Source organism: Anopheles ziemanni, chromosome 3 (genome assembly GCF_943734765.1).
Source record: "Anopheles ziemanni chromosome 3, idAnoZiCoDA_A2_x.2, whole genome shotgun sequence".
Classification (NCBI taxonomy): domain Eukaryota; kingdom Metazoa; phylum Arthropoda; class Insecta; order Diptera; family Culicidae; genus Anopheles; species Anopheles ziemanni.
Window position 1 is genome coordinate 73017838 of NC_080706.1, and position 268517 is coordinate 73286354.

General features: G+C 43.0%; 16 protein-coding genes and 1 non-coding gene across 17 annotated transcripts in view; 7 read left to right on the plus strand and 10 right to left on the minus strand.

The window, feature by feature from the left end:
- The window catches only part of LOC131285430 (uncharacterized), an 11253-nt gene extending 7757 nt beyond the window's left edge, over nt 1-3496 (minus strand). Inside the window, exon 1 of the mRNA XM_058314285.1 lies at nt 1944-3496. Coding sequence (XP_058170268.1) covers nt 1944-3496 — 1553 coding nt within the window. The remainder of the gene's footprint in view (nt 1-1943) is intronic.
- A 6663-nt stretch (nt 3497-10159) lies between these two features.
- Nucleotides 10160-10241, minus strand: Trnas-cga (transfer RNA serine (anticodon CGA)). The gene has a single exon. It is a non-coding gene; the product is annotated as a tRNA-Ser (tRNA).
- A 1176-nt stretch (nt 10242-11417) lies between these two features.
- On the plus strand, nt 11418-12200 carry LOC131285431 (fas apoptotic inhibitory molecule 1). Its single transcript, XM_058314287.1, has 3 exons — nt 11418-11841; nt 11927-11976; nt 12045-12200. Exons 1-3 carry the CDS (start codon nt 11418-11420, stop codon nt 12198-12200), a joined length of 630 nt encoding a protein of 209 aa, XP_058170270.1.
- Nucleotides 12201-13987: 1787 nt separating this feature from the next.
- LOC131287298 (atypical protein kinase C) lies at nt 13988-120134 on the minus strand. Its single transcript, XM_058316333.1, has 14 exons — nt 119765-120134; nt 119493-119613; nt 41095-41145; nt 25271-25356; nt 24545-24703; nt 23832-24016; nt 23548-23754; nt 23173-23483; nt 22998-23098; nt 22711-22905; nt 19650-19771; nt 18217-18332; nt 17893-18019; nt 13988-15494 (listed from the first exon to the last, which is right to left on the minus strand). The coding sequence occupies exons 1-13, from the start codon at nt 119942-119944 to the stop codon at nt 18000-18002; spliced, it is 1854 nt and encodes a 617-aa protein (XP_058172316.1). The 5' UTR covers nt 119945-120134; the 3' UTR covers nt 13988-15494; nt 17893-17999.
- Nucleotides 120135-124250: 4116 nt separating this feature from the next.
- On the plus strand, nt 124251-125079 carry LOC131286666 (cytochrome c oxidase assembly protein COX19). The gene is made up of 2 exons (XM_058315650.1): nt 124251-124349; nt 124800-125079. The coding sequence occupies exon 2, from the start codon at nt 124816-124818 to the stop codon at nt 125077-125079; it is 264 nt and encodes an 87-aa protein (XP_058171633.1). The 5' UTR covers nt 124251-124349; nt 124800-124815.
- A 105-nt stretch (nt 125080-125184) lies between these two features.
- On the plus strand, nt 125185-125780 carry LOC131286665 (phosphopantothenoylcysteine decarboxylase). Its single transcript, XM_058315648.1, has one exon. The coding sequence runs from the start codon at nt 125185-125187 to the stop codon at nt 125755-125757; it is 573 nt and encodes a 190-aa protein (XP_058171631.1). The 3' UTR covers nt 125758-125780.
- A 2298-nt stretch (nt 125781-128078) lies between these two features.
- Nucleotides 128079-152022, minus strand: LOC131285432 (uncharacterized). Its single transcript, XM_058314288.1, has 9 exons — nt 151745-152022; nt 150797-151423; nt 139734-145534; nt 137090-137977; nt 135610-136283; nt 133386-134891; nt 132850-133302; nt 129205-129517; nt 128079-129024 (listed from the first exon to the last, which is right to left on the minus strand). The coding sequence occupies exons 3-9, from the start codon at nt 145516-145518 to the stop codon at nt 128390-128392; spliced, it is 10254 nt and encodes a 3417-aa protein (XP_058170271.1). The 5' UTR covers nt 145519-145534; nt 150797-151423; nt 151745-152022; the 3' UTR covers nt 128079-128389.
- A 729-nt stretch (nt 152023-152751) lies between these two features.
- On the plus strand, nt 152752-156202 carry LOC131289776 (protein RER1). Its single transcript, XM_058319087.1, has 5 exons — nt 152752-153186; nt 153251-153656; nt 153793-153994; nt 154057-154274; nt 154347-156202. Exons 2-5 carry the CDS (start codon nt 153585-153587, stop codon nt 154419-154421), a joined length of 567 nt encoding a protein of 188 aa, XP_058175070.1. The 5' UTR covers nt 152752-153186; nt 153251-153584; the 3' UTR covers nt 154422-156202.
- An 82-nt stretch (nt 156203-156284) lies between these two features.
- On the minus strand, nt 156285-157531 carry LOC131287373 (cytosolic Fe-S cluster assembly factor NUBP1 homolog). The gene has a single exon (XM_058316415.1). The coding sequence runs from the start codon at nt 157529-157531 to the stop codon at nt 156557-156559; it is 975 nt and encodes a 324-aa protein (XP_058172398.1). The 3' UTR covers nt 156285-156556.
- Nucleotides 157532-157672: 141 nt separating this feature from the next.
- Nucleotides 157673-161057, plus strand: LOC131284944 (DNA ligase 1). The gene is made up of 5 exons (XM_058313803.1): nt 157673-157815; nt 157887-158006; nt 158310-158480; nt 158544-158957; nt 159040-161057. The coding sequence occupies exons 1-5, from the start codon at nt 157796-157798 to the stop codon at nt 160937-160939; spliced, it is 2625 nt and encodes an 874-aa protein (XP_058169786.1). The 5' UTR covers nt 157673-157795; the 3' UTR covers nt 160940-161057.
- Nucleotides 161058-162302: 1245 nt separating this feature from the next.
- On the minus strand, nt 162303-163362 carry LOC131287589 (GATA zinc finger domain-containing protein 1). The gene is made up of 2 exons (XM_058316653.1): nt 162812-163362; nt 162303-162745 (listed from the first exon to the last, which is right to left on the minus strand). Exons 1-2 carry the CDS (start codon nt 163343-163345, stop codon nt 162365-162367), a joined length of 915 nt encoding a protein of 304 aa, XP_058172636.1. The 5' UTR covers nt 163346-163362; the 3' UTR covers nt 162303-162364.
- Nucleotides 163363-183585: 20223 nt separating this feature from the next.
- Nucleotides 183586-195448, minus strand: LOC131285433 (homeobox protein vnd-like). Its single transcript, XM_058314289.1, has 4 exons — nt 195329-195448; nt 194284-194645; nt 188153-188859; nt 183586-184469 (listed from the first exon to the last, which is right to left on the minus strand). The coding sequence occupies exons 1-4, from the start codon at nt 195446-195448 to the stop codon at nt 183586-183588; spliced, it is 2073 nt and encodes a 690-aa protein (XP_058170272.1).
- A 17131-nt stretch (nt 195449-212579) lies between these two features.
- On the plus strand, nt 212580-214893 carry LOC131285434 (uncharacterized). The gene is made up of 4 exons (XM_058314290.1): nt 212580-213875; nt 213966-214164; nt 214305-214732; nt 214795-214893. The coding sequence occupies exons 1-4, from the start codon at nt 212580-212582 to the stop codon at nt 214891-214893; spliced, it is 2022 nt and encodes a 673-aa protein (XP_058170273.1).
- An 849-nt stretch (nt 214894-215742) lies between these two features.
- LOC131285435 (putative tRNA pseudouridine synthase Pus10) lies at nt 215743-217349 on the minus strand. The gene is made up of 2 exons (XM_058314291.1): nt 217184-217349; nt 215743-217119 (listed from the first exon to the last, which is right to left on the minus strand). The coding sequence occupies exons 1-2, from the start codon at nt 217304-217306 to the stop codon at nt 215743-215745; spliced, it is 1500 nt and encodes a 499-aa protein (XP_058170274.1). The 5' UTR covers nt 217307-217349.
- Nucleotides 217350-218248: 899 nt separating this feature from the next.
- On the plus strand, nt 218249-220864 carry LOC131288788 (mRNA export factor Gle1). Its single transcript, XM_058317964.1, has 3 exons — nt 218249-218358; nt 218429-219853; nt 219991-220864. The coding sequence occupies exons 1-3, from the start codon at nt 218341-218343 to the stop codon at nt 220615-220617; spliced, it is 2070 nt and encodes a 689-aa protein (XP_058173947.1). The 5' UTR covers nt 218249-218340; the 3' UTR covers nt 220618-220864.
- On the minus strand, nt 220852-223628 carry LOC131288787 (ATP-binding cassette sub-family F member 3). Its single transcript, XM_058317963.1, has 4 exons — nt 222044-223628; nt 221798-221972; nt 221322-221723; nt 220852-221230 (listed from the first exon to the last, which is right to left on the minus strand). Exons 1-4 carry the CDS (start codon nt 223477-223479, stop codon nt 221075-221077), a joined length of 2169 nt encoding a protein of 722 aa, XP_058173946.1. The 5' UTR covers nt 223480-223628; the 3' UTR covers nt 220852-221074.
- A 12335-nt stretch (nt 223629-235963) lies between these two features.
- On the minus strand, nt 235964-236568 carry LOC131285436 (RING finger protein nenya). Its single transcript, XM_058314292.1, has one exon. The coding sequence runs from the start codon at nt 236528-236530 to the stop codon at nt 235964-235966; it is 567 nt and encodes a 188-aa protein (XP_058170275.1). The 5' UTR covers nt 236531-236568.
- Between the last annotated feature and the right edge of the window lie 31949 nt (nt 236569-268517).

The following is a 268517-nucleotide window of genomic DNA, read 5'->3' on the forward strand; positions in this document are numbered from 1 at the left end:
CGCCGCCCCCTGAACGCTCGTTTAATTTTTCCCTCGAGATGTCCACGAATGAGGTTTAAAAGAAGTAAAAACGGCAACCCAGGGGTAGGTTTTCACCGCAGAATGAATGGGAAATTATAAACGTTCATATGCAAACGTGGGTAAAGGGTTGCCGTTTGATGGATGGGAAATGCTTTGAGGTGTACTTTCTTTCTTTCCTTATTTTTCGTGAGTTAAAAACCGAACGTTCGAATGAAAAACGCAATAAGTCGGTTTAGATTTGGAGAAAAAACTTTCTTGCGAACTGTCGAAAAATTGACCGGATGAAAGAGGATTTTTCGGCTGCTTCGCTTGAAATATAAAGTGCCTAATACGCCAAGCCCACTTTGCCGTTCCATTCGCGCCAAGGTGCGAAAGTACAAATGGCCTTTTTAAAACATCCCACTACCATATTGATGAGCCTTAGTTTGTTTCCATCGTGTGGTGAACGAATAATTAATCATAATCACCGCTTTAGAAGGGGGAACGGGCAACATTTTCCACGGCGGTACATTTCCATGGTGGTCCTACGTGACTTAACAACCTGGTGTGGTGGTTTACATACTGACATTTTTGTAAGAAATTTGTCAAACAAATTAACTGTCACATTTATTTTTCCGCTGGCATAGTTTTTCGAAGCAGTTGATGTTTCGCATATGCATATGAAAAACATTGCTTCCTTTGTTGATGTTACGTTGAACATTAAATAGTAGGAGTAGTAAGGAATATTTTTTATTCATAAATGAACCTGCCTCGTTTACAATAATTAAAATTAGATTGATACTGGTTACCTCACAATTGGAACCTTATTATAATATTTCTAGAGTTACGTATACTGTGTATAGATAACAGAAGGAAAAACAGAAGAAATGTAACAAAACAAACAAACGTATCAACGAACACAAAACCAAAACCGTACAAATCCGTACTGTATATTTCAACGATTTAAAGTACATTTTGTACGAAATTTTTCATCAATGATTCCTATTACACAACTTGCAATTCTTGTTCAATTATTTTGTTTTCAATTTCACAGCATTTCTAAAGTGACTTTAAACACGATTTGTTTATCAAATAATCATTAGATACGACATTTTTTAAATATTAAAATAAACAATCTAAAAGAAAGTTAGTCAGGAGTAATTTCTCCATGAACACAAAGTTGAAATCATTTGTTGAAAAAATCCATCAAAAGTCCAAAAACCAGCCAATTTTAGCACGACAAACGACAAACGACGAAACGACAAAAGAATACATTTTAGAGGATAAGTCAGTTCCCAAAAGAGAGACACGATACTGTTTATGACAAGCTAGGCTAGAAAAAAGGAGCTAAAATATCTAACCTAATTTTCACGGTTAAAGGCTGTTTATGGATTTTATGGGAATTAAATGGTGGAAAATTAAACTTAAACTGATTTATACTAATAGAATATCTGCATTAAATGCTTAAGTCTCGTAACGTTTGTTTAAGAGTTGTATAGTTCAGATTCTGATTGATGAATCTTAACGACTCTTTACTTCGGATTTAAATTCATGAACCTTTTAAAAAAGGTTTCATAAATCCCAAAGTTTCATAAATGTTTAAAAAAATGGAAAAGTAAAGCCCAAAAAAATGTGAAGAAAGATATCTACTTTTGTCGCTTCATGAAATTATGATGAAAATACGTGAAACATTAATCAAATAATCATGAAGATTCAATAAGGTTTCGAAAAACTCATCGATGCTTTAAGATTCGAATCGCAAAATAAACATGAATCAATCTGAATGAATTTTTGGTGAAAGATTCGTCTAGTGAATCATTAGGCAAAGACTCCCTGCGAAAACTGTCAAATTATGGAATTGAGTTGTACAAATCGTTCCATCAAAAGAGTCCCCAAAAGTACAGTATCTTCGTAGCAAACGAGTTGACAAAACTTTCACTCACCTTGAAGCAAGTCGAAGGGTTTGGATCTTGCTCAGCTTATCACTCGGCAGCGTCGGAATGATTTTGCGTAGGGACGCGAACGCCTCGTTCAGGCTCTGCGTCCTCTGGCGTTCGCGCACGTTCGCGATGACACGCTGCGTCTGAACCTCGTCGTAGGTGATCGTGTCCTTGGTGAGTCGTGTTCGACCGCGACGGTTCTTCCGAGGTCCACGCGGGGCCCCGCGGCCTCCCTTAGGCCGGACACTGCCGGCGCTGCTCGGCGAGGAGCTACCTGTCTGCTGGAGCTGATGCTCGGCTGTGGGCAGCACGAGGCCGGAAGGTTCCAGCAGCGCGACGGTAGTCGGTGGTCCCGCGTCTTGCGGGTATTTGCCTCCGAGCGAACCCGAGTCGTCCAGTTTGATCGGTGAGTTGGATGACACCGACACCGAGCAATCCCGCTCGCGATCGTCACCCGTGGCCGGACTGTTCGAGGGAGTACTGTCGGCGTGCGGAGTATGATGGATGTGGTGCCCATGGTGCTGTGCATGCTGATGGTGATGAAGATGCTGGTGATGCGTCGCATGCTGGTAGTACATCGGTCCTTCGTACGAACCCGGATCGCCCATGTAAAGGGTGGTTCCTTCGGGTGGCGTTGCCTCCGGAAGACTTTCTGCGGCGATCACGAGCTTCGGCGACCCATTGGAGGAGTCGTCCTCCAAGGCCACTCCGGAACTTCGCGCCATCGGAGAACCATCCCCACCGGACATCAGGATATCTCCGGCCATCGGACCGTACAGGCCACCGACACCGTGCTGGACGTACTCTCCGTTTGGTCCATTCGCGAAGCTCCAGACGGCTCCACCTCCGTAGGCGTCGGGGGCGTAGCGGGCTCGCTTCTCCTGCTGGTAGCCCGTCGGACTCAGCGAGCACTGGTCGAACTCGTAGTCAAAGTCCGCGTCAGGTATCTTGCGCTTCTTACCACAATCGGCACTCGAGTAGGAGGAGAGAATCGACGGTAGCGTCTCGAGATGAGCAGCGGACAACTGGTGTACCGGTGGGATGTGCTGCTGTTCCGGTTGGCCATCGTAACACTGGATCGGAATGCGAGTTCCATGGTGTAGATCCACACCACCGGCGATGACCGGGTGTCCCTGGTATATGTAGATCGTACCTGAAGACTCCAACCCACCCGACGGATCTCCCGTGTGGGAATGTTGCTGATGGTGTTGTTGTGGGATGTGTTGCTGGAGCTGGTGTTGGGGCATCAGTACGCCAAAGTCTGGATTCTGCTGGATCTGAAGCTGTTCCTGATGCCCTCCGCTATTCTCCCTCATCTGATGCACGGCAATGGGACGCAAATCCGGTGGCGATCGCTGATGTTGCATCGGACCATAAGGATGCTGGTGGCCACCGTCAAACTGTTCCACCTTGACCATCCTCGGCGGAGTGGTATCGGTTGCTCTCTTCAGGGAACCGTGCGACACCTTCGGTGGAGTAGCCTTTCCACCAGAACCCACTCCTCCACTGATGTCGAGGATTAGTTTGGGCGAGTTGGATGGTCTTCCACTGGACATGGTGCGAAGGATCACCCAGCCAAGTTCGTCAAGCGCGGCAACAAAATATAAGACACCGTTATAGACACGCAAACTCTCTTGAGCGATGGGGAAGCAATTTAAGCAATTAGCAATCACTCAATCATTCAGACACTACACACACTCACACACACACATAACACGTAGACACTGGGTACGAGTCTTCCCTCGGGAAGTCTCTTAGGCAAGAGGGAAGGTACGAACACAACCCCCTCCTTACCCCCTGTAGCACAAGTGGAGCAGGATGAACCTCACCAAAACCTTCAGAGACACACGCGAGTCAACGACGCCAACACTTCTGGTCACGCTTTTCGGAAACCGAAATTATTTTCCCCGGCACGACACACAACCGTACGGTTTCGTGAACATCTGGGAACTGGCGGAGATGCTCGCACCGCACGATCGGTACACTGGTACGAAGTTGAACGAAAAAAAAGTATTTCGGCGAAGGGAAAATCATATGCTGGCTAGCGATCACGTAGTAGAAGGAAAAGGAAAGAAGCACTCACTCGCGTGCGTGAGTAGAAAGGATGGAGGTTCGGTCGATGAGGGATGCTGTGACGACGAGGATCGAAGCGTGATGCTGTGTTTCACTCGCATACGAAGGAAAAGCTGAACGATCATGCGCCTGAGATGACAGATGCAACAAGAGCAAGAAGTTCAGTTTTCTAACGGTATCTTACTAGGAGGAGAAAAAGAGAGCATAGTCTAACCTTTCGGCTGGAAAAACGTAACCGATCTTGGGCCGCGTCGCCCTCCCCGGCCATCAGTAACACCTTCTCATGCCGGTAATGAGCAACACGATGAGTGAAATGGGTGGGAAATGGTGAGGAAAACGTAAGAGAAAAGGAAAAACTCGATCAAACAAAGCGAGCATTGTCGTTGCGTAGAACATTGGGAAAATACAGTGTGGAAAACATATTTTCCTGTATTTTGTTGCCACAAATTTTTATTCGTATATGTTGTACAAGTTGTGTGTCCATCATTTTGAATCCTTTTCGATGCACTGCAATTCAAAAATATGCTATTATAATTTAAATTATTAAATAATCTAATTTTCCAGAGCCTATTTTTTATATACAGTTTTATACAAATTACAGATCTAACAACTTAGGGAGAAGGGTATCATTTATGGAAATCCTCAGCTCGACGGTATAATTTATCTTTTCATTTTAGTTTATAAGTTGGAACAAATTAATAAAACAAAATACACAAATAGCATTTTATGGTGATTACCATTATTTATTATTATCATTACATCAAATTTTACTATTCCCTTTACAGAACTGTGTTACAAACTAATGTTGAATTTCTTATATTCAACCGAAATTGGACAAGCATTCAGTGTAAAAACGTCTGTAGAGAGAAACAAAATTAAAAGTGAACAAACGTTTATACTTTGTTTAAACATTTATACTTACATAGCTGGTGACTAATAAATCAATCTGATATTTAGATAATTAATCAGCTAAGTTAGATAACATTTACGGAATCCTCATTATAATATTTAACTCAAGATTCTTTTTTTTGTATTAAGCAATTAAATTGGTCGTCACTGTACGTTCGAGGATCTTCTTGACGAACTTTTATTAGTTGTCAGTCTCGATCCTGCGGTGTAAATCGTTCCAACTAAAGCATTACATGTCGAACATCATGTTGCCTCTGTTCGCCATGGCCTGCTCTTCTTTCCCCTTCGTCGTCTTTGCTTTTCGTGAACGCTGTGGAGGGAAAAAGGTTGTTTTGGTTACTTTGAGCGAAACAGAAGATAAACTACAAGAACATTGTAGGATACCGCGAGGGAATGAGATAGGAAATGGCACTACTACCCGCTTGCTAGGATCGGGATGTCCCAGAGGATTGCCCCGGGATCGACGAGGAAGTAACCGACCTAGACACAAAGTTCCGGGAATTTCTCGTTCACCTGGGAATTCTCACAGCGTTGTCGGAGGGTCTATCGTCCTTTCTTCGATGGCACCCGCACACCAATCCCCCGTCGGTAGATATGGAAGGAATTTCCGCATAAATTTTGCATAAAGCATTCGGCACAGGAAGCGCCGGCTTTACAGCCGCAGTCACACGATTAGCCTTATCGCTCGTTTCACTCTTTCTTGTTCCGAGAAAAAGGCAGAACAAGCTACGGGAGTCCCGTCGATATCCCTAATTACCATGCGCCAATGTAGGCTAGAGAAAATAACGAAACTAGAAAAACCTCGATGCGCCTCTACCTACAGTGTGGCGTTTTCAGAAGAATTGGGTTTTCCTTCGCTAGGATCGCTTTTGCCCGCCGAAGGTTACTGTTCGGTATGTTTATTTATTTATTGTTTATTGACATTTCACACCTTCGCTGGCGTTTGCATTTATTTTCTTCGTGAGGAGTCTGGCCTTTCCGAGCCCGATGCTGTTTTTTAATTATGAGAAAGAAATTTTAAGCAATCTCGCTTCGAAGGTCGTCCTTAAAAGGGCTGCTGTTGGCAAGATTATTATATCTCAAAAGTAAGGAAGAATACTCCTGTGATTTATTTTATCAAACAACTCGGCGGAAGAATAAGTTCTAAGAAAATATTGTTTATTTATCAACTATCGTCCGTCTTGTTTTTTTTAGCATATTTTAAAAACACCTTTTCAGGAAATGACATATTGAAAAGTAGGCGTGGTCGATGGCCCTTGAAAGTACCGATTCGGATTACCGGAGGTCAAATTACCGGTTCGCCTACGGACCATTAATGCACAGTGGTAAACCTGCTGTCCACACTTATAGTTTGTTTTGTTTTCTAATTCTCTAATCTAATCTAATCTAAACAAAATCATTTGTTTTCTTTTGTAATAATTCACAATTTAGCCGATTTTTTTTGTAATTGATCAAAATATTATTATTTTATTGAAAATTCGAAGAGGTCCCTAATGTTTTAGAAAACTTATTTATTAAACGTTTAAAACAGTTCTCAATAGCACAAATTACGTGCACAACACTTTGAGCAATCTCTTTTTCAGCTAGTTTTTTATGAGAGATTATATAAATAAAAATTGTAAATTTTAAAGACCGTCTAACAGATTTGAAGTGCAGTAAATATGTTCTGTGTAATAACATATTTTTTGCTCTTGTCATAAATTTATCCATTTTGGAAAACAACTAGATTTTCCCAACTCATTTCCTAACAAATTTCCCGTTGTGTGTCGAATTCCGAAAAAAAACACGCACATCGTCAGGCAAATGTTGTGTCCTGTTGTTGAGGCAACAACGGAAACGGTTGTTTTTATGGCTACTTTATCGTTTGTGTCATTGTAGCATTGATTCGCGGGAGCATCGAAAAGATTCCCCAACCTTCACCCACATCGTGGCCCACGCTCGGCAATAAATCATCGTGTTCGGGTATGTACCACGAATTGGAACGCTCTCGTTCGTGTCCTTACGCTTTCCCTTTCGTATGAGGACCTCAAAAACACGACTTCCTCCGGCCGAAACAAACAAAAAGCATGGCATGCAATAGGACGTGAATCACAAAACGCGAAGAGGGTGAAAAAATAGATAGCTTAATGATACGACATAAATAGCAAACAACAACATCACCGGAGCAAGCGAGCGAATCAAAGCGATTCCACAATTAACTTTTCACCCAGGCCAACCGGCGAAAAGGGAAACTTCAACATTCCGAAGGTGGGAATAGAAAACTTTTCGGAAAGGAAACAAATGAAGGGACCAGAATGCTTTAATTTTCGCTCGATTGGGTCGCGGCACGCGATGACATTCCCGGTGCTGGCGTGCATTCTTTCGCTGGTAATAATATGGGGAAAAAAAACCACCGGATTGTGGTCACAAAGCGTCACCGCACCGTTTGTCGGACGATTTTTTTCGTTGCCCATTTCCACGCGACGTGCATCCTGTGGCGTGTGTAAAAGCTTAATTATCACATCGCCTTACGATGTGCATTTGGTGGTTGGATTTTTCAATTCCTTGGAAGCTCAGCTGGGAAAACATTCACGTCCACTATTATGTTTTCATTCTTTATTTATTGTTTGAAAATGAATCCATTTTTGGTTTCAACCTTTCACTATCCGCTTAAACTACATAAAACACGTTTTAATGGAGGCGTAAAATAATGCAGTCATACTTTTCCGTATTCATTATGCAGGAGAGAATCAACCATAAAATATCGATTGGCATCAACATTAATTTCTTCTACTCCGCGGACAATGGCTATCCGTTACCTCATTCCTTTCGAGTAACTCGGCCAGGTTCAGGGCCATCGTAAAGCGAACGAGTTGGTGTGATCTGGCTAGCCCTTCGTACAGTTTTTCCTCGTTTTTCCGAGACAACGTATGGGCAGACGTTTCCATGGTGACGCAAGCAGACCACAACACAAACGGCCGGTCAAATCAAAACAAACATACACATATAATTTTTTAAATTATTTTCAGACTGACTTTTAGTTGTTCACTTGTAGTATTAATTAAGTGACTAAATTTAATGCTGCATGAATGCAAATTTTTAAATATTTAAATTAAAACACAACCATCATTTCGATGTTAAACGTGTAAACGTGCAATTCAAGAAACTTTCCTGTGGCGAGAGAGTGCTGCATTTATCGATGTTGCAATTTTTCTGCAACCCGTTTCCCCCTCGATTCGGTTTTCCTTCCCCTCATGTGTTTGAGTTTGCCACCCCGGGAGTGGAATGTTTGCTATTTCCATTCAGAAAAACAGCAAACGATTGCATTTGAAGTTATTTATTCGGTTTTCTGGGTTGTATTTATACTTTCGAAGGACCCTTTCCACTACTTTTTGGACGGTGCAGTTTCTTCTTCACGGTGGCTAAATTTACGACCCAATGCTACCGGTGTGACACGGTGGTGTACAATATCGCGGGCGTACGACCAACCAACACCACTATCAGGCAGCTCGCCCGGGGGTCGCAACACCCACCATAAACATTTCGGGGAAGCATATTGCCCTCGAACCACTCCGGACCGGACAACATTCCGTATCGTTGTTGATGTGGTGTTTAGCTTACTATTTGGAATGTTTTCGAGTTCTGCTTCTATTTTTTTTCCTTGTATGTACTATCGAAATCCGTTGAAAAAAAGAAGCCACCATACTGTCGGGGAGTTGAGTGAGCTACAGTAGAGAACGCAAATAATGTTTGTCCTCAAATGATAACATGTTTTATGACAAGAAAAATCGATAAATATTGTTGAAAAATTTAGAAGATAATTGAAAAGAAAATAAAATCGTAGTTCAAAGTTTCAAAAATATTTACATAAAAAATACAAATCAAGCAGATGTCTATATTGCAACAAAAATTCTTTAAAAAAAAGTTAAAATATTTTTTAAGAGTAACACGACCATCAACTGCTCATAACTGTATCAAAACGAATGTCTCACCGCTCTGGTAGTCGTAGTTGAAAAAATACGAAAAATTGTCTAACATTACCCGACCGAGCAATGTCGGCTGATAGTAGAATCGATCCCTTTCGGTACCATAAAACCCCCTTCGCCCATTTATTTTGTTGTGTTCGCCCTCGCTTCGTGCACACCGTTGGCGGCGGTACGCGATGGTTTTTCCTATCGTTTTTCCGGTAGTTGAGAGCGAGCGCTAAAACCCAGCCCGACCCGATCGAAGGTCCTCGAGGGCTCCAGACGAGCCAGTTAGTTGGCCGGTGGAACGCGTACGAGACGCCACGCGTTTAAAGAACCGCTCCGGGGGGACGGTGCCCATCGCCCGTGTAGATGAAACGTTGCGAAATCATAAAAAAAGTGTAAACCAACGACCAGGGGAAAGAAGGTGCGAAAAGGATTGAATGTGCCCATGATTAAAGTGCAAGCTGTTTAAACGTGAATTTTGAGTGCAGGAGGATTGAGAAACACTAATACACTTGAGACCTCGGAAAGTGACGCCTTAATGACTCACAGGTTGTGAATGGGTTTGCAAACAGTTTGTAAGGCCCACCAAAAATTAAAGAAATATACAATATAAACACTTTTATTTGGCGAAAAGTTTTAGATTCATCAAGATGTGAAACAATTTCCAAGTTGTTAAAAGTCCAAAGATTGGATTGAGGTCTAAATCGTTCATATATTAAACAATGACGCAGAAATTAAAAAAAATACATGAAAATAATGAAAGATCAGAGAATGTCTCAACACTATTTAGAAAATGAGTCTTCTTTGCTCTCTTTGCTAAATTTATGAACAGTTTTAATCTACGGACTTTTCGTGCGAAAATACAGTCAAACACTTTAACTATCAAACACAAAAAACTTAGTTAAAATAAGCTGTTCTGGATATGAAATAGTTGGAGTAAAATGTGAAATAAGTAAGGACATTTTTCTTTGGTGTCGTTGGTTAAATTAAACTTGAAACCAGCCTGTATTGTTAGCTACAAATTGAACATAGACGCATCTTCTGATTCCTAAACATAGCATATCGCGCAAAACATTTATCCGTTTTTTTAAATCAACAAAGATTTAAAGTACATATGAATGTTTAACTAGAAAATGTAACGTAGACGACATGGAACCTTCTATGGGGCGGAAGGGGAACCACGGCTTACCTACGGGCCAGATACCTGACCTTAAAAAACAAGTAAATGTTTAATTAATTAATCTTTGGTGGTTTTCTAAAAACTAAAAAGAAAAAGTTCAGTTGAAGCGCAGCCGGTAGGATTCGAACCTACGCTCCCAGAGGGAATCTGATTTCGAGTCAGACGCCTTAACCACTCGGCCACGACTGCTTGATGAAAGGGCGGTGCTAAAAGCGTACCAGCTCGCTGACCATCCGCGAGAGCATAGCTATGTGTGTATGTGTGTGTGTGTGTGTATGAACACGCATAAGCGATTCAATGCTACAGCACTCGATCGGCCCATTGCTTATCAGTAGACTTTTCTTCGTGATATACTCTTGGATTACGTTGGCCTGGATTTAAATCGAGCTCGAACGCAAATTAATTTACATTCCTATCCGTTTTTGCATGACTAAAACGATTAGAGCGCGTCGGACGTGTGATGCGTGTTGATGTTTCATGCATATTTATGCTTCATTTTACTTGTGGCACGCGTGGCAAAGCTATTCGCCACGGACGGGGTGTGATCAATTTCCTACTCGTCCGACGAGCGATATTTGCGAATGAACCGTTACCAGAACCGATATCTACAACCCCACACCAGCCCTTTAGAAAGAGCACTAGTATAAGATCAATTAAAATAAATTTCAACATCGCGCTTTAATAACACCTCTCTGGTTATTAAAGTTAAATTCTCTCCACAATATAATATGTTTCCGACCAAATAACATGTGCTTACATGCTCGAAATCCTCATTCAAGGTTTCGAGATGATTAGAAACGTCCTTGTCAACTGATGACAACAAATCCTTGTACTCAGTGAATTATTGTTTTGAGTTTTATAATCGTTTATATATGTACATTATGCTTTGAAGAACGTGATCTTAAAAGACGAAGAAAATGTATTTAAAGACTTATTTTTGTGCCCAGCCGAAAAACAATTATCGACACAATCAAAAGCAATGATAGTAGAACTCTATTCGAGATGAGAAAAAAATAATATTTACTATTTTAAAAAGTGAGAAATTGAAAACGGAAGTGCTTTGCTAGGTTTGTACATTTGTTTACATGCATAAACTCGTGACTTCACGTGCTCGTAAACTTAAAAAAGAAGTATTGAGTGGTATTGTGTGATTTGGTTCAAACAAAAGTAAAATTCTATAAACAAAACCCATTTCCAGACCTTATAAGAACCCAAGATCATAGTTTTCAACCATAGAAACCTTTCGATGATATTTCAAATTATTCTTTTTAATTAAATCAATACAGGATGTTTCTTAGTGAACAACTTCGAAGGTAGAAACAACTTCGAACACTTTGGGCCTCAATTCAAACACTTGATGAACAAATGCACAAACTAGCCATGCTGAACGGTGGCGACATCCTGACCAACGTTCCGTCGGCCCTCGGTGGGAAGGACGGGCAGCAGCATCACCATCACCGGGAGGTGGTGGCCCGGTGGCGTGTGCCAATGTACGGTAAGGTGTACGAGATCGAGTTCGAGCATGGCACGGCCAGCGGTAAGCGAGTGCTGTGGATCGACAAGCAGGAGGTGTTCCGACGTGACTGGATGTTCAAGCTGGTCGGCGAGGACATGTTCAAGCTGGAGGACAAGCGGTGCATCATACGGGTGGACCCGTTGCCCGGCTTCCGCTACAGCTACTCGCTGTTCGTCGATGGGAAGTCGTACGAGCAGTTCACCGAAAGCCAGGCGAAAGCCCTCAAGACCTGGGAGACGAAGCTGGGCGACAATTACTACCGCATTGTGCTCGGTATGCGGAACTATAGTTTATATATAGAATGTATTTAAAACTCATCTTCATATTTTATTTTTATGTTTCTATGTCATTTCTACAGAAAAAAATACTCTCAACATCTACGTTAATGGGAAGCTCATTGAAGAAAATGTAAGATAACGTTAAAAAGCATTGTTTCGCACATAACTGTATCACCGTTATCCTTGCTGTACTTCCAGGGAGAGTTCGTAGATGGCGGCACCGATACAACGTTTATCGAGGACAACAACACGTTCGTACTGAGCGCTCGAACTAGCGGTAATAAACGGGAGGGCATCGTCCATCGGTTGACGGTCAACGGTGTGGAAATTCAGGATTCGAGTTTGATTGCCTAAGCGACACAACGAATGGTACATTAGGATTGGAAGGAAGGAAAACCAAAGTCGTATACTTTGCGGTTCATGTTTCGTTTCATGTTTTCAAGCTCTTAAAAGAAAGATGTTAAGTGGATAGCATTAAGTTAAACAAAGAAGAATATATATCTCCACAAACCAAGAATGCTTTCCCTTTTTTCCTAATAACTAAAGGAATGATGACAACGTTACCGCAAAAAAACTAACAGGACAGTTATTCGGATATTCCAAAACATCAGATACGACCAGGGAAACACATTTTTTATTCATTTTTTATTTGAAATAGTTTCAATGTGTTCAGCGATCTCTTTTATGTTTTCGTTCCCTCGATCACTCCTTAGTGTCAGTTATAAGTTAATCGTAATTTTTGTTATCTTCTTCTACGAACAGGAAGTAAAATAATACATTAAGAAGGGCGCGGAAAAGGGCAGTACGATAACGGTATGGGGAGAATAAAACAATTAAAAGATACACAGAGTTATGTAAAAAAAAAAAATAACATTGCTAGAAATACTAAATTGTATTGATACTGATAAGTGTTTTAAAGTAGTAATGTAGGAATGCACATTAATGACGTCATGAAGCAATCGAACGGAAATCTATTGTGGTAGACAAACAAATCAAATATTAAAAAGAAATTAAAGCAGGAATTACTCAATACGATGGGGAAAACAATGGAAAAATAAATCTGAAACAAAACAAAGCTGCCTTCCTTACAATCGCAATCAGTACAAATTGCAGTAAATGCCTATGCCTTACCCTACCGGAAAACTAACCATAAAATATTCGTCCTTCGTTTGTTTGGTTTTTACGCATGTTACCTCCGGCTCGGTCTTCATGATTTTGTTTTTAGTGACTGTTTCCTTTATGCGTCGGTCTTTTTGTTAGAAGTGAAACACTTATCCTACCTTCAACTAACATCAAAGACGGAGTTTCAGCAACAAAGAATGTCAACGGGGTGACGAAAAGATATTTCTTAAAACAATCGCAATAGGAGCACTTGCAGATAAGGTTTTACTTCCCTGTGAAAAACTTTGTCTGTTGCACAAGATACGAAAGAAAATCTCGTCACAACAAATATATAATAACACCCTACCAATGTTTTAAGTACATAAAGAGAACAATTGATCGATGAGAAGAAGTATAACAGACAGTCGAACATTGGCGTAATAGATCGGAAAACAGTAAACGTTAGAAAACAGTCACATTTTAATGCTGGCGCGGAAAAACGATGACCGACGGAATCCACCATGTGAGCAACCCGAGGCCGAACAAAAATGTCGAGGAATGTCGTGCCCATTTTTTTTTTCTTCTATATGCTTCTTTTAACCAGTACAGTTTTCTTGTTTGCAGTGCGCTCCATAAGTTGGTTTTGTTTGTTGGTTGTTGGATAATCTTCCATAGTTTCATTATAATAGTTCCTGAACTCATGTACAAAATTCTACTACGCCAGACGATTATCTCAATACGAACGGTCCACAATCACAATCGTAATAATACCATTTTTCGTTAAAGAGTTATAACGTTTTACCTACAATGTCCTCCAAATACTGCCATTCGACATAGTAAACTGACGACTGTTTGCTCAAATTGCTCAATTTCGTGCAACATTGTTTGTGATTCTTATTAATTTTTTCTATGTTTTTCTTTGCGCTTGCTTTGTGTCTGCTCTATCTCTAAAATATTTAAAATGCTCAAAACATCCCACACGCATCGATTTGTTTATCAGTTTCCCGTTCCCTTTTTGTGTTGATTTCATTTGTATTCCTTTCCGTATCTGTGTTATCTCGTTGCGTGAATAGAATCACTTTTGCTAGCTGTTAGTGCTGATCTTCGTTTGCAATTATTCTTAATATTAAATTTGTTACCTAAACCATGTTCCACCAATGTCTCTCCCTTGCACGTTTCAGTAGTCAATGCTTTTGTTTAGCTCTCTTGCTATCTCTGTTCAATAGTGATCCTATTTATATCGGCGTTTTAAGCTACACTTTGCATCTTTCCCTCTTTACTCACTCTTCGCACATTTACTTTGTTCAATCACCTCGCTTTCAGCCCGAACGATTAGCTGCGGTATGATTACCATTCTTTCTACTAATTTGTTAACGATACTGTGCAATTGTGTGTAACTTTTTGTTTCTTTATAACATGCTTCTGATTCGATTTTCTTTTAACTAGGTCATATTTTAATGTATTTGGAATTGTTTGTTCTCTAATATGGTTAGTGTTCGTAGAGGAAAATAAAAATAATAGGGTTATTCATCATTCTTGCAGTTTGAATGATAATCGACTTCTCAAACTTTTTTGTTTTGTTGTTTTCATCTATAGCTCTATTGCGCTACAGTCAGTGACAGTTTTTTAAAGGTTTAGTTGATTCTTCTAGCTTTTGAAACTCTTTTTTCTTCTTTGATCTTTTCATTTCACTTGTGATAGGTTCATGTTATATGCTTCGATTAGTGTACTTTCTAGTTTAAAGTTTTATGCCCACGATCTCATTTGAACATTGCCCGGGAAGGCAGCAACGCATTTTTTTTTGCCACGGATTTATATTTGTGTATTTTGATTTTCTACATTGCATAAGGATATAGTAGAATTTAATACGCTGCAAAAACCGATTAGCTACCGAAGTTTACTGTACTGCACTCAAAATGAGTCCGGAAGTAAGTGAATGCTAGAGAGAAAGAGAGAGTAAGAGTAAGAGGATGTAGACTTTTCTCCTCTAAGCGTCATTGTTATGGTTCCATTTAATTTCTATGTGAATCATATTGTTGCAATGTGGCCGGATCTATCTCATAACTATTAGAAGGTTTCGTTGAACCGTCGAATGCGAGAGTCGTGCCGCCGCCATCGCTTTTCTTGAAAGCCGTCCACTCTATTACATTGCTTCTGAAGGAGTACTCGAAGGCCGCAAGCGTCCAAGGGAGGACTTAAGATAATCGTAGACAGGCAGAAAACCGGAGTAAATTTGGTGTGCAGCTCCCGGCAATACACGAACGAAATGGGAGTCAAGTCACTCCCCGGTGGCAACTAAAATGTAGTGTGCCCCGTTGTTCGTACACTTGGGTCGCATAAGCTTGGGTTTTCTATTCTCTTAATCTCACTCGGGTAGATCGCGAACCATGAGATTCCGGCGGTGGCGGCGGACCTATTCATTTACGACTAGTTTAACGGAAGGCAAAACATGTGCTGCAGTAGACTCTTAGATGGTGGTGGAGGTAATTGAAGAATGCTTAGCTCATCCACAACGGAATCGTAATCGCTCGAATCGTCACCGTATAACTGCAAAAAGGAAAGAGCAACATTAAGGTGATTAATTACCAAGTTTTCACTGCGATTTGTCGCAAAGCGGACGTTCTTAAAATGACAGAGTTGGTTTAATTTTATAGCCATATAGTAAGGGAAGTTGACTGTTTGTAGTTATTGTCAAAGCAGCAAACACGGAAACGAAACGCAAAAAAATCATAACTATGTGAGAAAACATCCATAAGAAAACAAAGCCAATTCACTTCATATACGATGCAATATGACCAACAACTGAAGTGAAAAAAAATGCTACATCAAATGAATCTAAGTAGTGTTCGTAGTGCTAAGAAGTGTAATTTTTTGTTTAAAATCACTCAAATCAGAAGACAGTAAAATATATAACAATGAGAGCGAAAGAGCATACATTTTAAGTAAAAATTGTGTGATCAGTGCGCAGGATATGCAACATCAATCATTTTTCAATTAAAAGATTTTCAAATTGTCAAGTAAAACTTTTTTTTCATTTTCAATTAACTGTGGCCAAAATAAACTCATTTAACATGCAGCAATCGGCAAACATAAATATTTCAAAGGTGCCATTATTGCTAAAGGCATTGTAAGAGCAAATAACAGCAAAACAGATTAAGGGAAAATTTGCATTCAAATCCGTGTAGAAGCATTACATTTATCTTAAATATTTAATAAAATATGTTCTTTAAACCTAAACTAAAGCTTGGGTCCCTCACTTCTACAAATGTTTCTGTTAAATCATGTTTGGAATCACCTAATAGTCTGGATATTACTTTTAAACTACTTCAGTCAAATTTTATTGCAAGAGAACAGGGCGGTTCTTTTTTCTCAAAATATATACAAACATGGTGAAAAATTTAACGTTTTTATTTATACATGATTCGGGGGCTTGGAGGTCCTGGGTATGATTGCTGTTCGGTTTATAGCATGACTATACGGTTGGTGGCATACGATACTGGGCAAAACTGAGCGAAGCGCGAGCTCTGCGAATAAAACACTTACATTGGGTTTGAGTATCTTTTTATATTCTATTCGGCTCTCTCTATAGATTCAATGTCCAAATCCCGATCACACTAGCGAGTTATGTTTCATATAACCATTGAGAGAAGATAAACGTAACAGATAATAATATGTAGCATTATTATTCTACCACAATGCGCTCCGAATTCAAAAGAGATGCACGACGTGATATAGAAGTACTTATGAATCAAATGAACGAGAAGCTAATAAAATTATACCACGTATCTAGCAAACAGCAGGTGAGTAATAGAGTCAGTTAGATAGTGATAGCACACTTGAAAGCATATATTGATTTATATCCTTCAAACTTATGTAATTCAACTGGCATTAGCATAAAAAAGTAAGTTTCAGTATCGTTGGAATATTTATTACTTACTTTTGGTATTGTTTCTCATGATTTGCTCTACTCCTTCTATCATAATCATTCCTCGTTATGTACATTATTCCTAATTCATTTCTTTGTTTGTCAAAGTAATTGTTCATTTTAACATCGTACACGCTTGTAAATATTTTATACAGCATATTCACTTTGCTGCAATTTGCTTATTTTTATAAGTTTAGTTGTTAAAGATTGAATGAAAAATATGCCAATGTGCAATGATTTTCAATATTCACAAAAATAAAATCAAATTATTTCACAGTAAATAATTTTATATTACATGCATGTACGACGCACAAATTTCCAATTATCTTTCAATTTTCTTAACAACCAAGAAAGTGTTCAAGTTCTTAAAAAGCGTTGCAGTTACATGTATAAACTATGGCATTTCCACGGCTCGACAGATTCCGTACTGTGCTACCGTTTCATGCAGTATTTCTGACTGTCTCTGCACTCAACTCAACGGGTATTTAAGTTGGTGGTAGTAGTAGTTGTAGTAGTGGTGGTTGTGGTGGTAGTGATGTTGGTTGTCGGCGATTTTAGTGACGATGACAAAGGATGATGATACAACACCGTATGGGAAAAGGACGAGTATAAAAAAGTACAAAAAATAAAAGACACCACAAATCTATAGTGATACAGGCCAATCCAACATGTTCAAATGTGTTGTAGATGTTAATGAATAACTAGTAAGAATGGAGAAACGAGCATAAATGACAAAATGAAACACTGGCCATTGATTGTTCGTTAAATAACCATAGGGTGGCCGTAGCAAAATATGATTGAAATGTAACAATGGATAACAATATTATACATTAACCTTGAAAAATTATCATTAAGAGGTAATAAAGTTTTGCACCTCACTTTAACTTAAACAACTGATTTGAAGCTTAAGAAATCTGAAAGTCTAGCTATTGATATGTGTAATGTGTGTATGTTAATGAATGATATACACTGTGCAGAATGATATTGGGACGATTGGATTTCGGTGAACTGTTTACATACCTGCATATTATACGGATGCAACTCACAAGATGCGTGATGTCAAACGCAGTCTTCCAACGACATCAGCAGTGGGTTCACATACTCGAATCCTTCGAACTCGGACTGGTCTATCTTGTCAATGACTCGGCTAAAAAGAAAAAAGTAACATATGATGAATGCAATACGCATAGCGAAGGAAATAAATGGAAATAAAAAGTTCATTGAATTTGCGACGCAACTAGGATACGCTCCGGGATCCTCCATCCTGCGGGTACCGGCTGTTTCTTATCCCATTTCGTGTGCTTGCTTTGAACGTTGGCAATGCTTGCAAACAGTTGTACTTACTCATCGTCCGGCGTAAGGTGAACCGGTTCGTCGGTGAACTCCGGTGGGAAGTTGGCCAGATCGCGATCGGAGTCAAGCCGTGGCCGGAACGGTGGCGTGATTTGCTTTTGCTCAAGCTAACCCCGTCAAGATGGACACACAATGAGAAAAAAATGGAGTAGTGTAGGTAGCAAACACGAGCAAAAAAGAAATAAGGAGAAGAACAAAAGTGTAAACAGAATTAAAGTTGGCATTCAAGACAAAATGCTATAAGGAAACGAAAAATATAAATTATAAATAAAACAAGACAAAGAACTGTTGAAAACCAGAAGTTTGTCGTAAACTAATGAATAAGATACCAAAATTAACAACAAAATTAAGAATGTAGTGATATTCACAGACTTGGGTGGATATGGAAAACCACGTACGCCTCTTGCTTCCGAACAATGGATTGATGGACAGAGAAGGGACATTTGATCATGCAATTAATCAAATTTTTAAATAGTACATCAATAAGAATTAATTAATTGTTGTTATACATGTGTGTAAAAGCAACATCAAGACAGAACACAAAAAAGCACTGATAAAACATAAATAGTCGATAAAAAACTTTAATTTTAAATTGCAAAGCAACAAAAACATTTGACATGCAATGGAGCAACGTTTTCTGAGGATCATAGGGTTTGCTGAAATCCAAAGTTTGTAGCGGAAATACAATTTTGCAGTCCTCAGTCTCCTCCTTGATGAGCCATCTCACCATCACTTGGCGAGGTGACGAATTCAGTGTGCTCCAACATTCGAAGAAGGCAATCAGGAACCAAACTCGGCAAGTCATTGGCAGGAGCAACAGAACAAATTGCAAAGAAAAAGAGACAGAAACTAACCTACAAACAATCATTGCAAGTGGCTTGAGGAGGTAAAGCGTACATTGCTAGCAAGTTGTGCAAGATTATAAAAGTTTGGGCAAACGAACGAACTAAATAAGAATCGCGAAGAATACATAAAAGTATTAACTACCCTCGCAAACTACCAGAACCAACAAGCGAACTATAAACTGAATAAGTACTAGAAACAACACGGCGGAAGACTGGAAACTATTCGAAAGAAAATTAAGCGAAAAGGCAATGTATAATTCAGCGAAGAAAGCAACGAATCAGTAGAGAAAACTCGCCTCCGTTCTCGCAAACCTTTGAACGCAAGATTATCTTTCGCTCAGCATAATATTTGACTTTTCGCGAATTTTTTTGATGATAGAACGAGCCGCCAGAAAGGCACTTTGAAGAAGTTCGTTTCAGGCAGGTCTTAGGGCAGCTTTTGTTTTTGAATAGATTTTTCTTGCCCTATCGGCCCGACGCAACCGCACGCAGGAGGATCCGGGTAATGCGTTGTCCTTGGTTTCGATGGGCTTTCGCGTTCAAACCCCGAAAAACGGGGCCATACACAGACACACTTACGGATCGTCCGGTGTCAGCTCGGCCGGTTCGCGCGTAAACTGCGGATCGAAGTGACAGGTGATGTCCTGATCGCATCCATCGAACGCCGGGATGTACGGCGGGGCGACTTCCTTTTGGGCAAGCTGTGAGTCCCCATGGTCACGTTCAATGTGCGTTGGTTCCGGTTCACGAAGGTGTTGCATATTGTATTGTTTTATTTGTGCCCAAGAGATGGATTGAACACAGGTAAGCGTACAAACGGATAGATAAACTATATTGTTAGCTCAGGGGAAGGAGATGAGACTAACATTGAACCACAACGAGTGTTATTGAGATTATATGTAGGTTTATGTAATCAAAACTCGTGTTGTAAGAAGGCAGTTTAGTTTCAGCTTTCTTGTGCCATTCCGTCTTGATGGAAATTTAGCATGTTATTCAGTGTCGTATGAATATGTTTTAAACCAGAATGCTACTTTATGTACAAGATCTATTATATTTAAAACAATCGTTTCTTATGTGTTTAATTGCATCGGCAACTTATAAATGTATGCATCAAAGAGGATGTCGGCACTTTTGCATAAAACAAAGGAATGTGTAGTTCAATAAACAGTGCAGGGTTTTAAAATTATTTTGCAAAGCTTGAGGTGAAATGGAGAATGAATGAACAGGAATGAGAACTGAAAAAGTCTAACATAAACACATTTTCAACTCTGAAAAAAGCACAAGCTTCAGATGCGAATATTTCTCGAAATGATAAAGGGACTATACGTGATAATCGGAGCAATCGTTCATTTCTTAAACATCAAAAGCCAATCAATTAATCTCTGATCAATTGAATTACAGTAAGAATTCTCCTCCGCCAGCAAAACGTTCTCCAGCTTAGGATGACCTAAACGGTAGATGCAGATTTTTTTATATACGAGAAAGTACTAGGAACTCCAACGATCAGTTCACACAGGCCATGTGTACTCAACTATGATTAGTTTTTCCACAGAAGACCTGGGTAATATTCCCCCGGTATCCGTGCGGTACATCCCAATCCAATTAACTTCTCGCCCGAATACCACACCGAGATGGGCGGTTGCGGTTTGAATCGACTCGGGGAAATTGTGAGACTGAGCATCAGGGAAAGGTTCCTCCACATCAGGAGTTTAATGTTGATATATATACACGAAAAAATCACATAAATAGTTAGCCATAATCCAATTAGATCAACATTACCCTCCTACGTTTATGGTAAGCTTTCGGTTGAGGTCAGATTTTTTTTTGCCTGTTCCATTCTTAGTTCCTACTGGAGTTTTGGATGAGCAGGAAAGTGTGCAAAACTGGCCCCAAATGGTGGCCTACCAAAGATCGACCGACGGCCGGGTTTTGTGGGCGGTAGGCCTTTCGATCCCCGGGGTAGCAGATTGCCCGGAGTGCACGCGAGGATATAACGAAATTATTAACGTGCTCGGCACCGTAAGCGACCTCGCTGGTTCGGTTTATGTGTGTGTCTGTGTGTGTGGTGTGGTTCGTTTAATAATGCCACCTCCATTACCGACAACAATCAAACTAATGGCGAGCACTTTGGCGGATTTACGCTTCACAGCCACCGCCGCTACGAGTGCTTAAACACAAGGCAGTGCCACTTGTATAAGGAGGCAGTAGGGAAGCGACCTTTCCTGCCGAGGAGTTCATCTGCATGGAGATTTTTTTTTTTCAACAAAAATATGTGAAATTAATTGTGCTTCAAAAGAAAATTATATTTCCTTCGGGAAAGAAATACGACGAACTTGGATGTGGCAAACTCAAAACAGGTTTTAGATCAGTTTTGTCGGGTTTTTGTGAATTAATAGCTTACTCGGAGTTTCCCGTTTTAGTCGTAAAATAGAAAAAAAGAGCAATAAAAGCTCTAAGAGTTGATCAAACCAGCCGACCAATTTGATCGACCCAAAACATCCTAAAACAACACGAAATGTTCAAAAATTGTAATTGACAACATATCATTTGTCAATTGACACCTTTCACGCAAGAATGAAAAGGATATCCTTGCCAAAACCAACATCACTTGGCTGGTCGAATTTCGAGCATCAACAACAATTCGCTACCTAGTTTGGTTTGAATACCTTTTAATGTTTATTGATTGGAAAATATTTCTCCCATGTATCCAAATTCGACGACCAAAGAATGGCAGTACGAGGGATAAAATGCAACCAATACTTGACATGTGATATGCACCGGACATCCAATTAAAATTAACAGCATACCCGGTGAGAAACCTAAAAACACATAAAACCACACGGTAACACTACCATCCAAATGGTAAATCGCAATTTTGCCTAGTTCCGCCAACCGCAGCCTACCGGCGAATGTTGGTTTAGAGAAGTTAATGAACGAAAATAGTCCAGAATTCCTACAAATTATAGCACATTTCGTTATAGCTTACAAACAACTGTAAAGTGTTGAAAGTACAGTTTCATTAACCACTATCATGCACGCAGTTGCCGTACCGATTTGATTACCGATATTACATTTGTAATTCCGCGAATGTTACCAACGGCGATATGGCTATGAGAGAACAATGCACAAACGAAAACACGCCAGAAATTGACTGTTTAATGGCAGACAATTTTGTTTCAATCAAAATTTCATTTTGTCTGTTTACTTCGCCTTCATTCTGAACGGCGTTCATTGGCGAATGATTGAAGGGCCAGAAAAACATAAAATACAACAAAAGAATTGAAAAAATACAACAATAAACCAGAGGATGTCGAAGATTATAATTCGGTGATGTTGATGGGAATCTGGAGAGGAACATTAAGGCGAAACATGGAAATTGACGACGAAAGATGGAATGGGCCAAACTGAACGATTGATTGTTACTACTGTCTCTGTCAATCCAATTGTTGGGAAGTATGCGATTGTGTTTGGGTTGTGTTTGATTTTCTTCCTTCCCATTAAAGTATGAATTTCCATGGAAAAGATCGGGCTCTTCCAAGGAAAGTTTCAATTTAAGAATAAAAGCATGATAAAATATTTTGAGATATTTCTTCCTAGAAACAAACGATACGCTGTTGACGCTGGGCATGAATTTACGTACCATCTCCCAGTCGATGCTCTTGAAGAACGAATGATTAACGATATCCATGAAGGCGGAATCGCGATTGCAGCCCAAACGGTCAGCCGGATTCTTGTTGAGGAAACCTTTCAGCACGGAAGCGGCCTTCACGCTCAGTGAGCGTGGAATACGAATCGTCTTTTCGAGGATCACCTGGAACAGATAGTCCTCGGTGTTCTGGAGGATAAAGAGAAGAAATATATAAAGCATTATATAACCATTTTGAACACGTGTCTATCGAACAGCTCGATTGTCCCGCGATAACGAACCTGATCCGGGTTCTCGGAAGCGCCAGCAATATCGAACGGACTACGTCCAGCCAACATCTCGTACAGAAGCACACCAAGCGCCCACCAATCGACGGAGAACCCTGACCGATAAAATAAAAGAGACATTCGCTTCAGTATGATGCAAGACCCTCGATTGGCACCGGCTTAATCCTACCGTAGTCCTCCCCCCTCAGTATCTCCGGTGCGATGTAGTTTGGCGTGCCGCAGAACGTGGACGTGGTGTCACCAGGTCTGATGCCTTCCTTGCACATGCCGTAATCGGTAAGCTTTATGTGGCCCTCGTGATCGAGCAGCACGTTGTCCAGCTTCAGATCGCGATAGATGATGCCCTTCTCGTGCAGGAAGTTCAGCGCGAGACTGATCTCCGCCGCGTAGAACCGGGCGTGCTCTTCGGGCAGGCGGCGCTGCCGTTGCATGTGGAACATCAGATCACCGCCACGGACGAACTCAATCACGAAGAACAGTCTGGCGGTTATGCAAAAACAAAATGATAAGAGACGGTATCGAATCGAATCGATCGAGTGCTTACCGCGAAGGTGTCTGGAAGCACGAGTGCAACCCCACCAGGAACGGATGGTTCGAGGCTGTTTCGAAGACATGCTTTTCCGTCTGCACCCAATCGATGTCCTCGTCATCGGTGACGAGCGCCTTCTTGATCACCTTCATCGCGTAAATGCGCCGCGTTTTCTTCAGCTCCACCATCAGGACCTTTGCGTAGCTGCCTCGGCCGATAACTCTGCGAATAGAAGAAGAAGGTAAACCCGTCAGGAAAACCGTGCATAATCTTCTACCGTTTAGACGTTTTCTACTTACCGGATCAATTCGAAATCGTTCAACGAGTACTGCCGCTGGGAGACCGGTTCCAGCGGATCCTCGACGTTTTCGTTCACCTCGACCGGAACCTGATCGCTGCCATCGCCTGGATGCAGCTCGGACGGATAGTCCAACGGAGCCTGCATGACATCACCGGTGCTGGACTCATCGTTTGGATCATGATGCTGGAAATGGAAAATGAATGTTTCATTCGGATGGACGATGTTTATGTTTTTTTTATTTTAGTTGGAAGAACGACTTTAACAGAATTTCCCGATAGTCAACCATTAGTAAGTCAGTCTCTCGATAGCAACAGTCATCACCCCAGAGGCAGATTGTAACACGAACGGTAAGGTGAGTTTAATTTAATTTTCAACCTGACTATCGAAGCAATCATCGCTTTCTTCTCTTCCTCTACGAAATATTTGCTCTACTCCTTTCTCTTCATTAGAACATTCATATGCTTATCCATGCCAGCAATGAATTTCGAAGAATGAAAAAATAACCATAGCTTGGTTCGAAGTACAGAAACTTCTTTTTTCCATTTTGACCTCCCATCGGGAAATGAGAGAAAAATTCTGGTATTAAATTTATTTATTTTTTCTGCTCTCGTATCCCTCCCTGGTGGAACATTTTCGCTGTGCATTCGTGCTGGTCGGCACAATTGGTTCCGTTTTTTTAAATTTTTGCTTGCCCTTCCCCGGAATACTTACATCACGCTCCTTGAAGACCGGTTCGACATGCTCGTTGCTGCACGGTTTATTGCCAAGCTTGTGGCACTTTTTGTGTACCAGCAGCTTGCACTGGATGCACTTGAATCCCTGCCGGCCCAGACCCCAGATGCGGTCGTGGCAGAAGGCGCAGAAGGCTTTCTGTGGGTTGGAAAGGATAGAGAAAATGGGGAGAATGAAAGTAAAAAATTGAAGCAGGAATTTACAGGTGAAAAGGTTGAAGGATAATCTCGTTCAGGGAGGGTTGGGGTGAACCCATATACGATTACGTAAGCTCTAGTCGTGGGGATAAAAATTAAATTTGACGGCTTTAAATTAACGGACTAATGAGGTTTCCCGTGGCCGTCGGAGCTACGTGGAATTCCAGAGCAAAAAAAAGGGAGATAGAGAGAAAGAGAGAAACATACACCCACACCAACCGATGGTATGGAAATCTGGATTTCTTTTCTTTTTTTGCTCGTTAAATTTTCCGAGTGCAGCACATACACATCAAGCGATTGGATTAAATAAAGAAAATTCAATAGACTGGAACGATCTTCCCCTCTCTCTCTATCTCTCTCTCTCTTTCTTTCTATCTCGCTATCTTTCGCTCGTTTTCCGGCATTTGACGTTTGATATCCTCCGGAGGAAACATCAACCCTAGTCGAGCCGCTGGGAAGAGTGTTTAGTGTTTAGTGAAGCTAGTTGCAACACCTGTGGATTACTTACTCGATTGAATCGCTTCGCTTGGAAGATGTGTCCATTTATCCGGTACAGCTTGCGCCATCTTCTAGCTCCCCTTCGATAGATGCTTCCTACGGAACGTGAAAAAAATCGTAGAAAAAAGAGAAAATCCAAAATTACTATGGGCCATTCTTGAAGTTTTAACAAAATATTATTGCGTTATTATCGATTAACATGATTTCAAAAGTATAGTGAATTTGGTTTCGATTATTTTTCTGAGGCACACTCATATATTTTTCAGATTAGTTAAAAGGTATAATAATATCGAATATTTTTCTCTGATATACCATTCACCTTCTAAATATTAATGCAAGAAATGCTGTTTATGTTCACATTCATGCTAAATAATGTTAGGCAAAAATTTTATGAAAGTTTTAAAAAGGCATCAAATTGAAATGTATAAAAAACAAGTTCATGTCTTAATGACAAACATGTAAGTACACGTGACAAACATTTTTGTATGCTCATCTTTAACATAATCACCAACAGCTGTAATATAACGCCGACCACAACAAAGAAATACTATTTCTAAAATGTCCTGTTACCAAACCGTACATGGGATGTGTACAAAGTTCAAGTAGCTTGAAAAGCGGATCGGACTCTCATAACTCGAACCACAAGCGAGTGGACCACGACACCGGGCGGGCAATACTAAACGGTACGTGTGTCCTGCGATGCGATGAATGCGGTACGTGAAAATACACGACAGAAACGCAATTCGTCCTTTCGCCACAATCAGTGTAACTGTTTGCGCCACCGGGATGGATGGAAGGTGTCTCGGTGCGGTATCGGACCATTCTTGTTACAGCATCGCAGTTCACAAGGTATGTTCTGGCCGCCTCAACGAAGAACGCCGGTGCTACGGGTGCTTCTGGGCTGCCGGAAAATCTTCGTACGAGGCAAACCCCTTGCGCCATACGTAATAAGACCAACCTTGGGTGAACGGCGCGTAAGTGAATGTTAATATTTGCTTTTTGAGTAGGTTTAATGCAGAACTGCATCCACCGTACCACTGGCGGCGTACAATGTAATAGAATTGGATTCCGTGACGTGCTTGGGTCTTACCGTCCACCGGGTAAACCGCAGAGATGCAAACGAAACCACGAAAAAAAAAGAAAAGAGTTTACGGTACATTTTATTTACGTAGCAACACGTTTATTTTCATTCAACCGACCGTAATATTCACGTTGCGATGTTGTATGAAAACCATGTGACAAAGTCATGGTTCAGTTTGCAACATCATAATTTCCAGCAAATATAAAAACATACAAATCAAAACAATAGAAAACTAGGTTTGCATACCAAGCATTCTCTTTATTTTGACAATTCAAAAATAAACCAAAAATGTTTCCATAACCAAATATGAGTGAATTCTCAGTTGCGAATACCTTAGCCATGTTCGAAACAAGGACAAGAGAAATTTTGATAAATAAAAAAAAGCATTGTTTGATGTTCAAACTATCAATGGATAAAACAAATATGTTTCAATAGTTGGCAATTATTGTTTCGCCATGGTAAAACAATATTAAAATGTAACCTTTTCCATGAAAGACGTTACAACAGTGTTAAGTAAGTGAGCAAAAAACAGTAAGTTTGTAAGTAGATTCAACTTACAACCCTTAAAACGAAAACCGTGTCCTTCAGCATGGCTAAAAGCTTTGCCGTCCCGATCCATTCCGTGTCGGTTTCCGATGGGAAGTCCGAGTAGTACGCGACCGTCTGGTTAGCGAATGGTTTAGCAATCAGTGGAGATATCATTCGCACGATCTGCCTGCAGACCGTCCTTAGGTGGAAAATCCAATAAATACCAACCCGACCAGTCCGTACTCGTTAGCTCAAAAAGGTCTGCGAAAGAAACGGAACGCGCAGTCTCCGCGGCCCGGCTGAGGGCCTCCGGCCATAGTAATAGGCTTACACCATCACAACATCAACAAGCTAGTCACAGTCCCGATTAAAGCTTTCATGCAGCGGTTGGAAAAGCGAGGCGGAAAAAACTACCCAGCGACGGCGTGTGAATGATTTTCCTCCGCATCGCCCCGGGGCGGTGGTCTATAAACCCATTTCTTCTCATCAATCCATCCACCTCTAGTACACACTTGGTCGGATGGTTCTCGCCGGGAGGATAATTGGATTAAGTCAATTAAACGGTTAGCTCCTCCTCCCTGACGCAATGCAACAGTGCAGATACATTCATGGTGTGCACAGGAAGGTGTAAAAACGGTCCATTTAAAAAAAGGAAAAATTTTGAGATGGAATAATGCGTGTATGCTCTGAAAAATATTTTCAAACAGTGGTATATAAATTGGTATTGTTCGTATTGCAAACATTTTACGCATTTCGTTTAATTCCAATGAAAATTTACTTCCACCTGAGTTGCTCGTCAATCGGGATTGACCTTTATTCCGATAAGCACACAGTTTAAACGATCAATTTTATAAATAATTCGTTTACGTTGATCGTTATCGTTCAACGTTAATCACCCTCCGTTGCGCCTTCCCCAAAGAGAAACATTATCAACTTCAGCGAAATACATTACCCAAAAGTGTTTGAGAGAAACCTATCAGACAAAGACAAAAGGACATCAGGCAAAACCCAAGCTTGGGTTGATGAGCTCTTCCAATAGTGGGACAACTCCCTGGTGAATTAAAATTCGTTAGCCACAATCAAAAAGTACATTCCAAGCGGATATATTTTATATTTTACATTCCACTTCGTCGTTTCATTCCCATTTCACGCTCGCTTTAAACTACTCCTTAGACACTTGACCCAACTCTCTCGTTGGATAAATGAATTTTGACTATCACCATTCCACCCAGAATCAACATGAGAATCGGGAGTTTAACTGCAAAAATTAATATTCCATTACTGTTTTCCATTTGGAATGGAACCCGCTCACCCTCACGGCATGTCCTCCGACGGCTTGAGCACTCTCCAAACTCGTTCGTCCGGACTTCCGACGCCATGTCCGCGATAAAAGTTACGCGAAACTGCACTCAAACCACGGGGAGCTTTTACTGTGTTGCATGACCAACGGCTCCCGACGATGGTTTTTGCAGGAAATATGAACCCTATTCAAATAGGAAAGTCCCTCCCGGTCTGTCTTTCTCTACGCCACTCGTCGATCGCTGTTTCGCGGAAAATTATCCGATAAACCTTTCTATAATCACTAAGGCTCCAAGGTAACCACTGAGGAGGTCCTCGAAAATCCCACCGAACGGTAATCACCAGCTTCAGCAACAAAAGGGTTTCGAGTTTCTTGTGCACTTGATGACCAGGCTGAGAGAGTGGGAAAAGAAGAAAAGAACGCGGTCCACCAATAGTCAAACCGCATACCGAAGTATGCAGCTTATCGTCCTCAACTGCCACCGGTTTGCTCATTAAATGCATTACGTAGCGCCCGCCCGTGTTTGGCGTATGGCTTTTGTGGATGACTTTTAAAGCCGTTGCCTTTCGCCTGACATCAGCTGTGGAGCCCTCTGGAACACGACACGACAACGGAAGTTTGGTCGCATGGACCGCAACATTAGGGTGCTCTTTCCGGAACGTTCCTTCCGCCCCAGCTGTACACATCCGACCGATATTTTAATAACTTATACCATGATTTCGCGTAGGTCGCCCTCTCTAAGCCGTAGAGGTTCGTTCGGCAGTATCTTCAGGAAAGAAGCGCTAAATAGATAGAGAGGTCCCCGTCGCTCGCTTTTCGGCTCGTTCCGGAAGCGGTAGTTAAATCAGTGCACAATTTAACGGCGTCGTACAAGTCGGCTGAATCTCCCGGCAAACTGAGGCAGTTATCAGAGTTCCGCGATTCGGAAATTCTCCCGATGGAGATAACGTTGTGAATAGTTAAAGCAAAGTCTGTCCCGGACGTCACGAGTATCTTGCTATCAGGACACTTTAGTCCGCATCAGCTATTATGTTCAAGTCACCGAAAGGGTTAAGTTGTTATTTTGTTTAACACCTCCCAAAAAATATTCTAAACATTTGAAAACGCAACTCGCGCCAAATGCATAAACGCCACATGAAACTTGAGCTAATCGGTCCGTCTCCGTGCCGGACCAAAGCCGAAGGATTTGAGAAGGGGGTTCTTTCGGTCCTGCCGGCTTGAACCATCTTTCTCACACAACCGAAGGGGAGTTCGAAAGGTCCCGTGCGTTAAGCACTGGTTGCATTAAAAATTCAAACCTCGGCCGCAAACTCGCAAATCCTTCCTCTTCGTACACTATCCGTCTCACTTCCGAAATGCCGAAGGAGTTGGCGCGTTTCGACCCGCAAGTGGATTCTGTATTCATAATCCTATATTATGTGAATCGGCTTCACTGAGCAAAAGAGAACAGTGTCTACCGCAGCGGTTTGAACTTTGAGGCAAATCGCAGAAGTTGCAGAAGCTGCCACATTCCATGGTAGGGTAGTCATTGCAGAAGCCGCAAATATTTTCCACTGATGGTCTCTAAAAAGATATGGACTAAGGACACAGCAGGCACAACATTAACACCTCTGCGATAAATCACAAGAACAGTGGATCCAAAACTCGCGCGCAGTAAACGGTAAAGCAACGACGCCTCACGGAATCTGCCAACCGCTGCCAACAATTCATCTCTTTAATGGGCTGTTCGGCAAATACCGCAATCAAAAGCGTAACATCAAACCGAACTCTTTATTCGATATGGCAAGTCCGTGACGGTTACTTTCCTGCGCCGCGGTGGGATGTGCATAAATTATGTGTGCTCACTTTCCCACCCGGCAGCTGACAATCGTTGCTCAAACTAACTTGTTCGCTCGGCTCGGCCAAACCGCGCACGATGGCCAACAATCCCGTTGCCGGGAGAGAAAAGGCAAATTAAATTATCGTCATATCCGAACGGCAGCCGGAAGCAGCTTCCAGTATCGTATGCAGTGTGGAGGAAAAGTTTTGTCCCCTTTTTATCACCATCGTACGTTAGCGTTTTTACTCGCTTAGAGGACGATTCTCGGGAGGATATGAAAATTCTTCCAGGGCGCGGAGTAGCCAGCTGAAGCTGGTGCTGAAGAGAGTTAGATTTTCCAAACAAATTCCATCGCAAACGAACCATACGCTCGTACGCTTTTATTTGACTCTTTTCGTACGAGTGGGAATCCGAGTGGGTTATACGTGTACGAGTGGGTTATACGTGTTTCAGCGCGTTGAGTTCTCGCAATTTACGATTGGTAACGTTTAGTTTGTTCAATAGGTAGAATCACATAAATAGTCATATGAAAACACAAAATAACCAAAATCAATTCAACTCACTATGGTAACAATACAAAATATTGATTTTGTTTAAAATAAACATAAACATAAACATAAACATAAGATAATAGAATGATAAGAAGTAAAAGTATTTCAACGCACTCGAAACTTCAACAAAATATAGCACCCCTATCATAACTAAGAAAAATGTGCAAATGAAAAAAATTTACTCGATATTTTTGTGCGATAAAGTTGCTTAGCAAATGTCTAAAATATCAAAGTAATTGTGATAAAAACTCGAAATGCTTTAGAGCTGTAAATAAAACCGCCAGCTACATAGAAGTAACTGAAACACAAAAAATTTCCTATGATTTTGCTAAGTAATTATTTGAACCATTTTAAATCAGAAAAAGCTTTTAATTAGTCGTCCGCAGGGCACATTGAAGAAATTGGTCCAAAACAGCATTTACAAACAACCTTTCGATTGAGATATTTAACCAGATGGAAACCATCGTTAGATAAATACCGAACATCAGAGGGTATTACAAACTTTTCCGAACGGACTGGGGGAAACTTTAAAAACGAAAAGTTCAAAGCACCAAACTTCCCCCGGCTCGGATTGTTTATTTGACAAGCTTGTAAACAATAATCCTCAGCGCTATCGCGAATGACATTCGATTTAGATCTGAAGAAATTAAAACGATTATTTCAAAGCCTCCGATAGCCTCTTGAAATGAAATAATAACGCGTTCAGCGTTGAAAGATAATTGTTTCCGAAATGTTTATCTAATGTAATCGCTTGTCAGCCAACCTAGCTAGGAATATTCGCCAGTAAAAGGTCCGGTTGATTATTAAGACCCCCTTCTCGCCATCCTTCGAAGCGAGTTTATCGAGCAGACCATCGGTAATCCTTTCTGCAAACAATCCATCTCCATGCATGATTGATTTTCCACCGACAGGCAAAAAACGCCATACTTTCCCACCGGGAAGAGGAAAAGATTGAACACCTTTTCAGCGACTTGCGGAAGATGGAAAGGTTCAATAGAAACCATCATTCACCAACCGGATGTTGAAGCTGAAATGCCACACCTGTTGGACGGGGACAACTCTGGAGTAAAGGTTTCCGTTTGAGGTTATACGAAACGACTGGGTTACAAACGTCCACAAATCGGATCAGACTGTGTGCGCAGTGGTGGCTCATGAATCGATGTACGGCGAACGGGTCAGGAGTTAACAGCACCGAATCGTAACGCCACTGTCTTCTAGGCTGCCTGACCCCTCCACAAAACACACAAATCAAACATCAACAAACCTCGGCCTACGTCATCGAGGATCTGGAAGAGCTTGTTGCTCGCAGAAGCTGGCAATATGCAAATCGTGAATTGGAAATGTTCAAATTTACATAGAACAATCAATCGGAAGCCGAGAGACAGCAGTAGCAACAGACCGACGGAATGTGGCGCGACCCAGCGACGACTACGAGATTGCGGCGTTCGATGGAAAAACACGTGGAAAAACATCTTCTGTTTTCAGCGAATGCCTGCTGCCAATGTACCACCGAGCGCAGGATGTTTCGCGAATTCGTTGTTTGTCTTTCCCGTTGGTTGTTCCGGTAAGCATTCGGCTCGAAGGCGAACTCAGACCAAAGTCTGAGGATTCTGATGAAGCTCGCACCCGCTGATTAATCTGCCCCACAGTCTGTACAGTTGGCTTCCATCGCCATCAGGGATTCGACGGTCTGTGCAGCAAACAAATCAACACGAATTGAAATCATCGTTTGCACAATCGATTTTTTTGTTTTTGCCCACCCTCATCGGCAACAAGTTGATGAATCTCCGACGTTGCTTCCTGCCGAACTTGTAAGATGTAGGGCGAGGCGTGGTCGGGAAATCGGAAGGCAACGAGTCCAGGAGCTAATTCTAATTAGTGGTTCTAAAAACGACCCAAACAGCGTTACAGCTTCCTTTCCCATTGGTCGTTAAATGAAACGAAAATAATTCGATAATTGATCTTGCAGGAGATTTCCCTCGCGGGTAAATGTTTGTCTTTTTAACAGAGACTATAGGGAGAACACGGTATTCATAGTGGTATAATGGTGAAAAGGACATAAGATTTTATTAACCTTACTCAGAATTTTAAAGAACATAGCAGCAACTGTCAAGGTTAAAGATAATGACTACGATGACACAAATAATGTAGAAAACAAGCTGAACCATTCCCAGCAGGATCCCAGACCCAGGGTCTTGGATTACATTTTAATGAATTTCTCGGGTGACACCAGCAAACACTTCGCTTCGGTTTGCTCGCGTCGTCGAGAATGTCGTCGCACCACGTACGTCCAACGGGGAATGGAATGGAGAGGTCGACGTATTTTCATCACTATTAATTAACGCAAAGATCAATAGATCCAAATCAAAGTGAATGGTGTGCGAAAGTAGCACCATTTTAATTATAGCGTTTCGTACTCGGCACTCCAGGTCTTGGCACTCTTTACCGCGAGGGGATGGTGCCATCTGTCAGGTCCTGCAGTTAACCCAGGATTCATGATCCTTCCATTGGTCCCCCCGTACCATTCCGGAAGAGTGCGAAAACGAATGCTTTCAATTAGTTTCAGCAGGAAACGGGGAGGGGATTTCACACCCGACAGGAGTTGCTATGGAACCGCCGAGGATGGAACAAACAAATATGGCGTATAAAAGACACCTTTCTCCGCACATGGAACATAGATTTAAGACAGCAGTGTGAACGGTTCCAAGCGTGATGAATCTGGTGCAAAAGCTAGGAACGGTACGTCAAGAATTCCTGGAGCGTCTAAACTGCTTCGACAGGCACTCGGATTTCTTCTTCGTCCAGCGGTACTTCGAAAAGGTCTTCGCTGTTCACTACACGTACGCCGCTGGTTGGCGTGGACGGTGCCTCTGGTATCTCTACCGGACACTGTACGGGCTGATCTATCTCACATACCTCCACAAGGCGTACTGGGTGCTGAAGAACTGGGAGGATAATCTCGGCAGTGCAACGAACGTGTTCGGTGTGCTTTGGTTCTTCAGTGCAGTTATTCTGCGGGTGACGATCCTCGAATGGCACTATCCGCTACTAACTAATCTGCGTGCCTTTCTGAACGATCACTCCTATCAGTGGCGGGACTCGTGGGCATACGAGAGGCGATCGCAGTTCTACCGCCGAAGCAACCGAATTACGCTTGCGATGATGGCCATCAACTTCGCGGAGATTGTGTGCTTTGCTGCCACGAATGTGCTGACGCTGGAGGACTTTATGCTGCAGTATCGTGGACGGATCGTTGGCCGGTGGCCACTGCAGGTTGCGTACGGTGTGGCAACGATGTGTTGGGGTGGAATGTACTGCTTGGGATTTTTGCTATGCTACCTGCTGATGGCAACGTTCGAGATGGAGATCGAGATTTTGTTACACTCCCTCGAAGAGCTTGGACGTAATCTACAGATCCAGAACCAACACTTGGGAGAACCTGGTGGTGGTAAACTCTTTTGGAACGGAGTAGTCTACAAGCTAAGGCCTCATATGCATCGTCTCATGGATATTTTTGAGTAAAATTATCATCAAAATACTACTTGACAAGGCACTCTCTGAACAGCCAACCGTTGTTCTTCTCTCTTCAGTAACCTACAGAAGCTGACAGTGGTAATCAACCCCATCGCATTCGTGCAGTACTACAGCACATTTCTGGTCATAGCGGACTGTTGTCTCATCCTGGCAACGGAGCAAGTATCCAGCTACTCTATAGTGTACTTCATATCCATGATGGTATTTCTTACCGAAGCCTACCTGCTCTGCCGCGGTGTTGAGAACTTGAGAAACTTGGTAAGACCATGAAAATCTGCTTTGCCACAGAAAGACCTCGACCTACTGGATCTTTTTCCCATCTAGAAACCACGTATGGCGACCACCTTATACGGCTTCGACTGGATGTTACAACTCCGTAAGACCGATGGACAGGACGATGCAGAATACCGTCACACCCGACGCACGTTCCTTCTTTTGACGGCACATTCTGGACGAATGATACACTTTAGCTTTGCGGGAATTGGCGAAATTTCGATGCACAGTTTCTGGGAGTTGCTCGAGAAGAGCTATTCAATGCTTACATTCTTACTGCAATTTGCGAAATAGTCGTCGACGGTGACGATAAGGAAAAAAGCTTGTTTTATAACCCACCTTGCACCAAGAGTTGAAAACGATTACAGTAAACAAATTGTAGAACTGTGCAGTTCCATCAGCGTTTCAAGCGCGTGACGTCAGCGCTAGGCCATTCTATTTGATTTATCTGGAAAACTGTGTCTACGCCTGCAGCACTCTCGGCAAGCAATAACTGCTTTTTTTCGGCAAATAAAGTGTCATGAACAAATTTCCACAACAATTTATACGTTACGCCTACGGGACAAACCGGGGGAGGACAAACTTTCCCGTATGCCGGCGTCCTACACACGGCACATCCACTCAATCGCCTCACACACCCAAACCATCTGCCTAATGGATGATAAACATATAGGAACTTGGCGCGAGTTATGGGTAGTATCGACTTTTTTTTTGCTTTTTGGTCCATTTTTCATTTTAGCTTTTAGGCGCAAGGTGCTTTTATTATTTTTTTCCCCCCGTCACCCACTTTATTGCAAAAGTTCATCCCCATTTGGGACAACGTTTGGGGTGAAGATTTTGAATGCTGCAGCCCGATAAGGGTCGCCCCGTGGAGCACTTTTTCGCAAGGTCGACATAGAACAGAAAAAACTGCTAAACCCTTTTCCCATTCCAGCTAGCGTTTGTCGTTCGGGGTTGCTGTAGTACAGCATATAGGAATATTTAGGAACCATTTTTTTTTTGGTTATTGTCGTCTGCCCAACAGCTAAATCTGTCCGTGTCTGTCGCAACGAATCCTGCTGTTGGTCGTCGTGCGAAACTCCCAAAGGTCAACAGAAGGAAAAGTAGAGCAAAACGTAACCGGAGATAAAACGAAACGAATCGAACGGGACGAGCAGCTTTCATCGCTCTCGGAAGCTTGGAGAGCGCTCCCGGGCCCATACAGATGGCACTCAATTTGCAAGCGGATAAAATGCATTTTGCACTTGGCCAAGGCGCGATCCTCCAGAGGCAAGCGAAAACGGACACGTTTTTATGTGTATTTGTCATTTTTTTTTAAATATAGTTTGTAGATATACTTTTAACCTCAGAACAAAGTGGTAAATATTTCGTTCGAATTTCTCAAATAAAAGTAGCACAGGCTCGATGACAACTCCCTGGAGAAGGAAACATGCCCGGGAAATGTACAAACATGTGCAGGGAATAAAACAATTTTGCAAAAAACCATTTTGTTTAACTCACGTACGCCAAATAGTAAAAAAAAAGTGCGATCGGTGTTGAAGCAGCAAACGTTGCCAGCATACAGAAAGAGGCTAACAGATTGAAATTTGATGTAAACTTTATGTGTTTTGGCCCCTTTTCGTCACATCTGTCACCGTGCGCTGCATCGAGAGGGGGTTTGGAACCACAAGGGGGTATGTTTTTCGGGGATAATTTTAATTCTTTAATCTCCGGAAATTTTAATTTCGCACCACCAACACTTAAGAGCCGGTGTAAGTTTAATGTAGACTGAATAAATAGATAAGCTTAATCGTCATTTCAGAAAATCGATGTTTGTAGTGATTTGATTTGATAATTTGATCATATTTCGGAGAGAGCTTGTCTTTTTGGTACAAAAGAAAAACAAAAGCGAAAAATCTCTAGAAATTAACTTTGCTAGACATTGCTTTTAAAGTTCTTGTATTTTTCAACAGTCTTTATTATGCATAATCGCAAAGACTCCGCCAGTATGAACCAAGCCGAGGAGTTCCAGCGATTTAGACAATGCTACCGACATTACTTCCTTCCTTCTGGAATATCATAGCGTTCCTCTTTTGAGATGCATTACCATTGACTGCACTTGTATGGTGATGCTGACATGCTTACATGCATGGAGGCTTCTCTAACGCGCCGTAGACAAGACTGTAACGTCCGGCAAAGCTGGTTCATCTGACTGTACGGTTTTGCCATGGATTACCCATAGCCGGGTGGGCCATTTGTCAGCATAATCTAACGCCGCTTCGGTTGGTAGCAAGAAAAGATGATTTAATTACGAATTCCATCCCTGCACAACAATGCCACGCTCACCGAACGTACGGAGACGAGCGACCGGCACCTTGGGGTGGATATGAACCGCCCTGCATTGCTTGAGGAGCTCGTCAAAAGAAGCTAAAATTGACTAAGTGACCAATCCAACCGACAGGTCCCTAATCGAATCTCCTCGAGACAAAGGATCCCCTACGGAGTCGGCTTTGCCTTCCGCATCCCGAGTTCTGTAAGACGACGTTCACCACCGTGGGTCTTTAATAAATTAGCCTACCGAGCTTGCGGCTTGAATGCCTGGTACCAGGAACCAACTCTCGGAAGTAATTTTCCAGCCGACGCTGCACGGATTGTGACTGCAGAAGTCTAACCCCTCCGGGAAATGGGATCCTTGAGACGGGCTCCAGAGGACACCACACTCACACGCGCACGTGCTGTTATTGTTGTGTTAAATAATGGCGCGTACAATGGCCCGCACCAACACGGCCGACGCTGCAAATGGTAGCAATCGGGGTGAAAATAACCTCTCTCACTTCCAAGCGCTCGCGTGTCCCATTACCCCATGATCATTGCTAGCGGGCGATGTATTCACGTGATTCCAATGGCATTCGCGCCGACTTACACCGCATCTCTGCCATCGGAAGCTCATTTCGCACAGCAATTACTAGCACACAATGCCGGGATACACGAGTATTCCAGGACTTGAAAACAGCTGCGCGGTATCCTGAGTACTCTACGGCAGTGCGAATGGTAAATATGGTCGCGAAATGGGAAAGGGCTTGGGATTGCGCGATACCAATCAATGTCAGTGTAAATCAGCCGATAGCCGATCTCCACAGGTCCTCTGATAATTGTAATGCTCTATACTGCGCTACGTCAGAGCAAGAGAAGCAGGGTAGAATTGAGATATAGTACGACATAAAGCGGTAGCGCATCGCATTCAACTGTACGCTTTAAAGCAGAGGGATTAAACGTGTTTTGTGTAATTACGTCTTTGTATAATATAGTATAGGATAAAATGCAATTCAATTTCGTGACATTATTTCTGGTATTCCGTGTGAAGTCCTAGTCCTATTTCAATACACTAAATAAAAGCGTCACACGGAATAGTTTCTGTTTAACACATCTGGCATATCTTCACAGCAACGGCCTAGCGACTCTATAAAAAAAAAAACGCACACTCCTTGCACTACAGCGTTGGCTCAATCGTCATATCCTCTGGGACCTAGGTTGAAGCCGCAAGGCTTTTTGCCAAGTCGTGATTGCGCCAGTGATTTCCCACCGCACCTTGAACGGCAACTGACACGGTGCAAGGCAACGGTGCGCAGAGCAAGGCAGACAGCGGTTTAATCAACTGGAAAATCCTCACTGCGATATACTGGAGCCTAGGTGCGCTCCATCGCCCGTCGGTCTTCTATGCGGACGACACATATGTGGGCAGCGGGTTGCGTAAATTGCGACGCGTGAATCGTGCGTACCACCCCACAGATGTACCCGCAATGTCCTCCTTCCTAGTTTGCGTGTGCCTACACATGCACCCGAGCTATCATCCTTAGAACGCAAACCGTGTCTATCCATCGTTTGATTCCACACCACAAGATAGAGAAGCTTCCGGGTTGGTCGCGTAAGCGCAACGGTGACCTCCCGATGTAGTTTGTTCAACCTGGACCTGGAGCTGCAAGCACGCTGCACTTCAAAGACCGCAGGCAACGTGATCGGTGCATCGTGTGTGTGCGTGTCCATCATCTCATCATCTTGCTGCTTTTCGCGTGTCCAACCGCGTTTGGTAGCCGCTAGCCGTTTCGTGGTTGAAGAAGCGCCATCTCCGCCCACAATCGGCCCTGGTTGCAATCCGAAGTGGTCAGTAGACACGAGCATGCAATCGACCGTCGGCTTGTGAGGCTTCCGAGCTCGAAATTGCCCCTACGGTTATGCAGAACGCCTAGCACACACACCGCGCGGTCCCAATCATTCTAATCCTTCGCCGCGGGCATTGGAAGATTTCTCCCCGCACGAAAACAGGAAGGCAATATTACCCATTCGCACTGGGTGTATCTTTCAGCTTTCCGTCGGTGAGGCCACCCGAGCCAGCGCGCAAATTAGAGCTCGATTTTCTGTTTGCATTTGATTGAAGCATGCCACCATATCTACCGCAGCGTTCGCAGAACTCAGCCGATCCGGAAGGTTCGTGGCACAGTTTGTTCTGCCTGTGTCTCGCACATACGGTGGTTTAGATGTGCGTTTGTGCGCTTTTGGTGCGGCTAGTTGCGTGTAGGTTACCGGTTTGTAGAATTCATCGTCACTTTCTGCCGCATCGATGGAACGCTTCCTCTCCCATCGTTCCGAAAACGAGGTTAATTGAAGCAAACGCATCGTTCAAATGCGTGCATGCCGATCCTTTCGGTTTGCGGAGATCCAACAGAACGGATACGTCTTCAGTTCATTAATATTTGCATGTGATTATTTAGCCCATCTTGAATTACGAATTCTGGAAATATAAAACAGTGCTTGTAATAATCAATCATACATCGTCCAACAAAAACCGAACCAGTGAAGGTACAAAAGAGAGTTGCAGCTGGCTTTTCTACGATTTTTGATGCAGTAACACAATTGTCGTGTTGTGCTGTCGCTCGTAAAAAACGGGTTTTACTTTAAAAACTTATGTTTCATACAAATTCTTGTAAATTTAGTTAACCCTGCTAATTTTTTGTTATTTATTAAATCCTTCTAATTCCTTTGATTTGAACATTATTTTTACTATCCTAATATCTGCTGGTTGAATAATATATCCCATTGGTTACATCACCATTTGCACCATTCTATGACGTTAAATATTAACGTATAAATCTTCCTCATTTTTAACATGCTAATTGTAGATAGTTTTTTTTTATTTTGTTTGCAACATTTGCATTCTACGCTGTGCTGTTCAAATGTAAGATGAATTAATTGTCAATGATTGATAATCGGTTCAGAACAACAGCAGTACGGTGAATCCTGGATGAAAAAGGTGTTATTATTCCCACAGAAATACGGTACCAGATGTAAAATAGCATTCCAGTCTGATAAGGAAGCTTTTTAGATTTGAATGGCTTTTGGATCAATCTCACCTTGCGTTTACCTTCCCCGCAATAAAGTGAGAGCATGATTTATGTTTACAAATTGCTCTTGAGCTAGCGCCGATTTGCTGTAGCTGAAGGCGGAAAAACGAACCATGAATCAAACGGATCACCTCTTCCTGAGGAGTGAGAAATCCCACACTCGGTCGTCCGACCTTAAGACAGCGTGTGTTGTAGAGAAAAAAGAACCGTTTTTACACCTCCAAGCAGAAGAATCGTGAAAGAAATTGCCGCAAGCAGTGGACCGAAGGGCTCAAAATGGGGTTCCGAGTAGGAAAGTTTCACCACAGGGATTGGTGCACTTGGGTTACTTGAAAGTAAACACACTGCACACCGAAGGTAAGAGACGATCCATGGCTGGGTTGGTCGGGTGCCGGGCGGTAGGAATGATTTATTTCGAAACTAAAATTTATAGCATTTCCACCAAACCACCCGAGAGGTCGCACCGCTTCCTTGCGCGAAAATCGGTGCGGGTAGATGTCGCCGGAATGCACACTCGATCCCCGGAACTATGTTCCATGATGGCACCACCATTCGGTTGCCAATATATTATCGAACACATGCACGCGTCGGTTATGAAAGGCAGCACCGGCGGGTGGAAGGTACGGAAGAGCACCCTCAGAGGGCATCAATTTTCCTTCGTCGCTCCAAGGAGGTGATATCTTCGGACCACGGTGGCGGAACGTAAGCGTTAAAAGCTTATTTTCTTCTTCTCTAATGAAGATCATGAAGCTAGTTATGAGCTCGCAGGCGTGTCCTCGCACCATCCCTTCACCATCAGCTTCCGAACCGTCCGAAGCGAGTAGTCCGGAGCAGTAACAGATGCAACTGACTATTTTATGATTATGACCCACGAAGCTGCTAAAAGTAGATGGCATTCAAGGATGACACTGCGAGGCCAGACAGTGGTTTGGCCACAGAATAGCACTGCCACGGTACGGCACGACCGGATCTACGCTTTTGCCGAGCGGTTTAAATAGGTGAGGGGCGGAAAAAAGTTAAACATAATGGAGCCCATTTTTGGGTGCACACGAACCGCCATTCCAGCGATTCCGCCCGCCATTGCGTAGTGTCATTACTTTTGCTCGAGAGGACACAGATGCATACTTTTTGGCCAAGAAGCAATTTTCGTCCACCCCGCAGACATCGCCGCATCCACAGGAGACTAGAAAAAAAGTTAAGTAACTCTAATGGGATGGGATTCGGGAAACGAGAGTATAAGGTTGGTCCTAAACGCGCTGGGACTGAGTACCAGCGGAGACCGGGAAAGTTCTCTTCCGATTCCGAAACGGTAGACAAACGATTATTTTTTCAAGAGAGGACGAGCCTCGGGCATGGCTGGAGCTACTTACGGTCTTCACCGACACAGGATAGTCCTGGAGCAGACGGCACATTTGGAAATACTGAAAAGAAAGAAGAAAAAAAAGTAAAGATATAAAGGTTAATGTATGATTAAATGTTTGCTCCAGGTGACATTTGCTGGCGATAGATTTTTCCACCATCATGCCACGGACGAGAGAATTAGAAGTAAGGCTTCAAATTAGTACAATTTTATAGCCTTTTCTATCTATTAAATCTTGTTAAGTTTTTGTTTTGCTGCAATTATTTGTAAACTCTTGCAACACTACTTCAACTGTGGGAAAATGATTGTTAAATGAATGATTTCGTTGAACATGAAAGCTTGATTATCATAAAGTTAATATAAGACAAGGGAACCGACTAACGTAGTTTATGAAAACACATTAAAAAATACTATATGATGGACCCTTATCCTAAGCCGGAGTTTTTCTAAAAAAATGAGAAAGAAGTGACATTTCTTAAGAACCATACAACCACCAAAGACACAAACACAGACGAAACGTAGACAAACGGTTTCCTTTATAAATCATTCGTTCCTTGACTTTTCTTCACATTCTATCCATAAACAGACAGCACCGCGACAGTGAATTAATCAGTAATTGTAGCAAAAAGGCGTTAGTAATTGTAGCAAATCTACGAGATCGCTCACATCAATTTGTCTGCGCGGAAAGCTGTTCAAACCCGTTTGCGATTGATTCGTAGACCGGAATCCTGCGGCCGTGCATTACAACTACAATCCGACGGGATTATTGCAAAAGCGTTTCCGGTAAGCGTGTAACGATCGTTAGCGAAAAACCCTGTTATGTGTGTTTGTCTGTTCCTTATCGTTCTTTTATTTCCAAACCAACGGCTTAGTTATTGACTGTCTCCTCGCGTTCGTATAAATCGTTAAAAACCAACGTATCGATTGCCCATCCTTTTCCAAATCTCTTGGTTTCAACTTCCATCTTGATGTTGTGAATTGTACAGAGTACTACGGAAGACAAAGATACGAAACCATCGCACCCAGTAAGGCCGAAGATGGCAAAAACCACCATGAAAAATGTTGCGCACATAAAAACCTTCAATACAGCAAATTCGAACGTGCCCAAAATTATGGATTCTCGGCCCTTTTCCTCATGGAAAAACCGTTGAAATATCGCATCGAACGAGAGAACGTTTCCTCCCGAACCCCATTGGATGCGGCTTCGCGGTTCGCGTGGAGCAAAGTGGAAAATTGATAAAGAGGATTATTTCTCGCCGAAAGCGCAGCTCTTCCCGGATTTTCCCAGCGCTTAAATAATGATGTCGTGCTGAATATGTATGCTAGCTGTTGAGTATGGTCCGTACCGATTGGTTATTGATCACATTTTGATGACTTATTGTCATCGATTGGCTATAGAGTTATGTACTGTAACCGTCTGTGTTGCTCAACGGAAAGGCCAGTAATTTTATACAACTATAATTGTTTGGTTTATGTTTTTTTTACTGACTATGCTGGATAGACTTGAGTAAGCTTATGTTAACACCGTTCGAAAAAGATTGCTTTTTGATTCGATCTTTTTGAGGCTAAATTATTTAGATAAATGGCAATACTCATCCAGTACTAAATTTTTCAGACTACAGTGTCCTCTAAAATTAATGTTCAAAATTATCATCCTTCCAACCGTTAGTGTAAAGCTCATTGCGAAAAATGTGTTCTAATTAACGTTAAATATCCAGAACCGGGCTGCTGACGAGAAAGTAAAGGTGAAAAAGCAAACGCTCCGTAAATGAGAACAAGGGTAGAAAAAATAGTAGCAGTGTAATATTCGAACCATTAGTTTTCATTACACGGGCAGAACCTTCCACTAAAGGCTACTCGGGGAGTGTAATGATGAAAAATTATACCAAGAAGAGTAAAGTAGGCAACAGAGCACGTATTTAATCCAATGCAAACAAGGTTTACTGCCTAGACTAACTATAAACAACATTTGTCAATTGGGAAACCACTAAGGAATCAAGAAAAAATAAACAAGCGAAGGTTTATGTTTCGTTCTTGAATGTTATCGCTGTATATTATTCATCTCCTCAATATTTTTATCTACTTTAATATTTTTTATGTTAAACCATTCAGGACATGAAAAAGAACAAAATAAAAAAATAACCATGCAAGAACGAAACAAATAATTCATAACGAAAAAATGGTACATGGTTCCTCACTGGAAGCGATGTACAATATTGCTTTGAACTTACATTCCGCTCCCAATCCATGGCCAGTTTAAATTACATACCACTGTGACAGTTGACAAGATAGAAAAGGGAACTATTCTTCACAATATCTGGGGACTTTGTTGATACACAGAACTACATTTCTGAGCTATACCTGTTCTGTTGATTATGTTCTTTAAACTTCGTTTCCACCATGTTATTAGCAAGGAATGTTTGTTCTCACAATGCGACGATACCTTCGTACCGTAACAAAGACTTCCTTTGCCAAGCACAAATCAATGCAGTAGAACTTGTGAAACGGTGCAGTTAACATCTCTTGGTGGAAACATTTCCCTTATAAACCGAACATGCCAAACTTCAACGAAATTCTAACGTATTTACGGGAACGCGCTGCGTCGCTGGAGGAGTTTTCCCAGGATGCCGATTACTTTCGGCTGTTGCGACCGATGTACAAGATCTTGTTTCTGTTCAGCGTGAAATCGTTTCGCGATAAAGACGAAAGCAGTATGTTCGAGGTGGTTTCAAGAGTCATTGTCCAGCTCTATCGTGTCGCAGTACTCTGCACCTTTGCAACGATCATTTACAACAACTACTGGATCATCACCCAGAAGCAGAAGTCAATGGACGTGTTCGTCATCTGCAATGGTGTGCTCTGCTTGTTTTGTATGTCGATCATCCGCATCACGCTTCTCAATATCAATTGTAAGGAAATGACGAAACTGATCGCATTTTTCAACGATCGCTCCTATCAGGAGGAGGACACTTGGGTCCACCGAAGACGAGTACGTTTCTTCCACCGTTACAACCGATTAACGGTGGGAATGCTCATTGTGGAAGTGCTGATGTATCTACACTACATATGTGTCGAATTAGTTAATCAACCCAGCCTAAACCTGCAGTATAAGGGCGAAGTGGTTGGATCTTATCCCGTGCAGATGGTGTATTCACTATTTCAAGATTACATAGCCTTTTCGTATGGAATTTCTTTCTGTGTGATTCATGGCATGGTGAGGCTATTTCGCATGGAACTTACAATTTTGTTACACACACTCCGCAGTAACGCTGGCGAGCAAATGGATCGTAAGAATAAACCTGGTCAGGATGAATTTATACAATTTCGGCGCGAGTTCTACGCCAACATCCATCGACATGCTGAAATAACTCAGTAAGTCCACGCAACGGTAAGGCTTGGTTCATTTAGAAATGGGGCACTTTGTATTGTGTGTTTCTCTTATACCATTCATCCAATTGAAAAACTTTGTTTGAATGAATCATAGGTTTCGATTTAATATATTTAAAAAATTACGTTCTGGTTTTACGAAGAAATTCTCGAACTTTTTTGTTGATACCGCCCATCAACTGGCACAGCAGCTTAAGTCACTGTTCTGGCCAGTAAATTAAACCAATTCTTTATTTGTATTATGTCGTTAGTTACTGTTCCTTTCTTCTTTAATTTGAGTTTCATTATTGCCCAATATCGTTCTAATTCTAGATCTGGGGGCAATTCGGTGGATTCAGCGTTTTTTATATGAATTTTACACCATTATCGTTGTACCATTGTAGCACATCCTTGTTTATATGGCAGCTTTCTAGATCAGGCCAAAATATAATTGGACCATCATGAGACCTAACAAATGACAAAATTTGTTTCTTAAGGCACTCCCTCTTATACAAGTCCGAATTCATGTTCTTATTCGTCACAAACACGGTGGTCTTTTTGCCACATGTGAAGAATCCTTGCCAAATATTATTTTTTTAGCGAATTTATCGGCGAAAACAAGTTTGAACCTCTTGGGGACGTTGGCACGAGCATAAGCCTTATGAAATTTAATGCTCGGAATTTGTTTAAAATCGACTTAAATATAGGTTCCATGGTACATCAAAATGCAACCATGCGGTTTGGTCAGCACCTGATCGTATAGCTTCCGAGCTCGGTTTTTGACCATTGTTTTTTGTTTCAAGTTTCAATTTGGATGTTTATTGTCTCGAAAACACTTAAAGCCTTCTTGGAGTTGGATTTGCCGTTCAGAAGAGCGGTCGGCGTTAAGATTTTTGGCCAAATTATAGTCCGAGATGTTTGGGTTAGCTTTGATTTTCCAAATGACTCTCAATCGAAATTGACAATTCACGGTTCCACTCCATCGTTTAGTTTGCACCTTACGGGCACTCGTCTGTGTTTTTTTGTACTTTTTAATCACTTACGCAACGTTCGATTTAGCAAACTTAACCGTTTTGCTAGCTCTCGAGATGACACTGATGGATTCTGCAGATAGTTGTGCACAATTAGTTTTCGCTTCTCCTCTTGCACGACGAATATCTTGGAGCAGGAATAACTAAATGGCGTGGAAATTTGACCAACTAAAGTATAAACTTTTGTCACCAAACGTTGTAAAAATTGTCCATTTTTGTCCACAGGAGGCTCCACTATCATTCAAACAAACTGCCCCATTTCTAAATAAACCAAGCCTTAGTTTTCACATAAACACCTTTACGTATGTCGTCCTTTCGTTCTCTCTTCCAAATTTGAAGGGCCGTAATGAAATTCAACAAGATATTTAGCCCTTTCGCCCTCATCCAGTACTATGGCAGTATGACGATGATCACGTACTGCTGCTTCATGACGATTTACGAACATTTCTCGATCGTCATGATATTATACGAAATGGTCGGTTTCGTCTTGGTAATGGATACTTTCATGCTCTGCAGGTGCCTCGACGAGATAAATGACTTGGTAAAGCGAAAAGATATCTGCCCAGGAAGCGAAAAGATATCCTGTTAGGAAGATGGTGTAACTAACGATAGTTTCTGGTCTTTATTACAGAACGCCCAGGTTGGCTACATTGCCTACGGCACCTATTGGCCTATAACGCTTCAGTACGCAAATCGAGACGTCCCAAAAGAATGCATCAGCTCCATGCGCCGTTCCATCATGATCGTACTGATGCAATCCCAACAACCACTGCGCCTTGGTTACGGCTCGTTTGGAACACTTACGTCACAAAAATTTACTGATTTAGTGCAAACCATCTACTCGATGATTACTTTTCTAACCCAGATCGAGTAAAAGGAATGGATAGGGTGGACAATATCCTATTTTTCATTAGAAATGCTTTTTATAACGCAGTTTCACCTAGTGCCTTCATGTGGCACACGCGGTGTTGTTTTCACACCGATGAAAGATTGATTGAGTTGCGTTGAAGTGTCAACATTAACACATTCTTTGAAGTTGCACTTAATTGCACTACCAATTAAACGACCTCCACTGCAATGTTCAGCGTAGTACTAGGTACTTCTTTCCAAGCATAGAAAGTTATTCTCATATTGGTCTCGTATCAGAACGCTCGTAAAAATCCAAGCTCTGCAAAGGAGCAACAATAATCAGTTAAAACTGGTGATACTATGTGCTAACGGTACGGTTTACTGAAAATCATTATAAACATCATTGCGTTCGAGCTGAAAGTACTTCTGGAAGATATCGATAACTTGGAAACAAACCTAGTGTGCCACTTAACCTTCTTATAGAAAGATAGTGAAACGCTGGGTCAATCATCACGCGGAAAAAGGAAGCTAGCCTGGACAGTTCTTCAGCGAGAGACAGATCTTCATATAGAACGACACGCGAATTTTCTCGAGTAAGTTTCTTTTGATTTTTATTTGATTGTCATTACCACAATGACTGCCACGCGATTTCAGTACATTTTTCTAGCAACTTGTTATTTGACAAAATTTGGCTATAAAATTAGTTAATCCTACGGTTTTAGAAAACCAAGTGAAGCTTAAACATCCCAAAGTATACATATTTGCTACTACTGCACCGTACCCAGTATATCAGTACACTATTAAATAAGCGTTACGGGATTATGGAGACCGTTGCTGTCACCCGTGAAAAGGGTGACGTGGCGGCCATCGTGTTAACACTTTGATTGCCAAAAGTTCTTAGAAGATTTTTGGCACAATAATTTTTGATTAAATTGGTTTATAAAACATATGCTTAGACTTCTGCTTTAAGTAAAAATAAGTAGACTAAGCTTCTCTCAGAATAATTTTACAGCTACTACTGTATAAGTGCACTACTCAATGACTTTGGTGGCAAGTTCCGAATTGTCTGCCTCCCACTATGGAGGTCATTGGCAGTCAAAGTGTTAAAGCAACATAAGGAAGCACATACAGTAGTTAACATGTTATGGTCGTTCAATTTCCTTTAGATGCCGAACATGCCGAACGTCAACGGAATTCTAACGTATTTACGGGAACGCGCTGCGTCGCTGGAGGAGTTTTCCCGGGAAGCCGATTACTTTCGGCTATTGCGACCGATGTACAAGTTCTTGTTTCTGTTCAGCGTGAAATCGTTTCGCGATAAAGACGAAAGCAGTATGTTCGAGGTGGTTTCAAGAGTCATTGTCCAGCTCTATCGTGTCGCAGTGCTCTGCACCTTTGCCACGATCATTTACAACAACTACTGGATCATCACCCAGAAACAGAAGTCAATGGACGTGCTCGTCATCTTTAACACTTTGTTTTGCGCGTATTGTATAACCATTACACGCATTGCGCTTCTCAATATCAATTGCACAGAAATGATGAAACTGATCGTATTTTTCAACGATCGCTCCTATCAGGAAGAGGACACTTGGGTCCACCGAAGGCGAGTACGTTTCTTCCACCGTTACAACCGAGTAACGCTCGGAACCCTCATTATAAACGTGTTGATGTATCTGCACTTCATATGCGTCGACGTAGTTAACCAACCCAGCTTAAACTTGCAGTATAAGGGCGAAGTGGTTGGATCTTATCCCGTGCAGATGGTGTATTCGCTATTCAACGATTATATAGCCTTGGCGTATGCAATTTCTTTCTGTGTGATTCATGGCATGATGAGGCTATTTCGCATGGAACTTACAGTTTTGTTACACACATTCCGCAGTAACGCCAGTGAGGAAATGGATCGTAACGATAACCCTGGTCGGGAAGAATTTATACAGTTTCGGCGCGAGTTCTATGCCAACATCCATCGACATGCTGAAATAATTCAGTAAGCCCGCGCAACGGTATTTTCACACAAACACCTTTACGTATGTCGTCCTTTCGTTCTCTCTTCCAAACTTGAAGGGCCATAATGACATTCAACAAGATATTTAGCCCTTTCGCGCTTATCCAGTACTATGGCAGTATGATGATGATCACGTACTGCTGGTTCATAACGATTTACGAACATTTCTCAATTATCATGATGCTATACGAAATGGTCGGTTTCTTTTTGGTAATGGATACTTTCATGCTCTGCAGGTGCCTCGACGAGATAAATGACTTGGTAAAGTGAAACGATATCTGCTCAGCATCCTGTAAAGAAGATATTGCAACTTATGATTGTTTCTGACCTTCATTACAGAACGCCCAGGTTGGCTACATTGCCTACGGCACCTACTGGCCTATAACGCTTCAGTACGCAAATCGAGACGTCCCGAAGGAATCCATCCGCTCCATGCGCAGTTCCATCATGATTGTACAGATGCAGTCCCAACAACCGCTGCGCCTTGGTTACGGCTCGTTTGGAGTACTTTCCTCGCAAAAATTTACTGATTTAGTGCAAACCATCTACACGATGATTACTTTTCTAACCCAGATCGGATAAAAAGAATGGACAGGGTGGTCAATACTCTATTTCCCATTAGAAATGCTTTTTATAACGCAGTTTCACCTAGCACCAACCTTCATGGGATACACGCTGTGCTGTTTTCACACCATTGAAAGATTGATTGAGTTGCGTTGAAGTGTCAACAGTAACACATTCTTTGAAGTTGCACTTAATTGCACTACCAATTAAACGACCTTCACCATCAAGTTCAGCGTAGCACTATGTCTTTCCTAGCAAGGAAAGTTATTCTCATATTGCTTTCGTATCGGAACACTCGTAAAAATCCAAGCTCTGCAAAGAAGCAACAATAATCAGTTAAAACTGATGATATCATTTGCTAACGTACGGTTTGCTGAAAATCATTATAAACATCAGTGAGCTCGAGCTGAAAGTATTCCTGGAAGCTATCGATAACTTGCAAAAAAACGTAGTGCACCACTTGACATTCTTATAGAAAGATAGTGAAACGCTGGGTCAATCATCACGCGGAAAAAGGAAGCTAGTTAGGACAGTTCTTCAGCGAGAGACAGATTTTCATATAGAACGACACGCGAACTTTTTCGAGTAAGTTTCTAATCATTTGCATTTGATTTTCAGTTCCACGATAACTGTCACGCGATTTTAGTACATTTCTCTAGCACACTAATATTTGACAAAATTTGACTAAAATATTTATTAAACCAACGGTTTTAGAAAAGCAAGCGAAGTCTAAACATCCCAAAGTATACACGTTTGTACCCTATGTATATAGCGTTTTTCTATATTAGTGCACTACTAAATTAGTGTTAAGGGATTATGGAGATTGCTACTGTCACCCGCGTACCACTTTGACATCCAAACGCTCTAAGAAGAACGTTCTCAGAAAATTTTTTGGTACAATAATTTTTGATTAAATTGGTTTTTAAAACAAATGCTTAGACTTATTGTTCAAGCAATAACAAACAGACTAAGCTTCTCTCAGAATAATTTTACAACTACTACAGCCTGCTGCTGTATTAGTGCAAAACTCAATTACTTTCGTGGCAGGTTCCGAATTGCCTGCCTCCCACTATGTTGGCAGGCCCACTCATTGGCAGTCAAAGTGTTAAAGTAACATAAGGAAGTACAGCAGTTAACATCTTATGGTCGTTCAATTTCCTTTAGATGCCGAACATGCCGAACGTCAACGGAATTCTAACGTACTTACGGAAACGCGCTGCGTCGCTGGAGGAATTTTCCCGGGATGCCGATTACTTTCGGCTGTTGCGACCGATGTACAAGATCTTGTTTCTGTTCAGCGTGAAATCGTTTCGCGATAAAGACGAAAGTAGTACATTCGAGGTTATTTCAAGAGCCATTATCCAGCTCTATCGTGTCGCAGTGCTCTGCACCTTTACAACGGTCATTTACAACAACTGGTGGATGTTCACCCACAAGCAGAAGTCAATGGACGTGTTCATCATCTTTAACACTTTGTTTTGCGCGTATTGTATAACGATTACACGCATTGCGCTTCTCAATATCAATTGTACGGAAATGACGAAACTGATCGCGTTTTTCAACGATCGCTCCTATCAGGAAGAGGACACTTGGGTCCACCGAAGGCGAGTACGTTTCTTCCACCGTTTTAACCGGTTGACAATAGCAACGCTCATCGCAGTGGTTATCATGTATCTGCGCTTCGTATGCGTCGATTTAATTAAACAACCCAACTTCAAGCTGCAGTATAAGGGCGAAGTGGTTGGATCTTATCCCGTGCAGATGGTGTATTCGCTATTCAACGATTATATAGCCTTGGCGTATGCAATTTCTTTCTGTGTGATGCATGGCATGATGCAGCTATTTCGTATGGAACTTACAATTTTGTTACACACACTCCGCAGTACCGCCAGTGAGGAAATGGATCGTAACGATAACCCTGGTCGGGAAGAATTTATACAATTTCAGCGCGAGTTCTATGCCAACATCCATCGACATGCTGAAATAATTCAGTAAGTCCGCGTAGCGGTATTTTCAAACAAGTACTTTTACATATATCGTCTTTTCATTTTCTCTTCCAAACTTGAAGGGCCATAATGACATTCAACAAGATATTTAGCCCTTTCGCGCTTATCCAGTACTATGGCAGTATGACGATGATCACGTATTGTTTCTTTAAAACGATGTACGAACATTTCTCGATCGTCACGATGTCATTCGAAATGTTCGGGTTCTTTTTGGTAATGGATACTTTCATGCTCTGCAGGTGCCTCGACGAGATAAATGATTTGGTAAAGCGAAACGATATCTGCTCAGTATCCTGTAAAGAAGATATTGCAACTAATAAATACTTTTGGCCTTTATTACAGAACGCCCAGGTTGGATACATCGCCTATGGCACCTACTGGCCTATAACGCTTCAGTACGCAAATCGAGACATCCCGAAGAAAACCATCCGCTCCTTACGCATTTCTATCATGATTGTACTGATGCAATCCCAACAACCGTTGCGCCTTGGTTACGGCTCGTTTGGAGTACTTTCTTCGCAAAAATTTACTGATTTAGTGCAAACCATCTACTCGATGATTACGTTTTTGACCCAGATCGGATAAATGGAATGGATATTGTCGTCAATATTATATTTGTAAAATCACTAGGAATGGTTTTTTATAACACAGTTTCACCTTGGACCAACCTTCATCTGACACACGCGGTGTTGTTTCACACCGATGAAAGATTGATTGAATTGCGTTGTAGTGTCAACATTAACACATTCTTTGAAGTTGGTACTTAATTACTACCAATTATAACACCTCCCTCACAGAGTTTAGCGTAGGACTCGTACTTTCCTAGCACGAATAGTTTTTCTCATATTGGTGTATTATCATACCAACCGTATGTAACGTAGCTCCGTAAAAGAGCAAAAAAAAAAAATTAGTAATATAGCGATAGCATGTTAAAACAGTTATATTCTAAAAGAAAATGAATTTACTATCGATGCACCTACAGGCCACAACAGGGGTTCTGTCATGCACACGAATAGAAATATCGTTTTGCAATACAAGCTGTTTATGCATGATTAGTACTGTTTGCCATATGCGACTAATCGCACCATATCATTCCACTTTGCTAATTACACACTTCAATTTAGTTAGCAAGAAAAGGCTGGTAAAGTCTTTCCTTTTTCACCGAGCTAAAGATAAATGAGAATTATTAAATGACATTTTAACTACTTGCTGCTGGATATGTTTTCTGCTGTAGCAGTAGAGCACATTCGGTTAGCACCATATTTTATTACACATGTGCGTCACTAAAATTGGTTTTATCCACATTCAAGTGTTGTATACATCACACATACCTGCAAATAAAAGAAGAAAAAACAAATAACAGTATGAATAATTTGAATTGGCAGCTAAACTAGAGTATTAGGTAATTTAAACACATTTATTTTGTGCAACATGATGACTCTTTGAGAATAAAAAAAAAACCTGTGTTACACGAACACTTGCACGATTCCCACAAATATTAAACATTCAAAACCAGCAACATAAAAAGGTAACGCATTTTTTCCCGGGCTCTAATAGGCTTTATATCGCAAATGGATTATAATTTGTTTAGCAAATAAAAACCCAACGGTAGACATCATTTGACCGAGCATCCTCCACCAGGAAGCGCCGGTTGTATGCCGAGCTACAATAACCGTGTTGCTTGCTACCTCGTTGGTCGTCGTTACACGGCCCCGCCACGGAATATGATTGATTACCACCAATTTGCGCTCAATTGAGCGTGTGAGGTACCAAGCCCACACAGCCCAGGAGATGATGGATAATTACCGCCGAAATTGAGATCGTAACCCGTACGATATTGGGCATAGCTTCAACCTGTGGCAACGACGACAGCTACCACCTCAGCTTCACTGGTGGAGCAGAGATATTTGTAACGGGGAAAACTCCATCGCGTTAATTAGTTCGGTAAGCTAGGGACTAAGGCTAATCCGATCATATGCGATCGCATGATCCCACGCTTGGCAATAATTTAATATCAAGAACATTAGATAGGTTATTTTGACAGCAGCAAGAGCATTATATGAAAATATAATTTTTAAAGATAACATTTATAAATTGCGGTAGAGTTTGCTCTTGTGAACAGGTGAAAAAAAAAGTGTTGTAAGAAATTCTACATATTGTTACACAAAAGATCCAAACATGTTATTGACTGACAATTAATTGAGTGTTTTTAGTACAGATGGTCTCATCGGTCCCAAAGAGAACTTTCGCCTCAGTTTTCACTGAGATACTCACACTCTCCTGCTGCAAGCAGAGGGGAAGGTGCGACGGCCGCAACAAAGTACGACGAGCCGTAGTAGCCGGCATCCATGAGGTTCCACATTGCGTTTGCAAGCCACAACGGCACAACTACACTTAGCACAATGCAAGTCCACTTAACTATCTCACAAGATCAGCGTCTTCTCACGTGCGTAGCTTAATTGTTTCCTATTGCAGCTTCCCACGGCGTCGTAGGCGTGAGTCATATTTTAACACCACTACACACACCAAGCGACCGCGATAGCGTCAAGCCAATCAACCACTTTGGTAGAAAATCGATTGCATCTGATATTCGGTGCAAAGCTACATGCCTGGTCGATTCTTTCGATAACACTCTGGCATTTGCCCCAGACGAACCAGCGCCCAAAAACGGAGCAGCTATGACCCAATTTCCAATCGACTGCACTAGGAACTTGGGCAGCGTACTTAAAACTAAATTACAGTACCATCACAACTGCGGAATATGCACTGCACTACGATAAAACAGAAAATTACGAGCACCGAATCGAAGGCATTGCTGCCACTAGAGACCAGCCCGTCTGTTGCGACGTTTCGTTCAACTGCGTGAAAAGTCTACTACTACTCTCGGTCGGATTGCCTCACGAACACGAATGCGGTGCGGCACACAGGAAAGAATCTACTACAGTGATGGGCCCGCTGTTATCAGCGGTGTAGAGGGACACAAACCCTTTTGTAAAGGGAACCTTTCGCTGCGCTGCCCCAAATCCCTTACGATGAGATAATATTCAGTGCCCTCGCGCACAATACACTTTCGACGAAAGTGAACGTGATCGGGGGTCTGGGTGTGTGTAAATCAATCCGGACACTCTGCGAAACTACACAGCGCACCGATGCGAGGAAAGGTGTGAGATTGACGATAGGATCGACTGCCGGGACGCGTATCGCGTCGGTTTAGGCTGTCCCGTCGAGATAAGGTGTCGCTGTTGATAAAACCATATCGTACCAACACCGCCAAACAACGCAGCGTGCATCAGGTGTGAACCTGTCCGGTTGTTTATTCAAGCACCATATCGATGGTACAGGTCAACCATCAACAACAACTACAAATTTAGCCCATAGCAAGATAACAATTATAAACAAACATGGGAATTGCATAAAACTACTTTCTTGGCCTCATTGCAAAATCACTTTGGAACAAACATTACCTGCACCACAACAGCAGCGCAGCTTCAAAGCGAATATTATGTTATTTTGAAGGGCCTTTTTTCAAGCACACGTGCAGGTGGCAAAACGTCAAAATAGATAAATCGAATCAAATGATTCATACATTTATCAGGTTTTAAAACGCAAAACACATCATTGGAAGCAGAAGATTATCCAGCATTAATCGGGACATAGATAAACATTTCGCAAAACCAAAGGTTAAGGAAACAAAACAAAACGATGGTAAAGTTTTACAACGTAAAGCATTCTGAACTATCTCAATAATGCCGTTATTAGACGAGAGTTCTTATTGTCACATGATTTTAGGATTTAGTATCACATTGGATCTTAAAAACCGTTGGCAGTAAAAACCTTTGCAACTGTTTTATTTTATATGTTAAGATTTCGTATAGAATTGATTTATTCTGTCGGTTACACCGCAAATTCGGGGCTACGCAAAAATATCACATTTTGTCCATTAAATCGAGCCGGATATTCTATACGAACGTGCCTGTAAGCGACACCGTAAATGCCAATTCCTGAAAATGGACTTCGCAGGAAAGATTTAGGAAGATTCGCCAATCTTGCAAAATGATAAACTGCCAATTTTATCCGCCCGCTCGGTTTACACAGCGGAATGATTGTCCGCCCCGAGGAAAGATTAACCGCTTGGAAGACGTTTAGCAAGAGGCACACCTCCAAGAGCGTCCTGACAACCTGCGGCAGCAGCTCTTAGTAAGAACCCCTTTCGGTGACGTTCGGACGTTTTGATGGTAAGCCAAAACTGAGATTTATGATAACACACTTAGCCAACTCCACCATTCGGTGTCCGGCTCCCCAGTCCGGCTGTACGACCGGACGAATGCCGCAAATAATAAATCATCATTTTCGTCGCCATGCGACGGTACCGTTATCCTTTTTAAAACTGCTGCAGGGCCCCATCAAGGGATATAAGCTTATCTCGAACGATGATTAACTGGGACAAGATTGTAACGTAAAATTGGAACATTAGGTATAAATTACTTCCGGAAAACCTTCGAGCAAATCAAGCTTATCGACTTCGCAGAACAGCTGTCGTAAGGTACAAGCCTCCATGGCAGTCGATAAGTGATATCTAACGTCAGAACAGATCCAATGTAATGTTTCATTGCCAATGGCTTCGATCAAACCCATCCTTCGTGTTTCTTCGATTTATCCTAGACCGTGGAGGGCTTAATACAAAACTTAAATCAAGTGCAAAGGCTTTTATTTATGTTGTATAAATGTAACGTTTTAAATGGAAAGCCTCTGATCAATTTAAAGTAATAAGAAAGTCGCATCTTCGGCTGCAAACAACACGATAAATGGCGCCACTTAAGATTCTATCGAATCAACGAAAGGTAAAACCTACGCCAATGACGGATTTCATTGTGCATTGCAACCGTTTGGTTTACTTATGTCAATCTTTGAGAAAACCGGTTGTTTTAGGAAATAACCAAAATTTTGTCATCGTAAAACCCCCGCCCGCTCTGAAATGTTAAGAAACCGGTAACGGCAGTGCAGATTCATGTAAGCAGTAAAGACAAGTTTTGAACATTTATAACTGAATGTTAAATAGTTAAATAGAAAGTGTTCAATATTTTATCCAAATAGTTAAGGACACGACTATATGTAACAAAATAAATATGATTTTAAATGCATCCGACTCTCAATATACTATACACTGGAGGAAACAAGAATAGCACCACCCTGTTTTTTGACAAATTTTTTTATATTTCCATAAAATTGGAGCTTTTTCGAGTTTGGTACGTTATTACAATCAGTTTCACAACTTTCCAGTGGATTACGGTCGCATGAATGTGGGCTAATAACGTTAAAACCCTATAATTCATGAAAACGGGGAGGAAATAAAAATAGCACCACTTTGGGTTTCTGTTCAGCAATTGAAGATATTCTAACAAAACCTCAATTAAAATATAGTTTAATGATTTTATTAGTAAATATAAGAGTATTTGTATCTAATCCCTTCAACACGCGGTGATTTGGATGTACAAAATACGGTAAAAGAGTAAATGAGGCCCCGGCCGCCATGTTTTCGATCGTGGCTACACCTCTTGTGGACGTTTAAACTGAATGTATGCAATTGTTGATACATTAATTCGTTAAATTCAACCTACGAGTATTTGAATCGTAGTGTGTACCGTTAATTTCGGCTACGCAATCAACCTAAGGGTGCGGTATGAGGGGGGCCCACGGGCCCCCCTTATTTCTCAAAACTATAACAAACTCTCTTTTTCAGTAGACCTAGCGCAGTCCGCTCGCTGCGCTCGCTGCGGGCGCGCCGCCGTTTCCAAATCATTTCTGCGACTAAACTCATTGTTTCATGCTGTCCATCATGTGTGGTATAGTTTACTTACTAGTAACTTAACATGTAAAAGTATATTAACCCGCATTCAACCTCCACTGCGTGATTAGTTTAAACCGTTATGGTCTTTTAAGCAAACCGTTAGCGTTCAAAAATTCGAAACGAATGCATGCGTCGCGCTTTGCATAGCTTCAGGCGCTAAATGTGAACCAGTAGGAAGAGGAGAATCTAGCCCGGGGCCTCATTTACTCTTTTACCCAAAATACATTTTTTCAGAGAGTTCTGCTCATGGCGCTCCCAGCATTCTCGAATACGAATTAGCACGTAATTGTTGCATCATTGTTTGACATTTGAAGTCAACCACGATGACCATCAATAGACCAAAGGTTTTTGATGAGATTAGGATACAAAGAGCCTGCTGGCCACCTTGATAGCTCCTTTCTTCTGTCAGGAATCCAACCTGTAGTTAACATCAGCTCATGGAATCCGGTATATATTTATTGGAAAACGAAGTCTAAGCTCATCCAAGTTTAATTTTATTCAATTAATCTTGTTTCTAGTACATCAAACTTCATTCTCAGTCAGATGCATGGCAAGGTAAGCTTTCGTTGCAGTGAGAGAACTCCCCATATCAATGGTTTAACACCACCAACGTTCCGGCTCATTTTAACACCAGGTTCTTGTTGAAGATCTAGCTAAAAGTATTGTCAAACATGTAGGAAACCAAGAATGAACTTTATTTCGCCTGAAAAGAACTTTTTTTCATGCGTCGCAGCAACAAATATACCTAAAAGAGAGTTTGAACCGTTTCAATGCATGTCGCTCTGTCATGTTGGGCTAGCGGAATCTTTATGGCTACTTGTAGTTTTCCCCGCTCAACGTAATTTGCTGCAAATGTCTTATTGACACCTTAAGTTGAATTCTGCATGATTTAGAATCACTATTCATCCCTGGTTTGTTCCTTATTTATAAATTATTCCCATATCCATCTCCGTAAGCTGGGTTTTACTGCCGCGTTGGCTCTTGTGGCCGTCGTTATCGGAATGTTTCATCAACCCTACTGCTATGATATGTAATCGGAAGGTTTTTAGACCGATTTTCAGGGAACAGCCCTCTGCTACCATGGTCAGTTTTGGTGTTAAGCTCGGTTTTGACGAAGCGATGCTGTTCCTGACCCATGTCTTCTAAATGGCTTGGAAAATCAAATAACACACGACTAATAAAATTTAATTTCTACAGTTTAGGGTCCATACTAACTACTAATATCTTAAAAACTCATTTAAGATTATTAGTTTTTTAGATATCTTCAATTGCTGAACAAAAAACCAAAGTGGTGCTATTTTTATTTCCTCCCCATTTTAAGGCTTTTTTCGGTTTAAATGGTAGTTCTCCACATTAAAGCGACCGTAACCCACTGGAAAGTTGTGAAACTGATTGTAATAACGTACCAAACTCGAAAAAGCCCCAATTTTATGGAAATATAAAAAATATTGTCAAAAAACAGGGTGGTGCTATTCTTGTTTCCTCCAGTGTATTGACAATTCGTCTCAAATAATTGTATCTTAAATAATTGTTACATACATAATCGTGTCTATGGATTGCGTTAACCGTGATACAATTATTTGAATGATAAATAGAAAAACGATAATCAAATTATTCAATGCAACTTGAAGCAAAGCAACAGTAAAGTAACCGATGCTACGGTTCGCGGTTAAAAAGTTCACAGACCGCGAAGCCGTTGTCCAAGAACTGAAATGTCATCCTGACAATTCATAGCTGGTTCCGCGTAATTGGATTTACGAGGAACGGTAACACTTACTCGACTTACGCGGCATTCTAGTTCTTCAGAACATGGAACCAGCGATGAAGCACAAAGATGCTGAGCTGTGCCTTCCCACAGAAATTTCAAGGTCACAAGACCTTGGACTGTATCGGGTAGGCTGGTAAAACCAACCCCACCTGTCGATTAAATCGTTTTTTGCATCGCATGCTTTGCCTATTTGCTCCCTTAGCAGAACTGGACTTCACACGTGTGGAAGAAGCGCTACAAGAAAGAAATGATAAGTGAGACACAAGACAGGCCCTACAGGGAATTGCCTTTGCCCCTGGCAAGAAGCTGGTATAACCAGTTTTCCTATGATATCAGTTCACAGTAGGGACTAACATTGACGCAAAGTAAGAGTAAATATATCTTTACAATTGATCGACAGAGCTTGCATGACGTATTGATAAATAAAAGCACAACTCACAATTTAGTTCAATAGATTCCGATACTCATTGAGCCATGATGGTTTACTATATGCAATTATATTTTAGTATGCTTAAAAGGAATGTGAACAAAAATCTTTCTCAAATTGATACATATAAATTCAGCATAAGATCTTTTAAACCCCACATGAATTTACGTCACACACTAAATACCCCCAAGGCAACTGAGTGCAACGACAGACGATCTGCACACCCCACCATACCGCTCAAGAATGCCAAATCATGCGTTTCCTGCATGCGCGCACACGACGAACAAGTTCTGAAGTGGCGTAAAATACGTCACAACACCCGAACAGGTTGCGATTCACGCATCGAAGCGTTGGACTCTAGATCGTCCTGCCAGTCGTACAAGAGCGGCGCGTCTGCACGGACGCCACTGTCGAAACACGCGTGGATAAAGTTCGTTGTCACTGTAGCCTTTCACTACGAAGTGAAATGATGAAGTTTTCCGGTGTAGTGAGCGTGCTGTTCACGGTGTTGGTGGCCTCCGAAGCGGTGTACCGGGCAGGTGACTATCACGGCCGAAAAGAGATCACTTTCAACTGGATACGCGACACCCACGACGTGAACAGGAACCAAACGGTACGGAGTAGCAGGATAGAAAAGTTGACAAGTGGAAACTAATTGTAACTTTTGTTCGTTGAAATGATCTTCATAGGCTGTTCTATTGCAACGCGATGGTTATGAACCAATTCGGCGACAGGTTCGTACGGAGGATGGATACCTGCTGACAGTGTACCGAATTCAGCCCCGAAAATCTCCACTTGGCGTAATCCTTTTCCATCATGGCATTCGACAATCGAGCGACATGTGGATGTTTCTCGGTCCAAAGCGATCGTTGGCGTACCAACTATATGAGGCCGGTTACGACGTGTGGTTCAGTAATTCGCGCGCCTCACCAGAATCCGACGGCCACGAGCGGCTTGAACGCAACAGTGATCACTACTGGGACTTTAGCTTCCACGAGATCGGCACACGGGATCTTCCAGCCACGGTCGACTACATCCTCGGTGAGACCGGTGCCAAGAGAATACACTTTGTCGGCTACTCCGAGGCTGGTTCGGCGGCACTAGTGATGCTGTCCGAGCTACCGGACTACAATAGGAAAATGGCCACCGTGGAGCTGATGGCTCCCCCGGTGTTCATGAACCACGGCCAGTTCACCTGGATTGCGCGCATGCTCCAACCGCTCAGGGCTCTATTTCCTTGGAGCGTGTACTACACGCGCGACGCACTGCCTACCCAAATCTGCACGCTGTTCCGCAACGAGTGTTGTATGCTTTTCGGCCAGATGGCCGATCCGGGCGAGGGCAACGCAACCACCAGCGGACCCAAGCCCGGTTGCTTTAACCTGGAAGATGTGTCACTGAAACAGCTCGAACACTACCGCCAAATCATTGCCAGTGGGCGCTTCCACCAGTTCGACTACGGCTACTCGGTCAACCTGCACCGTTACCACCGTGACCCACCGCCAGACTACTGCCTGTGGGACGTGACGGCACGCGTTTCGCTGCACTACGGCAACAAGGATCGCACCGTCGACTATCGAGGCGTAGAGCAGCTGTCGCGCAAACTTCCCAAATCCATCGAGGTGCAGAAAACGCTATACAAAGGTTTCGAGCATCGGGACTTCTATCGTAGCCCGAAAACCCAGACCACCGTCTACCCGAACATAGTCAAGTCCATCAAGAGACATACGACGACAAAATAAACAGGTAGTTTACAGTATCTTCTCTGTTGCTTTTTGCTTTTCCCACTCCATTTGAGGTAGGTTCTTCTGCCTCCCATGCTGAACGGGGGTTTATTTGCATAATTCTTATGCCACAGTTTCAAAAGGCCTATGATAAGGTCCTAATACCGTTTCCAAAGAATGTGATGTCTAGGAAACAACGTGCCCCGCTAACCGGATGATCTTTACATAACAGGTTATTACTACCGGACGCTGGACATATGAGGTCCACCGGTGTAAATCACCCTATTTAAATCCCCAAACACGTGGCGGGCCCTCTTCGCACGGCAGCGAATAGCGGACCGCAGATTTAGTGTGAAACGCGGAACTATATTTTACAACGCACGCTTAAACACGCTTGAAAATAAATACGGTCTAATAACCAGACGATCCGAGCGTTCGCGTTCACGCTTCACCAAAAAGTTTTTTTCCAAGGTTATGGTCATTCAGCGAACTCATCGTGCCGAACGCTGCCGGTGCCTCCACTCCCGAGCCAAACACTTGGGCTGCAGCCAAGCGCCGGTGGAGACTTGGTGGATAATCGATGAAATGTTCGTGCCTTCTTTTTTGGGGGTTGGAAGTTTGTTTGACTGTTTGTTTATTTGACGGCCGCTTGATGTGTGAGTATGTTGTTGCTAAGAAACTCAATCACCGCTCTCTTCACCGATCCAGGGGCGAGTGCATGCAGCAGCCCAAAGCCCCCCTATTTGCCTTCATTTCATTCCCTCCCCCCTTCTGCTGGCCCCTGCCAAAGCACTTTCTCAAGCACGAGGAAAGGTTGGAATGCAGCGAAACAATTATCCGAAAAAGTCCATCGAGCCAGGGCATGCACATGATGCTTGAAAGCCCACTTGTCCGCCAGCTGTCTGAAGCGGTCAAGGTTGCCAAAAATGTGCAGATAGAAGTGCGTTCGCAAGCCAAGGTTTTAATTTTTGATTTGTAGTTCCGCCAGGTCGATGTTGCGCTTGTTCGGCGTTTGATTGATTGGTTAATTGAGCAAGTGGATCCTCCTGGTTAGTGCGGCCATCTACTCTAGCTCGTATGTATAGAGTCCCCCCAAACAAGGGTCTGAACAGGCAACTTTAAAATAGGTGAGAAAGCTCTTTAACTACACTTTAAAAACCTCTCGCCTTTAAACCACAAAGACTTACGAAATTAATTAATTTCATTTTATTCTCCGCCGAAGAACCGCACCGTAAAATGTATCTTTGTTCCGTGTGTATAGAACATCACCTTAAAACGCTTTAAACTCCTGTATCCAGACTAACATTCGATCCCTTTCACACAAGAATTACGACGTACTGAGGCAAGATACTATCTCCAGCGCTATTTCATTCCACGAAACCCTACAACAATCTCTCAGTAAACAGTACCATCCATGAATAAACCTATACCAGAGAGATAAGAAGATTACAGGTATAATGGTTAGTATTAAATCTTCTGATTATCCGTTTCAACTGAACCGGTGGATGTGGCATAGGATTCAGAAAGTTCAATGTGTTCGAGTACACAACGAAGTATTAATTCCGTTTGCCTCTCATATACCACAGACTAAATCATATCGATGCCTATCAGAAGCATTTCGTAGTGTTATTCGACTTGCTTCTCGTTGTCTTTGAATTTATACTTCGACAAAACGCTCTCGCGAGGATAAATGCTAAGAGTAAGAGTCTTAATGCTTAAACCTCCCACCGCTTCTCATTCCCCTGAAGCTATTCTTAAATCCCTTTAGCGTAATCCCACGGAACCAAAATCCGGTCAACTGCGTGTTTCAACGTGCGCCAGAAAGGTAAACGGGAGCGATAGAAATTAATTTCAAAAATCAACTCTGCAACTTTCTTCACCGACTCCGTCACGCTTTCGTTTGCCGGGAAAGAGGACCTTACAGAAGGAAAAAATAATAATAACATGAAAGTGGATATTTGAGTAGTCCTCCCGACGGGCCCTGACTGAGGGTATCCCGTTTGCTCTGGTCCTGAGCCGGTACGGAATAACTTACTTTTCATCCATGCGCTGCTCGATGTCACGAAGCTTAAACCTGACTTATTAGCTTGGCGGAAAAGTTGGTAGCCATCTGGCTAACTTTTCTTCAGTTATTCACCAAGGAGTACACCACACTTAGCACTTTTAACACATCCAACGTCCGGTGAAGATAGGCGGTGCGAAAAAAAATATGGTTAAGAAAGTTGATCCTACGGACGTGCTTCTTTATCCCCGAAGGAATGTTTCTCGGTGAGAGAACGCCAAAAAAAAGTTCTAACTTTGAAAAATAAGAATTTGGGTGGTAACAAAAAAAAAATACGGCGTGGTTCAGTTGCATAGACGCTTTTTCATTTTCATTTTCTTGTTGTATCAAGTTCTACCCCACTTCCCCCCGCAGTAACGTACCCACGAGAGAATGAGATTAAAGTTTGTTTTCGTTTCCATTGGAATTGAAAGTATTTAATTATGGAAATCTTTGTGCGTGAAAGACCAAGGTTACCTAGACCCTCGTACGCTTATATTCATTAGAATTTAAGCTTTGATGAAACTAAACTTGAGAGGGTAATTGGAAAGTGCGAATCGAAAGAAAAAATTATTTGGGAACTGTTTACAAGCAATTAAATCTGCAAGCGGGTGACAGGCAGCAACAGACTTCCATGACATTATACGTAGATGAGTTGATGTTGTATGGCGTTTGATGTAAAATGGAATTGGCATTTTGCTTATAAAAAGGGAACGTATCTGCTTTTTACTGTCAGACGACAGTGATGATATTGGAAAAAATATATTGTTTGTATTTTAGCGTCTGTAAAGCTTGATAGGAACTGAAATTGTCAAAGCGTGTATAAAAATAGCAATAACGATGTATCCGAATTGTTGCGTTCCTTACTCAAATGGTAGTATCATCTTATCAAGTATCAGGAACAACATGAAAGCAAACAATATTGCGTTTGAAGTGTGTGATATAATCCACGAGCAATGTCATTACGTACATCAATTCCACTTGAGACAAAAGCTTCGATATTACGGTAAAAGACAATTTCCCTACAACCAGCTCTGTACATCTCCTTAGCGTTCTTCTACTCGAAAGAGGAAATCTCGGTGACCAACCCATCGAAGCCTCGAAGATAGTGTATCTTTTTTGTATTATGCTTGCCTCTCCCGCTCTCTTTCTTAATTCAAAGTCAAAGATTCCCAACGACAATTTAGGATATTGCGACGCTATTCGTTTTTAAACCATGATTGAAAATTAATTTCCCAATCAAAATGTGATCAAATTTTTATCGTACGTACGAAGAACGGCAATGGCCGACTCAATCTGGCAGCAAACGGTTAGCCCGGCATTTGACCCAAATCCTCCCGAAAGACGCAGGTACTCTGTTTGACAAGCTCGTTTACGTTTACGACCGAACCGTACCGGTGTTTCGGTTTGGGGTTGGTCAACTCAATATCGATGGAAAGTTGAACACACAAGCTTCAACCGACAGTTTCCTCCTTTTTGAAAAGGGCCCTTTTACGATTGTTACAGTCCAGAGGTCGCTTCACTTTTTCCGCCTCCTTCAGACTATCACCAGCTGAACTGGAACTTATCGATTGGAAAATCAGCTCGAAGCATGCGACCTGTGCATACACCGTCGGGAGATGCGTTAGACATCTTTCCCGATAGGGTCACAAAATTTCCTGCCACCCAAGCGGAGAGTGGAAAGCGTTTTTTTTTTTGTAGTACGCAACCAAGGATGCATACCTTGAAAGTGGATGCTTACTGAAGTGCCAAATGCAGGCCGAGATCGGATGCAATTTCCGTCGATGACGGAGGCAGTATAGCGAGACGTTGACATTCAGATCGATTATCAACCTCAAACGAACACGCGCATCAAGCAAAATTGAACTATGAAAATGGAAACCATATCCGGCCTTTGACAGCTTCAGCACAATGTCCCAACAATAGGCGAAGCTTTGCTAGCGTCAGGTAACCGAAGTTTGTTGGACCCATTTTATCGTTACCAGCCATTTGTTTGTCAATGGTGATTGCATTTGTGTTTTTGCTCATCGCTTGTACGGTTACTACGATTTGTAAATTTATTCATTCCAGGCAACATTCTAGTAAGTTATAAAATCCATTTACATGAAATATAAAATAGATTCATTAATTAATTGACCAAGCAAACATTCGTATTTAAAAAATAGAGTGATGGCAGCCATATCAATGTTCAGGAAAAACGGTTAGTTTTGGTTTAATGCGGTTTCATGGCAACGTTCATATTTTAATTTTTTGTTATGTGTAATTAGTACATTAGGTAAGTACAATAAGTGGATTAAATAAGAAGAGAACAGTTATTAAGAAAAAATGAAAGAGCCAGCCAACATGTATACTGACAGAACAAAATCTGCGTTAGGAGAACGATGTTAAAATTTTAACGAGCGAAAAGGTTCGATTAAATGGAAAAACAGTCAATAAACACACTCACAGGTACATAAGTAGAGTAAAGAGAAACCATAAAACTAATAACACGAATGCGACAAATATTAGCTTTCGCGCCCATTCTATAACGTCGTTTGTTATTACTGAATGTTGGCGGATTTCGTGACCGCCAATAAGTGCCATCACATCACATTACGGAAAGGCATTATAAACCGGAACGAATTCTCGTTTAAAAGTGTTCTGGTAACAACCCAAAAAACGCTATTTCAAGTTGCGGCTAACGTGGACCTTAATTACAAATTTCAATTACATTCGCTAACGTTTGCCAACCACGTCAACCAACAAAGAGGCGTGTAACGGCGCACAAGGAGGTCCTCCATGAGTCTATTACATTTTGCGGATATCGCAGTATATTTTAAAACCAGTATATGTTGCTACTTAAAAATAGGTGCACGGGATTGAAGCTTACTTGAAAAATAAACTAGATACTACTTTTAGCAGGTAAAGTTTATGTTTAATCCTAATTTAAACTAATGAGGTTCAGTGCTTGCCTATAATGTATTGCCCCGAAAAAAAGTCACTCAACAACAACCAGAGATATACACGCTTGCACCGTCCGGGACCATCCATACTTACCACTTTTGAAACGTGATGCTACAGACATACCTTTCCCTCTCGCATACCAATAGGACCGAAAATGAAAGCCCAATTTCACGATGGCCGCGTGCTAACGCATGGAAAACATTTGTAAGGTGTCACCTTTTCCGGGGCCAATTACTTCGTGTAGCAATTTGTAGTCCATCCACCACCGATACCCCTGCCTAGATGCTAGATTTGGGACTCCCGGCTCCCGGAACGAACAAGGCTCCAATGGGTACCCTGTACCTCATGAGTCAATCTACGCCTTTCCAACCATTTGCATTCCACACAACCAGCGCCACTACCTAACATGGTAGCTCTAGGTGGTGTTCCTAGCCAGCGAAACCAAACCGACGTCAGGTTCGTCAGGCACCATAGTTTCGCCAAGAGTCAGATTGACGGCAGAGGGCTGTGGAAGTTACCGGGCGACAAATTAAACACATCCCAACACGTTTGCGAACAGGCCACACCGCTCCGGGGATTGACTACGAGGGAACACACCGTGCGCAAGAAGGAAGGATTCCATTTTCATCGGCCCCGACCTGACACGGGCGTCCCATGTGGGTCACAATCTGCGAGCCATGCAATAGTCTAGGTCGCAAAACGACCAAAGGCAGATGAGGATCGTGGCAAAACGCTGTAATTTTCTAATCACTCAAACACCATCGCGCTGGAAAAGCGGTTCGCAACCGCGGTCAAACAGTACACCGTGTCCCGTGGAGTTAGCAGACGACCTGCACAGGCACGTTTTCCAGCATGGCTTCATATATTTCAGCGACATGTAAATCGACCTATGCCGCGAAACTTTTATGACCGATTAGGCAATGCCACTGGCTCGTTGCTGGTCGAACCCACCGAGCAGCGAACCGAACCGATGGATTGGTAAAATATTTTAATTAATGCCAAAACCGAACGTTCTCGAGCTCTCGCTTCAGAGAAGCGGAAAGTGATAGGGGACATATTGAGGCAGCAATTGGTGCGGTATCGAAATGCGCTGATTAATTCGACATCTGTTACACTAATTTTCTGCACATGCATAGATGAAACGAAACCTAAATTCGAATTAAATGCTCATTGGACGAATTGGAGTGAACTTGTGGGAACATATTAAAATGATAGTATAAAACATTTTACCAAAACTCTCTACCGTTGGAACCAAATAGACCAACATCACAAATTCATGTAAGTTTGTGGTAAGAAGCATCCAACAAAATTTATCCTCAGAGTTTTACCTTCCCTTAACTCGAGCTTCCCAACGCTACGAATCATATTTACGCTCTTGAACAAACTTGTTTTTTACAATTTCACCTTCATTAATGATCGATTGATGTGAAGCAAGGCCTCCCTTACCGTTCAGCCTTCATTGAAAACCGCATTTTCCAACGTGAAAAATACTTTGAAGCGAACGGTAAAAAGCTTCTTTTTACTTCGTTCACATGCGAACGCCGAGGTTCAGGGAAATAAAAAAAAAGTCCCAAACCAGAATTTCTCCCCGGCCCCAAAACGGTGGCTTCAAATAACTTCGAAAGGTACGTTTTAATGGGAAAAGTTTTCGACCGCTGCCGGAACTGGCGCCTCAGCAATCACCCCACCCGTACGGCGTTCTGTTGGTACTTATTTTCGGTTGTGTACTGGTAACGAATTTTTCCCTCCCACCCTCCTGAGGCGCTTACATAGCATCCTACGCGGTTTCGCATCACCTGTTCATTGTGGCTATTTAAGGGTTTTAAGTTGCTTGCAAAGGGGAGCAAAAATGAAGACAGAGTAACAAGTAAATGCTGACCAGTTTTCTAGTGATGTGCGTTAGAATCCGCAACAGTGATTCGAATCCCAAAAGATTGAATGAGTATGTAAAAAAGTTGCTAGTTGCCTCAGCGATTCAAATCCCACGGAAGGATTCGAAGCCGAAGTATCTATTCGAATCCCAAGAGTGATTGAAAGAGACTAAACGTTACCGAGACGTAAAACCGTACAAGGAATAAAATCCCAATAAGGGATTTCAATCCCTTGGTAGGATTCGGTAACGGATTCAAATCTCTGTGGCGACTAATGACTTATTTTTCGCGACTTAAATTGCTTTTGATTCGATGATGATTCGAATCATTACGATGATTATTTAGTGTGAGTTGAATCTCTAAAGAGAGTTGTTATTTTCATCACTACAATTTTCCGTCAAAATTGTAAGCTGGTAAGAAAAAGTGAAGTATGCAAATTAATTTCAAATTTTTTATATGGATAAAATATTTCGCATAATGTAATTTTAATTCCTTAGGCAGAGTTATCACAAAGTGTTATGCAAATAATAATGAAAAAAATAAAGCAACTAGTTCCAGAAACTCTTATCACAAAACACATCAAACCAGTGTTCGTAAACTATCTCAAACGTGATGGATTGCAGTAGCACTAATGATAGGCTATGTCAATTGCAATCGAACGTTTCAAACCGTACTTCCACCACCATGACAAGGTTCGCCGGTTTGGGTGTGTAAGAAAACCCGTGCACGACTTAAGTTATTGCATCGTACCGTATAAAGCGGAAATTCCAAAGTAAAAGCTTCCCAATAGACATGCCCTGAGGGCCGGATTTACGCATCAATCAGCGCAAATTGTGCCCACAACATTTTTAGCTTTCGAATGCGTGAGAGAAAGCGTGCGCCCCGAACACTTGATGTGTGTAGCAAAACAAAAGCAAATTTAACATCGAAGAAAATCCACAAAACGGGAAATGGGTGCGCCCGTAACTTTGCACCGCTCCCAGGAAAACGTGGGAAGGAAAAACCCCTTAAACCGATAAAACAGAAAACAAGTGCAAACATACGTACGCATGTGTGTTATTGGGCAATAAATTGACGCCAAATAATGGCTGTGAGTCTCGTATAAGGCTCGCATAAATTGCTACGGGTAACGCTTCTTGGTACTGGCTGGTGGAATGGGAGAAACAAAACTTTAACGTGAAGAGAGCGGAGAGAGAGAAAAAAAAGGGAGGATAAGGGATTTTAATAAAGCAACAAAATATTCTAGGAACCACACACATGAAAAATTAATCGATGAAACTTCGACCGGTTAATATTTTACAATGTGTGAAAGTCATTTTGTAACTCTATTTAGACTATTGAGCGAACGAAAAATAAAACAAACCCGGTGATTTGTAAAGCTAATTCATTTCTCCTCCACCGTAGCCTCTTCAATGTGTTGCTCGCTGGGCGCAAAGAACCCTCGAGAGCAGTAGAAGACTAAGCCTCAATGATGTTGTTATATTTCAAGAGGAAATAATGCAAACACGTACTAACACAACCACCCACAACTTCACACAGTAAGTGTCAAACCGGTGACCGATGATGGGAAGAAACGAAGGCTCGATGGATGATATCCTTTTATCGGCCTTCGGATAATCCAAAGTAAGCAGAGCGGTCCCAGACCAACATCGGCTTTTTGTTATAGAGCGCGCTACGCCGATCGATGCTACTCGAGAAGGAATTATCCAGCAGATGCCAGAATTCACGAAAACTTGCTCGCTACTGCTACCCTCTGCCGAGTGACTTCGTCCCTTTGTGACTCCAAGTAAAGTCATGCCATCTTGAGGATCCTTTCCCGCGTGCACACACACTCTTCGCCAGGTCGAGAGCTCCTGAGACGCGAGGGACATGACGATATTGGACTTGACTTAATGAAATTGAATATAATTACACTCGAAGCTACTCGACGCGAGGCATCCACACATACCCACACACACACACACACACGGTCGCCACGATAACATACCCTTCGGGATGGATTTCGCTCGAACGATGGTCTATTTGAAACCGTGGAAGACATCTGATAAGCGCAACTGAAGGCGATATCCACCACCATGCGTCGCACTGATGGTATTTTGATGGATGGATACCGAAGCGTACCACCGTCACGCATCCTCACTCATCTCGAAGGTGAACGTCACTCAGCGGTGAACATTAGTTCTCCATCACGAAAGATACCATCAGCTTCGCACCACACATTCTTGTGTGCGTTGGGGAAAAATATTTTTTCTTCGTTTTCAGTGACTGTTGAACTCTTTTCCGAACCATGGATACATTGACAACCTTATCTAGCAGATGCCAAGAAATGGTGTAATTTTAGAGCATTTCATTTCTTATTGCTTTCTCGTTGTACTCATTTGTATTCACCTCTTCAATTCGTATGTGCCCGAACAGGGCTCACCGAAGGATTGACCGAACGATCGATCGATTGAACAACGTAGTACATTCCAGAGCAGAGCAAATATGCTGCAGGTAAGCAAGCATTGCGATGCAATACCCAAAAAGATGCCTTGCAGTTTTTAGTTTTCAATTCCACAATTTTCAAACTCGGAACACGCACTCGTTTGCAAAGGCTGAACAATTTAAATTGCATTTTCTCAAATCGAAATGAAAAAAAATGTTACAAATGAAAATAAATCTAACAGGAGACTGTTCATTGAGAAACACGCAGACTATGATAGGATATCGAAGTCTACTTTGGTTTGCTACTTTTATGCTCCTTACCAATTTCGACTTGCTTTAGCTTTGGGTGTTGTTGTCTGGTCATTGTTCTTTCTTGGACACTTTTATGTGTTCTTAAGCATTGGTTAACATTTTATTCTGAATAAATTTAACCCTATCATAACAACAAGTACAGAAAAGATCTTTAAAAATCATAGTTTTCTTGTAAATTAAATATCACAATTTATTCCAAATAGAACGATATTCAATGCTTTGGAACGAATAAATTTATCGAGAAAAGAGCAGCGGCCTTATAAAGAAAACCGCACCCAAGGCTATGTAAATAAAGCCTGAGCTGCTGCTAATGGCCATCGAATTAGCAAACCACAAGTTGCCCCGGATATCCTATCGTCGGCTGCGCATCTACGGTCCTCCTATTTTTCTTCCTTTTATCTCGATTTTCAATTCTCTCTTCCGTTGACCGGATACGATGGTTAAATCGAAACTACTGGATTGGATCTTTCTGTTTACGAGATTCGCATCATACCGGAGCGCTGGGCACGAATGGAATTATCAAAAGGAGGTAAAAAGGGAAAACCCACCCCATTCCAGATCTGGCATGAAAAATGGAATACCTGTCCGTCGTTGACATTCTAGGTGGCTCGCGAATCGATTATCTCCATCACCTGAACAATGGTTACGTTACAGAGCCTTAGGAACCGGATTGGGGGATGAAAAAGTTTGATTGTTTGAGAAACTGTCCACCGGAAAATCATTCAATAGGCCCTTTCCCGTTTCAGGCGCCTTATCGAAGTGGAGAAGCAGTTTATCCAATGCAAATAAATGATGAAAAAATAGAACGAACGATAAACAAAGTGTTCAATCATTTTTGTTAGTGTTGTAAAATGAATAATTATGTAACATAACTATAAAGTATAACATTCCTCATATGAAAAAAGGTACTTGCCAATAGTGTATTTATATGACCAAAAAGTTAGTAATCATACCTGCAATGAAATAAAAAGAAATTAAAGAACATTAGTAATCTTTCAATCAATCATTTAAATTCTAGCTGAAATCAAAGGAACAAAATTTTTATGAAAAATCACTATCTTTTAGTACATTCTTTCTGTTTGCCACCATTAAAATGTATTGCCTGCGTGAACGATTTATATTCTTTTTCATGCCAATGCCATCAGATAAATTTTCCTGAGTAATTATTTTAACATTCCATCACATATGCATCTTTGGGCTCTGATAGACTATTTTATCGAAGCCATAACTTTCCACTGATCGACTGTCGTCGGAGGCAAAACGAAAATCGCTAGACAAAACAAAAGACCTGCCTGCGCACGAAAGGCAGCTTCATAAAGTGCGCAAGCATAAAGTAGAAACAATGCAAACCATGACACCTGCAGAAAATGACTAACCGACCGGGGAAAAGCATACACCTTTTGTTTTAGTTCGACCCAGGTTCGGGCGGAGAAAATGGAAATTTCTTTGTTTTTTTTTTCATCAGGAAAAACAAATAAACGCTCTGAACTGGTCTACAAATCTCGCTCATAACGTTGAGTGCTGTCGAAGAAGAGAAATACAGCGTTGAAAAATTATCAAGATGGTTTAAAACGAAGCTAACGTGGAACAACTGTATGAAAGCAAACTGGTGCCGGTAGCATACAACAGTACAGGTATTGTAAAAATAGAACTCAATTTAAAATTTGCTCGATGTGCAGCAATGCATAATCAACGTGAAAACGACAGAAATAAAGGAAAGAAACTATTATATTTGTAAACTGAATGGGTAACGTTATGAAGTAAACCACACTATATTTAAAGCAAAAGCCAACAAAACTACATATAATAGTAGGAAGTTCACTAGATTGAAATTCTTAGACAACAACTGAACTCAAGTGAAGTGAACAACCAGGCGTCTCCATGATAAAAAAAAAGATGTTTTCATACTTAACCGAAAAGAGAATAAAAAACCCACATCAAAACCGTACGTTTGTCTCATGGTATCTATGGCTCCACACTAAGTTACTGGAATACCCAGCTGAAAAGGGGTTCGCCGCAGGATTTAAAGGGATTTAATAAAAAAGCCACGCCCGCAAACGTGTCAGTTTTTAAATTCTGCTGTCGTTTCCGATGCCGCAACCGCAGCCCAGCGGGACGCAGCTCGGTTTGCACGGTTTGCAGAGACAAACTGTGTGCGAAGTTGAAGCGAAGAAAATAACTACCCAGCTTTTACGACAAACAATGCATCAAATGTACACGTTCCCGGTTCGTGTTTTTCCTTCGCCGTTCGTCGTTTGCGTTCTTTTGTATTTTGCCTGCAATCCCGTTGTCCATCGCAGGATCAGGTTTCTATTCACAAGTCCGGCAGGAAAGAATTTGATCCCATTTTCTCCCAAGCTCTCACTTCCGTTTTGATTGTGTGCGGGGAACACGCGCACACGCTTACACGACGTGCCAAGTTCTCCAACTGATGGTGCGGTTTACCAGGATTTGAAAGCGTTTTTTCTCCTTTTATGTTTACCTTACACCGGCTGCACAAAAAAAAACCTCCCGTCATTGTCACCAGCAAAAGGACACGAAAATGCTCGAGGAAAATGAACATTTTTCTCTCGGGTGCAAAAAAGCCATAAATCAGTGTGCAATTGCGAGATGAATTCATTCGTCTTCCTCTCCGGTGCGCGGGTTCGTCAACAAGGACATTCCGACGCAAAACGAACGGATGGGAATTTCAGGTGGGATTTTTCGTTCGACTTTTTTTGCTAAGAATCTTTTCACCATCGCCGGCCATTGAAAGGCGGTATCTAAAGAAAGGGGGAAAACTGATGGCGCGTGTGAAGGTGTGAAGAAAATATAAACCTTTACGTGACCGCGATCAAATTGCCACGCTTCCACCAGTGTCATATCGCCAAGATCGTTAAAGAGGCACCAATTGGAATGCTGGAAGTACATAAATTGAACAGCTTTAACGCAACAACCATGGTGAACATTTGAAATACATCTGATTTAAAGACACGAAGCTAGTAAATGGTGGTTGAAACGCCTTTGAATGCATAAAAAGAAGATTGATTGCGGAAAGTTCAGCAATATTTCTCAAATCATATAATTAGCTGTAAATTTATAACTAGATTATTTTAAATGACACGTATTATTAACACAAATTACTGTTCCGTCTTGATGAGAATTTGTTGAAAAATGCAATACCATTTCAAGGTGCGATTATCGATGGCTTCATTATGAACGCGGTGTCAAGCACCCCTCCCGAGGGTAGAAGATTGTCATTTTCTTCCTTCGAAAAACAACAAAATCTTGTTTACCTTCGACAACAACAAAAAACAAAAAAAAAGAAAAACACCATCCAAGTACCATGGCGTCAACGTAACGGCCATCAATTACAACAAACTCGCAGCGGCGAACAACTTTCACCGAGGCTTGCGTTTTATCGACGCCGTAAGAAGTTTATGTAGGTGTGTGCCATGGTGTGGCCGGTGCGCTTCAGTTGATTTAATGCTAATGGAGAGCAGTTTAATGTTGGATCCTGCTCACTTCGTAAAACCACAGCAGCGCGACGGGTCCGGTCCGGGCACGATGGACGAGGGAAAATTATGGCGATATAAGAAGATTCAATTTAAGTGCCACTTGCGTACTGTTGTGTGGGTTTTTTCGCTATATTTGTATAACTCCACCGTCGGCAAGGCTATTTCAGTCCGAATAAAACCCAAGCCCACAGCACATGCCAGGCCACATTCGGCTGAGCGAACACCAGCGAACGTCTTAATATGATTGCAATTTAATAATGAACTACAAACTGAATCATATCGCTTTTTTCCACCAGAGCCCGATTAAATCGAACCGACCCGTCTGATTAGTGTGACGTGATTTATTGGTTTCGCTTTCACGAATTATTACTGTCCCGGAAAAGCGCCGGAAGTTGGACACCGGGGGGGCGGGGTGTGTCAACGCCAAGCCGAAACGCTACATATCGCCTGGTTTCCACCCGTTTTCACTCCCTCATCGAACAATACTGACCCACACACACACGCTCTCAATAACGCAGCACTATGGATGCTGGATAATTTATTTCATTTTTATAGAGCTAAAAATTGGCCAGGAAGAAAAAAAGGACAACAAACGGCTCGCGTTGGCGGAGTGATAAAATTATACTTGAAAATAATTAATGGTTCATTGATATTAATCAAACACTAGGTGTGCGCATTTTTCGTCCAGTTATCGTGGCAACGCGATAATATACGAGGCCCCAACAAAAGGGTTCTCGTGGTGGAGATGTGGGGAGGGGCTTTGTGAAGGGCACATAAAGGGTTGGAAGTAATTTGATTATCATCCGCTTTCAATCAAGGTCTGGATAATGAATTGCCCGTGATTTGACTGCGATTTCAGAAATGATGCGTCTACAAATATGTGAAAAACATTTAAACCTTCACAAAAATTATTTGAAAAAAGATAAATATTACTGTAGTGCAAAAATAAACACACAACAAACAAAAAGACTAACAAGAGTTTAAAGAACATAAATAACTAATAATAAAAAAGGATAAATATTACTGTAGTGCACAAATAAACACACAACAATCAAAAAGACTAACAGGAGTTTTAAAAACATAAATAATTGCCACTTCAGCGCTACTACTATACAAGTAAATGTGTTCTGAAGATAAAAAAACTAAATCCAAAATAACAAAGATCAAAAATAAAATGTCGTTCTTTATATTCATAACAAAGCATTGAGAACACACAACAGAGAAAGTTTGACATTTACAAACGAGATGATCAATTAATTTTGTGACCAAACTTCTGCATTCCACATGAAAAAAAAAACAAGACAACCCAGACTGCTGTTAAATATTCAAAACTCCCCCAGTCACCAAAAAGTAAACATGGTGACACTGGCAATAAAATGAAAACTTTGCTGATGTTTTGCCCACGTTCGGTAAAAGTGAAGGAACGTTCAATTCTAATAAAATTGCCACACTTCAACTTTGCAAACAGGGACATTTTTAATTCCGCTCGACACATTCCACGTGTTGTTCTGTTTTTTGCTACTGACAAAATGCCTTGCTATGTCGAATGTGACAGATGAAAACTCCTCGAGAGGATTTAGGTGAATGTAAAAAATGGAAAATGCCAATTGGATAGGCTTTCAAGAATGGTGAGATGGCAATAAAGGACGTTAATAGACCCAAAATAAAAAAAAAGTTGCCGGTTGGTGGTGCATTAAAAGTTGTTTCATACAAACACGCCCATTCGTAGAACAAATTATTCTGCTATGCCTATGCCAAACCTATTCCGCGAATGATTTATTATTTATCAACGAAGGAAACTAAAAAAAAACCCCGTACAGAGCAGAAAGAAAGCTAAGACCAGTCGTCTTCACAATCAAAGTGATCTCTGATGTTGATATTCCACAAATACTGTGCAATGGATCCTTTTTGAACTTCAACATGCCTGCACACGAACACGCACCCACCCACACACAAAAACACATTAAAAGGTTTCCGATTTGATTCCTCCCGCGCCGTCAACCTTACAGCACCAAAATTCAAGCGAAAGCACAGCCAAACTTTTCGCTCGCGTAAATGGAACGGATGATTTATCATCTTCCGCCCTGGGCCGCGGGGGGAAAAACCGGGGCGATGCGAAGCCCAACGTTCCAGCGCAGCTTAACACCCCCGAACAGCCCACGCGCCATTTCGCTTTATTTGTGTGCCGTTCTTTCGTCTTCCCGCCGGGGTTGCATCTCTTTTTCCGTTCACGAAGGCCACATGCCACTTCAAACGAGGCCTTCATCGAACCGACCGGGTACCGACCGACACGCCTACACGGACCGACCGCGTGCGGACTATGTTTGTCGTGGGTTCCAATTTTCGGCTCAAATTTCCCATGCTTAGAGGGAATTTGTCCAAGCGGGGGAAAAAAATCATTCGCCACAAAAAGTAAACCAGAAATTGTGTAAACGCGTCAAGGGAGAAAAAATTATGACCGGCCGAAAAATGAACGTAATGCAAACGTAAAACATGGACGGCCCGGGCAAGAATAGATGTAAAGTCGCCAGAGCTTTCTCCCACGCAGGAAGATGTTTATATTTGCACCAGGGCACTGGAAAAAAAGAGCCTGGCTCCCACGAACCCGTACGGTTTTGGAGGAAAAATTGCGATGAAAGCTTCTGCAAAGCAAGCAACTACAAAAGAAAAACAAGACCCACAACCCTTGGCGTTTCTTCACACGCCGGTGGAAAGCACACACACATACTCCGAAATTGACTGTAACGAATAAAAATGTCTTCTGCTATGCTTTCTTTCTGCGAAACGTTGCCGCACCGCACCTGATACCCCTTATCAACACACGCCTTCCGTGTCATTTGTAAATCGTGCCGAACTGGGTAAAGAAAAACAGAAGCAAACATACACACACACATGACGAAGCTGAAGAAAACAAATGCGTTCAATAAAATTTGAATATTCCTCTCGGAAACGGAATTGAGATGTGCCGCGCCGAGATTGAGCCCTTGTTTCGTTAGCATGTAAGTCGCTTGTGAGCGTGTTTTTTTGTGTGTCGCGTAACGAAAAGAAAAAACTGCGAGAAAAGTGAGGCAAAACAAAACAAAACTCCTGCCAACCATCAGCGTTGCCAATATTTCAATCCATCAAACCGGGCGAACGTGGCATGACGGGCCTAACGATGCGACAATTGCTTGTAATAACGGCGAGCGAAAAGGATATGGATGATGACGCAAGGGGGAGGCGGGCGAGGCAGAGGGGGGGGGGGGGGGGGGAAGGCGAAGGAACCGAAATAAATAAAGAAACAAAAACCAATCTCAACAGGATTCGTCATTCTTCGCATCGTACGGTCGGGGCTGAATTATTTATTCGTGTCAAGTCGCCGCCGAAAGAGGTAATCGTCGTCGATGAGGCCGACAGTCGCACGAAATGTTCCACGGAAATCGGAACATACCGAGACGGTGCTGGTTACATGCTACCCGATATGAAATGGATGGCTCATTATTTTAAGTGGCCGTCTGTGTGGAGGAACCTTCTAGAGTTGTGCCTTAGGAATCCTTCTGGAAAGCTTCATTCATATGAATCTTTCAACCAGGATTCGTTCGGATTGATTCTTTAATCATTCTGATCTCAAAACATTCATAAATCCTAATGAATCTATAATTAAGCTTTTATGAATCTTCGCAATTCTTTTATTGGCATAGATCAGGGGTCTCCAAACTTGTTTTAACGCGGGCTACATTGGGTGAAATAACCGTAGCGTTGGGCCACATTTACCCAAGGAGGAGAGAGTCTCGCGGGCCGCATGCGGTTTCATGAAAGATTCATGAATCTCAAAACCAAAGCAAAGATTCATTCAGATTCATGATTCCGAATCTGAATTACCCAACTCTAGAAATTTCCTATTCGTCTATTAAGAATCGCTGGGGTTGCAAATATAGCAAACGATGTGAAAAAAGTGAAAAAAGGTATTAGTCATTATTTTATATGGCGAAAACTTGCGACAAATGAATACACGATAGAAAAGATGTCACAGTGAGTCTTGATATATTTTCTGAAAATGTGATTTACATTTCGTTTCAATTGCAATACTATAGCAACCATAGGTTTCTGTACAACCTTTTCTTGGGCTTCAGGACAGCCTTGCAGTTAGGTCGGATCAAGATTACTGGAACTACAGGTTGGATCGTCACAGTTTTTCATGTTACTTTACTTTGATGATACTGAGTCCAAATATGAACCAATTTTGAGGATAGAATCGCCGGATGTTGTAGATACACAGATAGGAGAATTCCATAAAATTGCAATCGAATAGATTTTCTGATACATGAATCATATGGTTGGTAGCATTTGATCAGTATAAATGTGTTTGACATCTTGGTTTAACTGTTTTTTGTTACAGAATTGAATTCAAACGTTTATTACGAATGCTTGTTTTAGTTATCATAAATTCAAAGATAGCCCTATGTTTACCTATCAATCCGTTCCATATAAACCAACGTTGGGAGTAGCATTGGGTCGTATAGAAAATTTGATCGCTGGGAGTTGGAACTATGTCCAAGATCCTGATTGGTTTTAAAACCTCTCACCAAAACTGAAAAAAAATGAGTAGACCTCTCCCTGAACAAAACTGCTTCTTGTTCCATGTGCATAAAGATGTCCTCTCGAAATTAAGACCATTTGTTCGAACACCCAAAGAGCATACAAAACATTCATGGGGATGATAGTAATAACAACAACAAGAATGCAAACACAAAAATGGAAAACTCCCTTCGTGTTCCCTCCCTACAAAAAGGCCATTACCTAAAGTGTTTGCGGACGTGCGTGTACGGCACTTCAGCAACAGGAGGACCACAACTCCACTCTTCGAAGCGCATTTGTGTGCCTGTACGCCATGTCGGACACGCAATTGTTGCCTGCCACCATCATAAGTCAGGCTCACAGTAGCCACCCACAGCCGGAGCCGTTGGCGAAAGGATGAAAAGTACATAAATCCCAAACGCCGGGCCGCCAACGATTTTCGGTACAAGAGATCCCCGGAACGCATCATCATCGAAGTTGACGAGCAGCAAGCAAGTAGAGCGAGATGTTGGCAAGGGGTTGTAAGGGTGGGGTTCTTTTACTTTCAACATGCTCAACGGTGATGCCGGTTGGGATGCACAAAAAAACGGGACGGTCCATTGTGTGGGTGGAGGTTTTCAGCGTGAGCTACAGCCTACAAATTAGTGTATCTTAACATCCTATCCCTCCGCCTGTCGCCTGCTCCACAAAGGGGGAGTTGCGGGGCATCGTTGTTCGCAAGAAGGTTGCGCGCATGTTTTACAAGCAAAGAGTTGTTTAATCCATTAAAGAGAAAAGTTAATGAAACACAACGCAACAAACACCGGACAGATCGCTTCAAGAGAAACGTGGAGTTTCCTTATAGCCGGAAGTTGCTGAAAGTAGGTTTCTACATGCACCAAGGCTTACTTTGGTGTTGATACTCATGTTACCAAAGTTGTTTCAGTTATAAACCAACTCTAGAAGGATCTAGAAGACTTCTTGTTCTTGTTGTCTCATTAACAGTTTATAAGTGTTTCCATTGGAGCTATTAGAGCTATATTAAATTTCCTACCAGGTGCACTAGGACTTTTAACACGTTGACTCCCATGCGTTTCTTTTTTAGTACAAGTTGTTTTAATAAAATTCTTTTATAACATTTATTAAACCAACGATTTTTGAAGACTAAGCAAAAATTTAGCTTACCAAAGAATTGATATTGCATATTATTGTAATTTTGATGTTGCATTTTCATTTATTTATGAGGCAAAAACTTTTTAGAACTAATGACAGCTGGCTATCAAAAATGATAGCCATGGCAGTCAACGTGTTAACTTCGAGCGATGACAAGAGCACACCTAGCAGGAGAAGGAGAGGTTTGTAAAGCATCCAAGTAGGCAATGTTGCTATTTTAAATAGAATTGTTTAGTATAAATCGATAGCCTATACTCGATCAACACAATGTAAACATTGAAATGATTCTGATCTGTGGAACCTTCAAGCATTCGAAGCTTTAAAGGGGAGCAGCTACAAAAGGGGAGCATTAAAGTGATTACCTTATGCTAGAGCTTCTTCACAGTTCAGCTTTATGCACTTTAGAACAGAAGAAAGGACGAACAACGATCCACCATTGCGAGCAAAGGGGTTGCGTTTCGGGATTGTTCTAGAAAAAATACAATCGTTCCGCGTATCGAGAGGCTTCGGTCGGGAAAATGATGGACCAAAAAGCGGCAGACGGATGTAGTTAGAGCAATTCGGAAAACGAAAAATACGAACTAACAGCACGCTCTAGCGGAGCGTAATGTGCCTTTCTGTCTAGGCTCCATCCATGGTGCCCGTTGGCAGAGCTCACCTACAACATTAAACAGGAACGTGTGCAAAACAGCCTGCCATGCAGTCCGCCTCCACTCGGATCCGCGGAACTGCACCACATTCGCCAAAACGTTCACCGTGGTTCGCGTAATTTTGCAGCTGTGAAGAGCGCGCGCGGATGCGTGTTTTATTTTCCGTGTAGTGTAACACGGTGCACGCTTCCATTTGGTTCACCGATCATCCGGTTTTCAGGGTGAAATGGTTCCGGCGGGGTGCGAGAAGGGCGAGCACACTCGGGAGAACCTCGGACGTGGTTCGAAGAGCGAAAACAAACGATCTTTTCCAAACAAGCGCACCCAATCGCAGCGCACGGACCAATAAATTCATCCCCTGTACCCATCCTGCTGCGGGTCGCCGTGGAAATGGTGCCGGACCGCTTGGCCGGTCACTGCAAGAAACATTTCCCGTTCGCAGCGCTCGCGAACGTAAGGTAACGAACCGAAATGGTGCAATCATCGTGCCAGGCAGGGAATTTCTATTGCTTGCACTGTTCGACGATTGAAAAACCGACCAGTTGGAAGCAAGGGAAATAGCATACCAAGTTTGTAATTTTACTGCATTTCATTGTTACATCAATTGTTTTGTGAAATGATGTACGATAATTTAAAAAAAAACAGGGCTGTCAACGATTAAGTTCAAATTAACAAAACAGAAACAAACAAGAGAAAATAAGGATTAGGGAATCGGTACCACAGAATGTCGTGAAAATGGTGATGCTGTTGTCGAGGCCTTCATTTTTCATTTTTCCGAAGCTATTGTCTCATTTTAGAAGAAGGCTAGGAGCATGCGAGTAAAATTATCAGATATCGCCCTTCGTTTGAATGATTTTTAAGAGGATTGATATAGAAAATAGTATGTAAACTTTACGAGGCATTTAAAAGGCACCATTTCCCAAACAACGCTTAGCACGGTGTATTTTGCTTCTTTTTTTTATGTCACATATTTTAGCTTTTTTTATGTACGGAGTTCTGTGTATACTAAAAACTCGACCAATACTGAACCGTCGCTTCTGAAACTTTTCACACATTAAGTTTAAGTACTGCAGATGTTGTTGAAGGTTTGTTTGATCACATTTAAAAAAAAAATCATCTAAATTCTACAATTTAAACTCAGTTTTACAAACACAGACAAAGAGCATGTAAACAAATGTCAAGGTGTATCTAATATAGTTACACTAAGGTTTATACATCACGGGGAAATTGAAGAAATATCAAACATTTTAAATATGTCGTTATTGTAACTAGTAAATTCAAACATATCTTTCAAGTATTAGTTAAAACCATAATACTTTTCTCAATCCCTTCGTCGCCGAGCAACGCCGGGGCGTCAAGCTAGTTTACCATATAAAGAAATCAAGCCTTTTTTAAAGAACTTCTGTTATTACCTCATCACTTAAGAGTGTGTATTCGGTTACTAAATCCAACTGTCAAAGGAAAATACACAAATGTGTTTCTAGGATGTTTGTACGTACTGATACTATTCATCTTCTATTGTAGTCTTAGATTCTATTGTCTTGTTCGTTATAGTAAATAGATCATATAGTTTTTAATTCCATAAGACACCTTAGAGTTAATTCGGGTTGACTATACAGACTATACAGTCGTTATAACGTTTGCACCATTTAGATCAAGAGATTTAAACAAATTCTACAATTTCGTTTTAACATTTTCTATTTACTCAAATGGAAGATGTTTTTCACGGTCTTGAACGATACTGAGCAAGACCACTTGGCTATTCCGGCCTTTACAAGCTTCCGGAGTATACAATGGGTCTTTAAAATGTAACTGTTGATCAATTTTCCCCCAAGTGCTGGTGAATATTTGTCTATGGCTTGCTGAACTCGGATGGAGTTTAGAATAGGCCTTGACCTTCATTTCGACCGATACTGAGTATTGGAGGGAGGCCACAGATCCTTCGCACAAAAAGGTCAGATGTGTCTGCTACAATTTCTGAATACAGAACAAGGTATGGATATCTTATTGAAATATATAACATGTGGCTTCGGGCCGTACCATGTTTTCTATGCATGCAAGAACATACTTACTAAAAATCTCGTTCTTGAGTTCCGTATGTACTTCATTGGCTTTAAAATCAGCATTTCATATTTGTACTATGTTGTAAACATTATCACGATATGGTATTTTCCAAAGTATTCCTTGTTAGGAATGGTGTAGACAAAACGCGTAAGTATTTATGCCAAGAGCTCTTTGGTCATTAGATATATTGCATCAATTTGAGACACCCCAGAATTACTTCTTGCTGTTGTCGCTCCCTTACCTGTTGCATAGGCCGGTTCAATTTCATCTTCCGAGTGTAGCTGCGGTGGTGGCACGATAGGAATCTGCACCGGAATCGGCAAAGGCATCCGGTCGTAGTGCGAACACTCGATGTACTCCAGCCGGCCCTGGCTGCCACCCAGTATGCTGCCGCCGCAGATGCCGACCCCGATGCTGCCACCTCCAACGCCACCACCACCGATGCCTCCGCCGACACTGCCACTTCCCCCACCGCCACTCCCGGGACCGCCGCCGGGACTCGAGCCCGATCCGGACCCGTGCCCGGACCCGGACCCACCGGTCGAGCCCGGACACGAACCGACGCGGCTCAGCGACGGTGGCGTCGCCGAGGTGGACATGTAGTGGTGCGTGTGCGGATGAGGATGAGGTACCGCATAGTCGCCGGTGTCGCGCAGCGAGGTGCCACGCGTCAGCGTATTGCCCGCCGACTGGATCGAAGGTTGGGTGGCGCGACAGATGATATCCGAGAGCTGGTTCGCCTGCGTCCCCGGGACCCGACGAGGCACACGGACACAACAAAAAAGCACACACAAACACGCACACAAACTTCGTTAAACAATATTGCAGCAACATCAACAACATCAACAGCATGTGACCGTGAAAATGATGTGAGGAAGAAGGTGTCGGATACGTGACAAACGGAAACCAAAGCCTACTAACTTAACACTGGAAGGATCTCCCACAGAGATGGGATGGGGGGACGGGTTGAGAGGTTAGAGGTAGGGTTAATCTAACTGAAAGAAACAACACCCAGCACCGACGACTGCCGGTGCGCGAAATAATGCGGGAGGAGCCCACCGAAGGGAGCCATTGCTATAGTCCAAGGATAAATGAATGCAAGGGGGTAGAGCTCAAAAGGCCGCCATGCTCTTCCGCCATCAGATTGACTCCGAACTCCAGAGATGCGATGGTGAAAGAGCTGGTGCGGGCCTCGGCGGTGCGTAATACCGTCCGATTCCGAGGAGACTCGATGGTCCCAGACCGTATCCCAGGGAAGCTCGAGTGATGTATTGCTTTTCTCGGTCAGAGCACCCAACCGAGTGACAGTGATGGATGGCGAAAAACATGTGGTTTTGTTTTTCATGCCACACTGAACCACCAGTCACTTGACATTTAAAGTGCGAGATAACTGGGGTAAACATGTTTACTACATTGAGCCGGCATAGTCAATCGGTGTTATTGCTCAGTTCCTCGGAGGAGTGAATAAGATAATCAATGTGAGATGTGGAGAAGCCAAACTATTGAAAGGAGAACTCAAGACCATACAGTAATAAAGTATAAGGTAAGGTAGTAGTAAGGCTGGATGTTTCAGAATAAGTACTAGAACAATAAAAACATTCAGTACTCAGTAAAAACTACTGGACACAGAGTACATTACAAGAAGGACATAACAGATAGAATATTATACGTCTATTCCAAATGTCTGCGAATTAACAAATTCCTAAGATGTGAAAACATTAAGTCTTCTAAAATGTGTGTATTGTATCATTAAGTTCTAATTGACTTAAATGTTGAAATGAAGTGTATAAGTTGTATTTACAATCACTCGAGCTTTACAAGATCAGAGCCACACGGAAACGGACGCTATCCGGACCACAACCCGACGATTGCGTCTCTCAAACTGTTTCATACGAGAGTCTACCAGGTTCAGTGCAACTAGGAGGTACGGCAGATCGTTAGAATCTGTGCGTGCAGAATCGGGGTGACCGAGTAAAGCCGGATCCCGGCAGATATTGGCCTCTGCCATTCGGACGCGCGGGACCCGTCTCCACTGCTGCACTAGTGAGCGCGTAGGAAGCAACAAACCTCGGCACGGCCAAGTGCTACCGAGTGGCATCGATCTACCTGTGGACTATCAAGTGACTGTCTACGCGAGAAGGTACAAGGTGTGCAGGGCAGCTCTGGCGGGAGCTGCTCGATGAACTGCGGACTGTGACAGGGACTGTGGCACGGACTAGAGCACATTTGCTGCTGCTGTTGTTGATGTAGCTGCGGCTGCGAACCGTTGCTGCAGACGAGCTGTTGCGCCTGCAACGGCGGCAACTCCACCGACTGCGGACAGGTGTTGAGCGACAGCACGCTACAGTGCATCGAGGGGGCCTGCGAGTGGCTCGAGGCCAGACTATACTGCTGGTGCTGAGGCTGCTGAGGCTGCTGTTGCTGTTGCTGCTGCTGTTGCTGACTTGGTTGCTGGTAGCCCTGCACGTGATACTGAGTTTGCGGCAACTGCGTGTTGCGCCGGGGCGATCGACCGCGATCGACCGCCGTTGCACTCCAGTAACCCCAGGCCATGCTGCTATTTTACCAGATCTTCCTAGCACACCACCCCACACACACACACAAACACACTCTCTGCTGGGTCACACTCTTTTCTTCTCGCCGTCAATCACAGACGAGCCACAGGGTGCAAGCGACACACTTTACCGAGCGTGCGAACTTCGTCGTTCGCCGTTTTATACTTTTCCTATTTTCAGGTAGCACTTTCACTAAAAAAACACTTTCACTGTGAAAGCAAGGCTGTATTTAATACTCTCTGAACACTTTCACCCTTCGAACTACATGATGATAGAGAATATACGAAAAATAACTTGTAAGATCTCTGTCCAACCTTTACGCAATGAAGGTTTCAGTATGCTTAGAATAGTTATTGCATTGTGTCAAAGACTACTAGACGAGACGCTCGGATAAAATCTACAAAATACATTCCAATCGTTTCTGTTTGCTAGTATCGCTTCGTTACTATCGACAAATATTTGAAATATGCATTATTGAGCAATAAGGTAAGGTGAGGCAAAATGCACCCAAAACATGAACTTCTCGCAAACTCTTTTGTACTAGAAAAAAAAAATAAAACGACATTCGAACCTCGTTGTTTTCGTTGTTTGACAAATCGTTAGAAGCTGGTTTATAGTAGTGTGCTTTGTTCTTTACTCATACTATTCAATCCGAACTCCGACTCGATAAACGAGTGGTGCAGGTTTTCCGCTTCAGACTACTTTGCTCAATTACAAATGTATTTCAATTGAAGCACTAAATATATGATTATAAACCTACACGGCATGGAAACCAAAGAAGTAAAACGGAATATAAAACGGTTGATGGCCATTGATTTGATGATAAAACAAACAAACTTTGTTAAAGGTTGAAGGACACCTTCATATCACTAAAAATTTAGACGAGAAGAATGTACACAACCAACGTTTGTTTTGTGTCAGTCAAGTCTTGAGTTGGTATTATAAACGTAAGAACTTTAGTCCGCTAGCCTCGGTTTTCGTCGCTGTTAAAATCCCCCTTGGTGACGAAAACCGAGGCCAGCCTGTATCTAAAATTAATAATTTGTAAGTGACGGATGAGAAAAACGTAAAACCTTGAGTTAATTTATCGGGAATCGTATCACACTGAAACAAATTGGCAATCTTGAGTGTTTTGCGTAACATTTACAGTAGTACATTATGCCCCACATGAACCGGTGCTTAATGCCCCCTGATGAGGATGTTTTCATTGTTGGCTCTTCAACCAGAATGTAAAGATTATGAATCCAATTCTTTTCAATATTAATTAAGTAACATGTTGAGGCACTTGATGAATATCTGCATGATTATATTGTTTGTAATTGTTTGTACAATGTTTTGTAAAACTTATTGTAGCTTAAATTACTATAAGTCCATCTTGCATGATTGCAGGCGTAATTTCTCTGCTAAGTTTTCATATAGAGTCGCAAAATTTACAACGGATGTATTAGACATGCTAATGAAGAGATGCTACTATTTAACTTGTTTTCAGTTGGCTTAATTTAGCAAAAAACATTTTAGTCACCTGGGGCATCCTGCCACATTTTCCCTTACTTGATTTTGGAAGACATTTCATATATTGTTGTTTTGATAAGAATGTGAGTGCAAACTAAACACAATTTTCTTCTCCAGAAATAGATACAAAGATGGCTTATCATAGTATTATTCTACATCGTTTGAATTAAGATGAAACTGAAGAAGAGTAGAGTAAAAAATAGCGTTTTGACCTAGAATCCCAAACGAAACATGGTTGGCAACTTTACTGGTTCATAATGCCCCTTGATCACTTTACTAGCAATGCAAAGAAAGTTTTCATAGCACATTTTCAAATCTGCCGGCTGCTCGTATATAGTAATAAACTGCGACACCTGATGGAATGGGCGAATTTAATAACGCCACTGCAGACTACATACAGATCTCACTTAATCGCAACAGCATCGTCATAAAATGCACTGCACACCATGCGTTTCAACGATGCCAGGCAAAGCACGAGGACCTAGTGTCGAACAGTGTGCAAAAGAAACAGTTGCCAACACCAACGTGAATAATAAATATCGTCATAATGATGTGCCACCCGCCCGTCCACAGCCTCCGCCCGGTCGTCAAACACGGCCAACAATACCCTTCCGGTGGATCCTTGTGGATCTTCATCAGGCGAACTATTATTCGTCGCGCATCAATAGCCGGAGCGGTGACAGATGCAGAACCAGGCCCCGTTGGCGACTAATCGGAACCGTAGGGGTGGACCAAGGGGCTCTACAAGGCGCTTGACATCACCCTCACGGCGCATCATGTGCGGAGATGCCGCTACACCCAGTCGCCTTGGTACAAAAGGAAAAAAGCAACACGCTCTTCACATCTCAAGCTCAAGGCTGCATACAAGTCACTGCATCAATGGAGAAGGAAAAACTACCCCGCCGGGACTAGACGTCTGAGTGCACACGCTATTCATCCCAGAGCTACGCTTCGCGTCCTCCTGTGGAATGATTGCACTGAGCGAACCCCTTCAGCACACCCAACAACTCGCTCACTCGTTTCGTCTTAAAGTCTAGTCAAAGTCTAGGCAAAGAATCTCGGAACGATGTGATAGTTATAGCGACCCAACTGTTCCGTACCATTATGGAACTATTATTTAAGGGTTAATGACCTTAAGCGGAAGAACCATCACTGAGGGTGCCGTCATTCAAGCAAGTAGTCGCATAGAAAGCTGTCTGCAGAAATCAAAACGAAACCATCGTTATCAAAAAGTAGTTCTAGTAATTCTATAACGCAGTTTCATCTCTCAGGTCCTTTAAGGTAGGTTTTCTTCCATTGGTATGTATCCATTCACAATGGTTGAATAATGAACCTTACACTAATTAAGCAAACGTCAAAGAATAGCTTTGAATTATTTAGTCCTAGCGTATCTTTTGCTCGACAAAATACTTTTATATAACATAATTAGAGTTGTAAATAATTAATGAATCTTCATCATTCGGTGCCAGAGGAGGGTCACATCCATCAAAAAAAAAGGAGGGTCTACACTTCCCGTTTCAGTTATTTTATGGGCTGCACTAGTCAGTTTTTCAAACCACCATGAATCTTTAGGATTCATAAATCTATCATTAAAAGCTTCTTGAATCTCGAAATCGGAGCAGAGAGTTATTCAGATTCATGAATTTGATATTTTTAATCCGATTGCAAGAAAAATTAAATACAAGATTTAAAATAAAAATTTGTTTTTTTTGACATACAGTCCAGCAAAGCATATTCTGTCAGATTCTAGACTTTTTTAATTTCACTCGTAATCCACTACAACTTTTACCAGAAACCGTAAATGAAGTGTCACTGTGCAATTAAAAACCGATTCTCGCAAGGTTCAGAGCTAGTGGAGAAATTATAACAACTTCTAACAACATCGCATCTCATTAAATTTGATCTCATACTTGCATTCGCAGTACGAATTTGCGCTTTCAACTTCAAAAGTTCTCTATTTCTCGTCTCAATCCACAGTCACATTCAAGTCACTCGTCGATTTTGTCCATTGCTTATGCCTCTTGTGGCGAGAAGATATGAAATTCCATAGACAAGCACTAACAAGCGACTAGTACATAATGGATCAAACATCGCACAGCTTTGATCTAGTTGTCAGCTTTTCAATAGGACGAGTTCATGGAAGTTAAAGAGCTGTTAACAATTTATACAGTCCTCATTCAATAGAAAGAAAAATAAACGAGCAAGTTCAAGAGGACGAAAACGTACAAATGTATCTATATGTCAATGGGAAGTTATAAAAAGCATCTCCACTAATGAATACGTTCACCATCGACTTTGGAAGTTACAATATCAAACATAATTTGTTACAAACATAAGGAAAGCTTGTAGATAAAACTCCTCCGTCCTATCGGAAAACGTGAATAACGATAGGTTATTTTTACTTCACGGCTTGAAACGTAATGCAAAAATAGAATGCATCCTAGCCAAAGCTTTTCCATCACACAAAATGGCCTTATCATTCAACCGTACACTATCTGACTATCGAGGTGACACATAATCAGACATGACATCAAGTTTTTGAAGAAAAAGAAAACAACAAACACGCTGAAACACAGCCATTTCATTCGAGCACTTTCTCGTTTCACCAATTAATAGGATTGTTTTCGAACATTAAGCAAAAAATGTATGCTAGATGGATTATATTGATATTTAATATTTTAACAGCTTTTTGCTTCCGAATACCAACAATTCTGGTGTAATAAAAAGTTTAGTACAAAACATGACATGTAAAAAAGTGGAAAATAGGATAAAATTCATTTCAAGGTGCGAAACAACATGGTTTACATTTCCAAATGGACAGATCAAAGCCATCCCTGTGGTTGAAACCACATCATATTAAGCATCACATAACAAATATTTGTGATGGAGGCGCCTGGTCATACTCCGTTATTATCGATTCACGTTCCAATACAAATAACATAATTAATTACCGGTAAAAAGGCGCCCACAAAAGCCGATGTACGCTAAACCCCAAGTGGACGATAGAAAAACAACTGAGTCAATTTATCAGCAATTTAGTAACTCTAACTGAAAAGTACAATCCGGGATTGCACATTCTTCGCCAGAAGGGTTGTGTACCGGGGCACAACTCCATCCACCAATTGAGCACCCATCTGTGGTTCGACGAGTAACGGATCACTTAACCGTACTTTTCGGAGCAATTTAATCAACATCAAATCCGCCAATAATTCGCCAAACCGAATCTCGCTGCACTCGCCGGGGACGATCAAATTAATTCAACAAAATTGTATCCCATCGGGGTATACATACACACACAAACACACGCACATTCGGTGTGGGTAACGGGAGCGACGACAAAAAGTAAACCCACCCACCCACCCATCCGCCATTCATTCCCGCATCGGTAAAATCCCGTGGAAAATCGATCCATCACTCCTCGCCAGCCGCTCTCTTACTACTAATACCTGCCCCCCAATCATGCCCGCGCATCAACCGCAAGTTTTCCCCCTCTTCCCGCCTCCTCATGAACCGCAAAAGCCCGTTGTTAGCCGCGGTTCGCGTAATTAATTACATCCCCAAGAGGAAATTCTAACCGTTCGCCTGACCTGCTGAGCGTCCAGTTTATCTGCGGCCATGAATTTCCGATACTCGCTTCACTCAGTGTCAGTTGCTGCTGCCCCGCTCTTCCCGCCCCCTGCAGGCCAGATTTCCCCCCTCTCTTCCTTCTTTCTTTTTCCCCCATCGCTTACTGGAAACGTCGGGGGTACTAATTAGCGGCGGAATGAGCAATACCATTACACCTTACCCTCGCCCTCGGATCCCTTCCTTTCACTTCATGCTTTCTTCTCGCAGCATCTCTCGCTTTCTCGCCGGTTCGCTGCTTCTCACGGCTGGCAACACGTTGGCAACGAGCCACGGCACGGGAGGTTCGTTTTCGGATCCTTGATTCGGACAGATTGATGGGGCAGCAGCTAACACTAACAAGCTTCAAAAACAAAGAGATAACAAACAAACAAAAAAACCACCCCATCACACCAGGCTGGGGATTTTGCTATCCCATTTTTCAACCTCTGACCCTTCCTCTTCCCTGGCCCACGATCGCCCGTTCCCTTCTCTGTAATACCATTAGTGATTAGCGGCTTCCGTACGGCGCACGAATGGACCAAAAGGATGCTGCCACGCTGATGGCGCTGATAATGTCGTGGGAGCAGGTGTGAAAATTTTCCGGATGAACTTTGGCCGGGCCGGAAAACACCTGTCCCGGGGACTCAAAACGCCCAGCCCCATCAATCCATACACCCGTCCGACCGGGGGAAGCAATTAGGATAGACAGCGACCACGATAACATATCCATTCTATCTCAGCCGACACACACACACACAAACAGGACACAACTAAATCACTGTCTAGGCGGTAGGAAAACTATACTGTCCTAAAACGAGAAACCGGAATGAGAAACACCCTATAAAAATGTTTACCGCGACGGGAATCGCTAATGTTTCCCTGTATACTGTTTTCCTCAAAAATAAAAAAAAAATATACAAACATTTTAAAATAGGCAAAAAAGAGTTAAAGCTGATATGCATAGGAAGACATTGCAAAAAAAAAACAGCACCCGCTGAAACCGAAACTTTTCCTGACAAACGATCCAGCGCAAGCTCATTAAAAGCTTCACATACACTTTTCTCCCCCTCCGATGTATCGGCTTCCACGTGGAAAACAGAAAGAAATCGTGCATGTAAAAAAAAACCATGCACAACTGCACCACAACGGAGCGGAGCCCAACACATGGACATTATGCCAAAAAGGGGGAGAAGAAACAAAAAACAAAGAGCATCAACTCTATATAGATGATCAGCTTAATTGTAAACCCCTAAACTTTCCAACCATATGGTTTTCGCTACCGACCAAATGGCGCGTCCTGTTGTTTGGCAACGGATATGCGGATGCGAAGGAAGGAGGAGGAGGAAAAAAACCACCCAGCTGAAGGAACTGTAAAGAGAACGCGAGGAATGCTGCGGTACGGAGGTTATGTTTCAGAATTAATTACTGCCATTTGCCTTTTTGCACGTACACAACACCAAGGACTGGGGCGCTTCGGGGAAATGCCACGAGGGGAACACCACGTAACGGAGGAAGTGTGCTCGTGTTTCTTCCTTTTGCTTCGCCGTCGACACCGTATGGATCACCCGTTTGCTAGCGCCAACACCAAACTTTTCACAATTTCCACGTCGACGTTGGGCGACTCACATCCGGTTTCGGTTTTACATCGCTCATTGCGCTTACACTGGCCACCCAACATCAATTATGGTTTTATGACCGATATGTGTGGCATCTATTCTCGTCTCCGACATACACACACACACGCTAGCGCACGCACATACAACGACAACTACGAAACAGGGACCGTTGTTTCTATGTTTTTCCCTTTTTTCCTCTTTATTTGCTCTCCATTTCGTCCATTGTGTCCAGCTGTTAGCCGGACGGGATGACTTTCCGAACGGATGGCAGGGATATGATTGAAATTTTATCGGTCAGTTTCCCCCATAACAATGGGGTAGGAGGGGGGCAAATTTAGCTCCACACACGAGATGAATGGATGCTAAGGAAACGTCAATTTTCATCCCTTTTCCACGCGCGCCCATGCGAACGTTCCTAGAGAGGGTCACTATTTTTGGACTTCGGGAGAAATCCCTCCTACCGCTTGAGCTTTGGGAGCATAAAAAGGAAGCAACCCCGGCACGGTACAATAGGAAAGTTTATTTCTGGATTTATTATCGATTGTTCGTGGTCCCCATTCATAGACGCCTTCGCTGTTCGTACTAATCTTCGTTGGTTTCCACAACAAGTCAGATTTGGTAGGGTTATAGTAGCTTAAAAAGCGCCTCTAATGAACCATTAATACGTGCTAAATAAGGCTGATTTTTAGTACACTTATACTTATACGAACGTTCAAGTAAAAAGTACAATAATCTTGACAGTTCTGGGAGCCAAGGTATTGCCTTATGCTATGTTGCATTAAAGAAAGGAAATCAAATTCAACGGATCTCTACAAATAGATGTTTATAGCAACCCGTTTCTATTTCCTTTTAACACGTTGACTGCCTTGGCTAACATTTTTGATAGTCAGCTGTCATTAGTTCAAAAAAGTTGTTGTTCCATAAGTAAATTAAAATGTAACATAAAAATAAAAGTAGTATTAAATCCTAATTCTTTGGGAAACTAAGCCTTTTAAATAGCCTAAAAATACCGTCGGTTTTATACATTATATGAAAAAATTTAATAAAATAAGAGTGTACTAAAAAAGTGTGCTAGTGCTAAACACGGCGTGAGTTCGAATCCCAACCGAGACCAGACCCTCCCCTGTACAAGAGGACTGACTTTCCACGTACAACAGGGAAACAAGTCTCGTAAGGCAGGCGTGACCAAGAGATCGTTACGCCAAGAAGAAGAAGAAGAAGAAGTGCTAAACATCCATAATTTCACCCAAAAGTTGGTGACAGCAGAAATCAGTTCTAAAAAGTTTCTGACCCATAAATAAATGAAAATGCAACATAAAAATTATAGTAATATTTATTATCACTTCTTTGGGAATTTAAGTTTTTGCTTAGCCTTAACAAATCGTTGGATTAACAAATGTTAGAAACAAATTTTATCAAAAAATATTGTTCTAAAAAAGTGTACTAAAAACGCTTGGCAGTCATCGTGTTAAAGGGGTTCGTTGCAGGGAGATAAACATAGCTTTAATGGTTTGTAAAAGCCAAGCTAAATTACGCAACAAAAAGATGAAACCAGAATTCCCTGCGCCACTGATACCGCAATAAATTCAGATGATGTGATGCTAGGAAACGGCATCAGCAAACCAACGGCGGCACCAACCCATCCGCCGGGTATGATAGTTCCATATCTCAACGATGTCGGTACGAAGCTGGCGTGAAAAATCGTTAAATTCCAAGTTTTACGAGCTGTTTCCAACCGGATCAACAGCAAACCCACCGTGACCCATACCGCGAATGATATCTTTGTCGATACGAATCCTTTTTTCCAAAACAACTTAAATGAAAGTTTATTTGCACCCCAAATGGAATAGAGGATTCGCATGGTACGAACCATTCCGTAGAAAACGAGGAAATGTTTCTTGAGATACAACAACGCTAACAATAACAAAATCAACCGAGACCGAGATCAACATCGGATACATAACAAACGCAAATGGCCCTGACGAACCTTAAATATCCGCAAAAGAAATATCCCCATTAGAAGGGGGGGTTAACATTAAAGGTACACACGGCAATGCAGTAAAGGGTGAAACAAACCATGATAACTAACATGACCAACCAAGTACAGCTAGTTACTCGAACTTGGAACGTCGAAAACACAGCGAACGTTGCCTTTGGACGGTGGAAAGGCCCGTTCAATACAACAAATGTTGCGAAACGCTAATGTGACAATAGTTCCAAGAATAGAAGAGCTGAAACCCGAACCTCGCTTGACGTCCTTCGCAAGAAAATTGATGTGCGATCGACTGTTTTTGGAAATACATGAATCCGAAGCTTCGTACCTAGCGCACACTGAGTTTTAACCTTTGTTTTCATTTTTCTTTCATAATCTAATATGATAATCAAGTAATAAAAAGAAAATTAAGGCCGTAACCAGTTTGAAACATCCTTAAACATAAAAATATATATAACCTACTTTACTTCCTACTTCTACTTACTGCACCTTAAATTTAAATAACGGCCTCTTTAGGAGCTGCAATCGGTTTCCTGTGCTCTACTTCCGCCATCGATTTAAGCTGTATGTGAACGACAAAAAGCCACCGCATCCGCAGTAGCGCAAAAATGGATCCAGAATGGAGGGTAAAGTGTGACGTCCTTATTCTAAGCCAAGCTGACCCTCATTATGCGAAACCCGTGAACCAGTAGTTTCTTTGGACACGGATTCGAGCCCAGTTCGCTACCGAGCTGAAGGAAACTTTGTTGCAAGGATGAGGCCAAGGCCAAGTTGGGTTTTGCTGAAAATGTCAACCTAAAGCCGTACATTGGCCGTATGGAGCTGGAAACATTATTCAACAACTTTATTTGGTATTATTTTAGAGACGACCCTATGGTGTCATAGTTACTTTTATCGATCAAAAGGAGTGTGTAAAATACTTTTAATAGAATCTCGTAGGAATAAACAAAGTGGTCTAGGTCTAAACTGCTACATAAAATCCGTACAACGTCTGAATAACTTTGATTGAAAATCAGTAAAAATTCTTCATAATCCAACACTCTATGTGTAATGACAAACATTCTCCACCGAATTTAATTCGTAAAAAAGACGGAAAAATAAACAAACTTATCGCCAAAGAAGGTGCAACTGGGGGGGGAAAGTAAACTAGGGAAGAAATTTAAGCCGGAACTATCCAGCGAAAAGTGCCGCTTTTCCTTAAAGTTTCACCCATCCGGGAACGGTGGGAAAACGGTCAGCTGCGTTTGAGTCGCTCCATTGTGCAACATAGCTTCACAGTTTCCTCGGCAGAAAGTGCTATTTCAAAAAGAAAGTAACAGTTTCAACATTCTTCTACCACCACAGCCCCCACGGAGTGGAATTAAAAAGAAATCCCAACGGATTAAATGAATTTCCCACCGCACAATGTCATGGTCGTTTCTTTGTATTCGTTCGTCTTCTCCTCTCGTCGCTCTGTAGTTGTTCCTCACTGCCCTCGAACCATTTCATAAACATCGGCAAAAATGTTTTCCCTGACCAGCCAGGGACTCTATGTAAATGTCAGACAACACCGGAAACACCCGTCGGTACGGTAAACCAGCAAAAAAAAAAGCTTGCGAAACAAGAAAATAATTTTTACAAGTTGCAGCCATGTTTTGCACAAGTTTGACAGTCACTACTTACGTCAGCCGTGCCTCCACGGTCTGCCACCGATCCTACGATACACGGTTCAACTTCACGGGCTGGCCGTGTTCGGGCGCTCTAGACTGAATTTTTATATTTATTTTTATGTATCTTTTTTTTTTTCTTCATCCACTCAGCGGAATGTTGAAAACCCTACAACAAGCGACATCCAATGGTGGGGGCCCGCAAAAGCATATACCAATGTATGCCAATGCTATCGCCAAACCGTCATCGATTTGGCATGGAAAAGTCAGTACTCTGGCGAGGCGGACGGGCGGGCGGTCGGGCACACCACCGCTTTATTCTACACGATTTCCCGGGGTTGCAAAACACACTTGACCTAGTTGGGCATGCATTCTCCTGTACAACCGCTAACCAGCCCAACGCCCAATGGCGTCCACCAATCTTCGACTCCACACAAAACAGAAATCGCAGAAATCAGTGTGCAAGCCAGCGAAAACCCCTCTGACGGTTTAGCCAGCACGCCGGGGAAGGTTTAACCGTGTGGGAGTGAAACGTAGCGCATGTTCGATTGTTTTTGTCTGATGACAGGATCTGGCATGATTTAGAAATCCATTTTCAAATTTGAGACAAAAATAAATAACGAATTTAATAACATGGAATGAGCCCGATGCAATCAAACGCAACCCAAACGGAGCCATGTTGTTCGTTCATGTTGAACCAAACATATTTTACCGTTTGATGGAATATTTTTGAAAATTAATAATTTTACCAAAGACCAGGCGCCTCCATCAACAGATATGAAAACACATTTCAATTAGAATTGTGTAATTCCAATTCAGATTCATGTTTCTGAGTGACTGTTTGCTTCGTGTTTTAGATTTTTGAATCTTTTATCGAGAAAAAAACGGAGAAAAAAAGCCTAAAAAATGCAAAAAATTGGTAGAGAGATTACCCCGTTCTTTAGATTGAAATCCCAAAAGATTCATGAATCCATCTAAATAAATCTTAGGTGAAAGATTCACATTGATGAATACGGCCTAAAGATTAATAAGACACAACACTAATTTGAATACAATTTCAACTTAAACACTATTGATTGTTGTTTGCATTCTCTAAGAGCGTGTAGTAGATAAATATCACCGTCATAAAAGAAACGGACCAAATGATACAAATAATAGACACAAAACATATGACAGTTGTTTGAGCAAGAATGTAAACTCATTTTAAAATACCCTTCAACACTGTGTTTAGGCTCATTTTCATTGTTGTTCAATTTCTAACCACATTTTAAGAGAATACAAGCTGGTTGCTACATTTCAATAAACAAGAGTTTAAACATATTTTTTCCTCTAAAAAACAAACACCACATCACACTGTTGCCTGTGTAAACATTTCTAGTGTGTAGTGAATGTACAGTTCCAATAACGTGAACTATAGAAATTGGCGAACGAAAGAGATTTCATATCCCACCACCAACACCATGAAAACTCCGGACTGGTGAACTAGCAGGCTGCCAGATTGCGGTGTTAAATTTTCATTACAAAAATCCCAGCCAACCCTTCAGGCAAAATAATACTCATTACCTTTTACTTCTGCCTTCCATACCCCACTGGTGGTCCACTTTCGAGTGGGCGCAAATAATCACCCATCAATATTAACATACCTATCGAATGAATCATTCATCGTCTAATTCTCGATTCAATTTCACGCATTTCCATCGGCAAACCACTTGGCTAGAGTCTATCGTTCGCCAACACCGTCCATCGCCTCCGAGCCGCTCGTCTCTACATAACCCAATCCGCAAACGAACGAGCAAACACATACACACACACAAGCATACAGCCGTTTCGATTCCTCCCCATACAGGAGCACATCGCCGTTAGCAGTCCGTTTGATGAAGTTAATCCACCCATAAATGGGGACTTTGGGTGTCATTTTAAGCCACAGCCGAGTGAAAACTTTCCATCACCGAATCCTGCTAGGAAACATAGAAACACACACACACACATAGCCATTAGGAGAAAGTTACAGCTATGCCATACAACCACCATTGTTTGTATCGGGGAGCTGCTGATGAGTGTGGTTTTGCAGCGTAGGGTTATTTTCAGTCCCGACCGAAAGTTGTGGAGCACCGGTAAAGTGTCGCTTCACAATGTGAAGCTGAGCTTCCACCACACACCCCCACACTCCTCCGCATTGACCCATTGCTAATCACTTCGGTCTAAAACGCCGGAGGTTTCAACCGAGATTGAAAAACAAAACGTCCGGACCCGAAAGGCATCAAACTCATATACAAACAATTATGGTTCGAGCGATTTAACTTCAATCCAAAACGAGAAAAATACAAACATAGAAACTATTCGGAGGATTTGAGGGTAGGTGAAATTTTTACTAAAAACTCCAAACGAAACAGCTGAACCTTGAAAGTCATATATTGTGCGGCGTTGGGAAAATGGGAACCGAAACCACGCAGAAACACCACACGAATTTTCCAAACAACCCGTCCCAATCGATCGTACGGAAAGTTGGTTAATAAAGTTTAAAATTAATAACCCTTTGCCGGTGCGGTTTGGAACTGCACGAAGCTAGTTTATTTGGCTTCAGCTTGACTTTCACCGAAACCCCGCGAGGAGGTTGGTTGCGGTAGATGTGATCCGTTTTAAGGTCGAAGAAAAACCTGTAAGCTCACTCCTGTTTTGTTCCATTTACTTCGGACCGTGAGTGTGGCTAAAAGTTTGCGAAAGAAAAGAAAAATATCCACCCAAAGTGAAATCCAAAATGAGAGCAGAAGAAAGAGATCGACAACCCGAGGGAAATGATTCGTCAGAGGGTTTTAAAAGGTGGAAAGAAAATAATCCATTCTAGCTATCGTAAAAGAAAAAGATTGGGGTTTCAAAAAAGAAGAATGGAAACTTGTTAAGCTGTGCTTCTTAAGCGTACAGACATTACATTTTAATTTGGAGTAACTTACATACAATACGATAACAGAACATAAGATTTCTAAAGCAGAAGAAAACCATATACAAAAAGAGTATCTCAGGGAAAAATGTTTTTGTCAGTTGTTCAAATACTAGGATTATGGAAAACCCTTGGAATTTCTTGAAAAATTTCCACAAAAAATAGGGAAAGCCAATTGTTTTTAGAGCGAATGATTCTTTTAATGTCAACTAAATTAGAAAAAATCCACATAAAAAAATCCACCATTTACAGTTCACAAAGACGAGTGATTAAAGGAGTCGACAAGAAGAGTTAAAGGGCAAACTGGCAACATTGGGGCAGTGTTTCCTTCAGCCTACCACATTCCTTTGTGCAGAACTACATCACTCACGTTGGTCACCAGCAACAGCGTAACGTTGAAGAAGTGCGGTTAAACATGAACCAACATGGAATCGGCTGGAAGAACATAACCCGGTTTTTCGCTTCTAAACTTTTCCAAGCTGCAACCACTCCGTCAGCAGCTCCCCCGGGGGGTTTAAAAAGTAAAACGTGCAAAGCAATGAGGTCTACTTCCGGTTGGTGCCGGGTTGCGGATAGGGAAAAATCTCAACATAAAAAACCTCCCTTGAACGCGAGGGGGTTCTAGAATGACATTTTCCGGTTCAACGGGGCCGAAGAAGAATAGCGATGGAAACAAGGCGAAGGCGTTCAGGTTTCAGGGTTACGCTTCCGGTAAGGCAAACCCGTAAGGTCAAAGTGTGACCTTCTTTTCCCCCGGTTTCCGTATTGTGCATTATTTCATCCCCTGGAAATTTATTAAACTGGCAAATGGTTTTGCAAATAATTTTTCTTTTTTTTTTCTATCCGCTAACTTACACTTAGCCGTGTCAAGTCATCCGGAAAATTAATGATTTATTTTTCCCCCGACACCGATGGAAACAGCTGTGCGTTGATTTGAAACAGGGCCAAAGTAGAAAATTGCTTTTAACTTTTGCTAATCCACACACAAATTATGTTCGGTAGCTTTTCTTGTTCGGAAAGCGATAGACTTAACAAATCTTCTCGCATCTTGTGTCACTTTTATGATAAGAAAATGTTAATTCTGGGGATTGGAAGTAACGTTTGATTTAAAATCCTGCCTATCATCATTTCATATCGTATTTCCCTTGAATAGCGATGATTCTACAAACATACCGAAACCCATTTTCTAATAAAACGCACATTGTGGGAAGATTAAAATTCGTTTCCAAATACGTTCGAAGAAAATGTGTAACCCTTTTCCGGGAAAATGCGTCCAAAAACAAGCCAATCGGAGCGGATACGGTTTGAAAAGGAGGTTCGGGGAAACAATTATCCTTGTTTGTCACCGGGAGGGACTTTTGTTGGGCTTTGCAGAAATAATTTCGTTCCCAAGAATAGGAAAGATCAATATGTCTTAGGAGGTACTGATGAGCATAACGATTCATTCTGCAAAGCAATTCACCTAATTGGAAAAGAGATTTGATCCTTCCAATGATGAAGCAATTTTCTTAATGAAAATTATAACAAACTAGTGCTAAGATTTTTATTTTTAAATAAACTTCATAGTATCACACTAATTTAATAATTTACATTACTCGTTACTGATCCTTTCTTCTTTCCCTTTTTCTTGCAAATGTACCTTAGGTTAACTCTTGGTTGTTTTTCCCATGCTTTCCCTTAGTTTTCTACATCGATGCTCTCTTTTTTCTCTTCCTCTTCCGCACACAAGGCCACACACACTACCACGCAAACACTCACGGAATTTTGACAGTCCACATAACACACCAAGGGTATCTGCACCACGCCTCGCCATCGACCGTAAAACCTACTATTCAAAAGCACAGAGCGAGCAAAAGAGACACAGCTTGCGTAAGTCCAGGAAAGAGGGAAAAGGATAGCGAAAGAGGGAGAGATGAAGCTGAGAAAATTGGTCGGATGATGAGCGACGGCGAGCGTGAGAGAGAGAGAGAGGCTGCAGTGAAATCCGTACGCCGCGAAAATTCGCACCCAACCCATCCCAGTCACGATTTTCGGCGGAATGTTTAACACGAGCTCGAGATCGAATTTGCTAAACCTGGTGCTTCGAGCGTATTGAGTAACGCACAAACTTTCACTTGCTGCACAGACACACACACACACGCACGGGTAGGACACTGTTTTCCACCGTTTGCTGTCTTATAATCTGGGAATGTTTTTCTGACCTCACAACCCGTACGAGATGCCGACAGAATCATTTTCCATTTAATACTCCAACCCATTTTGACAGCTCGTTCCTTAACACGTTTGTTATTGCCTGTAAAGCCCCGGTGGAGCAAAGAAACACTGGCGCGCTGAGGAGTAGGGATTTTCCCAAAGGACACTAACGGCACGAGCACCACACACGACGAATTAGAGCCGGACCCTTTCCCTCCCCTTTGCTAAAGTGTGTAGGAATTCACCAGTAAAATGCGTGTCACGCCACGGAGGGACATTTTTTACCCCGGATATTTCTCCGATACGAGGCCATAGGAAGGGAAAGGTCCTTCCCATACAAGGCCTTATGGAAGGTGCTGGGAAAACCCAGGCAACACACAGGGCTCCACGATTCGGAACAGTTCGTAGGTAGCGTTTATAAAACTGTATTAATACTTGATGAGTCAATTCCACAGCGAAGAATATCCTGACCTCTTAGCCTCGGACTTAACACCGTGGTTGACTTGCTGACTGACTGACTGACTGACTGACTGACTCACTAAGACTCAGGCTGGCTCAGGCTGGAATGGCTGGCTGGCCCTGATTCGATATTGACAACTGCCTCGTGACCGTGTCGCTGAGAGACTGCTCCTGCTGCTGCTCTAGGCTGCTCCACAGCCAGAAGCTTTTACGTGACGTTACCACACACACACACACGCACACGTACGCCGACCCAAACACCCACCCGGACTGCGGGCATCCTTCGCTGACGGTGGGGCTTTGATCCGCAGCCTATGAGAACGAGCAAGCTTCAGATAGGGTGCTTCCGTAGGCGAGTATCACCAAGGAAAAAAGTGAATCTCAGTTTGACGTTTGGCAAACGCACCCTTGTATAACCGACGGAAGAAGACAGTAACATATGGACAATAAGTGGGAGAGAGAGATAAAGGAAAAGCGCTCCACTCCAGCAAGGATATTTTTGACAGACGGGCAGCATTTAGTACCGATACCCACCACTAGGTGACACCCTTGTACCCAGGGTGACAGCGACGTGCGGAAATTCAGGATAGAAAAACAAAATGCATGTGTGTGTGAGTGTGACGCTCTTTGCGCAGTTGCATGAGTTCCATCTAAAAGCTCTTTCCATCAACTCTCTTCTCTCGGTTTCCCTGTCTGCTTCTCGAAACTAGCTTTCCCTCAGTCTCTTTGACAGTTCAGCTGTTTTTCGGAAAAACTGGATGCTCACAGGCACATTTACGTCACAGCGGGATAGACATGGGCGAGAAGGCCCAAAAGGCGAACGGATGAAGCAAGGAATTGAAGCTTTTTACGATAGCTTTCTCCTGGTGAACGAAGAACAGTGGAACAATGTGACGTCACCGAAACCGTCAAAACCAGTGATCGGCGTATTCAATTGACAGGACACACACGACACGACAAGGGAAGGGAAGGAAAACCAATGGATGTAAACAGTTTTCGTTTCCATTCTGTCATCGAAAGCTAATATTCTCATTCTGCAGCATCAAATTACACTTTAATCGTTATAACATAACCTAATTATTTTTGTTTTTTTTTTTGGCAAAAACAAGTCGATAAGATATGTTTAAAAATTCCGTAAATTTTTAATTGTCTCTTATTAACAATCACGACTTCACAACAAGTGATGCTTGATTTTCAGCACCAACAGTAAATGTTCATTAACTATTCATTAACTTTGTCATACGCTGTGTTTTAATGTGAGAAAAAGGGGGAAGGTTAACCGATTGCGGGAAAAACGAATCACACATGCATTTTGCATGACCGTTTGTGCCAAGTTGAGTCGGAATTGGCCCAGAAATGACGTTAACTGAAGCTGAAAATGACCCCTCCATCAACACACATTTTGGTATTCATTTAAAACTATTCAGATAAAACAATAATAATACTCGACAGAACAAAGTAATCTCTTTCGGTATTTTAACAAACAAGCTTCAAAAGGCCAAGCTGACCTTTTCAAAGAACGTTAAAGACCCAACGGAAACTATCAAGACAATTGTTCCAATCCTCCCGTGGCCTTTCCGAGATAAGATAAACCGAATAAACGAGTATAATTGTCTTGTCAATAGCATCGAAATCCAATAATATTTTACTTGATCCCAACGCACCACTGGTTAACCGGTAACAGTCCGGCAACACATTTTTGTTTTCGTCCTTGTGCCCCAACCGTCCCGTCGTTCGCAAGATTGCTGTTTGATTGCTTCTCATTTTCCCTTTAGTTTTCCTCTCCTCCTATGGTGTTCGAAGCCGGCATCGGTCGCCCAACTTTCGAAGACCGTTCGACCAGAGAAAGAGTCAAAAAAGAAACTTTTTTAATCAAATGAGTTTATAGCGAAAGTTTCGGGCCCGACGCTTGGCTGCTTCACATTCCCATGGGGCCACCGGTAATGGTACTGACCCTCGGGTATGTTGCGTGCAACAGTGAAAGAAGCAATTGTTTGAGCTCAATGCATTCCAGGATTGCTGTCATTTGGAAGAGATACCGAATTCTGTCTTTATGCTATTATACTTTATAAAAAAAAACATAAAAGATTGTTTTCGACGAAAACAGACAGATAGTAATATGTTTGCAAGAAATTTAGTCACTAATACGGTTGAAAAAAAAACATTTTTAACCATAATTCACTAAATCAATATTTAAAAACAAATCACAATAAATTATACTGCGTTGAAAAAATACTCACTACATCTGATGAGAAAGCACACTACGCAATCGAAAAGCCAAGAAGTAACTCACCTGTAATAGAAAAGAAGAAACAAGTTAATTGGAGATTGAATAAGAATAAGCAATTATTTAGAATAATGAAACTTGTTCTATAAACATGAAAAGAAAACAAGGATTTAAAAAAGTAATTGTGATAAGTAATAAAAAAACTACCGGATGATAACGGTAAACAGGATGAGCCATAAGATGGTTAGCGGAAGAGAAACACATAAAAAGGTATGGTCTACGACTGCCGGTAATCCGTTGCAGCACGCTGTAAAAGTTCATAGCTGCCGTTCTTTAATCGAAATTATGGAACCGGCACCGGTAGAAGGATACAAGCACGAAACGAGAAGAAAATATGATTATGATAATGATGGCGCTTTATAGCAGATCAAAGAAATGTTTCAATCAATTACATGTAAAACATGGAAAGAATACATTTTTCAGTGTTGAACTGATAAAGCTAAGGTGTAGAAAAGGAAAACTACAAAAACTAGTCACCATAAAGTACTCTTATTTGTGGGCAGATTAGAATTAAAAATCATTGAATTTTTCCGCATCGGTATTGGCCTGCTACAACGGACGAGTGGCAAAGCAGCAAACAAAAACAGTGAATCCGAGCAGTGGCGAGACGCTAACGACTGCCGGTGACCTTCGGTGTGTGTGACCCACCATCAAAAATGTATCTTTCCCCCAGGAAATGCCTGCCGCTTGGCCGAGCGAAAACACGAACCGGACAGATTATGACATGTATTTTGCCAATAAATTTTCGTTTATGGCCCGTACGTGGTCACTCCACCACCCGCGCGGTTCTCCAACGTGCCTTCAACGAAGCCCGAAACCTTTGAGGTGATATTGTAACCGAATGCCGGTCGGAAAATGTCGCGCCTCGGCATGGGAAGGATGCGACCCACGGACCATTTTCTTTTTTGCGCGGGGGAGGGACGAACGCAAACGAGTCACCGTTGGCAGAAAACACCTTTCCGGGGATGATGGTAATGATGATGATGATGATGTTGATGACGATGGGCTTCGACCCTAACCTGACCGAGAGGCCCCCTCTCGGTTGAAACTGCGCCAGTCATCTTCCATTTTGAATCGTAGTGATCTTTCCGCATGGGGGTTTCCCGTTGTCGTTGGCCGTTCGAACGACGAACGCGACATAATGGAACGCAAACGATGGCCCTCTTTGGACGTTCGACGAGCACATTACTAACCGAATGGCCACCGGTAGTTGCGTGAGGTCGGTATCCAGCTGAGACGCAGCAGAAATTAAGGAATTTCCATTCGAACCCTTGCCTGCTTCCTACCCACATTTCGTGTGTTGCTTCACAGACAATCGATTTTAAGGTTCAAACTAACAAATGAAAAGGGTGCACTTAAAAAAAATCTCACCATAAACATACCTTTTAGAAAGGGTCACCAGCAAACAATGGCGTTAAGTTGGAAGACGATGTTCAATAAATTCAACAACCACAAATTTACATCGAGGAAAATGTTCTCAAGCATTTACACACGGGTTGAGAGATACAAACAATTTTCAATATTATTGTGCTTGTTAATCAATCGAAAATTTATAAAATTTTGCATTTAATAGTAAACTATACCAATAAAACTTATAAACAATCGTAATAAAAAGGAAACATTCATGTCTATGCCTAAAGGTGCAGATAAATGACAGCAACTTTCATGCAAGAGAAACTTTCAGTCGTCTTCATTTCAGTGGACTGAAAGTTTCCGAACGCATCACGCGTTTACACGACTCACAACAAATTAACGTTAACTGTCAACCGGCAATAATGAGTCGGTAAACAAATTATGTAGAATTGTAAATGAGCTGTATTATTTCATCTCCAAAATTAATAATAATATTCATTTAGCGTTGTGAATCATGCAAGTGAACTTAAATCGCAGAAAACGACTTTGATTATTTCGTTTAACGATAATTTTAAATGGTTGTATACTGTTGACGCCTTCTAAATCTGTCAGTTGCACGAGCTGTCAAAAAACTTTCATTGCTGTGAAAGAAATTTACAGCCCGGCTACGTTAAGTGAAATTTTAGTTGCGCAACTCAAATTGTTTGTTTATTTCGCGTTTAGACGTGCTAAGTTGGGTTTCACATGAGTGAAATGAGTGTTTGACAGTTGCTGTTAAGTGAAAGTTGCAATCATTTAAAACGCCTTTAAGATTATTTTCCTTCGAATTCCGAAACTAAATCTAGAATGACACTCATCAGGTATCCCGTGTCAATTTACATGTGTCGTATTTCCAACCTCTCCAGAAGTACTTAACGTACGTGAACTTTAATCAAAGCAAAACCCGAGGAGTGTACAACGTAACGTTCACCGCAGAAAAAGTGTTGGGAATGCATGGAGCTTCATCGGTTTGCATTCCCGATGGCCATTAAGTTCGCTTGAGCGTGGCAGCGAAGCGAGACAGTATAAAATGAAGAAAAAAAAAACACGGAGCATTCAATAACTACGAGGAATGCCATTATCAAAAAGGGGCAGGCCAAATGGAATGGACCGTGCATGCGAGCTAGGAATGTCCATTATGAGCCTTGGGCTCGGATTCGGAATGCGACCGGCCGGCCATTAAGGATCGGGTTTTTTCGTGATTTGATGGTGAAAAGCGTCGTTTGCTAGTTTCAGGTGTGTCCTGCAGCGGATGGAACGGTTAAAGGCTGAAGGCAGGTGAGCGTGTGTTCTAGGAACCGACGAAGGATATGCTGTGCGGTGTTTCAAGGTAATTCACAATTGACTCTGATTAGATTAATTGAGGAATATAAATTCATGAAGAACAAACACTTATTTATTAACACTAATTATACCGGGAATGGTGCATACCTTATTATCAATTTAACGTATCTTATTTTAGGCTTAAGTAACTTTTTACCTAAAAACGATATTAACGACATTTGTGCAAATGATACTTTAAATTTGTCTCTACAAATTTTCCGCTACATTTGGTTAGAAAGAAAGGAAGAAAAAGCTCGGCATCTAATGATCGTTGTCTTCGAGCTAAACCATGAATAATATCCGAAGAAAAAAGGTTAGCACACAAAACAACGTTTGCTACATACAGCTGATTTAAAACCCTAAACTTTAACAATAATTCATATTTTCAGGATGAAAAATGACGCCACAAATAATCCTAATAATAGTTAAGCTTTTCTAATCTTTAAACAGGTTTAGTTCTGTCATTCACAGCTGTTCCGTCGTTCAACATCAGAAATGAGTTATGTTAAAAAGCTTAGAAATATGTCAAATATACAGAATTATTCTTTTAACAAAACCAAAGTTATCTTATTTTAATTAAACAACCCTGACCCTGGCGAAATTACAAAAAGAGCTTAATTTCAACAAATAAACTCCCTGGAACAATTAGTGCTAGCAAACATTTTTCGAGTTTATATTTCAAACCAACCAATATTGTGCACGAATCATATGCAAATGATATATACATATTCAGTGTTGATTTATATCTCAAGAACGTTTCTATCATTGTTTAATTGGTTATAATTTGTTTATTTTTAGACATTCTAAATTAACGAATTAACGTAACAAATCTTTGTTTAACTCTAAACTAACAAAATTTGCAGGGAAAATAATCGGAATACCATTTCTTGTTATTCCCTATGGAAGAGCTATTATCATTCATCTTCACAAGGAAAACCTTATGCATCGCAGTAAATCTTTCCCACACCCAGCCATATATCTTAACAAACGTCCCATTACCCTTCCTCAGAAGGTCACCACCAAGACCGTCACACCACCAAAAACCCAAAAAGAGCCCCAAATTATTGATCATTCATTCCTAATGCGCTTATGATGCATCCCGGTCTAACCGAGCCTGGTTTGAGGGATAATGCGCGGAACATCCGGTGGATTGCCACACAATGGGCCCTTCCCGTCGAGGCAAACACCACCACCACACACAGCTTTCTGGTCACAAATTTTCGCTACTGAAAAATTAATAAACGAGAAGGGAAAACAAGGTCGACGTGCACAAAAAAATGTGGAAAGAAAAGAAGGTAACCCGACCCGGTCACCACAATCCTGCATTGCCTTTCTTTTTGCTGCTCGTTGCTTCTATCGCGGGATTGTGCTACGAAAGGATGGAGAAAAAAAGAAAAGCGGATGCAAACACGCTCCCGAATACTAATATTTGTGCGGAAAATTAAGTCCCTGCTAGGTGCACGGAGAAAGAAGTCCGCCGGGATTGCGCACCGCCCGGAGCGAACGTCCGGCCGGGTAGCACCAACTCGCAGGCTAACTGCAGTACCAACCGAACGGTTCTCGTTCGCCGTGAATGCGGGAAAATGGCCGGACGAAGTAAAAAAGAAAAAGAGCACAAATCCCAACGCAAACGGAAAGAAACGGATGCCACGGTATGATAAATATATTTCGCCCGACCGAGGCCGGGGTCTACTGAAGAGAAACCAAACCCGGCAAGTGACTAGAGAAGCATAGAAAAATCTGCAAAGGTAGCGCCCCGAGATAAACGGTCCTGAAAGCGGGGGGGCTGAAGGTGTCTCGCTTGTTCGATGAGTTTTTCTTTTCCCCCCATTCCTCGGCGGAAAAACGGAAGGAAGCGTTTTATTTTTGTCCATTGGTTTTTGTTGCTCGTACCTTCGATTACCTTCAGCGGAAAAACGAAGGGATAATTCGATTCCATCCACTCCACCTGGTCAAATAAATAAATACCGAAGATCGGAAAACCTAAGGCGCTCCGGGATTTTGATCCGTTTTTCGCCAACGGTATTGTCCATATTCCTCAAATAACGGAAGGCTAAAGCTAGGTGAAATTTCCGTAGAAAACCGATTTTCCATCCATATCCTATCATATTCGACTGGGTGCAATATTTTTCCCACAATTTGTTGCTGCCCGTTGCACGTTATTTTTTTTTATGCAATTTTCTTTTACACAAATCTGGGAAAAACAAAATGCGTTGCTAACGAACGACATTCTTCTTTCCAGTTTAGAGTAAACCTGTATGAATTCTAGAACGAAGGTAGACCACGTTCTCACCGTTCGGAAAAGTATTTCAATGTCTTTTTGACCAGTTTGTTTTCTTTTCCCTGTTCCTCACCATCTGCTGCGGCCGACGAGTGAAAATGCGAAAATGTTCGTGTTCAGTGCCGCCAGGTTTCGCGCGTACCGTACCCGAGAATAGTGCCTTACATCCGGCGGTGTTCGAAAGTTGAAAATCTGTGAAAATCTCCACCAGCCGGCAGAAGAAAACAAAAGAAACCTGGCTCAAGCACGATGGCCGACAGGATAAACCCGGTGCTAAGGCAGGGGCCGCAAGCGGCACGGAACAAAGCAGAAGAAGACGACGAAGAAGAAGCCACCAGCCGGGAGCAATTTTCGGTGACCCGGATGTGTGTAGCATTTGCGTTTCCGGTGTCGTAGCGAGCCCATTGCCGAGCCCGCTGTGCTTCCGGTTCCGGGGATCGGACGCGGACAGAACAAAAAAAATATGACCACCCCCGGCCGAATGGACACAATCGCTGCCAAGAGCGAACTCCACCAGCCCCCAAACTACCACCTCCAAAAAGCCCGCCGTGGATCGGTTTCGGAGTGAAAATTTAAGCAACCAGAAGAAAGGACACGGCGACGATAGAAACTTTCGCCTAAAAGTTCCACGGTTTGTCTACGGGTGAGCGCAGATGGAGCGGGCATGTTTTGACGTACGGCGTGGTGTCCGTGTATGTGTGTGTGTGTGTATGTGAATCTTGGCAAATAAACGTATCATCACGGTTTGAAACACGTGCAGCACCTACAGAAGGGAGCTACATTTTCCGAAAAGGAGGCGAACGAAAACTAGGACTGCATTGCACCCGTTCCTTGCAATCTCGATTACACAATCCGTCGGTCGCAAAAGTTGAGCAACTTTTCAATGTTTCGGGCCGGTTTTAGGCGAGAAGAGAACAGAGCCTACCTTCTTCATGCTAACTGCTTTTTGAAAGTGTTTAGTCAAAAACCAAACATTGAACTGATTTTTTGGGTCAAGTAATGATAACCTTCAACAACTTCTTTGTGTATTGTTGCGACTTTTTTCTGTAAATAAATTTAACTAACACTATTGATTACGATACAACATAAAATATGCATGAAATGTATTTACAATTTTGAAACTCAATATTGTTGGTATGCTTGGTACTTGGTACTCATTATCATGTATCGGAGAATTAAAAATAAGATATGGAAAGTAAACTGTTGTATAATTTGTCGCACTAATAGTAGAGTAAACACACTTTTCAAACCATTCCATTCGAATAATGAAAATGTTTGAATTCGTTTCAAAATGAATATTGGATTTTTCGATTAAATCACAGAATTTGGAGTAAATCAGCCTAAACCAGAAAAAAAAATTCAGAACTGTGTCTATTTATAATATTACTTGAACAATTGAAAAGCACTTTTACCCCCAAAACATGTACTGACAACTTCTATTACATTCAAAATTATCTTAATCTAAAAAAGTTCTTTAGTTTGCGTGGTACGAACTAACTGAACAAAAGCCTTAGTAAACCAACAATTCATAGAAAATGTTGTTTTGAAAGTATCTTCCGCTCGAAGCCTCCACACAAACAGATCTTCCACAAATTTGAAGTTCTAAAAAATACGCCTTAGCTCTGGTAGCCTAAGACTAAGTACATCAAATATTTACATCTGCTTTTCGTTCGAATGAAATCATCAAAAAACAAACCAAAAGCCCTAGAACATGCCTGTTGGATAGAAGAAACCGGCGGGGAAAGCGGCACCGGTGCGCAAGGGTGAGAAAATTACAAGACCACCCTTGATCAGCTCGAGTTTTGCAAGCGTCCGACTATCGACTTGATCTACAGCTACTAAATCCGGCAAAATTCGGTCCGTCAACAGAGTCGCTGCCGACGCCTGGCCGTCACTCCTCACTTGACTAGCAATCTAAAATCGTCGCTCGGTACCGGTCGCCTTACATGGACGCCCCCGATAAGCCGTACCATCGTGCGGATGGCACGAAGCGAAGCGCACGAAGAAATTACCAAATGAATTATTTATTTACTTAAGTCCGAAAGAGGGTCCCTGGTCTGGAGTCTCGCAAACCGGGAAGCCCGAGACTCCCAAGGATCGTTGGCAACCGTCCTGGGCGGTAGGTGAATGGGAGAAAGGAGGGAACAGATATTACCACGGTGCCAACACCGGCCAGCCCTTATCGGTTCAAACATCGAAAAATTGGTGTAATCACTTGCTGATGCCACTCCGGAAGCGTGTTCTCTGTCCGCTTGTCTGTAATACCGTCCCATGGTTGAAGCTCAGAAGCGCAAAAAGAAATCAATGACAACCAACGATCGCAACGTCAGGCAGAGAGGCACCCGAGATTCGAGTTCTTTCCAGGAAAAAAAATCCAAACAGCCGAGGTAACGAGTGAAACGGACGTGTCCAACAAACGGACACAGCCAGCGACGGTAAGGAAAGTCATTTGAATTCAATCTAAGACATCAGAATTCAGTTTACCGGCAACCGTCGTTGGTACGTCGTCTTCGGTATCTTCCTATCTCCGAACGCCAGCCTTTAGAAGGAGCAAGGGGAAAAAACAAGTAAAACCCTTCCAAAAGGACTAGAAGATCCCATCGAGTAGAATACACCAGGTTCACCTACATATGCGGAACAAATCTGCACGTGCGCTTTCCATCCGCCCAATCCATACCCGGAAGCGTTCGCCTTTCGCTTGCGAATGTAACGGAAGATAAGCGAAATGAAGGCATGCAATATTTATCAACCGAGTCGGGCGTCTGATACCGTTTTGTGTTGCAAAACCTTTTTCCCTCTGCACCTTCTACCAACGCTTGACTCGACCAGTCACAGGACCGATAAGCAAAGGTTCGGAAGCTTAGGTTTGAACGTACCGAACCCTAGACAAACTCAAGACGCGCTAGAACTGCGCTTCTGTGGGTCAGTTTTCCTAGACGATTCTTTGGATTGCCTTGGCAGATTCACGCGAGAAAATTGTGACAACTCGTGTCTGCAGTCACACAAAACCAAGGCTTACATCGAGCTGGACAAGAACGGTGGGAAGACTCCCAGCAACATTTAACGCCCAACACCAACGTGTTCAGGGAAGAAATTGATCCTTTCGGGACGGTAGGGTGGAAATAGCTATGTTTGCACAATGAGCACCTCGTACCAGATGACATATCAATCCTCTGGTGAAGGCGACAACGGTGATGATGGTGATGATGATGGCGGGGTGTTTGATGATATGATAATGTAACGGAAAACTACATCTCTGAGCCGGTAGGAGAAGAACCTATCAAGTGGTGTGGATTGATCGAACGAATCTTTCCTATAAATCCTCCCAGTCCGTATCATTGTTCATGCTGCAAAGAACATAGGAACAAAAATATATACATTAAAGAAAGAATCGTAAATGGAAACAAACGTTTCGTGGATAACTTTACCCTTTACTACTCCCGCTGGCAATGAAGATGTCGACGGAACAATCGATCCTTCTCGTTGCGATCATCAAAGCGAGGTGATAAATTCAAAGAACCGTTAAACAGCCATCGCATAAAACATCGCTAACTATATTTACCTGTCCGATTGGCGCACCGAGACGAACGGCGGCTTATCATCTTAACGCCAAAAAGTTTCTCGTTTAGGTTGCCGGTAAAAACTTATCTTAATTTCATTCTCCCTCACTTCCTTTCGCTGCAGAGCGCGAGAGGCCAAGCACCAGGCCTGAAGATGGAGGGTAGGAAACGTTTGATATCGGTAAAGAAAAGCCACCGCGAGGGAAATGCTACTGTGCAACTGTTTGCATTTCATTTAACAGAAACTGCAGAAGCTCTGGTAGTTTCTTTCTGTCTGCCCAACTTAAGGATGAATAATCGCCCGGTGCACTTTTCTTGGAAGCTGCTTTTCATCGTTCAGCAACAGGACAGGCTTCAATGTAGTCGTAAAACATTTCACAGCCTCTTTACAATAATCCTTTGCCTTTCAATTAGCACTATTCTATATTCACGCCAAGTAGAAAAATTGGATCTTTTCAAACCGTCTCAGTAAAACCTATTACAGGGTTCATTTATATATGTAATCAGCCAAATAACTGTGTATAATTTAATTTATAAATTTTTGTCATCCAAAAGATGAACCTATCTACGTTAAATTAACCTTCATTAGAAGTACTGAACTGTATCAGAGTGAAACAAAAAGTAGCTTAAGTAGTTGCCATTATCCACCCTGCGGACAATGGCGATGCAAAACTTCGTGCTTATACCACCCCTGCTCAATCCCACCAAGCACACTCCCAACCCTGCCCCTTTAGCAACAAGGTGTAGTATCAGTTTCAAGTTGGACGAGGTTTACGGCGAGGTGCACAAATGCAAACCAGCGGAGATTATCCCATTCCCGTGTGCATCGTACTCCATCTTTCGAAACGAAATGCAAAACGGGTCCGTGGTGTTTGTGAGCGTGAAAGACACAAAACGCTTGACATCCGAACAGGGGGCCGTGGAAAGTTTAAGGAGGAAATCCGCACGGAACGGAACGCGATAAAGCGACGAAACTACAATGGAAAGAATGAGAAGTTTGAAATATGTTGGTTAATATGACTAAAATGATTGTCGTGATGACGGTCGCATGAAATACGACCAACTTACTTTCCAATAAATTACTTCAGTCAATTGCAAGCAATAAAACATTCAAGGTCAAGCTTTACGCATCCGACAGTTTATGAGTGAAAACAACTTAAAACTAAAAGGTAAACAAAGTTAATGTGTTTGTCAAACTAGAAAAAAATCGCATCTGTGAATCGGTGTTTTAGAATATAATGCAAGAAGAACATATAAACATGTCAAATATTTAATTATATTATCAAGCAAAATTAACCCAATGGATCATCGAACGAAATTCAATACAATAACCTTAATAAAACGGTTTGTATAAATCGAACAGCTAAACTTTTATATCCTCTCTTAACTCTGATGAAATAGAATCTGCCAGACAAGTGAAAAAAAAACTCATCATAAGTTAGTGTTCATGAAATATCGCCCTTGTCAGATTTACAATTCACGCACCGCCAAATATGCCGTGTTGTCTCACAAGCTGGCCCTCACATGAGATATGCGGCCACGCGGGACAAAACCACTCCCCCCGAAGCTCAGAGCCTTCAAAACATGCCCAAACAAAAGCACGTACTTTCAGCCCCATTTTCCACCATAGCTCCCGGGCGGTCACGGTTGCGAAAATTAGCAGGACGTTAAAGGTCAAACATATACGCAAGGAGTATGTCCGCATCCGCATGGGCAGCATCGGCGGAGGCCGACCTAACCAACAACACGTGCCGAAGGGCATCTTCGCCTGAAAGCGCATCCAAACCCGCAGCGCAGATGTCGCCAAACGTTTCGCGGAAACTGTGACAATGGCTGGTTTTCCGCCAAACAGCACACTAAACCCGATGCCCCGGCAAGGTGAAAACCACTAGAAGACTCTACGGAAAAGCGACCGCCCCGGATGGTAGTCATAAAAGGCTTCTGGTAATGGTGGTGGTGTGCCATGTATTTCCTTCCAGAAAGGTACTTCGAAACCGATGGTAGGAAGCGTTTCCCAACATAATGTTTGCATAATTTCTCGGAAAACCATTTTGGAAAATGTATGATGTAGGATGCGATCGCGGTGTTGTCGAAAGTTGCAAAGAGCAATTGGTAAAGATGCACGAGTTCGCTAAAAGTGAGTAAAGGAAAACGCACCTTTTCTTGACATTTGTTACAAATTTGCAGTTTTCACTGAACGTTGAAGGTAATATTTATCTCAGGAAAATAGGAATGGAATGTGGTATGAATTCTAGATACACAAAAATTAAGTTTAAAAATATGGAACTATTTTTATTCGGCGATGACTCCTAACACTGAAATATTACTTCTTTTACTGACATGGAACCACTTGGGAAATGGTGTAACATCGCGTTGGCCCACGGTCACAGGACACATTACATTCATTTTCCTTTCGATTTACCATTCCCACTTACAATCAACCTGGTGGTGCTGGCATCATCACCTCGATGTTCGCCTGATGCAGCCCCGAATGGAGTTCGGGTCCGTTGCATGCTTCGCCCGCATTTGCATACAGAACGAATTTTTCCAGTTCGATACCGACACCTGAAAACTGGAAAACTCGTTCGGTGAAGATTCCCGCAGGTCGCCTGCTGTCGGTGTCTTTTGTCCAGAGACCAGCGCAAGGTGAAGCGGCAAGGCCACGGTACGATGATGTTGGCAGTTTCGCGACAATCGAGGATAAAAATAAGACAACCCACTCCGGCGCTTTCAAACCGGAGTTGTTACCACTCGAGCAGCGATTTGGAACTGTCTTCACACGAGCAACCAAAGCATCCCCGCATGAAACAGCAGTACAACGGTGGCGTGGCGTGAAAATAGGCGACAAGCAGAACCGGGGGTCGGTTCTGCGACACGGCCGTCGACGAATATTAGCTCCACGGGTCTTATCTAAGCAGCATGTCTGTTTTCAGCGTCGCTAGGGCAGTCGTCGGTGCTTTTCGCAAAACGACATTTCCATCGATTGCGAACCCACGAGGGCGGGCTGAGAGTCGCGTACCATAATGCATCAAGCTGCACCACCCGGTGAGAACGTGGGTAGAATTTGCAAGTCCCACCAGGAAGCTGACAGAATAAAACCATCGGAGCAAATGGAGGGCGCGGGAAAAAGCCAAAAAATGTACCACAAATGATGTGGAAATGCAGCTGGAACATACCACACCGATGCGGGTATTTGGCGAGAAGTTATTCAAATATATCTATGGATTCCCTAGTCCCAACAAAGTTTTGCTTTACGTTTTCTGCCGCGCACGAAGGCTTTCTCCCGTAACAGTGTTCCTCCTCACAGTTCCACACAGTTTTAATGAGTTTACACTAGATTGTATGATGTATGAACACATTTTTAAATTAAATCAAAGTCATTAGAATTTCAATGCTATAATATAATACACTAAGTTGTCTTTTAAACAAGACTTATTGTATTATTAATCCTTGGCAATATTAAAATAATATAGAGTGAATAAAAGTAATAGAACAGGTGAAATTGTATTACATTACAAGAGTTGTTAAATGTGCACAAATTTCGTATCGAATAATAACAAATTTGTAGAAATTTATAAATTTACTTTTCCTGTGAACAAATCTTTCGTGCAACTGTGTAGAATGTTTCACATACTTTTCCTAACCATTAGTTTCCAAAACTACGTCATCATGTCCATAATGACGTCATTAAACTGTAGATAGCATGTTCTAATGGTGCAAAAAAAGCTCCTTTTCCTTTTTGAAAGACTGAAACCATATGGCAAACTAAGCTGTGGCTCGCCAACCATGCGGAAAAGGCTGACACAGACGATCATTACGAAGGATGCGAAACGGAGAAGTTGCGGAGATGAGTTTATTTTATACTCGATGGTAGAGCGGTAAAAGCAGAGTAGGATGTAAAGAGTTAAAACAAAAATTATTTACATTAATATTCTGTTTAAAGTTATTCAAGTTATATCATCAAACTGAGAAGGAAGCCGATTCGAGATACTTCTAAGGAAGATATTTCGAAAACGACCCTAAGCAAGAAGACAACAGAAAAAGTTTAAAGACCGATCCATAAAACCTACACCGGGGACGAAAAACAAAACCAACGGCGCCAACAGTTTATAGTGCTTATAATGGCGATAGAGTATCATTGAGAGGAAAACTGCGAGACATCGCGAATAAAAAACACGCGTACACATAACATAATAAACCAGACAAAAAGAAAGAAAAGGTGAAAAAGAAAAAACAAGGAACACGAACAGGGGCTCGCGATTCCCCCAACGCGAATGAAGATAATCCGGAAAATAAAATCCTTAAATTATCATCCAAATGGAAAAGAAATCAAAACCGAAACCAAGGCAACCAGACATCCGCCGGATGATGGTGATATTCCAACCCATCCTGAGTGTACTTCCTCACTGAAGTCGCTCTCTTCCTATCGTTTGAATGTTTTTTTTACGAAAGCTTCTTTCCCACAACGCAAGATTGTGGCAAACACATTTGCCATGGGTTCCGCCCCATCATCCATCTTCTGGGATGCAGAAATTGTAGATCATCATAGCGCAAAACAAAAAGAAATATAAACGTATTTAAAGAAGCTGAAAAATGAGGAGGAATCCAAAAGCAACGATTTCGCAAAAATTGCGTAAAAAATGTCCAGCAAACGTAAAGAGTAAACAGAAATTAAATAGAGGAGGAATAAAAACGACTGCAATACAAATAAAGTAAATTTACAGAACATTTTTTGTGGAGAAAAAAAACATAGTAGTTGTTTGTCAATTTGAATACCATACTTGGAAAAATAGAAGCATATTTGTTTCGTTTTGTTATTTCGTTGCATCAAACTGTAACTAAAACTGATAAGATGCCACCTGAAAATGTGGTATTACGATACATGGTTTAAATATATTATCGTTCCTTGAGTGAGATAAGCCAAGCACCAACATTTATCTATTTTATCTACGACAAACCGACTCGACCCGCCCCTGCACTCTGAAATTGACATTTTCTGTCAAGAAAATGTTAAGTAGCAAAACAGTTAAACGAAATTACTTCAATAATTGAGTGATGCTTGCCTTCTCCTTGCTGCAGTTGTGCATCATTTTGCATCAACTTAACGCTGCCTCTTCTGTTACCGGTCGGAGCCATTATTTCATCTTAATTGATGTTGTTCAATACTTAATAATGTTGCACTACTCACTAGATGCATGGGAGATATTGGCTTATTTCAATTACATTAATAATATTATTCAATCACGAATATTCACGATAAACATGGTTTAAAAATTCACTACACTGTCATAGACACTAAAAAAATGCGAGTAATAACCACAATCTTTTGCTCTCGCAAGGTTTTTCCTCAAACACGTTCATTTCTACGACTTCTCCATGTAACCTATTGTCGTTCTCACACAACACGTATCATTTTCGAGCCGCAAACCGTAACTTCCCAGTCTGGCGAAGCCAACACGCTTGACATAACTAAGGGAAGGTTCGAACACATCCGCACTGGCGAATACCGCAGTGCCACAAAAGACTGTCTACCGTCGTCGAGCCAAGGGGTGGACATCACGTAACGTCCTACCACACGATGCACCGGTCCCAAGACAAATTCGTTCGCTTCGGTATACCATCCCGGTAAACCCTTTCGGCAGGTGGTGGCGCCAACAAGAACCGTGCACAAATTCCGGAATGACGCTTATCGCGCACGAGAATATTTCTCTTTGGCCTATTTTACACCCCCTTTCTCTGCCCGCGAGAGCTTAAGATAACCCCGGAACGGAATTCTTATCGCACGATTTACATTTTATCGGCCCGAGTAGATAGGGCGCACAAGATCAACGATCAGTGGTGGAAGGAGAGGCACGAACGGTGCCAGGCTATGGCCAGTGGAATGTAGAGCAGACAGATCAAACAGGAGAAAGAAATAACTTAATTGGAATTGAGTGCGTATGAAAGTGCGCCAGCAAGTGTTCTTTTCACCTCCCAAGGCTGCGTAAATTATTTTTCATAATCTCGATCACATTTTTTTATTAAAAAAAATCATCACCAAATAATGGTAATGGAAATTTGTTTGCTAAATATTCAAACATAACAGTGGGATTTTCCATTCAATGCATTGCAAGGTACGATTATGATAAAAAATATACCTAAAGCATCTTTGAAAAACTGTTTGCTCAAATGTTTAATGTCTATCTTAACAACGTTTACGTTAAATAAATTTGATACGCTATTAGACTACTACTTGTTCTAAAATGTATAATGCACAATTGAAATTTCAAATCACTAGATCGGAACTAATTTAAAGCGATACGCATAGTGCACAACCGGCGGCACTTAATTTGCCTTTCTGTTGTACGTACGTAAAGGAGCCTTTTGCATTAGAGGCTATTTGATGCGAACGCTCTGGAATCCGGAACGGACGCCCGCAGCTACCCATCGCAAAAAAAGTCTCTCTCTCTCTCTACTTCCAAGAGGACTGTTGTTCTATTCAGTTCTGGCGACAAGGATATAAAAATAAAACCACTTAAAGCAAGACACAGCGAACAATGTTTGTCCCATTGAAATTATCCTTTGTTATCCTTTCTCAACCATCGTGGATTTTCGCTTGAGTTTAGGCATGTTTTGACCATGGAGTTGTTGCATCGTGGAGCAATAAACAGATGAAAAAGTTATGTGAGGACAAAAAATAAAATAAACGACTAAGTTTACCCACTAGTTCAGCGAAAAACCTGCGCGAAAGAATAAAGCACATGTAAAAAATGATGAAGAATTATGAATACAGTGACCGGCATGATAAATGTGTCTATCTCATGATTCATTTTTACAAATTTTACAAATTTTGTTCAAATGCAAGTGAATACACTGTTATAATTTTCTATGCTTTGAGTTGGATGTTTTTTAACAATTGATGTTTAACAACATGTTTTATTTCACTTAAAAAATATGTAAATAATAACCGAAGATACATAATAAGATACAAAATATGATCACCGTGTATTTTTTTTATTTTGCACAAATATATTGTGCTAAAATTAAAAACCTTCAGGGTGGGCACTTTATTATGCCGGTCATTGCAGCTACCAGAAACTAGGTTAGTAGAGGGTGCGCGCATATAACCTTGCCACGCAAACAACATATTTATCCACTACTGCACACAATACTCAAGTACGAGTATATGGCGGAGGATTTAATCTAAAACGTAATATCATGAAAAACCTACACGTCCGTCCCGCGAAATTTTTCACTTAGAAGCTCACAAAAGAAAAACAAAGGAAGGATAGCAAAATCATACGAACGATTTAGAAGAGCTTGTAGCAGAACCACCACGATTACCTTATTGTGTACCTTATGTTCCAGGACTTTAGGCTGCCAGCCTGTCCAGCTCGGTGGCATTTGTACCCACTACACCCACGACACGATAAAGCTTCGGTTTGTGACGATGGTTTATCGTTCATATTTATGCATAGCGCCTACCTTCATCCCATGGATCGTGCAAACCAGCATCACCATTCATAGAAGCTAGCGTCACGGGACATTGTAGGTAAGCATATAATTTTTCTGTACTAAATAAACGGGATCGACTTTTACGACTCATTGTTGCCTTCTACATTCCTCTTCCTTGTGTCTTTCGTTTTAAAATGCATTGACAAACGGTAATAAAATACCCCATGTTTTCTAACTGTTTGTTAACGACGTATAGGAGTTTTTACAATTAAATTATATGTCAACTTTACACACAATCTAGATATTACCAGTTGAAAATCAACTTGGAATTACGGAACAAAATCATTAAAGCTAAACTCCATTAATTAATCCCGGAACAGCAAACTGGGATGAAAAAGCATAGTGAAAATGTTGAGCGCAAGATGCAACCATTTTTTTGAACGAGGATATGGAAACAATCTAAAAGTCGGAACAATATTAACAAAACGATAGTTGAAAATTCACTCACCGTGAATGACCAGCTCCGAGTCGCGGTTCACCTCGTACAAGCGGATTGCTTCGTCCAGCTCGATGTCCGATTGGATGGTGCACGGATCGTTTTCCTCATCCACCCATTTCATGGTGAATACCTGCGATTTGGTCGGAAGATTTGTGAACGAAGCAAACAACGAATCCAATTATATATTTATCAAATCATGGTTTTTGATTTTTTTTACCCCCTCGGACAGTGCAGTTTTCTAGCTTTAAACGTTGTTGAATACGCTGTTGAAAATGCCTTACCTGATCCGGGGAAAAGCGACAAATTTCCCGCATTTCTCGACACAGCCCTTCGTACGAAATGCTCTCGTCGATGTAGGTGATCATCACTTCGCCGCTGTACGCGATCTTCACCTTTATCTCGTGGCCACCACCTCCCCCACCGCCACTGTTGTTACTTTCGTTCGCAATCTGGATCGGCATTATGAGGAATGATAATTTACCCTTTTACGATTGAATATGTCCTAGAATTCAGCTTTACGTCCACAATGTGATTGCACTTTCGATAAATATTCTTTAAGCTCGCTAAAACCGCAACATTGGTTATGGATACGAAATACTAAGCAACTGATTCGTGTTGTAGCCACAACAATTGGTGTCCAAAACAGGTGGTATTCTGTTTTCCTCCGCTAATCCTTAGGAGTTCGAGGCTAAAACGGTAGAAAAAGTAGAGAAGAAAAAGATCAGAGTTTTATCATTTGCTTGCAAATGGGAGGAAAATAACGGGAGGAGCAACAAACGTGGTGCCATTATCGCCACCGACGCTTACGTACACCACCAGATAAAAAGGGGGTTTGGCACCACAATGATAATTAATGCCCTTAGTCACGATATGCGTAAAGCTTTTCTTCACTGTTGTGTTCAAAGCCGCTACAGATTCGTTAAGTTTGGTAAGAATTTACGCTGAACGGTAACGAGAGAAAGGTGAAAATTTCAAAATGTTGAACCCTAATGCACATTTTCCTGATGGAAAGCTAATATCAGAAATAACTTTGCTACTTGTTCGATCATCCATGATCTTCGTACACCTAATTGTACCATGTTTATTAAATTTTTCGCTATAAACACTCACACTGTTTATTGCAATAATATTTCCTTATTCTTTACTCATTGAACAGCCAAATGATTCACCTTCATGCTATCTGTTAAAAGTATCATTGTATTACCGGCATTTACGCCCCTCACAGTGAAAAGTGATTCAGTAACGACAAACACTTGTTAGGTATAATATTACGCAAAGCATTCTCCTTATCACATGCGAAATCAAAGGTAAGTCATGGTGAGGATGCCAATCAATTCAAACACGACTAAAGATAACAAACTGTAGTGGGTGCCTTGAAAATTATCTTGAAATTCCACCAAGGCTAGAGATACTTTTACTCGAATTTTATTTCGCCCAACACTGAGACAACATATTGTGTCGGGTGGGATGTATGCAGATGGGCATAGCGTCATTTTACGAGCTGTCTCGCGCTTCGAGGTCTTCGGGTGGCGCGATAAGCGCAACAGTTTGCAAACCCGTGGAAAGCGCCCGGCCGGACCGACGAATATGGTTGCGAAAGTTAGCAAACAAAACGTTTACGACCACGAACAATTGCCCAGAACGCACGTGGGACTATTAAAAGCGTCTGCAACTTTTCGTATTCCTAAAACATCGGTTAGAAAAAAGGCTAGAGTCATCATGTGTGCTTAACTCTTAAATGATTGACTTAGTACACAATACAGTTGAAAAATCTAGTTTCTTCAATTTTAAAATCGTTTAGAATTCTGTAACAGTTTTCTTTACAAGTTTTCCTTATTTAACACTAGTATTTCAATTACTTATTAATTACATCAATTTAAAAAAAACATCAACAATTTAAATGAAATTTTCACGAACATGAACAACTTTCCGAATTTAAATATTGTTGCCTACATGCAGTTTCGTTAGTTTTGAAGTAATAAAACAATATTATATTTTATGAAAAATCGTCTACTTCGTTCTGGCATGGCACATTGAAGGGTTATCGTCAAGCAAACAGTGGAAGCGTTAAATGCAGGAAAATTTGAACTGTGTCGGGCTGTAAACCGAGTACTAATTATGGCCACCTACTGCTCCCTGCCCACATGTCAGCGCCGTCTTACACCGCCCCACCCTGCACTACGAGCATGCAGCAAACGACGAACCGGTGCTGCACCATCCAATAGAACCGACGTGCTAAAACCGATAGAACAAAGTTAGCCCAAAAGCGAAGAAGAGCTATCTTCGTCGGGTCAATAAAACTCCAGTCGCCGCGTACCGGTACTTTACGGTATATTACTTTTTACTTTACTTTGCTCCACCGTCGATCACCATGCATGTGGATAGGGGCATCGTATGTGTGTTTGCTGAGCAAATGTGTACGGTCCAACGATGTGTGTGCGAGAAGAATAAATTACACTATGCTTTGGCTGCCTGTGGGCCTGGTGGGCGTTGAACATCACCCCCAACGTCAACAGTAGGGGGTGGTTTTAGGAAACGAGTCGCTGGAAATGACTGTCCAACATCTGTGCCATTTTTGTCCGGCCTTAGGAACAGTCCCGGCACTAGGCAGCTAGAATAAAGACACCGGGTAAATGCGGTGGAAATAGTTTTTCAAAGCCATCTTGGTTCAACCAAGCAGCGGCTTACTTTGTTAAATGAATTAGGAGGATGGAAAATCGATCGCATTTCAACTATATTGAGCTGAACTTTCGTAATTTTCAACTTCTGTATGCCGGATCGTTGCAAAAACTGTGCCAGTCGCATAGAGATAAAGACAGTGCTCCGTTGCACTATTGATTTCTTTGTTATTGATCCCCCCGGAAGCCATCGATGTATTTGCCTGTCCCTTTGGAGATATAACGTTGGCCATGCGTCATCGTTTACCTACACACTCGAGCAGAAGATCATGTGCAAAGTGTGCATCTAAGATCTCCATGCTCGAGGCACAACTGTGCGAAGGCGAAGCTACCAAACCGGAACAGAGTATAGCATGACCCACATCATGCGCCATGATGCAACTGGTAAAGTGTACGGAATGAAAACGAGAAACAATCGGTTATGCTTCCGCCCGGCCCCAGCAACATGTGGTTGCACCGACCACTTACCACTTTTAGGTCTATGTGTGTGTGTTTCTTCTGCGATGTCTTGACCGAAGCAAATTCTGACGTTCTTCTCAGCTGCTCCAATTTCCAGCCCGATGCGAGATGATACTACTTCCTGTGGCCGATGTCGATCGAACGAGAACGAGAGAACTGTTTCCTCCCTCAAGAAATGCGTTCAACAACAGGTGGTGGTCAGCGAACAAATAACGTAGACAATCTAGGCACACGCAAGGCGCAACTAACTGCACTTGGAACTGCAGCAGATCAAGTCGTTAGTAGGCTTTTGTTTTTCGGACACCGCCTTTGATGGATTGACTGACTGACGTGTGCGGCTTTTTATGGAGCTGGATTTTATAAATGGAAACGGTAAACACACCCCATTCACAAACACACGGCACTGATCATTGTTGGCACCTGTTTCAGGGAGGTCAACACTGTTCCTCACTTTGTTGCTTTAGTTTTCAAAAAACACAATCTAGCAACGTTTGCTTGACAATCTTGGTTTTCCATACGTTTTCTCCTCCGAAAAGGGCCTTGGTTACAATTGTAAACAAAAGAGTGTTGCACCGAACCTCACATACGCACGATCAAACGACACACAAGCACAACGTTAACGTACAAACAAGTTCTAAAGAGACCAATTGTTTGTTTTACTATAACCGAAAACAGATCGATACCGTACCGTAGATTTGCGAATCTAAGTCGTACGCTGACCACAAAGCAATGTTTACTAGGATAAAACACCGTGCGAATAGATGCCTTTGCTGACGCGGATCGCACGGCACGATGCCGACAAAACGGATTGACTACGCTGGCTAGACGTAATTCGAAAACGAAACAATTAATGTGCCAAATACATTCGCCAATATCTATCGGAAGTCACAACAAAGCTTAACTTAAAACGACAACAGAACGATACGCACGTAAAAAAACACAAAACTCCTAATCTTGCAACTTTGCTTCTTCGTCAATTCGTTTTCACATTTTTCGTCGTTTTAACACCTAGTGTTGGCAGACTCGAGATTCGGAAGACCCAACAACTCGTCTACCTGACGGATCGCATCGGATGGGGCCCCATTAGAAGAATTCAAATCAAATCTGACTTGTATGAGGGAACCCACGGAATGACTATTATTTAGGCCATATTTACCTTTTTTTATTTAAAAGAAGATTCTACATCGATAATCTTCGTTAGCCAGTTTTTCACGAAAAATCTATGCGACCGATTTTCGATGCCTGCAATGAATGTTCGTTGCCGCCAGAATAACTACATTGACGAACCTCACACGGACAATACCTTATGCTGTTTTTTACGGCAAAGTTATCAGTTTATTCACCGTAGGATGTTCGTATTTGGATCGGATTCGGGTTCGTAGATCCGGATTTTAGATTGGATTTGTTTTTCCACCACTATTTAGCATACTGTAAGTTTGACAGCATGTCAAGAAGGGATATTTCCGAGCGGCTGTCAAATTCAGTATCATTGAAAAAATGTCCACAAAAGTGTGCGAGGTAAATTACGCTCCAGAAAACTAGGTATCTTGCCGGCAAAAACAGCTTAAGCGAAAAGATTTCAAGTGGGAAAACACATACCATTACGTTTAAAATCTTTTCGTTGTAAACGACAAGATATGTTAAGTGGTGTCCACCGAATTTACATCGATTTCTTGATTCAAACGGAACAACTATGAAATTTACGTAACGTTGCAGTAGAGCGCATCATGTAAGTGATCCAGGGTGCTAAACTAGTAAATTGCAGTGTTTTCTGGCTCATTTCTTTCTTAGCATCACGTTTCTAACAAAACATATCATATAATGGTTCGATGTTTCTAAAATTCCAATAGATTTGCTAAACTTTTTTGTTGCTCCTTAAAAATATCCCAAAACAAATCAGCTACAGGGTGATTCATGAACACCGATCGCTATTGATATCTATTTTTTTTAATTTGTTTTATTTTCCGAACACGACTTTACGTTTCATTGATTGTTGCCCAATAGTTTTACAGTTCAAAATTTATTTTCTCAAATCTATTTTCTACCTCAGGTAGACTTCAGATAGCATGGACACTTCGAATCCATTTAATTCAATTAATGTAAATTACAAAAATGTAAATGAAAGTAGCCACGATACTCAATCTAAGTAAGTGCTTTCGCCCTTTTCTTATCTTTTTAGCTATCAACCCCCGACAATGACGTCGATGACATTTGGCCAGAAAAAGTTCATCCCAACCGCACCGGAAAAAGGAAGCTTCCCGCTGGACCACGGAGGACAGTGTCGCAAGTTGATGCTGTTCTATATGCGTTGCTTGCGGGAAAACGCTGACGATAATTCTGCCTGCCGACAGGAATCCAAAGCATACCTGCAATGCCGGATGGATAACGAGTTGATGGCACGGGAAGATTTCGCCAAACTAGGCTACGGGGAAAGTGAACCGAAGGCAGAGCAATCTTGAGTGTAAATCGAAATTGGACGATAATTTAAGAAAGACACGGAACGGTGATAAATTAAAGAAGTGAACCATTCGTACATTACATAGTAAACCTGATCGTCGCTTACAATGAAAGTTAAGAAAAACATTCTCATCGGGTGCACCGGCAGTGTGGCCACAATAAAGTTGCCGTTACTGGTGGAGCGGCTTCTACAACTCCCAAACTTTGACGTCGACGTACGCGTGATAGTGACGGAGCACGCGCAGCATTTTTTCTCTCGTGACGATCTACCGCACGGGATCCTTCTATACACCGATCAGGACGAGTGGACTAGCTGGCAGAAGCGCGGTGATCCGGTGCTGCACATCGAACTCGGTAAATGGGCCGACCTTCTCCTGATCGCCCCACTCGATGCAAATAGCCTTGCCAAGATGGCCAACGGTCTGTGTGACAATTTGCTGCTCTGTACCACCCGAGCGTGGGATCCGGCCAAACCGCTACTGTTCTGTCCGGCAATGAACACCCGTATGTGGCAGCATCCGATCACTGCTACGCAGGTGGAAACTCTCAAGTCCTGGGGTCACCGAGAGATTCCGTGTATTGCCAAGACGTTGATGTGCGGGGACACGGGACCAGGAGCGATGGCTGAAGTGGACACAATCGTAGCAACCACAGACGAGACACTAACGGCACAAAGGTGATCAGGAATTAATATACTTAAATTGTAAATTTACATAATCTAGTTTCTTTCATCCGAAACTCAGTTCAAAACGTAGGTCGTATTTTTTCTTCAACTTATAGCATCAACCCCTCGATGGGAGTATCCGCAGGATGTTCTTGTTCCTTTTTCTCCTTCATCTATGTACATGAACAATTTTAATTAACGTAAGCGTGAGCTAGGTTAAAATAATTACTATAAACATAAAAATAATATATGAGCTGACATTATTTTGATTGTAAAAAAAACAATTATAAGTGATCGTTAAACCTAAAAGCATTACACCTCCGATCAAATCCAAAATAACAACAACACACAACCACACACACTTTTTCAATCGTCATTTTTCGCTTGCGAACGCGTCTTCAAAAGCGTACATTTGAATTAAATAAGTTTTAACGAATCACTCATTTCCCCCGTCGCCCCCGTCAGAGAAGATGAAAACGTTGGTTACTAATTAAAATAAAATTATCAATAATAGCCATCGTGACAGTGAATGTACTAAATTAAAACGCAGCTTTTAATGATTATCAGTAAAACAAAAAGCACAAGTAAAGTAAATAAACCGGGTTTCATCGTGAAAAGCAACGGATTCTCACATGGTAGGGCTACGTTCAGCTTTAGAAAAACTTCAATTCATAGCTTGACGCTTTAGCAAAGCGACCAAAGAACGTCGTAGCCATCTTTTTATGCTATTTAGTTTCATCGTGTTGATCCATTTTATTGAAATCAAATCACAGAACATTCTGCCTCCCGAAACTAACCCTCCGCCGCGCACATCTAGGGAAGTGTCCGCACACTAATAAGAATCGCGGAAGCATATTCCTTTTGTTATGTTTTCTCGATTACGATTAGAAAAGTATGCCTTGCTTTGGGGATATTGTTTTAACATAGCTGTTTTTCCTTATTAAACTCCCCTTTCGTTCACGACTACCACACTCTCTTTTCGGTGAACTTTTCCCGCGGTTTTCTGCATCTTATTCTTATCTTGTTGTTTGTTGCTTGCTTTTTTCAGTTTCGCTGTCACAGTTTATGATTATAATAATTATTGTTAGTATTACCAGTTTTTCTCCACTCTCCCCCCGGTTCAGAGTTCCCTTTCGTTTGCACATGTGCACTGCTGTATCGTGTGACTGTGTGTGTGTATGTGTGTGTGTGTTTGTTCACGTTCATGTGATTATAAAATACATGTTGTCTACTAAGTTTCACCGCTTTCTTCCTTCTCTAGTACCTTTTTGCGGCATCATAAATGTTGTTTTTTTATTTTATTTACTTTTTTGCGTGTTATGTTAATAGTATGTTTTATTTTAAATTTGCGATTGAGATTATTTCTTTTCTATTTCATTTGCTCAGTGCTTTCTCCTTGTGTTACTGCACAGCTGAAGAGTTTCCATACATAATCTCACCCAAATTTATTTTCTTCTTTTTCTCTCCTCTCTCCTTTTCATTATCATAACTCTTTTCCTTTAACCATCACTCTACCATTTCTTAACAATTTCGGGGTTTTCCCTTTTTTGCTGCATTGCCCTTATAAACCAAAAAATGTCACCTGTTTTCCTCCACCAGGTGTGGTATGAGATGGATAAATTTACATATGGAAACACAATTTTCCTACTATCATACAGAAAGGGTGCGTACGGAGCGCGCATACATACAATAGCATTGCAAACAATACCTAAAGGGTATATCAACGATAATACATAACGACCCCGGTCAATACCGGCGCCGAAGTAGACAACCGTAATGCCATTTGGACATCTGGGAACCGCGCATCCGTGTGCAAGCTATAGGAAAATAATAAATAAATCCATAAAAAATAACCATCAGCAATTCCTCCTTCCGTGAGCCTTTGCAATATAGCTCCGACTACTTGTCAATCTGATATTCGTCAGTTAGAATTCGCTTCTGTCGCTGGCATAGTTGGGACTTCTGCATGGAATCATTCCCTGAAACCCTACAGGAGCTAGATAATGCCACAAGAAGAAGATAATACAGCGCACGAAGCTGAATTCGATGTTGATGGAATGTTTAATTGAAGCTTTACTGCCATGGAGGCGCATTCCACATTGTCTCGACTTTGTGTACTTGTCAGTTATAACCAAACGATACTTTTCCTTTTTCCTGACCTCAATTGGACTGCATTCATTTCAGTGAACAGTAAGATTATAATTTGAAATTATAAAGTGGAAAGCGCATACGAAATTGTTTAATTAACGATCTTTATTTAATTAATTTGTCAATCGTTTGCATCGAAATAAATAATCAATCAATTAGGAAAAAAACAAACGACCGTTATTCACCCGAACCAATTTGTAGATTCTTAATTCCAAGAAAATTAACAACCGTTTAATTTTAACGATGGTTAAAAATGCTTATTCCGTATGCCATTTCAACAATAGTTTTAAAAAACTACTAAAGTACAAATCATTAAAAATGCAAAAACATCTCTAAACTGTACAATTCATTGTACACATGTTAGTTTAGAACCAATGATTTGTCTGACTGTAAGATTAGCTTTGCTAACTCACGCTCTAAAGGATGCTTTATGAACAAATCATAACAATTGTTTCACTTGTTCATAGCTCCGTAGAAAAATTCAAAGGTTTAGAGCTTCCCTACCGTACCAAGCAGGAATCGCAAAGTTTGGTACCACTGAGACAATCGTCGTGGCAGAAGGCCCCACACTGCTTACAAACCACAACCATCGGCTGATTCTGGGTGCGATCGATCTTCGCTTCGCTCAAGCGATCATCCCCGCTTTCCCCGCTGGAAATAATCAACTGCTGCTGTTGCACTATCGAGCCGGTAGGTGAAGGATGCGTACATAGTCCGTTATCTAGGAGGTTGCTGACGACGATGTTTATCCCGCCGATGTTAATGCTACCGCCTCCCTGACTCAGTCCACTGGCGAGTGGATGGTTTTGCTGCAGCCGCGGCAGACTTGCTAGCGCTGGGTTTCCCCCGACCGACGGCGGCCGAGGCAGCAGGGTCGTCGTACCACCGAGAATGGATCCGGCTGACCCGTTGGTAACGACCACGGTGCTGCCACCGCAGCCATTCAGGAACACTTGCTGCTGCTGCTGATTAAAGGGTTGCGCAACTAGCGTAGTACCCGCCGTTACGCCTCGTGCCGTTCCACCGATGATGACCACATTGCCACCAGCAACACCAGCAACACCACTACCTCCACCACCTCCACCACCACTAGCGGTCAGCTGACGGTTGTGCTGATCCTGACCGTAGGTGATCACTGTTAGAGATGGATATTAGAGGAGGAGGAACCAGCCTGATATGCTTGATCAACAAGTTCGACACCACGCCACCGAGCGCCCCTCCGAGCACTCGGCTAGGGGCCACACACAACAACCACACGTGCACACGCATCTCGCATCTCACCGCAGTACACCGCCTCCCGGCGGATAATACTCACCGTGGTTGGACGGTATTCGGCGAGCGATGGCCGTCTGTAGCCCGGCGGGTACCACGGTGCCCACACCGGGCGCCAGCTGTTGCTGATGCAGCACCTGTGGTTGCTGCTGCTGCTGTTGTTGTTGGTTGTGCAGTTGCGGTTGTTGTTGTTGTTGTTGTTGTTGTTGTGCTTGTTGCTGCTGCTGCTGCTGCTGTTGCAGGTGGTGGTGTACCTGCTGCGTGATTTGGTGCTGATGCATTTGTGGCTGCTGTTGCTGCTGTTGCTGCTGCTGTTGTGGTTGTGCCTGCGGTGCAGGAACATGGTGGATTTGTATCTATCGAAAAACAAACATTGGGAGAAAACAAAGTAACCATCAGTTATGGAAATGTAAACTTTTATACCGTCGCTTTTCGTAGAAATGATCCAATCTAGTTGCCACTTGTACTGCCCATACTCGCATATCAGTCCCATTAGACATTTCATCACTTGAGTTAGCTCCACGACTAAGGTTCACTTGCAATATATTTTCAAAAAAATCTCAAAGTGTCCATTTAGTGCATGCAAATGTGAAAAGATATCAAATTGACTGCGTCCCATATTGAAAGTACCCGCATAACAGTCTCATATATTATTTCTTTGCATAAATTAAGGATAATTCATAGTTATTGAAACATCAACAATTTTGTAATGTAAAGTAATAAAAATAAATAACAAACGGTTGCAATTCTAGTGTATTTAACGAATTACTCGCTGTTGAAGTGCAAATATTCGTATGGGTACGTGCAAGGTAAACAAAGTATGCTATGGGGTTGGACTGATATGCGAGTCCTTTTGCTTTTGACTTCGATAGTACCGTAGATGTACCATATTTGGCGCAGTTAAGGAAATTCTGCATAAAAAGTTTAGTAACAAAATCAATGTTCGGTCAAATCATACCATTTTTTGCACAGTGCTAGCCTAACTACCATAGAATATAAGAAAAATAAGTGAGAAACTCTTATATTGTTATTTCTTCAAGTTTCAGAAACTCTTTGTGTGGCACATTATGTTCCTAACTTGGCGCATAGTTTTTGCAATGTTCCTTACTTGGCGCGATGTGTTCCTAATTTGGCGCACTTAAAACAAAATGGATGTAGTTCATTGAATTCAACAGCTATATTCAAAAGTCAACTTAAAACAATAGAAACACTTTTCAACAGCAATTTAAAAAACAATTTAGCTTTTTTTGCAGCGGACTTTGGCTTCTCTCGTGAAAATAAAACTATCTCATCGCTAACTTTTATAATCTCATTCATCAAAGCCTTCTATGATTCAAAAATATCTAGCAGCGCAAACAGCCATATTCTCCACGGTGAATAATTAGGAACACTGTGAGCCAAACTTGGCGCAAAATCGTTCGCTTCAAAATTAGCATAAAAATCTCAAAAAGCGCCGAATCTAACCACGATTCATTGAAAATACTTACTTTTTGATAGTTTCTGATAAATAAAATCCCTAATATTTTTTCCTTTGCGTATAAATTATTGGAAACAGTTGAACCCACTCCTTAGCAGCGTTGCTAACGCGGGTAAAAAATGGCGCACTTGTGAGATGGAATTTTTCATTTAATTAAATTTACATTCAATAACTAAAAACCAATAACATGTTTTGATGCGGATGTATTGTACAAACATAAACAAATATTTTACTGCATATTTTAGGCTGAAATGATTTGGAAATAGTCTAATATCGAAGAAAATATTAGAAAGTGCGCCAAGTTTGGACCCGCGCCAAGTATGGTGCTTCTACGGTACCCGCATATCGCGTCCCATATGGTTTATTTTCACCATTTTAGTATCAAAAAAACATATATTTTATATAAAATGTCATCCTCTACGACGTGTTTATATTACAATACTAGCTGATTAACCCGATTTCATCCGGGTAGAAATAAATTCCAAACTGAAGAGTGTTTGCATTCAGTATCAGTTTTCAGTTTAACAATCTTAAATTTTGCTATGTGCTGAAAATTTTAGTATTACGTTTAGTCGACGAAACCATCTAAATATACATTTTGCATTCATTACTTAATTGTGCTTCCAGCTTAGTGCAAGCGTTTAAAATTAATCTATTAAAGCAAGTATGTGAAAAACTGTGCATAAACCACAGTTGGACCAGGACAACAGATAATCGACGATTATTTAAAGGCACTTCTACCATCACCCGCGATATTGAAGGTGTTAAATATTGCCTTTTTTAAATCCATCTCATCTGTCGTAAACTGGCATCATAATTCTTTTTAGATATTTTCTCTCATTCAGTTTATAGAAAGTTATAGGCAGGAAGGAGGCTTAAGAATGTTGGACGTTTCACACTTGAAAAATTGGCTTTCTAATAATTATGTTTGGTTGAATAGATTAGACCGATTTTGTGTGATTGGGAATATTTGTTTCGTTGGAGAAATGAGATTGAGCACGCAAACTGTGACCATTCGAATTAGTGACCCCAAATTGTACGAATAGGATACCCATAATGCATTGTAATCATTGTTGAGCTAAGCGGTAGGATGGCAGCCGCCCTTACCCCTTCCGTCAAATGGATGAAACATTATCACATGATGCCTACATGATAAAGTAACATACGGTCCAATTTTTATAAGAACCCATTCCATAATTGAGGAGTTATTATTATTTTTCATCATTTTAAGCGATAGGTGTTCGAAAAGGGGACAGGGAAAGAGGGCATTTAAAAGAATAAAAAATAAGCTACATTCCAGCCAAGCTTGGTACAGATAGAGTAGGTAGATTTTGCGTAATGCGGTTGCATACATGTGATAAGAATTTACGCTTTTTTGTGAGCATGGTTATGGTTTAGCTGAAGAGGAGGAGGGTAGAGGGAGTTTGGACTAATATTAAACATTAAGAGTGAGGCCATTCGATTTAGAGATCATAAATAACTCGAAATTGATACCCATATTGCATTTTTACGGTTTTTGGGGTAGGGGGTGGTATGAGAGCCCCCCTTTTCCCTTCAGTTAGAAAGATGAAATTTTAACCCATGCTATGTATTTATGTAAGCAATATGCATACCAATTTTGGTGAAAATACGTTGAATAATCGTTGAGCTATAATTGTTTTTCATTAAATTTAGAGGATAGGTGTTATGGAGGTATGGGGATATCAACAAACGAAGTTCAGATCATTCAACCTTGGAAAATTAGCTACCTTCCAGCCAAGTTTGGTACAAATCGGCCCGGTAGATTTGGCGTGATGCGATCACATACATACATATATATATATATATATATATATATATATATATATATATATATATATATATATATATATATATATATATATATATATATATACAGACAACGGTGACTTTTATATATTAGACTAGATAAACCAATGTGATCAACCTATAATAGATTTTGTATCACTTAAAACTGCAAAACATTAGTTTTACACTTATGTAAAAATATTCAATCATTATTTTCTCGATATGATGATTTTCCAAATGGGACTCATATGCGAATATAAGCAATGTAGTAAACTGATGAAAAAACTGATGAAAAATTACTTCAAGATAAGGAAAGTAATGGAAATATATACATTTCTGAACTGCAACAAATTCAGGATAAGGAAAGCAGGAAAAATGAAACGTCAAGAAACATACTATACTAACCTGATTGTGTGTCGGTGGAGCACTGGCCGCCCGCGGCGTGACTATTTCACCGATGTGTGCCGCCCGCTGAACGAGCACATATTTTCCACCGAAATTTCCCCCGCCAGCCGCCGTGGTCGCGTTAACAGATGCGCCATTATTGTTGCCAGCTGCGGTCGCATGTACGATCGTCGGTGCCGCACTCACGCTGATGATTTGCGGATGTTGCTGCTGCTGGAGCTGTTCTCCGAGCGTATGGAGCTGATGCATCTGCTGCTGCTGTTGTTGCTGCTGCTGAAGTGGTGCGGCAGAGATAATACTGATTGGATTCGATTGACCCGCGGTTGTGGTAGTGTGGCCGCCGGCAGACACACCGGTGGTACCACTCGCGTACACCTGCCGCACAACGATCGACGATTGAGGTCTGCTGCTGGCCGATATGATTCGCTTCGAGTTGACCAATCGTCCAGCGACCTGCAGAGAGTACAACACGAATTAATTTAAGTTTAATGCCAATGGCAAAGTAACTGATAAGGTGCCAGTGTTCGGCAACATACCTTGCTTACCGTATTGCCGGCGATTCCCAGCGCCCCTCCAAAGCTTGTGCCGCTGCTGCTCCCACCACCACCACAAGAAGCATCCTCTTTGGTACTGTTGCCAATAATACTGCTGGCAGAGACACCGCTGCTACTGCTGCTGCTACTACTTGTGCTCCCGGTGCTACCGACACTGCTGTTCGAGTTGGAGTTCGACGCCGCCAGGAAGGCCTGCGGTGACTTTAGCTGCGCCTTCAACTGATGCCGGTTCGGGCTGTTCTGTATCACCGCCTGGCAGATCTGGTAGCTGCGCTCGAGGTTTACCGCACCGGGCGGTAATCGCGAGCTGGTCGATCGTCCGGATCCACGCCGTCCCGTGCCACCGCCGGATCCCGCCGACGATGATCCTCCAGCAGCGGTCGTTGCGATTGTCGTTGCTGCTCCCTGTCCATCCGAAGCGCGCTTCCGACTGCTTGTCGATCCCACGACTACATTCGCACCGACGGTTGCAGCCGCCTGGTGTGCTTGCTGTTGTTGTTGTTGCTGTTGTTGTTGTTGCTGTTGCAACTGGTGAACGTTGTTCATCAGGATAGCGTTCTGTCCCCGGATCAGCTGGTTGGTGACAAACTTCTGCTGAAACCTTTGCTGCGATTGCGTCGGAATCGATGGCTGCGTTTGCGGTGGCTGTGGAGCGGCTTTCGCCGGCTGGATCGTTTGCACACTGAACTGCGTCCGCTGGAGCGGCAACCGGGGACGCTGTTGCTGGGGTTGTTGCGGTTGTCCAATGGCCGGTGTCGACATGATAATTTTCTGCAGCTGAATTGGCTTCTGCAGTGTTGTAACCGCGGCCTGGCTGGGAAGCTGTAGCTGCTGCTGGTGTTGCGGATCGGGAGCGTGAAGAAACTGCTGGCCTTGTACCTGCGGTGGCACACCGGCCGTTTGTATGGTCAGCGGAAGCTTCGTCGCGACGGCGGGGGCCGCACTGACCGCATTGATGGGGCGCGACGTAATGATGAACTTTGGTTGATGCTGTTGCGCAGCGGTTATCAGCTGAGCTGCTTGTTGATGCTGAGGCTGTAGGATCGCGTGGTGGTTCGTTGTGTCCATCTCGAAGCGTATCTGCTGACCGGTTGCGGTCTGCACATGCTGAATTAGTTGCTGGTGAGGTTGCGGTTGGACCAGTACTTGCTGCGCCGTCGCGCCGCCGATCGTCCCAAGTTGCCCGGTCGTTGTCACAGTCGGCGATCCATAGTTTCCGGCCACACTCTCGATCACTCGGGTGAGATTGTCTTGACTGCTCGGGCCGATCGCTACGAGCGGGGAGGATGTTACCACGTTCACTTTGGGTAGTTGAGCTTGAAATGTTTGCTGCTGTAGGGGCTGCTGTTGCTGCTGCTGCTGCAGCACTTGACCGTCATCACCCTCCAACTTTATGCGCGTCAAAATTTGTTGATTGCCCTGCCGAATTGTTGTGTAGGTAACGCCTGACTCGGTTTTCAACAAATTGCCACGAATGCCATCCTTAATCTGCAAAAGATACAACAACGTGTAGAAGCAAATGAGCATTCAGTTAAATTAGAAAAAAAATCCATATGAAAACAAACGATAAACTTAAGATAAACGGTAACAATTGATAGGCTCAATTTTAAAATCAACTTATACCCCAATAGAAACTAACGTTCTCTAGAACCATCGCAAGCAACTAATGTTGTACTTCATGAAACATGATTGGATTCATTAGAATGAATCTTCTGTGATGAGTGATTCGATTCACGAATCCAATCTTCAATCTCCAAGATGAATCGCCAAGTGCTTTGATATGTATGAATGCTCGATCCATACCAAGAAAAAGGGTCTTTCCTTCTCCTTTTTTTTGTGACTTTTTGGGGTTCCTTGATCTATCATTCAAATAATGATGAATCTTTGAGATTCTATGACAATGTTGAAGATTCATAAATCTTAGAGATTCATGAATATTTAAAGATTCTTGATCCTTTTCGAAGATTTACTCAGATTCATTATTCTGTAATAAAAAACACAATACCAATCGTAACGCATAAAAACTATAAAAACAGTATTGGTTTGCTAAGCTCTACACCAACAGAAAGTGAAAAATAAGAAAACGTTAAACTTTCCTATATGTACTACGATCAAAATTGTACCCAAACAAGGAAACCCAAAAATGCCACAAACGTACGCTACACACTGGCAATAAAATAACAAACGGTTTAATGACCGGACTCGCCTCAGATGTGAGCTGGATCGTACTGTTGCCTGCAACCGTCATCGGATGGGACGTTACCGTCGTCGCTACACCTCCCAGCACGGTCTGCGCACCACTCCCGTGAGGCTGCTGTGGCTGGGGAGACGGCTGAAGCTGAAAAATACTCATCCCCGGCTGCTGCTGCTGTGGCGCCGGTTGCTGCTGTTGCTGTTGAGGGCTTAGCACGGTGGTCGCTCCGGTCGCGATCGTCTGCACGGCGGAGGCCTGCTGGGGATGATGATGATGTGCTAAAAAACTAATCCCTGTCGTGGTGCCAGCAGCGGCAGCATTCACATGAAGCTGCTGCTGCTGCTGCTGATGTTGCTGTTGATGATGATTTTGGGTGGCAATCTGCTGCACGAGTGTCGCTGTCGTCATCGGCATGGGCGTTGGTGACTGTTGTTGGATCGTGTGTTGTTGCTGCTGCTGCTGCTGAGAGCTGTTGACCATGTGCTGATGAAGCGTTTGGAGTTGTGGCTGCTGTTGGGTCGTGCCGGCCAGCAAGCTTGTTGCGCCGGGCGAGGAGGCCAACGTGGGCGTTCCCGCTGAACCGATTGGCGAAAGGATAATACTGTTGCTCCCGTCAACGAGCTGGTGATGATCGACGACCAACATCTTCGACCCGTCCATCATTTTCATTTTAAAGTGTGGCCAATCTAGAAGAAAAAAAACACGAACATGAAGGACGAAACGAAAACAGAGTGATTAAAATAATGCCATTTCCTTGCTCGCTGCAAGTTGCGAACAGCAAATGTTTTGGGATATTTTTTTATACGAACAACTAAGCGACACTTTTCTCGTGCGGAACGAACGAAACTGCCGGCCAAGCCGAGAAACCAAGCTCTCCAGAGGCCCGATCTTACCCGATCCGCGCGATCACGCTTTTGCATTTGCCCTTCGAGCGAAAGAGTTTAAAAGCGGCACCAAAGGCACAACAGCAGAAAATATACGAACACATACAGACACACACACACATAATGAGAAGAAACGAGGGAAAAGGGTGAAGTTTGAAAAAACATTCCGTACATAAAAATATTATGACCATAAATTCTCTAGAAGGAGCTCAATATAACGCTGAAGCAGATGAAATTGGTCTAAAGCACTTTACGAAGCAAACGAAAGGAGAAAAACGAAAGAGGAAAACACAGCCAGCCAGAACAACCGAACAGGATCGTAAAACTATAAAGGAAGCCACCACCGCCAGCAGAACAGAAAATACATAACGCTATTGGCATTTGCAAGCAACAGAAAACGGCGCGCTAGCACCACGCCACACAAGAAGCATGATGGGCGCCCGGCGGATGCTGTTTGGTGCGCCAAAAAGTGGCGGAATCCGAAGCACACACAACACACAACACAACAGTTGACAGATGTAGATGGGAAGAAGTGGAGAGAGTGGGTTGAGCTGTGCCGAAATGCGCTGACTTTCGGCCGGCACCACAAAATACTCTCCCTAACTTACCACCGCATGGTGCAAGTGTTTCGTCTCCCGGGCCGGGCCGCACCACGGAGCAGCCGCGGGTAGCAACACCAGCGAGATTTGTCTCTCCCAGGCCGCCAGCGGCTGTCTGCACGGAACCGGCACCCGGCTCGACCAGGTAGAGGTGGTCCAGTGGGTCCATTATTGGGAAGGACTTTTTAGACCCAGCGCACTCGGGAACGAGCTTCACCGGGAGCATCGTGCGTGCCATTCGAGTTCTGGCTTCCTCGTGCTCGTTCGATTGTCGTCGACCGTATCGAACCGGATGATGTTGATAGGAATGCTGATGGTTGTTCTGATGATCGATGCCATTCGTCGGGATGCAATCTTCCACCACGAGTATGGTGGTCGTCCTCCGGATTGCCGGAGCCGTCGCTGGTGGCATTGTCGACAGGTTGGCGTTCGATACCGTGGCCGTCGTTGGTGGAAAGTGTTCGGTAACCGGCATGGACTTCACTTGGACTTCACTCGCCAGCGGAACGTGCTGTCGATTCACAACTACGTCCGTCACCCGTTGCTCCACCGGGCGAAGCAGCTCCACACCAATACCCCGATCGATGATCATACTGCTTGACTGCTGCTGTTCGGGCTGCCCACAATCATCCTGATGCTGATCCTCCTGATGCTCCTCGTGGGGAACCTCTACGATCGTTCCAACCTCATGCAGCATCCCATCATTGGCGTCCAATAAACGATGATGTTCTTCGGATGCGGTTCCGCCATCATCGAGCACCCCAAGTGGCATCTCTCCCTCGCAGGCACCGGCCCGGTCCCGATCGCAGGCTCGAGTTTCCACATCCTCTCCCATCCGCTGGTGATGCTCTTTCTGCCCATCAACCATTACGTGGTCGTGATGATTGTGCTCGACAACTTTATTGATCCACGACGAAGCGGAGCGGGTTTTCCATTTCAAGAATTGCAGTTTTATTGATAATCCACCCAAAACCACAGAGACACACGTACAGAACGCACACGCGCGCGCGCAGAAGTACATTTTTGGGCAGGCCAATGATTGAGTGGTGGTGCGTGCGTTATAAGGAAGTGAGGAGTAGTAAGTATGTTAGTAGCAAATAGCCGTGAGTGAGGGTGCACGATAGCGGAACTAAACGTCACCACGATGACTTTTAAACGCAACCGGCAAATAAACGTACTCCGTTATGGTTATGAAAAATGCGATACCTAAACTTCCCTGTGCGATCGTACTGTTCCCGGTGGAATAATGTTTCGTGAATTGAACTCCAAGTTATCAATTTTTTTTAGTGTTCAAACAACACTTGTTTTAAACTAAATACGGAAATCAAATTTAATTCAACTTTTTATGTGTGTATGTGTTATAATTGATCCATTGCTAGATTTAATTTAATAATAGATTGCTTTGGAATCTTGTTCGAATCCAAAAATCACATACGCCAAAAGATACTCAACAGATTTACTAAAAAGTAGCCGTTTATGGATCGGAAAATCTTTTAAAATGAGCAAGTTACAGCAATTGTAACAGAGCGGCAAAAAAACGCAAAAAGCTTTCGGGCCTTGTCAAGTTGATTCACAAAACTGGGCGAACGGAAAAATAATTAGTGTTGTGTAAATCAGATTCAAATTCATGATTCTGAGTGATTCTTTATGTTTCAGAAATGCATGAATCTTTAAATGAGAGATTCATGAATCCCAGACAATAATCTATTGATGAGAAGAGATGAGCAAAAAAATGGGTAGAAGGACCCTTTTTTTCATAAACATTTGAAGATTCGAATCCCTAAAGATTCAAAAATTCATCTGAATGAATCTTAGGTGAAAGATTCATATTAATGAATCTCGTCAAAATATTCATAGGGCACACTAGAACACTAGAAAATATAAAATGTTTCTCTTCAATGGAGCTTTGGAGTATAAGAAAAGCCTTATTTATTTTGAATATTTAGCGATTTTCGAGCTGGGGCTGTAAAATGAAACATAACCCGAAACCGCTGACAAGAAACGATAAACGACGAATTAATGTTTTGGATCTTGTATCAAACCCCTTTTAAATAAGATTTAAACACATAAAATAAGAAAAATGATTTCAAATTGTTACTATTGATAATTCACTTTGATTATTATTCTCGTTGAATTTTGTACTTTTCCAACGTATAAGTATTTGTTCGCTGTAAGTTAAATTAATCTCTTATTCTACTGCAAGTAAATATGTTATTTTGTTACTGGTTTCTGGACGGCTGGATTCAAACTATGAGCCAAACTACGAAAAAAGCGAATGTGACATCGCGAGTAAATCAGACAAGAATTAAGATGTTTTTTTTTGCATGTTGCACTAACATTTTCTTACAACCCTGGACAAAATATTGCCAACCCCTGCCGTCTTAAGGCATCATCTACAATGTCAAAAGAAAGATGAAGTTCAATTCACGAAGCAGTAGTCCAATTTCAATCGCCATTTTTGGAGAGCAACTAAGTCGGCGTCCTGTAATATGCAGGCTATTGCAAACTTCCTGCTAGCAAAATAGTTGCAAACTTAGTCCTTAAAAGCACGAGATGACTTCAAAAACACTCCTACTCTAGCTGAGACGGATGGGATCAATTTCCAAAGAAAAACCGATGGAAACCATTTTTCGCTACTAAGCGCTTTACTTACTTTCCGTACTGATCATCTCCCCGCCGGTGGTCTCCAGGACGTATCCGCCAGCACCACTACCACCACCGCCGCCGCCGGCGCCGCCACCACCAGTGGCTACACTCCCACCGCCACTTCCGTCCACCTCTTCGATGTACTTCTCCACCAGCTGATGATGATTCTGGTAGTGTTGGTGTGCGATCGTGGGATGCTGTTGCAGAGACGGATGCTGCAGCTGTCCACCGTCGTCCATCGACGAGTCCACGGAATCTCCCGGGGGTCCGGGGTAAATTTCCTCGCCGTCAACCAGCTGCTCCTGGTCTTCCTCCTCGCATTCGCCCTCCACGACGCAATCAGCACCATCGGCGAGCAGCTCAGCACTGTTGCATCCTTCGTCAAACGGCATCCCAACGTCGGCGCCGGTGAGTAGTAGCGTCCCGGGCATGCTCCCACCGGAAGTTGTGACCAACGACTGATGATGATGATGGCCATGGATCATCCCATCCTGCTGTTGCTGTTGCTGCTGGTGAATTCCCTGATCACCGGTGAGCTGAAACTGCTGCTGGAGCTGCTGCATCTGGTGGTGATCGAGCACGAACGACCGCGTCTGCCCTTCTTCGTCGTCCTCCTCCGAGGTATTCGCCACTCCACCCTCCTCCAGCTGTTGGTGTTGGTGATGATTAAGGCCGTACTGACCGTCGTCCTCATTCCCATCTACGGCGCATTCCACGTGCCCGATCGTGTTTGGATCCATCAGCAGATGATGCCCGGTTTCGTTGTGCTCCTCCCCACCCTCTTCCCCGTCCTCCTCTTCCTCTTCTTCCTCCTCCTCCTCTCCGTCTGCTTCGTCCGCGGCGGATAGATTATCACAGTAGTTGCTCCCGATTGCGTTCGGGGACGGCCCACAACCATCGTCCTCAGCCGTTGTAGACACCATCATCATCAGGCCCTGCTGCTCCTGATGTTGTTGCTGCTGCTGCTGTTGCTGCTGCTGCTGTTGTTGCTGTTGCTGCTGCTGATGCAGGTGTTCATGATCGTGATGGAATGCCGTGAGGTTCATGTTCACCATCCCACCCTCCACGGTGGACATCGCCTGCTGGGACGTATCGTAAAACCCGTGACGATGGTGAACGTTCGTCTGCTGGTTGAGATTTCTCACGAGCTTATGTCCAGCTCCCGGCGGGCCAACGAGATAGCTGCCCGCCGGTAACGGTTCTCCCACGTTCGCCATCTGCAACCGCAGGATCTCCTCGCCATCCAAGAGCTGATGGTCATCTCCTACTTCCCCTTCCTCGTCATGATCATTGTTCGCCTCCTCTTCCTCATCTTCTTCCTCCTCCTCCTCCTCCTCCTCTTCGTCGGCAGTGTTAGTAGTCGCGGTAGTGGTATGCACCAGCTCCCCACCATCTTCGTCCTCTTCCTCCTCGTCGTCCTCGTCCTGCTTCAGATCGTCAACCTCGTCGTCGTGACGCGCACCACCCTGGTGTACGATCACCAGATGGTCCGTGCCATCGACGCCCTGATGCAGTACGTTCTCGAACGTACTCAGTCGCTCAGTCCGCCGGCCGGACGCAGGACCACCAACGCCATCCAGATGATTGTCGCTCGCTGCCATCATGGCGGTGGTCGACACGCTACTGCTGTTGCTACTATCGTTTGACATCGATAGTAACTGTTGCTGCTCCTGCTGTTGCTGTTGTTGTTGCTGGGGTAGGGCTGTCACCGTCAGCGAGGATGGCAGGGATCGAAGGTTTGTTAGTGTGGCAACGTTCGGTGTCGGATTCTGTGGTGGTGGTGGTGGTGAGGGTATGCAAACGATGCTATACATCTGCCCGGAACTGTGGTCGTAGATAACCTGCGTCGTCGGTGTGCCAGCGCCACTGCTCCCCCCATCGACGCTACTGCCAGCCGGCGAGCCGACCATATCACCGCCCACCTCTAGTCCACCAAGTGGGCTGGCCCGGTTTTCCGCGTAATGCAGCTGCTGCTGCTGCCGATGATGGCTACCGTTTCCGGCCATCGTCAACGCAAACATACGTCGATGGTGGTGGTTGTTGAGGTTGATCATGTTCGCCCGCTGCTGCACACGCGACCCTGACGAATCACCGTATTTTCCACCGATCGTTGCACCCGGCGAACTCTGGTGCATGAACGAATCTAACACCACGTCACCACCACCGTCGCCGCCACTGCAGTGATTCTGGTTCGGTTCGAGCTTGCGTCTTCTTACGTGCGTTGCTCCATGCCTCTCCCGCTCACTACCACCGTCCACCACGTCTCCGCAGTCGATCGCTTCCTCGAGGATGATGTCCGACGATGGTACCAACGGTGGCGATCGTAATCGATCGCGATTGTTGTCATCGCCATTGACTACTACCCGGCAATCATCAGCATGTTCTTCTGCAGCTACCAGGGTGTTGTTGGTGGACGGCTGATCGACATCATCGTCAACGATCGTGATCGTTGTCGTTGGTGCCACGCTGGTGGTTTCGGTGCTGCTAATGTTTGCCCTATTCGCGCTGCGTACACCACCTTGCCGTGCCTTCCGCCGTGCCGTAGGTGAGGTCGTCGTCGTCGTGGTGGCCGTTGTAACAAGCGCCTGCACATCCCCACCCACGTTCCCTCGACGACGTTTCTCCATCACTAGCCGACCACCGTCGCCTTCGATCAGCACCATTCGACCGTGCTGGCTGCTTCCCGTGCTGTTGGTGGCTATCATCACCGGTTGGGTCCGAGGTTTCCGCGAGCCAACGATCGTGGTGACAGGATTGTTGCCGCTCTCCTCCTTCTGATTGATAATGGTACTAGTGGTGCTACTACAGCTAAGATTTATCCTATTACTATTGCTATTGCTATTGCCACCGTTGGTGCTGTTGCTTCGTCTGCTGTTTCCGCTACCGTTGCTGCTGCTACTGTTGCTGCTGCTGCTGTTGCTGCTACCGCTCTCGGTGGAGGAAACGGGCATTGTTGTGCTGCTGGTGGCGGTGATAAGGCGATTGATACTACTATTAATATTACTGCTTCTGTACACATTGCTGCTACTAACGCCACTCCCGACCGTTGCGGCGGTGGTCGTCGTCGTCGTCACAACAGTCAGCATTCGTCGGTGATTATTGCTAATACTACTACTGCCACTGCTGCTACTGCTGCTGCTACTGCTGCTGCTGCTACTACTGCTGTTGCTGTTGCTGTTGTTGCCGATAACCACCAGCTCCGTATCGTCCGTGCGCCGCTTCGACATCTTATTATTGCTTAGGTCGGGCGTTAACGAGTGGCTACTGTGGACGCGCTTTAAACTACTAGCGTTGCTGCTACTACTGCTGCTGCTACTGCTGCTGCTCGCCGAAAGTGCCGAGGAGCGAAATGGTTCGACCAGCTTCACCACCACCGGCGATGAGCGGGCCAACATCTGGGAGGGAATGGCTAGAAGAGGTGTCGTCGTCGGAGCACTGGAGGCATGTTGTTGCTGTTGCGGTGTGATTCCTGTATTTCCTGCCAGTGCCGACCGGGTGACCGCACCGACCGTTCGTAGACGCTTCGGAGACGACTTTGGTAGCGAGGCGTTGGTGCTGGAGACGGCTAGGCTCCCACTACCGCTACTGCTGCTAACGCTCATCACGGTCGGTTGTATCCGCTTACTGCCCCCGACGACGTGGGCCGCACCAACACTCCCACCCGTGCTCGACGAGGGTTTCATGCCGTCGGCCGATGCCGTCGTGCTGGTCGCGATCGCAGTCGTTGGACGTAGCTTAATGGTCGTCTTGAGAGCGGGACGGGTTACATTAGCACTACTGCTCGTACTGGTACTGCAGCTCGTACTACTGCCACTACTGGCCAGAATACTGAACGGAACAACCGAGAGTCCCCCAGACGACGCCCCACCACCGGCGGTTCCACCCGGACGACCCGAAGTGACCGTGATTGTCGTCCTCGCGGGTAGCACGATCGTGCCGGTGGAGGTTGTAATGATCGTGCTGCTTTTACCACCGGCTTGTTTTGAGCTCGTGGTCGTAGTGTACGTTATTGCTTGCATTTTCGCCAGCGAACGAGAGCTCGGATCAATCTTCACGGCCGGGACAGCGGTGGCGGAGGGATTGGAGGTGGTTGTCGAGGCATGCTGTACGGGCCTTATCGTCGTTTGCGTGTGCAAAGTGGCGGTTGTTGGTCGTGCAGCTCCCAGCGGTACGATCGTCGCCGGCCGATTGCTTCCACCGACGAAGCTGTTCGTCACGGGAACCACGGAAATGGATGACGTGATGGAACTGCTACTACTGCTGGTATTCGCAGTTTGTTGCTGAACGATCGGCCGCGGGATTTCCTCCACCACCGCCGACGGAACGGTGGGCTGTGTTTGTGGCAGTGATACGGGTGGTGGTGGTGGCGGGGTAGGATTCGCCATCGTACCAGCCGCACCGATAAATGCACCCGCGTACTTCCGTTCGCCCCACATCGGCTCAAAGTGCTTCAGCTTCCACGGGTCAAGCTTGCTCTTCTCGCGTTCTGCCTCCGAACGCAGCTTCAGCTGCGCCTCGGGCGTAAACTCACCCTCCGACAACCGGTCCCGCCATTCGTGGCAGGCGCGGGCAAAGAACTCATTGTTCAGCCCGGACGGATTCAGACGGATGCCGTTGCGCACACACTCGGACTCATCGGGCACCGGCGGCCGATCGACCGGGGGTAGTAGCTGCACCAGCTTGTACTGATACAGCGGTGGGAGCATCTGGAACGTTTCCCGGTTGAGCAGGGCGCGCAGATTCGTGTGCACCAGGATCGAATCGGGCGTTTCCAGGTCGACGCAACCTTCGCGCGTTTGCTCCAGCTGCGCCGCTGTGGACAGTTTCTTGTTTGTCCGTCGGCGCGGTTTTATGCTGAAGCCCGGAATGGACGCGAGCACCTCGCGCATCGTCGAAGCACCACCTTCGGCCGACTTGCGACTCCGTTTCTCTGCCGCCGATGAACCTCTGGTCCCCGGCGAGGGCTGCTGCTGCTGCTGTTGCTGCTTGCTAAGCCCTTGCTGCCTGCTTCCGGATGCCATTCGGGGCAGGTTTCGTCGCAGGTGATGGTTGTGCTTGGGCGTGCCGGTATCGACCGAGGCGGGTGAGACGGCCGCACTCGACGATGACGGTACCGGTGTGCTGCGTTGGGGCGAGGGCAGCATATCGATCGATCCGATCGACACGTTCAGTGGATCGTCCTCGCGCAGCGGCACCGACGAGTCATACTCGTCCGACAGCAGCACGCAGGTCGACTCGGACTCCGGGCAGGAGACCAGCTCCGGGTAGCTCACATCCTCCGTCGTGCTCTGGTCGCTTATCTCAATCACCGTCACCGACGGTTCGGTCGTTCCGCTGCTCCCACTCGCGGCCACATGACCCTTGCCGGTGTTGTTGTTGTTATTGTTATTGTTCGTGGTGGTTGCGGTGGTTGTATTGCTACTGATACTTCTTCGTCCACCCGTCGTGTCACCGCTGCCCGCCGCCGGTGTGACCATCGATAAGGCCACCGAGGAGGAACAGTAACCCGACACAGACGACGACGATGATGATGAGGACGATGAGGAGGATGCCACCGGCGCGGTTTCGTCCTCGTCGGTCGACTTTGCCGTCGTACCCGTAGTAGTGGTGGTGCTGCTGCTGGTGGTGGTAATGATGATTGTGCTTGGCGATGGTGCCGTGTCGCCGGTACTACTGGTGCCATTGTTACTGACTCCTCTTGCGGCCACTGCTGCTATATGCTGCTGCTGCTGTTGTGGTTTCGTTGGACGATTCGGTTGCACCGCTGGAACCGGCGAGACGTCGCATTCCATTTTCCGATGCGGTTTTCTAAAAAGATAAATCGTGAGCGAAGGAAAAGATAATCAGTGATGGGTTTGCAGCTAACCTAAGAATAGAACTGAGCTGTTTTTGACGCGTATGGGAAGGATACTTTTCACGAAAGGTTACTACGATTTCGCACAAATCTTTGTCTCACAATCGGGTTTTCGATTGTTGGAAACAGGTGGGCCTACTTAGAACTAAAAACATCTATATTCTGCTGGTTTTCTCTCCTAAAATCGCATCACTAGCGCAACAATCTTTTTAACTCAAACATTTCCCGATTTTCTTCTTCGGCCCTTTGGAGGGGTGTTTCCTCTGTACCGGGTTGGTACCACATTTGGGTGTCGTTTGTCCATATAACCTGCGAACCTTTTTCGGCGAACCGACGAAGCCGGTTCCTCATTGGAACAAAGTGTCACCCTTAGGGGTTGTGTGTTCAAAGACATCACTTGGTCAGTTCATCAATTTTCACAACCTCACGACCAGAGAGTGGGGCAACGAGGAGTGGAGAGAGGAGCGCGGCCGCAGCATCAGCAGCAACTGTCAAATATTTTGCACACAGAGATCGTACGCACACCAACAGCATCAACGCCATGCGATGCGCACTACTCGTGTGCAGTTTGACAGGAAAAAAGGTACACTGAAGCGCGAAAGATGACACGACAAACGGCCCGGCACAATTCGACAAACCCGGCTACTCTTCTATCGTGAAAATGGATATACGAAACACACAACTGCCTCAAGGGAAGCAACGAAAGTAAACTGCAGATGATGAGGAAGAATAAAACGAATAAAAAAGTCCAATGGTTGGATTGAGAGAGTCGAGTACGGCGGTGCGGAAGATAATTGCGTACGTGTGCTCGTCCTGCGATGCTTGGCATTCTTCGCAAAACCTACGGGCAGCTGCACGGCCCGGTCCCAAAATTCGCCGTGTGATAACGAAAGCTGAGCACACAAACAAGACGACCGGGCACGATTGAGCCATCATCAATTGAGCCACACTCAGGTTAATTTATCGATGGCATATACCGCTGAAATTGGTGTGCTTCCTTTGGATCGGAGCTGATGACGAGAAGGTTAAATGGAGAAGAACACAAGCGAACGATGTGGTAATGTGTATTTTTTGAGTTGCATCTGGTTCTTGCGCCCAGCCGGTGTGAATTTGGTAAGTAGCTATTGTGCTTATCAAATTATAAACATTCGAAAACGTGTACAATATGCTGCTACCTGTCGCATTGTTGGAGGAAACACAACAACGACCGTACGTTTGACAAGTGCTGCTTCCTGTTTTAAATTCATTCCCTTTACAAAGCTGCTCGAATCAATTCTTTGTGGTGATTTTCTTTTCGCTATCCATTAGACCAACCGGCTTGGGTAATTTGTTCAAGGCTCCTTAATAATCCAAGAAGCAAAAACACTTCAACGCAACGGTTTAAATAGCTGGTGTATCCTTGTTTCTGGCTTCGTCACTCCTTCTCCCTTCAATGCACACCAGGAAAGGTGCAAGGAAAGGTGAAAGATCTTTTCCTTACTTGATTGCCTTTTGGATACCATTCGTTCGGTATTCGTCTGTTGCACCCTGGTCAATCCTTTAATTACAACCTGGACTGGAGAGAGCGCCCTCCAGATCCTTGCAATTTATGCTCGCTGCTCTCTTTCTTTACTCCGGTACTTCCGCGAGCGCTCCGCGGTTTTAGTGTTTTCCTTGGGAAATTCTTAACGCACACACACCCCTACTGTCTGCACAACCGCAAAAGACACGACCGTGCTAACGCACGGTGGTTGACCGTCTCAGGAATTTGTGGTTGTTTTCAAAACAATTATATTTCATGGTTTTGTTTAAAATGCCAAGCATATTTTTTGATGACTGGTATTCAATTTTATTCCCGATTAGTGTTTAGAAAAAAGGGGAATTGTATCATACACTGGAATAAACTTTTATGTTTTGATTTTGAACCAATTTTGAAATGAACATATCATAATTATTGGAATATGAATGTTATTTAAATATGATAAAACTAGTGACGTGGGCATTGATTGCACAATAATAATCAATTAAAAGTAGTTCATTATTTTATTACATCATACACAAATACATTAAAAGGCAGAATTGTTCTAAAACACATGTTTTTAGCAAAAGAAATAAAAAACGGGGCAGGTGTCATTATACACGTTGACAAACGTAATTTCTCTTATATTTGCACTCGTTTTCTTATACAATATTTCTTTAAAAAGCTAATTTTTGGAAATTCATCAGTGAATTTTGTGACCTCTTTTTAGAAGTTTTATTTATTTTTAAGCAACTGTACAGGATTGAATCGATGGACCGATTTAATAAAATGGCATGTGTTAATGAAAATGAAAAATACGAGAAAAAAAGAAAAACTATTCACTTTTTCAAAACACTAATATTAGTGAAAAATTTAACAATTAAACATACTGTGCATGCCATATCTGTCAAACCGCCTTACTAAATTGCTGAAGTTTTGCAAGGATTTATTTCAGAATACGATTTAATAAAGTGTCACCGGTAAAAGTCCCCCTACAAATCCATCGTGCAGCCGATTACATCTTTTCAGACCATCATACAGGGGTTTTTTATGTAGGGGTGGCTGGGGTAATACGCACCCCTGGGGCAATACGCACCCTTTCCCATTTCCATTGAAAAACGAGTTTTCAACGAGTAAAAAGTAGTCACCCTGCAAGATCAACCTGAAATATGGTCACCCTGTGAGTTTGATAGCTCTACATCAACAGAAACGTGAAATAAACGCAAAACAAAATGATTCTCAGCTCAGACAGTTTTTGTTATAATGTGACTTACCATTCCCCTAAGGAATATTAAGTGCAAAAACCGATATTTACCCACGAGGAATACGAAATTTAGTGAATTGAGAATCAGTGCTTGAGACTATTCATGAAAATTTCGGAAAGTATGCAAATTTACTCATATTTTAGTTGAAAATGTGGGGAACTATGAATGGGGGCAATATGCACCCAGTATGTCGGGGTAAAATGCACCGGTTTGTAAACAAACTATCTTTATTTGACAGTAGATGTTGCCTCTATGTTGTGGTGCGTATTGCCTCTTTGTTATGGTGCGTATTGCCCCTTTGTTGTGGTGCGTATTGCCCCTTTGTTGTGGTGCGTATTACCCCTAGCAAAGGTGCGTTTTGCCTCAACCAGATACAGATCGATCAAAAATTGAACTTTTTCAAAACTGAAAAAAATACGCTTTTCTTAGCAAAAAAAACAAACATTCCTGAATTGGTAACTAGTTTGAACCTTTATGAATCCTATCCAGTGATAAAATCAACAATCAAAAGCCAAGTTGTTAGAAAATTTTATAGTTTTCCTTAAGGGGTGCGTATTACCCCATCCACCCCTATACACCTGCTATCACACAAGATATGTAACGCGAGAGCAAAGATATCTTTAACGATTAAAATGAAAACCACCAACACACACACACATTGAGCATATTTCATGTGATTAATTTCGCCAATGAAGCACATTTAACTTTCATCTCCTCAAGACCAATACTCGATGATTCATACAACTTTTATACAGAAAACGACCTGGTAAATATGTGAATGACATAACTGGAAACTGGTTTTTCCCGTCCATTCAGCTTCGGATACTACATATGTTTGGCCCTCATCGTTGACATTTTACTACGATCATATGTCTCAACGAAAGTCAATGAAACTAACGGAGGACCTTTGGTTATCTTCTTCTTTTATCGATATTTTTCGATAAATCGGCCTAACAGCATAACTTTATGAATAAACTTGTGGTTACAACTATCGCAGATTTTTCTCAGAGACAATATAAAAAATAAATAAGTTTTGTTCAGTTCTGTTTGAACTAAAATACAAGTTACACTAATTCATAACAGAGTATCATTGCAAAAGTACTTTCAATTTGCATTGATCCAAAAAAAAATCCTTACTTTCCCAATCCCAAAAGCCACGTGTAACATTTTAAAAGCCTTCACCCACGAAAGGAAGTCTATTGTACAGGAACAACGTGCATATGCAACCGTTGTATCTCTGAAGGTCGTAAAAGTTAGACCCATTACAGGGCAGGCGTGCTAAATTCGGATAGGCTTTTACATGCGGTGTCCGGGATCGCAAAACCCTGGAGACCCTGGAGAGGAACACCTGCTAAGTCAAAGGAAAGTAGAGGCACACTTCCCCCCCAAACCCCCGCGGGTTTTCTCCGAAGATTTCCTTACAGCAGTGCGTGCCGTAGCTGCCGTACCCCTGGGGTTTGGGATAGAATCCCTAATTTTAAATTGTATATAAGTACGGCAAGAGGACGAATAAAAAAAAAAATGTGCTTGAAAATGCAAATTATCATAAATTAGGCTCGCTTTATGAGTTTTTTAAAACGATGTTTTTGTCATTAATGTTCTTAAATTTCGTTGATAGTAGTAGCGAATGATAGAAGCTTATTAAATGTTATAAAATCATTTCGATTCTCTTTAGATACGCAACGAATACACTTGAAAATGAAACAAATGCAGCACAAATGCCTGACTCATTCCAATGTCGAAACGTCGAAAAAATAATTAATACGCAAATACATGTTTTTCAACACGCAACAACGCAATTACGATTTCAAATCCTGGTTATGGATTTTTACGAATCCCCTTGAAGAAAAAAAACAATGAAAATATGCATAACCAAGCAAAGGGAACAAACGTTCCCATCTCGTTGACCCCTTAAATAAATCATGCAAATTTCAAGCATTGTTAGGATCAAGCGTTGAAAAGAATGGTTTTAAGCATCCTTGGAAGCGAAAATTACGCCTTAAAATTTATGAATTCACTCAAAAAGGATCTGATTGACTTTTCTGGCAGACGTTTTAAATCATATTAAATAATCATATATCTGTTTGGAAAGAAAACACAAGAATAATTTTGAACTCGTAAACTTTCTCAATTAGGATTTAAATAATGTATTCTCATTAAATTTTCTGACTTCTTTCTTGGGTTGAAGAGAAAGAAGGAAGAGATGAATTAAATGCATTTAAAGTGTAATAGTAACAAAGTTCCAACATCACTAATTAAAGAAAGTGACAAAAGAATTGCAATTTTTCGAACTTTCTTCGTCCAAAGGTAAGGATTTAAATTGATGTATTCTTATTCAATTTTCTCCCTTCTTTCTTGGGCTGAATAGAAAAAAAAGAAGGGTGAAAGAACTAAGAGATGATTGGAATGCATTTAAAGTGCAATAGTAACAAAGTGGCAACAACACAACTTACCAGCGCAATGGTAGTGGTAGTAGTGGAACACCGTCGACGACGACCGCAGCACATTTGCCCTGAGCTACTCTCGACCCGGAGTTGGGGCGGACAGAAACACAAGAAAGGAAAACCCAACACGCCGTTGCTGGAGCTGCTGACACAAAGGAAGGAATGGGATGGGGTTCGCCCGCCCGGAAGATGCAATAAGACGCAGCGGAACAGGGCACCATCCACGGGAACTGGTTGGCAGCGGGATGCGGTCGAACCCTGGATGGCGTCCCGGATTCCGATGCACGCGGAAAACCCACAGCGGCCCGTACTTTCACGTCCCACTGTTTGCCTCCTCCTTTGGTGGATCACTTTGTTTTCGATGCTTCCGAATTTCACCCGTTATTCATGTCGCCGTTGCAAGCATTTCCAAATTTTCTCGCCACTAACGCGGGGGGATGTCACTGATGGTTCCCCCTTTTTCTTTTCCCGAACGCAGATGTTTATCTTCTTGCTTATCAAAATTTTAATTTTTCTCTCTTCCCTTTTTTCTCACACTTTTTCACTCGCAGCAAGCCCTTTTTGGACCGCGGGCTTTCGTGCTCTTCTTTCTATTGCCCACTTTGGACGTCGCTGCCCTTTTTCTTCGCCTACTGCCTATTGGAACACGGAACAAGAACACAACAAACAATAAAACCTGGATTATTTCTCCTGTGAAAGAATGAAAACACGCACCCCAAAACGTACACACACGGACGCAAGAAACGCAAAAAATGCGGACGCATACACACACACACGCGCGCGCATACACACAACGAGACAAATCTCTCCGAAAGGCCACTAGATTTTAAGGGCGGAAAGGAAACAATCGTCACGGAATCGATTCTGCCGAGACGGCTGCTACTGGGCGAGAAAAAACCTTCGTGACGATGGACGAAGGGCCACCATCTTGGCAATTCTTGCGTATCGGGGCTTCACCTTCGCTCAATGCTCGCACCTCACAACGGCAATCCGAACCCGCGGCGCAATGAAAAATGGCTTCTTTTGTTAGTGGCACCACACACGCACCGTGACAAAACAAAAGTTAGAAACTTTCACAGCCCCGCACAGGCTCGGCGTTGAACGTTTGTTTCACGTGGAAAAGCCTCGCTACGTCTACAGTGCCACTACGGTGCAGCGAGACTTGACCGACGCGCACACGGGATTTTAAGGAGTTTTGTAAATTTAGAAGAAGAGCAAGCAGCTTGACGCCACCGCCGTTAGCCACCCTTTGTTTGTAAACCCTTGATGAAGCCAAGCACTTTAGTTGAGCGTTTTCAAAATCATAAAAATTAAATCAAAAGACTATTGAAAACCTTACTCCTACACTCGTTCTAGGTAGATTCATATTTCTTAGACAAATTTCTTGCTAAATATCTTCATTTGTACCTTCCGCAAGCCGTTTTTAAAATAAACATTCCACTTGCGATCACTGACCATTCAAAGGTTAATGGAGTTGTTGGACAATTTTTGACAGTTGTGACAATCAAAACGAGAACAAGATGTGTAGAGTAAATTAAATGTTTTTTTTTCTTCGTTTTTTTGATACCCGTGGAGAAATTTTAACTAGTTAGTATTATATAGCCAAAACGAAGCTTACATTAACGGCATTACTGTACTCAGTGGATTTATTTTTATTGTTTTACTAATATTACTTAGTTGAGTATTTTTGCCGAAAGAGAGCGCTAGCGGAATGCCAACGAGGCTCGTTGTCAATTAGACAGCTGTCAACAAGCTTTGAGAACAACAGTTCAACACATAATCCACCCGGTATGTCTCTTCTCAGTTGATTTGATTCTAAAATGCTGCAGTTGTGATAAAAAGAACACTCACCGGGCATACGTTTTCTGCACGTACACTCGACCCGAGAGTGTATCTCCATGTAGATTGACGTGGTTGTCCAACTGCTCGTGTGGTGGTGTTGGTGGTGACGGTCATCACTTTTTTCATAATTCCTCGAATATTGCGGAGCCGAAACGAGCTGTAATTGTTTGCAAAATATTCCATCGATACGGATAAATTCGACTGTTTCTGGAGTGGCAGCCGATACTTGGGAGTTTCTAGTCCCTGTCGGTGCGGAAAGGTGCAAGGCCGGTCGGAATACGCTATGTAACAGACCGAAAGTGAAGTACCTAGGTTGAAACCGCACCAGTGTACGGCATATTATTTTTTCATCCTCGGTCTAATCAGTTTCGGTTTAATATTCGTTCACCCTATGAGTTAGTTGTGTGGCTTCAAGCGTGTGACGATAAGCGTTTAATGATTAGATCTTAGTTGCTTTTCATACCGATGCTCGATCTCCGTTGGATGCGCTGATTGTATTCATTTGTATTTGCGGACTTACGTTTCCACTAGCGGAATATTGTCCACATCAAATTTGGGTAAGTTTCGCAAATGTCGTCCTTACTTCGGTACTATTTACGGAAAACATCTTTCACATTACAGGTCACGATAGTAACTTTGCCGTGCGTGTGCTTATCATCCAACCAACGCATCAAACGTCACGCCATATAATTGGATTAAGTCGGTGACAGTAAGAACCATTGGAATATCAAAACTCACCCACATTCAAGGCAGCTTATTTAACTTGGAACAAGTTAAACATTGCGAAGGGTCATCATCCAAGTGTGCTATACAGTTTATATTATTCCCGGTCATTGCGCGATCAATTTGTGATCTAATAACAAGCGATTGATTTCGCTTGCCGGATCGAATAGCGTTGGCGTAGATTGTAGTTCGTCGTAGCAACATTGCACCGGACGCAACATTGTGACCAAACATGATGAACGAAGAATCCTCCTCACCGTCGAGCAGTAATGTGGTAGTACAGCTTTTCAAGCGGCTAGGCCAGGTAACATCCACTAAGGCCAGTGTTATTTACTTAATAATCACGATCAGATTCGAGAACTTTCCAATGATTGCATCAGTCATTTTATATAGTCAGCTTTATTCTAAATATGTTTTTCCATCCTGCCCTTTTCGTTTAGCTTTATCAACTTCAGCTGGATAAATGGACGCCACACACGAAGGTGCGGTGGGCGGCGGCGCTCGGTTTGGTCGGATTGTTCCTTCTGCGGGTGTTCACCAAACAGGGCTGGTACATCGTCACGTACGCGCTCGGCATTTACCACCTGAATCTTTTTATCGCTTTCCTAACGCCGAAAATCGATCCAGCGCTCGATTTGGACGGTGAGTGAATATTAGTTCTCGTTTGTGCCAACGATATTAAATGGTTTTATTTTTGTTTTCAGATGATCAAGGGCCGGAGCTGCCAACAAAATCGAACGAAGAGTTTCGACCATTCATCCGGCGGTTACCGGAGTTTAAGTTTTGGTACGCCATCAGCAAAAGCACGGTGATCGGGATCATCTGTACCTTCTTCGAGATGTTCAATGTGCCGGTCTTTTGGCCAATCCTCTTGCTTTACTTCGCGGTGCTGTTCTGTATTACGATGAAGCGGCAAATTAAAGTACGTCTGGTGCAACCCGCGATGATTGAACTGAAATCACTAATGGATTCATTTCTTTCCCTCCCCTTCCAGCACATGATCAAGTATCGATATCTCCCCTTCACTCACAGTAAGCCCCGCTACCAGCCGGTGGCGACGGAAAAGTGACAATTAAAAGCACAAACTCTACCAGCATCGTTGTCCTCGTCGTCCTCGTCCTCGCTGGCGTCCGTCGGTAGTGCACCGACCGCAGGACCCTCTGCGGCTGCCGTTGCTCCTTCGGTGATTGCGCCCGTTCACCCGCCTGCGGTGGCCGGTCTACCATCGTCGTCGGTCCCATCGGCATCGGTAAAAACCGTCTAGAAAAGGAAGAAAAAAAAAGTGGAAAGAAGGGAGTGTGAAGCAAATCGTGCGCGGATCGTCACAGAACTATTACATTCACCGGGAACCGGGGTGGTGGTGTGCAAAGATCGACGCACCACCGTCCGTCATGTCGTCAGGGCAATCACTGTACAAGGCGCCCTTTCTTTAAAGAAAACCTCCAACACGTACCTCCACCAGCGGGAGGATTCTGTTATATGCCTTCTTCATCTATATTTTTCACTTTTATACTATTCATACGTTACAAACACTAAACATCTTTTAAATTGCTCTTTATTATTTCATTTTAGAGAACATGGTTTCGTTCCCTTCTTGAATCTGTGAAAAAGCGCGATCCTCGTTTCGTTCCTTTTTATTTCCGTTTTTTTTTTACTTTTCCGACCAATGACGCAGTGAGGGGACAAACGCGAGAAAATCAGCAACACCGAACTGGTATTGATTTGTGCTTACATCGTAGCGAAATGTTAAGTTTAAGTGTCGATGCAATCTTATGTTTTCCCTTCTGGTGTAAATGAAGAACTAGGCTTTCCTGTTTCCTTCCTATTTGTTTGGAAATTTGGTTGTTGTTTGTGTTAGCAGTAAACCCGCGTACGCGTGCCGTAACTCTTTTGCTAAGTAAATTTTAACACCCAGCTCGTTCAAAAACCCTAATGTGGCATCTCTTTGGGAGAGCGGAAGTTTTTCCGACAAATTACAAAATGGAAACATACTAGAATCGTCGACACTAGGCAATCGAACCAAAAATGATAACCTTTTGATGAACATTTAAAAAATGGAAAGCAAAGCAAATAAGAGACATCGAACAGTTAACATAGGAAAATTATATTATTTCTTACGGATTATGGTTATTTTCATGTAATTATTATTTGCTAGGATCACTATTACTCTCCTATCGTCGTCTTAGGTATGTTCAAGTATTTTTTGTGTTTATTTTGGCATTCAATCCAAAAACCGAAAGAGCTTATACTCCACATCAGCTTTCCCACCATCAAACTATTCACAGTTTCCTAATTCTCGATGTTAGTTTCACAGAATTATTTCATGTGCGGTGAGTGTGCTTTAGCCACTCATCATAAGATTGGGCATGTTTCTTTCTTAATACTCTGACAATAGAGCGAAAAAGTCTTTGCCGCAAGATAAAACTACCTATCGGGGGACGAGACAAAGAACCGTTAGCCATAAGCAGCAGTCCAGTTATCTAGAAAGAAAGCAAACCACCACAATAGATAAGGGAAGGGCCATCTTATTCATATCGTCAAAATGGGTAATCACCAGCGACGGACAAAAGCACCACTGAGCGCTTTGAGGAGAAGCAGTTCTCCGGGGTGTGTTTTTCTTCGTGCCGTGTCGTGGTCCGTTAGTTTTGTTTATTTAATTTTAGGATATCGTATGCAGATAGAATCGAGAACTTAATAAATATGCAATCTAAAAGTTAAGTGACACATTTGAGCTACAGGAAGGTAACGTCGATAATGGATTAGATAGCGTCGATTACTTGCAATTAAACAGATTTAATCATTTATTTTACCCTTTTCCCAAGACATTGAAGAAGTTTATCTTGATTCACATTCATTATGTTTCGCTTTAGATTAATTTCCGTTGGAGTGCAGTGGTTCTTTGATAAATCGGAGAATTAAAGAAAAAGGAAGACCCTGGTTCCAGGAATTATTTTCCACGCGTGTGGACGCACTGATTACGGGAGTATAGGATGCAAATCATTGTCCAAATTTACCGACTGCAAACATGTTCGGAGGGGATCTTTAGGAAGGATTTTGTAAGCAATGTAATCGTAATGGGATGGAAGAGAGGAGAACAGAGAATAACGTCTTGGTGAATTCCTGAAGCAAAACACACGTATAACCAAATAATAAAGATTCAAAAAAATAATCAATCCTATTGGTTTTTAAATCTCTCCTTTATTGCTATTGTTTGTTGTTTTCTTCGAAAAACTGTTGCACCTTCGTGACGACTTCATCGAGCGCCTTTACTGCCGGGCTCGAAGGAAACTCGGTGATAAAATCCTTTCCCTCGTCGCAACACTTGGTCAGCCGGGGATCGAGCGGAAGCTTCCCCAGGTAGGGTACTTCCATTTCCGTGCACATCTGTTCGGCGCCCCCCGTGCGGGCAGGGAAAATCGTCGACTCGGTCGTACACTTTGGGCACACGAACCCGCTCATGTTCTCAACGACTCCGACCACCGGAATGGCAAGCTTCTTGCAGAAAGAAATCTCCTTCCGGACGTCCAGCAGTGCGACCTCCTGCGGCGTGGTGACCAGTATAGCGCCCCACGAGCCGTCCGTTCCCTTGAGGAACGTCGTGGCCGACAGATGTTCGTCCGAGGTGCCGGGCGGTGTATCCAGCAGCAGATAGTCCAGCTGGCCCCAATCGACCTCGGTGAGAAACTGTCGAATCATGCCGTTCTTTTTCGGACCCCGCCAGATGATGGCATCGTCCGGGCTGCCGAGCAGGAATCCAATCGACATCAGGCTCAAATTGTCCTCGATGTACACCGGCGACCAGCCGGAACCGGACTGGTGTACCTGCTCTCCGAGTACGCCGAGTACGCGCGGCTGTGACGGTCCGCAAATGTCGATGTCGAGCACGCCGAAGTTTTGATCCGGGCTGCGGTGTGCCATTGCACGGGACAGCAGAGCGGTTACGGTACTTTTGCCAACGCCCCCCTTCCCGGACAGCACCAGCAGTTTGTTGCGCACATCGGCAAGTTTTTCTTTCACCAGTGCGATGGCCGGATCGGGACCCTTCGGTCCGGTGGAGCATAGCTGTTGGTTAGGACAACCGGCACAGGCCGATGCTTTTCCGGCATCTTCACTCTGTGTTCCGGGACAATGCGCTGGGGCGTCACTGGGCACGTTCGTGGTCGTCGTAGTGTTGCTCATCTTTGGAACGGGAATGATTAAAACACAGCTTATAACGATGATGAAACAGAAAAAAACACGATCGAGTAGGTTTCGCCACACGATGCAAAACAATAACAACTCATCACAGCTGATGATAACTGTCAAAGTGACAATTGGAATGCTGGCGGCTTGTGGCGCGCAAAAATGGCTGTTTCGGTGTTTACGTCGGCATCGTCATCCGTTGTCGAACTTCCTTCAGCTGCGCGTCGGTATCGTGTGTGAATCTTTCATTCGTGTAAAGTCATGTCGCAAAAGTCCATCCTGTGAGTCGTGGATATTATCGCAAGTTGTTCCAGTTTTCTCTATAACTTCCGTATAATATCTCTCCTTGCAGCTCGTTTTTTAGTAAACAAAACGCCAAAACCTCTCCGGCAGGCGAAAAATCGTCATCGGCAGCTGTAAAAACCGAGCCCGAAAAGGACGCAGAAAACAACAACCACTTGGAGGAAGAAAAGTATGTATCTCTCTGGCATACGCACTTGTAAATTCACAACACTGAAATAAGTGTGCTTCTGCAGCAAACTGTTCGGATAGTTGTAGAAGCGCTACCCCAAGATCCGGCCAAGATGCTGTTGCGCAATGTAGCAAACCGATTGCACTTTTGCCTCAACATTCACTTTTGCCACCGTACACTCGGTTATACGTTCGGTGGCAACATGCTGCGGACATTTCCTTCCCAATATCTTTCCGTAAACGTAGCATTGAGTAATGGCGTTTCTCTTTATCGTTCCATCCATCGACCGTTTGTCGCTTGCAGTGCAAAGTTGGAGGCAAACCAGCGCAACAATGTCCCCGGGGGAGAGGACAGCGCATCGAACTCGCCGGTTAAAATGTCCAAAGGGTCCAAGCGGAAAAGAGTGATGTCGTCCAGCGAAAGTGAAGATGAAACGGCTAGCAAAGCAAAATCATCTCCGAAGGCGAAAAAGAGGTACGTTTTGAAAAAGGCTTTCATATTGATCATCCTCCTGAAAGTTTTGTCGTTAATCAACAGCTCACCGGAGGTGGCCAAGTCCAGTGAGAAGAAACCCACCCCAACCAAGTCTCCCAAGAAGGAACCTGTAGAGAAAGCAAAGCCTACTTCAAAGAAGGGAAAAGAGAAATCAACCCCAAAAACAGCTCGCGACAGCAAACCTGCAACGGAAAATGGATCGAAAAATGCATCACCCCTATCCCCAGGTGGTAAAATATCACCGAAAAAGGAAAAGGAATCGCCCTCGAAAAGCGAATCTACCAGCAAACCGGCGAAGGTGGCTACACACAGCTTTTTTACTGTAGTCAAGAAGGAATCGGATGGGACAAGCAGTAGCGCCGCAGGGGATGAAAGTAAAGGTGATGGGACCAGCTACGATCCAGGCAAGAAAAACTATCATCCTATCAAGGATGCGTTTTGGAAGAAAGGAGATCGGTGAGTGTACTTTTTTTTTACTTTAGGATAAACTTACGGTCTATCGGTTGATATTGGATTATACATCTCTTCCATTCTACAGCGTTCCATACTTAGCTCTCGCGCGAACATTCCAAGTGATCGAGGAAACGAGTGGCAGATTGCGCATGATCGAAATTCTGTCCAATTACTTCCGCTCTGTCATCCTCCTCAGCCCGTCGGATTTGCTCGCCAGTGTGTACCTGTGCCTGAACCAGCTTGCACCGGCCTACGAAGGTGTGGAGCTGGGCATTGCCGAGTTTTCCCTCATGAAAGCGATCGCCCAGAGTACGGGCCGTAGTCTGGCGCAGATTAAAGCAGACGCTCAGTCGACGGGTGATCTCGGCCTGGTGGCGGAACAGTCGAAAAGCAGCCAGCGAATGATGTTCCGCCCGGCACCGCTTACCGTGGAGACGGTGTTTACGAAGTTGCGCGAGATCGCTCGCATGACCGGTACGGCATCGATCGCCAAGAAGATGGATAAAATTCAGTCGATGTTTGTTGCCTGCCGGCACTCGGAGTCACGCTTTGTCATTCGTTCGCTGGCGGGTAAGCTACGCATCGGGCTGGCCGAACAGTCGTTGCTGCAGGCGCTTGCACAAGCGTGTGCCTACACTCCGCCCCACCTGAATCCGCCCGTGGTGAATGCGCTATCCGGAGAAGGGGATACGCGCAGCAAGGCACGCGTGGATGAAATCGCCCTTACGCTCAAGACGGTTTACTGCCAGTGTCCGAACTATAATCAGATTGTACCGGTGCTGCTGGAGCACGGTATCGATGAGCTGGTCGAGCGGTGTCCCATGCGTCCGGGCACTCCACTTAAGCCGATGCTGGCCCACCCGACAAAGGGCGTTCAGGAGGTGCTGCAGCGCTTCGATGGGATCGATTTTACGTGCGAGTGGAAGTACGATGGCGAGCGAGCACAGATTCACCTCCTTCCCGATGGGTCCGTGCAGATTTTTAGCCGCAACCAGGAGAATAACACGAGCAAGTACCCGGACATCATCGCACGGCTCGAGCTGACGCGCACGGACAAGGTGGAAAGTGCCATTCTGGATTGTGAGGCGGTCGCGTGGGATCCGGAGAAGCAACAGATCCTCCCGTTTCAAGTGCTGAGCACGCGCAAACGAAAGGACGCGAACGAGGCGGACATCAAGGTGCAGGTGTGTGTGTTTATGTTCGACCTGCTCTACCTCAACGGGAAACCGCTGGTCGAGAAACCGTTTCAAACGCGCCGTGAGCAACTCTATGAACATTTTCGCCCGGTCGAGGGTCAGTGGAAGTACGCCACCTGCCTCGACACGAACGATCTGGACGAACTGCAGCGTTTCCTCGAGGAAGCCGTACGGGGCAACTGTGAGGGATTGATGGTGAAAACGCTGCAGCGTGACGCTACGTACGAGATTGCCAAGCGCTCGCGCAATTGGTTGAAGCTGAAGAAGGATTACCTCAGCGGGGTGGGCGATTCGCTCGATCTGGTCGTAATCGGTGGCTATCGGGGCCGGGGCAAGCGTACCGGCACGTACGGTGGCTTCCTGCTCGCCTGCTACGACGACGAGAACGAAGAGTATCAGACGATCTGCAAAATCGGTACCGGCTTCTCGGACGAGGATCTGCAGCGTCACACGGAGTTTCTGAATGGGCATGTTATACCGAAGCCCAAACCGTACTATCGTTACGAGCCCAACCTAGCGCCGGACGAGTGGTTTGAGGCGGTGCAGGTTTGGGAGGTACTGTGTGCCGATCTGTCGCTCAGTCCGGTTCATCAGGCTGCGATCGGCATCATCGATCCGGAGAAGGGTATTTCGCTGCGCTTTCCGCGCTTTATCCGCATACGGGACGATAAGGGAGCAACCGATGCGACCAATGCTCGCCAGGTGTCGGAGATGTACCTGAATCAGGATCAGATTAAAAATCAAGCGCAAGGCGGTGGTGGACGAGATGCCGAGGAAGATTTCTACTAAATGTAGTGCCTTGGTGAGTGCAGCAATTATTCAATGTTTCGTTTTAAATGTCAAATGTGTTTGTATTACTATAAATTTGTAACTGTATCATATTTCATGATGAAGTTACTAAAAATACAATTAAGTCAGACCATAGATTTTCAGATATTCTTGCTTTTAAATGTTTCTTTCTGTTGTGTGTCAAACCCCCTAAAACAATACATTTTATATCGAAATCATATTCATCTTTTGGGCGCACGAAATTTAATGTTTTATGCAGTGGAGTATTTAGCCGATACATATTTTGAATAAAAAAATATTTAAGTAATTTCTGAGGTTTTTTTTTTGTTTAACTTAGTTTCTGTTATAGAATTTTCAGAATCTTTCAACTACTTGTAATTTTGTAATTTGTAATTTTATTGAAATTCAACGGACCATATTTGGCCCCCTTGAAGCGTTTAAGTTAGTACAATACATAGCTTAATACTATTTACATCTAACGGGTGACCGGTTGCACCCCACGAATAGAAAACAAAAACGCGGATCTAGACATGTCAGGTTCAAAACGATCACAGACAGCATTAAATTCACGGCACATGACAAGAAACGGGTCTGAGGATCCAAAGCGGGTACGACGAACCTCAACGTCAAGTAGCGTTCTAGCACGGAGTGTTCTCGCAGGGACGTATAAACAGAGCCCCGAGAGAAGTTCCGGCGCGTCAATATGGTGGTCAAGTAGGCCTGCAACAAACAATCTCTGCGCGGTACAGTTACGTTGACTGAGCGAGTCGAGGCCAAGTAACGCGCATCGTCCATTATAGTCGACCGGGACACTCCAGGAGCGTAAGGCCAGCCGCGTAGCCTTTCGCTGGATCGACTCGAGGCGCGCCTGTGGACGCGAGCCCGACGGCCACCATACCACAGAAGCGTACTCCACGACAGACCGTACTAACGAGCAGTACAGCATCTTTATGGAGGCGGGATCGTCGAGCTCGCGTGTACTACTACAATAGAAACATTCGCTCGCGTGTACTACTACAATAGAAACATTCTGTATACTTAATAATATACATAGAATATTCAAACTCGAAAACAAACCGAATTGTACTCCAGTGCAGTAAAATCGCAAATATTATTTTTGCTAATTTTAATAATTCACCAACATCAATACTTTATTTCAGTTGTAGTTACTTTCAAAACCCAAAATCTCCGATGATGACTCGGCGGTAAACAGGTATGTTAAGTTACGTTTATGTTCTTAAAACAGAATCTTCTTATCAAACAAATTATTGGCAACAATTTGCAAACTAATCTCTACATTGTTATGAGTGAAAAGCAAATCCATTGAACGATACACTCGCGATTTTCCTATTGAAACTGCTCCTGTTCGTTGTTCATGCTGCTTTTACCTAATGCCAACTGATCATTTGGATTAGTCGTAAGCCATCACTTTTCATCGCCGTAATGCAGATGTGCAATGGAAGCCCAAACGAAGTTTCGATTATCGCGCTGTGTCGTATTGGTTGGCCCATATGTTTCCGGCCGAGGGAACGGGTCGTTCCGGTCGAGGTAATAACTGCTCGGTGCGTGCATTACAAACTTCACGTACGTAATTCGTCGTGGGCAGTCTTCGTCCGGTCCTATCTGGTAGGTGGCGGGGTCAAAACCTTCGTTCGGTGGTGGACTGGCGGTCGTAGGGATAAGCCACGTTAGTACCGCACTCTTCTCGTTGTACGTATCCACCAGGAGGCCTCGGATCTGTGCGTAGTAGGTATTATCTTTCGTATCAAGTAATGATACGATGTCTCCTATCTGGTACCAGGTGTCCTGGAGAATAATACAAAGTAAAATGTGACGAACCTTATACCATCAAATAATAGTTTCACAACTCACCTCGTGAAATAGTTTCTGAACCGATCTTGTTGAGGCCGTTTCTTGTGGCGTCCTTGTCGGAGGTTTCTTGAGCAAAGTACGTCTCGATTTGGCCTTGGTGTTGGGGTTTCCTCTGCTTGCCTTCGTTACCCGGCGCCGTATTGGTGTACGCGTTGGGCATGTTCGACGCCGCAAGCGTCGTGGCGATTGTAGATCCTGGGAGAATAGACCACCTTTCTCTCCTGTTTGCTCGTCGGGACCGTAGCTGTCGGCATTCGCAACAGCAGTAGCTTCTTCCTTTGCTATCGAGATCGTTTCGGCACTATTGATATCTCCATCCACTTCCATGGGACAGTGCGGATCTACGCTGGTTGTTGAAGCTGCTGGCACTGCCGTTGTTACCGGCAGTTCAGGTGTTCGTTCACGTACCGGCTCTAGCGGAGGATTAAGCTGAATGTCGTGGCAATCGAAACATATCGACCGTCGATCAAGTGTAAACCATTTCTGCGTCTCCAGAGTACCACAGATGGAACATTTTTGTATCTTCGGTGGCATCGCGTATAAGTTTCACTAAACGACGAGCTTGTGTTTTCAAAACAAACAAGTTAGCTTCCGAAGCAAAATGTCATGGTTGTCAGATGATAACTGCAAGCATCACAAAACAGAGCGTTGCGAGCATTGGAATATAAACATTTGTAAAGTGCCTACTGATTGTTAATACTTTTGAACCGCCAGATCTACAACCGCCTACCTGGGTAAATTTTGACCTTTTATTTTACAATTACTCCGAGTTGAACGACTCGAAAATACTGGAATGCCTCAACAAGTTTGCTGTCGTTCTGACGAAAATCTAATTTTTATTTTTATTCTAAGTATTCTTTTACACCATTTTCCAATGAAATTATCAGTATGTGGCCGCTCGGTTTTCTCTTATTCAAAACTTATATTGATAATATTCTTAATTTATCTAAGACACTCTATGCAGCCTTTTCAATGGAATGGATTCAAACCGGAGTCGAACCGGATCGTAACCGGATTCAACCCGGCGTCGAACAGAATCCAACCAGATTTAAATCGGAGTCAAACCGGAGTCGAACCGGAATCAAACGGAGTTGAACCGGAATCGAATCGGAGTCGAACAGGAATCGAACCGGATCCCGAAGTCGAACAAGATTCACCCGGATCTCGAAGTTGAACCGGAATTGAACCGGAACCGAACCGTAATCGAACCGGAATCGAACCAGAATCGAACTTGAATCAAACCGGAGTCAAACCAGAATCGTACCGAATTCAAACCGGAATCGAACCGGATTCAAATCTGAATCGGACCGAAATCGAACCGGAATCGAACCGGAGTCAAACCAGAATCGAATCGGAATCGAATCGGAGTCGAACCGGAATCGAAACGGAGTCTATGAACCGAACTAAATGACTAGTTGAAGCGACCTTCTGGTCTAAAGAACGTATTGACATTTTTCTTTGTACGTCGTTAAAGCCTCTTTTGCATTTTGGGGTCCAGCAGCACGGTCCGTGACCAGACCGAGGGTTCCAATAATGTTTAACTTGTTTTTTTTAATAATTTAATTTCTTAAGTGTTATTATGGTTATCAAAAATAACGTATGTTAATTAATAACCTAAGTCACATTGAATACAATTTTTCAAAAACATTTTTTAAACAAAAACATTTTTTTCCTCGGGGTCCGCGACAGCCGAACAGTAGCTCCGGTTAGAAAATCGGTCCATGAGCGCTGGGGCTCACCACCTCGACGGCGTGGGTTCGAATCCCAACCGAGACCGGATCCGCCCCTGTACGAGACTATCCACGTATAACAGGGAAACAGGTCTCGTAAGCCCTTAACGGGCAGGTATGACCAAGAGGTCGTCACGCCAAGAAGAAGAATACAATTTAAAAAAAAAGGACACTCCTAGGTTGAAACAAGCTTCTCACACAGTTACACTTTACGAGCTACTCTAAAGTATTCGACCAACGATCAAGCCTGGTTGCTAAAAAAATAATCCTATCTATTTTTATTTTATCTATCTGTTTTTTGTGTTATAGCTTACATGAGAGAAGAACATCAATTTTTATTGGTAGGTTATCGAAATCATACGGTCTAAATTTATGCCTAGTGAAATGAGGATAAAGTACATCTTGGATTTTATTACGTGACATTGTTAAACACTTATCATAGTTCTATCAATTTCATGAGAATGTCCGCTTTTTCCCACACACAGCACATTACAACATTGTTACTCCTTTTTTACCCCAGACCAAAACAATCCAAAAATCAATTTGTTGCTCGTAAAACTGGTCAATATTTACTATCCCACGGCACGGGGACAGTTTAAGCGAGTTTTCCACCCAATCACCGATCATCTTGGTGTGATGGAAAAGCGAAGCATGGTTTTATTCGCTTTACCACATCGTGCTGGTTCTTGTGTATTATCGCAATTTGATCGCCATCAAACAGAACAAACCAATTTTCCTAACCTACTCAAACACCGACCGACCGGGTCTAGGAGGATGTGGTTTGGTGCGAGGGTAAAACAACACGGTGTTGTTTAGTTTGTTATGACTTTTTTTTTTATTTTATACTATCCTTGCAAGGGGTTTCCTCACAGGGTCAATTGATGGCTTTTAACAATTACACCGTGGGGATATGGAGAATAAACAAATGACACCGAGTGGGTGGAAGGGTCGATTGTGTCACCGGACCCTAAACCTACCGGAAAGGTTAACAGGGCAGAATAAATGAATATACAATATAAAAAAAAACATTGTAAACATGAGTGTGCAATCTGCATGACATCGTCGGGTCACATGCTATATCCCTCGAGTTTGATCTCCTTCCGATGAGCGTGTCTGGTGGAAATGGAGTCATCCTACATAGGGCCGATACGATAAGGGATGGTCAATCTGGTGGGTGTGGATCCGATGCAGACAAAGCATTACAGGCTGTGGGTGAGATGGAAAGCGCATGATGACAACCGGAAAAGGCGAGAAAATGTAACAACGACACACTGCCGTAATCCTAGTAGTTTGTCTTTTTTTTTTTTGGTGACAAACTCTAAAAGCATGTACCGAGCGATGGCGTATGACGTGGCACGTGTTGTTGACTGCCTTCCTCTCGTTACTTGGTGTTTACTTTTTTATTGCCACGGTTCTCGACCCTTTATGCATCAATTCTCTCGAAAAGGGCGATCGGTCGATGGATCATCTTCAGGACGAGTTGACCGACAGATAAGAAAAAATCGTAAAATTAATGTATAAACCCTAAGTTTGGAATCTTTTAGTTCAATTTAAAAGAAAATATTTCAAATATCAAGCAGCCATATCCTAACAAAGTAGGTAAAAAGTTTAACATCATTGTTCGGTTCTTTTTTATAGCTTTGTGCCGTCATTCTGATTACAAGACAGATACAAACTCTCGAGGACTTCTTACAGTCCATTTATTACTTGCCCGATGTGGTCCTGCTATCGTCAGCGATTATGTCCATCATCCTGCTCGTCGTCTTATCGTTCTATTCAATAGAGTCGCAAATGATAACACACGAGAGGAAACATTGATTGCATATGAGAGAAAAAAGCACAATCTAGCTGTCGACGGGAGGAGAAAAAAGAAAAACACGCATGCACAAATGACGAGCCCGATGACCGTTATCGAAGGACAAAAAATATGTACCAGGACACAGGCACATACGTTATTGGGTCGGGTTTTGTGTGAGGACGGATGAGATCAGGACAAAATCGCTCACATGATTAGACCGTCAATGAAAGGGATCGTAATTTATGTGCCATCACACGGCCAGCGTATAACGTCGCCATAGTCCTTGGCTCGTTGGACGGCGTCTAAAGTGTCTTTTGTCCAGTGCTGTAGCTGGTTGAGTAACGGTTGGCCGAAAAAGGGCAAGGCGCTCACTTGGTGGAGCGTCATCGGTGCTAACGGACCGGAATTTATTGTTGTTCCGATTGGTTCGCTCCTCGCGTGTCCGTGGAGGACATTGAAGGACATTGCGAGGACCGATACGATGATGAAGAAGAGGGAGGAAAATCATTGAGTTGACAAAAAACGAACACACGACTTTGGCCGTCCATTTGGTTTGGCGGGCACGGTTGAACAGAAATCACTTTTTTCCGGTCTGTTTAATCAGACACATTCCGACAAGAATTTTTCTCTTGTTGGTCCGAACGTCATGCTCTTTTTTGTAGCTCACAATCGCAAATTGGATGGGTTTTACTTGTGCTGGTTATAATTAGAAATGTTTTTTGTAAAATTAAACAGATTAATTACAGTGAGTCTTTAAAAACTAGGTTTGTTCAATAAAATACAATATAATTTTACTAAAAGAGATAATTAATATTAAAAGGTATGTTCGGCAAAAAGTAAAAGGAAAAAAGAGAGCCTCAATGAAGAGCAATACATTACGAACAAAACAGTGGGAACATTCGCCAATGATCCTATTGGGTTTATTTCCTAAAAAAACTGAATAAATAAATAAATCGTCCTAAATTGACCCAATTCAATAACCTAATCGAATGCACCCCTAGTCCATAGTTTGACCCTTCCGGACGATTCGATCAACCCCTCGTAAAAATAAAAATGCATCCCATGCACACCAATTGATTTCCGCGACTCCTTTACACGCCCTCAACCGGCGTTGGAGAGGGATGTATTTTTTTTTTCTGTATATTTTGCAACATTTGCCAATCCATGCTGAAGACACTTCTTTGACTAATCGTCGTACGCGCGCTGGTTGGCAAAATAGTTTATGTGTGTGGCCTGCTTTCCATTGTTGTAGCAGTCGGACGGTCGTAATGCTCTCAGCGTCCCATTGGCCATTTATTTCATTCAGTGTTGACAGTCAACATATTTCATTATTTGCCTGATTTGCTGGCTTTGGAGACTAGCTATTTTTTTTTGTGTTGCTTAGCCATCTCGTTAGTTTTTTGCAGCAACTCTTTCCTCCTCCCATCAACTAGCAAGGTTCTTCACGACCATGCTTCTTTCTGAAAAAATAGCTGAAGACAAATATATTGTGCCGCGTGAGTCGGATGAATGACTAATTTATGGTACATTTACTCTAGGATCACGCATGAATTGTAATAACATTGTGCCTCCGTCAGACTGATGATTTTTTCCTTTTCTATCAGTTTCAAGTTAATCAACATGTTTTGATCCTTCTTCCCTGACATTCTTGGGAAGGTATTGTGTTTGTTGTTTGTTTTTTTGTGTGCTTTTTAGCTCTTTTGATAATTAGATCTATACTTTGTTAGTTTGTTTTGGATATTTTTATGTAAAGCATTTTTTTCATAAAGCACAGTTCATAAACATTATTGTATCCACTTATTACATGAAGGATATAGACTAGACTTATGTTTAAATCATATTTGGTGATAGCTGCTTAATTTTAAATGTGTCCTTAAAAAGACATAATTTTTTATCGAGGACCTTTTCCGTTCGAATAAAACATTTATGCATGAAGTATATTCTTCATCTGATTAATGATACAACGATTCTTATAAATCTATGATGATATGATAAAAGAATTGATAATTTTACAAATCAAAACAAGTTAAAGTAATTTCATTCCTTTGTCATATTTTCCAAATCTTTGTTTTTATAATATTCCGGCAAGTATTTCCTACGGTCTATGTATTTTGCCGGCTCCTTTTTTTTCTTATTTCTAAAAGACATGCATTGAATAAATCAGTTTCTTTAAAGCGTTTTCTTCCTTTGCTTTCAACTTGTAAAATCTCTTCCACCTTGTCTATCACACACGAAACCGCGAAGGACTTTCTCTCCATACCATTTAATATAGTGCCGACTAACAACTTGCATGACTTTTTCAATAGCTCTCTTCTACTCTCATCTAAGCCATGCACATGGCAGGCACGGTGGGGACTCGTTGGGGACGGGCGTATACGCCGGAGCAACGAATCCCCAAAATGGCTGACTTCCTTCCGGTGTGCTTCTGCGTCGTCGTGGCACTCACTCGTGGCAGGCACTTTGCCGAGTGCTTTTGATCCTTTGTCGAACGGCGGGAAGGTGACGGGAAACGATACGATGGAGTAGCTCTAGGGAAATATGCTTCGGCCGCCATTTTTTGTCTTCTTTGTTATTCTCTTCTCTTGCTTCGGGTTTCACTTTCTCAGGTTAAAGTTGTTCGTTTCTCTTTTACCTTCCACCTTCGTTTGGTCCTGTGCATCCAGGTTCAAACTGTTTTCCAATCTTCCATGTTTCATTTTTTTTTCATTTCTTCCTTCATTTATCTTCTCATTCGTTGGTTTCCTTTTTTCGTCCCTCGATGCAGAAGAGCAGAAACGAAACGAAATCGTAAGAAGCACCCACCCTCCCAGTAAGGGATTTGTAATCCGCGCGCCACGGTGGCGAGGGTGTGTGCACATTTTCCGTCATCCGTTCGGGGATTATTTATATATTCATTTTGTGGTTTGATGAAAATACACCTCATTTTTTTCCCCCATTGCCACCTTGCTACTTCCCCGTTCTAGGCAACCATGGCGCGCGTGGGATTTGGTAGAAATTTAATAAAGTTGTTTCGTTTTGGGGGAAGGTCGGCGAGCCCTAGGAAGGCGGATACACCCTTGCTGACGAGTCTTCTCGTAAGCATCATAGCCAAGAGTAGTGCCGAGATTTGCTGGGTGGTGAAATTGGAACAGTGATGGGCACAAAAATGAAACATCCTTGTAGGTAAAATATATTTAGAAAAAATTTAGGCTAGATGAATAAACCTTTTCGAATAAAAATATCTACAAATAAACCAAACCACAACTATCAATTACAAATTTTTAAATTCCTATATATGCCTAATTGGCCTGAGTATAATCGTAACACAAGCTTAAATTAATAACAAAAACTTTCAAACACTTTAAGCATTTTTTGTTAAGTGCAACTCTTGGTTAAGGAGAATGCATATCTATGCGATTAATTGAATATTTGATTCTTTTCATTGAGATTTTATTCTTTTCTTTTCACTCAAAAACGAAATTAATTGAGGGTTTTTTATTATACTTTGGAATTTGTTATGTCAACTTTACCGTTTCCATTTTTTAATGAAAGTCAACCTGAATCCATTTTTCGTAACGCACTGTATTCGCTGGTTTCCGACGGCTTTACCTAACCTTATGCTAAGGTTTTGCATCCCTCCCACGAGCCATCCTGACGAAGTCAGAGCGGAGGGCTTCGGAAAGTTAGCGCGTTTGCGGCGAGGCGGTTGGTGTCAATTAATTATCAACAAGCAGATCATTTACACGTGTTAACGTGTTAATTAAGTGATAAACTGGCGCAAGATAAATCTTGCGATAGGCTCCCTGTTAGCTTAGCGTCCCTCGGAGGTGATTTCCCTGCCACAGCGGAAATATAGCACAAGCGGACTAGCAGCTTTTTCAGTTTTCGCTTATTATTATTTTCTTCTTTCCACCTAAAAGTTGATGCAGGGAATGGCCAGTTCTTCGGACTTGCCCCGCCACTGCCTGGGATGTTCCATTTTGTACGATTTGTTTATTTTTATGACACCCACAAAAAGCGGCTGTACGATGATTTATACGAGAAAAACGAAGGATGGAGCGTGGATATGGAGTATGATAATAAACATGATTCAGAAAAAGATATTTCCCACGAGATGTTGGAGGGTTTAAGAAAGGAGGGATCGTAAACACACAGCATATTGATGATAGTAGAGTACATCTCGTATCTTAGGAAAAAACCTCTTAGAAAGCAGATTGCCAATTTCAGCATAACTCCTTGATAGATTCATATGCTTCTATTAACATTGCATGGCAAAAAATAAAGAAAACCCACCTGTACAAAACAGGAAAATTGGAAAACCAAATTTCTAATAGGATCAATTTTCGGCATCGTATTGTGCTTGTTTTGTGTCATTCAATTCACCTGGGTAAGGAAAGGAAGGTAGAAAAAAACTGAGGTAATAGTTTTCCCAACATTGTCATGTACTTTGGCTTCAATTTTTCTCCTTTCTTGTGCGTTTCCTGCTTCCTTGCCACGTAAAGTCTGCGGTCAGTGTTGCGCCGTTCAGAAGTTGTGTTCGATAATTGCAATGTTCTCTTTTTCTTTCTCAAACCACACATTCTCAAAGTGTCCTTCCGAATCAAAGGAGCGATGAATTTATTCTCGTGCCAGGTTTCCCCGGTTAACCGACCTGGCCGTGGGTCATGTAATAAAGGATCAGCAGCTTCTTAGCAGTGGATTTGCAATGCTACGGTCCGGTTACGTTCTATAAGGCGACAGACGAACACCGCAAAACCGTTAGACCGGGACGGAGATGAATCGCCCCGAAACGGAATGGCAGTTTTGGGTGCGTAAACAGTTTATTTTTCTATTACTTGTTTTCCCTTTTGTAGTGTTAATAAGTTTTTTAAGCTTACGAAAAGTGTGAGAATTTTGCTACCGAAACGGACCGTCCGGGATCGGAAAGGCTAGCCGGCTTTTGAAGGAACGGAAGCAATAAATCGATTTGTTTTGTGTCGTGTAATGTAAGCTTCAATTATTTTAAGCTGTCATAATCGTTTATAATTCCTGTTTTTTTGTTTTGCATGGATAATGTTTTCTTATCACCTTTGATGCTCGGTGCAGTTAGTCAAAAAGTCTTATTCGGAATTTTTAACGTGTCTGTGTGCCGTGGTGTGTTTGGAATTAGGTTTTTAATAGACTGTGACGATGATGTTGTGAGTTAATTATTTGAGATTTATCAAGTAATAATGCTTCCTTCTTAGTTACAAGAAACATAAAATAATAAAAATTTAACGTGTCGAAATTGGATAAACTTCATTCCAAACCAAACCATTTTCTTGACATGACTTCATCAACCTGCTTCTATCAAACTTAATCCATTACGCTTGATCGCCGGATCATTTGTCTGACATTTCCGTCTTCTGATGAGACAATCTGCTTGATTGTAATACTTCCGTCAACGAGTTGTTGGGCCCTTCTTCGGGCGGAAACGTCAAATCATGTGCCACACTTTCCCTGCTACGAGCTCGGAATTTTCAAACTTGAGGCGAAAAAAGAAATCTAATAAAAATCTTCCTCCCAAACGCTTTTCTTCCATCCTCATCGCATCAGCGTGTCAGTTTGCTTGAGTTTATTAGGAGGTTTTGGTTTTTTGCTGCACCCAACTGCAATGGGAGTTGGTTGCCTCGAAGAAAATTTAAAGTTGTGGCTGTGGGATCTCAGGATGTAAATTCCAAAAATATTGCATACATTGAAAATTATATACTAATATTTTTAAACATTTAGTATCTTACAAAAATTAAAGGTTTCGAAGAACTTAAATATAAAATTAAATACCAAACTAAATTTAGTATTTATGATTAAAAAATGCTAACAAACAATGTCTTATTTTACATTGCTTTGGTAAACGATGAGATCGTAATGAAAAGTGAATCATTTCCCAAACGTGTTGTTACCGTCTATTTTCTTTAATCGCGTGCAAGGACGCGTGGTTGGAAAAGTCACCACCCCAAACCAGAGATAACTTCAATTCCCAAACGAACCCTCCTCCAACGGTGTTTGTGCGGAGTGACGGTTGACTTCTGGCGGTTGGTGATGAAAAATTGTCTCTAAATTAAAATAAATTTCATTACTTACACCCCCACCCAAGGTCGTGGGATTTGTGGGTTTTATGTTCACTTCGTAGGCGTTACCGGTTGCCGGTGGCAACAACCGAATCGCCACCGCAATCACAGTCGCCCACCGTGAATAATGGGGGAAAACATTCGCTCGTATGGCAAAGCGAATAAATGCAGCAAATTACCCATCGACACCGATGGGAAACATATTGTGTGTTGTAGCCCTTTTCGCCGTTCGGTCCGTTTTGTCCCCGCTAGATTGAGGGTGTAAGTACAACAACCAACTTTCCACCAGCTTCCCTCCGCGCAAACAATTTCCAACCATTCTTTTCCCACAACGGGCCAACCCCAGTCGGGAAACCTCCCTCCGCGGCAACCGAACTCGATTCACTTTTCGGGGATATCAATTTTACGAGTCGAATTTCTGGCACGTCGCTTTCACGCCTGCTTAGTGGTGCGAATGTTTTTGGTAGGAACATAAACGTGCAACAAATATCCGCCGACACAAATCTCCATCGAATCCACCGGGCGGGGTGGACGGAAAGTGGGAGGAAATAATGTTGTTCGAAATAAAGGACCGTTTAATGGCATCATTAAAGGTGTTATGAATTTTTGATCGACTTACTAGCATCTTGCGAGGGGATATGTTGGGATGAAGTTTTAGGCTGATTTAAGGTTTTTCATTGTAACTTTGATTTTTATTTCGAGAAAAAAAAAAGAATTTCTTTGTCCTACAAAGGTTTAAGCTGTTTCAACCGATTTATACGCAGATTGTTTTACTCTATTAAACTTTATAATAATTATATTTATTTTTTGCTAAAAATGCATATCAAACTGTATATTGAATTCAGATTGCTTTTAATATGCGTGATTATACAAATTAAAACTTTCCTCATTTTATCTTTTATTTTGCAGCTGATCCTTAGAACATAAATTCCAATTTGATTTTCATCAAAGAACGAAAAGAACAACCACAACAAATATCTATGGTTCTACAAAATATGGCGCAAAAGAACAAAACCGAAGATAAAAAAATGTTTTTAAATCGTAAAGTTTATTTAAAAAAAGACTAAAACAATAAATGAAATAATGAAATACCTATGCTCTCACTAGATAGGATAAAAACGGAGTTGCCATCAAGAAATCTTCGAAAAAGAAAGCGAAAATAACATGAAACTGTATTGACAGCGATGATTGCCTGACAAAAGTTCCATTGCAAGGACAAAACACACAAAAAAAAACAAACATTGACAACACGTAAAAAGACAGGATTCAATTAACCGGACACAATGCGAGGGACGCTCCCGAAAATGGAATCCGACCAAACTATTAAGAAGTTTGTGTTTTCTTTTCGCACCCTCCAGATGGGTTTGACATATCGAAAAACTTCTTCGGCTTGCACTGGTGGGAGTGGGCGAAAAAGTTTCCCTTTGCCCTGCCCGGCGTCGGACAGAGAGTAAATAAAGAGTGACACAATCGCTTGGGAAAGTACGTGAGAGGAAAAATACACACATTACCCCAGAAGTGATTATTTTTTTGTGTTGTTACAACCTATTACACGATGTACCGGTTGATACATTGGGTTCCGGATTACGGCCCAGTTGTGGTGGGAGGGAATGGGGCATGGTTCAGTAATCGATGGGTTTGTTTTTGTTTCATACTGTCTAATATCGATCGATAGTTTTGTTAGAAATAATCCACAATCCGATCACTTTCCGGATTGAATCATTGAAGGTAGACGGTTGACAAATAAACCGATCTTAGCGCTTGTTTGAAATGGGAATTTATTGAAACCCAACACGTTTTTTTCCATCGATTAACACACTATCGCTGGGATTTCGGTCAGTAAGTGTATTTGATTGTTTCTAATTAGTTAATAATAGTCTTTTTAGTAATATAAATAGAACCAAGATGATTCAGAAATTTTAAAACAAACTTAGCTTTTCTTCACAAATTTAGCAAACCAAGTTTTAATGTCAATTACCGTGATGATAAATTGGAAAATTAAAGGACACTCGTTGGTATCTCAAGTTCGACAGAACGCGACTTCTATAGCGTAATCCTCTGTGTTGTCTTGTAGTGATTGCAAAAGAAACAACCCCAAATTCCAATTTCTCGTGAGAAATCAATCCCGTATTCAATGAATGTTGTCTATGCTTTACTATCCATCTTGTTGCATCCGTTTAGAGCTGTGTCCTTTTATTTCGTTGCAGGCCTGAGACCGATATTGATTCCTTCTTCCGGCCTGCTTACGCTTACAGACCGTTACAGTTTGTAGTTTTCGTCATCTCCTCAATCAAGGGGCACTTAATTTAAATATATGGAAAATCAACTTTCTTCCAAAGCGGAAAGCGGCGTTCGATCGGAAAGGTCCTTCCGCCCTTCGGCTCAAGGCAACGACGTCCACCTTAACCGACATCGTTCCATTGACAGATGAAGGGCAACAGTGTCCTGCCTTAAAGTATGGAAGGGAAAAAACTTCTAGCCTGAACCGACTGTCGAATCGTGTCTGTCTCAATTTGAATACTCCAAGGGACACAGCGAAAAGGTCCGCTCCCATCGCAAACAAGGACCTTTTTATCGCGCCCACGGGAAAACGGACAGTTCCGTCGTTTCGTTCCGTTCCGGATCGGGAAAAGTGAAATCAATGGTCGGGGAAAATGTGTCGCTTTCTTTGTGCCCGTCCAATCTCGAAGGCCCATGATTGGTCTTTGGCGAGGCATTTGGTAGTGATGTTTCGCATTGGGGGGAGAGAAGGAAAAGAAAGGGATATCCTTCAGCAAACACGTTCGGTAAACGCGTTCGAGACGGTTAGAAAAAGACAACCCAATGAAAAGGGACTCATCGTCTTGAAATTGAACCAACATATCGCTCCGAGGGACGAATAAGAAGGAGTATCACCCATTTCTCCTGATTCCAGAAGGTTTTCCAACGAACGTGAGTGCCTTTACGATGGCGTTGGTTTCCCACCCTTTCTTTCCTTTGTGCCGTTTGAATATTTGATACATTTCGGATATGACAGCGTGAATGGAGCCGAACCGAGCCGGAACCGGATATGAGCCAATCCTAGACCGGGAGCGAAAATAAAGTTATCATCATCATTATCCCCGTGGGGGGGTGGTTTTGGCCACGAGCGACGGGCTAGGGTGGGCCGAAACTGGGAAGGGAAGCGAAAAGCAAATCAAAGTCAGAAAATCCTACCACGAACGTGCTCGAGTGACGATTGCGTCTGCCCGAGCCCAGGCATATGCCGGGAGTTGGGAAGGTCCAACAAGCATTAAGGATTCCATTTCGAACACGTTCCACATGAATGGGGCAGCTGGTTTTTTTTCTGGGCTTTTGTCTCATTCCATCCGTACAGCCAAATTCCACCCCGTAGCAAAGGACGACGTGTTGGCGAACATGATTAGTGAAATAACTAATGATGAACAAAAGATATCAATAGCGCAAAGGGATGTCTTTATCCGGCGGCGTCACGTGGAGAGAGTGGTGCTGGAGTGGAACGATTCAATCGTTCCGACAATCGGTGAGGGTGGGTGTCAATAGCGACCGTTCTAATAAACAGCTGATAATGGATTAATTTGGTGCAGTCCATTTAGTGAATATCAACCCTTAATAATGTAGACGATCCTAATTCCAATGCTCTACAAACATGAATTCCAAAGTTTTAGTCTCTAGAAACTATCTCAAAATAACAAAGAACAGTTTAAGTTTTAAAGAACACAATATGAATTTGTTTATGAAGAACAATTTTAATAACCAAACAATATTTTGAATGTGTAAATTTTAATCCATTCATTTTTCAAGCCAATTAAACTAAATTTAATGAAAAGGTTATATTATGAAAAAAAAATTTTTATTATTGTCAGTTTCATTACGAGGAATTTATTTCCCTTTCTTCATAACTAGATGTTAAATTAATTAAATCAATTACGGAAACCTTCTCAAAGATTACATGAAGAATTCTTTACAAAATAAAATGTCAAAGAAATGTATCATACCTTAAATCAACCAATTATCTTCAGTCAAACTTAAATGGATATAAGTTAATACATATTGGAATTCACTTCGAGGGCTTCCAACAGTCATTGCTAATCACTTTCTAACTGAGCGTAGTTAACGCTTTAATTAGTTTCATTCATTTATAATTTAGGTGCAATAATCCGCCCAAAAGCCACTTCCGATCCTGCGGTTTCTCTAGCAGATTTACGAAGAGTTAGCAGTCGTCGTAGGGAATACAGTCGGTCAAAACAATGAATACCATGCCCGATTTGTTGCTTTCTTTTTAAACGGCCAAATTGATATTTGTCTTAAGCCGCATTGTAGTCGCTCGTTCAGGCGTAATTGCTTCGTCCTTCGAAGAGGAAAACTATGCAAATTCGCAAACCTTCCTACCGCACGCGGCTGTTTGGCCACCCGTACCCGGACGTCCGGCGAATTCGGGGTCCCGTAGGACGCACGTTGACCCGAATTATTTGCTCATCCGTGCTCTCAAATCCCCATTTCCCGTGCCGAAAACCAACGACCGGCAGCAGCACGAGGATTAGGATAATTTGATTTTCTTTGTGGTGCAAGCGGTGCGCAGGTGGTGGCAGTGTTGGTGGGCTCAATGAGTCACTCGAAAATGGCTGACGGAGGAAGGAATGCCGGTTTGATGCCGGCAGGATTACCCGAAGCGGTGTATGGGTGTGGTTTGTTGGTTTGGTTTTTTGCTAAAAGCAGAATTAAAATGCAATCGTATCGGGCGTAGGTTTTTGTCGGCGCTTTAGAAATGAGCGATACGTGCCCAAGTAGTGGAGCGTGGTTGCGAAGTGAGGTTGAATTAAAATAAGGATCAAAGACAAGGCTTCACGATCACGAACCTAACACAACCGTAACCGTTCGATGCGCACGATTCTCAAAAGCATCGAAAAGAAATCATATAGGAATGTTTTCTGATCAAAAAGAAATCATATACGAATGTGTTTTTCTTTTCTAATGTGTTAAAGTGCTAGAAAGTGTTGAAAAATATCCTCAAACATCTGTTCATGACATTTGATGAATCATCGTGTGGTACTTTAGTAAAAAATAATCAAATTTAGTTAAACTGAAAGGTTAATAATGTCGTATTTACCAGTTTAATTTTTATCTAAGTTTTCGCCAAAGCATAAATACCCTAATAAACATAACCCAATTTTAGATAATTAGTAGATTTTTTAGATTTTAAATTAATTAATGTTGTATTTTCTGCATTTGTTTCTGCTTCAGTTTTAAAGTTCTAATTTTGAATTGGTTTAATGATACTTCCTTCGAATTATTCTCCAAATACACCTCCTTCATCAAAATCATTAACAAACCCTTCCCTACGATGCAGCATTATAGCCACGGAGATGACCTCCCGCTCCGGAAATACATTGTTCCTGGAAGCAGGAAGTCATCTTTGCACGACACTCCGGAACCACTGTTCCGAAAATTATCATTATCATCACCGTGATCCGATCGTTTGATCGATAGATAACCCGACGCCCGGGACGGAGTCTTTGGCATGCAAATGAACAATCGGACGTGGGTAATTTTTGGAAATCTGATTTCACATGGGGATGAGTTGCATGCGTGTCCTCCGGGGGAAAACACTTAAGCGCACTGTCCGGCGACCCGCGCGTCACGTGTCCATTGAGTGAGGGTGTTGGTTCGCTTCCTGTCTAGCGCATCGTAACGAGCAAAAGGTTTTTAGGTCGGTCGGTTTGGTTGGAATGCCAGCTGATTTTTTTTCGCCCTCCTAGCGCGTGTTCCTTTCCAATGTGCCTGTAATGATGACTTGAGAGAATGCTTGTATTGGTCTTTGCAAGCTAAACAGGCGGATGGTATCAACTTCATCCCCTCGGACCACGGGGGTTTATGATTATAAATGGAGCATGCTCGGCTGAAACGATGGTGGTTGATGGCCTTTACTTTACGTGGTTTTCATAGATAGAAGGGTGCTCTCTTTGTTTTACGTCCCTGCAAGGAACCGCTAGGTGTCAATTATCCCTTGCCGCACCCAAGTTAATATCTAGCAACGGGCCAGGGTTTTCCGAATATGGCGGCGATGATGATGATGTTACCAGAAGTCGAGACGAAAACAGACGATAACCCCAGAAGGACGGTGTTCGATTTGATGTTTTTCGTTTCCATTTCACTTTTCAAGGACTGATAGCAAGCTGCAGAGCAAACTGTCTATCGATGTTAAGTGAGAGACACCTGAAAGAATACTCCACTTTTGGAAAAAATAAACGGAAAAGTCCAGGTGTATCACGAAACTAGACATTCAGATAGTAGGAAATACCTGGAAGAAAGAAAAATGATAGGTGTTAATTTCCATTAGTTTTATTAGTTGAAATCATCACGGTGTATCTAAGAAAACAATATGACTTATTTAAGGGAGTGAAAAGAGCTCGATTTAAATTATGTAGTGAAGTATTATAAATATTTTGCATAATAATTAATTTTATTGTAATAATTTTGAATAAAGTCTATATCACTTGAAACATATGGTTTTAGTTAAACAATATATTGAAAAAAATAACGTGAACATTTTTGACAAATATGCTTCTATGAAATCAGATAAAAATTTTAATTAATTAAGTTATCTATTCCATTTTCTACAAAGGAACTCTTTTTTATTGTTATTTTCGAATGTATAATATGCATTTTCCCATCAATTTTCATGCCCTGTTTTTCTCACGCTGCTAAAATCACTGTCAGTCTAATTTATTCCTCCCGTACGCCCTACTTTCCACCCAGGTGCATCTTTCATCGAACCTTCCGGACGTCATTAACTGCCTTTCTCATGCCCTTTTTGTAAATTAGGTGACTTCCGTCAAAATCACACACCCATTAACCACACAAATGTCCACACTGGCTCTCGCGTGGGTCGCGTGCTGAAGGACGGATTTAAAAACACCGTCGCTGGCCCACGGCTGTCGGTTGCACTTTTCGGTGCAGTTCTCCTCCCCCACGAGAAGGGCTCTGTTAGTCGACTGAATCTGTTTGCGTCCCCCGGCACGTGTCGCAATCGAGCCGCGGGGCAATCAATTGAAAAATCAACTTTAAAACTCAATTACCCATAGTTTATGGCTGTACTGGGTCGGGTGAAGGATGGGAAGAGAGCGGTGCGACCATCCCTTTTGCATTTCAGTGACCACCCTCCGCATCGATCGCTTCCGGTCGTCCCTGCTTCCGTCGAAGCGGATGCGCGGGGGTGAAAACAGCTCCGGACCGACGTTCATGATTGCTCCGGTTTTTTATTCAAAATAAAGTCATCGAATTTTTTGCTGTTGATATTATTTATCCAAGTTTATCTAATTGATCTTAATCTTTTCCCAAAATTTACAAAACATTGCTCAAATTATATTCATAACACGGATTGTAAAAAGAAGACATGAGTGTATTTTATACATTTTTGAAAACTGTTCTACTTTTGTTTAAAAAAAAAAAGCACAGTTTGTTCATATTCGATACAATTTTTTATGTTTATAATTCTTGTACGTTTTGGTGTTAATTGTTACTACAAATCAAAATCTTCAATTGTACCACTTAAAAGAAATGTTTACAGTAATTGGATCTTTATTTAGTTGTGTTGGCAAGAGAATTTATGTTGGCAAGAGAAAAGAGAGAAAAACAATTATACGGGTAATTGTTGATTAAATGGTAATGAGAAATTATTACCAATTTATTCAAAAATGTTTTCCATAATCTCTAACTATTGTTGCAAAAAATGTACCACGGAAGGAATTTGATTATATAACAATAAGTTTATTATTAAATAGATCCGTTTACACAAGCATGTAAATTTTAATCTGCCACATTTGATTGATATGATACTGAAACCAAACTTGCGATAATTGGAAGAGAATCATTCAATATATCTATGTTGAAATAAATATAAAGTAAAGTCATTTTGTGCATAAATGCTTTATCTCAAAATACGTTTACCCTTTACTTTAGAAGTAAAAAAATACTGCACGTATGGTCGCAAAAATTCGCACCGCCAATAGATTTTTTAACAAATAAGAAAAAGTGCAAAAAAAAGAAAAATAACATCAGGGCACATGGAAAGTCCATCGACCTTAAGCAGAAACTCCGTCCACTACAACTCGTTACGGTCCAAAGACGAGATAAGAGCCGACATCATTGACACAACAAGAAAGAAAGGCATAAAAAAGGAGAATGAAAATTGCCGGTAGTGCGACAACTTCCACGGGACCGATTTGTAAATCTATTCTTCCGGGTGTTGGGCTAGTGAAAAACCGACAAGGACATGTGAATCCTCAGAGCGCCGAGCTATAGGAGGGCGATACCGTCGTATCGAGGCAGGAAAAACATATTTTCCCGATTATTTTTCATTGTTACGAGCTCTGGGAAGGGCGAACTTGAATAATAATAACAACGGTAATAGTAAAAATAATAATACTAATGGAATGGAAGGTCATAAGTCATAAAAACCAACCGAAGCGTGGAGTGCAAGATAGCGACGGCAAACGACCCGCGGTAAGGAACGCCGGGGGCCACCCCGAGGATGGCTCTTTGTTGTCCACCACCGGGGAAAAACTCATCCCGTCCCCTCCCGCGCCCCTTACTCCTCCCACAGTGGGTGCCACTTTTCGGACCGGGATTTTCCCTTCCGCTTCCTGACGTCGCACAGAACCGATCGTTGGCCGAACGAAAGTACGCGCTTGGGTACACGTAAACATAATGCGAATTTATGCGCCGGCCAACGCGTCCAAACTGAATCGAGGTGTAAGAGTGTGGCTCTCTTCGCCCGTGCAAGACCGGCGTTCTTACAGGGAAAAGAAAAACAAAAATTGCGAAAGGATAGATTAGCTCTTTATCCGTCCCTTTGTCCGCTTTATGTGGGCCAGTTTATTGTGTAGCGTTATGCGACTTCTTTTACTATCTGTCTGGATGTGTGGTACGTTGGTTTGTGTGTTTTGTTGTTTCCATTTTTATAGGAACTGAAAGCATCGCAATGCTTGCCGAATACAAAAGCAACTAGTATGAAACAGAAGAAATAAGTACCACAAATGTATTCACAATGAAACTTGACTTGACAAAAATGTTTTAGCCAATTAAAAATAATACGAATTATAAAAGCTCCAATGGATTGAAAAGGACTTTTGGTACAAAAAACATATAGGATACAGCAATGGATGCCGGTGTTCTTTCCTCGACGGGAAAGGTGAGCATTTTCTCACGTTCCTTACAAAGAAGCATTTCAAAGCGAATGAAGTTCTACTTTCGGGGTCGAATGACTGATCGATTTCGATCCATTTCCGGTGAACCTGCTTTCGGCTCGAAATCAGTGCACTTCAAACCGGGCCTTGAGTTGGCCCGGTTTGAAGTGGACGCACACGTACGCTAGCACTTCTTTTGCCCATTGTAAAATGAACGACCTGTTTCATGGTACCTTTTTGAGTGTTGGAAAATGACAAGAAAAGAAAAAAAAGAAACAAGAACGCCGGACGAAACAGGTCGTAATAAATGCAAGAGAAGGAAAAGTTCGTTGTGAAACTGAAGGAACAAAATCACACCAGTTCCGACGAGGTCGGCAAAATCGATTTAAGGATGTTTTGTTAGCAATTTGTCCCGCTGTGATATTGTCCGATACATTAAGTATTTTTTCCAGTTGAAAAAAAGTCGGGTGGGAAAAATTCTTTTAGAAAATTATAATAATTCTGGATTAGAGAATAAATAAAATAAAGATAATTAAGATAATAAACAAAATAATAAATTATTTACATTGTTACAGTCGTAATGCTTGTTGGCTAGTAATTGTTATTTAGCTTTCAAAAATATGTGATAAATGTAAAAATGTATTTTTAACATTATTTTTACAAACCCTCTTAATGCCATATAATACTTCTCCCGCATCAAATATCAATCTTGATTTTTTTTACCTCCAATGACCCCAAAGACATCCGGTTTATCGACTTTTTGACTCTTCGTTTCTCCATTCAATAGACATCCTTCGGCCGGCAGCGCGTATCAATGTCCTGAGAGGGATTTATTTGTGCTTCATTTCTTTTTCTTTCATTGCTCTTTCTCTATCCTCAGCACGACTTCGGCCACGTCTTTCATTCATCCCGACCTAAACCTTGGCCCAAGGGCCCGTGTTCCGTTTCCGGTTGCTGGCTGCCTTTGTTGGTTGTCAGTTGGATTTCTTTTTCATTTTTCTTTTATTCGAGAAAGACCACCTTCACCACCTTTTCCAGCCCGGAAAACGGGCTCGCTTTGATTGCACGGCCATCGATTGTCCACTTGCGACCGGAAGGACTTTGTCCAATTTCGGAACGAAACTGGATGGATTGTTTTTTTCCATGTAGGTGTGTGTATATTTTTGTGTTTTGTTCGGGAAAGGACATTTCCTATTGCTTTCCGGCTCAAACTTGAAGCGTTCCGCAGTCGGAATGTGCGTTTCAATGTTGGTCTGTTCAACTTACCGACACGCTAAATTGAGTGAATAGAGGATGAATTCTTCGTTTCACTTGTCACTTCTAGTTATCAAGCATATAAATGTAATGTTAAAAAAGAGATAAAAGATAAAAACACTTATGAAATAAAATTTAAAAAAATCAAAAAATGCAAAACTCATCTAATGTTGCATATGAGAAAAATTGATTATTTTATTTTTCCTTTTTTTCCACCTTCTTTTGCCTCCGATACATCACATCCAAACGTTGTTAGTGAGACGTTTTGTTTTTACATAAATTAACTATAACCATATTTTAATACTATAGACTTTGCCTCGATTGGCTACAAACTACCGTGGCTTCCATCAATGGCGTTCATTTTTTTCACTTTCTGCACTATTCAATCCTCCAAACTAACCACTGACTAATCTCTGAACAACTGTAGACATGTTGTTCTACCCACTACGAGCCTTTAACACGAATTTGAAGAACGTTTATGATAGGGCTTTTCCGTGTCTGTTGCACATTTTTTCTTTCTTTTATCTATCATTTTACATATCAGGAAGTTCGTTATATGTTTTTGCACAAAATCTGACACATACACACACTCCCTCGGTAGAATGGAATAGTTTGATGGAGTTCGAGATCGTTGCTTAGTGTCCCAAGCCGTGGGTGAAACCGTGACCGCATTTTCCGTTGAGATCTTTGTCCTCGGATTTTCCTCTATTTACAATGTACACACACTTGGGAGTGGGAGTCCTTACGACCACCATCGTCCGGCGGCCGCGGCCGCATGGTGAAGTAGGCTTGCGTGCTGGAACCCGGGCGGAAGCTGCAGGTGAGCGGCCGCCGGAACTGCCGATAGAAGGTCATGTGCCTGCTTTCCACCGCCGAGGCAAGGTTTTCCGTCGCGCACCAGCACCGGAACGGCGACCCGGCGTGGCGAGGGAAGGCCACCGCCACCGTGCCCCCCGCCATTGCCGCCGCCACCACCATGGTGGTGGTCCATGGCGCCCTTCTCGTGGGCGGCACGCTTCGTCTTGTAGCGATGGTTCTGGAACCAGATCTTAACCTGCGTCGGCGTGAGGCGAATCAACGAGGCCAGATGTTCCCGCTCCGGTGCGGACAGGTAGCGCTGCTGGCGGAACCGCCGTTCGAGCTCGTACGTCTGTGCCTTCGAGAAGAGGACACGCCGTTTGCGCTTCTTGTGCCCGATCGAGCCGTTTCCACCGGGATGACCTCGCTCCGACGGTAGCCCTCCGTCGTCGGTGTCGTCGATCATGTCGATCATCTCGTCATCGCAGCCCTCCTCGATGTCCACGTCGTCCGAGTTTTCCGTGTGCGTGTCGCCGTGCAGGTGGTGGTTGTGGTGATGGTGCGGATGGTGATGGTCGTCTCGCTCCGAGTCCTCCGACGGGCTGGGCGTTCGCATGCCGGAACCGGACCGGACCGAGGCGAGATGAGCGGACGAGGGTGTCGAGTGAAGGTCGCCAGCACCGGGTGTTCCGGCTGACGTGAGCGTCGGGAGTCCCGCACTTCCGATGTAGGACCGCTCCGAGTGCACCGGTGAGGTGCTATCAGCTGGGCTAACCTGCTGTGCGAACAACCGCTGGTGGGCTTGCTGGGCCGCTTGTTGATGGCATGCTGAAGAGATCGAGGAAGAAAGAGAGAGAGAGAACCGGAAACCGTCATTAGTTGGTGTTACATCCTTTTTGCAATAGGCCTTTACTGTATCTTATTAGCATTACTATGTCACCAATATTTCCTCTTTTTCAAAGCTGCCTATAACGACTACCCACACAACCTCTAAAACCCTTCGACGCACGTGGACATCACGCTGTGTCTGCAAGGTGTGCACCAGCAACACCAGTTCCAGCTGGGAACCTCCAGCTCCATGACCTCGATAAAGAGGGAAAATCAAAACGTTCCCGCTGTGGACAAAGTGGCGGAAGAGATTCTCGGGAAATAGATACCGGAAATGGAAATCTCGGCTCGCTTTGTTCCGGCGAGGCATAATTTATGATGATGGCACTCTTCCCCGTACCTTTGTGGTGATTCCAGTCGATTGTTCCTAGCTTCTAGCCCCTGTCAGAGGACCTATTAACCGAATCTCTTCCGAACAGTGCGGCAAACGGTACGGTCGGCGGCATGGGACGGCATCGGTTCCGGTTGAGTTGATAAATGACATTCGAGTTTATTATTAATGCACTGGCGGAAGCGGAATTCTTTGCTCCACCAATCCTCATCCGATCATTTTTATATGCCGCTTGTCCTCTAGGTGCCGTACCCTAACTCTTTTAGGGCATTAAGTTCGTAAAGGGGAAAACCAACTTCAACCCGCCACGAAGTGATCGTATCCGGAAACACTTTCTCATCGTTTCCTTTTTTTCTAACGCTCTGTCTCCCGCAAGGATTACTGGAGCCTTCTCATGCGGCAGGCCCAGCAAACAACGAGCGAGTATGCGCCCAGGACAGGTCGGGAAAGCCGAAAGGCAACGCTAATCGTCGTGCTGATGATGACGCTGGAAAAATGAGAAAAATCACGCCCCCTTTTCGAGCTCCGCCCGCTCGGCCAGATGCCGGAGCCCTTTGAGTGCCCCTTCGCATATCCTTTTTCGAATCAAGGGGCGCATTTATCCGCTCGAGGGCACTCAACTTTCAGGTTGGAAGTATTTTCGAGCAGTTTGGAGTGGCTTTATTCTACAGTGGGTCATGAAGCTATATTTTGAATAATTTTAAGGTGTGTTAAATCAATATAAAGTTGGAAATTAAACTTTAATGTTATTGAGGTATGATTTAATAAAAAAATACCATTTCACTGGATAAAATTAAAATTTCTGGTGATCAATAGGTTTTCTAGATAATTATAAATTAAATTTTAGAGAGCCAAATTTGGCGGAAGAGTTACCTAATGAGAAAGTTATCTATTAATTCCTCAATTTTTAAAGGTAAGTATTTTAGTAAACCCTACTTATTTTCATACAAGATTCTAACACCAAAACAAACGCTTTAAATCTTTTAACTCAATCATGAAGTATTCTTAAATCCCAAAGCGGGTTTCCCCTTCTCATAGAAGATCTCCATCTGGCTGCATTTATCAGAAATCTTTCAATCAAAATGGCCGTTCGTAACCTTTTCCATCGCATTGTGGATTTGGTGCAGCCCTTTTCCTGAGGACCTCTGCCTGAAGTGTTCAAACTCAACGATCAAAGCCCGACGCTGATCCTTAAATAAACAAGCTCTTCTAAAACTCGTTGCGTGCTCAACCGCGAGAAGAGAAGAAAAAAACACCCGTGCATGTGAGTGAGCACTAAATCAAACGAAATGGAAAGGAAAGATTAATAACAACAGGGCGTAAAATAAAGTGGAACTTTCCTAATGACAAAAACCAAGTTTTATCTCCATCGTATGTGCGAGGAAAAGGGAGGAAGATACGTTTAAAAAATTACAGTCAAATAGAAAAATTCGATCCACAGACTAGGGGAAGGACGGTAGAGTGTCATCAACAACAAGAAGAGAAATGTTATGTTAACACCGTGGCTTTAGTCGACAGATTTGTTTCGCTCAAGCCTTTTTCAAACTTCAAATACGGCCCTAAAAAAGCGGCAGCTGCCGGCAATCGACACAAAAAACCAAATCCAACCCAATCGAACGGCTTTGCATCCTATCCAGGGTCCAAAAGGATATTGCCACAGGGGAAATGGTCTTTAGTCCCCGCTCGCTCATATGCACGTGATTTCCAAAGGCCTTTGTCGTCTGAATGCAGTTTCCCTCCCAAAATGCAGCCATGATAGTACCAAGCCTTACCTAAAGTAGCAAATAATAGGCTGCCGAGGCTGCAACGATCACACCTCAATTTAACTGTCATTTTCCACACCGGCCCATAGAACACATTCCATGGGCAAACGAACGAAGGGTAGGCACGGCGGGAAAACACAGACGCTTTAATGGCTGCCAAGTTCACCAACGGTTCCCTATCGCGAACCGAACAATCCCCGACCGAGGTACCAGGGTGTTCGTCTCGCTTGACACAAGCAGTTCCGGTTCCGGATTGGACAAGCGGCATTACCCCCGGAAAGGTGCTTTTCTGGCCTACTTTTGTGTCGGACCCCTTTTCGTATGTCTTCTGCACCATCTGCATCCTTACTCTGCCTGCCTGCTTTGAGGTTATGTAACCAGGAACCCCTACCGAGGACTCCACCGAGTTCCTAGAGACTACATACATGCGTGAACGCGTGTCCAATCGGAGACCCTGGGCCGAGATTTCGTAACCTACACCCGAAAAAGGGCCTGTGAATCCTCCTATTGTTCCATTGACCGGTGATTGATTTCTAATTGGTATTCTGTGTCCACCAGAGGGCTTTCCACCGTTGCCGGAAGTTGTAAATCAAACAGCACCGGGTCTTCGTTGATGTAATCGACTGGCGGCGATCGATTGCGAATCGATTGTGACCGTGTAATGTCTGTGGCTAATAGTGCCCCAGGAAGGTGGTTTGTTTCGCCGTTTGGCTTGTGCTAAACTCATGTGGACGTTTTGTACAGAGCGGAACCACCCCGCAGCATGTCCAGCTGGTCAAGTTTGAAGTAAAAAAGCTTCAATAACGAACAATCGATCAATGGCGGCGATTCAGACTATTTGTTAAAAGTGATTGGCACAACATGGAAGTAAAGGAAAACAGTCCCCTACATTGGATTCCCTTTAGGAAAACCAGTAGTCCTTGTAGGGAAAGACTCAACACACAGTTGGAAGGATAAGGCGATTGATCTACTTCGAATTGAGTTTGGGTTTCAACCTTCCAACGGACAAAATCAAATCGATACAATTGCTGCGACAGGAATAGAAGCCCGTTTTCATGAGAAGTATAATATCAACACATCTAATGGTGTCGAACATCCCCTCAGGTGGAGTTCGTGATTAGATTTGGTGGGTTTGGTGCTTAGGATTTACCCTTAATCTTTGTGTTTGCTTGTCGGGTGTGCTGATCTGATTTGCTACAACACGAAGCACATAAATACTCATGTACATAACAAACGGGGATTGGTGCTAGTAAGGTTGCCAGAAGGTACCGGATCAGTATCAACCCTACAACTCTGCTACCGAGTAGCGTCAAAATGGGGTGTTTGTGCCCTATATTTGCAGCTGGTTATGATGATTTACCATCTCAATGAATAATAATTAACATTTGGGTGTGAAGTACACTCTCCAGAAGTTCAAGAATTGGTCCTGAACCAAATTCCCCAACAATAGGTACCCCGAAAATACTGGTGAGATAACTACTATGGTCTATCTAAAAAAAGAGCTATCAAATATTTGGAACTTAACTCACCATTAAGTGTATTGCAGCTATCGTACGGCCAGGCTCTCCCAGTGGCTCCGAACAAAACATGTGGATGGTGCGAGTTCGGTGGTGTTGTCGCCGTCAGCGGGTGATGCGCATGGTGCAACTGCCCGGGATGATGGTGGAGGTGATTATGATGTGAATGGTGATGGTGCGTCAGATGAGACACAGGATGTAGTGCCGGGTAACCGAAGCGTGCGTGTAAATCCTCCGCCAGCGTTGACGCCCTCATAGGATGGGGTGTCGGTTTGCTACCCTCATCGCCACTAGTTGCCGATGGGCTGGTACGATCGTCTTGACCTCGCCCCCGGGAACTCCCCAGCCGCCCACCAACCGGGCGGCTTTCAGACCTACTATCGTCGTCACTATTTCCCGCACTTCCATGCAGATCCGCATCCGGATTACTGCTGGTGTCCTCCTGTGACAGCGTTGTGCCGCTCCTCCGCCGCAGCGACCCATCGGGGCAGCCATTTTCGGTGGCTCCGGAATCGTCCTCATCGTCTCCGTCCTCCTCGTCGCCGTCGTGCTCTCGGGACCTGTGCACGGCCGGGTCATCGAGTGAGGTGGAGTTCTTTCGCTTCTTGCTCTGTTGCTGCTTTTTGTCGTTGTCCAACTCGAGCAGGTTGCAAATCCGGAAACCGGCACCGGTGCTAGCGGTTCGTTGGGACTGGGGCAGTTTCATACTGTCAAGAAATCTACATTGAAGAGACATTCGAATTGTTCAGTTAGAAATCAATTAGAATTCATTTACAATAAACCTAACGCTCCATAAAATCAGTTTTAACAATAAAATCAATATGCATTCGAGGTTCATCGCATCCAATCATGGTGAAAGGATTAATCTTCACACATGACATCTAATCCACGGAAAGTCCTTTTCAACGTTCGATTTTTTCCATCTTTTCGATTACGATTACTGTCAATCATGCCAGCCTTTCCACCTTTACACTCTCTAAACTCTTCATTTCGGTTGTGGGTGTGTCTGCCCCCGAAGATTGCTCCACAGTCCAACGCAAGGGAATCAGAAGGTTTCCCTGATTCAGTTCGATTTCTTTTTCCCTCCGCTTAGGGCCCAATTTAATCAGCTGCCCTTCTGTCCCGACGCAAAGAAGAGGAATTAATGTCCCTTTGTCGTCAGAAATGTAATAATAAAATCTTCACCTCGTCCACCTCCGGAGCCGGAAAGAAATCGCTCGAAAACGAATTAAGATTTATCAAACTCGATGTCGATCGCGTTGTCATGGACGCGCGCATTTGTGTGTTTTATCCTTTCTTCCGTCGATCGGGGTTCAATTTTTTGAGGTTACATCAACATAGCCCGACAACATAATCTCTAACCCAATCCCTGCCTGCCGACGGGCTGTGTTTGCTTCACCACCAGGCGTCTCCTTTGACTGAACATTCTCCTACAGTATTTTGTAATCGACCCATAAATGACCCACAAGAAAAAGGCGTCGAGGAAAAACAGCCGCGTTTCAATAAACTCACGCACCGAAGAGCTAACCAACCAACCTCGGATGGATAAAAGAATGATTACCAGAAGAAAGATGGTAGCACGGGAAAGAATAGGCACACAAAAGGTACGACGGGAGAAAGAACGGCCACATTGTTGTCTTTTGATCCGGCGGAATTAGTCCGTAAAAAAACCAGTGGAGAAAAAGCGTCGGCCTTGCTTTGGTGGGCGTAGGTCTTGTAGCATTTTCACTCTCGCCTTCGGTTTCCTGCTTTTTTTTCCTCCGCCTTTCTTTCTTTACAACACCTCATCTCCGGTAGCTTGATTGGATTTTAATTTAAGCTTTGTGATGGATGACAATGGACGCCATGACAGCTTCGGTCGGGTGACAGAAAAAAGAGAGGTTATGTTCGTTCGTACCATGCTGGGGCGATTTTAATTTGGTTTTCTCAAATTGTCTGATGGGTGATTATGGGTTGTAAATGATATTGAAAATTATGAAGAATTATTATGACTAGTTCAACCTTAAATAAAGAGTTTGTTTTTTTCACATCCGCCATTTTGTTCGGCAAAGAAGCGTTTTAAACGTGAAAAGTAAACAAAATGAACACGGAAAATTTGTGAGTTTCATTTGATTTAAGTTTAAAAACATAGAATGTGCTTTGTCCTTAACCCACAATGATAACTAATTATTACCTTCCTGTTAAGTACCTCTTGAGTAGGAGTCCTTATATGTCGGAAAATCCCGCGTAGTTCCACCAAAGGCGCAATGCACTAAGGGAAATAAATCATCAATATGCAAATCGAATCGCAGAGACTTGTTCGCCCCCTAAAGTGGGCCAGTTGTAAAATCGGCTGAGTGGTTCGATTGTTTACCCAGTGCTGCCTCCTTGCCCGTACGAGTTTTATTTACACAAAACCTTATTACGATCGTACTCACTCCCGGAGAAGGACAAGGAGTTAGGACCTCTCTCAAGAGGTCACCGGACCGATCGGTATGGCTTAGGCTTTTGGCAAGTATTGGTTTTTCTGAAATCTTAAGAAAGCCACCACGTCGATCTCCGCCCACCGGTCTCCGGGCCGCTTCTCCTTGCACCGTCCCCCGTTTTGCCTGTGGGTTTCGATTCTACCCGCGGGACACTTCTGCGCCGCCGTCCGTCGAGTGCCTCTCGTCGTCCATTCAACCTGACCGACATCTTACCGGCCAAACGCTAGGGCAAGAAAGAGGACGGTTGGTTTTACGACCACGGTGTAGGCCCCCGTATATGGGTTTTGTGTTTTTCTGGGAAATTCCGCCATTTCCGGAGTTCCCCCGAAGAGGTAGCGCCCCGGACGACGTGTTTCCCGTGTTCGCCCAACATCCCGGGCATTTTAAGTTCAGGTCATTCCACTGCATCGCTTCAAACTCATACGAAAGAGATGCTTCTGCGCATTCGCTTCGAGCTCTCGGGAAGGCTTCATAAACTGTGTTGCCCTGGAGCCGGCTGTGGCCTCCAAGGATCTCCTTCTCAGAGCGAAAACAAAATTATGTAAATTTTTCCAACGAAGGTGACCGGAGTTTCCAAGGACTTGCAGTGGACCTGCCGTGCACTGCAGACTTCTAAACAATTCGAAAAACCTCTTCTAGCCCGTTCTTGACGAGAACGTGATCCTCAACAATGGCCCATCGTAACGACGGTGGAAAGTGTCGGAATTTCCGATAGTAAACTGGTGATCCTAGATACATGTTTCCCTCCCGAGTGCAATGATCCTCTTCTCGCGCACGCAGGCGAGGTGTTTCCCTTTTCCACAGGCTTCACCCGTCGCTGCTAGTAGGTGCGTTTCATCCGATCGGTTCCTGACTCCTAATTTGCATTTATAACGATTATGGAGGCTGCTTCGGCATAAATTATCCTCCCTCACTTGTTCGAGAGGCAAGCTAGGTGAAAATTTGTTGTTTCTTTAAGTTTTTTTTCAAGTTACCGCCTACAGACGTTGCACTATCAACAGGTGGCAGGGTATCTAAAGTGACCAAGATCGAGCAGGATCGTTCGATTTAAATATCAATTGCCAAACGGTAAAGTGCGGGCCGACTCTCGACAGACAGGATCTGGGAAAGTCCAGAATTTCCTATGCACCTTTATTTCGCTTTTTTCCCTGCTCCTGCACATCATGACCTTTTTTGAAAGAAGACTACCATGGCTTTCCAACTCTGGCCTCGGAACTGGCAAACAAAAAGAACTGGCCCTGGGATAAATGTTTGCTAAGCGTTGCTAAAACAACAGTATCAAAACGGCTAAGGAGCAAAATATTATTATTTCAATCGGTACTGATCTCATAACCTTCCAAACCCGGCTAGAAGATCCTCGGTCCGCTTCATCCGAAGCCATTTCGTTCGGTTCGTAGTTAGAAACAAAAAAAAAACACATAACTTTGTCTATTTATAATGCGGAGAAACTGAGAAGGTCGTCGATACACCGTGAATCCCGGAATGGTATTAGAAGGTCCCAAATGGTTCCGAAGGACGAGAAAAAGTGTCAAAAATCATTTCGCATAAAATGGACAAGCGTGAAAAATCACCCCCGAAAGCTGATTATGCTAATTTTCACAACAGAACTTCCACCTCCACAATGAACGGTGGAAGACGACCGACGGATCAGGACACTACGGGATGGAGGAAATGGATCTTGTACAGGTGATATGTTGGTTTAACACGAGTAAGGATGCGGTGTTTTGCGAAAATATCTACGTATAATTTTGCATTAATTTATTATTTTTCTAAAATCTGGCACTTGGAAAAATCGAGTGAAAAAATCATATTCAAGTAACCAATTGTGTAAAGTTTATAAAGCTTTGAAAAATTCAATTCAAATTCTCATCACCACATTTGGAATATGAACACTCGATGCAAAGAAGTTAAGCTGAATTTATTGCTATCATTTCCTGTGTTCTTTTGAGCATAGCTTTTCTAAGTGATCCAATTGCAGCTGGTAAGAATGACTAAAAAACAGAATAATACTTGCAACAAACTGTTAGCTAAAAAAAAAGTCAACTGCCAATTGCTGGTGATTCATTCTGTATCATGCTTGCATCAATTGACGGCCTCCCGCTGGGTGGAAAATCCGGCTAAACGAAACGGCACTCACTCAGCAGAGTCAAAAACTCCAGCAAAAGAATGGAGAACGAACGGAAAGAGCAGTAGCTGGAAACCGGATGCACGGACACGGGGATACGAATTGATTCCATCCGTTCGGTAGTCGGCTTCGATCGTAATCGACGGATGCAGTAAATAATGAGATTAAACTATCCCCCACCGAACGAGTCGGAAAAATAACCAAGGAAACCGATGTGCCTGTGTGTGTGAGTGCGTGTGTCTGTTCTAAGGACACACCGTTGGTTATGAGCACATGATCCCATTCGCTACCGGTTGCATCGGGTGCATTTGGTGAAGTATTTTTCCAGACATCGATACCCTCAAACGGAGTCCACACCAAAGCCGGAAGGATGCCTTCGGTAATGCCCATTAACAATATTTATGACACTTCCGGACCACGTTTCACGCACGTCACAGTGGTCACCGAAGGGACCGGCACCATTCAAGGTGGAGATGGCAAAGGATTTATTGCATTTTAATTGGATCTTTTTGATACAAACACAAAACAGTGAAACGTGCGCCATAAAAGAGCAGATCAAGGTGGGATTAATTTCGACAAATAAAAATCCTTTGGTCAGTTGTAAGGTGATGATGGCACAAAGGAGACAAAAATTGAACATTTATTCTCGTTACTTAGATACAAATCGAGTTAACTTGAAGAAGAGTTTCATAACAATGGTAAATTTGAAATTTTGTGACCATAGTTGATAGAAAATTCGTTTTAAATTTTATTTTCCTCTTATTTTGCATTTTTTTGTAGATCAGTAGCTTAACAAATTTACCACTACTTAAAACTGTTATCCCAATTTACTACCTATAGTGATGGAATATTTGCTTTACATGTTAATTTTATTCTTATTTTGCTTTTTTTGTGGATCAATATGTGTAACTAATGTCCTTTTAATTTGTCTAATGTACACGCTCATTTACTGATAAACTTGCTATTAGTTTTGGTTATGTATAAATTCATATTGATACTTGCCGAATTATTGAAAAAATTATCAATTGGTTCAATAAAATTGATACTCAACCCGTATGGTTTAGGTTTAGGTAGGTAATTGCATGTAAACAATGTATTTCATATCATTAAAAAATGGTCTGAGAACCAATGTTAAATTAAGCGTATAGATCAGTTAGAATATTTGTCTTTTTACAATCAACAAGACTCTTGAAATTATATACAAACGTTATGATTTGTTGGAAAGGACAACATGAAGAAAAACATTAAAATCAACATGTTTAAGGAGCATTTGGAATTGAAGCTAGCTTTGAGAAAAACATGCTCTTTTCTGGTTACACACTTACTCACGTATGGAAATATTGCATAGCAAATAAATATAAAATTAGAGTTTGAATCAAAAATTAATTTAATCAGATAAGCTAGGTACAATAATTGATGCTTTATTATTATTTGCTTGATATAAATCATAACGCTCATGACATGATAATTAGCAGTTGCATGATCTTACTACAACTGCAATGTTGATGTGTATAATATGATATGTAAGGTTTGCAACGGATTTCTAAACTTACCCTGGCAGAGATCGAAGGGCGGGATAGAACGCGGCCGGAAGCAGGGCCGTGTTCCAGGGTGGAAAAAGTAGCGGCGACCAGGCAAGGACCGGTGTTGCGGTCGGTGTTGCGGCGGTGGTCGTCGGACCCGTCGCTGTCTGGACCGTGTGTCCGGCCATGATCGTCGGTGCTTCCGGCAGAACGGTTTGACCCGGGCTAGAATCCGGTTCACTGGGACTTCTTGGTGGGGGTACGGTGCTGTTGGGCCCGTTCGTTGGCGAGGCCACGTCCACGGTGGACGGAGACGACCGGCTGGAGCGGCCCGCAGCACTGGCGGCGCTCGCAGCGGGTTCGTTCTTTTCGGTGGCCACTTTGGCAGGAAACTGTTCAACCGTGGCACCAAAAACAAAAATACTTTATCAAGCGTAAAGCACTTTTCTGTGTTGTTCTTTTAATCCTTTTTGATCACAGCTTTCTCTTGATCACTTTAGGTAAAGGGTTTTCTAGAAACACACGCCACTCAATAGTTTTGATATGTTTGCTTGGTTTTTCATCAAATTATTAGTCACCACTTGCACTTCAGGATCATCACTTCTCGTTAAACAATGCTCTTGCGACATAAAGCAACACACCCGATGTTTCACAATTGCATTCCAGCTCGAATGGATCGAAACCTTAAAGTGTCCAATCGAAGGGGGAAACCTACGCCCAGAAGACTTTCTTCGGTCACACAAAAAAAAACACCCAACAATCTTAACTTTCCGCGCGCAGCGTCATCGACGTCCGTCTCGGGCTGCTGATGGCCAGTGCTTGACTGTAACTAAATTATGTTTTCACTTGAGAGGTAAGTGGGCACTCGTCGTCGTTCGACGGCACTCGACGGCCCCGTAGGCCATGCCGACCGCGTTTCGAGCACCGGACGGACACGGTCTCGGCATCCTCACCACCACCACCACCACCACTCGGTGAACTGACTCGCTTTCTCTTTTTCCCAGCCCTAGCAGGAAGGGCCTGGGTCCTGAATTTTCCAGTGCGTTCGTCACAAAGAAGGGCGCGTTCGGGGGACCGTGGCCTTCTCCATGCCCACGACTGAAGGGTCCTCCTTCTCGAGCATCAAGCTCTTGTTTGCGTGTGTTTGTGCCCTAAGCCCTCGTTCCTGTATCCGCCAGGCGGCCTCTGATGACATATATATGTGCGTATATGTGCTTAACTGCAAGCGAAGCGAGAGCATCCGTTTTTCAAGAACACAATAAGGACACGGGAAGGTAAAACAAGTAAGTCAGAGAGAGAATGGGAAAGAACGGCAAGGATATGCGAGAGAGAGAGTGAGTGAGCGAGAGATTTTCCATGAGAGGCACTCATCGCCCTTCGAGAGCTCATCGACAGGATAAACAGAACGGACTCGAAAAAGGGAAAAACAAGGGAACACCAATCGAAAAGCCGGGCGAACCCTCTCCAGATTTACAAGGATAACGAAGACCATGGCGAAACGGTAAAATAGAGAGAGAGAGAGAGCACGCGAGCGTGAAGGCGAAAGACGTATCCGAGTGCTCGAATCGAGCAGTTGCTTGGAAGCTGCGTAAAGTGGGCGTGCTCAACCATCGATGTACACCGTGTTCGGTGCGAAAGAACGAGAGACAAAGAGCCTCGTGTTTGTTCGACGCACGCGACCCGCCGGCTGGAAAACCTCTTTTCACTTTTCTCTTCCGGCAGCCGGTTGTTTTGTTTTTTATTCCTTCCAGTGGCCCTCGAGCGTTGGAGCCCTCTTGGAAAAAGAAGGACCGAAGCGTGCGAACACTTAAGTGCTAGAACAAGGCAGCAATGGCAGCCACTTTCCGTCACCACTTTTCTTTTTGTTACCTCTTCCACGGCGTGTTCCGTTTTCCACGCGCATGACCTACTCGAGTGAAAAGTACGTGAAATTGGTTTTTTCCTTCGGTCGGAGCTGGGGACCTGCTGTTGAAATGAAAATGCTCCACCGGAAACACACCCCATTCGCTCCGCACGCCATCGACAAACTTGCCCGGGGAAGAGGTGGACGTTAAAATTGTAACACAATGTATCCACGTCGAGCATTATCCTTTTGACTTGTGCAGGCGGTCGGAGCTTGGAAAAACCCGTCACCCGTCCCCAAGGTTGGAGCTCGCCGAAGTCCTCTAGCACGCTGAGCATGCTATAATAATATTACACACGGCCACGCCGTACGCTCGACAAGGGCCGCTCCTCGGTGCACAATCCCTGCAAAATCACTATGGCTGAAACTCAATTAAGCGCTTATAGGGTAGCTGGAGATCGGGTGGATATTACCAACCGACAGTGACGTTGGAAAAATGTGCTCCAGATCCTTTTTTTGATTTTCATTCCATTAGATCGATGGGAGAAATGAAAGCACATACAAGACGCAGCCTGGAACGAATGGCCTGTTGTTTATCGCATGTTATTGCACTACAGTCGGAGGTGGATAAAGTGGACGCTGATACTACAGATTTTGTAGGTATTTCAGAGCTTGACAAAGGACAGAAAATTTTCCTTTCTCAGATTTCTTTACCATATATTTTATATAGTTTTTTGACGTTCACCACTTCACTGTTCAGATAAGGATTCGCTTTTAGGACAAACTCGCTTATTGTGACCAGCTTTAAATCAATTGATGTAATAACAATAAGAAGGAGAACATGAAAATAGTTTTGAAAGGTTGGAATACATATAAATATCCTACAATCCGAAGTTTCAATACTGTATTTTTACTGAATTTTTGAAATCATATTATTAAATAAATATTAAATAAAGATTATCAATATAGTTTGTGTTTGTTTTCCTATCAAATTTTGCCCGGTACCTGAACAATGGCTTTATTTTACACAATATTTATACAATTTTTGTTATATAATTTTTGTAATTAAAAACATTGTGATTCTTTTCCAATAAAACGACTTTCTGAAACAAAATGTGTTACATTTCGCATGTAAATTTAACATTAATGGTCGCACAAGAGGTCCAAACTCCATGTTCTTGCATGCTACTTCATTAAGGCTGAACTTTACTTTGTTGATTTTAGATTGTTGTTGTCATATCTATTGATTCGCCCAACAGTTTCATTTTTTCTTCAAGTGAGGAAAATTTATTACGTTTACTTTTCCCCACACTTTGTCGCCATGAGGTCCGAATGACGATGGCTATTCATTTGTTCACAAACTAGCAATTTTCATCCGATAACATCTACGACTTTAAGTGCCACAAACACGGGTAAACGCGATACGGACGTACGCCCGCTGGGAGGTTGAAATTGACTTGGGGAAAAGTTAATGAGAAATGGTGCGGATAAAAAAGAAGCAAAGGAATATTTAATCCAAAAACCGCGCACAATAACGACGGCAATGATGTCCTTTACGAGGACAACAATAGCTTTAACGGGAAACCTAGAACGAGTAGGAGCGAAAGTGAGCAATAGAGAGGCGAAATGGAGCGATTAAGTACCCGATCCTGGGTGCCATTGGCTGAAAATATAATATTTGTACTAAAGCTCCCCCTCCTGATGGGAGTTGGAACTCCGGGGGGGTTTGATTGATCAGGTCGTGGAACAGGAACGGCACAGTGAACATAGACAGCGGTAGGACCGTTAACGTTAATGAAGAATCCATTTTCCTCTAGCGCTCCTCTGTCGCGGGTCCTACAGTTATCCTTTTGATCACATGAAACACAGCCTTTTGAAGGACACTCGGGCTAATGGGGCAAATGTAGTGTGTCCTTATGCGATCGATCCGCTCTGTCTTATGCAATGGCAATAGACAATTATGGGGCTGCCTAATGGGGACACGTGAATTTATAACCGTTGGAGCACGAGTCCGAGATATGGCGAGATAGTAAAGACCTTTTGTATAAATTTTTGTGTTCAATCAATACAATATTTGGGTCTTTAAAACGACAAGGCAGTGAAATAAAGTAGAATCTTTTAAAGTAATCAATGTGATTAGTTCAAAAGAGTTTTTGCCGAAAGCACAACCTATTAATTATGTTGAATAAATTCAGTAAAATCTGATGCTTGATTTAGGTTTGTTCAGATTCTTCTGAACGGATGGTTCCCGATTAGGGAATCTTTTGCTAATTTATCATAAGTCAAGCCTCTCGGCGTGAGATACGTAAGTCCGAAGTGTAAAACTTATGAAGGAGTGGTTATAATGCATGTCTTTTCCTCCTATTACTTGCTGCTATTTATTACTTTTGCACGCCTTTTCTCCGTAAACCTTTCTGGACAAAAGTGATTTTCCGATAGAAACTGTAAAATCCAAGCTGTGCTTCCTTTAGCCCCTTGTGCAGAGATTTTGTTTGTGAAGATGCTTGCTCAAGACGCTCCTAAATCTCATTTAACAAACAAAAACCCAAGCTAAGAGGGCTCGTCGAAGCCTTTTGGGGAAGACAAAACAATATATTTCTCAAGTCAATTTGTCATACCAAACCCAACTACTACGAAAGCTATTTAGGTGTATATTTACAGTCTTCTTCCTTGCGATGCTTTATCCGATAAGCAAACCGACACGAAAACCTCGCAGTGAGGAATCAGAGGGACGCAATTCGGTTGTGTAATTGATTGCTTCGGTGATCAGCAATTTTACGCCCTAATAGAGAACTTTGCAGTAGTCCCCTGACACAACGAAACCGCTTGGATCAACCCAAAAGGGTCCCAACCAGTGGCACGGTGTACCAGGGCAACGCCTCTGAGGTCAATCCGAGGCTCTTTAGGGATCGTTGTAGCATCTTTCATTCCTTGCTGCATATCGGAGTGGTTCCTTTCGAGCAACCGCTTCCACCACAAAGGATCCTCCCCGAAAGGTTCGCTCCAGCAAGCGTCAAGCAATGGCTTCCAATTGATCTTCAAAGTGCGGCATCTTGTGGGTCATAAACTAACATGACTATGGGATGTTAAACCGTGCATGTTCTTTGTCGCGTACTTCCGAAAGTCGTCGGAAGAGAGTCTGACATAGGGCATTTACGTCCGGTCTGTCACATCCATTACATCATGCATCGCCTTCTTTTTCCGTCAAGTCCAGTTACAAATCAAAAGATCTTCTCTGCGAGGGACAAGATGTATCAAGAGACGCCAATGATTTTCTACACTTCTGTACGAACTTCAATGTGAGCTTTTCGGGGTGTTTTTCTTTCCTTTCTTCTTGCATTTGAGGATGACATTATGACCGCATTCAACAGAAAAGAGCAGACACCAGCCCCGTAGGACAAGAGGAAAATGCAACAGCAATGACCGGATCTAGGGATGACTTTTCAGACCTCGAAGACAACGGGAGGAAGTAACCGAAAGTTCCGAGTTGCACCTCCGCGATCCAGTAGATTCTTCATTCGGCTTTGTTTCACCCCCAGGATTTTTCGTTTTCCTTTCGCTCGGAAAAAAATTTCCAACTTGTCTGGCACAACAAAAGACACAATGCGTTCTTTGAGCGGATTGGAGCGAAAAGACACGGCAGGAGTTTTACGACCCAATCGACGAGTGCATCCTTCAGAAGGAAGGCTTTTTTCTGTTCATCCATCCTCGATCTCGTCTTTCCGACGCAATTCGACGATACGATAGGTGGACTTTCAATCGGTTCCTTCCTGTCTACCTTGTGTTTTTTTGTTTTTTATTGCCCACTCTGTGACCCCCGGGAGGAATTCCGGAATGGTTCCGGCCCGACAATGGCCGCCGCCGCTAGCAAACCGGCCCCGAGCGCGTGAAGCCCAAACCGGAAGGAAGCACATTTGGAATGGTAGAATTATTAGGCGAACCCATTGGAAGAGATAGAAAATTCTTTTTCTTTTATTTCTGTTGAAAAGGAATCATATCAATCGTATAGATTTTCTTACCTTTCCTTGTCGGAAGTGAAAATTGAATGAAAGTGGAGAGAAAATCTCCCCGCGCCGATCGGGTATTAGAAGGAAATGATCATTTATCGCACCATTTAGGGCCATTCATCGGATATCGGCAGACCCGATGTGTGCTAGACTGGAAAGAATGACTGTGAAATGTGACTTTGAAGGCGGCATGTCCTGTGTTTTTCTTTCATTTTTTTGTACAGCCGAAAGATCTTGACAAAATTGAAAAAATCCGCCTTTCTAAACTGTTTTTCACATTGACTTAAGCCGCATCGGTTTTGTTATATTCCTTTCGCTAACCAATCAAACCATTGAAAGGAAGCAGGAAACAGCCAAAGCTCCAGCTTTTGACCAATGTTGGTAAACAAACGGTATGTTGTACAATCTGTTTAATCAACTTGAATTGAAAAAAAGCAACCGTGTTTGTTGTGTGAAAGTAACCTTCGGAATGATAGAATACAGCAATATTTGATGGAATAGAATTTGAAACTATTGTAATCGTAACATTCCTATCCTTCGCATTTGCAATGAAGTTAGACCTATAGCAATGTTCTGTTCCGAATCCGAACAAATAGAGTTATTTTCCATTCCGAATCCGAATGATAATCTTGAAAAAAAAGGTTAGATTAATGAGGATCTTCTTTGGTCGAGCTCTGCAAATCGGCGGAATTCCCAGTTACTGATCTTTTTGATCACTTCCCACATCTCAGGTCTCGTGCAAGGGATTTGTCTCTCCAAAATTTCGCACTAATCTCACGTATGTGAACTCCTTGCGGGCGGAAGATCCGGATGGGACGCCACTTAGTGACCAGTACGAACTGAGATGACCACGAACCGTTGCAATTTTCAAGCTTTGAAAATGAAAATAGATCGTATGCTCGTCGAGGGTTAAAGGGAACATTCTGGGAAAACACCGCAATCTTCCACACACGCCTGGCGGATGCATATCATGGGCAAAAGGGTTACAAAGAAGCCCGAGAAAGGTGCCCGGAGGAAAACAAGCAAATGTGGTCCCGTTAATGAGCGAAAGTAAACAAAGCATAAACTCGTTGAAGGTTAGCTTGGGCGACAGCTCGGGGTAGAAGGACCGCAACCACAACGGAAACGAACGGACGAAGGTCCCTTGCCTGCGCGAAGGGACGCATCGGCACGAAAGGATCCTCCGAGCATGTGCTTATCCCGAAAGGATCTTGACCTAATGCGGAGGATTTTTGACACCTTTTACTGCATAATGATCGGTGGAAGAGCTGGCAGAGGCAGCAGATTGCGTGAGGCGCTGGAGACACGCCGTCTGGACGAGCCAGACAGCTTGTCGTCAGTTGGCATCCCGGATGAGGCACATGGGAAAGCCCTATCTGAGGTCCCGACGGTAGTGGGAACGAGATGGCATATTTTATAGAAGGACCCTCAAACCAAGGGCCAGCGTAGGATCAATAAAAGAAAGGAATTTTGAGACCCTGGCCTTAAGGCTACCTGAGGTCCTATGAACCTGCGCAGACATGTAGGCGCTGGTTCGTTCCTCAGTATTTCTTAAAGATCAAGCGTTTCACTAACATTATTAACCGCGGATATGTCTCTGCCTTCCAAAAACATACTTTACCAACTAACTGTGTGCTTCCTCAGACCTAACCCGGCTCATGGTTAATGGGAATTCCTGAATTCGCAACGAAACTTATCCTACAACAACCAATAGTGCTATTATCCCCTTCCGCAGTAACGGAACAAGCTCGGATCAGTGAATTGGAACACGAATAAATTAGTCAACTCGACAGGTTTTTTTTGGGGGGATTTTATTCGAAAGACTGCCATGAAATGAGATTTCTCGGCGAAAAAGGTAGCAAGAATCCCAACGATAACCCTTCAGTAAGTTTTTTGCGGATAGAATTCAGAGATTCTCAATTACTTTGACTGATAGATTTTTCACTGTTTGAAATTTGAAAAATAACATTTTTGGTTCAATACAGAGACTTTGACCGTCCTGGTCATTCGTCTTTTTTGAAATTTATAAACAATAACACTAAATGACAACTTCCATGAAATCAGCAGTTTCAGCAGTAAATCAATGCCTTTTGACATTTTTTACTCCTTGATGATCTTCAAAATATACATTAAAAGGCAAATCAACAAATTCCATAATTATCGAGAAGCTTTTCTAAGCTTAAATGTAATATTATTCATAGATTATTTTGTTTATTTTTACTTTGGATGTGATATTCAATTATCTTTTAGTCCGGTTAATAATTTCCCTATTTTACCTCTTCGAGCAGTTTCACTGCTGTTTGGACTTTAATACAGCTCATGTGCACTATTGTTTTTTTTTGATGTACACCATATTTACCAGTATAAACGTTTCGAATCATCGATTAAGAAACACTGCGTTGAAGGGTAGACAGGAATGCGGATGGCATAATGCTCAACTTTTCCAATTCAATTTCGTTGAGTGCATCCATGGTTCGTTGGTTTTGTCGTTTCGACTTCTCGACTCGACGGTCATACTACATTAAACATTAGTGTATGTTATGGTATTTGTTTTTGGTTTCATTTTTCTTCTTAGATTTACATGCCTCACTTCTTTCGATAACGCGAGTTTACATTGTTGCTAGCAATGTTGTAGTTTAACATATATTTATTCTTTATGTGTCCCTCTCACTTATTTTTATTTAAAATTTTAATGAAATATCTGTTTCATTTACCTTCTTGAAAGTAAAAAATATAAATATATTAATAGATTCCCTACTTTAGTAAATTTATTATTTTACAACATTTGATCCTTCTACAGTTTAGTTAGTTTTGCACATTCGTACAGTCAACCTTTGCGCTTCCTTTTCTCCCTGTCCAATCACAGAATTCGGGATGACAAATTTTCCTGCTTCCGTTCTGTTATTGTTGCGCATTCTTTTCCCGCCTTCCGGAAGATTCCTGAGAAGAACGAGCATTGTTCTATCTCCCTTGAGACCCCATCCCTCATGGTCCCTAACCGGACACATCGCGTTCGCATGGGTTAAAGTACCATCGTCACGTGAAAGTTTTCCGCAAATAGCCAAGCAGAACTGGCAAGCTGGGCAAATAGTAGCAAAGGAGGAAGACTTTAGACAAGCAAGACTACGGACTCCCTATTCGGAGAATGACATCTGACGTAACGACCGCAACATCACATCGAAGACCGAAGGTGTGCATCAAGGTAAAACACAAAAGGTGATCGGAGATTTGAATAGAAAACGACCTCTGCTTTCAGAGGATCCTTTTATTGTACGGGCAATTACGGCACCCGAACAACGCTAGAAACAACAGTCGAGCCTAGCCTCTACTACAGAATGGAGAGGGAAAAAGGAAAACGCCTTTTTTCCGTAGCGATGTCTGAATGGTTTTGTAGCTTTTGTAGCGCGTTCGGATGTTGTGTTTTGTCAGCAAAAATTAGGCATGTAATAAGGTATGGTGATCGCTATAAATCATTTAAACATCATTGGTAGCACGCCTATTATGATCTAATGATTAACTTTCAAAATCAGCTTATGTTTTACAATTTAGGGATGATATCAAATGCACATTTCAACATAGTTTCGAGAATACAATTAAAGAAACAAATTTAAGAATCACAATTAACATGGAAACTTATAAATCGAAAGCTTCGAAACTGGTTACTAGACACTCTCCTTAGTCCTACTATTCCCCTGAACATGCTCAGTGATTGTTGTAGCTAATTAAATAATTTATTGAGTGCAATATAAGTTTCACACCATCCAACAATACATTGAACCAGATCCATTACCCTTGCAAAACGTGGCATCAACACCCCTTACTCGGATGGCTAAACGGTGTGAAATCCTTTAACGATCTCAAGATAAACATAGCCCACACATAGGCCCGGCGCCATGACAACCGGGAGTTCTGGTTTATTAGTCTTTGCCGCCGAGAATTACAAATCCGTCTCCCTTTATCTTTCCACTGTTTATCGCACTATCTTGGTATCGGCTTTTCCGACTCCCACGGAGCGTGTCGAACATTAACTCCACAAGTGCCGAAGGAAAATTCGTGGATCGTTCTAGCTTGGGTGAGGGCACTTCTGGGCACGATCCGAGAGTTCCAGTACCAGCCTGCAGGACTAACTCACCAACCACTCCCGTCACTATTCCAACACAATAGCAGATTACCGACCAGCGACACCAAATATTAACCCGATCGTTTGTCCCCGACCCCCGCTCACAACGTTGCTCCTGGTTCTATCAGAATGTCAGGGGCCTGCGCACGAAGAGCTCCGATTTTCGACTGGCGATGTCGGAGTGTGACTTCGATATCGTGCTCCTCACTGAAACCTGGCTTGACCCCTCATTGCCCTCCAGCCTATTCTTCGATCTTGATCGTTACGCGGTGTACCGATGTGATCGTAATAACGTAAACTCAACACGCACACGAGGTGGAGGAGTGCTGATCGCGTGCTCTCATCGGCTTCCCTCGCACGAGCTTCGGTCTAATTACCCCTCTCTGGAAGCTGTCTGGATCGACGTGTATATCAGCGGACAACACATCGTTATCGGGACCGTCTACATCCCGCCCTACCTCAACAATGATCGCAGGACGCTTAGCAACCTATCGGAGTGTATTGGCGCTGTTTCGAGTAGACCATCCCGAGACGTACCGCTCATCATCATCGGTGATTTTAACCAGCCGCTCGTTTCCTGGACACCCGCCTACACCAACCTCCCGTTGATCGACAATTCACCGGTACTGTACTTCACTCCGTGCGCCGCCTCACCTGCCGCTCCCAGCCTCATCGATCTTCTGCACTTGCACGATCTTCACCAGCTGAGTGGGATTCGCAACGTGAATGATCGCCAACTGGACCTTGTGCTGGCGAACTCTGCTGCCATCGCCGCCTGCCGCGTTTTTCCAGCCGTCGAACCTCTTCTGCCCGTTGACCCGCACCACCCGCCGTTTGATTTAGCAGTTAATTTTACTAACACCTCGCAACCTAGTGTTTCTAGTCGACCCAGGAGTATTACTCCCAGGCTCCTTAATTTTGCAAAAACTAACTTTCACAAGTTGAACGATATCCTCTCCCGCGTCGATTGGTCTTTTGTTTTTTCCTGTACGACGATCGACGCAGGGGTGCAGGGTTTCAATGCCGTACTTGTTCAGGCAATTTCGTCTTGCACTCCTTTCCTTAAACCCCGTCCTTCCCCTCCCTGGTCTGACCACACTCTGCGCTCTCTGGGCTCGGACAAGCGCCACTATCTACGTATTTATCAGCTACACCGCTCGCCGTATTCCAAGCGCTTGTTTAAATACGCTTCCTCGGCGCACCGTGGCTATAATCGTGCTCGGTATAAGGGCTATATAATTCATCTCCAATCCCGTTTCCGTTCCAATCCGCGTTCCTTTTGGCGTTTTGTCAACTCTCGCCGAAACTCGAACTCACTCCCGTCTCGCATGTTCCGCGATGACATATCTGCGGACGATCCTGTTGGTATCGCGTCCCTTTTCTCGGACCACTTTAAGGAGGTGTTCGCCACACCGGTCACTGACCAGGCTGACTTGGCGCCGGGCTTATCAACCACCCATAGCAGCGCTCTATATGTCACATCGTTCCCGGTGGGAGTTGATCGGGTTGAAAGAGCCATCCGTAGACTCAAGATGTCATATTCGCCGGGCCCGGATGGTATCCCGGCCTGTGTTCTCAAACATTGCCACTCGATTTTGGCGCCCGTTCTTAGCTCTCTTTTTGAGTGCTCGATATCCAGCGGGGTTTTCCCCCATGCCTGGAAAACTTCTTGGATTTGCCCCATCCACAAAAAAGGGGACAAATCTTCAGTAAAAAATTACCGCGGTGTCTCTCTGCTCTGCGCCTGTAGCAAGGTTTTCGAATCTGTGATTAATCCGTCGTTACTGTTTTATGTACGCTCTGCTTTAAGCGAACAACAACACGGTTTCACTCCTGGTAGATCCACCACGACTAACCTCGTTGATTTTGTTTCTACTGTCAATGCCAACCTCGACAAGGGCTGCCAAGTGGACGCGGTCTTCACTGACTTTAAGGCTGCTTTTGACAGAGTATGCCACAGTCTACTTCTGGCTAAGCTCCTCAAACTGGGCTTCTCCGTGATGATCACGGCTTGGTTCTCCTCTTTTCTTTCTCCTCGCTCCTGTCGGGTTAAAGTGAAACATTGCTTTTCCGATCCTTTTTCTTGTCCTTCCGGTGTCCCGCAGGGGAGTGTTCTTAGCCCCCTCCTCTTCCTCATTTATGTTAATGATATCAGTTTTGTACTCCCTCAATCGTCTTACCTCCTGTTCGCTGATGATCTTAAAATCTTCCTTCCCATTCACAATCCCTCTGATTGCTTACTGTTACAATCCCTCCTGAACCTCCTCGTGGATTGGTGCTCTGCTAATTTTCTTACCCTTTGCCTCCCCAAGTGTTCCACTATCTCCTTTACACGCTCCCGTAATCCTATCCAATTTTCCTACTCTCTCGCAGGCACACCTGTAGCTCGCGTTGATACCATTTGTGACCTTGGAGTGATCCTCGACTCAGGTCTTCTTTTTAAGAATCACCTCGAGTCAATCATAGCCAAGGCCTATAGAACCCTCGGTCTTCTTCGCAAATACGCAGCCGATTTCTCAGACCCCATGTGTTTGAAGGCCCTATATTTTAGCCTGGTCCGCTCCATCCTAGAGTATGGCAGTGTGGTCTGGTGTCCCTCCGGTTCAGGCTGGATAGCGAGGCTTGAGGGTGTCCAGCGTTCCTTTACTAGGTTTGCTCTGTACCGCTGTCTTGACCACTCGGCCCCTAGAGCAGACTACCAGACTCGGTGTCAGCTTCTGGGTATTGAGACCCTCGAGTCCAGGCGCAATAACGCGCAGACCTTGTTCGTTGCGGGTTTATTGTTAGGCGAGATTGACTGCGCCTCCTTACTGTCCCAGATTCACATCTACGCCCCTTCCCGCATCCTCCGTCCCCGCCCTCTTCTTGCTGTGCCTACTCGTCGTACGCGTCATGGCCAGGAGGACCCACTTGTGGCCTCCATCCGTCGCTTCAATGAGCGTTTTGAGTGGTTTGACTTTTCCTCCCTTTCATCTCTCAGATCCCATTTGCGTTCCTCCCCGTCCTAACCACTCTCTCCCCTTCATTTTCCCTTCTCTTCCTTGATACCTCTATTTTTAAGATGTTAGTTAGTAAGATAAACCATTGTTAAACCTTCATGGTGGACAATCTTAATTGAATAAATAACAAATAACAAATAACAAAATGTATGCGACCAAATATTTCCCCCTAAGGATGTCGGCTTTCCCAAACAAACATGTAAGGTTCTCCCTACACGCTGGAATACAATCTAACGAACCCGTGTTCGAGAAAAGCTAAGCTCCGAGTTGTAATCCTATGAAAATTGTTTTCCGCCACGCTTTTCCGTGCACACTTTCACCCACTTTTACTTCCGCATAAAATATACATTCTTTCCGGGGCACTGATCTGGTTTCTTCGCTGACAGTTGATGGGTCAATCTGTTGTTATTGCACATCATCATCGTTGTCTTTCCGGAGTGACGTGCTAAATGTGCTTTTAATGCATGTTTTACTCTCGTTCGGGGACATTAAAGTGACGCTATAAAAAAGGTAAAGATAGGTTATCTTTTCACAATTCGGAGGTAGTTTTTATTAGATAGTGGTAATAAAGTGTCTAGGGGTTTGTCCACCTTGACGTGTTTGGGGTTGGAAAACTGAGATTAAAATAATTCTAGTATTACCCTCGTTTGTCACCATATTCCATCTCCCATGTGTTATCGAAAATCAAATCAAGTTTGAGCCTCGTACAATCACTCACCACGTGGTTGACGTTTGAAATCTGATGTTTAAGTCCCAATCCCTCCATCGGCGGGGGAAGCACAAACCCTTTACCGAGAGAATCGGCATTCTTCGGAGTTATTTCTGGGTGGTGACTTTCGGTTTTATGGCTTCACTACCACCGGAGTGGCCACCATCACTGCCAGCGACTCCGTGTTCCGGTTCCGGCTGGCGGATGATTGTTGACGCTGGCAGGACCTCGGCCCGCGGAGACATAATGAAGATTAATTGCGTTCAAAATTAAACCGCCTGCTCTAGCACCCTCGAAGGTTGGCGGGGGAAAGTGGTTGGAAGGACGCTTACCGGAAGCCGCGAAAAAAGGATCCTCCCGGGGGGTGTTGCCAATGGGAAAGCCCGGTCCCCGGTTGTTTTAGGGGTTGAAAGTTGAAAGTGGCGATGGTGAAAGTGAAGCAAATGAAGTTGTTGTTACGCTTTCCCTCCGACCGGCGGGGCGTGCTCGTTATAGCGGGAAATAATACAGTAAAGCCTTACAACGATCCTACCATTTTCCAGCACCTCCTTTTGTCTCTTTCCATTTTTATGGGCAATTTTAAAAAAGAAATGCGTCCCATCGTTTCCGGTGGGCCATTTATCGGCAGGGTTAGCCGTGATTTAGCACCGCCGAGCACAATTCAATTGGATTAGCCTTTTTTGATTGATTTTACAGTGTCACGATGGTTGGTTACTCTCCATCTCTTTTGTCGATCGCGAGCACCCTAGGTGTTTAAGTTATCAAAGAAATTCTGGTCACGATTCATCATCCTTTATTTGCTGCTACCCTTTGGCGTAGTGCTTTCGAAACTGTCCCATTCTTTGCTGGGTGATGAACTGAATGTTGAATGATGAGAATTGTCTTCCACATTGGATCATTTTACAATCAATTAATTTGTATTCTAACAGCGGGTTTATATAATAGACGTAAAATACAATCCAACATTCCGTATTTTCGTAAATATTATATCATTCTCTTCTTGAAAAATACTTTTATCATCCTTAGCCTTGCTTGTTGTACAATCAATCTTTACGCTTTTGCAACTCATGTTTGTTAAACTAGAATTGATAAAATAAAATATAATTTTTCAGTTTGACTGCATCCAGTTCTATATCTACTTGTCATCTAATTAAGCATCTTTAAATTAAATTCGTAAAGATGAGACTCTGTGTGAATAGGTTTCTACTGAAATGATCGATGATATGGAAAATAAAAGTAAATTATTTTGTATTATGTAATTTAAATAAATAATCATTTTTTTGACTTCGATTGACTTCCACAAATGCGGACCTCCTACTAAACCAAAATCAGCTTGCAAAACATCGTTGCTGTAGTTATTCGATTTGTTTTAAAATACTTCTACAACATTCGTGTAGAATACACTGCGTCCCAAAATGATAGCCTCACCTAGTTTTTTCTGTGCAGGGCAAATACCGAGCATACAATTTTTTTCAAAAAATACACAAATATTTGTAAGTATACAATGACTACTTTGGATAAATATTGTTGAAGAAAACGAATGAACAATCCCTTTCGTACCAAAAAACTAAAATCAGTGGTGTCCCAAAATGATAGCCTCACTTAGGATTTTGATCGAATTATCAACAAAAATAGCATAAATGGATTAAAAAGTCATGATTTAGTTATCAGTTGGTTCTCCATTACTATTTATTGCTTGGAAAATGCTTGATGGTATGCTCTCCGATAATTTTTCTAACGTATTTACTGATAAGGAACGCCAAGCAGTTCGGATAGCAAGTTTAAGCTCCTATATGGTCTCGTAATGTCTCCCATCTTTATAAATCTCTTGAACTAGCCTTCCACAAACATTTTTTATTGGATTAAGGTCTGGGGAAACGGATGGCTAAGATATTGTTTTGATACCCGACCTTGCAAGGTGAGTTCTTGTTGTCTTGCGTGCGTGCCCGGCAGCATTTTCTTGCTTAAAAATGAGCTGTTGGGTGTTGTGATTTTCCAGATAAGGCTTCAAATGATTTGCCAGGATGTCGATAAACATATCGCTGTTCATACGTGTTGGTACAAGAGCCAATTCACTTCTACTAAGACCGCAGAACGCAGCCCAAATCATGACTGAATCACCTTTAAAATTGCGACGATAGAAAAATCGTACTATCGTCTCAAATCTCGCCAGTAATGGATGTAACTATCCGATCCATCAATACTTAACTTTTTTTCATCATTATAATCCACCTAACATAAATTAATAATTTAAAATCTGAACAAGACTGCAAACGGACAACTTACGTTTCTCCACTCATTCTTGCATGTCATATGTTCTGTAGCAAACTCCAATCTAGCGACTTTTTGGTGAAGTTTGAGGGCAGAAACTTACTTCATGGACTCTCTTACAATATCAGAACATGAATTCAAAGCTCGCAACACAGTATTTTTGTGCACATTCAACCAGAAATCGTTTTTTGTCCTACGGCAACCTTTGGTTGCATTGAAAGCAACTTAAAAAATCCTCCGATTATCACGCGAGGAAAGATTTTGAAGACGACCAGGAGACTTCTGAAGCCCATATCAACTGGAATTGTTTACATAATCGTTAATGACGTTTGTGAAACTATTTATTAGCACACCAATCTCATGATTTGACTTGCCATTAAAGCGATAAGCATCAATTTGACTTTTTTTCTCGTTCCTAGAGTTGTTTTCTGCTTCCAATGTTCAAATTAATTTACAAATTAAAGTAAGAGAACTTAAAAATTACTTTTGGCAACTGATAACGTGGCTAGGAACTGGGTTGCTTTGTTAATTTGAATGATTTTTGAAGTGAGGCTATCATTATGGGACACTCCATTTTTTAAATTTTTTACTAAAATGTTATAATTAATTTTTTTTTTCTGATAAATTAGAAGTGAAACACATTTCGGTAAAAGAGTAAATGAGGCCCCGGGCTAGATTCTCCTCTTCCTACTGGTTCACATTTAGCGCCTGAAGCTATGCAAAGCGCCACACATGCATTCGTTTCGAATTTTTGAACGCTAACGGTTCGCTTTAAAGACCATAACGGTTTAAACTAATCACGCAGTGGGGGTTGAATGCGGGTTAATATACTTTTTCATGTTAAGTTACTAGTAAGTAAACTATACCAGTCATGATGGACAGCATGAAACAATGAGTTTAGCCGAAGAAATGATTTGGAAACGGCGGCGCGCCCGCAGCGAGCGAAGCGAGCGGACTGCGCTAGGTCTACCGAAAAAGAGAGTTTGTTATAGTTTTGAGAAATAAGGGGGGCCCGTGGGCCCCCCTCATACCGCACCCTTAGGTTGATTGCGTAGCCGAAATTAACGGTACACACTACGGTTCAAATACTCGTAGGTTGAGTTTAACGAATTAATGTATCGCCAATTGCATACATTCAGTTTAAACGTCCACAAGAGGTGTAGCCACGATCGAAAACATGGCGGCCGGGGCCTCATTTACTCTTTTACCCACATTTCTTTTAGATTAAGAAATATGCTTCGGTCGTTTATTTTACCTTGCGATCATTTAAAATAGCGGTAAAAGAGTAAATGAGGCCCCGGGCTAGATTCTCCTCTTCCTACTGGTTCACATTAAGCGCCTGAAGCTATGCAAAGCGCGACGCATGCATACTTTTCAAATATTTGATCGCTAACGGTTCGCTTAAAAGAACATAACGGTTTAAACTAATCACGTAGTGGAGGTTGAATGCGGGTTAATATACTTTTACATGTTAAGTTACTATAAGTTACTAGTAACTAAACTATACCACACATGATGGACAGCATGAAACAATGAGTTTAGACGAAGAAATGATTTGGAAACGGCGGCGCGCCCGCAGCGAGCGAAGCGAGCGGACTGCGCTAGGTCTACTGAAAAAGAGAGTTTGTTATAGTTTTGAGAAATAAGGGGGGCCCGTGGGCCCCCCTCATACCGCACCCTTAGGTTGATTGTGTAGCCGAAATTAACGGTACACACTACGATTCAAATACTCGTAGGTTGAATTTAACGAACTAATGTATCACCAATTGCATACATTCAGTTTAAACGTCCACAAGAGGTGTAGCCACGATCGAAAACATGGCGGCCGGGGCCTCATTTACTCTTTTACCAAAATAGCATATGAATGAAAAAACAAGGTGAGGCTATCATTTTGGGACGCAGTGTATCTCCGCTAAAATGAACATTTCCCAATACTCCAGTCCGGCTATTGAATCCAGCTTCCTGGGCCTTCGCAAGATAATCTTGTGATGTAGACTGCTTGGGGTTTTAAGGACCAGCCAATAAGGCCATATACTAGAATTACATTTTAACGTACCAAACATTTTTCCACAACAAAAGAAAGTTAATTCAGAGGAGTGTAACGAACTTTGTTGTCGTAAACTCGGGAACTCCGGAGAGAACGATACTGTTTGACAACAATCAACAAAATCCTCTGCCAACGGACACATGTTGGTTCCTTGGTCAATAGCAACCGTTGCTGGTAGCCAATGGCGACCGGAGGGTGAAGTGACGATGTGTAAACAATATTGGGAGCAAACACAAGTTAGCGTTCGACCGTCATAGGAGGTGGTTGAGTTTTAATGGTCGCTTGTAGTGCGTCGATTCCGTTTTCAGATTTTGATCCAGCCCAAAGGAGATGAACATCACCACTAAGACGGGCCTGATCGCGTCCCCGCGGAAGCGCATTGTGCGCCCGCGGAAGGAGTTCGATCCGGCCATCCTGGCACCGTGCGCCATCACGCGCCAGGTGCCGCTAGCGCTGCGCCCCTTCGGCGGGCTGTACAATCCCTACTCGAAGGGCTGCTCGGTGCTGTGCAACCATCCGGCGGCGCAGGAGGTGAAGAACGTCGTCCGGCTGGCAAAGGACGCGTGGATCACGGAGGCGAAGGTGGCCAATCTGCACGGGCACGCGGCCGGTGGGCTGACGACGACGGCGGCGATGGCGACGGCGGGGGCCGGTGCGGAGCGCAAGGGCGCGGCGATGGCGGTCGACGCGGACGGGAAGGTGCTGCTGGCCGGCGACGGCGAACTGCCGGATCACGTCCCGGAGGAGTTCTTTCGGCGCTACACGGACACGGATTCGCGACCGCTGACGCCGACGCCGACGGTGGCCAGCGGGCGAACGCGTGCCAGTGTCGGCGGGTCGCATCTGACGCGCCGGTGCGTCACGCCCGAGCCGCAGACGGCCAACGGCCAGGAGCGCAAGCAGCTGATACTGGACCTGCGCCGCAGCCACAGCCAGGAGACGCTCTACTGGAACGCGTCTTCCGAGCTGAGCCCGAGCCAGCTGCAGGACGGTGGCGGCTGGGGTGGTCTCGGGCATCGCGCTGGTGCTGGCGGTGGAGGTGGAGGTGGAGGTGGAGCTGGTGGTGGTGGTGTTAGCGGTGCTGGTGACACTGGTGGCAGTGGTGCTGGTGGCGCTGGTCCCGCTGCCCAGTCGGCCGTCGCGGACGATACCGGAAGAGCCGCGGCCGCTGCTGGAGGCGCAGGCGGAGACGAGATGAAGCTGCGAGGCGAGTCCGATACCGAGTACGGTGGCCGCCCGCCCGGGCAACCGATGACGTGTATCAACGCGATGGACGATGGGGAAGAGGACCCACCGAGGCGGCGCGGCAAGCGGCGCAAGAAGTCCAAGCAGCTCACGCAAACGATCAGCTTCGTGCCGAACCAGGACCCGGAAACGCAGATCGCCAAGATCGACCCGGACTCGCCGAACTACTCCGCCCGGCCGTCGCTCGTGCCGACCGGGAAAAGCTTGCTCAGCCACGCGCAGGACCTTACGCCCCCGGCCGGCTTCGGTGTGCTGCCGGGGGACCAGGGAGCTGGGGATGGACAGCCGGCGGAAGAGGACTGCTTTTTGGACGAAGAGTCCCTTGGGTTGCTTCGCCGCGGGCTCAACATAGACATCGTGGAAGTGATTTTCGAGCGCTACGTAAGTGTACACTTCTACTTAGTTTGTTATTTTGTGTTGTCAAAAGTTAAGTAAACTTACCTTCACTGGGGTACTTGGTTTATTCCACAGAAAGGACGTGCCATACGGGAAGCCTTCCGGACGGCGACGATGGATAAGCTCAACTTCCAAACCGAAGCCGTGCGGACTCTGCAACGATCGATGAAGGAGATGAGCGACGTCGACTACGAGAAGTGGATCGACCTGCCGCGGAAGTACTCGCGCTCGTCGGCCCGATTCGAGCTGCCTATCGATACCCGCAAACTAACTCGTATCGTATCCCAATTGTGGAGCATTCTTTAATTGCTTTCTTAGCCCCTCGTATTGCAAACTAAAATGAAAAGGCCGTATTTCGACAAACAATGTAAATCATAGCGTGCTAAGATTCCAGTTTATTCTCTGTCTTTGTAGGTATGACGCCTATCGAGTACTTGCACGATTACGTCGTGTTGAGCGGTGATCGGAAACAGCTTTATCATCGAATCTTTGTGCGCAACCTGCCCCGGGAAGAACCGAAATCGTCCGGCGGTACGCTGGAGAGCATCGACAGTGACTCGCTGCCAGAGACGGAAACGGGCCCCATCGAAGTGGACAGCATGCGGAACCTGCTCGCAGATGTAACCCGGTACATCCCGATGGAGTACTTCGATCGGGCGCTGCACGAGGCTCTCGGGTTCCACGGCACGCCTGAGCGAATCGCCGCCATCCGGGAACTGCTCGAGCTGAACTACGACCCATTCCACGAGCTGCAGATTGACTTCAGGACGTGGTGCGGCATAGTGGCGTTTGCGGAGCGGTACATCAACACACTCGACCGGGAACAGGATCCGTGTGATGAGGTACATTCAAAAGACACCGATAGCACTGGAATACTATCTACGCTTTTCCTTTGCCTTTCCAGCTGGAAATGGTTGACTTCGAGTCGCTGGAGCGGCGTGTCCGCTGGGCGCACCCTAGCGAGAGCCTCTGCCAAGTGTTACACATTATCAAATACCAATAAGGGGCTGCCGTTTTGTTCGGGGTTTCTCGCTTTACTTAACCTTCCCCGTAGGAGATTAGGAATTCCCCGACTGCATTTGCTGACCTCTGGTGGTGGCTGGTGTTTGCACAATGGATTAAGCAGCGGAACAAGTGGGTGCACGTGCCCAGCAGCGAAAGGATTAGCTTACCTCTCCTGCGGGCGTTAGGGGTTTTTCCGTCCCGACCGTGTTACCGCGATGAAGTTTGCCTGGCGGCGTTGCCCGCCGGCTCGTGGGTGAACGAATCGGATCAATGTGTGGTCGTTCAATAGTCCTCTAATTAGGCACGATAAGGTGTCATTCGGTTTCAATCCGGAAAGGGTATTTGTGCAGATGGAGAAGTCAAACACTGTGTTGTGTGAAAGGAGCGTGCCTGGAATATGATTAAGCGCAGGCTTCGTAGTTTACAAAAAAACTAGTCGTGGTATCATGTACTGTAAATGAAATAATGTAAATTTTCAAAAAAATACCGTAACCTCTTATCATAGTATAAAATCTCATCAGATTCAATATAGATGCAGTAAACCAAGAATTATTGTTATTCAATCTACTTTTTCATTTTTTTTTTTAATTTATTATGAAAACTTTTTGAAAAAGTTTTTTTATGTTTTTAATTTTTTTTTTAATTTTTTCGTTTACAAAACTTTAATTCCGTAGCCGTAGTTAAGTGATTATAAGTCTAATGTACAGCCTATAAAACTTCCCAGCTGGTTCTTATTCCTTGGACATCCTACAATATTTTCGGATCTCGGATTATCTCTTTTTTTTTTTTAATTATTTCTTAGGGAGAGAAGAATTCATTGTTGGTCACATTTAATTTATTTCTTACTTCAATTCTTGTCTCTATTGAGCGACTTTGGCCAATCGAGGTCAATAGCCATCACATCGAGCGCTTGGATATCGATCGCAGAGCCAATGATGCTACGAAAGCTCGGTGTCGTCCTCCCAAAGTCGCCGTGCACCAATTCCTTGATGTACGTACCGGCCTGAGACTCTATATCGACAATCATTGCATGAGGATTGTCACGGCATGGTTGAGCTCGCACTTTGTACACCGTGCGCGGTCGGGCCAGCAATGGACGCCGATGCAGTACCCGCAATGGTGTCACTTGTTGCACCACCAGCGGTTCGTCGATACACAGTTGGCTAATGGTGTCCGGCGTTACGGGTTCCTCCGTAACGCACAGGGCGCGATAGAACTTGCGTTTGTCCGCTTCTCCGCCCCGGATGTGCACTAGCTCTTCCCGCTTTACCAGCTGAAGATCTCTAATGACGACGGTTTTTGAGCTGTTTACGCTCTGCTCCATCTCGATTGCAACCTGCTCCGGCAACCGGTCACACATGGCACCGGGGATTTCCAGCACAAAGGGACGCCCTCTTCCTAGGCACCGTACGTCTACATCCTCTCGTCCGCTGGAGGAAAAAATCATTCGGTCGTCGGGCACTCCAAAGTGTGGTGCTATGGCCGCCACAATAGTCTCCTGTACGCTTTCTTCCATCAACCGTTTCCCGTCGATGATCCACGGCGTTTGGCTGAGTTTGCGAGACAGCTTGTTGTAACGCCCAGCGACGAAAAGTGTCGGCCCGGTGAATGTGATCTCTTCACGCACCAAACATTTATCGTCGCCGTCTGCAGGTGGAAAGGAGTAATGTTTGCGAAACTTTTCTCCATTGATCGCGCTCGGTGTAAAGTGTTTTTCAAATGCATTTCTGGTGATAAAATCCTTCCGAGTGTGCTTGTGTTCTACACGCTCTACAAACACACCCGGACTGACATCTTCGAGCTTGAGAAGTTCCGTTTGTTCGTTAACGTAGCTAAAGGGTATGTTGATCATAACACCATCGACGGAAAACGATTGCCCCAGGGCCTGCTCGAGCCGGTGAATGATGATTATCTTCACCGCATCCTTCACGGGAAAGTCCGGTGGGGTTTCGGGACGAAATGTTTCGGGGAAGCGGTCAATCAGATCAAACCACAGTGCCAGTTGCCGTAGGTGTAGCACGATCGGCAAAGAGATGGATGTGAGAAATCCTGCCTCACACTTGTACTGCTGGAAAGTTGCACTTTGCTTTACATCGCTGACTAGCGCGTCGAGCTGGGACTCATCGAAAAGCCCCAAGCATGCAATACACACGTTCTCTTTCACCTTTTTCAACTTTGGTTGGTCGTCCGTTTCATCCGTGTCCTGGACCGTTTCAAACCCACGCTGAAAGAAACATCCGAAATAAGATTGGTAAGGGCCGTTTCCAACAGTGTTGCAATTGGCTTACCTTCACGAGGGCCGAATTGGGGTCTATAAATTCCTCCTTGGCGCCTTTGTAAAACCGCAAACAACAAACCCGACAGCAGCCGGTCGATCGAAGATATTCGTAAACTTGCTTATTTTGCCCCATTATTTTTTCTGGTTTACGGAGAAACTGCAGTTTGTTTTGTTTGTTGATTGTACCGGTGTTTATCTGTCATTTTGAAGCACCATGTGTTGCCAAGGAAAATGGGAAGAAGGTGAGTGCATTTTGCTACTTTGTTGTAAAGATCCAAAAGAAGGTAAATATTATGAACATTATTTTTTATGGTAAAAGAGTAAATGAGGCCCCGGCCGCCATGTTTTCGATCGTGGCTACACCTCTTGTGGACGTTTAAACTGAATGTATGCAATTGGTGATACATTAATTCGTTAAATTCAACCTACGAGTATTTGAACCTTAGTGTGTACCGTTAACTTCGGCTACGCAATCAATCTAGGGGTGCGGTATGAGGGGGGCCCACGGGCCCCCCTTATTTCTCAAAACTATAACAAACTCTCTTTTTCGGTAGACCTAGCGCAGTCCGCTCGCTTCGCTCGCTGCGGGCGCGCCGCCGTTTCCAAATCATTTCTTCGGCTAAACTCATTGTTTCATGCTGTCCATCATGTGTGGTATAGTTTAGTTACTAGTAACTTACAGTAACTTAACATGTAAAAGTATATTAACCCGCATTCACCCTCCACTGCGTGATTAGTTTAAATCGTTATGTTCTTTTAAGCGAACCGTTAGCGATCAAATATTTGAAAAGTATGCATGCGTCGCGCTTTGCATAGCTTCAGGCGCTTAATGTGAACCAGTAGGAAGAGGAGAATCTAGCCCGGGGCCTCATTTACTCTTTTACCTTTTTTATAATGCTTATAAAAATGTGGCGATTTTATTTATTATTCTCAGATGATCATTATTGAATATGAATAAAACTAATTCTAAGAAATTGTACAAAAAAGCATTCCCAAAAACAGCGGAACCTGCAATTTGAAAGTCTTTGATTACAATGACAATTGCCATCAAAATAAAAACGTAAACAAACGCGCAGTTACTTCCGATTCTTGAACAGCTCTACAACTTACAAATTAATTATTGTGTAAAATCATATAAACCGAAGATAATTCCGACCTAAAAATAAGATGGATTCCAAAAAGGAAGTAGGTGTAAAGTGTGAATGCATTCAAAAGAGGATTTATATTTACTATCTAACTATACAAACATTTTTAGTTCAACATCGAGGATTTGCTGACGGGTTTCGAGACGATGAAAATATCTGCTTTACGAAATGCTGCCAAACTTTCTCCTCTCATCAAAGAATGTACCTTGGGACCGAGTTGTGTAGATTTGTCTCAGAAAAGACCCGCCCAAGTGGCAGACGCCGAGGCGACTAAAGAAAATGATGTGAATGGTTCCAACGAAAGCACGCCACCACGCAACGGTAGGTCGGTCAAGGAGGTGGAGAAGAAAAGTCCCACCAGTTCACCCTTCGCCGGGTGCATACAATCCGAATCGACTAGTTGTGCCGCTGTTACGACCAAACTGCACCAGGAAGATCTCGAACGGCAACGCCAGGCCTGCGTGCAGAAAGTGCTCGCTGAACGTCAAAGCAAAATTCAGCTCGCCGATAAGCAACGCGAGGCACAGCTCCGTCAAAGTCTCCAGGAGGCTAAACTTGCCGTCGCACGACGGATGCAAGAGTCCGAACAGCGGATACTCAATGCCGTCCGGGAGCAGGAGCAAATAGCGCAGGAAGCGGGCACACGACGGCTAGCGGAAATAGAACAGGAAAACCGACGCCAGAGTGACATTCAAGCGCAGCTGAAGCGACGCCAAGAAGATTTGAAGCGTAAGGCCCAGTTAATCGATGCAATACGCCAACACAATGCACAGTTCCGGTCCGGGACGGAAACGTTCACCAAAGCGCTCACCGCCATCGGGGTACAGCATGCGTCAAAGTTTAATAACCAGAAGAAATCCATACGCTCTCTGCAGAAAGACTTCGAACAATTGTTGCAGACGATTAACGCCAATCATGAGGTGACGCAAGCGGAAATCGATCAGGCCGGAGAATACTGCAAGCAGCTCGATCAGGTGAACGTGGAAGTATCTGAAATAATTCTCCAAATTGAAGCCAGTCAAAAGCAGCAGCAAGAACAGCTGCAGCAACAGCAGCTCGAGCAACAGCAAGAGCAACAGCAAAAGCAGGAACAAGCAGCACAAGAAGCCGCCACGCAACGTGATGCGGCCTCCAAAGTACCCGATAGTACCGATGGTGTCGTGTCTGCACCGGTCTCGCTACCTTCAACGTTACCGGCAGCGGACGATAGTGAACCGATCTTTTGGCCGGTCTCTCCGGAGTGCCTTCAGTTCTACAACGAAATAAAAAGTTTCTACGAACAGCACCAGGCGGCCGTGAAGCAGCTGATGGACGATCCGTCCATGAAAACCTACCGTTTCAACTGCCAGAAAGCGATCAACGTGCCGGTGAACGCCATATCGGCCGTCAGTCGCGAGCACCTGATCGATAAGTATGAGCGGCTGGCGGCACTGCTTAGCGGTCAGAACGTGAAGGTTGGTGATGCAACGGTTTCGATCAACGGGCATCCACTCGGTCGAACGTACTGCACGATGCTGATGGCGAAAAAGTTTGTGGTAAGGATGAAAAGGCTTTCAATTACAATTTTGTAAGGAGAAAAAGATCTCCAATCTGTTGTTTGGATTCAATTCTTGAACAGGATGGACTTTTGTTTAAAATGGTTTTGATCAATGTTTTTAACGTTTCTTTACAGGGTCAAGGAGATCAGAGTATTTCCAGTAATGCAGCCGCAGCATTCCCGATCGCCACCGTTATCGTCGGCCTGTGGCAACAATTTCCGGACTTTGGGCGTTTCTTCCTCGCCTACCTGCACCGCGAGTGCCCGTACCTCGTCCCGTACTATCTTCCCCAGCATGAGGGCCAAAGTCAGGAGGATTATTTAAAATCACTCGGCTATCGGTTTGCGGAAGGGGGCCAACTAGAAAAACAGGACCAATACCTTAAGCGGATGGCTGGATTAGCTCGGTTGTACGCGGCCGTAATCGTCACCATACCACGCATAGACCCAAGCAAGCCGCATCCACATGGTCTTGAGAACGGCTGGCGGTGGCTGACGAACATGCTTAACCGATATCCCAAGGCGGACATCTGTGCTACGCTGATCGTGGAGTTTTTGCAGACGACCGGAGCCTTCCTGAGCATGACCTATCGCTCACAGTTTACGAAGCTGATCCAACTGCTGCAAGGCGACTACCTTAGCGCATTGAGCCGCATCGATCAGGGCGGACCGAAGGCACGGCTGGAGGGACTGATTGCGCAAGTGGTACGCGATGGTAAATTCGACACACCGGAAGGAATGTCGAGCTTGCAATTTATGTGAAAAATCGCCACGTTACAACTGTGGCCGATTTCTTTCGGTTTGTTTTTCCTTCCCAAATTTTTTTGTGAACTCAAAGTAATTCTTTGGACGCAGTATTTGTTATTACAAACTTTTTTATACTTTCTTTTTGATCTAGTATGCTTTTCATTTTCATTACATCCTTTCTCAGCACTGAATATGAATACCGCGCGTTTCATTTTACACTTTTGGAAAAGTAGGCCGAGAAATCCGATCCTTAGGGAAAGTTTTTTTTTTTTTTTTGGATTCACGAACATCACGGCATACACCAGAATGAGGCATGTGAACCTTTGCTACGCAAATTTTCACTCCCATTCACTCGGTGATGGGGGTTTGAATAGCTTTTTTTTTAACTGTATTGAACCGAGGATCGTTAGTGGAAAGCGTGTCGCGATTCCATTTTTTCGCTATCGTATCTTGGTGCTACAGGGAAGCATCTCTAGCCGGCAATGGCTTCCAGTTCACGCTCGACAATCTTCCTGTACTCGTCGAAGCCACCCTCGATGCTCTTTACGGTGCCACCACCGCAAACCCACAGTTCCTTGCAGATCATACGTATAAGTCGCTCGTCGTGGGAAACAAGAATAACACCACCCTGAATAGAAAAACAAATGTGCGGATTTAACAGTGTAAACTATGTAAAGCTTAGAAACAACCAATTCGAATAAAACAAAGCCGCCACTTACGCTGTATTTGTTGATTGCCTTGCCGAGGGCTTCGATTGTTTCGATGTCGAGATGGTTCGTCGGTTCGTCGAGCACGAGGAAATTCGGTCGGCCCATGCACATCTTCGCTAGAGCGACACGCGATTTCTGCCCACCGGAAAGGCTGGCAACGACCTGGAGCGCCAGATCACCCGACACCCCGAAGCTACCGAGCACCCGCCGGTACTCCTCGATCGGTTTGCCCGGGTACGCGTTCTGCAGCAGCTCCACGCAGTTCACGCTCATGTCCAGCTGGTCGACGTGGTGCTGCGAGAAGTAACCGAGTCGAAGGCCACGGTGTAGCTGCACCAGCCCACCGGTCGGCTCCAGCAGATTGACAACGATCTTTAACAGTGTCGTCTTACCGGCACCGTTTTCACCAACCTGAAACGGGAAGAAAAAAAAAACGATACAATCTCAAATCTTCGCGACATTTGGGAGGAAACGTTTGAACTTACAATACATATCCTCGAGTCCAGGTTGGCGCTAAGATTGACACTCGTGAATATCACCTTGTCTGGGCCGTATTTGAATTGCACTTCGTTCAACGTCAGCACCGGAGGATTGAGTGGTTCCACCTCGGGGAATTTGAGCGTCACTTCGATTTCCTTTTCGACTGGTTTCAGTTCCGGTCTGCGGAAAAGCAAACGGGATTAATATCGTTTGGCAGGTATGAAAAGAAAGCAATCAAACGAGTAACTTACAGTTTTTCCAGCATTTTAATCTTCGACTGTACGCTCGCGGCACGGTTTGCGTTGTACCGGAATCGGTCGATGAACTCCTGCACGTGGTTCCGGTGCGCCAGTTGTGCCTCGTATTCACGACGCTGCGCCTTGTGCCGCTCGGTGCGCGTCTTATCGAACTGCTCGTAGTTGCCCTTGAACGTTTCGATGCGCAGCGAGTGCAGGTACAGAATGTCCGTCGGGACCGTGTCGAGGAAGTTACGGTCGTGCGATACGACCAGTAGCGTCGTGGGCCAGTTCTGCAGGTAGTTTTCCAGCCAGATGATGGCCTTGATGTCCAACATGTTCGTCGGTTCGTCGAGCAGCAGTAGGTCGGGTTTGGAGAATAGGGCGCGGGCCAGTGCGAGACGCATCCTCCAGCCACCGGAGAAGGTTCGGGTGGCGCGTGCCTGCATCTCCTTGGTAAACCCGAGACCGTTCAGAATGATCGATGCACGGGCCGGTGCTTTGTCTGCCTCGATCACCTGCAGATGATTGTACACTTCGGACAGCTCGTTGCTGAGATTTGGATCGGTCGAGCCGGCCGCAATCAGTTGATTCAGCTCACGCTCGCGCTCGAGCAGTCCCGTCCGAACCGTGTCGACCTCGAGCACACTATCGATCGCGAGCGTATCATCGCCGACCACCTCCTGCTCGACGTGCAGAATCGAAATGTGGCTCGGAATTTGCAACTGCTTGCCGGAAATCATTTTCAGCAACGTTGTCTTGCCCAGCCCATTGCGTCCGACGAACCCGTACCTCCGACCGGTCGCCAGCAGTAGATCGGCATTCTGTAGAAGCGTTTTGTCACCGAAAGACACGTCGAAATTCTCGATTCGCACATCCATCGACCGGTTCGTGCCTTTCGATTCCATCTTGTTGTCCTTTTTGCTGATGACCTGCGAGGCCGTGGCGGACTGCAGCACTGGAGCGGTGGCTGCTGTGGCGGCTGCGGCTGCTTTTACCTCCTGTCGCTTTTCCAGCTTTTGCGCCCGTTTTGCTTCCGCTTTCTCCAACTTTCTGCTGTCCACCTTCAGACTGTCGTCGCGTTGGATCACCCAGATGCTCTGTATGTCGTCATCGGCCGTTTCCTGCGTCGCTGCCATCTGGCCAAGATTGATCGGCGCGGCAAGGATCTTCTTTTGGCCTCCCCCACCATCACCATCGCCATCCTCACCGGCGGATCCGTTGGTGGGCTTGAGCAGGCGTAGAAACTTGTTGCAGATCTCCCGTACGTCGTCCTCCGATTTGTCTTGGGAAACCTCGTGCAGAATGGCTCCGACGGCTTCGTAAACCTCTTCGCCATTCTCGAACTCGTCTGCACTGCTCTGCAAAACGGTCTCCACGTACGACAGCAACTCGCCATCGATGGAGGGGAACTCGCGTTTCAGCACGGCGGTACACGCAGCAGCAGACATTCTTTCGTGTCTCGTTTGGGATTAGGTGAGGAGGACAACTTTACCTGCAACTTCAATCCTCGTCTGCAACGGCGACGGGTAGGACGGGATTTTTAATCCACAAACTTCCACCGAATGTTGCTTTTGCGAATACTTTCGCCGTCGTGTTTTTTAATGCCGTCACGAGTAATTTATTTTGACATTGCGAATGTGACAGCTGTCAGTTGTTGCCCCAGGAGATAGTACCTAGTTACTATGTGCAAGTAACGATATGTAAAACGTAGTTACTTCGTACGAAAACTAGAAAACATAGATAGATCTTTTGTTACACAAAGATGTGTACCTTGAAAATACCATTCATTGGAGGGGTCACGTGTACAAATCGAATTAGCGATCATTAAGTTATTAACACATGAATATTTCAGCTGAAACCAACCAAGGTTTATGTACCTAGATCCCATTCAAATATTAATTTCAAAAACGGAATAATTTTTGTTGTATCAAGTTGTGTGTATTCATAGACCTTTCATTTGAGGTGTCTGTTGCTGAAATTGATCTAGGCACTAAAAAGTTATTAGCAAATTGGCTGTTTCAGTCATTATTTCAAGCTGTGACCAAGTGTTTGAAGCTAGTTGGCGCGCTGCAGCTTTATTCTAGTGGTGGGTAAACCGAATCCCCAAATCCTAATCCAAGAAACAGTCGAAACAGTCCAAGCAGTGGATAGTGTTCCAAACTGAAGACTTTATGTGCAATGTGTACCACCGTATTTGGGGGAAAGGATAGTTGTTGGGACTGACGTCCATCGGTATCACACTCGTAATGCCGATGAGCTAAGACTTCCTGGCTAACTGTCCGGAAACCCCCAAAATACATTGTTTTTTAAAGGAGTACAGTTGGTCCCCGCAGTACGCGAATGTTTGGGACCGAACGCAATAGCGTATATCGAATTTTCGCGTATTGCGAATTTCCTCTGCCATATCGTTTATACCTCATATTGAAGAGTTGATACTGAGAGGGAACCGCTTATTTAACATATCTTTTATCCAAATCACTAATAAGTGATCCATTTCTTACATTGCATAATTATATCTCTGTTAAAAGATGTTCTGGAGAGTAATGCCCCAATGCCCCCTCTCGTTTGATGATTTATATTCAATATCGCAAGATACTTTCGTCCCTCTCAAACCTATGTAGGGGTAAGCGGTGGGACTCATCATCATCATCATCACCATCATCATCATCATCATCATGTAAACAAATCAATGTCGGTCTGGAAATTGTTTATCCTAATCTGAATCCCCAGAATCCGGTAAAAATGTTCTGGTCCTGATGAAATGGGTTTGGTTGGGTAGAAAAACTCGGATAATGGACATTCTACTGTATTTATTTGTAAAAAATAGGTTCCAGGAATTTTTCTAGAGCCGAACTTGCAAATCGCGCAAAAAACTTAATCTATGTCCATTGGACATTTTACCCAGCGTTCGATTTGAGTAAACTTAAATCAATTACATTGTCTCTAGATCGACTAGTTATGTGACTGATTCGACTCAAATCATTGTGAGTCGATTCAAACAGTATAGGATCAAGTCAGAATCGAATCAAATCGAGTCCCAAACCAATCAAATCTGATTCGAATCTTAATCGAATCAAATCTTTAGAATCTGTCACTCGGGGTCCACACTACAGCGCGACGTCGCCTGACAGGAGCTGAACTCCATATAAAAAAAAATCTAGCGCGATTCGCGCGAATCGCGCTAGATTTTTTTTTGCATGGAGTTCAGCGCCTGTCAGGCGACGTCGCGTTACGCGACGGTGCAGTCTGGAAAGCGTGTCAAATGGGATCCAAATCTTTACCCCGCGTCCACACGGCATAGTAGCGTAGGGATTTTGACACTCCGTCGTAGTGTAAATGTTGGTCGAGAGGCCTTAGCCACGGCCATAAAAAATAGTTGACACTACGACGGAGTGTCAAAATCGCTACGCTACGATGCCGTGTGTACGCGGCCTTAGAATCTGTCAGATGGGATTCGAATCATTGGAATCCGTGTAGGGATCGAATCTTCGAATCTTCCGAATCCCGATTCTGCCAACACTAGCCAGTTGGCTTCGGCGATCCGTCGTGCGCAGGTGAAGCGCGTTTGGGTGATCTTGTATTCCCGTTTATTTTCTGTGTACGAAAAGTTTGGTTCGCGCAACTTAAAAATAAACCACCCACGATCGTTGGCAAGTTCTAAACGGACAGTTTGTTTAACTTTCCCCATGTGTAGTATGCAATTGAAATAGATCTTTCGATGGCCTGGTTAGCATAATAAAGCATATGTTGTACACCCGCGGAGTGCAAGTGCAGAGATCCAGATGCAGAAAATCGAGCGTGTGAGTGAAACAGAAACTCCCCACCAACGTCGCGATTGGACAAGATCATGCTACTTTAGCATGAAAGATACGAAAGATCGCACCTAAATGAAAGTATGCGACGACCGGTGTGGTGAGAGGATCTACAGGAATGTGCCGATGATGCTGACGGTGATGAGCAAATGGATAGAGCAGTGTGTGCTTTCTTGCCGCGTACTTATCTTCTTGGCCTTTTGTTTCTTTCGTCGATCCACGGTTGTTGTTTACTGATAAATGTGGCTCGGGAAACCACCAGCTAACCACCATTCAGCGATCAATCAAATAACGGGGGGGAAATGTATGTAATACGTGCGATTCGGTGAACCTGATGGACCTTCACACTTCGTAACCAATAAAACCCCACTCGAAGATAAGATAAGTGTTGTTTCTGGTACAACAGCAAACGGTTCATCATATGCTTTGGATATTGTTGAAGGTAATCATCAAGAGAAGAAAATTGACAATTTTGTAACAATTTTTTTTCCACGCCTTTCCCAAGTGAGCCAGACGAGTGAGGTGATCTTTTGCGCTCGGTGAGCCAAGATGATGGCGAGCATAGGTCAGGCGGTGTTAATTTTTCCCATTTTCGCTCCGTCACAAACCTGCTGGTTTCAAGTACAAAACAACAAAAAAACACAAATCCCCGTCGTTCTCCGGCATTTAGTCCGGTTTTCGTTACCTTTCGCCGTGCGTTTGGCCCCCGCGGGTTGTTTATTGTTGGACGAATCCACCGTGCGGCTTTATGCTTCGTGTTTTCGAAATGCAATTGTTTGCCTGTTGTTTTCGCCAAAACCCAAACACTCGGCAGGGTCCCGGTTTATGTGTTTGTGCGGGTCGAGGTTGTTTATCTCTGCAACCGTGTTGTTGCATTTACTTATGCACCGGAGAAATGTTACGGTTTGTGGAGGGAAAAATATTATAACTGTTTATTCTGTTCTCGGCAGTTTATTTTCACAATTTCTGTTGCCCTTCGCTATTGATCGTTAGAATGTGCATGTGTATGTGTGTGTGTGTGGTTTCACGACTAAAGTGGACATTCCCCATACGTTAATCTTCCCTCAAGTGCCCTGATTCCGTGACGCTGTACGTGAAAGGTGTGAAATTTCTAAGGTGCTTTTCTTCATTTACCCGCCGCGATCACATGTTTCCGGTCAAGTGTATTGAGTAAAATCTTCATAAAGGAAAGAAATCACAGCAAACCGTTTGTGTGTTGCAAACGAAAAGAAAAAAAAATGTGTCAAAATTAGGCTACACGATCGACGCGAACCATTCAGTTAAACTCATTTTTCCTCACGCACACCGCAATGTGTAATTAAATTATCGAGCCAGATTGATGATATCCAGCGGCAACCAGCTCGAAGGGGTTGGTCGCCTTTCCAGCGCTTGGGAAAAGTAAAACAGTTCGTCAAAACCCCCCCGATTTACCGTTAGGGCAGAGCAGCGAAACCACTTTCTTGAGGCGACTTCACATTTGTTTTCGGCGACTTGCGTTTGTGGGTTTGGCGCTGCAAAGTGGAGGAAAATTTATGGTGCCCCTTTTCCCGACGATGACGGAAACTGATCGACAGCATAAGGTAAGGAAACAAAATGGTATTGAATTACTGGGGAATTTTTACGATCATCTTCTGATATTTATTTGTAAATAGATTGAAGAATCTGTAAACATGTCAGGGTTTTATGTTGCAAACAACTGAAAGGATGATGTCTCGAAGATAAAACAAAGGAATTTACAGCTTGTTAAACTATGCCCTCTTTATTCGTAGATCGATTGTGCCGGCTTTGCACTAATCCATCCGCAGGCAACATTATTCTTCCTTCTTCCGATCCGTTCCCATTTCCCCCCAACGCAAGCATGAAATAATTGATTCGCCGGACGCGGGTGGGAATCCACAACGGGATCGTTGAAAAGTTCACCCGAAAACACGCAGATGATCGGGGGATGGACTGTTAATGAATTGTAAAACAAAAATTAAGACACTTTGTTCTTCGCGCTTTCCGTCGTGGCGGGGTGTGTTTTTCGTAACGGATTTTGTGCCGAGCGTTTGTCGTGAGACACCCGGGCCGAGTTGTAGAGCAATAAATGTGCCTCCCCTTCCGGTTCCAGGGTTTCGGGGGTGGAAACGTTTTTGATGTTCTCTCCAGAAAGTAACGCCTCCCTCTCGTTAGAGGTAGGAAAACAAGTTGATCTTCCAGCTGCGACGACAATCGTCGTTGCCGTCATGTTGATGATGATGTTTGACGGTGATATTTAACAGCGAAATTGGGCTAAACAACCCAAAGCAGCCTTTTGTTTCGTTCCTCTGCCGCCTCCCGGATTTTGGTTGGCCTAATTACAGATTTCATTGTGGGTCACGGGAGTCTCGCTGCTTTTAAGAAACAGAATAAAAGAAAATTGGCGGCTTTTTCCTCGAAAAAAGAAACAGTTGTTTGAGGCCATCATTTTTATCTCTCCCTGCCGCGCTGTAATTGTCTACTCACAATGAATCGTGGATCAATTGTAGGTGATAGATAAGATTAACTTGAAAAGAAAAAACTAGCAGCCTCAATATGGCCATCGGAAATAGGATCGTAGCTTCGATAAGAGGATTCTATTTATTTTACACCCAAGTCAATTGTGTAGTTTTTATCGATTGATAACGACCCGGTGGCCTTTAAGAATTGATAAAGGTACTGAAATAAGTTCCGAACAGAGTTTTATGGATAGAAAAAAGTTCGATTTTTTCTCGAAAATGACTATCAATGAAGTTAAATATAATGATGCTCCAGTTCTACAAACTAATCAACTTGTCGTTAGGGCCTCTTTTTTATTCTAACATTCTATCCCACTCTTGCCGAGCACGGTTAGAAAGTATTTAACAAAAAAATACCGGCAATTTTCATTTCCTCCCGAAATTGGTTCACGCGGAAGGTAACACACTCCACGTGCCCGGAGGCCTTCCGGTTGCGCACTTTGCACAACGCCGCATTACGGCCTACGCTTCGCTGGAAGGGATAAACAGCGTTGTGGGGCATCGAATATGATGGAGCCCTAATAAGATGTAGATTCATCAAATTTGTTCCAGTTTGTGCGGCCATTTAACCGTGTGGCCTACAAACATGGCCGACAGCCAAGCCAAAGCAGAATCGAAAAGCCCCCTTACTTTCATAAGCCATTTGCGCATCGATCCATGTGCCTGGTAGGTCTCGAAGGGTTTGTGGGTGAGCTTGTGGGGTTTTTTTATTGATGGCTATTTTTGAAATTTTATTTTCCACCTTGCACAGAGAACTACAGAGAGTGCGTTCAGGGTTCTTCATTCGGCAACCCCGGGCCTTGCAGTAGTTACGGCTGGATTGCGTACACGTGACGAACCGTGCGTGCCTTCACACCCCGGCAGGTTGCATCGGCAACGGTGTGCAAGAAGAGAATGTTCGCTGCGCCGGGGGTGCAGAAGCAGCGGAAGGACGGTTTCATGCTTCGCAGAGCATCATGCATCGTGGCGCATCCTAACGCAAGGGTTTCTAGCGAAGGGGGTAGAATAGGTGAACCACGGTGGGCCCTCGTGGGTAACAAAAACCTTTCCACTTCACCCGGTGCAACCGGTCATTCTCGGGTAGAGAGTGCATTTGGGGGGAAGGAAGTGAAACGTGAACAGAGGGTTTTGGTTGGATGCGTATTTCGAGAAAAAAACAATCTCGAAAAAATCCGTTTCAAGCGACGATGACCCTCCAGACACAACTTTAAACTACAGACTGTTAAAGACTGCATCTCAAAAAGATCACTCAACAATCTTCTCGATCTATTATTTGTATTGGAGAATCCACTCAACCCCTAAGTGCCAACCCAGCTAAACATGGATTCAAAATAATCTGGTTGCATGATTTTTTAATCATTTAGTTATACATAGACTTAGACTGTAACAAACTAATTTATAAATTACTAACACAAACCTTATTTTATACTAACCTTTTCTTATTACAGTCGTTGCCACTCATCTTTACCTCTAACCCACCAATGATTAAAACAGCACATAAACTTCAGGCTCTAACACTTTCAATTTCATCAGTTTTCGTCTCGTGTTCATCTGGTTTTGTCATCTGAATTTAATTTTGTCTGTTTTGTTTTTTGTTTAATCCAAAAATTAGGCTGTGTAGAATTAATGTAAACATAAAGATTAAAGTTTGTACTAAGAATGATTTTTTGGAGCTGCCTAAGGAAATAAGGCAAAATTATTAGCAAATTAAAATTTTGGCACTGACCAAAATTTAAAAAATATACGGTAGCGATAAAGAACAAACAAAACAGGTGATGTTTAGCAGCTATTAAAATAGGTTTATATCTCCGAATTCAACGCTTCTGTACAGATTTCGAATTTCGCAAACAAAAATGTGCTCGGGAAATTGGTAAAAAATCAAAAAGTTAGTTTGAAAGCATAAATCAAATTATGTTTACTGTTGTTACAGTGTGAGTATCTAGGAAAACGACAATTAATTACCCTCAATTTTCATGTTTTCGACAAAAGTAAAAAGCTGATAAATGTGGGAAAAACTCAATGGGCGTTAGAGATAGAAGCTGATGAGTTGTTGCCAAACTTGGTTCCTTAGAGACAACACCACCTGCTTTCGAGACAAACTTTATTGGCAACGATTGTACTATTGGGTGTGACTTTTCATATTGCTACTTTAAGGGTTTCGTTAAAAAAGCACATCGACCAAAACTCCCTTCATTCGCCGATTTGTATGACCAGTGTGCTGATTCTGGCTGCATTTGTTGCAGACACCAGATAACCGAAAACACGCTGGAAAGGAAGAAAAGGAGGAGGAGGTTCAAGTACCTTTGGCGGCGATTGGTAATGGTACAAGTAAAAACGAAAAAAAACATTAACCAAATGGAAAGGAGTTCGAGAAACTTTGCACTGTTAACTAGGCAAACGGGCAAGAAATAGCGAGTTTTGCTTCATGAAGGAAAAAAGAAAGCAGTCGCCCTTAATGTCCGATGGTATAAATTCCCCACAGGCAGCCTCCTCTCCGCTCGTCTTTGCTTCTCGCCGGTTTACCCCCCTTTATAGCGTTCCGAAGGGAAAGGAAAGCAAAACTAGTGCCTGTGGGAAAAAAGGAATGTCGGCCCCGGGAATGTAGTGTAAAATATTTGATGTTGTAATGATTTTTATATTTTGTTCCTTGATTGAGACTTCGCAAGAGTTTACACAAAGACCATTTTGTCTATTTCTTAAAACCTGACAAATTATGTAACTCTTATCCTTTGGCAAGGGCCAGTATTCTAAATAATCAGTTTTTGAATTGCCGTATAGAGACTCTTAGATATTTCGTACGATCAAGCAAATTAAAAAAAATATTTCAACATGGACGTGAATAATGTGTAATGTAAGATTTCCACTCTAGAAACCTACACACCGTTTTAATGTTGATTGAACAGTTAAAAAATAAGCGAACAGAGTTTAAACAAAAGAAACCCGCCCAATGATTCAGGAAAAACTACTTACAAACCCTTGGATGTTAAACAATTCAGCAAAAGAAAACCACAGATCGACCACCCAATAAACCTGTTGATGACGTTTCCGTACATTGTGTGTGCCAACGGTCAAACACCGGCAAAAAGGGGTGCGGATACCGGTCGAACAACACCACCAGACACAGACGGATCCGTTGTTGCATACGTGTTAGCCGTACAACGATCCGCGGGGTTCGCGAAAAGGCTCTCCCATTGTTGGGTTGTTGTCTAAAGAGTAACATGTTTGATGCAAAGTAGAAAATGGAAAAGGTGAAGCATAATAGACACAGTACACATACACTCACATCACATCTAACACCAAACATAAAACTAGACTGACCGGACCGACATGTTCATAATCGCCTCGAAAGGGCATGGAGGGTGAGAGAAACCCCGAGGAAAAATAGTTCGTATGAGGACGTGTGGACGCAAATGGAGTAAAATTCGCGTGCGCAAAGGCCGTCGTTGTGTCTGTTCGACACGATCATGTCAGGCTAAACTCCAACGAAACACGTTTTTGAACCCCCACCCAATGCGTCTTCAGCTAATTCCTTCCCCCATTTTTCAGCGGGGAATTTTGCTTGCCCAATGTCCAAACAAATTCCCGGCAGGTCGCCGCATCATCGTCATCATGATCATCATCTTTAGCGTCGCCTCCGCGCTATCATCCCCGGTATCATCTCTTTCCTTCCCCTTTTGCGCGAGTTTTATGACCTTGTGTGTATATGTCGTGCCGCTTGACGATCTCCTCTCACGAGGGGTGGATTTTCCTCCCTCGTCGTCGTCGAAAACGTCGGGCGACCCCCAGCACTTGGTCCGGCCAAGCGTAACGGAACTGGCCGGGCCGGGCGTTGGCAAAATTCAACCAACCCTCGCCGGTGGGGGTCCCTTCCTCGGGTGGTGAGTTGGTAGCTCTGGCGGCGCGAAACACCAAGCTTTCTCGCATTTTGCAATCCGCACCACCTGAGAGAAGAAGAACCGGTCCGGTTTATCATTTTTACCGGTGTGTGGATGGTTCTTGTTTTTCTTGGCGCGCGACTTTTCTTCCCCGCACGAGCTCGAGAGATTCGATCGTGTCCCAGTTTTGCTCTCTTTTTTTTCTAGAGGGATGCTTCTTTATATTAGACGACACACATACAGTACGTGTTCATTTTCATCAAGAGCACATTTTTATCAACAAGTTGATTTGATTTTGATAAATTATAAATAAGCCAAAGTTGCACAGAAAAAGGAAAACAACGAATTAAAATAAACACATATCAAAAGGTAAATAGAGAATGCCTGAGTTATGACAACAAGTCAGACGAAAGGATATGAAACATACCAATTGCAGAAAATAAAACTAACGAACAACATACCCTGTACATGTCCAGTTATCTACTGAAAATAGAAAAGACGATTCAATGAGCATGTTTTGTTCATTTTATTTTCTATCTTTTTGTGAATTGTATAGCTTCTTTGATACGACTCCCTGTAGCTTTGAAACAAACACTTAGAGAGTTTTAACTTTTTAATGTTGCTGTTTTGTTGTTACTGTCATATGTTGTTATACTATGAAATGGAATGTTTTGTGTGATTTTTTGGTGTTATTTGCAAATGTGCCGTAGAAATGTCGTAGGTCCATAGTATCAGTGTTTTTCTGTTTGTTTTTCAACTATTTCATCGCGTCCTTCTTTTTTGCTGTTAATTTCTTATTCCAATAACAGTAAAGTAGTTGTTTCATCGCTCCTTCAGCGTTAGTTTTTTTTAAATATTGCTATCGTTTAATAAACGCTCCTTAAGTGCGTTTTCTTTTGCCATTAAAGAGTTACTCATTATGGTTTATTAGCTTGAACGAAAAATAAAAACTGTTTATGATAGTAATCTCTTTTACCATTTTTATTGATTTACTAAAACATGACCGCATAAATTTTTTTCCTCGTTTTTCGAATGGGATTAAATTATTTATACTTTTTGCTGCCTATAAGTTGTGCAGTGCGTTTTCGGCGTAGGAACAAACACGCACATCCATACACGCCTCCGCTGGCCGGTTTGTTTCCATTTGTTTTGCGTTTACCCAGCTAGCCATTAGTCGATCATTACAACGCGAATTCAATTTGAAACACCACCGAAATTCAATTAGAAAAGCATCGTTTTTCATCGGAAAATTTCAATCCGCATGCTCTCGCTGATGGTCGATCGGTCGAGTGCGGGGAGGGCGTGTTAATGTTTCCCTCCCCTCGCCTCCAGCAGCTTCCATAATTCATTCCATTCATTAGTTCGTTCCGTTGCACGCCAAGACCAAGACCGCTCGGCGTGCGGTTCCCATCGGGTTCTTCGGCGTTTTTCCTCGCGCCACTTGGTCGGTCGGTTGGCCTGCTCTTTGGCCATTGCTCGGTCCCTCGAGGTGGTTCGATAGCGAATACCGCGTAGCCACAAATCATTCGTGATTTGTTAAGATTCTTAAGATTCGTGCCGTTACGGTGTATGGTGCGTACACCCCTTTGCCAACCGAGTATCGAGTTGAGATTTGTTTTTGTTTCATTAAATTCCACCGGTTCTTTCTTCTGTTCGGGCGTTTACTGGCCGCAAAGTAAACGAGACGATGATGGTTCGTTTTTACAAGTTTGCAAACTATGTTTCCATCGGTATGTTTTTTGTTTTTTAAAAGCAAAATAATTAGAAGCAAACTATGCTTCGGGCAAGGGGAAATTAATGGATGGAGAGGTTTCATTATTTTTAATCCCACCATTTCCCAGGCGAAGGGAAGGTATGCTAAAATCTATCGCACCGGAGGAGTGCACGAGATATACCGTTCGTCGCCTGTCAATGATGCACATTTTATTAGCCTACGGTGAAAGAAAGTGAGAGGATTTGATGATGAAAGGCGCTTGGGGTGTGATGCGCTTAGAAAGTAAAGTTAGTCTTCGTTACTTTCTTTTGACCGTAATCGGCGCCACATTAATGCACATCGCCGGATGCTCACCGTTTTGATTCATAATGCCAACGGCGCTAATGGGACTTTGTCTAATTAATGGAACAAATATTCGAAGGCAGATAACTGTTGCGCTGCTGTCGAAGAAAATCATACAAATGGGTATCCAGATATGTAGAGATCCCCCTTTTGTTCATTTCCAAGAGGGTTGCAGCATAATTTCAGATAAACAGGCGGTTATGCTTGATCTTCCCCACTTGACTGACGCTCTGCTGTCCGAAGTGTATTATATCGAAAATCAGACGTGCGAACAAAATGTAATGTGTAAAATAAACCATGAAATCAATACTCAATCTTAACGAGTTTTATGTTCATTCTCAACGATTTGCCCCGTTCTGCTTTCCTATTAACACTTGTACTACGAAACGCCAGCTTGGGAAGTAATGGCATTAGAATGGGTTCTCTTGAGGCCGATCGGATCACGTCGATCTTTTCTCCACGGTTTTGCGCAAACGATACCCTCGAGTGGGGTCTGCGATTTTTCAGCTTCACACCAAAACCACGTACGTCGAAGGCATTTCTACACGGGATTGGCGGTTCAACCGAACGGTTCTGTGCTTTGTGTGTGCAAACCTACTCGAATTTGGTGGCGCTCAAGTGGATCACCACACCATGCGGCCATCATCGCCATCACCATTGCCCATTTGGGGGGGCCATTTTCATCTCAACACTCTTCACATGATCGTTCTCCAGCGGCTATGAAGACGGTTTTGTTAAGTTGAACTTGTACTCCGTTGAACCGGTGCTCGTTATCTCCACGCCCCATCTTAAATGCTTCCTAATGATCAAACGCAAGTAGTTCACCTGGTGGACGCTGCCCCGCCTGCACCGCAAATGTCTGCCAAATTAGGCTATACTCATCGGGTTCGGGTGTGGAAAAGCCTTAACTCGCACGTTCCACTCTTTTTTATCTTCCTTCTCTAACGGATTTTTGACTGCTCCTTTATTTCCCGGCCCCGCGGCTTTTCTTGTCGCGGTCAGGTCAGGTGGAATTCGTTGTTCATTGCCCTCAAACAACAACAACAGCAAAAAAAAAAAACGAAGAAAACACTCACCGCGAGCAGTGCAAAACAAATTAAAACGGTGTTTGCTTTCTTCGTTTAATCGTTCGAGTGCGAGCTTTAACATTCCGTTGTTTTTTGTTGTTGTTTGGTTCACTGTTTTGGGAAGCTGACTTTACGGATTACTTTACGGCCATTACGCAACTTTACCGTTGCGGTCGGTGGAAGTTCATTTCCAGGGCTAAAAGATGCGTCGGAAGCGGTGCATTATGGCATCATGTAGTTCGCTTTTGTCTGCTACCGACATTTTCTAGGCTTCCGTGTCGATTTTTCAACTGCTTCTTTTAATTGTTAAAATAGCTGTGCTAGAAACTAAAATATTCAAGCTGCGGTACCGTACATATTTATCTCCCTTTACCTTGTTTGCTTGCTTGCAGAAATACATATCGAATGTGACTGCTGTTGTAAATAGTAGGCTCTGGACAATAATGATGATAATAATCCCTGTTTGTTTGTTGTTAAGTTATAACAATATACTGGTAGCTACACACATTTATTTGTTAACACATGTTTTTTTTAATTTTCCTACAAATAATTTTAAATATAAACGATATATTACGTTGGTGATGACGTCTAACATAGAATCATCCTTTACAACACCGCTCTCGGTTGACGTATGTCCCCTTTGCGAGCTTTCGGCTGGGTTTCTATACCGGTTGAGAAAAAATCTTCCCTCATAAACTGATCCATTTCGATGCCGATGTTGTTGTCATTTTGCTTCAGTTCGGAACAATCAACCACGCCGGCGGCTCGCTTCTGCTCCAACTGCTTGATCAGCCCCTGCTCGTCCTTGATGCCCTTCTTGTACGCCTCGTACATTTGCTTCATCTTGCCAATTTTGCTTTTGAGCGTATCATACTCCTGAAAAATGCCCTGGTTTGCCTCGATGAACTTATCCATTTTGCTGCTCTGAAATTGGTAGATTTTTTCCGCTTTCGTCAGCTGATCCGTCTGGTTAATCAGGTACTCCTTTATTGTCGGTGCCAGATCCCGGTTGACCAGCGTCGTTCGGCATTGCTTGCGGCAAACAGGGCACTGGCCCGACGGTTTGGTGCACGTTTCGCAGAAGATGTGACAGCACGATGTGATGTGAAATGCGGCCGCCGCCGTATCTCCGGAGGCCCGTTGCTGGTAGCACAGTTCACAAAATACTAACATTGTAAACTAAAATGGTGCACAATTGACGGGCCGTTTGACAGATGAACAGTTCCGATTGTCGTTCGTAGCTACTATGCTGCTTTGATTGGTTGATCATCATAGCGAGGATTTTGCACTGCGTTGTGTCTTTGGCAACGGTTACTATGTTACTAAGGTTGCTGTCAATATAACAGCAATATGTTTTTTTTTTTTTGCAGACAGGTATTCAACCTATTGTTCTCCTGTGGAACTCAGGTTAATTTTTTTATTGTTCCAGGATGGGAATTATTGAAATTGGGAAAGACATAAAATTTAATCGTTATTACTTTATTATTCTTAACAAAAGACACGTTCTCGTCCGATAAACAACCGGTCATCCACTTAGTTATTTTTCTCTCTTTGCTAAGCTTCAGTGCTCTCGTTCGGCCACTCGATGGGAACTGCACACCTGTCACCGAGAGACGTGCTGATAAAACGTCAGATATTTTTAACATTAGTTACGCGGCTCCATTCTCCATATGTTTTTGTTTCCAAACCATTTTTCTAGTTACTCGATTTTTTCATTTATTTACACGTATACAATGTTTAAGTTAACTGCTCTTTCTTTGTTTTGTTGTAATAAATCTAAAGTACGACAGCGAGCCCGAATAACAAAGCAGCCGCCCAAGTTTTGAATTGTAAATATTTGACGAGATACTCAAACATGCATCTTTTAGCTCGCTATCCCTGGCACGACGACGTGCGTGTGTGCATCTGGTGTGGAATCTGTTGGGCATTTCTCCTCCGTGAGCTGCGTGAGAAATCAGCCAACCCGGCGAGACGTGCGGCGAGACAGATTTGTTCAAGAAGATGCGCGTCTCCGCGCCCGTCTCTGAAAGGACGGTGGCGTTGGGAGGTATAGCAAAAAGAAAGCGTTACCATGTCGAGCCGACAACACGGACGGTACACGTTCTCACGATGACGGCAGCACACGAATGGCGGTCGCGTGCTTACCATCGCTGGGTGCAGCAAGCACAAGCGCCACGTACGCCAGCGCCACACTTGTCTTACTCTGCTACGCACACGCACATTCGAAAGAAAGACTTCATTGATGAAGTTGCCGTCTTCCCTTCCCCGTCGTGGGGTGACCTGAAAGACACATCTTACAAGAAGGGAAAGAAGACACCCAAGTGTACGTAAGAAGAGCGGAGAGGGGCGGAAGAAAATTGGCCAGCTGTGTTTTATTGTTCAGGCGGTTCGATTTTGTTTTGATTCCTCCGGCGCCTCGAGAAACCTGAGCTTCCGATAAGCGAAAGAAAGAGAAAAGTTATCGCTAGGGAAAGAGAGGGAAATGATGTACTGAAAATGCCGAGAGCGAGAGATTCAAGAAGTAATAGAAGAGAGAGGAGGAGAGACAGAGAGAACGATTTCCTTTCGCTCTCAGAGTGAAAAGGGGAGCAAACCCCACAAACAAAAACCACGATATCAGCTGTAGTCTGAGAAGCCTCATAGAATTCGCAAAATGTGGAGTTAGGAAGATCTTATCAGAACGTTTCCGAACGCTGTTCTCGTGGCACGAACAACCCGCCAGGCGATTTCAAGCAAATCGTCTTAAAAAACGATACAGAAAAGGAGGACGTTTTTAGGACGATATTTCGAGCTGTCTAGCGGGAACTAAAATTTAAAAAAAAATGCGACCTCTGTTGGTCACTCCTTTCATTTCGCAACTTTTACAACTACTATAAGTTTCTATGCTGCTATAATTGGTATGAATGCATTAGTTTTAGATATAATGTATTGTACAAAGATTAAATTGGTACTCAAACCATTAAATTATAAAATAAGACACATCTGTTTTTCCGAACTATATTATTATGTATTAGAGGTTAATTTGATGGTTGATAAAATCTACTGGCAGTCAAAGGTTTTTGTTACATGAAATGCTTTCCAACAATTAATCGTTCGAACGATTGGTTTTGTTTTTTTTTTAATTTTAGATACAGGCTGGCCCCGGTGTTCGTCACCAAACGGTACTTTGACAGCGACGAAAACCGGGGCTAGCGGACTAAATTTCTTACGTTTATACTTGACTTGACTTGACTAACACAAAACAAACGTTACTTATGTACATTCTTCTCGTCTGAATTTTCAGTGGTTGTTATGAAGGTGTTCTTCAAACTATAACAAAGTTTGTGTGTTTTATCACCAAATCAATGGCCATCAATCGTTTTATACTACGTTTTACTTTCTTGGTTTCCATGCCGCGTAGGTTTACAATAATACATTCAGTGCTTCAATTGGAAGATATTTTTGCTTGAGCAAAGCAGTCTGAAGCAGAAAACCTGCATCACTCGTTTATGAGTCCATGTTCGGATCTTCTGTCATACAAAATGCATTGAATCGTATGAGTTAAGAACAAAGCACGCTACTATAAACCAGCTTCGAACGATTTGTCAAACGACGAAAACCGGGGTCGACGAAAACCGGGGCCAGCCTGTATTGTAACTTATTACAAAACTTTTGATGCATTTATATGCTCATATTTATCATTTTTCGATATAATTTATATTCCTTGGGGCTGCCACTTGGGTTTCTATTGCTCTGATTTATGAACGAACACGGAACGCCGAACTCACTGCATCTCCCCCTTTTCCCTACGGCAATTTTCCTTCTCCCTTCTCTCTCCGCAGAGCGTGCGTGGAGAGAATGGCGATAGGAGTATTGCCAAGCGAAAAAAAACCATAAAACCAAAAGTGAGAGCGATTTGAGCATTGGCTGCTCCACCATCCTCCCTCCCTTCCGGAATCGGTGCGTGCCTAGGGGCAAACAACCGTGCTCCCGAACCGCCACCGGCATGGGGGTTAGCCATTTGGTTGGCGATGTTGTTTAGTAGGCGAGAGTACGCTGCTGCTTAGTAGTGAATGAGAATCCAACGCGTTCGCATGCACGTGGCACTCGGTGCGGTTCTCGTGGCCGACTCTGTCCGGTGTGTGGCGTAACAACACGCCGTCGATTGTTCTTTTCCGTCTCGGAGCATCGTCACTGTGTTCGCAATACGTAGTTCGGTGGTTTTCTGCTGGCAGCTGGCAATTGTGTATGTTGTTTCGTGAACTTCCAATACAATTTGGGATGCTGCACCGTTGTTTTGGAAACCATTGTTCGCAGGTTGTTTTGCAAGTGAAGTGATGCTTTGTTGATGTGTTGTTATGTTAATGTGTTTTTTCAGAGCGTCAACAGCATAGCTTTGATAAAGCACATTATTCATCGATGGTTTTGTGTAAACATGTGCATTGCGTTGGTTTTTTGTTATTATTGGAATTTATCAGTGCCAACTAAGCATTTTGGATTTCATTGGTATCGTTGTTTCGTTATTAGTCACTTTGGTGGAGTGATAAGGAGGAAGGTTGAAGTCATACCGGTTTATTCATTGAAAATACTCACTTCTCCTAAGTTGTAAGAATAAGTTTTGCTGCTGTTGACGCCTCGAAACGCACGAAGAAAAGAGGGAAAAGTATTCCAGTGCAACCACGACTGTTAAGTGTTCAACAACCGTTGACAGCTTGAGGGTGCAAAAATAATACGAACACGTATTTTTGCTAGCGAAAGATCACGTCATAAATTCGTGCCTGTATCCGCGTTCGAATGTGTACGGTAACACACCGCTTTTGACCCTCGTCGGTGCCTTCGGATGCATCGTGGCGTCGAGTGAGTGAGGTGGGATTTGCTAAATCGGTGACCATAAATTCGTGTGAAACGATACGCGGATGCTGTTGATCACTCGTAGAGGTTGTTTTTTCGCTTGGCCAAGTGGGATTTTGTTATTCCCGGTTTTTTTTTACTTGTCGTGTTTTGTGCTCACCAACGATCGGCGAAACGCGACGGTTGACCTTGACGATGCAGCGGTTTTGGATGGATGCAGGTCGGGCTGCTGGTGTGTTGGTGGAAATGATGGAACCGGACGTGCGGTCATGGGATGGAACAAATTGTTCGGTTTGATGCAACGTGTTTTGCTTCACTCCACGATCAACGATTTGTTTGATTTTGTCACCAAGGTAAGCGAACCGTGCTGATTCAGGTGTGCTCCACAGGTTGGACATGATTAAAGGCGAGATAGCTTGATTTTTATGGCTTTGCAATTTATTTCAAATCAATTTTTATTGCGCCTTGAGTAAAGACGGTACGTTTGTACAATAACCAAGCAACTCTTCTCGGGTGGGTTCTCATTTTACGTACAACATTTTTCGTTATGAAAATCCTGCAACTTCATTAAACAACGGAATGTATGTGAAGAATACCAAACACACAACTGTTTATGAAATACGTAAAAAGATTAGTAAACAAATTGGTGCGAAGAGCTATAAAGGTAAATAAAACATAATGAAAATGTCGATAGAGGAGAATGCCCGCAAGCAGAAAAATGGCCAAAGTTGGTGATAATTAAGTAAATTTATATTAATGCCCAAAAAAGATCAGTTAAACATTTTGTGTGAAGAGAAATAAAGTTATAACTAATTATATTTTAAACAAATGAGCTCGACCAGTTTTTTGTCGAACACGTTCGTATGTGTTTATCTTTAACTTTTTTTTCATTTATTTGACACAAATCGGTGCAAACCAAATTATTGCCAGCTATTGGCAAATTATTGCTGATAACAATAACAAATAACACATATTAAAACTGACCATCATTTTTTCAATAAAATCCTAACATTTTTTGGAAAATATATTTTATTCTTCGATTCTAGACCAAAAACTATAAAAAAAAATGTAAAAAACCAGTGTGACAATATTAGGGAATAACTAAACTTTTTCTACAAACACAAACAAACAAATACAAACAAATAAAATAAAAAAAAACTTCTTGAAATAAATACAAAAAAAATTATCATAGCCAGATGCAAAAGTACGATTTTAAGGTAGAAACTAAACAAAACATAAACGAATGACAAATGCGTTAGCCATGTTCATGGTTTCACCCCCAGCTCTAGCACCGGGAAAAACAAACCCGGAAAAAAGGCAACTGTGTGAAAATAAATAAGTTTCTAAGCACACTCCTGGGTGCTTATGATTGAAACATTTTCCGCCCGATTTCGGGCGTTTTTCCGCGCGATTCGTTATCGTTATCCCGCGCCGGGGGGTTACGCAAAACTTTCTCCCCTTTTTTCAATATCCGCATCCAAAAGCCGACCTAAACGACGAGCCGGGGCTGGGGTTTTTTTTTCCTTCATCCATTGCGTCGTGCGGTGCAGAGCAATTGCTTCTCATACAAACGTAGATGGGGAAAAAGAAGCGACACGCTTTTTCCATTCCATAATGCGCGCGCGAGGGAGTTCCTGCGGTGTGTTACATATATATATTTCCAACCATGTAACGGCCTTTGTCCAGTCCAGTGGGGGAGCAGTAATAAAGCGATCGCTCTCGGCGGCGTCGAACGCGGCCGAGGAAAGCTGTGCCAACCCTTTACAATCCCCAGCTTCTTCTGGTTCACGGGCACTCCAAACGTAGCGGTAGTACTGGGTTGAAATCAGGAAAACTGGTTGGTTGATGTTTTACCACCCTCGTAGCGTTTCGTTCGTTGGTAACATTTTCCCGACATCGGAGCGTTTCCCCCCTGGTCGTTGTTTTCCGGCGCGAAGAAGACATCGTGGGAAACATACTATTTTTCTTCCACACTCGAAACATGCATTTTAGAAACCAAAAGTCAAAGCCTTATTGCGCAAAAAAAATCGTGTACTTAGTAAGTTTTCTATACGGTCAAAATTGTAAAAATCTTGTTAAAGGTCGTTGGGGTATTTTGAAAAGTTTAATTGAATATAATCGGCTTTAAATTATGCCAATTGATTTCGATTACACCGGAGGTTTTGAGACGTTTGTATTTCCAACAAATCTCGGTCACGGACGTTTAATCAATTCATTCGTAAAAGGTTCTCGTTGAACGAACGACATCCTTATTTATGATGCTTCGGGCCGTAATGATTCCAGTATGTTTTTTACTAGAACTGTTTCCAACGGTGCCTGGTCTGATAATGGCTGAGAAGAATACAGATGTTTCGTTCGTGACTAAACAGTATCGTTTCATCCCATCCCTCATCGTTATAATTTGAAGTGGCATGTTTTTCTATAAGGTGTTACAATTCAACGAACGACGTGCTTCTGTCTTCATCACGATAAGTAAAGACGACGCCAGACATGTGTGAAGTTTCCAAGGTGCCAGAAGAGTCGTCGGCCAAGCCTGAGCTCCTGGCTCTAGAACTAAGTCTTATCACATTTTGCTACCGTATCAAGTGTCTACTTGGTCTACAAGCGCTCCGATGAATCTGTCTCCTCAGAATTTCTCCTTCGGCATCGTTTCACCGAAAAGGATAATTTGGTGTGCGTTTTCCCAGATTGATATATCAAAAGTCTTCCAGCAAGACAAGTTCATTAATCGGAGTTTCCGGAACAACGGTATCCGTGTGTCGGCTGCGCAAAAGGGATCCACATTGAGGCGTGTTACCACTGATCTTCCCGAGCTCGACAGGTTGACATGTCGGGTAGTACTCGACGATGGAACCTATCATCTGTTGCCGATTGCATCGTTATCCGGCACGGTTTTCATTCATCGGGGTAGTTTGCTGAGTTGCTCCTGGGGAAAAGGGCTCGACGGTAGGTTTCCCGGGGAAAAGACTCCCCCCTCAACCCAACGCCGACACTCGGGGGGCTCGTTATACCCTGGATGTCGGGTTAGCTCTACCCATCGACACGGACGGATCTGATATCGTGTCACTTTCACCGTCGCGATATCCTTCCGATAACGTCTTGCTGAGAAGAGACGTCTGTGCTTTGGAGAGGTTTCATTTCGATGGGGAAGTCGGTGCAAATCTTGTCATCAAATCGATACGCTAGAAATGAAATGGGGTTTCCGAATTCGATATCGACCTCTCGTTACTCCCGTAAGCATCGTGTCAAACCGTTTGTAACCTTGCCATTGAATCGAGGTGTTTCATTGCCAGTTGAATAGTTTAAAGGGAGTAAATTGGTTTCTCCTTTACGTGCATTCCGTTGACAGGTTCTTTAAGTGAATCCATCGATGTCTGAATTGGTAATAAAATGTATGTTCCTGATTCTGAATTTGATGTAATGGTTTCAATTGCCGGAAGTATTTCAGTACATAAAATTGGATCTCAAGAGTTTTGATCTACTTCATGGAGATACAAGTTAGTGTCTAAAATACTAGCGTCACTCATGAATTTCCGTCTAGAAGTGAACCATTCCGGGGTGTGTCTTAAAAAAAGACCGATGATACTTGGTATGTATGTAACCTTGCATTACAGTCGAGTTGTCAAATTTATTGACATTTTTGTATCCTCGTGCACATTCCTGGGACTCCCACTCCACTTGAGCAACACCCACCCTCCTCTCGGATCTGGTTTCCTTCCACAAAGACCGGAATGTTGGCAGTCATCTTCGGGCCATGATTATTGCCACTCAGCAAACATATGGTGCACGGATGTTTTATTTTGTACCCTTCAAAAACCAAATTCACCATGAACCCCACATTCCTAACCTTTTCCCCATTCCCCACTTCCCGCATACACTCGTCATCGATTTCCGATTCCGTCCGCAAAGCCGCGGATTTTCGGTGCTGAACGAGAATCTCGGTTGCGCTCCAATTAAATCCGACCTCGGGGGTCGTTGGCGTGTAGACTAGTGCCTTGTTTGTTTTTTGTTTTCTCCTGCGCGTTAGACTCGCGAAGGTTTGCCAAAACGAGCGAAACTAATTGCCCTTGTCTCGTGCCGTGGGTGCTAAAAACACGGCCAGACATGTTGGTCGAAATAGTTTGTTTTATGTTGGTTCCGAGTTTATTTTTCACGACACGGACAACGACTCGAGCCGTTTGACAGTCCGATACATGAAGCAACTTGCGCTTTGTGGGAAGTATGTATGTATGGAAATGCCCAACTAGATTAAACTTTGTTGCCCTGTCCCTTCCGAAAGGCATTTGCAAAATCATCGATTGTTAAATGGTTTTCATCGTTTATGTCTTTCAAAACGATTGCAGTAAAGTAGGTGTCAAGTGGAAGTAATTGGCTCATTAAACATTACCCTAATCATGGCGGTGGATTGGTTGGAAAAGAAAATCACAAACATGACAAACGGCAGCCAATAAAATTGAATTCAATCGGGTGCCAATTTGAGCTTATTTATTTCACCAATTAACTCAAATCCGTCCCCGGCTTGTTACCCCGTTCGTTGGGAGGTTCAATTTTTGGGTTTGCGATTGGAATGGCCTCTTTTTTTTATTTAAGTGTCCGCGACCAATCCTTTCGCAGTTAGCGGGTCACTTGGCAAGTGGAATCAAAGTCAAACGTTGGCGTGCAAACGTACAAATATTCTTTCGTTTGTTGACTAATTTTCATGTACCCCATTTCTAGTTATAAAAAATTGCTCGCTAATGGAATGTTATTCTTTTTACACTCCTAACTGTAATGGAAAAGTATGTACATTATCTGAAAAAAATATTTTCAAAATATTTCTGGTATGAGTATGTAAGTGGTATGATATAATTCTCTCCAGAGTCCCCACTGCGCATTTGACTGTTCATTTGTCCAACAGCTTCTGATAACACTACACCGGCCCGCCAGGATGTACCGCCTGCATGCTAAATGTTGAGCCGATGTTGTTTGCTTAACCGCATTAGCGTCGTGTGAAAATTAGTCGATAGGAGTGAGTTACGGCCGTCGATAGGCGTCACAATGGGCTAGCAAAAATTGCACACGACACGGTTAACTGATAGAAAGGTTTTGGAGTACAATTTCATCAGCACTGATGTTGATTTGCTGACCACCGAGCAGGTCAGCATCGTTGGCCGCGTGACACACAATTATCGGGTAGTGGTTATTTGTCGTCTGATTGATTGAGTCTTTTCTTTCTCCATGTATAAAACCACATGTTTTTGCATGCTCTGTTACAGTGATGTCAAACTCAGTTAGACTCGCGGGTCGCATTTCCTCCCAAAATCGGTTTGCGAGCCAAAACACGTAGCATTGGTTTAATTCAAGAAAATAGGTTCATATCAGTATGCTTTTAAGTTAACAGTGAATCAAGATTTACACTTAAAATTTATGAATCATATCTAACTTTTCATTAGTTGTATGTTGTTTTCTTGAGATAAGCACTATCATCACATGAGCAATTTCCAATTAAACAAGCACCAAACCAAAAAACACAAGGGTGTTAAATTGCAAAACTTGTTTAAATATACTTGATATGATTTCGGTACAATTTGGAAAATAATTGCATGTCAATGCTCTTACGACGGAGTTCTTCGTGTTCACAATTTCCAATGAATGAATATGCTTTCTAAAACAAACATTAAGGAGAAGTTCACATAAGCTGGATGAAGTGCACTCTATAGAAAAACACATTATTAACATGAACTTTGATTTAAAATCACTTTCACGCCACTTCTTTATAAGTGCGGTCTTTATTCTCCGTTACAAGTAGTAAAAACACTTTCCTCTGCGCGCTAAAATACATTAATTAATAAGAGATGTCTTTTCTCTTCTATTATATCTCTGCTCTATTATATCTGTTCAGTGCTGTGTCAACCCCAATAAGTCCATCGGTAGGCTTTTTAATTAAACGAAAGCAGTCAAGTATTGAATATTAAATAGAAAGTAAACCTCCAAATACAATTTTCAATGCGGCTCAATTTAGTTGTAAGTAAAGAACAAAAAAATACGAGAAACTGAACTGAAAATGCGATCAGTAAGAGTTTACAAATGATCCAGAAAAGATAAGAAAAAAATGAAAAAAGTGATTAGTGCATACAAAAGGATTCCAAAAGAATAAAATATCAACATAACATTAGTAAACAACAAAATATCAGTTTAATAACATTATAGACAAATATTGTATTTTTTTGTTTGTTTACATGCTGGACTGACATTGCAAATGTAGAAATCAATTTTTAAATGCAAAACATAGGCTTCAATTGAACTCATATATTTTCATCGATCCAGTTTCCAACTCCCACGAAGCTGTAAGTTATCCGACAGAGTTTTTGAACTCTTAGATTTTTACAGAGCATGGCACCTATAGAATGCTCAATAAAAATGTGTAAGGAAAAACTAATTATTTTCAACGGCTGTATGTTGTTTAAAAAATGTTTAATCGAGCTAGCTATTTAAATATAACACTTACTTAACCTCAGGATCCCCCCTTAGTCCCGTCAAATATAAACGGTAGTTAGTATTCGGATTAATTTAGATCTCATACCTTTTTTTCCGTCTCAACGTCGTGTCAATCCATTGTCCATCGCCCCGGTGCCGGGATTGGGATTGGGAAAAGTGATCGCCATCCCAAAATAAAACGAAACCCTGCGCCATCCTCCGATTCCGTCCGGCTTTCTGGCGTGTGCCAATCACGGTTAAATAAAGATTCCTCTCTGTCGCAGACGGTTTAAAGACACGGATGTGTGGCTTGGTGCGGTGGTATGCTGTACTCCCAGTGGGACAACGTGGCCACGCGTGTATTGGGGTTAGTCGGTCGATCTCGGTCCGAGCGAAATGAATATCAAACAATCGGCAAACAGCAAGTCCACAGCGCAAAGTGGTGCGGAGATAAATCATGCCCATCTTACTCCAAACACGACCAAGAGAGGATGCTCGGATAAATAGCCCACGAAAAAGGGGGAGGGAGGAAAATTTAAAGTGTCGGAGTAAATGGTCGCCATGGCCGGGGAAGTGTTTAGTCTTAAAACGTTTATCTAAAGATGTGTTGCATTCGACGCGCGCGCGCGCGCGTACTGCCTCAGAATGGACAAAGTTTGTATTTCCATGGTGGTATGTTTATGTTAGCGCTTTGTTGTAAATGCTTCTGCCTTCGGTGAACCCGACCGGTATCCAGTGTTGTGTTCAGGCGACGGTAGACGACCCATCTCCCACCCCAAAAGCACTATCTGTTTGTTTATTTAGTTATGCAAGCACTTCTGTTTGTTCAGTCGGCGTTGTAACCTTGATTCTTCTCTACTGTGTGGGAAAAGCCGGCTTTTTTGTCCATTTTGGTGGAGAATATCGATTGTCCAATTTCTTTTTCGTTGCATATTATATTCGATGGAAATTTTCAATGAAAAATAAACGTACCACTAATTATTTTGTAGATTAAAACAGAAAATTCTTGAACCTTGCTTGAAAATTCCAAATCTTTAGCTCAGGAATATCTTTTACTGTTGCATCGAACAAAGTTTTTGCATTTACCTAGTTCTGTTTTTCACAAAGTTTGTTACTTACAAAAAAAAACTTTATTATTCCTTTCGTTTGCTTGTTTCTCATCCGCTTGATTATCCGTTATACTTCGTTAGATCTATTGGTTAGAAGAAAAAAACAGCTTGATGACAGATTTTTGTTTAACTGGCCGAAACGTGATGACAAATTTTCGTGTCGCTCACGAGCGTGACGAATTTGTCTGCCTATGGGTAAGTTTTAACATTTTTCAAAAATAAAACATCGTCCACAAATCACGAGGGTGATAGTAACGCACACTCATCTTCGCTGACTCGCGTGACACACGGTGCGTGATGAGTTGACTGCTGATTTTAAGATGAATGAGTGTTCAACAAGTTATGAAAAGTTTGCTCCCGCATGATGGAAGATGATTGTGTGTGCGTGTTAGAAAGTGTATCATGTAGCAAAGTAGAGAATTTAAAAAATACCATCAACGTGACCCTGACATATGACACCGAAACCGAAAAAGACGACGTGTGAAGCGTGAAGGGACGCAATAGTAGGAAAAAAACAACAAACCAAACAAATGGTACACCATACAAATGATGTCCGTTGCAATCGTGTTTCCGTTTCGCGTGCGTTTCGCCATCAGTAGTGGGGAGTAGATTTTGCGATTTTTTGTACCATCGCTCCAGCCACGGGATGGCCTTTTCCACCTGACCGAGCACGGCCCGGGCTGGGATTGGTTTTCTCGTTTTCCACCGGTTCCGAATGACGCCGGAAACCGACCGACATCGACACCGAGTGCGTGTGTTGCCCCGTGATGCTCCTGCGAAACAGTGTGGCGCCTCGTGAACTTCTTGGAGCACCTGCTTTTTTACCTTCTAGCGTATGTTATGCTTTAAGCTCAGCTGTGCTTGGCAAACCCGAGGGTGCCTTACTTGTGTAAAGTGCCTGGCTGTGTGTAGAATAAGTCCTGCTTCCGGAATATGCTACATGATGTAACATGATATTTGGTGCCTGCACGTGTTCTCTTCCTTTCCAGCACGCTTTGGTGAAATCTGGAAGCCATGAAATATTTTCTATAGGATATTATATCCACTTCAGTTGCTTTTTCGTTTGCTGAAGTTTTTGCTCATTCCTAACTTCCTCTGTTCTATCTATCTTACCTGTCGTAAAACTATCGTTTCTTTTTCTAACGCAATATTCCAACCAATTCTCTATTTGAAGCATATTATTTGTAATTTCAACAGATGGTTCACCTAACTGCAATATTAATTTTTCACAAGATTTCTACAGTTGGATTATTTTGAACTTATTATTTGGCAATTTATTTAGAGGGGATCGCTTGAAATTCTTTTAATCCAAATTTTATTCATGTGATTGTAACTGAAAGAGAGTGTTATAAATCAAACAATTCTTACATAAGCATGATGGAAAAAATTAATACACCCTAATTTTATCGTAATTTAAGTCAATAAAATTGGATGTTTTGAATCACGTTCGTAATGTTCCACCTAGGATAAGTGATCCCAAAGTGGTGCTAGAACCAATAGTCTTTGCAGTGGAATGCAATATTTGCCTTGGAACACGGCCATGTTTGCTATGGTTATGGCAATCCGTGCTGAAGTCATAACTGCGGCAGGTAATGTCGTAATAGCTGACTCTTTTCCGCAAACGTGGTTTTAGAAATCCGATTCGATTAATGAATGAGTAAGAAATGATCTATGATCATCCACGGAGAGTTCAAAAGATAAACCATCGCACTCTGCAATATAAAGAGTTCCAAAATTCATGACCAAGAGAATGCATTGGTCTATGAGTAATTTTGATGTTACGTTTAAAGTATGCTTCAAAAATAAAGTGTATTAACAATGTATTAAGTCTTTTCCAATTTTCTACTTTACCACCATTATCAGTACCACTGTTAATATTATAGAAACAACCGGCTAAGAAGACATAAACGCTTTTTTCGTTCAGAAAAATAATTGCGATTCAATCATAATTGGTATAAGTATGTAAAATATTGTGTTCCTGACACTTATTGTTAGTTACATGACTAAATGCGCCACTGATGGTACCATTATCCTATATAAATTTGATGCTATAATTATACATTTAAAATAAACTGATCCTGTACACTAGGGTTCAGCACCACGTTTCTTGAAAAGGGCGGAAGAATAAGAGCCAGAAACCGCAGGCCAGATACCTCAAACGATGTATAAATGTTTTGAAAGCGATACTAAACCGTTTTTAAATAGACTATCAATAATCTAATCCGGAAAGTAACATAAAATATGATGAAATTTTTTAAAGTTTAACATACCATTCATTTTGATATTAATTTTCATTGAATTTTGTATTTTGTTTTGAAAATAACTATTCATTCGTTATACTTTCAATCAGTTTTTGTTATTATTATTGAAATTAATCAGCACTGAAATTATTTTAGCGTAGCAAAATATTATTACCATAGTTTGGTCACTTCGTTAAATAGTTTTAACTTACCTTTTTGAAAAAAGAATTGGAAAAAAATGTGATATCATGAAAAAATCCTATAATAATTCAAATGTTTCTGTGTTTTGTATGTTGATCAAAAATTGTCTTACGGGCCAGGGTTTGCCGAACCCTGGTGTAGACGTTCCAAAATCCCACACAGTATGGTTAGTTGAAACAAATACGGGATTAAAGAGTAGGTTCAAGAATCCTTCTGGCTTCTTCTGGGTTTTGGGCGACTCGTTTGCGTATACTCGACTGGTGGCGTGTGCAAACTCTGTTCGACAGCGTGTGCGTGGGGTCAACTCCCTGCTGGTCCGGTGCACTATCTCGTATGCAACGCACGATCACCGGAAGGGGGAAGAAGGTGATATGGAGCGGAGAATTAGTGTCTCCGACGAAGACGGGACGATGGGGGGACGATTAAGACGACGGAGTATGCGGTACGAAGGTGGAGGCTATTGCAAAAACGGTAACAGAGTCCCTGCCATGTTCCTGCATGTCATCATCCCCTTCCAGAGCACCCCGAAAAGCGAAAGTGAAACGGAAATGGCACACGATCACCTTCCTCACCGCATGTCGCCCCTTGCAGCACCCCCTCCAGCGTTCGTCTCGAGAGTTCAATGAATCATTGGCGACGGGTTTTATGTTTTGTGCGAGCGCAAACCGGAATTTAAGGTTTCCAGTTGCGTAAGTGAAACCGGACCGGCAGCAGGCGGGAGTGTGTACTTACTTCCCATTTTGCTTTTCACTTGGTCGATTTCGGCAGGCGGCAGGCGGCGGGCAACTGGGTGGGCGGCGTTGGCGCTTGTGACGCCCCGGCATGTTTACGTTTCTGATGGTTGTTTAAGCTTTTTTTCTTCGTTCACTTTCTACGAACCACCGGCGTTAAGAAATCTATTACCGGTTCGGAGCGTGGGAGCAGCAGCCCTAGCGAAGGCAAAAACCGACCGGCGTGGCCGACCTGTTTGATCTTAATCCGGTGCGGATCCGCGTTGCTGTTTCAGTTCGTCTGATTCCAGTCTCTTTCTCGCCTACTTCGCCACTTTGACTTTTGTGAGATAGTCGGGGTTTGCTCTGCAACGTTCTACGTAACTGGAATAGGCGTTAAAGTTAATCTGATTTGAGTATTTCCGTCTCCGAGCCCTCTGCTCACCGGCCTTCCCACTGAGTTTTATGAAAGTAATGCATTTTTTCCACATGCATAGCAACCGCTTTACTACATGACTCTTACTTTCGGTGCGATTACGTGTAGTGCAACGTGTGTTTGGGATTGGACACATAAGTATTACTCACTGTGGGTTGATATGTCGATATGGTTTTTTGTTTTATCTTTTCACAGTTATTTCTTCACATTCCGGTATAGTTTCTTATTTTGCAATCTGGCAACAAACGATTTGTTATGCTCTTGTTGGTTGTTTTCTTTTCCGTTTCTATTTTATTTATGCCTTAAAGATACCTCACTTAAACAGCAAGAATAATAAAGATGGAGAATGTTGACAGGACGGACATGCTTAGAGTATGAAAAATAATCCATGTCAATATAAGCAATTTTCTTCAATCAGTATGACTTGCAACAAAATGTTGCTCCGAAAAGAATCCAGCATCATCTTAAGATGGCAAATTGACCCAACATCTTGTTAGTCTCGTCTTCCGGAAAAGGTTCGCACGGAATTTCTTTCGGGTTTCGTTCCTTTCACGTATTTCTTTTTTGTCGTATCATTTTTTTTTATCTCACAATCAAGCACAGCACACCAAGATCCTTTTTAGCATGCTTTTATATATAAAGGGTATATAAATAAAAAAAGAGTAACCAGTCAGACACAAACGAAAAACGTTTCCTTTGCTTAAAGGATGGTGTCGAAATAGAATAATTCTGTTGATACTAAGGGCTTATGCTAATGTTTGTTTTCCCTTTTTCATTCCTTTTTTCCAACAGGTACGACGGCGTAGAACTGAATCCCTGATGCTGAGTGGACGACTCACATACGCTTATCCTTTAAAACCGAGCACACAACGAGGTGATTAAATCCTTATTTTTATGGATCTGGAAAGAGGAGATTGTTCGTGGTTGCGGTAGAGATATGAGGGCAAACATGAAATATAACTCACGTTGCCGCAATTATGTCTAACGTTATCTTTATCGATTCACGCATTTCATTCCTTCACTATAAGCACTTAGCAGTACGTAAAAAAAAACGAAAAAAGACTTCCTGATTTATTATTTGTTCGGGTTCTAGCCTGTTGCTTCCAATTTGTGAGCTTGATACAATGCTTCACCCATTGTGATTTGGGTAGCAGGTCAACCTTTTTATGAAATATTATGCTAAGGTAAAAGGTTCACAATTAGATAAGTTATAACGCAGCTGGTTTAGGATCAACAGAGACTTGATTAAGCAGAAACTAATTTTTTAATTTGATTCAACGTGTTCTTCAATTACGATCTCAGGTTAAATTTGTCATTTCATTTCGAACATCGTCTTTTCGCTAGAACATTTGCAAGAAGAACTCATGGCAATGTATCAAGAGAACTTGTATTTTATTATCGATAAAGTTATCCTTGGCTTCTTGAGACTGCACCCGTTTCCAATTTTATCTAACCCATCTTGTCTTCCAGTTTATAGTCAAACTGTGAACCCCTTCCAATGGAAGAATTTGCATACTTATTTAGCAATGTGTGTCGTTGTAGCAAACTATTTAAAACAACTTTGAGACAAACATTTCCCATTTACATTAAATTGCAAGTGAATGACAAAGTTTATCATGTATGGTCTCGGTTTGCCCCAGGAACAGAAAAAGTTATCAAGGTTAAATGGGAATGTGGGAACGCAGAACCGATTGCACCGCACTACGATATGAAGTAATTAAAATTTTAAACCCAACTGAGCTGCAATTCAAGATATCGCTAAAAATAATTTTCAAACAATTCTATCGATCAAAGTTCCCACCCCCTTCATATACGTACGTTCAACATACGTTCTGTTGCACTTTTATCGGGTCTAGATAATTGACGGAATTGGTGGAACAAGATCAACACACGCCTTGTCCAATCGCGCGTGACCATCATTGATCACGTCGAACGGTCACAGCAATGTCAAGTGATTTGATGGTGTCACATTTCGCCGGATTGCTTTCGCTGCGCCAGCACGCTCTGCTCCCTCTGTTGCACCCGAATTTGTGTCCCTTGCCTTTTTGAAGTGTGTTCTCCCTTATCGCGCCGATACCATCGGATACTGCTGTTTGCTGAGAATATATCATCAGCTTCTTGATGAGGTTGGATGAAATTGACCACCCGGTCTCTGTGCCAGCGAACCGCAGCACGCGGATGCAGCGGCGGAAGATTATTAATAAATAAATGAATGAAGCGCCCAACCGGAGATGGAACGAATTGCGTCAATCGTGCCGATGGTGGATCACGTCAATAAAATCTTATCTGGGCTGGTAATGGAGGAAAAAGATGCAGCTTTGACGAAGGAGAAGGAGCATCATTATGTTGAAAATGTCATTCGGGAATCTGCGGTTGAAGCTTGAATCAATATTGAAATATGGCTTTGTGAGGAAATGCAAACGCTCAAGATTGGACTGAGCCTACAGAACAATAAGCAAATGCTATCATATTAATTAGATAGTTCGAAGCTATATGGATGGAATAAATAATGGATGGAGTGGTGGGTATTTTCCAAAAATCAAACCATTCCTTCTCGAATTCACCCAGATTTAATTCAATAATGGGTATACGCCTCCTTCTGGGTGAACCTTTTGCATTTCCACAAACCGAGTCGTAAGAGTCTCAAACAAACACACCAACATAGCCCTACAACACCCACCCACCTATATGAAGGCGTAACGGTCGTAGCCAACATAGCCTTCATGCAAGAAGTCGTGTTAAATGCTATCTTATCGCCCAAAGGGTACTGCTCCTTCAGTTCCTTTACCCCTTACAGCCGTGTTCCGTTTCAGCAAAGTCGGCCTATCGGTTATAGCGTGGTTGCATAGTAGTAACACGATACAAATTCCTTTTGCATGGTATCACCCGAGTTAGGGATCTTCGCACCTGTGTGTTCGCACCACCTGCTTGAGCTGATCACCGTACCTCGGTAAGATGGGGGGACTATGTTCGAGCGTGTTACAAGTCTTCCGAAACCGGAAGGCATGGGGGCTATCAGGAGTTATCATCAGAAGTCCAAAAGGACTAAGGAACTGCAATATCCTTAGGTTCCCCGGAATGACCAACCCTGCGCGGCACATGTGTTGTAGTCTGGAAGCTGGAAATACTTTGGGCAGCAATAATTTGTTGAAATTATTTCTCCCACTTCATTAACTACTTTTTTCACACCTTGCTCATTAACAGCTGGTTTTCCCAAATACCCCAACCAACACCACACCCCTAATCAAGAGTCTGTGGTGAAACTTTGCCAACAGTTGGTGTTTCGAGAGCCTCCCGGATTATCAGCAAGCGGGCGAGTACGCAATATAAAACACAAACAACGACAACACGGCGGCTCGTACGGGCGGGTAATAAGTCTTATCGACACCCGTTGTTGTTGGGCCTCTGATGTCTGGTTACGCTAAAACTTGCCTCCCACCCTTAGGCTAGCGGCCGTTCCAAATGGAATGGGATATACCGACGCTGTACTCAGTGAAGTGTAGCAGCAGCACCTGGTGGCACAATTGAAGGTTTTGATATTAATACCGTAGCCCCAGCGTCAATGGAGGTTGGGTTTTTTTGTTTAATGAAGCCAATCAAGCTAACATCAGAATCGTATGAAGTCTTATGAGGTCGATCCTTAATGGGCTTATGCACTGCGTCAATGGAACTATAGACTCACACGCATTGCAGTGGCGTAACGCGGACAGGTATTAGACTAGTACTTTGGGTCCTTTAGGACATTTAAATAGGTTAGGCGTATAAGTTCTTTCCAGACAATCAAACTTTTTGAAGGCGGAACCTAATTGCAAACCTTCTTCTCCATAATCCAAGGGACTTAACAATTAAGCAACGCCAGAATACTGCCTCGAGTTGGAGGGTAATTAAATTGGACTTAATTTTACACGTTCCAGTTCCACGCTTCCTTTCGCGGGAGCTATTTGCTTTCGGTTGTGTAAAAAACTAAATTGCAAAGCTTGTGGTTAGAGTAACAACAACATCCCGGTATACTGGAGGCGTGACTTAGCGGTATAAGGCTCCACTTCTCTTCGCCGGCTGTTCAATATCGTAGCGTCTGGTACTTGGCCAAACTTCGGTATCACGGAATATACGGAGGTATCAGAAGTAAGGGGGCGAACCTTGAACAACGGTACAACAAACCAACACACCGTCGAACAATACCGTGCCGATGCCCTGGGTCTGTGGGCCTGTGTTCGTGGTGTTACAATTTTATCAGCACGATGTTATCGGCCACCGATTTCTGGAGGCGCTGGGGAGCGGGACACAGCGCTCTAGCGGGATGCAACGGGACTACCAGACGGAAACATCGTGTTCCGTAGCCGTGTTGCGGTTGGCTTGGGTTTAGTTTTGTCTTGTCTATTTCCTGCCTGTAGCGTTCTTCCATAGGAGAGGTGTACCTGCCGGCTATGATCGAGAGCGGGTAGAGATAAGACCACACCGTGCCAATGAACATTGCGGTGTTCCCGGTTCCTTGCGTGACCGTCAAGGAGGGAAGCGTAACATAACTTGTTCTTTTTGATGTGCTCTAACGAGTATCTATGTTTCTGGTGCCAGACCCAACGCTCGCACTACCTCTGGAAAAATTATCAATGAAAAAGCTACTCTCCATATTGGGTCTCCCTTTTGCACACCTCATTTTTCCGCTCTACTTTGCTCCCGCTTTTTCAGTGGATGAAATTTTCATTTGATTGGAATGTAAATGAATGCATCTTGGGCCCGACATTACCAACACCAACCGAGCCGAGTGGCAAAACAGAAGGCGGACCCTTCATACCTGCAGCTTGATGGGCAAATTTCAACCAACTCGGTCCCCTCCCGCCCCGGCAATGTCGGTCACCGAACCGTGACTTCCACCTCCAGCAAGGTCACCATTCACCATAGTGGTAAATGCAATCGCTCAGCTCCACTTGCTGGATTAAACAGATGGTAGATTGAATTGCATCGGGTCGGTTGCGCCACGATCTGCGAGCTCGAACCGTCGTGAATTATAGAGTGGTTCATTCATCAAAATTTGGACGTCTTGCATCTTGTTGTATCGCACGGTCGATTGGTTCTGTTTGGGAGTAATTAGAAACCAATCGATTGTTGACGGTGTTCTACGAAAAGGGTAATCGTTTGCGAGGGAGTCAGGGGTGGATTTGAGTCCTAATTTGAGATCTTTGAAGGTTTGTGCATCAAGTTTGGTTATTTCCTGCCAGCACTGGTGGCTTTTCTCGTCTTATTCGAATCTGACATTTCAGATTTCACGAACGAGGGTTAACACATCTGTAACGTCTTCCGAAATTGATTGATTGGAATAATTGTACCTCGAAGGTAATTTCATTTCGTCGAACAAACTCAAGTACCAAATTTTGTGCCATGAATCGAAAAGTTAATTATTTTTATCTTAATAATTCGTCAACTTCACTACTTGCCTTTTGCACAAATTATCAAAATTCTAGTTTATTTTTGGTTTACCGGAAATGGCCAATATCCAATTTTCAATTGATTAATTCATTTAACATTTCACAATGTTTCGAAGTGAAGTACAAATCGTAATAAGCCCCACAATCTTCTTATATTCTTAATCTGGCCCAATTGAAAATAAACAAGAAAACTTTTGCATATCAAAACGAAAAAAAAACCGAACCTTAAATTCTCTACGGGTAGAAAGTTTAAACCACATCAAGTCCTTTTTTTGTGTCCTTCAAAGAAAAGTTTATTCGTGCTGGTGAGCTTGTTTGTGGAAAATCGATGCCCTTTTTTCGGACGCAAATCCCTGCATAGCGGGTGAAGAAAGTTTAAGATTTAGGGGATGTCTGGGCAACTCAACGATGTGTACACGTTTTACGAGATGCCATTAAGGAGCCATTCGAAACTTTCGCTTCTCTTTTCAATGTTCGCTCAATTTCGGAGTCCAAACAAATGATATTAGTTTTTATTTTCAATATTGTACCAAAAAATGGTCAAATAAATTCTAACAATCTGTTTGGAATCTGTAACAAGAAAGCTATAAATTAATGGCTTTTCTATTACAAAAATATCTACGTTTAAAACGTAATGTTAATCTTTTGCTTTTTTTTTTCCAAGTCTTTATTTTACCCTCCTTCATCTGGGTATGTTCCAGTTTTCCCAGAGTTATGGCCTCTTACCGCCAGCTGACGCTTTTCAAACATGCCATAATCGATTTTCACGCGGCGTAAAAGCATCGAAACGCTTCTGCACGTGGGCGCCAAATACGTGCGTAAGTGCTTTGCGTACGTTACGTGCATCGCATTACACGAACGGCGGGTTCGAAGGAAGATAAATGGAACCGGCTGAGAACGGAGTAGAGACAAAACCATCAAATCACCATAGAAAAACAAAATACCACTTGTGTGTGAGGAAAGTTTCACCGCGTTTTTTTGCCTGTTTTGCCGGCTATTTGGTACATTTTTCGCTCCCTCCCGCCCGATTTCCATACGACGAAACGAAAGCATCGTAAATCGGGGGAGGCACGGCACGCGGTATATTTATAGAATTGAAAATTAGCAATCAATTCAGCAAACGGGTTTTGCTCCTCCATCTCCATTTCATGTGGTGCGGTTTTTGCGTTCACAACTCCGTCAGGCGTGTATCATAAATCTCGACGCAATCGCATACCTGAGGGAGCATAACGGTAATGAGGCGAGCATCTCACGAATTCGATTTCGTCGATCAAAATCATATCGCACCGCGGCGCATCGATGCACATCGACCCGGTCCAGCACACTACTGGTGGTGCTGGTGAAAATTCGCAACCACACATACCGGCACCCTCACATACGTGTCATGTTTGCTTCCATCTAATGAATTGGGAATAACGTAAGCCGCTCGCGGTCGATCGAAGACCGTTTGCTCCGACGCGTTCAATTAATGAGCTCTTAAATGCACCGACACGTTCACGTTTTCCACATTGCCGGGAATGTTAAATGTGATCGATCCCCGATCGAACCTGGACGGGTGGTATGACGATATGCTTGAAGTGGCGTATTACTTTCCAATCAGCAATCGTAACGAATGGCGAACGGTTTTAATTGAACGCGCGTTTTCAAGGTAAAGTGTCGTAAAGCGAGTGGAGCAAACATTAATTCGCGTTTGCTTTTCCACCTTTTCATGTGTGTTGTGCGATGGTTGGTCATATTATCTGCTCGTCTGATTGTTTGTTTGTTTTGATAAACAAGTTTGCTTGATTGAATGATTATCAACCGCTTGTTTTACAGTAGTTTGGTTTAGCTCTCTATTTGTTTGAACTAAGATGTTACAAATTACCGATTTAATATTCAACTAAAATGAAAGAAAATCGAGGAAAGTTACAAAAATGTACGCAAAGTAATTGCTGCCTTCCAAGATATTATTTTTGTATTTTCAAATAAATCATGAGCATTCAAAATTTCAATACTCGCGAAGGTAGTCAATTTGCACGATTTTTTCACGCAAACAAGACGGTAAGAGTATTTAAATGAAAGCTTTATGACTGGCTTTGAGAAAAGCTCGGGATGGTGCTTCGACCATTTATCTAATGTGGCTTTCACTTGAAAATACCGTCATCAAATTCCACCTGAAGATAAAGTAGAAGATTTACCACTTATTTCAATACATGATCGGCGTAATTTTGGGTGCAGGTTCTCGTTTATCAACGTCAAAGAAACGATCAAAGTTATGTCACATAAAATACCGTGGAAAAAATACAGACGGTAAAACGCTACCACTACGTACTGCGGCAGGCTTAGCAATGGAGTGCTGATACTTTGTAAGTTCAAGTATGGGATTTTCTTTGCCATGGAAGTGGCAAAGGGCATTGGATAATGGATTCTGCAGCTGGATGGCTTCAGTGATATTTTCAATGTGGAGAAAAATAAAGTATATTGCCAGTGTGATGGAAATGGGATATTTACGTATTTTTGGTAAAACATGTGGGTAATATACTTTAAATAAAACTATCAAATATAGATCTTAATGAGTAAAGAATAGTTTTTTGCATATTCGTTGTTACTTGTGGTAAATTTTCAAGCACTGCACAATGTATTTAAAATGTAATGCTGCTATAAGGTTGGCTCTTTGCAAAGATGCAGTGAAATACGCATAGAAATATTTTAGACTATTTTTTAAGCAGAAGTGTTAAGTTTTTTCATTACAGAGACACATTGCATTCATCTTCTAGCAGCTTAACAACCGAAAAGCCTATACTAGTAGGCATAAGAGAACCGTCGAGGCCTTCGTATTACAATTGCCTTACAAATACTGTGTCAGTCAAGATACAATGTACACGATATGAGCTCATCAATCCACATTGTCATTCTGGCCAGACCCGCTGGTAGCAAGCTGGCAAATGCTCGTGTGATGTCTGCTACCCATCACGAAGGTTATCCATCCGACTAGCGCAACATTTGTCGTCTGCCCTTGGAAAACCTATTTGAACGAAAATAAAGTACAATATTTTGAGATGAATGGAAAAAAGCAAAACAAACCATCCTCCCTTCGAATCACGGCCAATTTGTCGAGTGTACGTAAATAACAAAGTAAGAAATTGTTGCAACGAGCAGTAGTAACGAAGGAGAGCACTTTTCGTACCATTCGGTTCGTTGGCGTCGAAGACAGCATAAATATTATCAACGAAGAATAAATCTCCCTCCTCCGTGGTGGGGGCTTTGGGATGTCCTTGCATCAACTGTGTCCGGTGCGTACTCCTAAATCTCAAGGATTTAGGGAAAACAAATCATAATTTAGCGTAACAAGAATGAACACGAAGAAAGCGAAGCGCAGAGTTAAAACAAATAGATTGGATTAAACTAACCGAGCAGTCTGGGAAGCAACGAGCAAATGGCTGATATTGGAAGATTTTGCGCCTTCAGTGTCGTTTAGATGGTTTTAATCCCTGCGGCACGATGAAATTTATTGCGCATTGCTTAAGATTGAGAAATTTCAGTGGGTTTACGAAATATAAGGCATCAAAGGATTTTTATCCATGAATGCTTTCTCCTACGATGGGGTATTGATTTAATAAAAACCATAAATATTTCAAGCCAAATGTTTCTGTTCCAACGAAACGATTGTCAGAAAAATTGCCTTCGTTAGCAAGAACTTTAGTAATATCTGTGTTATTGCTAATCCATCAATGTGGTTTTATTGCTCTCTTGTGTTTATTTCCTTTGATGCAAAATATAAAACATGGTTTTGTGTGTTTTATTGCTCCTGTTATGGTTGGTTAGGAAACAAAATAAGATCTCAATCTAAGCGCAAACCCACTTGTAGACTTTTATTAAATTTCCTTCACTGGATATTTCAGTTCCGCTTCATCAATGCAATGGTGTTCTTTCATCTATCAAGATGATAAAAAATACTTCTCGCGTACGCTTACACCATAAACGATACATAGCAATATTTTTCTCTGGTCAATGATCTATTTTTGGTCCTTCACTTTTCTTTCTTCTGAATACGGTGGAATGTATCTTTTCCAGCATACGTCAACATAAATTGGAATGATTTCTACAGTATTTGCATAAATCGATTCGCGATTGGGAACAGCTTGCACAGCCGAAAAAGTTGGCAGATCCGGGAAAACGAGGCAAAGTGTGCAAAAAAACATACAAAAGAAAGTGTAGAGTTGCTTCGCTCAGCGGAAATGTCCCAGCCAACTCCCAGGGATTGTGTGTAAGTGATCCATTTTTGCCCGAATCTGTGGAGCCTGCAAAAAGGTGGTAGAATGAATATCAGATAAATCATTGATTACCACATGCAGGGCAATGGAATAGAAATATTTTTTCCGTGCACTAAAATAGAATGGAAATCTAGTTCCGTATGTTGGAGATAGCTTTAGGGTATGATGGAAAATGTGTTCTATTAGGCTTTGAATTTGTGTCCTCGTGAAAGCGGAAATTGCATCTTAAGTTTGAGCAAACAACTTTATTTCTAAACGAGGGTGTGTCATTCTTTTGTATCATTATACCGTCTTATTTGACGACGTTAAATGCGTGCACAAAATTGTAATTGACCCCATTCCGCCGTCTTTTTGTCCCCTTTTTGCAACACTATTTATGGCGAATACAAATCAAGGTCGGTAATATCTTTTATGTTCATCAGTTAGTCTACAGATAACGTCGGGCGAGTGTCTGATTGTTGTTTTCCTTCTTTTTTTGCAAATAGAGAGCGAATGTTTAAAATTCTCCGACTTTTTATCTCGATGTCGAAAGAATACTGTCTGACGCTTTGATGTTGAGGGATTGTTTTCCATTCCCGAAAAAAAACAATATAACGTTTTTTTTTCTTTTATTGCTATTTTTAACGTGTTTCGTTTCCGTTGCGATAACACACCGATAGGTAAGGTATTGTTCCGCAAATTGTAGTAGATATTATGTTTGAACCATATGTTTAAAAAGAAAACACAGTTTTCATAGATAGAAATTTATGATATTAGTTATGTTTGTTAGAAAAAATATTGAAACCTCCATTTAAAATTCACTCAACGGAAGGTGTACAGCGTATTGCATAAATCACGGCTGAAGGATTCGAATTGGACCGTTTATCGTCATGTGTTGTTTTAAAGTTTTTAGAGCTTTCGCATCGGCGTTAAATGTGGATTTTAGTCAAATTCAATTGCTAGTGTTAAAGAATACCCAAAAACACGATCCCGGAGAAATAACTCCTTAAGACAGAAATGGTGAAAACCAGTTTTTCTTAACAGTCCAGTCAGTTCACATTGAAGAGGGTAAACAAACCATTCACAAACTGAAATCGTCGTGATCGGGAAATGGGGAAAATCAACCGTAGCTTGTACGTCATGGGTTTATAATGGGAAATTATTGAATCATAGGATTTAATCCGCTCATTTTCCATCCCTTTTCCAACCTGTCTGAGCACAACCCATTCAAAACCCGATATTGACGTCTTCCAGTTTTCCTTAGTTGTCATCTTTACTTGTATTTTACTCTATTCAGCTTTGCCCACGGTGCTGTTTGGTTTTTGATTTTTATTTGAAATTTGTTATGATTTTCCTTCTTTGTCGCTCCTGATAGTTGTCTAAAAGTTTCCGCAGTTCCAAACGCCCCAAAGGGAAGGCAGCTAACTCCGACCGAAGAGAACCGCTAAACATCGTTCCCCTTCGTATCGTTTTGAACGTTGCCATCCACCGGGCACGATTTCGCACGAATAAATTGTTTGTTTTCATGCTCGCTATGCTATGTTGATGCTATGCTCTTTCGCTTCGCTTATTTTCCGGCCAGCTCCTCCCATCCGGACCGGAGAAAATCGACCCCCAAACGGCCGTAATGGTCGCCTATCGTTGTCAGCTCGTCACAGGGAGCGCACGGCGTCAGCAGCTTCGGCGACAGCATCACCATCACCGGTGAACCGTCGGCGGAAAAGTTCAATTTTCCGCACACCGAATGTGCGCCAGCGACAGACAGCGCGCGACCAACCTTGTCTCTTCGGCCGCTGTGAACGTCGTTTGTAATCGTTAGAAAAGACAACATTATGTTGTAAGTTGAGCGTGGCGCAGCAATGGTTCCGGTGGCTTTAAAAAAGGTCGGAGGAATAATACAGATGGCCACGCGTAGGCGGTCCGTGGCCGAAACGGAAAATGGCATAGGGCAAAGAGTTTTTCCTTCCGCTTGCCGAAATATACACTCCGAAGCGAAATTGTTAAAGGTTTCTGGGGCCCGAACGATAGAAACCAAAAAGAAAAAAAAACTCCAGAAGGTTGCCAAAGGGCAAACCCGATAACGGTGCTAAAGATGGTTTCGGATCAATTGTAACGACAGATAAGTCTATCGTTTATTTTATGGTGAAATTATAGCAATACTACTTAATGGGATCCCTTACACGTTATGGGGAATGCGAATGGAAAAAGGACCTTTATTGTTTCCACAAAAGCAATACTAAAAAAACTGTAGACGGTAAAATAAACGGGATAATTTTTGGCAATAAGCGTTTAGAACTTTAAAGTTTGATTATCCGTTTGTATTTTTTTAAATTTAGTTCCCCTTGAATAATTCTCGCTTTATTCAATAATACGACTCCCGTATCTCACACTCTGAGGGTACTTATGTATGTATCATTTTGTATCTATATCGCCAATGTTCATCGCGCATAATCGAACCGGATTCAAGCGTCCTCGCAATTTTATGACCATAACCATCGCCATCAATATTGGTTGGAATCCATCAGCTTGCGGTACATTTTTTTTTTTCGTTAATCGCAATGTCCCCGAAAACCATCCAGGATCGATACTGCGGACGGAACGCATCGTTTAGCGTTATCACGTATGAATATTTATTAATTTATGGACATCCATCGTGTTGCCAGCGCGCTTAATGGAGCTCTCCAGACGCCATCGACCGTTTCGGTTTTCGCATAATACCACCTATTGGGCCGGTTTGGGTTTATGGGCGTCGCGATAATGCTGATAATGCTTGTGGGTGATGGTTTCCTACGCGTTGTGGCACCCAGCCAAAATGCCATAAGGGACATCACCACCGTTGGTGTGGGCTACGGAATTGAAAAAAAGCCGGCTGTGTTCTTAAAATCAGTCAAATATAATTTGCAGCATGGGTGGAAAGTGGATATTTGGAAAAGGCGAGTTTTATTTTTAATAAGGCGACACCTAACTTTTATTCAAAGACCTGTCCTATTTTTGAAATCTTCTCTGAATCACGCTTTGCTAAATTAAATTTCATTCGAACATAATAATCTGCACTTCTGCCCTAAGATATTAACATTTCTTACAGCCTACCCGGAACCGGTGAGAGATGAAATTTAATTTCGTTTCATGCACCATGCACCAATAAAAGCGGTGCAGTGTTGACAACCGACGTTTGCTCGTTCGTGTTTGTAGATGTAAATTATGCTGGAAAATGGGAAGGCGGAATCTCAACAGCAATCGCTAGATTCCATGTGGTTGGTTGGTTACGAAACACGATTTCATTTTCCATCCCCAGAAGCACACTTCAAACCCGGGAACGAACAAACGAACGATCGTAGGACTTCAGGGTATCCAATCTTATCCTCCGCCACTCTCGTTTTCTCTCTCACTCTCACTCTATCTCTCTCTCTCAGTGCGGATATATGGAGGTTTCCCCGTGTGGTGTTTGTGTTGCTCTTGAAGCGAAAAAGCGAAAACTCCACCATCATCTCGCCCATCCCGACACGGCTGCTCGAATGCACCGTCGTAAAACACGCTTTGATAAACTGTGACTAAATGAGGAAGGATCTTCCTGCGGTAGCCAAAACCCGGTCTAGAGCTTCTGCCAAGCCATGGGAACACACCACAGCACCCTGATCTGACTCGATTTAGCTTACGGCCGGGTTGCACAGGGCTGGGTTTGCTATTGTGTAATTATTACCCTGTCTAGAAAGCTTGATGGCTGCACGTGTGCTTGTAGTGGGACGACCGTGACAGTGAGGGTGCGATATAGCAGTGGCTGTCGTCCCCACAAGCATATACCATATGTGTGCCATTGTCGGTGGCACAACTTCACCCATCCGGCTTCGAGCGAAAGTTTTCCAAGGGCAAAAGAGAATAGAATAAAATCAATTTTAACAACTTTAAAAACCCACCACCATCCAATGCAGCATCGGAAGGTTGTCAGAGCTGAGTGCTGGCATAAATTTCCATACTGCACTCAATGCTTCCATTTTGTTCCGAAACGGTCCGACACATGCAGTTGAAGCCGTAGCTTGTGTGGGAGATAATATTTTTGTATGCATTTATTGCTTGCATTCTCTATATTGTTGCAGTAAATATTGTTTGTACGTTTCTGGTGAATTTACGTTTGAATTTTAAAGACGTTTATTGTTTTATTTTGTATATTAGAGTTCCCCGAAATTGTTGAAATAAACAGATTACAGTTTGATTGAGTTTAAAATTCAACATCCTACAAATCTTCTTATTTATTAAGATGACCGAAAAGAAGTTTCTCCATTAGTTTTCCGCGCAAAAGCACTAAATTTAGAAATCCAATCGAAAAAGACTCGGATAAACTTACCCTTTTAATACTGTCAGCAAGAATGTGATACTCCTCTCGGTTAGTGACGGTAGAGCAAAATGTTCCATAGGAAAACAAAACCATTCTGCAGAATGTCACCAGTGTTGCACACACTATATTCCAACCTGCATCTTTTGGGAAGTGCAAGCGATGCCCCAGCAGTCGAAAAGGGTTTTGGATATCCTTTAATCAACCCACTACTTCTTCTTTGTTTTGAACCACATTGCCACATATAAGTTGTTTCTTGTTTGTATTGCTTTCTACTTTACCAACTTTGTGGTGTGTGCTAGATAGGGACATGGATTCTGATGCATAGATATACTTATTTAGAATGGTTTTTGTGGCAAAGATTTCAAAACAAAAACAGGAAATACTGTACTGAAACGTGTACTAACATTTATTTCAACTCCTGTCATGGGAGACGCATCATCTTTGCTTCGAAGCAGAAGCTGAACGGTAAAAATACAATATGGAACTCTTCTGAAAGTTTTCCTGCAAGGAACAACACCGTCGTCGTGTTCCTTCCGGGCATCGGCAGCTTCGGGTTATTGGTTAGTTCGGTTTTTATTTCTGGTTTTTTGGTTCCAGTTTCTTTACGGCACGGGACGGAAATTGAACGCTGGAAAGTGTACATATTTAACGAGGATAAAATTGGAGGAAGGAAGGAAGAGAACTTTTCCGGCAGCTTCCGGTGGATACTCGTTCGTTCCCGGAGGTGATTCTCGTCGGTTCGTTACTTTTTGTTAGTTCATCAAGCAAACGGCGATGGAAGATGTTTACTCGGCCAAAAACATCAACACCAGTAGAAGTGTTTTTCTTTCTTTCTTGTCATTTGTTTATTTTTCATTTTAATCAATTTCATGCTATGAAAATCTTTTACGCTATTTTTTCGTATCCTGCTGTCCAATTTACAATTATTTTTAAACCTCTGTTCACATTTAAGGTGATAGTAAACACCTCTAAACATTAACTAACAATTTCCTAAACATAAAGAATGACATCACAATATATTTACCCAACGTTCCACCGCCACATGGCGTATCGTTGAAACGTAAAGAACGGTTGTTGGAAAATGTTGCTTCACGTCGCAGAAGAAAATATTTTCAATCTTGACTCTTTACCTTGAACTTCCTGTTGCTTATTTGCGCTGGCGTTACTTTTTCGCCCGGCTACAGTTCCCATTAATTTCCTGTTGATGGGTTGCTCGGAGTGAAATGGCGACCATCTTGCAGTCTGCCGTTTGGTGTTATGCTTCAGATTGTGTTCATATTTTCCGTTTAGAATCACACAGATGTTTTGTGGTGACTTTAAAACTGCATGCTCATGCCACGAATTCAAACATCTGGCTGACTGAACGGTATATGTATGTAGGTTGTTTCGTAACTAAGTAAGTTAGATTTATTCACAGCCTCAAAGTCTGAGTTTAAAATCCAGAAATATGTTTATCTCGTCTTTCAAGAAAAAGTTTCCTTCGGTATGGTAACTTTTTAAAGAATAAATTCAATAATACCTCCGAGATGATCCGAATTAAACATAACACATTACTTACCACCAAGCGCTTAGTGGCCGCTAAAAGCTCAACGTAGTTGTTGATTAATTATTCATGTGAGATCTCTGTTCACCCTCACCGGATCAAATAGCACAGCATAGTTGCTGCTTCCCACGCCCTAGTGTTTGCCTTACTGGTTTTCTACTAATTGGATGTGCAATGTAAGGATTTGCGAAGCCAACTCTCGTTTTTTTTCCTTCGTGTGCTCTCGTATCCTGAATCCGATTATTCACCAGCCAGCGTTCATCCAGAGATGTGTGCTGTATTTGCTTCTGCTTTCTGCGAGCTCTTGCGCAACGAAATGTTCATTAAAACTTTGCGCCCCGGCTGTCTTACGAGGTTAGGGAAGGTCGGATTGGATTAAGCCGTGGGAGGACTTCTCGTATTTTTGGAGTGCACCATCGGTCGTCATTAGTTTTGTAACCTAAGCTTCGGAAGGATTGATAGCTGGTGATTGTACCAATTCAGTTTAAATTTGCTTAAACATATAGTTTTTCCTTATATTGATAACAATTTTCATCTGATAGAGGTGATTTTTAATGTAAATAGCAGCATAATTATAATATCAGTTTATTCTCATGATCTATTTTCCTCTTTGTAACTAATTTATTTTGCTTAGTTTGTTCTGTTTCATCTGATAGAGGTGATTTCTTATGCAAATAACAGCATTATTATTCTATAAATTTATTGTCACGCACTAATTTATTTTTTTTAGTTTGTTCTGTTTTTTTTTTAATTTTAGTGTGCATAATCAAACATTAATCCTTACATGACTAAAACATGTTACACATGCAAGCGGGGAGTCAAGGGCAAGTCCATAATTTCAAACTCATTTTCATCGTGTAGACACAACCTCTGCTAAGTCGCTCAACCAGCAACCTTGCTTATCTTCCGTTTACCGAACGTTTTTATTGTTTACTTCCGGTGCAATTGCTCCCGGCAGCAAGGAAAAACATGATTCTGTTCCTTTCCCGGTGCTTTTTCTACCTGCTTTTCGTGCTTTTCACAATTTGAAAAACAGCATGCGATAGGAAGTTCAGCGAGAGGAAGTTCAACAGTAATCATGGCCTCATTTTCAGTTCAAAATTTCCTTTTTCCCGTGGTGAAGATTCTAGGTAAAGTGGCAAAAGGACCGAGAAGGATGACTGTGGAAAGCTATTCAAGCCGCTAACTCAATGCCCTTGCGAGGAGGTAGGCTGAACTGCAGTTTATCGCGTGTGTTGCGTCCATTAACCTAGTTCGCTGCGATGCAACCGTGGGACACCAGGAGTTCCTTGGGCCTGCCAGACCCGAGCCTTAGAATGAACCGAGCCGCACCTGGGTCGCTGCCGTCGGGGTGGTCGCTTCGGTGGGCATAGTGTAGATTAGCACCACGATTATGGAAACACTTGTGTGTCCATTGGTGTGTTGCGTGTCGTTTATGGTTCAGGGGAGGGATCCCGGCAGGAGCAAAGAAAGGCTCCAGCACTTCGACCGTTTGAAGCAGGGAAACGAAACGAAGTTCATTGCATCATTGCAACACACATAACCACTTTCCTGTCCCCATCGGAGCATTTTGTTTACACCTGTTTTCCTACCGCTGATAGCTTGCCTCCTTTCTCCCGTGCCCTGGCTGGCCCCGAATGGGGG

What these genes read in the sequence shown, in the direction of transcription:
- LOC131285431 (XM_058314287.1), top strand. Translation starts at nt 11,418, where the DNA reads ATGCACAAACTAGCCATGCTGAACGGTGGCGACATCCTGACCAACGTT. An exon ending in TTACTACCGCATTGTGCTCG is followed by an intron (nt 11,842 to 11,926) that starts GTATGCGGAACT and finishes TCATTTCTACAG; the next exon opens with AAAAAAATACTCTCAACATC. An exon ending in GGAAGCTCATTGAAGAAAAT is followed by an intron (nt 11,977 to 12,044) that starts GTAAGATAACGT and finishes CTGTACTTCCAG; the next exon opens with GGAGAGTTCGTAGATGGCGG.
- LOC131287298 (XM_058316333.1), bottom strand. Translation starts at nt 119,944, where the DNA reads ATGCCGATCCAGATTGCGAACGAAAGTAACAACAGTGGCGGTGGGGGA. An exon ending in AAGCGAAGCGATTCAATCGA is followed by an intron (nt 24,704 to 25,270) that starts GTAAGTAATCCA and finishes TCCAACCCACAG; the next exon opens with AAAGCCTTCTGCGCCTTCTG. An exon ending in TGCTTCCAGACACCTTCGCG is followed by an intron (nt 23,484 to 23,547) that starts GTAAGCACTCGA and finishes CATAACCGCCAG; the next exon opens with ACTGTTCTTCGTGATTGAGT.
- LOC131286666 (XM_058315650.1), top strand. Translation starts at nt 124,816, where the DNA reads ATGACGTCGATGACATTTGGCCAGAAAAAGTTCATCCCAACCGCACCG.
- LOC131286665 (XM_058315648.1), top strand. Translation starts at nt 125,185, where the DNA reads ATGAAAGTTAAGAAAAACATTCTCATCGGGTGCACCGGCAGTGTGGCC.
- LOC131285432 (XM_058314288.1), bottom strand. Translation starts at nt 145,518, where the DNA reads ATGGAATGCGACGTCTCGCCGGTTCCAGCGGTGCAACCGAATCGTCCA. An exon ending in CGATCCAGCTCACATCTGAG is followed by an intron (nt 134,892 to 135,609) that starts GCGAGTCCGGTC and finishes TATCTTTTGCAG; the next exon opens with ATTAAGGATGGCATTCGTGG. An exon ending in CCGAATACCGTCCAACCACG is followed by an intron (nt 129,025 to 129,204) that starts GTGAGTATTATC and finishes CATCTCTAACAG; the next exon opens with TGATCACCTACGGTCAGGAT.
- LOC131289776 (XM_058319087.1), top strand. Translation starts at nt 153,585, where the DNA reads ATGATGAACGAAGAATCCTCCTCACCGTCGAGCAGTAATGTGGTAGTA. An exon ending in TTTTCAAGCGGCTAGGCCAG is followed by an intron (nt 153,657 to 153,792) that starts GTAACATCCACT and finishes CTTTTCGTTTAG; the next exon opens with CTTTATCAACTTCAGCTGGA. An exon ending in TCCAGCGCTCGATTTGGACG is followed by an intron (nt 153,995 to 154,056) that starts GTGAGTGAATAT and finishes TTTTGTTTTCAG; the next exon opens with ATGATCAAGGGCCGGAGCTG.
- LOC131287373 (XM_058316415.1), bottom strand. Translation starts at nt 157,531, where the DNA reads ATGAGCAACACTACGACGACCACGAACGTGCCCAGTGACGCCCCAGCG.
- LOC131284944 (XM_058313803.1), top strand. Translation starts at nt 157,796, where the DNA reads ATGTCGCAAAAGTCCATCCT. An exon ending in ATGTCGCAAAAGTCCATCCT is followed by an intron (nt 157,816 to 157,886) that starts GTGAGTCGTGGA and finishes CTCTCCTTGCAG; the next exon opens with CTCGTTTTTTAGTAAACAAA. An exon ending in TTTTGGAAGAAAGGAGATCG is followed by an intron (nt 158,958 to 159,039) that starts GTGAGTGTACTT and finishes TCCATTCTACAG; the next exon opens with CGTTCCATACTTAGCTCTCG.
- LOC131287589 (XM_058316653.1), bottom strand. Translation starts at nt 163,345, where the DNA reads ATGCCACCGAAGATACAAAAATGTTCCATCTGTGGTACTCTGGAGACG. An exon ending in TTCAGAAACTATTTCACGAG is followed by an intron (nt 162,746 to 162,811) that starts GTGAGTTGTGAA and finishes ATTATTCTCCAG; the next exon opens with GACACCTGGTACCAGATAGG.
- LOC131285433 (XM_058314289.1), bottom strand. Translation starts at nt 195,448, where the DNA reads ATGTCATCAGAGGCCGCCTGGCGGATACAGGAACGAGGGCTTAGGGCA. An exon ending in GCCCTTCGATCTCTGCCAGG is followed by an intron (nt 188,860 to 194,283) that starts GTAAGTTTAGAA and finishes TCTTCAATGTAG; the next exon opens with ATTTCTTGACAGTATGAAAC. An exon ending in TAGCTGCAATACACTTAATG is followed by an intron (nt 184,470 to 188,152) that starts GTGAGTTAAGTT and finishes CGATCTCTTCAG; the next exon opens with CATGCCATCAACAAGCGGCC.
- LOC131285434 (XM_058314290.1), top strand. Translation starts at nt 212,580, where the DNA reads ATGAACATCACCACTAAGACGGGCCTGATCGCGTCCCCGCGGAAGCGC. An exon ending in CGATACCCGCAAACTAACTC is followed by an intron (nt 214,165 to 214,304) that starts GTATCGTATCCC and finishes CTGTCTTTGTAG; the next exon opens with GTATGACGCCTATCGAGTAC. An exon ending in AACAGGATCCGTGTGATGAG is followed by an intron (nt 214,733 to 214,794) that starts GTACATTCAAAA and finishes TTGCCTTTCCAG; the next exon opens with CTGGAAATGGTTGACTTCGA.
- LOC131285435 (XM_058314291.1), bottom strand. Translation starts at nt 217,306, where the DNA reads ATGGGGCAAAATAAGCAAGTTTACGAATATCTTCGATCGACCGGCTGC. An exon ending in CCAATTCGGCCCTCGTGAAG is followed by an intron (nt 217,120 to 217,183) that starts GTAAGCCAATTG and finishes TGTTTCTTTCAG; the next exon opens with CGTGGGTTTGAAACGGTCCA.
- LOC131288788 (XM_058317964.1), top strand. An exon ending in TGATGGCGAAAAAGTTTGTG is followed by an intron (nt 219,854 to 219,990) that starts GTAAGGATGAAA and finishes GTTTCTTTACAG; the next exon opens with GGTCAAGGAGATCAGAGTAT.
- LOC131288787 (XM_058317963.1), bottom strand. Translation starts at nt 223,479, where the DNA reads ATGTCTGCTGCTGCGTGTACCGCCGTGCTGAAACGCGAGTTCCCCTCC. An exon ending in TGGACTCGAGGATATGTATT is followed by an intron (nt 221,724 to 221,797) that starts GTAAGTTCAAAC and finishes TTCCCGTTTCAG; the next exon opens with GTTGGTGAAAACGGTGCCGG. An exon ending in AGGCAATCAACAAATACAGC is followed by an intron (nt 221,231 to 221,321) that starts GTAAGTGGCGGC and finishes TTTTCTATTCAG; the next exon opens with GGTGGTGTTATTCTTGTTTC.
- LOC131285436 (XM_058314292.1), bottom strand. Translation starts at nt 236,530, where the DNA reads ATGTTAGTATTTTGTGAACTGTGCTACCAGCAACGGGCCTCCGGAGAT.